We start from the raw sequence: 243,170 nt of genomic DNA, 5'->3' as shown, positions 1-243,170 counted from the left end.
TGGTGCTGTGCCCCCCCTTTATGGTGCTGTGCCCCCCCCTTTATGGTGCTGTGCATCCCCCCTTTATGGTGCTGTGCATCCCCCCTTTATGGTGCTGTGCATCCCCTTCATGGTGCTGTGCCCCCCCTTTATGGTGCTGTGCATCCCCCCTTTATGGTGCTGTGCATCCCCTTCATGGTGCTGTGCCCCCCCTTTATGGTGCTGTGCCCCCCCTTTATGGTGCTGTGCATCCCCCCTTTATGGTGCTGTGCCCCCCCCTTTATGGTGCTGTGCATCCCCTTCATGGTGCTGTGCCCCCCCCTTTATGGTGCTGTGCCCCCCCTTTATGGTGCTGTGCCCCCCCCTTTATGGTGCTGTGCATCCCCCCTTTATGGTGCTGTGCCCCCCCCTTTATGGTGCTGTGCCCCCCCTTTATGGTGCTGTGCCCCCCCCATGATGCTCTGCTGGGGTCCTGCTTCCAGCCGGGATGCAGCTGGGGATGTGGGGGGGCTCCATGGGCGGCTCCATGGGGCAGGGATAGGGGAGGCTCAGTGGGGGGGGACAGGGTCCATGGGGCAGGGATGGGGACCCCGGGCTCAATGGGGCTGATGGGGTGCAGGGGGGGCCAATGGGAGTGCCCCGTAGGGCGGTGTTGGGGCGTGTCCATTGGAGGGGTGTCCCACGGCTACAGCCAATGGCCGGGTCGAAAGGGGGGGGGCCCCCGCGGTGCCGCTGCCCAATGGGCGCTCTGGGGGCGTGTCCAAAGGGCGAGGGCTGTCCAATGGGCGCGCGTCATGGGCGGGGTTTACAATAGGCGTGGCTGGGGGGGCGTATCCGCTGAGCGCGGTGGCCAATGGGCGTGCCCGGTGGGCGAGGGCCGTCCAATGGGCGCTGTGCCCAGGGCCGCGCTGCCCAATGGGGGCGTTCCGGGGGCGCGGCTCCATTGCGCCCCGCGATGTGGCCGCTGCTGGCGCTGCTCTCGCTGCTGCTCCCGGCGCTGCTGCTGCTGCAGCCGCTCCTGCGCGCGGACCTCGCCTTCGCCGCGCGGGCCGCGCGCTGCCGGCGGCGCGCCTGGGGCGGGGGCGCGCGCACCCTCCCCGCGCGCTTCCTGCGGGCGGCGCGCGCGGCCCCGGCGCGCCCGTTCCTGCGCGCGGCCGGCGGGACCGAGCCCTACGGGCGCGCGGCGCGCTCGGTGGCGCGCGCGGCCAACGCGCTGCGGGGGCGCGCGCTCGGCCCCGCCCGCGGCGGCGCGCTCGGCCCCGGCGTCACCGTGGGGCTGCTCGTGCGCAACGAGCCCCGCTTCGTGTGGGGCTGGCTCGGGCTGGCGGCGCTCGGGGCGCGCCCCGCGTTCCTCGGCACCGCGCTGCGCCCCGCGGCCCTGCGGCACTGCCTGCGCGTGTGCGGAGCGAGGGCCCTGCTGGTGGCGGACGGTGAGGGACGGGAGGGGAGGGGATGGGATGGGGATGGGGATGGGATGGGGATGGGGATGGGATGGGGATGGGATGGGGATGGGGATGGGGATGGGGATGGGGATGGGGATGGGATGGGGATGGGGATGGGATGGGGATGGGGATGGGATGGGGATGGGGATGGGGATGGGATGGGGATGGGATGGGGATGGGGATGGGGATGGGGATGGGGATGGGATGGGGATGGGGATGGGGATGGGATGGGGATGGGGATGGGGATGGGGATGGGGATGGGGATGGGGATGGGGATGGGATGGGGATGGGATGGGGATGGGGATGGGGATGGGGATGGGGATGGGGATGGGATGGGGATGGGGATGGGGATGGGATGGGGATGGGGATGGGGATGGGGATGGGATGGGGATGGGGATGGGATGGGGATGGGGATGGGATGGGGATGGGGATGGGATGGGGATGGGATGGGGATGGGATGGGATGGGATGGGGATGGGATGGGGATGGGGATGGGATGGGGATGGGGATGGGGATGGGATGGGATGGGGATGGGGATGGGGATGGGATGGGGATGGGGATGGGGATGGGATGGGGATGGGGGGGACTGGAAAGGTGCCGGGCTCATGGGGTCCAAAGTGGGCAAAGGCTGCAGGGGATGGGAGGCCCGGGAACGGCTCCAGGATGATGCTGATGGGACCATGGAAGTACCAGGCTCATGGGAGCAGGGAAGAGGCTGCAGTGGGGTGTGGGGCTGGGTCAGCCGGATGGTGCCCCTCATTGAGCCTCTCCTTGAGCCCCCAGGCTGGCCCCATCGCCATGGGTCCCAGTGGTCACCCCCGGCCATTTCCCCCCTGTGCGGTAGGGATGGGGCAGCCGCCTGTGGGGTATCCCAAGGGCTGATCCCGTCGTGTCCGCCCCCCAGACCTGTTTGCGTCCGTGGAGCCCATCCTGGCGGCGCTGCAGCAGGAGGATGACCTCGTGGTGTGGGTGCTGGGCTCGGGGCCCTACCCCCCCGGCGTCGTGGCCCTGCAGGAGCCGCTGGATGCGGCCTCGGACGAGCTGGAGCCCGAGGATGTTTGGCAGCCGCAGGACATGAACGAGACCTCCCTGTACATCTTCACCTCCGGCACCACCGGTGCGCGGCGCGGGGCTGGTGATGGAGCCATGGGGGTGGTGGCTCTGTGGTGGTGGTGGCGCTGGCTCTATGGGTCCCTGTCCTGGCGCTGGCTCTATGGGTCCCTGTCCTGGCGCTGGCTCTATGGGTCCCTGTCCTGGCGCTGGCTCTATGGGTCCCTGTCCTGGCGCTGGCTCTATGGGTCCCTGCCCTGGCGCTGGCTCTATGGGTCCCTGTCCCGGCTCTGACTCCCTGACCCCTTCCAGGCCTCCCCAAAGCCGCCCGCGTCTCCCACCTCAAGTCCCTGCTGTGCCTGAGCTTCTACGAGCTGGTGGGCGCCTGCGGCCGCGACGTCGTGTACCTGGCGCTGCCCCTGTCCCACATGGCCGGGTCCCTGCTGGGCATCGCCGGCTGCATCGGCATCGGTGAGGCCGGATGGGACCCGCTGGGGAGCCCCCGGGGCCGGGCGGGTGCTGAGCGCCCCCCCCCCCCCATTCACCCCATAGGGGCCACGTGCGTGCTGAAGGAGAAGTTCTCGGCCTCCCGGTTCTGGGACGAGTGCAGGGCCGAGGGGGTCACCGTGTTCCAGTACATCGGGGAGCTCTGCCGCTACCTGGTCAACCAGCCCCAGGTGCTGCCTGTGGGGATGTGGGGCAGGGTTTGTCCAGGGGGGATGTGGGGCAGGGTTTGTCCAGGGGGGATGTGGGGCAGGGTTTGTCCATGGGGGATGTGGGGCAGGGTTTGTCCATGGGGGGTGTGGGGCAGGGTTTGTCCATGGGGGGTGTGGGGCAGGGTTTGTCCATGGGGGGTGTGGGGCAGGGTTTGTCCAGGGGGGGTGTGGGGCAGGGTTTGTCCAGGGGGGATGTGGGGCAGGGTTTGTCCAGGGGGGATGTGGGGCAGGGTTTGTCCAGGGAGGATGTGGGGCAGGGTTTGTCTATGGGGCGCTGGGGCTCAGGCTGTGTCTATGGGGCGCTGGGGCTCAGGCTGTGTCTATGGGGCGCCGGGCTCAGGCTGTGTCTATGGGGCCCTGGGCTCAGGCTGTGTCTATGGGGCGCTGGGGCTCAGGCTGTGTCTATGAGGCGCTGGGGCTCAGGCTGTGTCTATGGGGCGCCGGGCTCAGGCTGTGTCTATGGGGCCCTGGGCTCAGGCTGTGTCTATGGGGCGCCGGGCTCAGGCTGTGTCTATGGGGCGCCGGGCTCAGGCTGTGTCTATGGGGCGCCGGGCTCAGGCTGTGTCTATGGGGCGCCAGGCTCAGGCTGTGTCTATGGGGCGCCGGGCTCAGGCTGTGTCTATGGGGCGCCGGGCTCAGGCTGTGTCTATGGGGCGCCGGGCTCAGGCTGTGTCTATGGGGCCCTGGGCTCAGGCTGTGTCTATGGGGCGCCGGGCTCAGGCTGTGTCTATGGGGCGCCGGGCTCAGGCTGTGTCTATGGGGCGCCGGGCTCAGGCTGTGTCTATGGGGCGCCGGGCTCAGGCTGTGTCTATGGGGCGCCGGGCTCAGGCTGTGTCTATGGGGCGCCGGGCTCAGGCTGTGTCTATGGGGCGCCGGGCTCAGGTCTCACGGTGCCCCCTTTGCCGCAGCGCCCCGGGGAGCGGGCCCATGGCGTGCGCTTGGCCGTGGGGAGCGGGCTGAGCCCCGACGTCTGGCGCCGCTTCCTGCAGCGCTTCGGGCCCATCCGCATCGTGGAGACCTACGGGCAGAGCGAGGGCAACGTCTCCCTCTTCAACTACACCGGGACCCCCGGCGCCGTGGGGCGCGGCAGCTTCATCTACAAGGTGGGGCGGGGGGGGCAGGGGGAGTGAATGGGATGGGGGTCAATGGGGGTCAATGGATGGGGGTCAATGGGATGGGGGTGAATGGGGGTCAATGGATGGGGGTCAATGGGATGGGGGTGAATGGGGGTCAATGGATGGGGGTCAATGGGATGGGGGTGAATGGGGGTCAATGGATGGGGGTCAATGGGATGGGGGTGAATGAGGGTCAATGGATGGGGGTCAATGGGATGGGGGTGAATGAGGGTCAATGGATGGGGGTCAATGGGATGGGGGTGAATGGGGGTCAATGGATGGGGGTCAATGGGATGGGGGTGAATGGGGGTCAATGGATGGGGGTCAATGGGATGGGGGTGAATGGGGGTCAATGGATGGGGGTCAATGGGATGGGGGTGAATGGGGGTCAATGGATGGGGGTCAATGGGATGGGGGTGAATGGGGGTCAATGGATGGGGGTCAATGGGATGGGGGTGAATGAGGGTCAATGGATGGGGGTCAGTGGGATGGGGGTGAATGGGGGTCAATGGATGGGGGTCAATGGGATGGGGGTGAATGAAGGTCAATGGATGGGGTTCAATGGGATGGGGGTGAATGGGGGTCAATGGATGGGGGTCAATGGGATGGGGGTGAATGGGGGTCAATGGATGGGGGTCAATGGGATGGGGGTGAATGGGGGTCAGTGGATGGGGGTCAATGGGATGGGGGTGAATGGGGGTCAATGGATGGGGGTCAATGGATGGGGGTCAATGGGATGGGGGTGAATGGGGGTCAATGGATGGGGGTCAATGGGATGGGGGTGAATGGGGGTCAATGGATGGGGGTCAATGGGATGGGGGTGAATGGGGGTCAATGGATGGGGGTCAATGGGATGGGGGTGAATGGGGGTCAATGGATGGGGGTCAATGGGATGGGGGTCAATGGATGGGGGTCAATGGGATGGGGGTGAATGGGGGTCAATGGATGGGGGTCAATGGGATGGGGGTGAATGGGGGTCAATGGATGGGGTTCAATGGGATGGGGGTGAATGGGGGTCAATGGATGGGGTTCAATGGGATGGGGGTGAATGGGGGTCAATGGATGGGGTTCAATGGGATGGGGGTGAATGGGGGTCAATGGATGGGGGTCAATGGATGGGGGTCAGTGGGATGGGGGTGAATGGGATGGGGGTGAATGGGGGTCAATGGATGGGGGTCAATGGGATGGGGGTGAATGAGGGTCAATGGATGGGGGTCAATGGGATGGGGGTCAGTGGGATGGGGGTGAATGGGATGGGGGTGAATGGGGGTCAATGGATGGGTGTCAATGGGATGGGGGTGAATGGGGGTCAATGGATGGGGTTCAATGGGATGGGGGTCAATGGGATGGGGGTGAATTTGATGTGGGCTCTGTGGGGGTCTCTGTGCCCCCCATTGAGCTCTCCCCATTGCCCCCCCCAGCTGGTGTCTCCCTTCGAGATCGTGCGCTACGACGTGGCCGCGGGCGCCCCGGTGCGGGACGCATCCGGACGCTGCATCCGCGTGGGGCCGGGTGAGTGCCGGGGGGGGGGGGGGGGGTGGTGGTGCGGGTCCCGTCGGGTGCCGCCCTCACCCGGCCCCGTTGCCCGCAGGGGAGCCGGGGCTCCTGATCGCGCCCGTCACCCCCCGCACCCCGTTCCTGGGCTACGCCGGCAGCCGGGAGCTCTCGGAGCAGAAGCTGCTGCGCGGGGTCTTTGCCGAGGGCGACGCCTACTTCAGCACCGGGGACCTGATGGAGCAGGACGAGGAGCAGTTCGTGCGCTTCCGGGACCGCACCGGGGACACCTTCAGGTACCCGGCGCATGGGGGAGCCCCCCCGCGGCACCCCCACATCATCCCCAGCGTCACCCGCGTCATCGGCATCCCCATCATCCCTGTCAGCAGCAGCAGCAGCAGCAGCATCCATCCCCATCATCCATCCCCATCATCATCCATCCTCATCATCCATCCCCATCATCTCCATCCCCATCATCTCCATCCCCATCATCCATCCCCATCATCATCCATCCTCATCATCCATCCCCATCATCTCCATCCCCATCATCTCCATCCCCATCATCCATCCCCATCATCCATCCCCATCATCCATCCCCATCATCTCCATCCCCATCATCCATCCCCATCATCTCCATCCCCATCATCCATCCCCATCATCCATCCCCATCATCCATCCCCATCATCCGTCCCCATCATCCATCCCCATCATCCATCCCCATCATCTCCATCCCCATCATCCATCCCCATCATCCATCCCCATCATCTCCATCCCCATCATCCATCCCCATCATCCATCCCCATCATCCATCCCCATCATCCATCCCCATCATCCATCCCCATCATCTCCATCCCCATCATCCATCCCCATCATCCATCCTCATCATCCATCCCCATCATCCATCCCCATCATCTCCATCCCCATCATCCATCCCCATCATCCATCCCCATCATCCATCCCCATCATCCATCCCCATCATCTCCATCCCCATCATCCATCCCCATCATCCATCCTCATCATCCATCCCCATCATCCATCCCCATCATCCATCCCCATCATCCATCCCCATCATCATCCATCCCCATCATCCACATCATTCCATGCCCATATTCATCCCCATCATCATCATCATGGTCTACGTCATCCCCATCATCAGCAGCAGCAGCATCATCATCATCCATCCCCATCATCCCCATCCCTATCCCCATCATTCCCATCATGATCCCTCCCAGGTGGAAAGGGGAGAACGTGGCCACCACGGAGGTGGCTGAAGTGCTGCTGGCCCACGAGTCGCTGCAAGAAGCCACTGTCTACGGTGTCACCGTGCCAGGTACCAGGGCCCCATTGCGCCGGTGCCCTTGTGCCCCATAACCAAAGCCCTTGTGCCCCACAACCAAGCCCTTGTGCCCCACTTGTGCCCCTGCCTTGCCCCCAGGCCACGAGGGACGCGCGGGGATGGCGGCGCTGGTGCTGCGCCCCGGCTGCAGCCTGGATGGATCCGCGCTGTTCCAGCACGTGGAGGAGCTCCTGCCGCCCTATGCATGGCCCCGCTTCCTGCGCCTGCAGGTGATGGATGGGGATGGGATGGGGATGGGATGGGATGTGATGGGGATGGGGATGGGATGGGGATGGGATGGGATGGGGATGGGGATGGGATGGGGATGGGATGGGGATGGGGATGGGATGGGATGGGGATGGGGATGGGATGGGATGGGGATGGGATGGGGATGGGGATGGGATGGGGATGGGATGGGATGGGGATGGGGATGGGATGGGGATGGGATGGGGATGGGGATGGGATGGGATGGGGATGGGGATGGGGATGGGGATGGGGATGGGGATGGGATGGGGATGGGATGGGGATGGGATGGGGATGGGGATGGGGATGGGGATGGGATGGGGATGGGATGGGGATGGGGATGGGGATGGGGATGGGATGGGGATGGGATGGGGATGGGGATGGGGATGGGGATGGGATGGGGATGGGATGGGGATGGGATGGGGATGGGGATGGGGATGGGGATGGGATGGGGATGGGATGGGGATGGGGATGGGGATGGGATGGGGATGGGATGGGGATGGGGATGGGGATGGGGATGGGATGGGGATGGGGATGGGGATGGGATGGGGATGGGATGGGGATGGGATGGGGATGGGATGGGGATGGGGATGGGGATGGGGAGGGGATGGGGATGGGGATGGGGATGGGGATGGGGATGGGGATGGGGATGGGATGGGGATGGGGATGGGATGGGGATGGGATGGGGATGGGATGGGGATGGGGATGGGGATGGGGATGGGGATGGGGATGGGGATGGGGATGGAGATGGGATGGGGATGGGGATGGGGATGGGGATGGGGATGGGATGGGGATGGGGATGGGGATGAGATGAGGATGGGGATGGGGATGGGGATGAGATGAGGATGGGATGGAGGATACATGGATGGGTCCCATCCTGCCCCATCGCCCCCCAGGAGCGCCTGGAGATGACGGAGACCTTCAAGCAGCAGAAGGTGCGGTTGGCGCAGGAGGGCTTCGACCCCATGTCCATCCCTGAGCCCCTGTTCCTGCTGGACCTGAGCTCCAAGGCCTACGTGCCCCTTGGCCCCGCGCAATGGGAGGGGGTCCTGGATGGGAGCCTCCGCATTTAGGGGGCCTCATGCCCATGGGGGGGTCCTGCACCAGGTGCCCCATGGGCTCCCCATGGCCATCCCTGGGTACCCAACGTCCATCCCTGGGTACCCAGTGTCCATCCCTGGGTACCCCACATCCATCCGTAGCTCCCCACATCCCATCCTCCAGGTCTCCATATCCATCCTTCCATCCCCAGGTACCCAATGTCCTATTTGTACCCATGTCCATCCTCCCACCCTGAACACCCCAGCCTCATCCCATCCATATCCCTGTGTCCATCCCACTGTCCCCAGTTGTCTCCTGTATCCATCCCTATCCCCATGCCCCAGAGCTTATCCCGCAGCTCCTATCCCATCAATGGGGCAGCAGTGCCTTCCCCTCCCTCTTCTCTTTACACTCGGGACCGTTCTCTCTTTTTTAAGTGATTTTGGCAAATAAAACCTCTTTTGTAGCACTTTTTGTCACTGTTTCCTCCTATTCCCATCCCAGGATCCAGGGGGGGTCACCCTTGGGATAGGGAATGTCACTGATGGGGGCCACTGATGCTGCTTATGCTCATGCTTGCCCCAAAACCACCTTATTCTTGCCCATTAAACCCCATTGCAACCAAATCCCCTTAAATCACTGCACCCCACTTCAAAACCCCCTTAAATCACTGCACCCCACTTCAAAACCCCCTTAAATCACTGCACCCCGCTCCCAAACCCCCTTCAATCCCTGCACCCCACTTCAAAACCCCCTTAAATCCCTGCACCCCACTTCAAAACCCCCTTAAATCACTGCACCCCACTTCAAAACCCCCTTAAATCACTGCACCCCACTTCAAAACCCCCTTAAATCACTGCACCCCACTTCAAAACCCCCTTAAATCACTGCACCCCACTTCAAAACCCCCTTAAATCACTGCACCCCGCTCCCAAACCCCCTTCAATCCCTGCACCCCACTTCGTGCAGGCGCTCATTGGGGGTCACTTGTGTCATCCTCCCCCCCCCCCCAAATCACATCCCAGGCTCAGGTTAGGGTGATGCTGGTCCCCAAAAGGCCACTTGGGAGGGGGCAGATTTGGGGCTAATGGGGGTGATTTGGGTAATGGGGGGGTCCCAAAGCGCTGCTTGGGGTGATGCTGATGGGGACCCAAAGGTGATGGAACCCAGGAACGGGGGGACCCCAAATCCTGCCCCTCCTAAAGCCGCTTTTGTGCCATTTCCCTGCAAATTGGAACCAAAATCCTGTGAATTTTGGTTAAAATCCCACAATTTAGGCATTAAATACACTAATTTTGGGGGGAAACCCCCCAGATTCAGCCTAAAGCCTGCAAATTGAGCCTGGAATGCTGAAAATCCTCTTATTTGGGAGCAAATCCCATCAATCGGGGCCGGAATCCTGCAAATCGGGTGCAAAGTCCTGTGAATTTGGCCTGAATTCCAGAAACAGGGAATAAACGCGCCAGAATTGCGGGAAATGGCCCCAAATCTGCAAATTGGGGTTGGAATCCCAGGGAACTGGCCCCAATTCCTGCAAATAGGAGCCAAACCTGGCAAATTGAGGCCGAAACCCTGGGAATCGGGGCTAAAATGGCAAATTTGGGCTGAAATCTGGGAATTGAGGGTGAAATTCCACGATTTTGGCCTGGAATCCTGCAAATTGGGGCTGAAATCCTCAAAATTGGGCTGAAATCGTTGACTTTGGGCTGAAATGCTGCGAATTGGGGCTCAAATCCCCCAAATTGGCCTGAAACGCTTTAAATCCGAGCTGAAATCCCCCCAAACCGGGACAAAAGCTGCAAATTTGGACGGAAACCCTTGAAATTTGGGCGGAAATCCCCCAAATTGGCCTGAAATCCTTCAATTTTGGCCTTGAATCCTACGGATTTGGGCTAAAACTGCAAATTCGGGCTGAAACCCTTCCAATTTGGGCTGAAAGACCCCAAATTGGCCTGAAAACCTGCAGATTTGGCCCGAAACCTTTAGAATCCTTCAAATGTGGCCTAAACCCCCCCCAGATTTGGGCTGAAATCCTTCAGATTTGACCCAAACCCCCCAAACTTGGGCTGAAATCCTTCCAATTTGGCCTCACCCCCCCAAACGTGGCCTCAAACCCCCAAATTTGGGCTGAACCCCTTGAAATTCGGGCTGGAAGCGTCCAAATTTGACCTAAACCCCCCCCAAATCCGGGCTGAAATCTTCCAGGTTGGCCTAAAATCACCCAAATCGGGCCTAACCCCCCCCAGTTTGCCCTCACCTCCTTCGAAGTTGGGCTCAAATCCCCCCCCTTCACCCCCCCCCCCCCCCATTCCCCTCCATGGTCCCTCCCCATCCCTAAGCGCTCCCCCTTGGACCCCTCCATTCTACCCCGTGCCGGGGGGGGCAGAGGAAGCAGGCGCAGGCGGTCGGTATAGATGTATATTGTATATATGCCAATGCAAGAATAAAAACAGTGCAAATACAGGTACAGTTTATAATACTCCCCCCCCATCCCCATCCCCGTCCCCCCCCCTCCGTGCTCAGCGCATCCATTCCCCCCCCGTCATTTTTTCCTCCCCCCTCCCCATTCCCCATCCCTTTTTCCCATCCCCCCCCCCCCCCCCATTATTCCGCTATGGGGACCCCCCCCCCCCCCACTTTATTCCCTGCCTCCGGGGCTCTGCTGGTGCCGCGGGACCTGGGGGGGGGGCTTTGCGTGAGTGAAAGGCACAGATTCGGGAGGTGGCCGCCGCCACCAGTGCATCACCGGGGCCAAGGGGGGGCCCCTTTATTGTGTCTTTCCCACCCCCCCCCTTTTCCAGCACCATTCCCTTACCCCCTTGTCCTAACCCCCCCCCCCCCCCCATTGTTATCCCATAGCCGAGCCGGGGGGGGGCCCCCCCCCTTGTTTGCACGGTTCATGTCATACACACGAGGTCACACGACGAGAAGGACGGGACGACTTCCACAACAGCCACGGCCCCAGGCGGGATCCGGTGGGATTCGGGGGGGGGGGGGGGGGGGGTGTCCCTTCAATTTAGGGCGGTTTCGGGTTTCTCCTGGGTTTTTACACAATGTACATTTGTGACGGGGGGGGTTCGGGGGGGTTCGGAACTTATTTTCTCCTTTTTCCTCCTGGTTTTTTTGTCATCCTTTAATGTCTCCACAAAGAGCTCATATACACGGATGGGTCCTGGGTCAGAACAAGTCGGCAGCAGTAGCAGAAGCTCAATGAAGGGCGGGGGGGGGGGGAAGTTAAGAGGAGGAATGGGTTAAATGGGACCCCCCCATCTTTTCCCAACCCCCCCCCCCCCTTTCCCTTTATCCCACACCTCAATCCCAAACCTCAATCCCAAGAAAAGCGTTTTCACAAGCGGCTCTAGCCCCTACGGCCAACAAAAAGCGGGAAAGAATTCCTGGAGCTGGGAATAACGGGGGGAGGGGGGGATAAAAAGGGGGGGGTGTCAACCCTATAACATCCCTTAAAGGGGGAGGGTTTTAGGGGGGGCACAAGCTGAGAAATAATAATTAATAATAATAATAAGAAGGAATAAATCTGTGCAGGCCAATGCTTCCCCCCCCCCCCCAATGCACCCCAATGGGGGGGTTTAGGGCTGGGGTTGGGGGGGGGGAACTGCCTGCAGACCCCAGGGCCCATTGAAAGATAAAGGGGTCCAAGGGGGGGGGAGCACAAAAAGGTTCCCCCCATGCTTAGGGGTGGGTTTCACCTATAGCACCATGAAGTGGGGATCTTCTCCATCAGCATCAGGGCCCCCCCTTTTATCCATCCCTCCCCCCCAAAAGACTCCATGTTAAATATTGCACTTGGGTTTTTTGTCGCTTTTTTGACCATTTTTGCCTTTTTTTAGGGTTTTTTTTTGCTTTAATTCTTGCATTTCAGCGTTAAAGTCAACCCCCCCCCCCCCCCGTGCCCAGGTCACCTCGTACCTCTGGGGAACAGGTAATGGCACTTGAGCGAGGGATGGGGAAGGGGTCGGGAAGGGGGGAAGGAAAGCATCAAACCCCCCCCCCCCCCCAAATAACCCCCAAATAACCCAAAATACCCCAAAATAACCCCAAAACTTTCACTTTTAGCCAAGAAACCCCCACCCATTTCCAAAGTGCTCCCAAGGAAGCGGGGCCATAAAGGGAGGTTTGGAGCATCCCGGGACTGGCGGGTGGAGGAGGGGAGGTTTAAGGTTAACCCCCCCCCAAATCCTTCCCAAAATCCCCCAAAATTCCCTAAATCCCCCCCAAAAAGAATCCATATATATCTATGTCTTTATATATACGCCACTAAACTTCCAACAGGAATTCCAACTAATTTTGCCTCTGGAATGGCCCAAAGGGGGGGGGGGGGGGAATTTGGGATGCTCAGACCCCTCAAGGGGTTAAGTGCTCATTGGATTGAGGGGCTGCTGGTGGGGTGGGGGACCCCCCACCCAGAAAGGGGGGAAGGAAGGTGCCTGGTCCCCAGGCTTTGGGGGGGGCTGGTTTTGGGGGTCCCGTCCCCCCCCCCCCTTGGCCATCAAGCAAAGGGGCGAGCTGAGATTGCACGAGATTCTCCTGTCGGGAATAACAACAGATTATAAAGAATCCGGGCTCAAAAAAGGGGCGGGAATTCCTTAGAATTCCTTAAAAACAAGGCAGGAAACTCGCCAGGAGGAGCAAAAACCCTCGGGCGGGAACTTGGGGATGGGATGGGGATGGGATGCGGGGCCGGGGTCGCTCCGGCAGCGAATTCCACTGGCAAGGGCTGTGTCTGCGAGGACGAGGAGGAGGAGGAGGAAGAGGGATAAGAGGAGGAAGAGGAGGAGGAAGGGGAGGGAAGGGCCCATTAGTGTGAAGGTTAAGTGCAAATAGAGCGTTTCTCAGACGACTTTTCTTGCTTTGGGTTCGTTAACCGGAGCCCGGGTGCCATTCCCATCATCCGGGTGCCATCCCCATCGCCCCAATGCCATTCCCATCACATGGGTACCATGTGCATCACTTGGGTACCATTCCCATCAGCTGGGTGCCATCTGCATCACTTGGGTACCATTCCCATCAGCTGGGTACCATGCGCATCACTTGGGTACCATGCGCATCGCTTGGGTACCACTCCCATCACTTGGGTACCACTCGCATCACTTGGGTACCATGTGCATCACTTGGGTACCATGTGCATCACTTGGGTACCACTCCCATCACTTGGGTACCATTCCCATCAGCTGGGTGCCATCTGCATCACTCGGGTACCATTCCCATCGCCCTGGTGCCATTCCCATCGTCCGGACAGCAGCTCCGGAGCATGCAAGAGCGCGGAAGGGCCAAGGCCGGGGACTCACCGTGCCCAAGTCTGCTCTCGGGTGGCATCAGCACCCTCCACACCCCAAAGCGGGCTCCTTGGCTTGGCCAACTGGGGTCACCAGCACCATCCATGGACCCCAGCGGGCTCCCTTCCTCCATGGGAAGGGCTGGGCTGGGCGTCTCCTGCCTTTCTTCTCGCCAAGGCAAGGGTGCAGCATCCACCCATGGGTGCTGGTGGCCCCTGGACCCCCCCCATGAGTCAGCACCAGGCTGCTGCGCGTGCCCAGTAAAAGAGAAGGGGCTTCACCGCTCCCCTGGGCCAAAGTCTGTGGCAAAAAAGAGAACCGGAGCAAAAAAAGGAAGGAAAAGGGGGGGAAACGGATCCCAAAAAGGCAAAAAAATCCGGGAAAAACACACAAAAACAAAAAATCAGGAAAATCAACCCCCAAAAAGAACCCCACGAAACAATTCAAAACTCTAGGCTCTGTCATTACAAAAAATAGCATCAACCAAGCTGTAACACACGGCGAGTGCTGACCTCAAGCAGACCTCGGGCAAAGGAAGCGGCCTCTCACTTCCCAAGTGGAAAAGGGCTGGAGCAAGGACAAGGATGCCGGAGGGTTGGAAAAGTGGAATGGGCTGGGCTGGGTTTCTCTCTTGCTGTGGGTTTCTGGCTTTGCTTTCCCCTGGGGACGGTAGGCACCAGCACAGGCACTGCATGCGACGGGAGCGGGGTCGAGGGGGCTGCTCTGCTCAGCAGGGGTTATTTCTGTCCGCTGATGGACTGGGATATAGAGCGCGGCGGGATCATATCCAAGAGGTATTCCCGCTGCCGGTCCGCCAGGCTGGATGCTTTGTGGCCTCCGATGCCGGCGTTCAGGTACGCGATGTTCACACCTGCAAGGGGACCAAGCGTGCCTGAAGGGAGCTGCTCCATCAGCTTCCATGTCCTAACGCTGAGCACGTCGGAACTGGATGCAGCATCCAAGGAAAAGCAACCCCCACTCTGGGTGACTGAGCCAGGAGGCTCCCAGCTTTTAGGGCATGGAGGTCGGGAAACCCCATCCCCATCCCATCCACTCCATCCCATCCATCCCATCCCATCCATCCCATCCCATCCCATCCATCCCATCCCCATCCACCCCATCCCATCCATCCCATCCCCATCCCATCCAACCCATCCCATCCCATCCCATCCATCCCATCCCCATCCCATCCATCCCATCCCATCCCATCCCATCCCATCCACCCCATCCCATCCATCCCATCCCATCCCATCCCATCCATCCCATCCCCATCCCATCCATCCCCATCCCATCCCCATCCCATCCATCCCATCCCCATCCCATCCATCCCCATCCCATCCCCATCCCATCCATCCCATCCCATCCCATCCCATCCCATCCACCCCATCCCATCCATCCCATCCCATCCATCCCCATCCCATCCCCATCCCATCCATCCCCATCCCATCCCATCCCATCCATCCCATCCCCATCCCATCCATCCCATCCCATCCATCCCATCCATCCCATCCCATCCCATCCATCCCATCCACCCCATCCCATCCCATCCATCCCATCCATCCCGTCCCATCCATCCCAGCTTTTAGCTGGGAAGCGGGAATTGAACCTAAAGGCACCCTGTGGAATCCATAGGTTTCACTATGGGGGATAACGGGAATACCACGATCCCATGGTGCCGACAAACTCCTCTCCCTAGGAATCAAGCCGGGCCCACCCCTTCCGGCTGGGAAGCCGGGATGCGGGATCTTACCTGGCATGCCCAGGAGACCGCCCGCCACGGAGAGCTGCGGAGCCTGCGCAAAGTTGGAGAGCATGGAGCGGGCAGAGGTGGGAATTCCACGCTGCAAAGAGCTCTGGGGCTGCGGAGCCTGTGCGGAGAGGAGGACACGGATGTAGGGAAGGAGCCGGGATCGCTTTGGAAGCAGTCACGGATGGAGCTTCAGCCAGAGAGTGAAGGATCAGCAGGGGTACATGGGAAGAGGGGCTCGTGGATGGCACTCATAGCTGTGATTCCCATGTTGGATAGCATGGGATCAGCAGGAAAAGGGCCAGGAGAGGTGCCCAACAGCAGCCACAAGCAATCGGGATGCAGGGGCCTTGGGTAAGAGCAATCCCAGGAAGAAGAGAGCCCAGATCGCAGGGATGCTGTGAGAGCAGCAGGATGCTCACACCTCTCTCCTCCTCAGGAGCTCAGGGCATGGAGGTTGGGAAACCCCATCCCATCCATCCCATCCCATCCTATTCCATCCAATCCATCCCATCCCATCCTATTCCATTCAATCCATCCCATCCCATTCCATTCCATCCCATCCATCCCATCCTATCCCATCCCATCCCATCCTATCCCATCCCATCCATCCCATCCCATCCTATCCCATCCCATCCATCCCATCCCATCCTATTCCATTCAATCCATCCCATCCCATTCCATTGCATCCCATCCATCCCATCCTATCCCATCCCATCCATCCCATCCCATCCTATCCCATCCAATCCATCCCATCCCATCCTATTCCATTCAATCCATCCCATCCCATTCCATCCCATCCCATCCATCCCATCCTATTCCATCCAATCCATCCCATCCCATTCCATCCCATCCCATCCCATCCATCCCATCCCATCCCATCCTATTCCATCCAATCCATCCTATCTCATCCATCCCATCCCACCCTATTCCCTCCATCCCATCCCACCCCATCCATCCCATCCAACCCATCCCATCCCATCCTATTCCATCCAATGCATCCCACCCCACCCCACCGACCTGCCGGAGCGTGTGGTGCCTCATGATGTTCTCCTGCTTGCTGACGCTGGAGACGGCGGGCGCGGCGGTGGGGGACAGGGCCGCCTGCTGCTGCAGCCTCTGCTCGATCTCCTGCGCCCCGGGGCCAGAGGCACCCTCAGCACCCGAGGCCTCCCCTGCCCACCCACAGCTCCCCCAGGCTCCTCCTTCCCAAGGGACAGCGCGAGCGGCAGCGCCCGCATCCCGCTGCGCATCGAGGGGCTTCCCTTTACACGTGGGGGGTCCGGGTCACCCCCCCCAGGGGCCTCGCAAGGAGTCCCCAGCACTGATTTATCCCGGGCACGTGGAGAATTCCCTCTTGCCACAGGAGCGCCTGAGCCACTTCCCACCCATCCCAGGAAAGCCAATGGGAAAGCGGGGAGGGAAGGAGGCTGCACAGCCTGGGGGGAAACGGAACCACGGAACGGCTCCAAAGCTTGGGAATGCCGAGCTCCCAAACGGTGTCATTCCAAGGGGAAAAGGGGAAGGGGGGGATCCAGGCACTCGCCTGCTCCTGCTGCAGGGCCTTGACGAAGGCGTTCTTGAGCCGGTTGGTGTGCTCGGCCTTCAGGGCCTTCTTCTGGTTGGAAGTCATGCACTGCTCGCACAGGATCTTCCCGTTCTTCTCCTGCTTCCAGTGCGGGGTGAAGTCCGTGCGGCACTGGGCGCACACGAAGGGCTCCACGCGCAGCAGCGAGGCGCAGCTTTTCCCTAGGGAATGCCACAGAACCGGATGGAAACGGAGGGGGGGGAACCGGGAGGAGCACCAAGCCCCGAAGCGCTCGCGCCGCCGCCTCCGTCCCGTCCGCTGGCAGAGGGGATGGGAAGGATCCAGCCCACCAAGGGAATTCCCGGGATAGCGTTGCCTCCATCCCGCTCGGAGCGCGATCCCGGCAGCCCACGGGGGAAACAGCACGAGGTTTGTCCTCAACCTGATGGTGCTGGGCTTAGGAAAAGCCGGAACGGGGATGGCCGCGGTCCCATAGGGCTGGGGATGCGCTGGAAGAGCACAGGCTCAACCCCATCCACCCCCCAGGGGACATCCCAAAGGGACCGGAGCCATAAGCACAATCCCATCGGGATGGCAGCAGGAGCAGCGGCAGCTTTTACACCTCAGCTCCTCATCCTCTAGGAAAGGGCTTGCGAGCTCCATGGCCAAGCCCCAGGGCACAGACTCCACTGCTCCAGAGCAATTCCAGAGCTATTCCAGGACCTTGGCACACCGAGGCCGCCGGATCGGCTCCTACCGCCTGCAGGGAGCAGGGGGGGCCCGGCTCTGCCCCCCTTCCACTGCCAAGCAAGGAGGAGCAGAGCCCAGGGCCGGGGAAAAGCAGGATCCAGCTCTCCCAAAGCACCCGGATGGGGCTTTTCCCATCTCAAGCCCCGGGCTGGGGAGCCCGGGATGCGGCGCGGGCGCTCACCTTGGCTGTCAATGACGCTCTGCACCACCTCCTCCAGCCCCACCATGTAGATGAACTCGCTGTTGGCTGCGCTGGGCAGGAAATGCAGGAGGGGAGCGGGGGGTTTGGGGGGGGGGATCTCCAGCAGGGTCTTTTCCAGCTGCTTCCGGAGGGCGAGCTTGGCAGCGGCTTGGGAATTGGCGGCGTCGGTCAAGGCGCTGGGGCTGGGGAGGGGAGAGGAGACCCTGGTGACGGAGCCGGGCTGGATGTGGGAGGCGAGGTTCATGTAGATGGCCGAGGACGACGTCCGCTGGCAGGGAACGGAGGAGCTGGATTGCTGCGGAGAAGAGGAGAGCGAGGTCAGGATGGAGACGGGGAGCCCTGGAACCATCCCCGTGCTCCCAGCGCGGGGCCAAGGAGCTGCCGTGCTCTGGAAGCCCATGGCCGGGGCAGGGCTGCTGCAGGGAGCGGGGGCACCGCTCTCATCGAGGTCGTCCCCTCCCAGCCCGGCATTCCCAAGGGGCCAATTCCCTCCTCTCCCATTCCCGGCGGCTCCCGGGAGGCGCAGAGGGGGGAGGGTCACGTTTGGGTGGATTGGGAATAACGCAGGGAGGAGAACCCCGCCTGTCTCCATTGGAACGCTGAGATTGGAGGAAATCTCAGTCCCCGACTAATCCTTAGAGCATCTCCCAGGGCCCACAATCACCTGAGAGGGGCTTGGGAGAAGGGGTTAGGATGAGCTTGAGGCTCCTTCCCAACCCAACCCATTCCAGGATTCCCCATCAGTTCAAGCCCATCCTTCCCAACCCATTCCAGGATTCCCCATCAGGTCAAGCCCATCCTTCCCAACCCATTCCAGGATTCCCTATCAGGTCAAGCCCATCCTTCCCAACCCATTCCAGGATTCCCCATCAGGTCAAGCCCATCCTTCCCAACCCATTCCAGGATTCCCTATCAGGTCAAGCCCATCCTTCCCAACCCATTCCAGGATTCCCTATCAGTTCAAGCCCATCCTTCCCAACCCATTCCAGGATTCCCTATCAGGTCAAGCCCATCCTTCCCAACCCATTCCAGGATTCCCCATCAGGTCAAGCCCATCCTTCCCAACCCATTCCAGGATTCCCTATCAGGTCAAGCCCATCCTTCCCAACCCATTCCAGGATTCCCTATCAGGTCAAGCCCATCCTTCCCAACCCATTCCAGGATTCCCTACCAGGTCAAGCCCATCCTTCCCAACCCAACCCATTCCAGGATTCCCCATCATTTCAAACCCATCCTTCCCAACCCATTCCATGATTCCCTATCAGGTCAAGCCCATCCTTCCCAACCCATTCCAGGATTCCCTTCCAGGTCAAGCCCATCCTTCCCAACCCAACCCATTCCAGGATTCCCTATCATTTCAAACCCATCCTTCCCAACCCATTCCAGGATTCCCCATCATTTCAAGCCCATCCTTCCCAACCCATTCCAGGATTCCCTATCAGGCCAAGCCCATCCTTCCCAACCCATTCCAGGATTCCCTATCAGGTCAAGCCCATCCTTCCCAATCCATTCCAGGATTCCCTATCAGGCCAAGCCCATCCTTCCCAACCCATTCCAGGATTCCCCATCATTTCAAGCCCATCCTTCCCAACCCATTCCATGATTCCCTATCAGGCCAAGCCCATCCTTCCCAATCCATTCCATGATTCCCTATCAGGTCAAGCCCATCCTTCCCAACCCATTCCATGATTCCCTACCAGGCCAAGCCCATCCTTCCCAACCCATTCCAGGATTCCCCATCAGGTCAAGCCCATCCTTCCCAACCCATTCCAGGATTCCCCATCATTTCAAGCCCATCCTTCCCAACCCATTCCATGATTCCCTACCAGGCCAAGCCCATCCTTCCCAACCCATTCCAGGATTCCCTATCAGTTCAAGCCCATCCTTCCCAACCCATTCCAGGATTCCCCATCAGGTCAAGCCCATCCTTCCCAACCCATTCCAGGATTCCCTATCAGTTCAAGCCCATCCTTCCCAACCCATTCCATGATTCCCTATCAGTTCAAGCCCATCCTTCCCAACCCATTCCATGATTCCCTATCAGGTCAAGCCCATCCTTCCCAACCCAACCCATTCCAGGATTCCCTATCAGGTCAAGCCCATCCTTCCCAACCCAACCCATTCCAGGATTCCCCATCAGGTCAAGCCCATCCTTCCCAACCCATTCCAGGATTCCCTATCAGTTCAAGCCCATCCTTCCCAACCCATTCCAGGATTCCCTATCATTTCAAGCCCATCCTTCCCAACCCATTCCAGGATTCCCTATCAGGCCAAGCCCATCCTTCCCAATCCATTCCATGATTCCCTATCAGGTCAAGCCCATCCTTCCCAACCCATTCCATGATTCCCTACCAGGCCAAGCCCATCCTTCCCAATCCATTCCAGGATTCCCTATCAGGCCAAGCCCATCCTTCCCAACCCATTCCAGGATTCCCTACCAGGCCAAGCCCATCCTTCCCAACCCATTCCAGGATTCCCCATCAGGTCAAGCCCATCCTTCCCAACCCATTCCATGATTCCCTACCAGGCCAAGCCCATCCTTCCCAACCCATTCCAGGATTCCCTTCCAGGTCAAGCCCATCCTTCCCAACCCAACCCATTCCAGGATTCCCTATCAGTTCAAGCCCATCCTTCCCAACCCATTCCATGATTCCCCATCAGGTCAAGCCCATCCTTCCCAACCCATTCCAGGATTCCCTATCAGTTCAAGCCCATCCTTCCCAACCCATTCCAGGATTCCCCATCAGGCCAAGCCCATCCTTCCCAACCCATTCCAGGATTCCCCATCAGGCCAAGCCCATCCTTCCCAACCCATTCCAGGATTCCCTATCAGTTCAAGCCCATCCATGTCCCCATTTGGAATGCGTCCACCTGCGACCTCCCCGCCGAGCACGGCTCCCCTTCGGGACATTGCCCTTCCCGCTGGATCCCATTCCGAAGGCGTGCCCGGGACCCACCGGCTGGTAGTTGATGGCTGGATTCATGCTCGGAGTCGTGGTGCGGATGAGGCCGGCTTTGGGAGGCACCCTCTGGCCCTGGAGCTGCGCAGGGCTGGGAGCGATCACGCGCTGGGACATGAGCATGTGGGGCAGGGCGGGGGTGCTGGCCGAGCGGATGACGCTGTGACCCTGCGCCGAGAGGGGAAGGGCTCAGAGGCAAGGCCTCAGGGCCCCGCGGCATTCCCGGGAATGCTGCTCCAGGAGCTCCGCTCTCCTTGATTACCCGCAGGGACAAGGCCTCGTGTTCACGTATCCCTGGTTTCTGGAGAGAGGCTGGAATTGGGCCCGAGGCAAGGGAAAGGGTGGGAATCTCATGGAACAACTGCTTCCCGTGAGCCAGGGACTTCCGGGATCTGGGATGGGATGGGCTGGAAGTTGTGTCCAAGAGCCGCATCCCTGCCTTATCCCTGGCAGTGCCCAGGTTGGATGGGGCTTGGAGCAACCTGGACTACAGGAAGGGGGTTGGAGCTGGATGAGCTTTAAGCTCCCTTCAATCCAATTCCATGCTTCCGTGATCTTGGGTTAATCCATAGGGAGAAACACACGGGAAACAATGGGATTGAGGAGCACAGAGCTGTTCCAACCGGGCTTCACACCGGTGCTGGAGCTCCGCATGGAATGGCTCTAAGAGGGCTGCTACCAGAGGATGGAGCCGGAATGCAGGGGCCTGTTCCATAGCTCGATCCCAGGCAGTCCCAACCATCACCCCGGGATCGGGAAGCCCCGGAGCAGAGGCTTCTCCGAACGGCTCCAGTGGGAACAGAGAGGTCCAACAGCTCCATCCCTTCATGGAAGCACCTCCTGCCTGGCAGCCTCTTCCTCCCCGCGCCCTTCAGCTGCTTCCCGGGCTGCTGTATCCCAAAGGAAAGGCTCCCAAAGGCTTTCCTCAACAGCCCCATCCCAACAATGGGCCTCATCCTGGCTCGTCGCCATAGCGAAGCAAACCCATGCCCCAAACAATGGGAATGGGGAATGCCGGGAGGGAAGGGGCAGCCGGGCTGAGCTCCAGGGACCTGGAGCATCACCTCCATCCTCAGCCCCGCATCCCCATTCCAATGAACCCACGGGAGGGATAAAGCCCGTGCCCGGAGCTCATGGAGCACTCGGAGTATCCCAGACTCCCATTGAGAGGCCCCGGAAGCGGCATTCCCAAACGGGACCCATCCGAAGCCCGCTCCTTCCACATGACACAAAGCGGGGCAGCCGCTGGGCCGGCCCCCAGCCATCCCCGGCCGCATCCAGGAGCTGCTCCACGGGGATGGCTCGGCCGGGAGCAGAGGAGGCTCCTTAAGGGAAGCCCTTAGGGCAGTGCCGGAAGGGGCTGCAGGAAGCCTGGCAAAGGGCCTTGGAGAAGGGATGGAGGGGCAGGAAAAGGGGAATGACGGACGCCGTGATTCCTCTTCGATGAGAGGGAACCTCCCATCCCAACCGGGGCTCAGGAGCCCTCGGAGCAGGCTCCTCCCTAGGGAAGGGACGTTGGGAATCCTCACCTGTAACGTCCTTAAGTTCTGCGCCTCCACCCCCTGAGCTCCGGGCCTGGAGGGGAGCTTGGACAGTCCCTGCTGCCCCACGTGAGCAGGAGAAGGCTGGACGATGGCGGCCGCGTTCTGCACCACGGGAGCCTGCGCAGGGAGCGAAGGAGAAGCGGCGTCAGCGGCGGAGGTGCAGGCGCGGCCCCGCACGGAGCAAGGCGCTCCCAGGGGTGCTGGGGATGCTTCACCTTCTGCACCACGTTCTCCTTCTGCAGCTGGCTCTGCCTCAGCTTCTTCAGCAGCACCAGGCGCGCCTCCTCGAGCCGCAGCTCGTCCCGGAGCTGCTTGATGAGCTGCTGCCGCTCCTCTGTGCTCTTCCCCTGCCGAGACCCCCCCATGAGCCCCAGCGCCAAGGCCGGGGCTGGCAAGGGCGCGGGGCCGCTCCCCTGCATGGAGCAGCAGGGATGGCTCCGCGCCGGAGCAGCCGCCGGGAAGAGCCGGCTCTTGCTTACCTTGAACATCTCCAGGTTGGCTGCCTTGAGGCGCTCTTCCATGCGGGAGCTGGAGCGGGGACTGGAGGCTTCGTTGTCGGAGAGGACGATGATGTCCGGGGACGGGGTCAACCGGCCCCTGTCCTGCTCACTGCGGGCACAAAGCGGGGGAGAGGAAAGGATGCAGGGGGGAACAGGGAGCCAGGAGGAGCGCATCCGGGAGGGAAGAACCCCCCCATGAGCGTGGATGCGAGCTGGAGCTGGGCACCGCGCCCCGTGCCCATAGAGACAACCAGGGCCGGGCTGGGAGAAGGGAAAAGCCACGCTGGAATGGGGCTTCCTGCCCTGGGCTAAGGGCAGGGGGTGGGAAGCAAACCCCACGTGCCAGCGTTCCGAGCAAGGAGACTCCAATGAAGGCCCTCTGCTATCCCAAATGGTGCTTGGAAAACCTTGGGAATTGCGCACTAATCCAGCAGGAAGCACGGAGGCAGAGGGGCTCAGCACCACTGGAAGGTCTCTGCTCTGAGGCTGCGGCAGGAGGGGCATGGATGATCTGATCCCAAGCTTTTCGCTTCCGAGAGGAAGCCCGGAGCTGAATCCAAGCTTCCAGGCTTGCCTGCTCCGAGGGCAATGGGATGCTCAGAGCGGGAATGTGGCTCCCAGCGCCTTGGCTTCATCTCCCAAGCGTTACAGGCAGTTGTATGGAATTCCAGCGCACATCCATCGCAAACCGCATCCATACGGAGTTCCCAGCTGGAAAACCGTCCCCCCCCCACCCAGCAGCGTGGCTCCAAGCCATCCAAACCAACAGGAACCATCTGAACCCGGACCGTGATCCCCAGATATCCCATATTCCAGCAGGATCCCAAGCTGCTCATCCCGCTCTGGAGCACAGACAACCCATCCCGCATCCCAGTAGGGTCAATTCAGCTTCCCAAGGGGAAGAGCTGCTGCTGGATGGGATGAACACGTCCTGCCCGCATGGATCCTGCAGGAACCAAACCCAGGCCTCGGGATGCGCTTCCACTGAGGAGCAGCATCCCAAACGCTTGGGATCGAGGCACTGAAGGCAACCGAGCTTTGAGCACAGGGGGGCTCCTTCCTCCTCCAGCATCCTTGGATACAGCTCAGGGATACCGGGAGTTGTAAAGGATCACATTGGCATGGATGTGCCAATATCCAACTGGATGTGCCAGTATCCAACTGGATGTGCCAATATCCAACTGGATGGGCCAGTATCCAACTGGATGTGCCAATATCCAACTGGATGTGCCGGTACCCAACTGGATGTGCCAGTATCCAACTGGATGTGCCAATATCCAACTGGATGTGCCGGTACCCAACTGGATGTGCCAGTATCCAACTGGATGTGCCAATATCCAACTGGATGTGCCGGTACCCAACTGGATGTGCCAGTATCCAACTGGATGTGCCAATATCCAACTGCATGTGCCGGTACCCAACTGGATGTGCCAATATCCAACTGCATGTGCCGGTACCCAACTGGATGTGCCAATATCCAATTGGATGTGCCGGTACCCAACTGGATGTGCCAATATCCAATTGGATGTGCCGGTATCCAACTGGATGTGCCAATATCCAACTAGATGAGCCAATATCCAATTGGATGTGCCAGTAACCAACTGGATGTGCCAATATCCAACTGGATGTGCCGGTACCCAAGTGGATGTGCCAATATCCAATTGGATGTGCCGGTATCCAACTGGATGTGCCAATATCCAACTGGATGAGCCAATATCCAACTGGATGTGCCAGTATCCAACTGGATGTGCCAATATCCAACTGGATGTGCCAGTACCCAACTGGATGTGCCGGTACCCAACTGGATGTGCCAATATCCAACTGGATGAGCCAATATCCAACTGGATGTGCCAATATCCAACTGGATGTGCCAATATCCAACTGGATGTGCCGGTATCCAACTGGATGTGCCAATATCCAACTGGATGAGCCAATATCCAACTGGATGTGCCAGTATCCAACTGGATGTGCCAATATCCAACTGGATGTGCCGGTACCCAACTGGATGTGCCGGTATCCAATTGGATGTGCCAATATCCAATTGGATGTGCCAATATCCAACTGGATGTGCCAATATCCAACTGGATGAGCCAGTATCCAACTGGATGTACCAATATCCAACTGGATGTGCCAGTATCCAACTGGATGTGCCAATATCCAACTGGATGTGCCAATATCCAACTGGATGTGCCAATATCCAACTGGATGAGCCAATATCCAACTGGATGTGCCAATATCCAACTGGATGAGCCAATATCCAACTGGATGTGCCAATATCCAACTGGATGTGCCGGTATCCAACTGGATGTGCCGGTATCCAACTGGATGTGCCGGTACCCAACTGGATGTGCCGGTATCCAACTGGATGTGCCAATATCCAACTGGATGAGCCAATATCCAACTGGATGTGCCAATATCCAACTGGATGTGCCAATATCCAACTGGATGAGCCAATATCCAACTGGATGTGCCAATATCCAACTGGATGTGCCGGTATCCAACTGGATGTGCCGGTACCCAACTGGATGTGCCGGTACCCAACTGGATGTGCCGGTATCCAACTGGATGTGCCAATATCCAACTGGATGAGCCAATATCCAACTGGATGTGCCGGTATCCAACTGGATGTGCCAATATCCAACTGGATGTGCCAATATCCAACTGGATGTGCCAATATCCAACTGGATGTGCCGGTATCCAACTGGATGTGCCAATATCCAACTGGATGTGCCGGTATCCAACTGGATGTGCCAATATACAACTGGATGTGCCGATATCCAACTGGATGTGCCGGTATCCAACTGGATGTGCCGGTATCCAACTGGATGTGCCAATATCCAACTGGATGTGCCGATATCCAACTGGATGTGCCGATATCCAACTGGATGAGCCAATATCCAACTGGATGTGCCGGTATCCAACTGGATGTGCCGGTACCCAACTGGATGTGCCAATATCCAACTGGATGTGCCGATATCCAACTGGATGTGCCAATATCCAACTGGATGTGCTGGTCCCCAACTGGATGTGCCGGTATCCAACTGGATGTGCCGGTATCCAACTGGATGTGCCAATATCCAACTGGATGTGCCGGTATCCAACTGGATGTGCCAATATCCAACTGGATGTGCCGGTACCCAACTGGATATGCCGATATCCAACTGGATGTGCCGGTACCCAACTGGATGTGCCAATATCCAACTGGATGTGCCGGTACCCAACTGGATGTGCCAATATCCAACTGGATGTGCCGGTATCCAACTGGATGTGCCAATATCCAACTGCATGTGCCGATATCCAACTGGATGTGCCGGTACCCAACTGGATGTGCCAATATCCAACTGGATGTGCCGGTATCCAACTGGATGTGCCGGCACCCAACTGGATGTGCCAATATCCAACTGGATGTGCCAATATCCAACTGGATGTGCCGGTACCCAACTGGATGTGCCAATATCCAACTGGATGTGCCGGTACCCAACTGGATGTGCCAATATCCAACTGGATGTGCCGGTACCCAACTGGATGTGCAGCATCTTACACCCAGAGCCCCCGCTGCCACATTTAGCACCTCAGAGCCTTAACCCCCTTTGCCAAGTGGCCGAGTGCCACCCACACTGGGGCACCCCTTGGGTTCTGGGGGAGAATTGTGCTTTCCAGGGGAGCAACGCCCCGATGAGGGCCTGGGAGCAGGGCAGAGGTGAACCCACAGGGTGCTGCGTGCACCCCCGTAGCCCAGGAGGCCACTTACACCCTCGAGAGCAACAGCTCCACCTCGCCCCAGAGGAAGGATGCTCCATAAGCCGAAGGGTCACAGAGAAGGCATCAATGGGCCTCGTATTCATTGAGATCCTTCACCTTCCAAGCCCCCATCCCGCCTGGAACAGCAGCATCCACACCCTGCGCGGGAACGTCCAGCAGCTCCTTCAGGGTGGCCTGAAGGGACCTCAAAGCTCCCCCAGCCCCAGCTTGGCCCCGGCTGCTCCAAGCTCCATCCTCCCGGGCCCTCCGGCTGCATCCTGCCCCGCTCCAGGCCGGGATGGAGGAGCAACCAAATCCGTGCGGAAGAGGCAGCAAACCCGACGGCCGCGCGGAGCGGGCCCTGCTCCTCCTCCCCCCCCCCAGGGCCATTTGATGCCCTCGGAGCCCCCCGGGATGAGCAGCTCGTGCGGGGGGCACCCACCTCCTCCTGGCGCTCATGTCCACGGGCTCCTCGATGTTCTCCTTGCCCGGCCTCCCCGCGGGCCTGCCCTCGCCGTGGGGCCGCAGGCTCCCGTTGAGCTTCTCCTCGTAGCCCTTCCCGGCCTCCGCCTTCACGGGCACCTCGTGGGGGACCTCGAGCCCGGCCAGGTCTTTCCTCTTGAGCAGCGCCAGCATCTTGAGGCGCTCCATGGCCTCGTGGCCCTCCATCTTGAGCCGCTTGGCCAGGCCATCGTCGCGCTCGTCGGCCGGCTCCAGGCTCCGCTTGAGCAGGTTGAGGCGCAGAGCATCCTCGGTCATCCTGTCCATCCTGCGGGCACAGGCACCGTCAAGGGCAGACCCGGAGCAAGGCCCCCCCCCGGCCCACGCCAACCGGGACCCGAAGGAGAAGGAAGGGCTCCAGGCTTGAAGCATCCCAAATCCCCTTGGGAATGGGGGGGCACAACCCAGCTGCCGCCGGATCCCTCAGGCTCACCAGGCCCTGCCAAGCCGAGGCCGCCCCCGTCCAGCCCCTCGGAAAGGGCAGATGGGAAGCTCGAAGGCTTCATTCCATGGATTTTCCCCCTTGGATGGGAGCCGAGGCGTGGATCGAGCTCCCCCCAAGCCCTTGCCCTGGTGAGGACCTTGGGATGGAGGCACCCCCCGCGACGGCTCCATCCGCACCCATCCCTGCTCCTGTCCCGGGTGCGGGAACGCCGCGGGGCCCAGCCCCATGCCCTGCTCCGGCTGCGACCCTCGGGAAGAGCCCAGGGAATCCCACCTGGGAACATGGGAAGAGCGGGGGGGACGGAGACCGGGAGCAGCTCCCAAAGGGGCTCCAGGAACCCGGAGACAAGGGCCTCGTTCCCAAGGCCGCTGCAGACACCTCCCAAGGGCTGCCCGCGGGATACCCCACGCAAATCCCGATGGGAAAGCCGGAAAACTCCATTGGCCCGGCCCCGGCTCCGGCAGGGACGGACCTTTCCCGACAGGAACGTGCGCGGCGGCCGCAAGCCCATGGAGCCGGGCGAGCGCGGGCAAGCCCAAGGAGCCACCTGCGCCGCCGCTATTCCAGCCCTAAGGAATGGCGCGGGGTCAAGGAGCCGGCGCGGGATAGGGAGAGGCTGCGGTCGGGATCGCAGGGATGCGCCCGGGAGAGGCTGGGCCGTGGGGAGGGAGAAGCAAGCCCACGGGGTTATTCCCATGGGGAAGCGGCTGCATCCCGAGGGAACGAGCTCCGGGCTGGAGCACGAAGCGAACGGATCGCGGCCACGCGCCCGGAAGAGCCTGAACCCGCCCGGCCAGAGCGTTCCCTAAGGAAGGAAGCGCGGCGGCGGGATGCAGGCAGGGAATGGCCCGGTGGGAAAGGCAGCTCTTGGCCAACCCCCACCAAGGGAGCATCCCGGCATTCCATGAGTCGGGAATCCCTCGGCCGTGGGCTCATCCCCTCCAGCCCCCGGCGTTCCCGAAGGATGCACGCGGCAGCCCTGGGAACGCTGCAGGATCCCGGGATGCGGCTGCCCCAGGGAATTCCCTCCCTGGGACAAGCAGAGCCCTGTGGAGCAGGAGGAGGCTGCGCGGGAGCTCCCGTCGGGAATGGGCTGCAGAGGTGGCGGCACGGGCACAACCCCACGCGGACGGAGCCATCTCCAGCAGCATTCCAGAGCCTTGGAAAAGGATGGAGGCCTCCTCTTCCCAAGGCCAGGAGCCGGCCGTGATCCCGGTGAGTCCCACCTGGCTCTTCCCAGGCATCCATGGGGTCCGAAGCGCAAGGGGAGCTGATCCCACCGGCTCCATTGCACCCCAGCATCGGGCAGCGGGAACGAGCCCCGCTGGGATACGGGGATTGGGAATGATTCCCTTTGGATCCCAGGCAATGAACCTGGACGGTTCACGACCCCTTCGCCCGCGCAATCCGGGATCATTCCCAACGGGATCGGGGGGGATCACGGAAGCCGTTTCTATCCCAATGCGCTGAGCCCATGGCTGAAGCCCGGCTTGCCTATGGATGGGCTCCTCATCCCGAGCATCCCATGGGATGGCGATGCTCCGGTGCCTCCTCTCCCAGAGGAGCCAAGGTCTCGGCACAGGCACACAAAATGGCTGTCACCCATTCCCTGGCAACATTCCCGCCAGGAGCAGGGCCTATCCAGGGAATTCCGGCCATTCCCACCTGCGGACAAGAGCTGGGCCAGCACCGAGGCCAAGGCAGAGGCAAAGCCGCCCTCCCGTGGGCAGCTCCTTGCATCCCGATGCTGCTCCTTGGAAGTTGTTGGGAATACGACAGGGAGAGGAGCCCTGTGGAGCAATGTCCACGCAGGTAACGCCGGAGCATGGATTTAAAGGAATTCCGGGCCCGAAATCCAGCTCGGAACAAAGAGGAAAGAGCTGAGAGCCCTTAAACCTGGAGGGGGGGGGGGGGAGCTTTTCCCAGCTTCCCAAGGGAAAGGGAAATAAATGGGAGACAAAGGAGCTGTTTTACGGAGGAGCCGGGAGGGATTCCAATGGGATGGGGGCTGCAGCAGCAACAGTTCCGCTCTTCCCGCTTCCCGGCCCCGCGCTGACATCCCGCCGGGAAAGCTGAGCCAATGGATGCGATAGCAGCGGATGGGTCCCAAGGACACCTCCCAGCTTCCATAGGGATGGATGCATGGAGGGATGCAGGACCCGAGGCCGGCTGGGAGCATCCCGGGATCCGCAGCTCCGGGAGGAGCTGGGGCCAGCGGGAAGCAGCGGTGGGCAGAGGAAGCGCTGCTTCCCTCTGGATGCAAGCCTGGAATGCGTTGGGATGAAGGCAGCTTCGGGGACATCTCCCGCCGGACCAGGATGCTCCAAGCCCCATCCAGCAGTGCCAGGGGTGGCGCATCCAAACCTTCTCCCTTCCTCCCAGCCCTGTATCCCACAGCCTCACATGAAGACCTTCCCCCTCGGATCCCGGCTCCAGCTCCCCCATTCCCCTTGCCCCATCCCTGTATCCCCTCTCCAAAGCCTCTTTCCAGGGGGTTTTTCCCCCCCCCTTCCGAAGTTCCCTCGTAGCCAAGTTCCTCACGGGATGATCCCGCGCCGGGGACACCGTTCCCTGCTCCATGAACCCCGAGAAGGCCGCTCCTCAGCGGGAATACCCCCCCCATCCATCAGCCATACACGTGTATCCCACACAGATCCATATCCCGCTCCAGAGGGAATCTGCCAGCAATCGGGAAGCTGCTGCTGGAAAACATCCCCCCCCCCCCCCAACCTGATGGAACAGCGGGAATACAGGAGCCGGGAACGGGGGGGGGGGGGAAGCGGAGCCTTCACCTCCACCCTCCTCCTCCTCCTCCTCCCCTGCCCATTCCAGCCGGGAATGACGCAGGCTTCCTTATATAATGCGCCGCGATTCCCTCGACTGCGGCCCTGCCTTTGTGCGCGCTGCTGGCCGGGAGCCAGGCACACACATGGGGGGGCCCGGGCACCGGTACCGAAGGCATTAACGGCACGGCGCTAACGGGGGGGGGGGGGGGGGGGGGGCCACGGCATTCCTTGGATTCGCTTCGGTACCTGCGGCGCGGGGGCAGGAATTCCGACCGGGAGAGCCGGGAAGGGGGGGGGGATTCGCAGGGCAGCGCAAAAGGGACCCGAGGAGCTTAAAGGCGCGGCGTCGAGTTGGCAGCGAGCGGCAAATCCCATGGGATTGATCCCGCCTGGAGCATCCCGAAGAAAGGACGAGCCCAAGGGAATACTCACAGGTCCGGGCTCGCCGCCGCCTCCTCCTCGAGGTGCCAAGAGAAGCAGGGAGCCAAGGGAAGAGGGGCAAAGGCAGAGCGGAGCCTTGGGGAGGAGCAGCAGGAAGAGGCAGGGATTTGGGATGGGGATGAGGGGCGGCCCCGCGTGCCATCCCCCTCCCGGGCCCGGCCGCGATCCCGATCCCGGCTCCGAGCGGGCACTCGGCTGCCAATCCTGCGCCGTGACTGGTGGAGGAAACAAAAGAAAACGGGGGATGCTCTCCCGGATTCCCGGCATGCCTCGCGGGAAGGGGGGGGAGGCAAAAAAAGAGGGAAAAAAAGGGGGAAAAGAGCCAGCCGGAGCCGGTTGGGGAGCTCAGGGCCTGGGATTGGCTCTTTGGAAGGGGTCATGGATTGGGATGCAGGAAAAGGAGCCCCCTTTTCCATCCCCCCCCCCCCCCCCCCCATGCCTGGCCCCCGGCCAAACTTTGTCTTCATTCATGGAGCTGGGCCTTTAACCGCTTCGTGGCCAAATCCGGCGCATCCCGAGGCCGCGGCGGGATGCAGGGGATGGAGGCGGCCCCCTCGGCGGCGGCCTGCGGGGCTCCGGCCGGGTACCAAGGCGCTGCTGGGGAAGGCTCCTTCCGGAGCAGCTGGGAATGGGCTCGGGAAGAGGGGCTGCAGGGGCAGGAGAAAGGGAATGGCTCGGACCTGACGGCGCGGGGGAGCTGGGGAAGTTGTTCCCTGTGAGGGGGCCGGGATACAGGGAAGGTTCCCCCGCTCCCAGGTCCTCACACACGGGGCTGCCCGTACCCAAATATCCGCTGCTCCGTGGCCGGGAATAGGGGACGAGGCGCAAATCCAAGGCTTGGGAATGCCCTGATCCCGTATCCCCACTGCACCTGAGCAAAGGCAATGGGCTCCTTCCCACTCCGCACCTGGAGCAGGACCAGGCTGCTCTGATGCATTCCGGAGGCAGTCCAAGGCTTTCCCAAAGGGAATGGCCACGTTATCCCAATGCAAACCCACCGGGAAGCAGCTTCTCGACGGGTTCCGATGGAGATGGAACCTTCCGGGTTGCAATTCCCAAGGGGAAGGGATCTCTGTATCCCACAGCCTCCAACAGGCAATGGATGGTCCCGATGGAATTCCCTTCCATGGTTCCATGTGTTCCAGCCCGGGATCCATGGGAAACGCTCCTCGGGGGCCACCAGCATCCCAGCCCCAGCGTTCCCTTCCCTGCCGCTATCCTTGGGTCCCATCCCAAAGCTGATCCATGGAAAACCTGGAATTGGGATGCTTTCCCGCCTGTCTCCCAACACTTCGGCCTTAGCGCCCACGCTTCCAAAGCTGGAATGTGGTTCCCAGGTCCGTGCGCGATGCTCGGTGCATCCCAGTGCATCCCATTGGATTGGAACAGGAGCATCCTCGGGGGGCTTCTCTTCCCGGGATGGAGGCTGTGGAAGGGGAACGCCAGCGGCTTGGATGCTGCCGCTTCCCAAAGCCCATCCATTCCCTGCAGGAGATCCATGCCTCTGGAATCCCGCCCCGCTCCGGAAGTGCCCATCTTCTCCTCATCCAGGGATTCGGATCCATGGGGCACAACGGATGGGGGGGGTTCCGGCGTTCCAGGTAACCCATGTGGCCGAGCAGAAAAGCGGGATGGGAGCACTCGCTGGGATGGAACACTGGGAAAGATGGAATTCCCAAGCCACTTGCCAAGGGATTGAGGACCCCTGGGTGAGCTTCAGCGGCGCTCCCGCCTCCGATCCCATCGCCGTGCCTTCTCCAAAGCCTTTCTCCAGGATTCCTGGAGCGCCGGGGAGCTGCTCCAAGCCCATTCCCAACAATGGGAATGCCTCCGTGGGGCTCCAGCACTCGGAAGGGAGCGCAGCGCTGCAGGGGCGGGGGGGGGTGCAGGGGAGCGGACAGGGATGGACGGGACAGCATTCCCAAGGGATTCACAGCTCCGTGGCGCTGCGGAGCTGCCTTCTCCTCCCGGAGCAGTTCCCGGATCAAATCCCATCGTCCTCATGGCTTTGGGAATCTCCCTCCCTCCGCACGAGGCGAGGACAGGGAGGAGCACGGCGCTTCCATGGGTTAATCCCAACCTGCTCCCGGAGCTCAGCCCAAGCAAGCTGGGATCCATCCCTCAACTCCAACAGGTTATTCCCATCGGGAAGCGGCTCCATCCCGAGGGAACGAGCATCAATGGGTAGGAGCCCAGCAGCATCCTTGGCAGCCGGATGCCAGGCGGGATCCAGGCACACTGCTCCGGGAGTAAGGGGGAATCAGGGACTTGAAGGGAAGGGAAAAGGGGAAAACCCTCGAGGCTGGGATGCGCTTCCCATTGGGAAACCCTCGGGAAGCCTGCATCCGCCTCAGCATTCCCATTGACAAGCAGGAATCCCTGCTTGGAAGCAACCTGCCCTATGGAAGGTGGCCCTGGATGAGCTCCAGCTCCCTCCAATCCAAGCGAATCCCAACGGGAGCGAATCCCAACGGGAGCGAATCCCAGCGGGAGCGAATCCCAACGGGAGCGAATCCCAACGGGAGCGAATCCCAACGGGGGCGAATCCCAGCGGGAGCGAATCCCAGCGGGAGCGAATCCCAACGGGAGCGAATCCCAACGGGGGCGAATCCCAACGGGAGCGAATCCCAACGGGGGCGAATCCCAACGGGAGCGAATCCCAGCGGGAGCGAATCCCAACGGGAGCGAATCCCAGCGGGAGCGAATCCCAACGGGGGCGAATCCCAACGGGAGCGAATCCCAACGGGAGCGAATCCCAAGCGGGAGCGAATCCCAACGGGAGCGAATCCCAACGGGAGCGAATCCCAGCGGGAGCGAATCCCAACGGGAGCGAATCCCAACGGGAGCGAATCCCATTCCCGAAGCCGGGAGGGGCTGGGAGGAAAGGAGCCGGCGGAATCCGCATGGATGAGATCCCGACGGGCGCTTCCCGAGCTCCGGGATGGGCCCGGCTGCTTCCCATGGAATGACTGCAGGGCGGGAAGGACTGGGATGGGGAAAGGCAGCTCCTGGAGACGGAAGGGTTCCGATTCCCTCCAATCCCTATGGATGCTCCCTATTCCCTCCAATCCCTATGGATGCTCCCTATACCCTGCCAATCCCTATGGATGCTCCCTACTCCCTCCAATCCCTATGGATGTTCCCTATTCCCTCCAATCCCTATGGATGCTCCCTATTCCCTGCCAATCCCTACGGATGCTCCCTATTCCCTCCAATCCCTACGGATGCTCCCTATTCCCTCCAATCCCTACGGATGTTCCCTATTCCCTCCAATCCCTATGGATGCTCCCTATTCCCCCCAATCCCTATGGATGCTCCCTATTCCCTCCAATCCCTATGGATGCTCCCTATTCCCTCCAATCCCTATGGATGTTCCCTATTCCCTCCAATCCCTATGGATGCTCCCTATTCCCTCCAATCCCTACGGATGCTCCCTATTCCCTGCCAATCCCTACGGATGCTCCCTATTCCCTCCAATCCCTACGGATGCTCCCTATTCCCTCCAATCCCTACGGATGCTCCCTATTCCCTGCCAATCCCTACGGATGCTCCCTATTCCCTCCAATCCCTACGGATGCTCCCTATTCCCTCCAATCCCTACGGATGCTCCCTATTCCCTGCCAATCCCTACGGATGCTCCCTATTCCCTGCCAATCCCTACGGATGCTCCCTATTCCCTCCAATCCCTACGGATGCTCCCTATTCCCTGCCAATCCCTACGGATGCTCCCTATTCCCTCCAATCCCTACGGATGCTCCCTATTCCCTCCAATCCCTACGGATGCTCCCTATTCCCTCCAATCCCTACGGATGCTCCCTATTCCCTCCAATCCCTACGGATGCTCCCTATTCCCTCCAATCCCTACGGATGCTCCCTATTCCCTCCAATCCCTATGGATGCTCCCTATTCCCTGCCAATCCCTATGGATGCTCCCTATTCCCTGCCAATCCCTATGGATGCTCCCTATTCCCTCCAATCCCTACGGATGCTCCCTATTCCCGCCAATCCCTATGGATGCTCCCTATTCCCTGCCAATCCCTATGGATGCTCCCTATTCCCTCCAATCCCTACGGATGCTCCCTATTCCCTCCAATCCCTACGGATGCTCCCTATTCCCTCCAATCCCTATGGATGTTCCCTATTCCCTCCAATCCCTATGGATGCTCCCTATTCCCTGCCAATCCCTACGGATGCTCCCTATTCCCTCCAATCCCTACGGATGCTCCCTATTCCCTCCAATCCCTATGGATGCTCCCTATTCCCTCCAATCCCTACGGATGCTCCCTATTCCCTCCAATCCCTACGGATGCTCCCTATTCCCTCCAATCCCTACGGATGCTCCCTATTCCCTGCCAATCCCTACGGATGCTCCCTATTCCCTCCAATCCCTACGGATGCTCCCTATTCCCTCCAATCCCTACGGATGCTCCCTATTCCCTCCAATCCCTATGGATGCTCCCTATTCCCTGCCAATCCCTATGGATGCTCCCTATTCCCTCCAATCCCTATGGATGCTCCCTATTCCCTCCAATCCCTATGGATGCTCCCTATTCCCTGCCTGCAGGGAAGCCCTTTAGGATCCCGGTGCAGGAGCCCAGCGCATCCCTATGGATCCTTCCCCCATTCCAGAGGCGGATCCCAGGCTCCGGAGCCGCGGGCAGGGATGAGGCTTCCCCTTTGAGCCTTGCACACATCCGGGGGGGCTTTTCCAATGGGAACCCTGGGAATTCCGCCCTTTCCAGGGGTTCCCCCCCCGGCTCCTACGCGAGCCTCGTAAATGGGCCGGAATTCCGCCCCTGGGATCACTGAGCCCGGGAATGGGATACAGGGAAAAGGGACGGGAAGGATCCGCCCCCCCCCAGGCACTGCTCCCTCCATAGGAGCCATGGGGGCCCGGATCCAGGCTGCTCCATAGGGATCGGGTGCCGGGATGCTCCCCATGGAGCCGGGATGCTCCCCATGGATTCTCCCCATGGAGCCGGGATTCTCCCCATGGATTCTCCCCATGGATGCTCCCCACGGAGCCGGGCCTCGCAAGCGGCGCCTCAAAGATGGATGCGCCCCGGCAGGCGCGCGCGGCCTCGTGATCCCAATGGGAATGCCGGGAGCAGGCCCGGAGCCATTGGGGTTCATCCCCCCCCCCCCCCCATATCCCAAGGGAAGGGGGGGGGAATCCGCCTTAAACCCACGGCATTCCCGAGGCGATCCCCACCTCCCGAAGGACGCTGCCCCCCCCCCCATCCCCATCCCCATCCCCAAAGCAGGGAGAATTCCATTCAAATCCCTCTGTATGGGGGGGTTGGATCCCAGCATCCAGCCCCATCGCATCCAGGGGATCCGGAGCCAGGGACAGATCCATACCCCCCCCAATGGGATCCGTCCTTAGGGAGGTGGTGACCAAACGCTGCCGTGACCCCCCCCGCCCTGATCCCAACGGGAATGGTTGTTCCCAATGGGAATGGTTGCTCCCAATGGGAATGGCTGATCCCAACGGGAATGGTTGTTCCCAACGGGAATGGTTGCTCCCAATGGGAATGGCTGATCCCAAAGGGAACGGTTGTTCCCCACTGAAGTTTTCCTGCTGCTCCCCCCCCATTGAAGCACTGAGAAGGAAAAGGGGGGGGCAAGGAGGCAGAACCCCCCCCCCCCCCAGGAACCAACCGGGATCCCAATGGATCCATTCCCATCGCTCCCAAAGCAGGGAATAAGGCGGGGGGGGGGACGGGACGGGACCCCCAAGCAGGGCTCTGCAAACCCCCCCCCCGGCTCTGCACCGCGATAGAGACAGGGTCCAATGGGGCTCGGCCCCATAAGCGGGGGGCTCTGCCCCACTGAAACCATGGGGCTCTGCCCCACAACCATGGGGCTCTGCCCCCCATTGAACCATGGGGCTCTGCCCCACTGAAACCATGGGGCTCTGCCCCACTGAAACCATGGGGCTCTGCCCCCCATTGAACCAAGGGGCTCTGCCCCCCATTGAACCATGGGGATCTGCCCCACAACCATGGGGCTCTGCCCCCCATTGAACCAAGGGGCTCTGCCCCACAACCATGGGGCTCTGCCCCCCATTGAACCATGGGGCTCTGCCCCCCATTGAACCAAGGGGCTCTGCCCCACAACCATGGGGCTCTGCCCTCCATTGAACCAAGGGGCTCTGCCCCACAACCAAGGGGCTCTGCCCCCCATTGAACCATGGGGATCTGCCCCACAACCATGTGGCTCTGCCCCCCATTGAACCAAGGGGCTCTGCCCCACAACCATGGGGCTCTGCCCCCATCGAACCATGGGGCTCTGCCCCCCATTGAACCAAGGGGCTCTGCCCCACAACCATGGGGCTCTGCCCCACAACCATGGGGCTCTGCCCCCATCGAACCATGGGGCTCTGCCCCCCATTGAACCAAGGGGCTCTGCCCCACAACCATGGGGCTCTGCCCCCCATTGAACCAAGGGGCTCTGCCCCACAACCATGGGGCTCTGCCCCCCATTGAACCAAGGGGCTCTGCCCCACAACCATGGGGCTCTGCCCCCCATTGAACCAAGGGGCTCTGCCCCACAACCATGGGGCTCTGCCCCCCCCGTCCCCTCAGCGCTGCCCCACAGGTACCGCCCCCCCCACCCCCGCCATCCACAGCCGCCATCGGGGCCTGCTCCGCTCCGCCCCCCCCCGGCTCCCCCGCTCGGCCCGGCCCGGCCCCAGGGCCCTGCCCCGCGCGGCCCTCACCTGGCTCCGGGGGGCGCCGCCGTGGGGCCGGGGCCGGGGCCGGGGCCGGGGGGGCCGGGGCCGGGCGGAGCAGAAGCGGAGCCGCAGCCACCGCGGAGCGCAGCCGGCACCACCACAAACAATGCCTCTGATTGGGCAGCGGCCCCGCGGCTTTCGCCCCGCCTCCCGACCCCATGCGCGACGCCCATTGGTTGCCCTTGGTGTCAGTCAGCGCGAAGAACCAATCGGTTCGGAGGACGCCTCGCGCTGCTCCCGCCTCCCGCTCCTGATTGGCGGGCGGTGGGCGAAATTGGCGCGGGGCTCCGCCAATGGGAAGGCGCCGGGGTTCCCCGCGGGGCGCCTTTAATGGGTCCCTCGGAGCCCGCACATCCGGGTACCGCGGCCGCGCGGTGTCGGCGGGCAAAAACCGCCTGGGCCGGGGCCGGGCCTGGAACGGGAGCGGGGCCGGGAACGGGAGCGGGCCCAGGCCGGGGGCAGGCACCGAGCCCCGGTAACCGGACAAGGCCGCGGGGGGGGGGGGGGGGGTTGTCCTCCTCCCCCCCCCCCCCCCCCGCACACAGCGCCCCGTAGGCCCCGCCGCGGCCTCTGCCAGGGCCCAAGATGGCGGCCACCAGCACCCCCCGTGTACATGCATGGAAAGCCTGCAGGTACGCGTATACCCCTATAGAGCCCCTATAGACACAGACAGAGCCCTTATAGACACACACACACCCCCGTATACCCCTATAGAGCCCCTATAGACACAGACAGAGCCCTTATAGACACACACACACCCCCATATACCCCTATAGAGCCCCTATAGACACAGACAGAGCCCTTATAGACACACACACACCCCCATATACCCCTATAGAGCCCCTATAGACACAGACAGAGCCCTTATAGACACACACACACCCCCGTATACCCCTATAGAGCCCCTATAGACACAGACAGAGCCCTTATAGACACACACACACCCCCATATACCCCTATAGAGCCCCTATAGACACAGACAGAGCCCTTATAGACACACACACCCCCCCGTATACCCCTATAGAGCCCCTATAGACACATACAGAGCCCTTATAGACACACACACACCCCCGTATACCCCTATAGAGCCCCTATAGACACAGACAGAGCCCTTATAGACACACACACACCCCCATATACCCCTATAGAGCCCCTATAGACACAGACAGAGCCCTTATAGACACATACACACCCCCATATACCCCTATAGAGCCCCTATAGACACATACAGAGCCCTTATAGACACATACACACCCCCATATACACCTATAGAGCCCCTATAGACACAGACAGAGCCCTTATAGACACACACACACACCCATATACCCGTATAGGGCCCCTACAGACCCATATACACCCCCTATATACACGCATAGGCCACCTATGGACACATACAGACCCCCTATATACACGTATAGGGCCTTTATATACACATATACACCCCCTATAGGCATATATAGACCACCTATAGACACACATAGACCTCCTGTACACACATATACACGCCCTATAGACACATATAGACCCCCTATACACACACATAGGCCCCCTATATACACCCGCCCCCCATACGCACGCACAGACCCCATAGGGGGTTCCCTATGGAGGGCACTGGAGGCAGCGGGAAAAGCCGCAGCAGCGTTTATTTACATGGGGGGGGCACCGCGCCCCACACGTCCCCTAGAGCCGCTATGGGGAGACCCCAACCCCCCCACAGCGGGTATGGGGCTATAGGGCTGCAGGACCCCCATAGCGGGTATGGGGCTATAGGGCTGCAGGACCCCCATAGCGGGTATGGGGCTATAGGGCTGCAGGACCCCCGTAGCGGGTATGGGGCTATAGGGCTGCAGGACCCCCATAGCGGGTATGGGGCTATAGGGCTGCAGGACCCCCGTAGCGGGTATGGGGCTATAGGGCTGCAGGACCCCCATAGCGGGTATGGGGCTATAGGGCTGCAGGACCCCCGTAGCGGGTATGGGGCTATAGGGCTGCAGGAGCCCCATAGCGGGTATGGGGCTATAGGGCTGCAGGACCCCCATAGCAGGTATGGGGCTATAGGGCTGCAGGACCCCCATAGCGGGTATGGGGCTATAGGGCTGCAGGACCCCCATAGCGGGTATGGGGCTATAGGGCTGCAGGACCCCCATAGCGGGTATGGGGCTATAGGGCTGCAGGACCCCCATAGCGGGTATGGGGCTATAGGGGTGCACCCCCCTATAGCGGGTATGGGGCTATAGGGCTGCAGCCCCCCCATAGCGGGTATGGGGCTATAGGGGTGCAGGACCCGCCCCATAGCGGGTATGGGGCTATAGGGCTGCAGCCCCCCATAGCGGGTATGGGGCTATAGGGCTGCAGCCCCCCTATAGCGGGTATGGGGCTATAGGGCTGCAGCCCCCCTATAGCGGGTATGGGGCTATAGGGCTGCAGCCCCCCTATAGCGGGTATGGGGCTATAGGGCTGCAGCCCCCCCATAGCGGGTATGGGGCTATAGGGCTGCAGCCCCCCTATAGCGGGTATGGGGCTGTAGGGCTGCAGCCCCCCCAGCACAAGCGGGGGGGGTAAATAAATACAACTCCATTGACTCTGCTCTAAAAGCATTGGGGGGACCCCATAGATGGGGGGTGCCCCATAGAGGAGGCACCCCCTTGTCCCTATGGGGCGCCCCATAGAGAGGGTGCCCCCTTGTCCCTATGGGGCGCCCCATAGAGAGGACGCCCCCTTGTCCCTATGGGGCGCCCCATACAGGGGGTGCCCCCTTGTCCCTATGGGGCGCCCCATAGAGAGGGTGCCCCCTTGTCCCTATGGGGCGCCCCATAGAGGGGGTTCCCCCCAGAGGGCGCCCCCCGTGGCCGGGCCTAGCACTCGGGGGGGGGCCCGAAGCTCTTCCTGCAGTCCAAGGCCTTGGAGCTCGGGGGCTGCGCCCGGCGCTGCCGCAGCTGCTCCCGGCCCCGGCTCCCGGCCAGGCGGGCGAAGGCGGCTTTGTACTTGCGGTCGAAGGCCGCTGGGGGGCGGCGGTGAGCGCGGCCGAGCCACGGAACCCCTAGCGCCCCCGAGCGCCCATTGCACCCCGTAACCTGCCCCATAGCACCCATAACCTGCCCCATAGCGCCCACTGCACCCCGTAACCTGCCCCATAGCACCCATTGCACCCCATAACCTGCCCCATAGCGCCCACTGCACCCCGTAACCTGCCCCATAGCACCCATAACCTGCCCCATAGCACCCATTGCACCCCATAACCTGCCCCATAGCACCCATAACCTGCCCCATAGCACCCATTGCACCCCATAACCTGCCCCATAACGCCCATTGCACCCCGTAACCTGCCCCACAGCGCCCACTGCACCCTGTAACCTGCCCCATAACGCCCAGTGCACCCCATAACCTGCCCCATAGCGCCCATTGCACCCCATAACTTGCCCCATAGCGCCCACTGCACCCCATAACCTGCCCCATAGCGCCCATTGCACCCCATAACCTGCCCCATAGCACCCTAAAATCCACCCCCTAGCACCCCATAACCTGCCCCACCGCACCCCCTATACCCATAACCTGCCCCCCCCAGCAGCCCCAACCCCTCCCCATTGCCCCCCCCAGCCCCCCCTTACCGATATCCACGTGCTCCCTGCCCAGCGCCGCCAGCGTCAGGAACAGGATTTCCCTATAGATGCTCCTATGGGGCAGGCGAGCAGTGACCCCCACGCAGTGGGGCAGGGGGGGGCTGTCCATGGGGCAGGGGGGTCCCGGTACCTCTGCGGGTGCGGGGGCACCCCGGGGGTGTCGAGGAGCAGGGCGATGGCTTTGTGCACCTCGCTCAGCCCCACGTGGCTCAGCACCGCCTCCAGGAAGGCCAACGAGAAGGGGGGGCCGTGGGGCAGGCGCGCGGGGAAGCGCGTGGGGACGTTACCTGGGGGGCGGCAGCGAGGGAGGGAGCCCCAGAGAGACCCAGAGAGACCCACAGCGCCCCACTGCACCCCATAGACACCCATAGCGCCCCATAGTGCCCCACTGCACCCCATAGAGACCCACAGTGCCCCATAGTGCCCCACTGCACCCCATAGAGACCCACAGTGCCCCATAGTGCCCCACTGCACCCCATAGAGACCCACAGTGCCCCATAGTGCCCCACTGCACCCCATAGACACCCATAGCGTCCCACAGCGCCCCACTGCACCCCATAGATACCCACAGTGCCCCATAGTGCCCCACTGCACCCCATAGAGACCCACAGTGCCCCATAGTGCCCCACTGCACCCCATAGACACCCATAGCGTCCCACAGCGCCCCACTGCACCCCATAGATACCCACAGTGCCCCACTGCACCCCACAGTGCCCCACTGCACCCCATAGAGACCCATAGCGCCCCCCAACGCCCCCCACTCACTGTGCAGGCGCCAGAGCACGTAGAGGGGGGGGCAGGCGTCGGGCTCCGGGGCCAGGACGTCCCAGAGGAGCCGCACGCGGACGCGGGGGGAGCCCGGGGGGTGCAGCTGGGGGGGGAGGGGGGGGACCCCGAGACCTCCTCAGAGCAGCCCCGGAACCCCCCCACCTCCGCCCCATAGCGCCCCGGAACTGCCCCACAACCAACCCCGTCCCCGCTCCACTGCCCCACAACCAACCCCGTCCCCGCTCCATTGCCCCACAACCAACCCCATCCCCGCTCCATTGCCCCACAACCAACCCCATCCCCGCTCCACTGCCCCACAACCAACCCCGTCCCCGCTCCATTGCCCCACAACCAACCCCATCCCCGCTCCACTGCCCCACAACCAACCCCGTCCCCGCTCCATTGCCCCACAACCAACCCCATCCCCGCTCCATTGCCGCACAACCAACCCCATCCCCGCTCCACTGCCCCACAACCAACCCCGTCCCCGCTCCATTGCCCCACAACCAACCCCATCCCCGCTCCATTGCCCCACAACCAACCCCGTCCCCGCTCCATTGCCCCACAACCAACCCCATCCCCGCTCCATTGCCCCACAACCAACCCCGTCCCCGCTCCACTGCCCCACAACCAACCCCATCCCCGCTCCATTGCCCCACAACCAACCCCATCCCCGCTCCACTGCCCCACAACCAACCCCATCCCCGCTCCATTGCCCCACAACCAACCCCATCCCCGCTCCATTGCCCCACAACCAACCCCATCCCCGCTCCATTGCCCCACAACCAACCCCCCATGCCCCGTCTCCACCCCACATCCCCCCATAACCGCTGCCATCACCCCATAACCCAGCCCCCTACCCCCATACTCCCCCCCAACCCCATAACGTACCCCATAACCTCTCCCATCACCCCACATCACCCCATATCCCCCCATATCCACCCCACATCACCCCACATCCCCCCTCCCATCCCCCCATCCCCTCCACATCCCCCCCATCCCCCCCCATCCCCCCCATATCCCCCCCATCCCCCCCACATCCCCCCCCACCCCCCCCACCCCCCCCATCCCCCCCATCCCCCCATCCCCCCCCACCCCCCCCACATCCCCCCCCACATCCCCCCCATCCCCCCACATCCCCCCACATCCCCCCCATCCCCCCCATCCCCCCCCACATCCCCCCCATCCCCCCCATCCCCCCACATCCCCCCACATCCCCCCCATCCCCCCCATCCCCCCCCATCCCCCCCCACATCCCCCCCATCCCCCCCATATCCCCCCCATCCCCCCCCCATCCCCCCACATCCCCCCCCATCCCCCCCCATCCCCCCCCCCGTTACCGCCGCTCCGTGCCCGCGCTCGGGCAGCAGCAGCCGGGGCAGCCCCGAGGGCAGCGCGAGGCGCCGGAAGTACCAGAGCAGGTTCCAGAACAGGATGGGCCGCGCCCCCCGCAGCGCCGCGCGCGCCAGCGCCGCCCCCCCCTCGGCCTCCAGGGCGCGCTCCAGCTCCTTGCGCAGCACCAGCGGGCTCAGGTACGCGAAGGACGCGCGCTCCCGGCGCGGGGCGGCCTGGGGGGGGGGTGCAATGGAGGGGGGCGGCCACAGGGGGGCGGCAGAGGGGGAGCAATGGGAATGGGGGAGCAATGGGGGAGCAATGGGAATGGGGGAGCAATGGGGGAGCAATGGGGGAGCAATGGGAATGGGGGAGCAATGGGGGAGCAATGGGAATGGGGGAGCAATGGGGGAGCAATGGGGGAGCAATGGGAATGGGGGAGCAATGGGGGAGCAATGGGAATGGGGGAGCAATGGGGGAGCAATGGGGGAGCAATGGGAATGGGGGAGCAATGGGGGAGCAATGGGAATGGGGGAGCAATGGGGGAGTAATGGGAATAGGAGAGCAATGGGAATGGGAGAGCAATGGGAATGGGGGAGCAATGGAGGAGTAATGGGAATAGGAGAGCAATGGGAATGGGAGAGCAATGGGAATGGGGGAGCAATGGGGGAGCAATGGGAATGGGGGAGCAATGGGAATGGGGGAGCAATGGGGGAGTAATGGGAATAGGGGAGCAATGGGAATGGGAGAGCAATGGGAATGGGGGAGCAATGGGGGAGTAATGGGAATAGGGGAGCAATGGGAATGGGGGAGCAATGGGGGTGCAATGGAGGGGAATGGCCACAGGGGGGCAGCAGAGGGAGAGCAATGGGGGTGCAATGGGAATGGGGGTGCAATGGCGGGGGTTGCCCCGCAGGGGGCGGTAGAGGAGGTGCAATGGCAATGGGGGTGCAATGGGGGTGCAATGGCGGGGGTTGTCCCGCAGGGGGCGGTACCGAGGCGGCGCCGTTGCACGGCTCCCGGTCGGCCTCGTCCAGCTCCAGGCAGTGGCGGCGGTCGCTGAGCACCGGGCCCGGGGGGGGGCTGGGAGCGGAGGAGCCCGGCTCGGGGGGGCTGGGGGGGAAAAGAGAGAGGGGGAGGGGTGGAGGGGACCCCGCAGCCCCCACGAGGGGGGGTTTGGGGTCGGGGGGAGGGTGAAGGATGCGAAGGGAGGGCTTGGGAATACTGGGAATACTGGGAAGGATGCTGGGGTCTTCCCAATGATGGAAGGATCAGGAACAGCAGTGGGAAGCCAAGAGGGATGCTGAGGACACAAGGGGGACATTGGGAACCCCGGGAGGGATGCGGGATGCCGGCGTGTTCACCCAATGATGAGAGCATGGGGGAATGCAGTGGGAAGCAAAAAGGGGGATGAGGAACACTGGGATGGAAGCGGGATGTTGGGATCCTCACCCAGCGATGGGAGGATGGGGGACACCGGTGGGAAGCCAAGAGCTCCCCACATCCCATAGGGGACACTGGGATGTTGGGGGGGTCCCTAAGGGTGGGAGGATGGGGGACAACCAGGACAGGGTTTGGGGTCACTGAGGGGGGGGTACCCCAGGAGGGTTACCCCAGAGCACGGAAGGATGCGGGAATCCAGTGGGAAGCCAAGGGGGATGCTGGGAACCCCGGGAGGGATGCGGGACGCTGGGCTGCGGCCCCGCGGGTACCTGTGCGGCTGCTGGAAGTGGCGGATCTCGATGCTGAGGAAGGGCACGAAGGAGCGGGCGCAGAAGGGACACGTGGTGTTGAGGTTGGAGTCATCCGAGCTCCATCCCGCCATCACCTCCTCGTCATAGACCAGCGCCCCGCAGGCCTGGCACCGCGAGCAGCTCGACAGCAGCACCTGCCCCGCGCCGCCGTCAGCCCCACGCAGAGCCGTGGGGGGGGGGTGCAGGATGGGACCCCCCCCCCCCCCCCCGACCCCGCGCTCACCTCCATAGCGGGGGGCTCCTCATCCAGCGCCCCGTCTGGATCGGAGGGTTTGGGAATGCCGGAGCTTCCCAGTGAGGTGTCCGAGAGGTCCAGGTCGCTGCCCAGGGATGTGGAGCTCTGCGGGATACAGGGCATGGATCAGGGAGCAGGAGGGGATCCTGCTGCATCCAGCTCCGGGGTCCACAGGACATGGAGGGCATCCAGGGGGATGGGGGAGCAGCTCCCATAGGAGCCAGGCTGGGAGCACGGGAGAAGAGAAGCTGCGTGGGGAGCTCCGAGGGGCTTCCAGGGGGTGAGGGGGATACAGGGATGCTCAGGGACACAGGGATGCTCAGGGACACAGGGATGCTCACGGATACAGGGATGCTCAGGGACACAGGGATGCTCACGGATACAGGGATGCTCAGGGACACAGGGATGCTCAGGGACACAGGGATGCTCACGGATACAGGGATGCTCAGGGACACAGGGATGCTCACGGATACAGGGATGCTCACGGATACAGGGATGCTCAGGGACACAGGGATGCTCAGGGATACAGGGATGCTCAGGGATACAGGGATGCTCGCGGACACAGGGATGCTCAGGGACACAGGGATGCTCAGGGATACAGGGATGCTCACGGATACAGGGATGCTCAGGGACACAGGGATGCTCAGGGATACAGGGATGCTCAGGGACACAGGGATGCTCAGGGATACAGGGATGCTCAGGGATACAGGGATGCTCGCGGACACAGGGATGCTGCGGAGGGACCTTCCCCAGGGACAGGACACGGGGTGAGGGGTTCAAACTGGAACAGGGGATTTGGGTTGGATACAGCGAAGCTCTTCCCTGTGAGGGTGGGGGGGAACTGGGATGGGTTGAATGGAGAGGGTTTGGATGCCCCATCCCTGGCTGTGCTCAAGGCCAGCTTGGACCAACCTGCCCTATGGACACTGCCCCTTCCTATGGATCTGAATGAGCTTTATCCCACCCATCCCACCCCATCCATCCCACCCCGTCCCACCCCACCCCATCCCATCCCACCCCATCCATCCCATCCCATCCCATCCATCCCACCCCGTCCCACCCCATCCCATCCCACCCCATCCATCCCACCCCGTCCCACCCCATCCCATCCCACCCCATCCATCCCATCCCGTCCCACCCCACCCCATCCCATCCCACCCCATCCATCCCACCCCGTCCCACCCCACCCCATCCCATCCCACCCCATCCATCCCATCCCATCCATCCCATCCCATCCATCCCACCCCGTCCCACCCCATCCCATCCCATCCCATCCCATCCATCCCACCCCGTCCCACCCCGTCCCACCCCATCCCATCCCATCCATCCCACCCTTCCCTCACCTCGGATGCAGTGGACTCGGGGCGCTCCCGTGACCTCAGCAGCGTCCCCATGGGGCTGCGCCGTGGGGGGGGGGGGTCCCCATCCCTGGGCTCGGGGCCGGTGCTGGGGGGGGGCCCCCCCGGGCCCCTCTTCCCGGGGGACAGGAGCTGCTGGAGCTTGGCCGCCAGCCCCCGCCGCGGCGTCGCCGCCCCCCCCGGCCCCCCCTCGCCCTCCTCCGTGTCCGAGAGGCTCCCACGGGCAGGGCCCCGCAGCGGGGGGGGGGGGGAGGCGGCAGCCGGGGGGGGGGGCGGCACCGGGACCCCCCCCGGGGAGCCCTCGGGGCGGGGGGGGCCGGGGGCGCTGACGCTGCCGCTCCTCTGCAGCCGCGGCGCCGGGGGGGGGTCCCGGAGGCTGCGCCCGGCCCACGTGGTTTGACGCTGCAGGGGGGGCCGGGGCGGCGGGGGGGCTGCGGGGGGATAAGAGGGGACAATGGGGGACAATGGAATATCAATGAGGGTCAATGGGGGACAATGGGTACCAATGGGGGTCAATGGGGGTCACTGGGTACCAATGGGGGTCAATGGGGGTCAATGCGGTGACAATGGGGGTCAATGGGGGTCAATGCGGTGACAATGGGGGTCAATGGGTGTCAATGGGTACCAATGGGCATCAATGGGGGTCAATGGGTACCAATGGGGGTCAATGGGGTGTTAATGGCTGTCAATGGGAATCAATGAGTGTCAACGGGGTGACAATGGAATATCGGTGGGTGTGAATGGGTGTCACTGGGATGACAATGGAGTATCAATGGGGTCAATGGGTGTCAATGGCTGTCAGTGGCTGTCAATGGGAATCACCAGCTGTCAATGGCTGTCAATGGGTATCAATGGCGGTCAGTGGCTGTCAATGGGACTCAATGGCTGTCAATGGGTATCAATGGGTATCACCAGCTGTCAATGGGTATCAATGGGTACCAATAGCAGTCAATGGCTCTCAATGGGTATCAATGGGTATCACCAGCTGTCAATGGGTATCAATGGGTACCAATAGCAGTCAATGGCTGTCAACGGTCCCATTCCCCCCCCATCACCCCCCCACTCACCGCCGGTGTCGGTGCCGGTGCCGGTGCCCTCGTGGCGCTCCCGCTGCCGCAGGGGCTGCCGGAACTGGGCTGCCCCCAGCACCACGTTGCGGAGCTTGGCCCAGCGCTGCCGCCCGCTCTGGGTGCCCGCCGGCCACTTGCTCTCCAGCACCGCCTGCAATGGGGGGGGCACAGGGATCAGCACCCATTGGGCCCCCCCCCCGGCCCCATGCCCCCCCCTCCATCACCTTGTTGTAGTAGCCATAGGTGACGGCGTTGGGGACGATGCCGGCGCGCTTCATCTCCAGCATCACCCGCACCGAGAGCACGGGCTCCCCGTACTGCCCGCAGAGCTGCAGCAGGATGCGGTAACACACCTTGGCGGGGGGGGGGGAGGACACCCATTAAAGAGGGCTGGGGACCCCCCCAAACCCCCCCCCCCGGCCCCCCCCGGCCCCCACCTCATCGGGCAGCACCACTTTGTGAGCCTCCATGCGGCGCAGGACGTCGTAGGCCAAGTGCAGCGCGGGCAGCTTGGCCGGGGCGGCGCGGACGTGGGTGGGCAGGTAAAGGAACCAGAGCCCATAGCAGTGCCCCAGCAGGCACCGGCCCCACATGTCGGGCACCGAGGAGTACTTCTGGGCCACGCGCTGGGCCACCTTCATCTCCTGGGCGGGAGGAAGAGGAGGCAGCGCTGGGGACGGGGGGGCGGGGACGAGCATCCTGCATCCCAGCACCGCGCCGGCCCCACTGACCTGCTTGGTCCTGCACGGGGCCGGGCTGCTGGGGGCACTGCTGCGGGCCTGGCACAGCTGAGCCACCAACGGGTCCCGGGGGGGCTCCAGGAGCTCGGGGCGCAGCGTGGGGAACCCATCGTAGCTATGGGGGGGGGGGCACGGTGTGAGCTGGGGGTCGCAGTGGGGCGAGGATGGGGATAACGGGGGGGGCTCACTGGTATCGTGCGGGCAGCTCGGAGCCGTCGGGTGCCACCGGTTGCTCGGGGGGGGTGATGAAGACGGTGTGCTCCCCCCCCCGAGCATCGTCCAGCTCGAGCAGTGGCGTGTCCTCCGGCCTCTCCAGCTCCGGCTGAACCTGCGGATGGGGAGGGGGGGGGCAATGGGGATGGAGGGGGGGCACCCACACACACAGGGATGGGGATGGGGATGGGATGGGGGGGGTCAATGGGGATGGAGGGGGGGCACCCACACACACAGGGATGGGGATGGGGATGGGATGGGGGGGGTCAATGGGGACGGAGGGGGGGCACCCCCACACACACAGGGATGGGGAAGGGGGGGTCAATGGGGATGGAGGGGGGGCACCCCCACACACACAGGGATGGGATGGGGATGGGATGGGGGGGTCAATGGGGATGGAGGGGGGGCACCCCCACACACACAGGGATGGGATGGGGGGGGTCAATGGGGACGGAGGGGGGGCACCCACACCCCCCCAGGGGTGCAGTGGGGCTGGGACGCGCTGCGGGGCGCTGGGACCCACTTTGTCGACGCAGGAGTCGAAGAACTCGAGGCAGGGCTGGCGGTCGGCGGCGAAGGAGCAGTCCTCGATGAACTGCGCGAAGAGCTGCGTGCGCAGGAGCTGGCTGTAGAAGCGCTGGTACCCGCGCTCCCGGGACCGCAGGAACCCTGCGGGCAGGATGAGGCCATGGCGGGGGGGGAGAGGGGCACGCAGCGGGGCTGGGGGCTGGCGGCCCCGGCCTCCAGCTCCCTTCATCCCATCCCGCGTCCCTATGGAATCGTGTCTATGGGGGGTTAAACCCATCCCATCCCGCGTCCCTATGGAATCGTGTCTATGGGGGGTTAAACCCATCCCATCCCGCGTCCCTATGGAATCGTGTCTATGGGGGGTTAAACCCATCCCATCCCGTGTCCCTATGGAATCGTGTCTATGGGGGGTTAAACCCATCCCATCCCACGTCCCTATGGAATCGTGTCTATGGGGGGTTAAACCCATCCCATCCCGCGTCCCTATGGAATTGTGTCTATGGGGGGTTAAACCCATCCCATCCCGTGTCCCTATGGAATCGTGTCTATGGGGGGTTAAACCCATCCCATCCCGCGTCCCTATGGAATCGTGTCTATGGGGGGTTAAACCCATCCCACCCCCCCCCCATAGCAGCCTACCCATAGGGGTGTTCCCCCCCCCATAGCAGCCCACCCATAGGGGTGTTCCCCCCCCATAGCAGCCCACCCATAGGGGTGTTCCCCCCCCCATAGCAGCCCACCCATAGGGGTGTTCCCCCCCCCATAGCAGCCCATCCATAGGGGTGTTCCCCCCCCCATAGCAGCCCACCCATAGGGGTGTTCCCCCCCCCATAGCAGCCCACCCATAGGGGTGTTTCCCCCCCCCATAGCAGCCCACCCATAGGGGTGTTCCCCCCCCATAGCAGCCCACCCATAGGGGTGTTCCCCCCCCCATAGCAGCCCACCCATAGGGGTGTTCCCCCCCCATAGCAGCCCACCCATAGGGGTGTTCCCCCCCCCATAGCAGCCCACCCATAGGGGTGGTTCCCCCCCCATAGCAGCCCACCCATAGGGGTGTTCCCCCCCCCATAGCAGCCCACCCATAGGGGTGGTTCCCCCCCCATAGCAGCCCACCCATAGGGGTGTTCCCCCCCCATAGCAGCCCACCCATAGGGGTGTTCCCCCCCCATAGCAGCCCACCCATAGGGGTGTTCCCCCCCCCATAGCAGCCCACCCATAGGGGTGTTCCCCCCCCCCATAGCAGCCCACCCATAGGGGTGTTCCCCCCCCCCATAGCAGCCCACCCATAGGGGTGTTTCCCCCCCCATAGCAGCCCACCCATAGGGGTGTTTCCCCCCCCATAGCAGCCCACCCATAGGGGTGTTCCCCCCCCATAGCAGCCCACCCATAGGGGTGTTCCCCCCCCCATAGCAGCCCACCCATAGGGGTGTTTCCCCCCCCATAGCAGCCCACCCATAGGGGTGTTCCCCCCCCATAGCAGCCCACCCATAGGGGTGTTCCCCCCCCATAGCAGCCCACCCATAGGGGTGTTCCCCCCCCATAGCAGCCCACCCATAGGGGTGGTTCCCCCCCCATAGCAGCCCACCCATAGGGGTGTTCCCCCCCCCATAGCAGCCCACCCATAGGGGTGTTCCCCCCCCCATAGCAGCCCACCCATAGGGGTGTTCCCCCCCCATAGCAGCCCACCCATAGGGGTGTTCCCCCCCCCCTTGGCAGCCCACCCATAGGGGTGTTCCCCCCCCCATAGCAGCCCACCCATAGGGGTGTTTCCCCCCCCCATAGCAGCCCACCCATAGGGGTGTTTCCCCCCCCCATAGCAGCCCACCCATAGGGGTGTTTCCCCCCCCATAGCAGCCCACCCATAGGGGTGTTTCCCCCCCCATAGCAGCCCACCCATAGGGGTGTTTCCCCCCCCCATAGCAGCCCACCCATAGGGGTGTTTCCCCCCCCCATAGCAGCCCACCCATAGGGGCCGCAGCCGCACCCTGCAGCTCGAAGAGGCTCTCGGTGTCGCTGCCGCCGGGGGGGGTCTCCAGCTGCACGGGCCGCAGGAAGCCGCGGTAGCCGCGCAGGGCGCAGGCCATGAAGCGCAGGAACGCTCCCTGCGCCTCCAGCTCCAGCTGCGCCCGGCGGCCCCGCGCCGCCGCCGCCTCGCTCAGCACCAGCTCCAGCGCCGCCTCCTCGCCCGGCTCCTCGTACACTGCGGGGCCGGTAACGCCATGGCCGGGGGCCCGCGGGACAGCGGGGCCCCCCCGTGCCGCCCGCACTCACTGTCCTGCAGCTGCCGGGCCAGGTGGTGCAGCGTGGCCAGGAGAACCTTGCAGGGCCGGCGGGGCAGCGCGCGCGGCGCCAGCAGCTTCCGCTCCTCGCTCCTGCCGGGACGGGGATAGGGGATGGGGATAGGGGATAGGGGACAGGGGATAGGGGATAGGGGATACAGCATAGGGGACAGGGGATAGGGGACATGAGATATGGAATAGGGGATATGGGATATGAAATATGGGATAGGGGATACTGGATAGGGGATACGGGACACAGGATGTGGGATATGGGATAGGGGATAGGGGATACAGGATACAGGATACAGGATACAGGATGCGGGATGTGGGATGCGGGGGGGGGATGCTGGGCTGCGGATCCCAGCATCCATCCCGACAGCGAACTCACTGCGAGACGGTGTTGGTGTCCAGGTCGACGGAGATGACGTCGCGGGGGGGCTCGTGCAGGTCGAAGTAGCTGGAGTGGATGCCCACGATGAAGGGCACCGGGGCACAGAGCACGTCCGCCAGCGGCAGCGGGCACAGCGGGATGTAGGGGCACTGCCAGCGCAGGGGGAAGATCATCTGGGGGCAAGGATGATGGGGGGGGGGGGGGGGTCAGCCCTATAGGGCAGCCCCATAGATCCCTCCCTATAACCCCCCCCCCCATCCCAGTGCTCACCGCCACCAGCGCTTCCCCGACGCTGGTGAGGACGTCGGGGCGCAGGGAGTGGATGAGCAGCTTGTGCTCGGTGAGCACGGCCACGAGCAGCGCCACGGCCGTGTCGGGCCCCACGGCGCGCAGCAGGCTCAGGAAGCTGGCGCCGCTGCGGGGGGGCGCAGGCGTGGGGCAGGGATGCGGCGCGCGGAGCATCCCCCGGGGGGCGCCCCCCCCCCAGCCCCACGGCCCTACCTGAGCGGCAGCGGGGATGAAACGGGGCGGCAGAGCAGGAGGTTGTCGTAGGGGGACATCTGCGGGGGGGGCAATGGGGTGTAAAGGGGGGCACAACATGGGGGGGACACGCGTCCGGGGGGGGATCCACGTGGAGAATGGATGCGCGCATAGAGAGGGGGATACAACACATGGGGGGCACAGACACACACATGGGGGGCACAGACACACACATGGGGGTCACACACACACACACATGGGGGGCACAGACACACATGGGGGTCACAGACACACACACATGGGGGTCACAGACACACACATGGGGGGCACAGACACACATGGGGGTCACACACACACACACATGGGGGTCACACACACACACACATGGGGGTCACACACACACACACATGGGGGTCACACACACACACACATGGGGGTCACACACACACACACGGGGGGGTCACACACACACATGGGGGTCACACACACACACATGGGGGGCACACACACACACATGGGGGGGTCACACACACACACATGGGGGTCACACACACACACATGGGGGTCACACACACACATGGGGGTCACACACACACACACACGGGGGGGTCACACACACACACGGGGGTCACACACACACACATGGGGGTCACACACACACACACGGGGGGGTCCCACTCACCTGCACCAGGATGCGCGGGCGCTGCGGTGACGGGAAGGGGACGTTGTGCATGAAGTGCGAGATGTGCCTGGGGACAGAGGCAGCATCAGCGCGGGGAGGTAGCCATGGCCCCCATCGCATCCCATCCCACTGCATCCCCCTGCATCCTGCTGCATCTCACTGCATCCCACTGCATCCCACTGCATCCCGCTGCATCCTGCTGCATCCCACTGCATCCCACTGCATCTCACTGCATCCTGCTGCATCCCGCTGCATCCCACTGCATCTCACTGCATCCCGCTGCATCCCACTGCATCCTGCTGCATCTCACTGCATCCTGCTGCATCTCGCTGCATCCTGCTGCATCTCACTGCATCCTGCTGCATCTCACTGCATCCCGCTGCATCCTGCTGCATCTCACTGCATCCCGCTGCATCTCACTGCATCCTGCTGCATCTCACTGCATCCCACTGCATCCCACTGCATCCCATCCCACTGCATCCTGCTGCATCCCACTGCATCCCATCCCACTGCATCCTGCTGCATCCCAGTGCATCCCATCGCACTGCATCCTGCTGCATCCCACTGCATCCCATCCCATCCCGTCCCGTCCCACTGCCCCGCAGTGCCTGCCCTCCCTCCCGCCGCGCCACTCACGCCTCCAGGGGCAGGACGTGCGGGCCGGAGATGGAATAGCGGTAGATGAACATGAGGAACTTGCGGAAGACCTCGAAGAAGGGCCAATGGGACAGGACGCAGATGCTCTTGCGGGCGTGCGGCGCCCGCCCCGGCACCGGCCGCCGGTCCACGACGCTCAGGAGCCCCAGGCGCAGGCTCTGCCGCTCCGAGAGCCGCTCCCGCGGGAAGGCCTCGTGGAACTGGATGGCGGCCCCATAGACCTGCACGGCAGGGACGGGCTCAGCGCCTGGGGGGGGAGCGGGGGGGGCTCAGCCGCAGCGTCCCCAGCGCCGGCTCCTGCCTTGTCTCCGGAGGCGCCGGTGAGCACGAAGGTGGAGAACAGCGGGAGCGGGTACCGGGCGCCCGCGGGCCAGCTCTCGATGGTGGCCCCCATGGGCAGGCAGAAAACGGGCACCGACGCCGGCAGCGGGAAGGAGGCGCTGTCCTGCTCCGGGTACCGGCTCAGCAGCGCTGCGGGGATACAGGAGAGCGTCCGGGATACGGGGATGAGCACCCGGCTGCGTGGGACCCACACAGGGATACGGGGATGAGCACCCGGCTGCGTGGGACCCACACAGGGATACGGGGATGAGCACCCGGCTGCGTGGGACCCACACAGGGATACGGGGATGAGCACCCGGCTGCGTGGGACCCACACAGGGATATGGGGATGAGCACCCGGCTGCGTGGGACCCACACAGGGATACGGGGATGAGCATCCGGCTGCGTGGGACCCACACAGGGATACGGGGATGAGCTCCCTGCTCCTTGGGACCCACACAGGGATACAGGGATGAGCTCCCTGCTCCTTGGGACCCACACAGGGATACAGGGATGAGCTCCCTGCTCCCCGTTATCCCACCCACGGGAGCAGGAGGCGGCACAGGAGGGGACCAGGCCCTACCTGCTTCATAGACCAAGGCGTTGGTGCTGGCCATGGAGATCTTGTAGCACAGGTACAGGGCAGGGCCCCACTGCAGGGGGAGAAGAGCTGGGGGTCAGTGTGGGGCTGGGTGCTGATGGGGACCCCATAGGCACCCCCAGCAGTGCTATGGGGCCAGATGGTGACGATGGCCCCATAGGCACCCCCAGCAGCGCTCTGGGGCCGGACGCTGCGCTGACCCCATAGGCACCCCCAGCAGCGCTATGGGGCCGGACGCTGCGCTGACCCCAAAGGCACCCCCAGCAGCGCTATGGGGCCGGACGCTGCACTGACCCCATAGGCACCCCCAGCAGCGCTATGGGGCCGGACGCTGCGCTGACCCCATAGGCACCCCCAGCAGCGCTATGGGGCCGGACGCTGCGCTGACCCCATAGGCACCCCCAGCAGCGCTATGGGGCCGGACGCTGCGCTGACCCCAAAGGCACCCCCAGCAGCGCTATGGGGCCAGATGGTGACGATGGCCCCATAGGCACCCCCAGCAGCGCTCTGGCCGCTGCGCTGCCCCCCCCCGCCCCCCGCGCTCTGGGGCAGGCACTCACGGGGCCGGCGCTGAGGCTCCGCGCCACGCGGCTGTAGGTGTGGGGCGCGCTCTCGCCCTTGCTGGGCAGGATGAGGCAGATGTCGGTGACCGCCAGCCCCCCCGGCCCGGGGGGGTCCCGGGCCCGCCGGTAGCTGAGGAAGGCGCGGGGCTGGCCGGGCCCCCCCGCGCCCAGCGAGGCCGAGCGGCTGTAGGGGGTGGTGGCCACCAGGAGCTCGCCCGGCTTCACCCGGTCCTTGCCCTCGTAGTGCACCCTGCGGGGAGAGAGCGGGGGGGTGCGGGCAGCGGGCAGCCACCGGGGGCCCCGTGTGGGGCAGGGGATGCTCTATGGGGCTCTAGGGGGCCTTATGGGCTCTCTATCGCTCCCTATGTTGTGTCTGTGGGTCCCTATGGGGCTCTAGGGGGCCTTATGGGCTCTCTATCGCTCCCTATGTTGTCTCTGTGGGTCCCTATGGGGCTCTAGGGGGCCTTATGGGCTCTCTATCGCTCCCTATGTTGTCTCTGTGGGTCCCTATAGGGCTCTATGGGTCCCTATGGTCTCTCTATGGGTCCCTATGGGTCCCTATGGTCTCTCTATGGTCTCTCTATGGGTCCCTATGGTCTCTCTATGGGTCCCTATGGTCTCTCTATGGGTCCCTATGGTCTCTCTATGGGTCCCTATGGGTCCCTATGGTCTCTCTATGGTCTCTCTATGGGTCCCTATGGTCTCTCTATGGGTCTCTATGGTCTCTCTATGGGTCCCTATGGTCTCTCTCTGAGTCCCTATGGTCTCTCTATGGGTCCCTATGGGTCCCTATGGTCTCTCTATGAGTCCCTATGGTCTCTCTATGGGTCCCTATGGTCTCTCTATGGTCTCTCTATGGTCCCTATGGTCTCTCTATGGTCTCTCTATGGTCTCTCTATGGTCTCTCTATGGGTCCCTATGGTCTCTCTATGGTCTCTCTATGGGTCCCTATGGTCTCTCTATGGTCTCTCTATGGTCTCTCTATGGGTCCCTGTGGTCTCTCTATGGTCTCTCTATGGTCTCTCTATGGGTCCCTATGGTCTCTCTATGGTCTCTCTATGGTCCCTATGGTCTCCCTATGGGTCCCTATGGTCTCTCTATGGTCCCTATGGTCTCTCTATGGTCTCTCTATGGTCCCTATGGTCTCTCTATGGTCTCTCTATGGTCTCTCTATGGTCCCTATGGTCTCTCTATGGTCTCTCTATGGGTCCCTGTGGTCTCTCTATGGTCTCTCTATGGTCTCTCTATGGGTCCCTATGGTCTCTCTATGGTCTCTCTATGGTCTCTCTATGGTCCCTATGGTCTCCCTATGGGTCCCTATGGTCTCTCTATGGTCCCTATGGTCTCTCTATGGTCTCTCTATGGTCCCTATGGTCTCTCTATGGTCTCTCTATGGTCTCTCTATGGTCCCTATGGTCTCTCTATGGTCTCTCTATGGTCCCTATGGTCTCTCTATGGTCCCTATGGTCTCTCTATGGTCTCTCTATGGTCTCTCTATGGTCCCTATGGTCTCCCTATGGGTCCCTATGGTCTCTCTATGGTCCCTATGGTCTCTCTATGGTCTCTCTATGGTCTCTCTATGGTCTCTCTATGGTCCCTATGGTCTCTCTATGGTCTCTCTATGGTCTCTCTATGGTCTCTCTATGGTCTCTCTATGGGTCCCTATGGTCTCTCTATGGTCCCTATGGTCTCTCTATGGTCTCTCTATGGGTCCCTATGGTCTCTCTATGGTCTCTCTATGGTCCCTATGGTCTCTCTATGGTCTCTCTATGGTCCCTATGGTCTCTCTATGGTCTCTCTATGGGTCCCTATGGTCTCTCTATGGTCCCTATGGTCTCTCTATGGGTCCCTATGGTCTCTCTATGGTCTCTCTATGGTCTCTCTATGGTCCCTATGGTCTCTCTATGGTCTCTCTATGGTCTCTCTATGGGTCCCTATGGTCTCTCTATGGTCTCTCTATGGTCTCTCTATGGTCTCTCTATGGTCTCTCTATGGGTCTCACCCCAGCTCCACGATGGGGGCCCGGTCCCTGCCCCGCCGGTAGCAGAGGCAGAGGCGGCCGGGGCTGAGCAGCCCCGCGCTGAGCTCCGCGGGGTGCCCCGAGGGCGTGGCCTCGATGCACGTGAACCCCAGCGGCGCCTCCTCGCCCTGCGCACGCGCGATCAGCGCCACGTCCGTGATTGGCTCCTTCCGCCGCGGCTCCTCCTCCGGCGCCGCCCCGCAGCGCCCCCCAGCGGGCAGCGCCCCCGCCGCGGGGAGCCCCGCGACCACGAAGTAATCGACGAGAGCCGGCTCGGCGCACATGGCGGGGGCTGCGGGGAGAGCGGGAAGGGAGCCGGGAACGGCGGGAACAGAGCCGGGAACGGCGGGAACGACAGCGGGAATGACAGCGGGAACGGCAGCGGGAACGGCAGCGGGAACGGCAGCGGGAACGGCAGCGGGAACGGCAGCGGGAATGACAGTGGGAACGGCAGCGGGAATGACAGCGGGAACGGCAGCGGGAATGACAGCGGGAATGACAGCGGGAATGACAGCGGGAATGACAGCGGGAATGGCAGCGGGAATGGCAGCGGGAATGACAGCGGGAATAACAGCGGGAATGACAGCGGGAATGACAGCGGGAACGGCAGCGGGAATAACAGCGGGAATGACAGCGGGAATGACAGCGGGAATGACAGCGGGAATGACAGCGGGAATGACAGCGGGAATGACAGCGGGAACGGCAGCGGGAATAACAGCGGGAATGACAGCGGGAATGACAGCGGGAATGACAGCGGGAATGGCAGCGGGAACGACAGCGGGAATGACAGCGGGAATGACAGCGGGAATGACAGCGGGAATGACAGTGGGAACGGCAGCGGGAATGACAGCGGGAACGGCAGCGGGAACGGCAGCGGGAACGACAGCGGGAACGGCAGCGGGAATGACAGCGGGAATGACAGCGGGAACGGCAGCGGGAATGACAGCGGGAACGGCAGCGGGAACGGCAGCGGGAACGACAGCGGGAATGACAGTGGGAACGGCAGCGGGAACGGCAGCGGGAACGACAGCGGGAACGACAGCGGGAACGGCAGCGGGAACGACAGCGGGAATGACAGCGGGAACGGCAGCGGGAATGGCAGCGGGAATAACAGCGGGAATGACAGCGGGAACGACAGCGGGAACGGCAGCGGGAACGGCAGCGGGAATGACAGCGGGAACGACAGCGGGAATGACAGCGGGAATGACAGCGGGAATAACGGGAATAACAGTGGGAACGACAGCGGGAATGGCAGCGGGAACGGCAGCGGGAATGGCAGCGGGAACGGCAGCGGGAACGGCAGCGGGAACGGCAGCGGGAACGGCAGCGGGAATAACGGGAATGACAGCGGGAACGGCAGCGGGAAGGACAGCGGGAACGGCAGCGGGAACGGCAGCGGGAATAACGGGAATGACAGTGGGAACGGCAGCGGGAAGGACAGCGGGAACGGCAGCGGGAACGGCAGCGGGAACGACAGCGGGAACGGCAGCGGGAATGACAGCGGGAATAACAGCGGGAATGACAGCGGGAATGGCAGCGGGAACGGCAGCGGGAATAACAGCGGGAATGACAGCGGGAATGACAGCGGGAACGGCAGCGGGAATGACAGCGGGAACGACAGCGGGAACGACAGCGGGAATAACAGCGGGAACGGCAGCGGGAATGACAGCGGGAATGGCAGCGGGAACGGCAGCGGGAATAACAGCGGGAATGACAGCGGGAATGACAGCGGGAACGGCAGCGGGAATGACAGCGGGAACGACAGCGGGAACGACAGCGGGAATAACAGCGGGAACGGCAGCGGGAATGACAGCGGGAATGACAGCGGGAATAACAGCGGGAACGGCAGCGGGAATGGCAGCGGGAATGACAGCGGGAACGACAGCGGGAATGACAGTGGGAACGACAGCGGGAATAACGGGAATGACAGCGGGAATGACAGCGGGAATGACAGCGGGAATGACAGCGGGAATGACAGCGGGAACGACAGCGGGAACGGCAGCGGGAATGACAGCGGGAACGACAGCGGGAACGACAGCGGGAATAACAGCGGGAATGACAGCGGGAATGACAGCGGGAATGACAGCGGGAACGACAGCGGGAACGGCAGCGGGAATGACAGCGGGAACGACAGCGGGAACGACAGCGGGAATAACAGCGGGAATGGCAGCGGGAATGACAGCGGGAATAACGGGAATGACAGCGGGAATGACAGCGGGAATAACAGCGGGAATAACAGCGGGAATGACAGCGGGAATGACAGCGGGAATGACAGTGGGAATAACGGGAATAACAGTGGGAATAACAGCGGGAATGACAGCGGGAATGACAGCGGGAATGACAGCGGGAATAACAGTGGGAATAACGGGAATGACAGCGGGAATGACAGGAATGGCAGCAGGAATAACGGCAGGAATAACGGGAATGACAGCGGGAATGATGGGAATGGCAGCAGGAATAACGGCAGGAATAACGGGAATGACAGCGGGAATGACAGGAATGGCAGCAGGAATAACGGGAATGACAGCGGGAATAACGGGAATGACAGCGGGAATGAAAGCGGGAATAACGGCAGGAATAACGGGAATAACAGCGGGAATGGTACCGGGAATAACGGGGATAACAGTGGGAATAACAACAGCGGGAATACCGGGAATGGGAATCACAACGGGAATAATGGGAATGGGATCAGGGCAAGGGAAGGGCTCTGGGACCACGCTCCCCATCCCCCCCCCGGCCCTGCCAGGCCTGCAAAGGGGAAGGAAGCGGCGGCGGCCCCCCCGCTATGGGGCCCTCTATGGGGCAGCCACTGAGGGACATGGGGGGGACCAGGAAGGGCCCCTGCGCCCCACAACCCCTGCGCCCCACAGCCCCTGCGCCCCACGGCCCCTGTGCCCCACGGCCCCTGCGCCCCACGGCCCCTGCGCCCCACGGCCCCTGCGCCCCACGGCCCCTGCGCCCCACAACCCCTGCGCCCCACAGCCCCTGCGCCCCACAACCCCTGCGCCCCACGGCCCCTGCGCCCCACAACCCCTGCGCCCCACGGCCCCTGCGCCCCACAACCCCTGTGCCCCACGGCCCCTGCGCCCCACGGCCCCTGCGCCCCACAGCTCCCATAGAGACGCCTGGAGCCACAGGCCCCACAGCCCCCTTACACACGCCCGACCCCACAGCGCTCCCAGGCCCCACACCCTGCCCCATGGGCAGCCCAGGCCCCATCCCCGCTATGGGGCAGCCCCACAACCTCCCCCTCGCCCCAGCTCCCGGTACCTGCGGGCCGGGCCGGGCCGCGCCGCTGGGCTCCACCAGGCCGCTCCCGAGCGCCCGCCCGGCCCTACCACCGCCGGCAGCGACCCCTGGCGGACGGGAGGACGCTCCACACACCCCCCCCCCCCCCATAAGGACCTGGAGCAACCGGACCCCCCCTTGTGCCCCCCAGGATCTATGGGCCCGCCCCGCATGGAACGAACCAATCAGAGCGCGGGGGGGTTCATTAACATAGAATATATTTAAAAAATAATAATAATAATAAATCGCTCTGATGGGGGGGGCACCCCCTGACCCCCCCCATGGGGACCCCCCTCATGGCCCCCCCAGACCCCATTGGGACCCCCAATAATGGAGGGGTGGGGCACACACCCCATAACCCCCCCCTCCCAACCTCACAATGGGACCTTCCAATAGTGATGGGGGGGGGGGCAAAGTTCCAAGTGCTTTCTATGCATCCCCAGGCTGGGGGGGGGGTCCCTATGGGGCTGGACGGGTCCATATGGGGCGGGGGGGGGGATTCACCTTAAACATGAGCATCAGGCATTAAAGGGAGTACAAAGAGAAGCTGCCCCCCCCCGGGCCCCCCCCCGCCTATGGGGGACTCCATCTCGGGTGCTATGTACAGGGAGACCCCGCGGGGGGGCGCTGTGGGGCTGGGGAGCGCCGGGCTCCTGGGCCCCCCCACTTAGAGCCCATGGCGGGGGGAGAGGGACAATGGGGGACTCCACACCCCTATAGCGACAATGGCACACCCCACATCCCCATTGGGGCCTATGGGGGGGCCAGTGCCACTGGGACACCCCATTGGGTTCTATGGGGAGGGACAATGCCAATGGGGGCCCCCTATCCCCATTGGGTTCTATGGGGAGACAGTGCCAATGGGGCACCCCACACCCCTATAGTAACAATGGTGCACCCCACATCCCCATTGGGGTCTATGGGGGGGCCGGTGCCAATGGGACAGCCCATTGGGCTCTATGGGGGGGGACAATGAAAAGGAGCCACCCCACACCCCTATAGGGTGGAACCCATGGCCCCATTGGGCTCTATGGGGGGGACACGATGCCAATGGGGCCCCCCCATCCCCATTGGGTTCTACAGGGGGGCCAGTGCCAACGGTGCATCCCACACCCCCATTGGGGTCTATGGGGGGGACAGCACCAATGGTGCACCCCACACCCCTATAGCAACAATGGCACACCCCACATCCCCATTGGGGCCTATGGGGGGGCCAGTGCCACTGGGACACCCCATGGGGTCTATGGGGGGGGACAATGCCAATAGGCCCCCCCCCATCCCCATTGGGGTCTACAGGGGGGCAAGTGCCAATGAGACACCCCACACCCCTATAGTGACAATGGTGGATCCCATGGCCCCATTGGGGTCTACGGGGGGGGACAATGCCAATAGGGCCCCCCCCATCCCCATTGGGGTCTACAGGGGGGCCAGTGCTACTGGGACATCCCATTGGGGTGTCTGGAGGGGGCAAGTGCCAATGGCACACCCCACATCCCCATCGGGGTCTATAGGGGGGGCCAGTGCCAGTGGTGCACCCCACACCCCTATAATAACAATGGCACACCCCACATCCCCATTGGGGTCTATAGGGGGGGACAATGTCAATAGGGCCCCCTCATCCCAATTGGGGTCTACGGGGGGGCCAGTGCCAATGGGACACCCCACACCCCTATAGTAACAATGGCGCATCCCCCATCCCCATTGGGGTCTATGGGGGAGCCAGTGCCAATGGGACATCCCATTGGGCTCTATGGTGGGGGGGCAGTGCCAATGGTGCACCCCACCCCCCTATAGTAACAATGGCGCATCCCCCATCCCCATTGGGGTCTACGGGGGGCAGTGCCACTGGGACATCCCATTGGGCTCTATGGGGGGGGGGCCAGTGCCAATGGTGCACCCCACCCCCCTATAGCCACAATGGCGCATTCCCCATCCCCATTGGCGTCTATGGGGGGCAGTGCCACTGGGACATCCCATTGGGCTCTATGGGGGGGGGGCCAGTGCCAATGGCGCACCCCACACCCCTATAGCAACAATGGCGCATTCCCCATCCCCATTGGGGTCTACGGGGGGCAGTGCCACTGGGACATCCCATTGGGCTCTATGGGGGGGGCCAGTGCCAATGGCGCACCCCACCCCCCTATAGCCACAATGGCGCATTCCCCATCCCCATTGGGGTCTATGGGGGGCAGTGCCACTGGGACAGCCCATTGGGCTCTATGGGGGGGGGCCAGTGCCAATGGCGCACCCCACCCCCCTATAGCCACAATGGCGCATTCCCCATCCCCATTGGGGTCTATGGGGGGCAGTGCCACTGGGACAGCCCATTGGGCTCTGGGGGGGGGGCAGTGCCGGGGCCCTCACTGGAGCCGGTCGCTGCGGAAGGCCTCCTCGACGGCGGGGTCGGGCAGCAGCGCGCCGGGGTCGCTGAGCAGGCAGAGCCCGTCCAGCCCCAGGGGCTCGATGCGCAGCTCCTCCTCCAGCCCCAGCGCCGCCGCGTCCACCTCGAAGCCGGGCACGGCAGCGAGCGCCGCGGCCACCTCCTTGGAGATCCCGGCCGGGGACTCGCCTGCGGAGAGAGCGCGAGGGGCGGGATCCCGTTATCCCCATGGGAATGCCCAGGGATCCGCTATGGAGGGAACGGGACGGGGGCGGGATCCCGTCATCCCCATGGGAACGCCCAGGGATCCGCTATGGAGGGAACGGGACGGGGGCGGGATCCCGTTATCCCCATGGGAACGCCCAGGGATCCCCTATGGAGGGAACGGGACGGGGGCGGGATCCCGTTATCCCCATGGGAACGCCCAGGGATCCCCTATGGAGGGAACGGGACGGGGGCGGGATCCCGTTATCCCCATGGGAACGCCCAGGGATCCCCTATGGAGGGAACGGGACGGGGGCGGGATCCCGTTATCCCCATGGGAACGCCCAGGGATCCCCTATGGAGGGAACGGGACAGGGGCGGGATCCCGTTATCCCCATGGGAACGCCCAGGGATCCCCTATGGAGGGAACGGGACGGGGGCGGGATCCCGTTATCCCCATGGGAATGCCCAGGGATGCTGGTGCTCACCCACCTGGGAGGAGGCCGCTGGGCACGGCCCCCCCGTGCCGGCTGCAGTTGCTATGGGGCGGGCGGCTGAGGATGGGGGCCTCGTAGCCCCCTTGGCTCTCTTGGTAGCCCAATTCCTCCGGGAACCCGGCACCTCCGGAGCCTTCCCCCATCCCAAACTGGTCAAACTGGGAGGGGAAAGCGGGATTAGAGGGATACAAAGGGGGGGTGGGGGTGTCCATCTCCCCCCCCCCGCCCCATAGACTCACAGTGCCCAAGGCGAAGTCCCCCAGGGGCTGCCCCAGCGGCTGGTACTGGGGGGGCAGCACTTGGGGGGCCGGGGGGGCTCTGTGGGGCAGGAGGAGGCCGGGCTGGGGGTAGGGGTAAGGTGGCAGGCGCTGCTCGGCCGCCAGCTTGGTGCTGTCCAATGGGAGCCCCTAGGAGAGAGCGAGGGAGGGGGTCGGGGGGGGCCCCCCATTGCCCCATAGAGCGGGGGGGGGGCAATGGGGAGAGCTCCCCCCCCCCCCCGAATGGGGTGGGAGCCCCCATTCCCATAGGGAATCATGGGGGGGGCATCCCGAGAGGGGTAGGGGGGTCCTTGCTCATCATCGCCCCATGGAGGGAGGCTCCATAGGGGAGGAGGGAGGCTCCATAGGGGGGGAGGGAGGCTCCATAGGGGGGGAGGGAGGCTCCATAGGGGGGGAGGGAGGCTCCATAGGGAGGGAGGGAGGCTCCATAGGGGGGGAGGGAGGCTCCATAGGGGGGGAGGGAGGCTCCATAGGGAGGGAGGGAGGCTCCATAGGGGGTCAAGGGGTTGTGATTGAGATGAGGATGGACACAAAGACACGGAGGAGGAGGAGGAGGAGAAGGGAGAGGAGGAAGAGGAGGAAAAGGAGGAGGAAGGAGAAGGATGAAGAAAAAGGGGAGAAGGAAGAGGAAAAGGGAGGGGGAGGAAGAAGAGAAAAGAAGAGGGCGAAGAGGAAGAGGAGGGAGGAGAAAGAAGAGGAAGCAGAGGAAAAGGAGGAAGGGGAGGAGGGGGAAGGAAGAGGGCGAAGAGGAGGGAGGGGGAAGAAGAGGAAGGAGAAGAGGAAGAAGAGGAGGAGGAAGAGGAGGGGGGGGAGAGGGGAGAGGAAGGAGGAGGAGGAGGGGGAGGAAGGGGGGGGCCGGGGGCGGGTCCGTACCTGGCCGCCGGGCGGCGGAGGCAGCGGCGCATGCGCAGTTGGCGGCAGGGGCAGGGGCTGTGGCTGCGGCTGCGGCGGGGCCGGGGAGAAGCGGTTCGGGAGCTGGCGCCGGGTCTCGGCCCCCAGGGCGAGGCTGAGCGGGCCCCGGCGCCGCGGGGAGGAGCCGGGGGGGGCCTGGGCCAGGGCGGCCAAGGACGAGGAGGAGGAGGAGGAGGAGGAAGAGGAGGAGGAGGGGGGGGGGGGGGGGCGGCGCGGGCAGCGGGGCCGGGAGGCTCCGGGAGGCCGGGAGCGAGGGGGGGGGGAGGCCGGGGCTGCCCAGGGCCGGGGCCAGGCCTGCGGGGACACAAAGAGAAGAGAGGAGGCGTTATCCCAAGGGAAGGGTGGGAACGGAGTTATCCCGAGGGAAGGGTGGGAACGGAGTTATCCCAAGGGAAGGGTGGGAACGGAGTTATCCCGAGGGAAGGGTGGGAACGGAGTTATCCCGAGGGAAGGGAGCCGGGAATGGTGGGAAAGGGGGGGGGAGGAACGAGAAGGGGGGGGGGGCAGGGGGGTGGGAGGTGATGGAGACACGATGGAGACACGGACAGGCACGCACATCCCTTGGGATCGGCACTGGGATACACACACACATCCCTTGGGATCGGCACTGGGATACACACACACATCCCTTGGGATCGGCACTGGGATACACACGCACATCCCTTGGGATCGGCACTGGGATACACACACACATCCCTTGGGATGCTCCAGCTTGGAAAAGCAGCAGCATTCCCAGGCTGGGACCACCGGGATACCTCCAACCCATTGTGCGCGCTCCTCCCTCAAGTGGCTGCTCCAGCCACCCAGCGCATCCCAATGCATCCCAATGCATCCCAGCACATCCCAATGCATCCCAGCACATCCCAATGCATCCCAGCACATCCCAATGCATCCCAATGCATCCCAGCACATCCCAATGCATCCCAATGCATCCCAATGCATCCCAGTGCATCCCAATGCATCCCAGTGCATCCCAGTGCATCCCAGTGCATCCCAGTGCATCCCAGCGCATCCCAATGCATCCCAATGCATCCCAATGCATCCCAGTGCATCCCAGTGCATCCCAATGCATCCCAGTGCATCCCAGCGCATCCCAATGCATCCCAGCCCATCCCAATGCATCCCAGCCCATCCCAGCGCATCCCAGCCCATCCCAGCGCATCCCAATGCATCCCAGTGCATCCCAATGCATCCCAGCGCATCCCAATGCATCCCAGCGCATCCCAGCGCATCCCAGCGCATCCCAGGGCATCCCAGGGCATCCCAGTGCATCCCAGCGCATCCCAGCGCATCCCAATGCATCCCAGCGCATCCCAATGCATCCCAGCCCATCCCAGTGCATCCCAGCCCATCCCAGTGCATCCCAGCCCATCCCAGTGCATCCCAATGCATCCCAGCCCATCCCAGCCCATCCCAGCGCATCCCAGCCCATCCCAGCCCATCCCAGCCCATCCCAGTGCATCCCAATGCATCCCAGTGCATCCCAGCCCATCCCAGTGCATCCCAATGCATCCCAGCCCATCCCAGCCCATCCCAGCGCGCGGGGCCGGGCTCCTTCCCTACCCTGGGAGTCGTAGGCGGGCGGCAGCGCCATGGAGCCGCTGATGCCCAGCTGGGTCATGGTGGTGGCCAGGTTCCCGGTGCTGCCGCCGCCGCTCAGGCTCGGGAATGGGCTCTCCTCCGGATCCAGGGGCGTGGGCAGCGGGGACGGGAAGTGCAGGGAGGTGAGGTCGGGCAGGGACCCCCCCGTGTTGAGGCCGGGCGGGATGAGGGGCACGGAGGCGCCGGGCTCCGGGGATGGGAAGACGCTGGCGAAGGGGAGAGCAGAGCGCTGGGAATGGGCCGGCGGCCGCATCCCCGCTCCCAAGGCATTCCCAAAGCACTCACTGGATCCCAGGCACCTCGCAGGAGCGCGGCCGGGCGGAGGAGGAGGAGAGCTGGGGGGGGGCAAGAGGGAAGCAGGAGGTGAGGGCAGGATGGGCGCTGAGCCGCGGCCCCCCCCGGTCCTCACCCACCTTCCGCGTGTCCCAGGGCTTCAGCGGAGGCTTGGGATCATCGAAGGTCTCTTCGATGGGAGGCACTTGGAAAAGGAACACTGGGAAGAGGCAGCGGGAATGGGGCGTGAGGGAGGCAGGGACACAGGGACCCCCCCCCCCGGGCATGGAGCCGGGGGGACGCAGAGGCTGGGATCAGGGATGTGGGGCTCACCTTTGCTGTCTGCATCCCCATCCAGGAAACCTGGAAAAGAGGAGGGAATGGGGATGGATACGGGGGGATGGACACAGGGGGATGGATACGGGGGGATGGATACAGGATGATGGATACAGGGGGATGGACACGGGGGGATGGACACGGGGGGATGGACACGGGGGGATGGACACGGGGGGATGGACACGGGGGGATGGACACGGGGGGATGGACACGGGGGGATGGATACGGGGGCATGGATACAGGATGATGGATACGGGGGGATGGACACGGGGGGATGGACACGGGGGGATGGACACGGGGGGATGGACACGGGGGGATGGACACGGGGGGATGGACACGGGGGGATGGACACGGGGGGATGGACACGGGGGGATGGACACGGGGGGATGGATACAGGATGATGGACACAGGATGATGGCTACAGGGGGACGGACACAGGGGGATGGACACAGGGGGACGGACACAGGGGGATGGACACAGGATGATGGACACAGGATGATGGCTACAGGGGGACGGACACAGGGGGACGGACACAGGGGGACGGACACAGGGGGACGGACACAGGGGGACGGACACAGGGGGACGGACACAGGATGATGGACACAGGATGATGGCTACAGGGGGACGGACACAGGGGGACGGACACAGGGGGATGGACACAGGGGGACGGACACAGGGGGATGGACACAGGGGGATGGACACAGGATGATGGATACAGGACGATGGATACAGGGGGACGGACACAGGGGGACGGACACAGGGGGACGGACACAGGGGGGGCCCAGGGGGTCCCGGCTGCCCGGGGGCTCTCACCGCCGCGGCGCCTGGGCGCGGGGGGTCCCTGCGCGGGGCCCAGGAAGGGCTCCTGGGGGCCGGGGTTCAGGGCGCTCGTGTGCAGAGCCGAGTCGGAATTCGTCCTGCGGGAGCCGGGAGCCGGGCTCAGGGCAGGAATGGCCCTTGGGAGCCCCCGTTCCACAGGGGCACGCAGGGGAGGCAGGAAGCTCCCCCCCCCCCCTTCATCCCATGGGATCCAATGGGGCCAGGCTGGGAGCGATGGAGCAGGAGGTGCCCTCAGCCCCCCCCATCGCTGTCACCTCCCTGGGGCTCCCAAAGGGAAGCGCTGGCTCCCGCGCCCTCATCCCTGCGGGAATGGAGACCCCCAAAGGGAGTGATCCCCATGGAGCCCGGGGGGGCTCGCAGCAATCCCAAGGGAAGGGAGGAAAACCGGGATGCACGCAAGCACTGACCTGTTGAGAGCCGAGGGCAGGCGGAACACGTGGCCCTTGTCCATGGGGAAGTTCCCCCAGGGCATGGTCCTTAGGGAAAGAGCAGCATTACTTGGGAATGGGGAGGGATCCTGGGCTGCTCCGTGACAGCCTCAGCCCATTCCCAGCCTTTATCCCTCTGCCCGCAGCCCAGTGGGGATCCCAACCCGGAGCCAGAGGAAGGGATCCCCGCCGGCAGCTCCATGGGTGCTGCCTGGGAGAAGGGGGGGGCTGCGGAAGGAGGCCTGGATCCCATGGGATGGGGGGTGCTGTGCGCTGGGATGGGTGGGATTTGAGCCCTTCTCCCTCTCTTCCAGGGGGAGGAAGCCAAAGCTTTCCCTTGGGAGCTGAGGGAGGATGGGAAAGAGGCCACGGAGGAGCTGGGCCCGGTCCTCACGGAGGAAGCAGGGAGCATCAGGAGCCGACGTTCCCGATCCCAACGCTGGGATCCAAGGAAAAGTGGGGACTTACCTCCTCCAGCTGGGCTCGGGGGGCGGCGACAGGTACGTGGGTCCATAGGGAGAGCTGTCGATGTGCGAGCGCGTTAAGGGCTAAAGCAAGGCGGATGCGGAGGCGCCGATCCCATGGGAATGCCGCCCGCCCGGAGGCGCCGATCCCACGGGAATGCCGCCCGGGATAAAGGATATCTGGCGCACGTAGCGGCGGAGCGGGGACACCATCCGGCGCGGATCCCGCTGCACCCGCTCCACCAGCCCATGGTGCCGGGTGCTCCGCGTGGAATCCAGCGGGGAATGGAGCGGGCCCTGCCGGGAAGAGGCCGGGAAGAGGCCGGGAAGAGGCCGGGATGAGCCCCTTCCGCCGCCAAAGGGATCATGGAATCATGGAATCAACCAGCTCAAGCCCAGCCGCTCCCAGCATGGAGTGGGAACGCTTCCATGGATGGAGGCTCCACCACTCCCTGTCCCAATCCCGACCGCTCCTTAGTGGATGAACTCTTCCCAATAAACCTCCCTTGGAGCAGCTGGAGGCCGTTTCCTCTTATCCCATCCCTTTCATCCCATCTCTCTTATCCCATTCCTCTTACCCCATCCCTTTCAACCCATCTCTCTTATCCCATCCCTTTCATCCCATCATCCTTATCCCATTCCTCTTACCCCATCCCTTTCATCCCATCTCTCTTATCCCATCCCTTTCATCCCATCCTTCTTATCCCATTCCTCTTACCCCATCCCTTTCATCCCATCTCTCTTATCCCATCCCTTTCATCCCCTCCCTTTGCTCTTAAGCCATCCCTTTTCTCTTATCCCATCGTATTCCTCTTATCCCAATCTTTCTCTCTTATCCCATCTTTTTCTCCTATCCCATCTTTCATTCCCATCCCATATTTTACCCTTATCCCATCCCTTCCCTTTTATCCCGTCCATCACCTCGGAGCAGAGCTCCCGCCGCTTCCATCCTTTGCAGCGCCACCCCTTCCATGATTCCACGATACCCACACGGATTCCGTGTGTCCCCCCCCCCCCCATCCCATCCCGGAGCTCACCTGGAAGTCGGGAATGCCGCTGCCGAGCTGGTTGACGTTGGGAAGGGATCCGCTGTAATAGGGCCCCCGGCTGTGCGCCAGGCGCAGCTTCTGGGCCTGCAACTGGGAGCAGGGAGCCGGGATGCTGGAATGGTCCCGGAGCATCCCGGACCCCCCCATCCCCAGGGATCAGCTCCTCTGCGCGAGCCCAAAGGGAGGCGAAGCCATGGAGTGCGGGAAGGGGGCGGGAATGGCGCGGGAATGGGGCAGGAATGGAAGGGAATGGGGCGGGAATGGAAGGGAATGGGGCAGGAATAGGGTGGGAATGGAAGGGAATGGGGCAGGAATAGGGTGGGAATGGAAGGGAATGGGGCAGGAATAGGGTGGGAATGGGGCAGGAATGGAAGGGAATGGGGCAGGAATAGGGCAGGAATGGAAGGGAATGGGGCAGGAATAGGGTGGGAATGGAAGGGAATGGGGCAGGAATAGGGTGGGAATGGAAGGGAATGGGGCAGGAATGGAAGGGAATGGGGCAGGAATGGAAGGGAATGGGGCAGGAATGGAAGGGAATGGGGCAGGAATGGAAGGGAATGGGGCAGGAATAGGGTGGGAATGGAAGGGAATGGGGCAGGAATGGAAGGGAATGGGGCAGGAATGGAAGGGAATGGGGCAGGAATAGGGCAGGAATGCGCTGGGAACAGGGCAGGAATAGGGCAGGAATGGAAGGGAATGGGGCAGGAATAGGGCAGGAATAGGGCAGGAATGCGCTGGGAATGGGGCAGGAATGCGCTGGGAATGGGGCAGGAATAGGGCAGGAATGCGCTGGGAATGGGGCAGGAATAGGGCAGGAATGCGCTGGGAACGGGGCAGGAATAGGGCAGGAATGCGCTGGGAACGGGGCAGGAATAGGGCAGGAATAGGGCAGGAATGCGCTGGGAATGGGGCAGGAATGCGCTGGGAATGGGGCAGGAATAGGGCAGGAATGCGCTGGGAATGGGGCAGGAATAGGGCAGGAATGCGCTGGGAATGGGGCAGGAATAGGGCAGGAATGGGGCAGGAATAGGGCAGGAATGCGCTGGGAACGGGGCAGGAATAGGGCAGGAATGGGGCAGGAATAGGGCAGGAATGCGCTGGGAACGGGGCAGGAATAGGGCAGGAATGCGCTGGGAACGGGGCAGGATGTGCTCAGCCCCTGCCCACCCGGAAGCCGTCGATCCCTAGGGATCTTCCGCCCTCCATGGCTGGTGCTGAGCTCCCAGAGCCCCGCGGCTGCCCGCAATTCCCGGGGTGCCGGAGCCCCATCCCTGCCATGCCAAGGTTTTTCCCACCCCCCGGAGCGCTGGGAATGCCGGCAAGGCCGCAGCTGATCCCAGCTCAAGGCTGCGGGATGGGGCCGGAAAAGCCCATGGAAAACCGGGAGCACGGCTCCAGCGCGGCAGCGATCCATGAGCATCGCCAAGGGAGCGTCCCATTGGGATGAAGGCGATTCCCGAATCCCAGCTGGGAGAGCAGCACAGCCCCGAGCGCGATTCCAAGGGAATCCAGCGGGAAAGCCGGCTCCAGCGATCCCGAAATCCCCGCTCCATCCCTGAGGATGCGCTGGGGCTGAACACTGCCGCTTCCAGGGGGAAGATCCCGAGCCCAAAGGAAGCGCCCCGGGAATGGGGCCGGGAGGGCATTGGGATACCGGGAATGCTGCCGCTGCTTCCCATGGGGATCAACGGGAACTCAGCCACGAGGATCCCATGGGATCGCTGCCTTCCAGCGGGATTCCCAACCCAAATGCCCCCCCCCCATTCCCACTGATCCCAAGCGTCCCTGTCACCATCTCCATGCTCCCTGCGCTGATCCAGCCCATTGCTCCAATGGGAAGGACTGGGAATCCCATCACCCGGCTTGGCACAGCCTGGCTCCATACCTCAAAGCACGGCATCCCCAGCCATCCCTACGGCATCCCCAGCCATCCCTACGGCATCCCCAGCCATCCCTACGGCATTCCCAGCCATCCCTACGGCATTCCCAGCCATCCCTACGGCATCCCCAGCCATCCCTACGGCATTCCCAGCCTTCCCTACGGCATCCCCAGCCATCCCTACGGCATTCCCAGCCATCCCTACGGCATCCCCAGCCATCCCTACGGCATCCCCAGCCATCCCTACGGCATCCCCAGCCATCCCTATGGCGTTCCCCTCGGAGCATACCCCATCCCTTCCCCATCCCGATGGGATTTGACAGCTCCATCCCTCTTCAAGCCAGGGATGGAGCATCCAGTGCTTCCCATGGGAATACCAACCCCTCGGCACCCCATACGCACCCCATAGGCGGGCACCCCCCATTCGCACCCCATATGGGGTTACCCCCATAGCCACCCCATAGAGGGAGCAGCCCCTACAGACACCCCCCATAGACACCCCACAGGGGTACCCCATCACCTCCTCACCCCACAGACCCTCATTACCCCCCATACCCCCCCCCAAAGCACCCCCCCTCCCGTTCCCCTCCCGCCCGCAGGCCCCTCAGGGCCCCGGTTCCCCCCGGCGGCGCGGGCCGCGGCGCTGCTCACCCGCGTGGAGCCGAGCTCCATCATCACCTCCTCGAAGGCCGCGGTCTCCTCCGCCTGCCGCTGCTTCTGCAGCGCGATCTTCTCGCTGAACTTGCGCGGGTTCGAGCCGGAACCGGAGCCGCCGCCGCCCGAGGACCCCGCACCGGGCCCGGGCCCAGGCCCTGCGCCTGCCGCCGCCGCCATCTTCCCCCCCCTCAGCTCCGCTACCGCCACCGCCCTCCTGCCCGCCCGGCTCGCGGGGGATGCTGGGGAACGGAGTCCGCTGGAGCCGAGCCACCCGTTGGGTGAGGGGGAGAAATGACTACAATTCCCAGCAGGCCCCGCGGCGGGCGCGCAAGGGGTGATGGGGGATGAGGCCGAGGCCACGCACCGGAAGGCTGGGGGCTGACTACAAGTCCCAGCATGCACTGCGGCGACGTCAGGGAGGGGCGAAGCGGCCCTAGCCCGAATGTAGCCCTATGGGGGGTACAATGTGACCCCCCCAGCCCATATACCCCTATGGGGGGTACAATGTGACCCCCCCAAGCCCATATACCCCTATGGGGGGTACAATGTGACCCCCCCAGCCCATATACCCCTATGGGGGGTACAATGTGACCCCCCCAGCCCATATACCCCTATGGGGGGTACAATGTGACCCCCCCAAGCCCATATACCCCTATGGGGGGTACAATGTGACCCCCCCAGCCCATATACCCCTATGGGGGGAGCGATGTGCCCCCCCCGGTAAAGGCAGCTCCATCAGCTCAAGTCCTTTATTCCTCCAATGCGTCCTCCCAACCGCGGGGGGGCGCTGTTGCCCCTCCCCTATCAAGGCACTTGTGGGACCCGCTCCGTCCCCCCCTTTGTGCAAGGGGAAAGGGAGGCCGGGGGGGGGCTGGGGGGAGCCTTTGGCACGTGGGTAAAGGGGGGGAGAAGGGAGCCCCATTCCTGACATAGGGAATGGGAATGGGAATGGGGCATGGGGAATGGGGAACAGGGAACGGAAAACAGGGAATGGGGAATGAAGAATATGGAATGGGGAATAGGGAATGGGGAGCAGGGAATAGGCACTGGGAAATGGAGAGTAAGGAAAGGAGAACAGGGAATACAGAATGGAGAATAGGGAATGGAGAACAGGAAGTAGGGAATGGGCAATGGTGAAGAAGGAATAGAGAATAGAGAATGGAGAATAGGGAACAGATAATAGGGAACGGAGAATATGGAGTGGGGATTAAGGAACAGGGAATGGGGAAAAGAGAATGGGGAACAGGGAACAGCAAACAGGGAAAAGGGAGAGTAGGGAATAGGGAATAGGGAAGAAGGAGCAGGCCCCGGGTCAGAGGTCAGGGGTCAGAGGTCTCCGGCCCCGCCCAGGAGGGCGCCGCTGACGAGCGCGAACCCCGCCAGGAGCAGGAGGGCGCCGGGCGCGCGCAGGCGCGGCTCCCGCAGCTCCCGGGGCGGGGCCTCGCGGGCCGTGACGTAGAGCAGGGCCCCTGCCGCGAGCCCGCGCAGCACGGCCCGGGCCAGCCCCAGCCGCGCGCCCCCGCCGCCGAGCGCGCCCCCGGCGCCGAGCGCGGCCCCGGCCGCGAGCAGGAGCAGGGAAGCGGCGACCGCGCGCGGGCGGAGCCCCCCCCGCAGCAGGCGCAGGGCGAGGCCCGAGGCCAGGGCCCCGCTGTGCAGGAGCCGCGCGGGGCTGAGCCCCGGGGCCGCCTCCGCCTCCCGCAGCCCCAGCGCCAGGAGCAGCGCCGCGGCCCGGGGGGGGCTGCAGGGGGGGAGCGGGGCCCGCGGCTCCTGCGCGATCGCTTCCAGCAGCGGCGGCAGCAGGAACCCGAGCGAGAGGATGAAGGCGGGGAGCGGGAACTGCGGCTGCGCGGAGGGAGGGCACGGGAAGGACCCAGGGGCTCCATCCCCGCGGCTCCTTTTCCTCCTCCTCATCCCATTCTTGTTGTCCCCATCCCCGTTATCCCATCTTCTCGTCTCCCGCCTCATCCCATCCCCACTGTCCCCATCCCATGTCTCCATCCCATCCCCTCATCGTCATTCCATCCCCACTGTGCTCGTCCCCACCATCCCATCTCCACAGGTCCCATCCCCACCTCTCATCCCTCTCCCCAATATCCCATCCCCATTCTCCCATCCCCATCATCTCCATCCCCATCACCTCCATCCCCATCACCTCCATCCCCATCACCTCCATCCCCATCATCTCCATCCCCATCACCTCCATCCCCATCATCTCCATCCCCATCATCTCCATCCCCATCACCTCCATCCCCATCACCTCCATCCCCATCACCTCCATCCCCATCATCTCCATCCCCATCACCTCCATCCCCATCATCTCCATCCCCATCATCTCCATCCCCATCATCTCCATCCCCATCATCCCATCCCCATCATCTCCATCCCCATCATCTCCATCCCCATCGCCCCATCCCCATCATCCCATCCCCATCACCTCCATCCCCATCGCCCCATCCCCATCATCTCCATCCCCATCATCCCATCCCCATTCTCCCATCCCCATCGCCCCATTCCCATCGTTCCCATCCCCGTTGTCTCCATCCCCATCACCTCCATCCCCATCACCTCCATCCCCATCACCTCCATCCCCATCATCTCCATCACCATCATCTCCATCCCCATCATCCCATCCCCATCACCTCCATCCCCATCATCTCCATCCCCATCATCTCCATCCCCATCATCTCCATCCCCATCATCTCCATCCCCATCATCTCCATCCCCATCATCTCCATCCCCATCATCTCCATCCCCATCATCTCCATCCCCATCATCTCATCCCCATCATCTCCATCCCCATCATCCATCCCCATCATCCATCCCCATCATCCCATCCCCATCATCTCCATCCCCATCATCTCCATCCCCATCATCTCCATCCCCATCATCCCATCCCCATCATCTCCATCCCCATCATCCCATCCCCATCATCTCCATCCCCATCATCTCCATCCCCATCATCTCCATCCCCATCACCTCCATCCCCATCACCTCCATCCCCATCACCTCCATCCCCATCACCTCCATCCCCATCATCTCCATCCCCATCATCTCCATCCCCATCACCTCCATCCCCATCACCTCCATCCCCATCATCTCCATCCCCATCGCCCCATTCCCATCGTTCCCATCCCCGTTGTCTCCATCCCCGTCACCCCCACGCAGGGGCCCGGGCCCCTGTTGCGCACAGGCCCCCATGGGGCTCCCCGCGCTCACTCACGCTGAGGCTCAGCCCCTCCAGCGCGGCCCCGATGCTGCCGAGGGCGCTGGGGAGCAGCTCCAGCAGCGCCGTGCCCAGGAGCACGCCCCCGGCGAAGCAGCTCAGGAGGCTCAGGACCGGGCTCGGCGCCGCTGGGGGGGGGGGGGAGATGGGGCTGGGACCCCCCCATGGGACCCCCAGAGCAGCCCCAGCGGCCACGGGGCCCTGCACAGGCTCAGGGCCCATTGGAACCCCCCCATCCCCTTCATCCTGTTCCTATGGGATGGGGAGGGGATGGAGGGGAGGGGATGGGATGGAGGGAAAGGGAAGGGATGGAGGGAAAGGGAAGGGATGGAGGGAAAGGGAAGGGATGGAGGGAAAGGGAAGGGATGGAGGGAAAGGGAAGGGATGGAGGGAAAGGGAAGGGATGGAGGGAAAGGGATGGGATGGAGGGAAAGGGAAGGGATGGAGGGAAAGGGAAGGGATGGAGGGAAAGGGAAGGGATGGAGGGAAAGGGAAGGGATGGAGGGAAAGGGAAGGGATGGAGGGAAAGGGAAGAGATGGAGGGAAAGGGAAGGGATGGAGGGAAAGGGAAGGGATGGAGGGAAAGGGAAGGGATGGAGGGAAAGGGATGGGAGGGGATGGGATGAGGGAAGGCGATGATGGGGAGGGGATGAAGGGGATGGAGACCCCCCCCGGACCCCCCCTGTTTCCCGCTCACCACCCCCCAACCCCCCCCAGACCCCAAGCACATCCCAGCCCCCCCCGGTGCCGTTACCGGTGTCGGCGCGGAGCCGCCGGAAGCAGCCGAGCGGCCCCAGCCCGCAGGCGAGCGGCAGCAGCCGCAGCGCGAGGGAGCCGAGCCCCGGCTCCAGCCCCGCCGGGGGCCGCGGGCCCAGCCCCGGGCTCCAAGCGAGCTCCGCCGCGACCGCGCCCCGGGCCCCGGCTCCCGGCGCCATCGCGGGCCCGGGCTCAGAGCATCCGGAGGGAGGGAGCGGGGAACGGGATCGGAAACGGGAAGTGGGGACGGGGAGAAGGGAACGGGGCTGGGATGGGGCCGGGACAGGGAGCGGGGACCGGAACTCGGGATAAGGGACCGGGATAAAGGATCGGGATCAAGAGCTGGGATCGGGATAAGGGATCGGGATCAAGAGCTGGGATCGGGATAAAGGACCGGGATCAGGATCTAGGACCGGGATAAAGAGCTGGCATCAGGATAAGGGACCGGGATAGCGGACCGGGACAGGGATCGGGGTCGGAAACGGGAAGTTCGGACTGGGATAAAGACCTGGGAGCGGGATCGAGCAGGATCCGGGACAGGGATCAGGGACTGGGGATACAGAACTAGGGCAGGGATCGAGGGCCGGGACGAGGCATCGGGCCGGGGTTCCAGGACCAGGATCACGGAACTGGGATCCGGGATCGAGAACGGGACCAGGGATCCAGGACGGGGCTCGAGCCCCCCGCCCGCGGGTCCTAGGGGGCGGGGCCTCACGGGCCTCAGCCAATAGAAACCCGCGCACCCGCTACACGGCGCGCGCGCCAGCCAATAGGAAACGAGCACGCGCACACGGGTCCCGCTCCGCCGAGGGGCCGGCCCCGGTGGTGCCAAAGGGGAGGGGATGGAGGCGGAGGAGCCGCTACCGGGGAACCCCGGGGCTGCCCGCGGGGCTCGGCTCTACGAGGTGAGCTCGGGCTGCGGGCAGGGGCGGGCAGGGGCGGGCAGGGGCGGGCAGGACATCGCTGCCCCCCCTTGCAGACAATCGGCCGTGCCCCAGCTCCTGCCCCCGTCCCCCCATGGATTTGCTGCAGAGCAGCCGGGGGGGGCCCATTCCCGGTATCCCGGCCCCTTCCCGGTGTAGCCTCAGCCCCATCCCTGGGTGATCCAGGAGCTGCCTCCCCCCTGCCCAGTGCTGCTCATCCCGGTGTTCCCAGGGATGCCCAGGAACATCCGGAGGCAGGATCCAGGTGGAGAAGCTGCATTCCCAGTGCTGGGAATGGGAGGGCCTGGTCCTGCAGGGGCTGGAGCTGATGGGGAGCACGGGAGCTCCAGCTCCAACAGGCGACATGGATACTGGGATAGGGGAACAAGGGACATGGATACAGGGATAGGGGAACAAGGGACATGGACACAGGGATACGGGAACAAGGGACATGGATACAGGGATAGGGGAACAAGGGACATGGACACAGGGATAAGGGGAACAAGGGACATGGACACAGGGATACGGGAACAAGGGACATGGATACAGGGATAGGGGAACAAGGGACATGGACACAGGGATAAGGGGAACAAGGGACATGGACACAGGGATACGGGAACAAGGGACATGGATACAGGGATAGGGGAACAAGGGACATGGACACAGGGATACGGGAACAAGGGACATGGATACAGGGATAGGGGAACAAGGGACATGGATACAGGGATACGGGAACAAGGGACATGGATACAGGGATAGGGGAACAAGGGACATGGACACAGGGATACGGGAACAAGGGACATGGATACAGGGATAGGGGAACAAGGGACATGGATACAGGGATATGGGAACAAGGGACATGGATACAGGGATATGGGAACAAGGGACATGGATACAGGGATAGGGGAACAAGGGACAGGGATAGGGGAACAAGGGACATGGACACAGGGATACCAGGACAGGGCACACGGATACAGGGATGAGATGCAATGGGGGGGGTACCCCCAGCCTGGGCTCCACACTGGGAACAAACCCCCTGCGCCCAACACATGCAGGCGGCTCCACGGGCTCCGGGTTTATTGCTGCCAATCCCATGGGATCGTCCCCAGTGCCGGAGCCGCATTCCCGGCGCCTTCAGATGGATTCCATTTGCTTCCGCACCTTCTCCAGGGCCTTCCTGTCCAGGACGCGCTGGCGGGAGAGCACCAGGAGCCCGGATACGGCCGCGAGCCCCAGCATGGCCCCCACGAACCTCCAGAAGGCGCGGGCCTCCATCCGCGCCGAGCGGCAGCTGCTCCGGCGGGAACAACGTTGGGAATGGAGCATCCCCCCCCCGGCCCCATGCCCAGCCCTGCCCCCACCTCTTGAACTCAGCCCTCTTGGAGCCGGCGCAGTTGATTCGCTCCACGAAGCCGGTGGGGCTGCACTCGGGCACCGTCTTCTGCAGTGGAGAGGGGGCATTGGGGCTATGGGGCAGGGATACGGGGCTGGGCTATGGGGCACGATATGGGACAGGGCTATGGGGCAGCGCAATGAGGCTGGGCTACAGGAAAGGCTATGGGGCACAATATGGGACAGGGCTATAGGGCAGGGCTATGGGGCTGGGCTACGGGAAAGGCTATGGGGCAGGCTATGGGGCAGACTATGGGGCAGGGCTATGAGGCTGGGCTACGGGAAAGGCTACGGGGCAGGCTATGGGGCAGACTATGGGGCAGGGCTATGAGGCTGGGCTACGGGAAAGGCTACGGGGCAGGCTATGGGGCTGGGCTATGGGGCAGCACTATGAGGCTGGGCTACGGGAAAGGCTACGGGGCAGGCTATGGGGCAGACTATGGGGCAGGGCTATGAGGCTGGGCTACGGGAAAGGCTATGGGGCAGCGCTATGGGGCAGCGCTATGGGGCAGCCGCAGTCACCATCTGGAAGCCGGAGCAGGGCCCGCACTCCTGCGCCACCACGAAGTCCTCCACCCGCCAGCACGCGGTGGCCGCCACCGGGCTCGCTACGGGGAAGCGGGGGGGGGGGGGGGGTCAGCACCGGGAGTCGCTCCCGGTCCCCAGCCCCAACCCCCGGGCCCGGCCCCGCTCACCCGAGCGCCGCTCGTCCCCCGCCGCCATCGCCGCCGCGGGCCTGTCGGGAGCAGCGAGAGGCGGTGAGGGCCGCGCTGCGGGCGGAGGCCCCGTTTCCCGCTCCCCGGGGCCGGTACCGACCTCAGGCCGCAGAGCAGGAGCCCCAGCACCGCACAGAGCGCGCGGCGGCGCGGCCCGGCCGGGCCCATCCCGGCGGCGCTACCGGAGCTACCGGAGAGATCGGAGCCGGGCCCAGAACCCAGGCGGCGCCGCCGCCATCTTGTGGCACTGAGGGCGGTGGGCGGGGCTAGTGCGTAAACACGTATGCGTGAGGGGCGTGGCTTTATGATAAAGGGGCGCGGCTTAGCGTGAATGGAGGTGGGGCCGTTTCCAGCCAATGGGGAGCGGTTGTGAGCGGTAAACGTCACACATGGGGCCTGGCTTAGAGTGAATGGGCGTGGTTTGTCGTAAAGGGGGCGTGGCTTCCCGCTCCTGCCGGCCCGCCGCGGGTCCCCCGTTCCCCCCTCCGGGCCCATTCACCCCCATAGGGACAGCGGGCACGGGGCAAGGCACAGGCTGGGCCTCCCGGAGTCATCACCCCGGAACAGGATCATGGAATCGGTGGGGTTGGCAGCGCTGGGAATGGTTGGACTCCATGGAAGCTCTTCCCTGTGAGGGTGATGGGGCGCCGGGATGGAGGAGCCGAGGCCAGGCTGGAGCACCCTGTGAATGCGCTCCTTCCATCCCATTCCATGCCTCCAGGAAGCTCCTTCCCACCCCTCTGGCTGCGAGCCCGTACCCAACATGGCCGCCCCCACCCCCCCTCCACCATGGCCGCCGCCATCCCCAACATGGCGCCGCCCACGTAGCCCCGCCCCACTTCCGCCCCTGCAGGGAAACCCCGCGCCCTCCTTAACCCCTCCCGCCGCCCGCCCGCTCCCTTTCCGGCCGCGGCTCCCTCCACGCCACCATGCCCGTGAGCACCGCGGCGGCACCGGGCGGGCTCCCCTGGGCCCCGCAGCCCCGGGGCTGCCCTGGGGGGGGCGGCGGGGAGGGTTCCTCGGGGACAGCCGCGGGGGTTCCGTGCGGGCCGGGGCTGGCGGGGCCCCGCCGCGGGCCGCAAGATGGCGGCGGGCGGGCTAAGGCGCTGAGGCGGCCGCTTGTCCCCGCAGCTCGCCAAGGACCTGCTGCACCCCTCGCCCGAGGAGGAGAAGAGGAAGCACAAGAAGAAGCGCTTGGTGCAGAGCCCCAATTCCTACTTCATGGACGTCAAATGCCCCGGTAAGGACGGAGCCCCCTAGGGGTTAATGGCGGGGGGGGGGAGCCCGGCGTTGCTCCCGGTGCTGATCCCGCTGCTCCCGCTCCCCGCAGGCTGCTATAAGATCACGACCGTGTTCAGCCACGCTCAGACCGTGGTGCTCTGCGTTGGCTGCTCCACCGTCCTGTGCCAGCCCACGGGGGGCAAAGCGCGGCTCACAGAAGGTAACGGCCCCGTTAAAACCCCGCTCCCGTGGCGGCCGCCCCGCTTTAGAGCCAGGGAAGTGGGCTGGGAATGACGGAATTCCCGGGATAAGGAGGTTTCCCCTCCCCCCCCCAGGCTGTTCCTTCCGAAGGAAGCAGCACTAAGGCATGGACGCGGCTCCCATGGGACCTCGGCGCGGCGCTGGGATGAGGAGGATCCCAATAAAGTTTGGATGAAATAAGGAGAAATGGAGGGGATGTGAATGATCCCGGTGGGATGCGAATGATCCCGTTGGGATGCGAATGGGCCCGCTGGGATGTGAATGATCCCGGTGGGATGCGAATGGTCCCGTTGGGAATGCGAATGGTCCCGTTGGGATGCGAATGGTCCCGCTGGGATGCGAATGATCCCGTTGGGATGCGAATGGTCCCGTTGGGAATGCGAATGGTCCCGTTGGGATGCGAATGGTCCCGTTGGGAATGCGAATGGTCCCGTTGGGAATGGGAATGATCCCGGTGGGAATGGGAATGCTCCCGTTGGGATGCGAATGGTCCCGTTGGGAATGCGAATGATCCCGTTGGGATGCGAATGGTCCCGTTGGGAATGCGAATGGTCCCGTTGGGATGCGAATGATCCCGTTGGGATGCGAATGGTCCCGTTGGGAATGCGAATGGTCCCGTTGGGATGCGAATGATCCCGTCAGGAATGTGACTGATCCCGGTGGGAATGTGACTGATCCCGTCGGGAATGAGGTTTCTCCTAGAGCATAGGGGCAGAACGAGCCCGGTGGGCGGCAGCTCCACGTGGGAGGCGGGAATGTGCATCCCGGATGGAAGGAACTGGGATGCGGGTCCTGATTCCAGGATGGAGCCTGCCAGGGGCGAGAAGGGATCCATGGGATGGGGATGGGATACGGAAGCTGCATCCCTGCGGATGGGGGAGGCCACGTGGGGTTAACCCCCCCCAATGGGGGATGTGGGGATCACGTAGGGGACATAGGGACATGGGGGGGGGCCACCATAGGGGATGGAGAGAGATGGGAATAGGTTTGGGAACATGGGAATACCATGGAGGACATGGGGATACCCTGGGATTGTGGGGAACAGGGATCCCCACACACCCCATAGGGACAGGGATGCGCAGGGACCCCCACACACCCCATAGGGACACGGATGCACAGGGACCCCCACACACCCCATAGGGACACGGATGCGGATGGGGGGCAGCACCTTTATTGTCCCCTGGCCCCGGGGGGGGGGTCACTCCTCGTGCCCATCGGGCGGGGGGGGCACCGCCAGCCCCATTGTCACCCCCGCCAGGTACGTGGAGTCGAAGCAGCGGCGCCGGGCGGCCGGGTCCCCCCCCGAGCAGCAGCGCTTTGGGTCCTTCCAGGCCCCCCCCCGGGCGCTGCACAGGGTGGTGATGGCCTGGGCCAGCTGCGGGCACACGGGAGGTACCATTGTCAGTGCGGGGGGGGGGGGGGTCGGGCGGGGTATGGGGGGCGCCCCAGAGGCACTCACCTGCTCCTCGGTGCAGGCGCGCTGCTCCTGGGGGGGCCGCGGGCAGCAGGAGGTGATGGCCCCCAGGAGCTCCGGGACTGGGCGCCTGTGGGATGGGGGGGAGCGATGATGGGATCGGGGATGGGATCGGGGCACAGGGCTGGGATCGGGGCACAGGGATGGGATCGGGGCACAGGGATGGGAGTGGGGCACAGGGATGGGATCGGGGCACAGGGATGGGATCGGGGCACAGGGATGGGATCGGGGCACAGGGATGGGAGTGGGGAACAGGGATGGGATCGGGGCACAGGGATGGGAGTGGGGCACAGGGATGGGATCGGGGCACAGGGATGGGATCGGGGCACAGGGATGGGATCGGGGCACAAGGATGGGATCGGGGCACAGGGATGGGATCGGGGCACAGGGATGGGATCGGGGCACAGGGATGGGAGTGGGGCACAAGGATGGGATCGGGGCACAGGGATGGGATCGGGGCACAGGGATGGGATCGGGGCACAGGGATGGGATCGGGGCACAGGGATGGGATCGGGGCACAGGGATGGGATCGGGGCACAGGGATGGGACCGGGGCACAGGGATGGGACCGGGGCACAGGGATGGGATCGGGGCACAGGGATGGGATCGGGGCACAGGGATGGGATCGGGGCACAGGGATGGGATCGGGGCACAGGGATGGGATCGGGGCACAGGGATGGGATCGGGGCACAGGGATGGGACCGGGGCACAGGGATGGGATCGGGGCACAGGGATGGGATCGGGGCACAGGGATGGGATGGGATCACCGATGGGAGGGGGCCCCGGGGGGATGCTCAGGGCTCGGTCCCGGGGCCCACCTCTTGCTGAGCAGCCGCGCGGGGCCGCAGAGCGCCCGCAGCAGCGCGGGCCCGGCCTGGCCCAGGCTCACGTTGTGCAGTTCCCGATCGTAGCGCGGCTGCGGGGCCGAGGCCGCGAAGCAGCGGAGCCGAGCGGGGCCCGGGTCCTTCCCGCAGCAGCGCCGCTGCCGGGGCCCCAGCGCCGCCTCCTGCCGGCAGAGCCGCTCCAGCCCCGAGCGCCACTGCGGGAGCGGCGCGGCCGTGGGACACGGACCCTGCCCCGGGGCCCGTTCCCGGCATTGGGGCCCCCCCCGCGGTGCCCGGGTCCCGTTTTCCCCGTGTTCGGGGCCCTGTTGGTACCCGCGGATGCTTGGAACCCCCCCAGCCCCGGGTGTCCCTGGGTCAGGCCTGGATCCCCTCTTGGGATCCTTCTGCCCCTGCTCTGGGTCCCTCCTGGATCCCTGCAGACCCCAGGGTACCCCCGGCCCGCATCCCTGTGTGCGCTCCTGCACCATTCCTGCATCCCCGGACCCTATTCCGGGTCCCAGGGTACCCCCATCCCTCCTCCCTGTCTCTGCCCCTGCATCCTTCCCGCATCCCCGGCCCCTATTCCAGACCCCAGGGTCCCCCCCTCCCGCTTCCCCGTCCCCACCGCAGCCCCCTCGGGGCCGCTCCCGCTCTCACCGCCTCGTGCGCGCACTCCAGGCTCCCGTTGCGGCAGCAGCGCCCGAAGTCCCGCTCCAGGCGCAGCTGGAACCGGGCGAGGGGCCCGGCGGGCCCGGCCGGGCCGGGCCGCAGCCCCCGCAGCCCGCAGATGTTGCCCATGTTGGAGGCCGTGGGTTCGCCGGGGGGGAACGGGACCCCCGCGTCCCCCTCAGCAGCGCCCCCGCTGCCGGCGGCCTCGGTGAAGCAGCGCCTCCGGTGCGCGCCGCGCAGGCGGCAGCAATGGAACGGCCGCGTCTTCACCGCGAACTCCTCTGAGCAGAACGCGTCCAGCACCGCCGCCCACTGCGGGGAGCGCGGTCAGGACCCGCCGGAGCCGGTAACCGGGACCCCCCCCCCCCCCGCCGCTCCCCCCCTCACCTCGCGGCGGGCGCAGGGCACGGGAGCGGCGCGGCCGCAGCACGAATCCAAGCGGGGCCCGAGCGCGCCCAGCGCCGCCGCCTGGCGCCGGAGGTGCCCGAAGGAGCTCGGGGGCAGCGCGGGCGCCGCGGGCCGGGGGGGGCGCTCCCGGCAGAGCCGGGTCACGGCGGCGGCCTCGGGCCATGGCGGGGGGAAGCCGGGCACGGAGCGGGGCCCCCACGGGGCCAAGGTGGCGGCGGCGGCGACGGCGGCGTCCGGGAGCGGGGCCGGGTCCTGAAGCACTGGGGGGGGGGGGGGAGCATGGGGCAGGCCTTGACACCAGCCGTGGTCCCCATCCCGAGGGGTTCCCCTTATCCAGGTCCCCATCCCGAGGGGGTTCCCCTTATCCAGGTCCCCATCCCGAGGGGTTCCCCTTATCCAGGTCCCCATCCCGAGGGGTTCCCTTTATCCACGTCCCCATCCCAAGGGGCTCCCCCCATCACCCTGTTCCCCCCATCCATGTCCTCATCCCAAGGGGGTTCCCCTTATCCAGGTCCCCATCCCAAGGTGCTGCCCTTCTCTATTATCCATATCCCCTCCATCCGTGGTCCCCATCCCAAGGTGTCCCCCCATCCATGCCCTCATCCCAAAGGGTTCCCTGTATCCATGTCCCCATTCCAAGGTGCTGCCTCCCTCTCCATCACCCTGCTCCCCTCATCCATGTCCCCAAGTCCCCCCTGTCCCCAACCCCTGGCTGTTCCCTCATCCTTGTCTCCATCCCAAAGGGCTGCCCCCCTCCATTATCCATGTCCCCCCCAGCCATGGTCCCCATCCCAAGGTGTTCCCTTTATCCATGTCCCCATCCCAAAGGGTTCCCTTTATTCATGTCCCCATCCCAAGGTGTTTCCTTCATCCATGTCCCCATCCCAAGGTGTTGCCCCCCCATCCATGTCCCCATCACCCCATCCCTCCCTTATCCATGTCCCTCTGTCCCCCCCCATTCCCGTGTCCCATCCTCACGCTGTTGGATGGGGGGGGGCCGCAGCTCCACGCTCTCCTGTACCAGCCCCTGGGGGGGCTCCGGCGCCACCACTGTCACGGGGGGGGGACAACAACGGGGGTCAATGGGGGGACCCCCCCCGTCCCCATGGGTTTGGAGCCCCGTGATGGGGAGGAGACCAAAGAGAGCCGGGGGGGGGGGACGGGCCCGGATGTGGGGCAGGGACCCAGGGGTGTGACCCACACATCCGGGGTGGGGAGCCGGGTATGCGGGAAGGGGACCCAAACAGGGCCCAAGGAATTCGGGAGCCGGGAGATGGGGAAGGGGGCTTGGGAATTCCCTTTGGGAATCGGAGCCAGGGGTTGGGATGGGATCCGGGCACCCAAACGGGAGCCGGGACACCCAAACGGGAGCCGGGACACCCAAACGGGAGCCGGGACACCCAAACGGGAGCCGGGCACCCAAACGGGAGCCGGGCACCCAAACGGGAGCCGGGCACCCAAACGGGAGCCGGGGCACCCAAACGGGAACCGGGGCACCCAAACGGGAACCGGGGCACCCAAACGGGAACCGGGCACCCAAACGGGAACCGGGGCACCCAAACGGGATCCGGGCACCCAAACGGGATCCAGGTCTCAAGGAAAGGGATCCGGGGACCCGGGAAGGAGATTCCAGAGTTTGGGAAGGGGCTTTGGGAAGCCGGGAAAGGGCCCCCGGAGCTCGGGAATGGGAGCCGGGTACCCAGGAAGGGGCCCCAGTGTTGGGGATGGGACCCGGAATTCCCAAAGGGAGCCCGCGCGGGTCGGGACTCACCGGTAGCGCCGAGGAGGAAGAGGAGGAGGAGGAGGCTGAGGGCAGCCATGGGGCGGGCGCTGTGGGGCTGTAGCCGCCGCTGTGGGGCTGGAGCCGGCTCCGAGCTTATGAAGGGCCGGGGCCTGAGTCACGGCCTCACGTGGGGTGGGGCGGGATGGGGGGGCCCGGGGGGGGGGGGAACGGACACGGGGGGGGCTGCGGCTGCTGCACCCCAAAACAGGGCCACGATCGTGCCCCAACCATGGCGGCTCCGCCCCCCCCCATGGCGGCCCCTGCCCCCCCCGTAGTGGTCCTGTCCCGTGCCCCCCCCATGGCGGCCCCTGCCCCCCCCCCCCCCCCCAAGGGGAAGCAGCCGCATTTTTGCGGTTTTTGCCCCATTTTGAGCCCGGCCCCACCCCGTGACTCAGCCCCCGGCAAAGGGGGGGGACCACGGGGGGGGGGGGAACCCCCCATTGAAGGGACCCATTTCGTGTCCCCCCCCTTGAACCCTCTATGGAAGAGGTTGGGGGGGGCAGAGCCACCAGCGCCCCCCTTTCCCCCCCATTATGGGGGTCAATGGGGGGGTCCCAGCCCCAAGCGGGGGGGGGGGCATTGCCCAACAGCCGGCTCAAGGTGACGCAGGTTTGCGCAACCCCCCCCGTGTCCCCCCCTTGTGTCCCACCGGGAATCCGGTGGGAAAACCCCGGGAGGAAGGCGATGGGGGGGGGGGGATGAGGATGTGGGGGGGACCCAAGAGGGTCCCGAGGGGGGGCTTTAAGGGGGTTCAGATCCCAAAGGGGGGGGTGTTGGGGTCCTAAAGCGATTCCTAACGGGGGGGGTCCCAGAAGGAGCCCGGGGGGGTCCATGAGCAGCTCCAGGGGTGGGGGGGTCCCTGGTCCGTGCCCCCCCCCCCTTATTCAGGTGGAAGCTGTACTGGGAGAGCCCCCCCAGGGCACGGCCTGCACTGGGGGATATGGGACCCATAGGAAGGACACGGGGGGCACGATGGGGATATGGGACCCATAGGAAGGACACGGGGGATACGATGGGGATATGGGACCCATAGGAAGGACACGGGGGATACGATGGGGATATGGGACCCATAGGAAGGACACGGGGGATACGATGGGGATATGGGACCCATAGGAAGGACACGGGGGGCACGATGGGGACATGGGGGGCACACGGAGAGCTCCGGAACGCGCTTGCTTTGCCGCTAAAACCCCATCCCACGGGGGACGAGCGGGCGGGCAGGCGCTAGGACCCAGGGCGGCCTTGGCGAGCGGGGCGCGGCCTGCGGCGATAGGGGCGGGGCCATGCCTATATAAGGAGCTGGAGGGCGGGGCGATGTCCATATTAGGAGCGGGGCGCGGCTGTTTCGGCGCGCTGAGCGCGGGCGGTGCCGCTGCCGGCGCAGCCGGTTCTGCGCGGACCGCGGGTACGGGGCTGCCCAAGGCTCCGTTCCCTTGGCCATAGGAAGAGACCAAGGCCTGAGTTTGGGGCCTTGACCCCGGCCCCATTGAGCATCCGTGGGCTGGCACGGAGCCCCCCAAGTACCGAGTTGGGGGCTCAGAACCGGGCTCAGTGCGGCCGGATTTAGGGCGCAGGAGCAGCAGCCGCGCTCTCTATGGCGGCGCCGGTTGCGCAAAGGGGAGCGGTTGAGCCTTGAGCATCCTCGTGTGTGTTCGTGGCTCTTCCTTCCCCACAGTGCCTGGGGCTGCTCCCCTGCTGCAGGCAGCGGCCTCATCCCTGCCCCATTGCAGGCAGGAGCCCCCATCCCTGCCCCATTGCAGGCAGGAACCCCCAACCCTGCCCCATTGCAGGCAGGAGCCCTCATCCCTGCCCCATTGCAGGCAGGAGCCCCCATCCCTGCCCCATTGCAGGCAGGAGCCCTCATCCCTGTCCCGTTGCAGGCAGGAGCCCTCATCCCTGCCCCATTGCAGGCAGGAGCCCCCATCCCTGCCCCATTGCAGGCAGGAGCCCCCATCCCTGCCCCATTGCAGGCAGGAGCCCCCATTCTCCCCTTTCCCACCTCCCCAGTGCCGGCAGCGCCGATGCCGCAGGCACCGCCTTGGGCCCCACGTTCCCCTCCCATCGGCCCCGTTTCCTTCCTGCCCCGTTCCCCGCCATGGCCTCCGGCAGCAGCGATGCTCTGGGGGGTCCCCCCATGGCCGGGGGCCGGGACCGCATCCTGCGGGTGCTGGAGGAGCTTTCGGCGCTGGAGCTGCGGCGCGTGAAGGCGGCGCTGAACCAGGCGCCGGTGGCGGCCGGGTACCGGACCGTGCCCCGCGGCAGGATGGAGGCGGCCGACGCGCTCGACCTGACCGACCTCATCGTGGGGCACTATGGGGAGCGCTATGGGGTGGCGGTGATGGGGGAGGCGCTGAGGAGCATCCAGAGGAGGGACCTGGCCGAGTGGCTGCTGCGGGATGGTGGTGAGAGGGGGTGGGTTGGGATGGGATGGGTTGGGATGGGATGGGTTGGGATGGGATGGGTTGGGATGGGATGGGTTGGGATGCGATGGGTTGGGATGGGATGGGATGGGTTGGGATGCGATGGGTTGGGATGGGATGGGGATGGGGATGGGATGCGATGGGTGGGATGGGATGGGATGAGTTGGGATGGGATGGGTTGGGATGCGATGGGTTGGGATGGGATGGGATGGGTTGGGATGCAATGGGTTGGGATGGGATGGATGGGATGGGTTGGGATTGGATGGGGTGGGATGGGATGGGTTGGGATATGATGGGTTGGGATGGGATGGATGGGTTGGGGTGGGATTGGATGGATGGGATGGGTTGGGATTGGATGGGATGGGTTGGGGTGGGATGGGATGGATGGGATGGTTGGGATTGGTTGGGATGGATGGGTTGGGGTGGGATGGGATGCACTGTGTTGGAATGTGTTGCTTTGGGATGTGTTAGGTTGGGATGTGTTACAAAGGGATGGGATGGGTTGCGTTGGGATGTGCTGTGTTGGGATGTGTTAGGATGGGATGCGTTAGGTTGAGAAGGGTTGAGATGGGATGGGTTGTGTTGGGGAGGGTTGGGATGTGTTGTGTTGGGATGTGTTACGATGGGATGTGTTGGGATGTGTTAGGATGGGATGTGTTGGATGTGTTACGATGGGATGTGTTGGGATGTGTTAGGATGGGATGCGTTGGGATGTGTTAGGATGGGATGTGTTGGATGTGTTGGATGTGTTGGGATGGGATGTGTTGGGATGTGTTACGATGGGATGTGTTGGGATGTGTTAGGATGGGATGCGTTGGGATGTGTTAGGATGGGATGTGTTGGATGTGTTGGATGTGTTAGGATGGGATGTGTTGGGATGTGTTAGGATGGGATGTGTTGGATGTGTTGGGATGGGATGTGTTGGGATGTGTTAGGATGGGATGTGTTGGGATGTGTTAGGATGGGATGCGTTGGGATGCGCTGTGCTGGGAAGCATCACGCCACGTGCCCAGGTGCCGCCCCCCCTCATTGGGCAGCGGCCCCTGAACCCCTTCCCCCTTGGCAGCCGCTGCCCGCCCCGCCGATGACGCCGCCGATGACGCCGCCGATGACGCCGCCGATGACGTCACGCGGTTCGTGCTGCGGCACCGCGCGGCGCTGGTGCAGGGGGTGCGGGCGGTGGCGCCGCTCCTGGACCGGCTGCAGGCGCGGGGCGCGCTCAGCGCCGAGGCCGCGGCCGCCGTGGCCGCCGGGGCCACCCCGCAGGAGCGGATGCGGCGGCTCCTGGACACGGCCCCGGGCTGGGGCCGCGGCGGCCACGGCTGCTTCCTGCGGGCCCTGCGGGAGCTGCAGCCCTGCCTCATGGAGGAGCTGGGGCCGCCCTGAGCCACCGCAGCCCCGCCGGGCCCATGGGTACCCCCGTGCCTGTGGGACCCATTGGGTGCCCCAATCCCTATGGACCCATTGGGTACCCCCATCCCTATGGACCCATTGGGTGCCCCCATCCCTATGGACCCATTGGGTGCCCCCATCCCTATAGGACCCATTGGGTACCCCCATCCCTATAGGACCCATTGGGTGCCCCCATCCCTATGGACCCATTGGGTACCCCCATCCCTATGGACCCATTGGGTGCCCCCATCCCTATGGACCCATTGGGTGCCCCCATCCCTATAGGATCCATTGGGTACCCCCATCCCTATAGGACCCATTGGGTGCCCCCATCCCTATAGGACCCATTGGGTACCCCCATCCCTATAGGACCCATTGGGTGCCCCCATCCCTATAGGACCCTTTGGGTGCCCCAATCCCTATGAGACATCTTGGGTGCCCCAATCCCTATGGACCCATTGGGTGCCCCAATCCCTATAGGACCCATTGGGTGCCCCAATCCCTATGAGACATCTTGGGTGCCCCAATCCCTATGGACCCATTGGGTGCCCCAATCCCTATGGACCCATTGGGTGCCCCAATCCCTATAGGACCCATTGGGTGCCCCCATCCCTATGAGACATCTTGGGTACCCCCATCCCTATAGGACCCATTGGGTACCCCCATCCCTATGGACCCTTTGGGTACCCCAATCCCTATGGACCCTTTGGGTGCCCCCATCCCTATAGGACCCATTGGGTGCTCCCATCCCTATAGGACCCATTGGGTATCCCAATCCCTCTAAGACCCCTTGGGTACCCCCATCCCGATGGAACCCCTTGGGTGTCCCCATCCCGATGGGGCCCATTGGGTACCCCCATCCTGGCACCAGGACGGGGACCCCCCGTGTCGGGGTGCACCCATGGAGCTGGGGCACCCAGGAAGCAGTCGGGGGTTGGGGGGGGGACCCTGGGTCCGAGATGAAGCTTTTATATGGGAGGGTGCCCGCAATAAACCTGGCCTGGAACCGTGCCCGGGTGCGGCGAGGGCTGGGGGGGACACCGGGGTGCAGGCAGGGTGCAGGCAGAGCCGGGCACAGGGGGCCCCACTGGGTTGAAGGGACACAGGAGAGGACCCACACCAAGGGGTTTAGGGGGGCCCAGTGTGTTGAGAGGAGCCCGTTGGGTTGAGGGCACAGGGTACAGGCAGGGCCCAGGGTGCAGGCAGGGCTCAGGGTGCAGGCAGGGCTCAGGGCTCAGGCAGGGCTCAGGCCGGTTCGCGGCAGGGCACCAGGCGCACGCGGAAGGGCGGGCAGCGCAGCACGGTCCCTGCGCGCACGCGCAGCGATGGGAGCAGCCCCGGCGCCGGCGGCTCCAGGCGGAATTCCCGCAGGATCTGGCCCAGGAACACGAAGAGCTCGGCCCGGGCCAGCGCCTCCCCCAGGCAGGAGCGAGCCCCGCACCCGAACGGCAGCAGCGCCCGCAGCGGGGCCCCCGGAGCCAGGAACCGCTCTGCGGGGGGACCCCAAGGGGTTAAAGGGACCCCAAGGGTTGAGGGGACCCCAATGGGTTAAAGGGACCCCAAGGGTTGAGGGGACCCCAAGGGGTTAAAGGGACCCCAAGGGTTGAGGGGACCCCAATGGGTTAAAGGGACCCCAAGGGTTGAGGGGACCCCAGGAGTTAAAGGGACCCCAAGGGTTGAGGGGACCCCAATGGGTTAAAGGGACCCCAAGGGTTGAGGGGACCCCAAGGGGTTAAAGGGACCCCAAGGGTTAAAGGGACCCCAAGGGGTTAAAGGGACCCCAAAGGGTTGAGGGGACTCCAAGGGTTAAAGGGACCCCAAGGGTTGAGGGGACCCCAAGGGTTAAAGGGACCCCAAGGGTTGAGGGGACCCCAAGGGGTTAAAGGGACCCCAAGGGTTAAAGGGACCCCAGGGGGTTAAAGGGACCCCAAAGGGTTGAGGGTACCCCAAGGGTTAAAGGGACCCCAAGGGTTGAGGGGACCCCAAGGGGTTAAAGGGACCCCAAGGGTTGAGGGGACCCCAAAGGGTTAAAGGGACCCCAAAGGGTTGAGGGGACTCCAAGGGTTAAAGGGACCCCAAGGGGTTAAAGGGACCCCAAGGGTTAAAGGGACCCCAAGGGTTGAGGGGACCCCAAGGGGTTAAAGGGACCCCAAGGGTTGAGGGGACCCCAAGGGGTTAAAGGGACCCCAAAGGGTTAAAGGGACCCCAAGGGGTTAAAGGGACCCCAAGGGTTGAGGGGACCCCAAGGGGTTAAAGGGACCCCAAGGGTTGAGGGGACCCCAAGGGGTTAAAGGGACCCCAAGGGTTAAAGGGACCCCATGGGTTAAAGGGGCCCCAAGGGTTGAGGGGACCCCAAGGGGTTAAAGGGACCCCAAGGGTTAAAGGGACCCCAAGGGTTGAGGGGACCCCAAGGGTTGAGGGGACCCCAAAGGGTTAAGGGGACCCCAAGGGTTGAGGGGACCCCAAGGGGTTAAAGGGACCCCAAGGGTTGAGGGGACCCCAAAGGCTTAAAGGGACCCCAAGATCAGGGAGGGGACCCCAAGGGGTTTTGGGGACCCAAAGGTGCTGAAGGGACCCCAAGGGCTGAGGGAGCCCTGGTATCCAGGAGGAACCCAGCCAGAGGGGGCTCAGGGCACCCCAAGGGGTCTCGGGGCCCCCTCACGTCCGGGCCGTACCGGGCAGGAACTCCTCGGGGTGGTGCCAGAGCTCGGGGTCCTGATGCGCGGCCAAGAGGTTGGGGACCAGGATGGAGCCGGCGGGCACCGGGAGCCCCCCGAGGCTGCAGGGAGAGGGAGCGCGGGCAGGGGGCGCTGCTGAGCCCCGCCGGGCCCGCCCCGGGCCGGGCCCTACCTGGTGCCGCGCCGGGCGCAGTGCGGCAGCGCCAGCGGGGCCGGGGGCCGCAGCCGCAGGGTCTCGGTGACCGTGGCCTGGAGCAGGGGCAGGCGCCGCGCGTCCGCGGCCTGGGGCTGGGCCCCCGGGGGCAGCTCCCGGCGGAGCTCAGCGCGGAGCCGCTCCTGCAGCTGCGACACGGGGGGGGGAAGTGGGGCACACGTGGGGCACACGTGATACATGCGTGAACATGTGGTACATACGTGAGGCGTACGTCGTACATGTGTTACATGCGTGATACATGTGTGTTACATATGTGATACATGTGTGTAACATGCGTGATACATGTGTGTTACATATGTGATACATGTGTGTAACATGCGTGATACATGTGTGTTACATGCGTGATACATACGTGTTACATGCGTGATACATGTGTGTTACATGCGTGATACATGTGTGTTACATGTGTGATGCATGTGTGTTACATGCGTGATACATACGTGTTACATACGTGATACATGTGTGTTACATGCGTGACACATGTGTGTTACATGTGTGATGCATACGTGGTATATGTGTTACGTGGTACATAAGTGAAGCATATGTGGTACATGTGTGTTATATGTGTTACATGATACATCTGTGTTACACACGATACATGTGTGTTACACACGTGTTACATGCGATACATGTGTGTTACACACGATACAGGTGTGTTACATATGTTTTACGTGTGTTACAGGCATGCTACATATGTGTTACATACGTGATTCATGTGTGACACAGGCCTGTTACATACGTGATACAGGTGTGTTACAGACGTGTTACATGTGTGATACAGGTGTGTTACGTTACATCATGCGTGTTGAACTCATCACACCTGTAACATGTCACACGTCACATGTCACATCACCAACATCACCCACCTCCCCTCTATCACCCCCCCATGCGTGTCACACACGTGTCACACGCAGCACGCGGCCTCTGCGAGGGGGGGGAACAAAGGGACCAAGGAGCCACAGGGGGACACGGACATGGATGGGACATGGATACAGATGGGACATGGATGGGACATGGATACAGATGGGACAGGGACATGGATGGGACAGGGACACGGATGGGACAGGGATGGGACAGGGACATGGATGGGACATGGATGGGACACGGATGGGACATGGACACGGATGGGACAGGGACACGGATGGGACATGGGCATGGATGAGACAGGGACATGGATGGGACATGGACACGGATGGGACAGGGACACGGATGGGACATGGATGGGACATGGATGGGACATGGACACGGATGGGACATGGACACGGATGGGACATGGATGGGACATGGATGGGACATGGACACGGATGGGACAGGGACACGGATGGGACATGGGCATGGATGAGACAGGGACATGGATGGGACATGGACACGGATGGGACAGGGACACGGATGGGACACGGATGGGACATGGATGGGACATGGACACGGATGGGACATGGACACGGATGGGACATGGATGGGACATGGATGGGACATGGACACGGATGGGACAGGGACACGGATGGGACAGGGACACGGATGGGACAGGGACACGGATGGGACAGGGACACGGATGGGACATTGACACGGATGAGACAGGGACATGGATGGGACATGGACACGGATGGGACATGGACACGGATGGGACATGAACACGGATGAGACAGGGACATGGATGGGACATGGACATGGATGGGACATGGACACGGATGGGACATGGATGGGACACGGATGGGACATGGATGGGACATGGACACGGATGGGACATGGATGGGACACGGATGGGACATGGATGGGACATGGACCCGGATGGGACATGGATGGGACACGGATGGGACAGGGACACGGATGGAACATGGATGGGACATGGATGGGACCCGGATGGGACATGGATGGGACATGGATGGGACATGGATGGGACCCGGATGGGACATGGATGGGACACGGATGGGACATGGACCCGGCTGGGAGCCGGGTACCTCGGGCCGGTGCAGCAGGAAGGCGATGGCCCAGGCCAGCGCCGCCGCCGTGGTCTCGGTGCCGCCGATGAAGAGGTCCACGAGGGCCATGTGCAGGCGGGGGGGGCTCAGGGGGGGGCCCGGCCTCGAGGGGTCCCGCAGCGCCCCCAGCACCGTGTCCCGGGGGGGGCAGGGGCACTCCTGGGGGGGGCAGAGCGGGGCCAATGGGGGCCAAGGGCAGAGGGGACCCCCCATGGACATTGGGGCCCCCCATGGATATTGGGGTCCCCCCCATAGACATTGGGGTCCCCCCCATAGACATTGGGGCCCCCCCATGGATATTGGGGTCCCCCCCATAGACATTGGGGTTCCCCCCATAGACATCGGGGTCCCCCCCACAGACATTGGGGTTCCCCCATAGACATCGGGGTCCCCCCCCATAGACATTGGGGTTCCCCCCATAGACATCGGGGTCCCCCCCCATAGACATTGGGGTTCCCCCCATAGACATTGGGGTCCCCCCCATGGACATCGGGGTCCCCCCCCATAGACATTGGGGTTCCCCACATAGACATCGGGGTCCCCCCCATAGACATCGGGGTTCCCCCCATGGACATTGGGGCCCCCCCATGGACATTGGGGTCCCCCCATAGACATTGGGGTCCCCCCCCATAGACATCGGGGTTCCCCCCATGGACATTGGGGCCCCCCCATAGACATTGGGGTCCCCCCCCCACCTCGTGCTTCCGGATCTGGGCCCCCACGAAGGCGTCGCGGAGCTCCACGAGCTCCAGGAGCTTCCGGAGCCCCGGCTGGGGCAGGGCCTGAGGAGGGACCCGTAGAGAGAGACCCCCCCAGGCCCATAGATCCCCCCCAGCCCCACAGATCCCCCGCAGCCCCACAGATCCCCCCCCAGCCCCACAGATCCCCCCCAGCCCCACAGATCCCCCCCCAGCCCCACAGATCCCCCCCAGCCCCATAGATCCCCCCAGCCCCATAGATCCCCCCCAGCCCCATAGATCCCCCAGCCCCATAGATCCCCCCAGCCCCATAGATCCCCCCAGCCCCATAGATCCCCCAGCCCCATAGATCCCCCCCAGCCCCATAGATCCCCCAGCCCCATAGATCCCCCCCAGCCCCATAGATCCCCCCCAGCCCCATAGATCCCCCCCAGCCCCACATCCCCCCAGCCCCCCCTCCCCCCCTCACCCTCAGCGCCGGCAGCAGCTCCAGCGCCCGCAGCGAGCCCCTCCCCCACAGCTCGAGCAGCTCCAGGACGCAGCGCGTGAAGCCCCGGACCTCGGCCGCGGGGGGGAGCTGGGGGGGGAGGGGCAATGGGAACCCCCAAAATCCCCCCTCCCCCCCCCATGTCGGGATCCCCCCCCTCCCCCCCCATGTCCGGGTCCCCCCCCCTCCCCCCCCATGTCGGGGTCCCCCCCCTCTCCCCCCCCATGTCGGGGTCCCCCCCCCTCCCTCCCCCATGGCGGGGTCCCCCCTCCCCCCCCCCATGTCGGGGTCCCCCCCCTCCCCCCCCATGTCGGGGTCCCCCCCCTCCCCCCTCATGTCGGGGTCCCCCCCCCCCTCCTCCCCCATGTCGGGGTCCCCCCCCCTCCCCCCCATGTCGGGGTCCCCCCCCCTCCCTCCCCCATGGCGGGGTCCCCCCCCTCCCCCCCATGTCGGGGTCCCCCCCCCTCCCTCCCCCATGGCGGGGTCCCCCCTCCCCCCCCATGTCGGGGTCCCCCCCCCTCCCCCCCCCATGTCGGGGTCCCCCCCCTCCCCCCCCCATGGCGGGGTCCCCCCTCCCCCCCATGTCGGGGTCCCCCCCCTCCCCCCCCCATGGCGGGGTCCCCCCCCCTCCCCCCCCCATGGCGGGGTCCCCCCTCCCCCCCCGTTACCAGCTCCCCAAAGAGGAGGCCCCCGATGGTGCTGCACGTGTGGAAGGCGAAGACCTCGAAGGGGTCCAGGGGGGCCCCCCCGTGGGAACGGAGCTCCTGGGGGGGAGGGGTGGAAAGGGGGTTATGGGGGAGGGGATGGGGGGGCACGGGGGTCACTATGGGGCTTTATGGGATCTCTATGGGTTCTCTATGGGGCTCTATGGGATCTCTATGGGTCTCTATGGGGTCCCTATGGGGCTCTATGGTGCTCTATGGGTTCTCTATGGGTCTCTATGGGGTCCCTATGGGGCTCTATGGTGCTCTATGGGTTCTCTATGGGGCTCTATGGGTCACTATGGGGCTCTGTGGGGCTCTATGGGGCTCTATGGGTCCCTATGGATCCCTATGGGGCTCTATGGGTTCTCTATGGGGCTCTATGGGTCCCTATGGGGCTCTATGGGGCTCTATGGGTCACTATGGGGCTCTATGGGGCTCTATGGGGCTCTATGGGTTCTCTATGGGGCTCTATGGATCCCTATGGGGTTCTATGGGTTCTCTATGGGGCTCTATGGGACTCTATGGGTTCTCTATGGGGCTCTATGGGTCCCTATGGATCCCTATGGGGCTCTATGCCGTCTCTATGGGACTCTATGGGTTCTCTATGGGGCTCTATGGGTCCCTATGGATCCCTATGGGGCTCTATGGCGTCTCTATGGGGCTCTATGGGTTCTCTATGGGGCTCTATGGGGCTCTATGGGGTCCCTATGGGGCTCTATGGGTTCTCTATGGATCCCTATGGGGCTCTATGGGTTCTCTATGGGGCTCTATGGGGCTCTATGGGGTCTCTATGGGGCTCTATGGGTCCCTATGGGGCTCTATGGGTTCTCTATGGGGCTCTATGGGTCCCTATGGGGCTCTATGGTGCTCTATGGGTTCTCTATGGGGCTCTATGGGTCACTATGGGGCTCTATGGGTCCCTATGGGGCTCTATGGGTTCTCTATGGGGCTCTATGGATCCCTATGGGGCTCTATGGGTTCTCTATGGGGCTCTATGGGGCTCTATGGGGTCTCTATGGGGCTCTATGGGTCCCTATGGGGCTCTATGGGTTCTCTATGGGGCTCTATGGGTCCCTATGGGGCTCTATGGTGCTCTATGGGTTCTCTATGGGGCTCTATGGGTCACTATGGGGCTCTATGGGTCCCTATGGGGCTCTATGGGTTCTCTATGGGGCTCTATGGGTCCCTATGGGGCTGTATGGGGCTGTCGCTCACCTCCCTCAGGCCACGCCCCCTTTTCCGAAGCTCCGCCCCCAGCCGTGACCCCGCCCTCGCCAGCGCCCCCCGCGTGGCCCCGCGCTGCAGCCGCCAGCCCGGGGAGGGGGCCCCGAGCGCCAGGTCCCGGCCCCCCCGCGACACCAACGGGGCTGGGGGGGGCAGCGGGGTTATGGGGGGGCAGGGACCCCATAGGGACCCCCCTGCCCCATAGACCCCATAACCCCGCCAGCCCCATAGACCCCTTCAGCCCCATAGAACCTTCCCAGCCCCATAGACACCCCCCTGCCCCATAGATCCCATAACCCCCCCAGCCCCATAGACTCCCTTAGCCCCATAGAACCTTCCCAGCCCCATAGACTCCTCCAGCCCCATAGACTCCCCCCAGCCCCATAGACCCCCTCAGCCCCATAGACTCCTCCCAGCCCCATAGACCCCCCCAGCCCCATAGACTCCTCCAGCCCCATAGATCCCCCAGCCCCATAGACCCCCTCAGCCCCATAGAACCTTCCCAGCCCCATAGACACCCCCCTGCCCCATAGATCCCATAACCCTTCCAGCCTGATAGATCCCCTCATAGACCCTCTCAGCCCCATAGACCCCCCGACCCCATAGATCCTCCAGCTCCATAGAACCCTTCCAGCCCCATAGCCCCCATAGAACCCCCCAGCCCCATAGAACCCTTCCAGCCCCATAGCCCCCATAGACACCCCAGCCCCATAGAACCCTTCCAGCCCCATAGCCCCCATAGAACCCCCCAGCCCCATAGAACCCTTCCAGCCCCATAGAACCCTTCCAGCCCCATAGCCCCCATAGAACCCCCCAGCCCCATAGAACCCTTCCAGCCCCATAGCCCCCATAGAACCCCCCAGCCCCATAGAACCCCCCCATTACCCAGGTAGCTCGGGGGCCGCCCCAACCAATCCCCCCAGTGCCGGGCCAGCGCCTCCCGGATGGTCCCGGCCGAGCTCAGCACCAGCACATCTGGGGGGGGGGAGAAATGGGGGAGACCCCAAAATAGTGGGGGGAGAGACCCAAAATGGGGGGAAACAGACCCAAAATGGGGTGGGGGGGACCCCAAAATGGGGGGGAGGGGGTTAAAATGGGGGGGACCCAAAGAGGGGGAGACCCCAAAATAGGGGAGGAAGAATCCAAATAGGGGGGACCCCAAAGTAAGGGGGGGGATTCAAATGGGGGGGACCCCAAAACTGGGGCACCCCAAAAAGAGGATGGGGGGGTTCCATAAGGGTTGAATTGGGGGGGGGTGTCAGGGTCGATTTTGGGGTACACCCCCCCCAAATAACCCCCTCAATGGACTCACCTCGCCCCCCGACGCGCATGCGCAGGACGGGCCCCTGGCGGCGGGCGAGGCGAGCGAGGTGCAGCGCCCCCTGCGGGTGCAGCAGGTGCAGCGCCCCCCAGCGCCCGGCCAGCGCCAGCGCCAGCGCCAGCAGCGCCGGGAGCAGCAGCAGCGGCAGCAGCGGGGCCGCCATGGCGGGGGGGGGGCACCGGGTGCGATGGGGTCTAAATAGGGGGGGGGAACCCCCAAAGCCACGCCCACAGCAAGCTCCGCCCCCCAGTGGGTGTTTATTGGGGGGGGTCCCCAATAGCGGGGATTTGGGGGGGCTCTAAATGGAGGGGTCCCCAATAGGGTCCTATAGAGGGGTTAAAGGGGGGACATGGGGGGGTCCCCAATAGGGGGGTTTTGGGGGGGGGGTCTAAATGGGGGGTCCCCAATGGGGTCCTATAGAAGGGTTAAAGGAGGGGACATAGAGGGGTCCCCAATAGGGGGGTTTTGGGGGGGGTCTAAATGTGGGGGTCCCCAATAGGGTCCTATAGAGGGGTTAAAGGGGGCACATGGGGGGTCCCCAATAGGGTCCTATAGAGGGGTTAAAGGGGGCACATGGGGGGTCCCCAATAGGGTCCTATAGAGGGGTTAAAGGGGGGACATGGGGGGTCCCCAATAGGGTCCTATAGAACAGTTAAAGGGGGGATGTGGGGGGGGACATGGGGGGGGGGGAGGCCTCCACGTCACCACCGGTTGGGGACCCAAGGCAATGGGGAGGGGACAAGGACAAGGACAAGGCCAGTGCGTCACGGGGGGGGGGGGACAAGGACATGGGGGGGGACCCACCTTGGGGGGGGAGACACAAGGATATGGGGGGGGGGATTGGATGCCCTGGAGTGAATTGGGGTGCCTGGGGGGGGGAAGGGGGATTTGGGGCTGGTTTGGGGTAGTTTGGGCTGGTTTCGTGTGGTTTGGGGTAGTTTGGGGTGTTTGGGGGGGCCCTGCGGAGGTCTTGGGGGTCTACGGGGACCATGGGGGATGTTAGGGTCCTCTGGTGTCCTTGGGGTCCCTATGGGGCTCTATGGGGTTCTATGGGGCCCTATGGGGCTCTATGGGGTTCTATGGGGTTCTATGGGGCTTTATGGGACTCTATGGGGTTCTATGGGGCTCTATGGGTTCTATGGGGCCCTATGGGGCCCTATGGGGCTCTATGGGGCTCTATGGGGTTCTATGGGGCTTTATGGGGCTCTATGGGGTTCTATGGATCTCTATGGGGGGCCGTAGGGGGCCTAAGGAGGTCAAGGAGATGTTTGGGGTTCCAAGCGCAGTTTTTGGACCCTATAAGTGAGGTCTTAACCCTAAAAGGGGGGCTTTGAGCCCCGGGAATGGGCCTTAAAGCAGGGTCTGGGCATTAAGCCACTTAATGTCCGAAAACTGCGGATTTGGGGTGGAAAATTGAGGATTTGGGGTGGAAAACTGCGGATTTGGGGTGGAAAATTGAGGATTTGGGGTGGAAAACTGCGGATTTGGGGTGGAAAACTGCGGCCTTGAGCCGTCAAAGGGAAGGTTTGGCTGGGACAAACCAGGGGCTGGAGCCGAAAGCTGCGGCTCTTTGGGAACAAGCGGGATTTGGGGCTCGGGAACCCGGGAATTCCGGCCTTGGGAAGCGGGGGTTGGGAAGGCACCGAGGAGGCGGCAGGAGGAGAATTCCCTAAGGAAGGAGCTGAGCGCTCAAAGGAGGCTTCGGGAAGCGGCGCTTCCCGTGGGAGCTGCGGCATTCCCGTCGGGAACGGGGAGCGGGAGGGCAGCGAGGATGCGGGGGAAGGCGCCGGCAATGGGCCCCATCCTGCACAGGCGCAGAGCGGGGGGAGTGAGCGGCGCTGGTTGGATACCGAGCCCGACTGCGACATCGATTGGACATCGATTGGACATCGATTGGACATCGATTGGATATCGATTGGATATCGATTGGATATCGATTGGACATCGATTGGATATCGATTGGATATCGATTGGATATCGATTGGACATCGATTGGATATCGATTGGATATCGACTGGATACCGATTGGATATTGATATTGATTTGGACATTGATATTGATTTGATATTGGTATTGATTTAGATATTGATATTGATATCGATTTGATACTGATTTGATATAGATATTGATATTGGTATCTATTTGATACTGATTTGATATTGAGTTGGACATTGATATTGATTTGATATTGATATCGATATTGATTTGATATTGATCTTGATTTGATATTGATATTGATTTGATACTGATTTGATATAGATATTGATATTGGTATCTATTTGATACTGATTTGATATTGACTTAGACATTGATATTGATTTCATATTGATATCGATATTGATTTGATATTGATCTTGATTTGATACTGATTTGATATTGATATTGATATTGGTATCTATTTGATACTGATTTGATATTGACTTGGACATTGATATTGATTTCATATTGATATCGATATTGATTTGATATTGATTTGGACATTTATATTGATTTTATATTAATATTGATTTGATATTGATTTAGATATTGATATTGATTTGGATATTGATATTTATATCGATTTGATATTAATTTGGATATTGATATTGATTTGATATTGATTTCGCTATTGATTTCGATATTGATTTGGATATTGATATTGAATTCGATGTCTATATTGACATTGATTTTGATGTTGATTTCGGTATCGATTTTGACCTTGATGTGGATCTCGATTTTGATTTGGATCTCGATCTTGATGCTGATATCGGTTCTGATTGATCTTGATGCCGGCATTGATTCTCGTATTGATGCTGATCTTGATCTCGATGCTGATCTTGATTCTGACGTCGGCTCTGACGTCAGCTTCGCCATTGATGACGCAACCCCCCCCGGCCGCAAGCGGAGCGAAGGGAGCCGCTTCCGGCTGCTCCGCCCCGCGGGACAGCGGCACCGGGGCCGCGCTGACGTCACAGAGCCCGCTCCGGCGGCACCGGCGCCATGGCCCCCCCCCGCCTCCTGCTCTGCCTCCTCCTGGCGCTGCGATCCCGGACGGCTCCGGTGGCCGCGGGCCCGGGACGGGAGCGGGGAGCGGGTGCGGCCCTTGGGGGGGGCGGGGGGGGGGAGAGAAGGAACCGGGCGCGCCCCCAGGTCCAGCCCCTGCCGGGACCCCTCCACCGGAGCGGGGGGGCTCCGGGCCCCGTTGGCCGCGGCAGGGATGGGGCAGCTCCGGCTCCTCCGGTCCCAGCTCCCGGCGCCCCCCCCCGGAGGGGATTCCTCAGGTCCAAGCCCCTTGCCCCATCCCTGCGCTCCCTGATGGAGCCCCCCCCTGCATCCCTTGTGCAGCGTCCGAGTGAGCACGGGGGCACCCCCTGGACCGGCTCCTTTGGATGCAGCCCATAATAGTCCGTGGCAATGCAGGTCCGTGGCCCAAGGGACGCACAGGGGTAACCGGCTGCAGCCTTCCCACAGCAATCCCGTGCTTTGCCTTGGAATTCCTCTTTGAGCTCCTGATCCCTGCTTGCTTCCCAGATGCCGGCATCGTCGGGGCTGAGCGAGCTGCGCACCTGCATCCCAGCGCTGAGCCCTGGCAGCCCAGGGGTAAGCTGGCAATGTCCGGTCAATGGGAACCGCGGGTACTGAGCCGTGATCGGCTGGAGGGATCACATTGAGGGCGAGAATGCAGCCTTCCAAGGGATTCCTCTGTCAGGAATTCCCCTTCTTCCAGGGCAAGAGGCTGGGAAGGATGCTCTGAGGCTGCTCCATCCGCTCCCATGTCCTGGGAAGGATGCTCTGAGGCTGCTCCATCCGCTCCCAGCCGCATCCCTGCAGCACCGGACCCCTCTCCCTGTATCCGGGTACCACTTTGTGGCCTGGATCCCTTCCCATGCCCACAGATCCCTAAGGAGGAAGGGTTCACAGCAGGATCCGAGCCCTCGCTGTGGCCCCATTCCATGTCCTGGGAAGGATGCTCTGAGGCTGCTCCATCCGCTCCCATGTCCTGGGAAGGATGCTCTGAGGTTGCTCCATCCGCTCCCATGTCCTGGGAAGGATGCTCTGAGGCTGCTCCATCCGCTCCCATGTCCTGGGAAGGATGCTCTGAGGCTGCTCCATCCGCTCCCATGTCCTGGGAAGGATGCTCTGAGGCTGCTCCATCCGCTCCCATGTCCTGGGAAGGATGCTCTGAGGCTGCTCCATCCGCTCCCATATCCTGGGAAGGATGCTCTGAGGCTGCTCAATCTGCTCCCAGCCGCATCCCTGCAGCACCGGACCCCTCTCCCTGTATCCGGGTACCACTTTGTGGCCTGGATCCCTTCCCATGCCCACAGATCCCTAAGGAGGAAGGGTTCACAGCAGGATCCGAGCCCTCGCTGTGGCCCCATTCCATGTCCTGCTGCGGTGCTGATGCCTCACGGGTGCTTGGTTGCAGATGGAGCCAGGGTATGGAGCTTCCCGGAGCCTCTCCAGCACCTTGTGCGCGGTCCCAGCTGGCGCCTCACCGGTGAGTCCTGGTTCCCCCCTGGAATTGAGCCTCCCGCGCTCCGTGAACGCCTCAGGAGCTGACGCAGGGCAGGATTCCCAAAAGGAGCCTGAAAGGCCCAAAGGAGATCCTGGAAAACCCCGGAGAAAGCAGCATCCGGATGGGGCATCCCCGTCCCACAGCAGGAAGGGAGCAGGCTCCGCACCCCACACCTTGTCCAGCGCTGGGCCTGCTCCTGCTCGTGCTCCACAGCTCCCAGGGGCACCATTGGTGGCCAGAGCTGCTTTGGGATGCAGATGTCGGGATGCAGATGCTGGGATGCAGATGTCAGGATGCAGATATCGGGATGCAGATATCGGGATGCAGATATCGGGATGCAGATGCTGGGATGCAGATGTCAGGATGCAGATGCTGGGATGCAGATGCTGGGATGCAGATGTCAGGATGCAGATGCTGGGATGCAGATGCTGGGATGCAGATGTCGGGATGCAGATGTCGGGATGCAGATGCTGGGATGCAGATATCAGGATGCAGATATCGGGATGCAGATATCGGGATGCAGATATCGGGATGCAGATATCGGGATGCAGATGCTGGGATGCAGATGTCAGGATGCAGATGCTGGGATGCAGATGCTGGGATGCAGATGTCGGGATGCAGATGTCGGGATGCAGATGCTGGGATGCAGATATCAGGATGCAGATATCGGGATGCAGATGCTGGGATGCAGATGTGGGATGCAGATGTTGGGATGCAGATATCGGGATGCAGATGTTGGGATGCAGATATCGGGATGCAGATGCTGGGATGCAGATGTGGGATGCAGATGTTGGGATGCAGATATCGGGATGCAGATGTTGGGATGCAGATGTTGGGATGCAGATATCGGGATGCAGATGTTGGGATGCAGATGTTGGGATGCACATGGAGCACACTGTGATCATCCCCCAGAGCACTTCACGTGTGTCCGAGTCCCTCCTGCCCCACACAATAACGCGGCTCCGCTCCCTCCTGCCCCACACAATAACGCGGCTCCCGTCTCTTGTGCTGCAGGCGCGGAGGCTGCGATGGGGACGGGGGCTGCGAAGCGGCCGCGGCTCCCCCAGCGCTCCCTATGGGCAGGCGCGGCCGCCCTGGCGCTGCTGCTCCTGGCGCTCTTGGCCTCCTGCATCCTCATCTCCCGGCTCCGGCACCAGTGAGGCCCCGTTCCCATGGGATGCTCCCTTGGCAGCGCTCGGAGCCGGAGGAGCTCCGGGTCCTTCCCGTCCCATCCCATCCCTGAGGTTTCTGTGCCCCGTTTGTACAGGAAGAGCCGGGCAGGAGAAGCAGCCCCGGGGGATGCTGCCGGTACCCACGGGAGCAAGGAGCAGGGGATGGATAACGGCGAGGAGCCGGCCCATGGGATGCTCAGCGCCGGCTCCTTCGCAGCGGAGCTGGTCCATGCCTACAGGCTCAGGGGCACGGAGCCCCTGCCCGCCTGCTCCAAGCGCTCCATCAGCGACGGAGCCGCGGAGCCCTGGATATCCCTGGATTCGCCCCAACCCGAGCCCTTCTGGTGCCCCTGCCACCAGTTCCAGCAGGGATACTGCACCTCCGAGGAGGAATCCTGCTGGGAGCAGGAGTAAACGCCTCTGAACCTGATGGCTCTGGGGCTGGAACCGGCGCCACGGGCCGGGGGGACCCGGCTCCCAAAAGGCACAACCGGGATCAAGCGGGAAGAGAGGAGCGATCCCGCCGGGAACGGGCGCTTTGCTTGGATGCTCCCGCCCCCCAACCCCCGTGTTCCCCATATCCCTGCATAACCTGGAAGCGCATTCCCCGCTCTCAGGAAGGATGGGGCTGGATCCGCACCGCATCCCCCCCAGCGCAACAACGGGGTCTCGGCTCCCCTCTATGGGGCAGCAGCGCTTTAATGGGGGGGGGGGGGGGGGTCAGAAGCATCGCTCCGCGTCCGGCACGCGCGCATCCCGCAGCTCCTGCAGCCGCCGCAGCACCGGGCCCAGCTCCCGCTGCCCCGCGCTCCGGTTCTCCCGCGTCCGGATGCTCACGGTGCCGCTCGCCCGCTCCCGGGCTCCCACCACTGCAATGGGGGGGGGGGGGGGAAAGGGGTGAATGTGGTGCCCCCCCCCCCCCCCCCCCATAGCAGCTCCCGGTGGGGTTTGGGGGGTCCTGGATCCGTGCCCCCCCCTTACCCAGCTGGAAGTTGTACTGGGAGAGCTGGGCCCTGCGGATCTTCCTGGCCAGGGTGGCCCCGGGGTCTGCGTCCAGGTCGGCCACCAGGCCCCCCCCCCGCAGCACGGCCTGGACCTGGGGGGACGGGGGGGAGATGGGGATGGGGGGAGATGGGGGGACATGGGGACACATGGGGGGATATGGGGATATGAAGGGATATGGGGATGGGGGGGGATATAGGGACATGGGGGCAAATGGGGATGGGGGGATATGGGGATATGTGGGGGACATGGGGGGTATGGGGGGATATGGGAGGGACATAGGGATATGAAGGGATATGGGAGATATGGGGACATGGGGATATGGGGGTATATGAGGGCTATGGGGACATGGGGGACATGGGGGAAATGGGGGGATATGGGAGGGACATAGGGATATGGGGCTATGGGAGGGGATATGGGGGGCATGGGGGGAACATGGGGCTATGGGGGGTCCATGGGGGCCCCGCTCACCTCCCGGGCGTACCCCTCGACGTCGGGCGCCTGCGGGATCACCATCACCTGCATTGGGGAGAGCCACAGGGGCCTGCGGGACAGGGGGGCCATGGGGGGGCTGCTCCCCCCCAGCATCCCCGCAGGGATGGGGGGGCCCTGGGGGGGGGTTTGGGGGTCCCGTCCCCCCCCCCTCCCCTCACCAGCGGCCGCCGCAGCTCTCGGCCAGCACCGCCAGGAGGCGCTCCACGGAGCCCAGCACCGCGCGGTGCAGCAGCACCGGCCGCAGCGGGGACCCCCCCGCGCTGGGGGCACAAAGGGGGGGGAACCTCAGCACCGAACCTGAACCCCCCCAACCCTGACCCCCCCCAATCCCAGTCCTGGCCCTGCCTCAATTCTGACCCCAACATCCCCATTCCCATCCCCCCATCCCCATTCCCATCCCATTCCCCTCCCCCCATCCCCATTCCCGCCCCCATCACCATTCCCATCCTCCCATCCCCATTCCCATCCCCCCATCCCCATCCCCATTCCCATCCTCCCATCCCCATCCCCATTCCCATCCCCCCATCCCCATTCCATCCCCATTCCCATCCCATCCCCATTCCCCTCCCCCCATCCCCATTCCATCCCCATTCCCATCCCATCCCCATTCCCCTCCCCCCATCCCCATTCCCATCCCCCCCATCCCCATTCCCGCCCCCATCCCCATTCCCATCCCCCCCATTCCCATTCCCCTCCCCCCCATCCCCATTCCCATCCCCATTCCCATCCCCATTCCTGCCCCCATCCCCATTCCCATCCCCCCCATCCCCATTCCCATCCCCATTCCCATCCCCATTCCCATCCCCATTCCCATCCCCATTCCCACCCTCATTCCTGCCCCCATCCCCATTCCCGCCCCCATCCCCATTCCCATCCCCCCCATCCCCATTCCCCTCCCCCCCATCCCCATTCCCACCCCCATTCCCGCCCCCATCCCATACCTGCTGTACTGCAGCCCGAACCTCTCCGGCAGCTGGAAGTCCAGTTGGATGGTGCCGCACTGGTGCTGCCTCCCCAGCGCATCCCGGATCCGGATATCGATCTGTCGGGAATCACCCGGGGGGGGTCCCAAAGGGTCCCGGTTTGCCCATTCTGGGCCTCCCCCCCAAAACCCTCTCACCTTGGGGCCATAAAAGGCTCCATCACCAGGACTCAGCTCCCAGGGGTGCCCGAAGGTGCCGAGGCTCCGCTCCAGGATCTATGGGGACAAGGGAGGGATTTAGGGACAGGAATGGGGGTGATACCGGGACGGGATGGGGACACGGGGGTGATGCAGGCCATGGCCACGGGGTGACACCGGGATGGGATGGGGACACGGGGGTGATGCAGGCCATGGCCACGGGGTGACACCGGGATGGGGACACGGGGGTGATGCAGGCCATGGCCACGGGGTGACACCGGGATGGGGACACGGGGGTGATGCAGGCCATGGCCACAGGGTGACACCGGGATGGGGACACGGGGGTGATGCAGGCCATGGCTCCCAGTGCACGCCGTAGGGGTCATCAGGGGGTGCCACCAGACACAAGGAGGGGACCCCATGTGTGTCCCCCCCCCTCACCTTCTCCGCACGGTCCCAGGTCTCGGGGTCCCCCAGGAAGCCCTGGGGCCGCGTGGCCAGCGCCATGCGGAAGGTGAAGCCCAGCACCCCATAGACCTTGCGCACGAAGTCCAGGCAGGCGCCGATCTCCTGCTCCAGCTGCGGGGTGAGGACCAAAGGGGATGCGGGGGGGGGCGAGCAGGGGGGCCCGGTGGGGATGCAGGGATGGGAGCGGAGGGGCCCGGGACCTGCTCCATGGTGCAGAAGATGTGGGCATCATCCTGCTGGAAGCGCCGCACCCGCGTCAGCCCCGTCAGGGTCCCCGGGGGTTCGTTGCGGTGCAGGACCCCGAAGTCTGCCAGGCGCAGGGGCAGCTCCCGCCAGGAGCGCGGGCGATGGGCGAACATCAGGCTGGGGATGCAGGCAGGGATGAGGATGCTTGGAGCGGTACCCAGGGGGTACCCGGGTGGAGATGAGGATGCTCAGAGCGGTACCCAGGGGGTACCCGGGCAGGGATGAGGATGCTCGGAGCGGTACCCAGGGGGTACCCGGGCGGGGATGAGGATGCTCGGAGCGGTACCCAGGGGGTACCCGGGCGGGGATGAGGATGCTCGGAGCGGTACCCAGGGGGTACCCGGGCGGGGATGAGGATGCTCGGAGCGGTACCCAGGGGGTACCCGGGCGGGGATGAGGATGCTCGGAGCGGTACCCAGGGGTACCCGGGCGGGGATGAGGATGCTCGGAGCGGTACCCAGGGGGTACCCGGGTGGGGATGAGGATGCTCGGAGCGGTACCCAGGGGTACCCGGGCGGGGATGAGGATGCTCGGAGCGGTACCCAGGGGGTACCCGGGCGGGGATGAGGATGCTCGGAGCGGTACCCAGGGGGGTACCCAGGTGTGTCCCCCCGCCCCGCGGGTATCCCCGTGCTCACCAGTGAGCGGGGCAGTTCATGGGCTTGAGGGACAGCGCCTCGGGGCCGGCGGAGCAGGAGAAGATGTTGGGGCCGTAGTGGTGCCAGTGCCCCGAGAGCTCCCAGAGCCGAGGGTGGAAGAGGTTGGGGGTCACCACCTCCAGGAAGCCACGAGCGCGGTACTCGCTCTGCAAGGGGGGGGAGATGGGATAGGGATGGGGATGGGGAGAAGGTGGGGATGGAGACAGGGATGGGGATGGGATGGGAATAGGGTTGGGATGGGGATGGCAACAGGGATGGGGATGAGATAGGGGCAGGATGGGGATGGAAATAGCAATGGGGATGGAATGGGGATAGGGTTGGGATGGGGATGGAGACAGGGATGAGGATAGGATGGAGATAGGGATGAGGATAGGATGGGGATATGGTGGAGATGGGGATAGGGATGGAGATAGGGTGGGGATGGAAATGGAAACAGGGATGGGGACAGGGGAGGGATAGGGTGAGGATGAGGTGGGGATGGGGATGGGATGGAAATAGGGTGGGGATGGGGATGGAAACCGGGATGAGGATGGGATGCGGATAGGGTCAGGATAGGGATGGAGATAGGCATGGGTGCAATGGGGATGGGTGCAACGAGATGGGTACAATGGGGATGGGTGCAATGGGGATGAGTGCAGTGGGGATGGGTGCAATGGGGATGGGTGCAATAGGGATGGGTGCAGTGGGGATGAGTGCGATGGGGATGGGTGCAATGGGGATGAGTGCGATGGGGATGGGTGCAGCGGGGATGGGTGCAGTGGGGATGGGTGCAGCGGGGATGGGTGCAGCGGGGATGGGTGCAGTGGGGATGGGTGCAGCGGGGATGGGTGCAGTGGGGATGGGTGCAGCGGGGATGGGTGCAATGGGGATGGGTGCAGCGGGGATGGGTGCAGCGGGGATGGGTGCAATGGGGATGGGTGCAGTGGGGATGGGTGCAGTGGGGATGGGTGCAGTGGGGATGGGAGCAGCGGGGATGGGTGCAGTGGGGATGGGTGCAATAGGGATGGGTGCAGTGGGGATGGGTGCAGTGGGGATGGGTGCAGTGGGGATGGGTGCAGCGGGGATGGGTGCAATGGGGATGGGTGCAGCGGGGATGGGTGCAGCGGGGATGGGTGCAGCGGGGATGGGTGCAGTGGGGATGGGTGCAGCGGGGATGGGTGCAGCGGGGATGGGTGTAGCGGGGATGGGTGCAGTGGGGATGGGTGCAGCGGGGATGGGTGCAGTGGGGATGGGTGCAGTGGGGATGGGTGCAGTGGGGATGGGTGCAGTGGGGATGGGTGCAGCGGGGATGGGTGCAGTGGGGATGGGTGCAGTGGGGATGGGTGCAGCGGGGATGGGTGCAGTGGGGATGGGTGCAGTGGGGATGGGTGCAATGGGGATGGGTGCAATGGGGATGGGTGCAGCGGGGATGGGTGCAGTGGGGATGGGTGCAGTGGGGATGGGTGCAGCGGGGATGGGTGCAGTGGGGATGGGTGCAGCGGGGATGGGTGCAGCGGGGATGGGTGCAGTGGGGATGGGTGCAGCGGGGATGGGTGCAATGGGGATGGGTGCAGCGGGGATGGGTGCAATGGGGATGGGTGCAGCGGGGATGGGTGCAATGGGGATGGGTGCAGTGGGGATGGGTGCAGCGGGGATGGGTGCAGTGGGGATGGGTGCAGCGGGGATGGGTGCAGTGGGGATGGGTGCAATGGGGATGGGTGCAGCGGGGATGGGTGCAGTGGGGATGGGTGCAATGGGGATGGGTGCAGTGGGGATGGGTGCAGTGGGGATGGGTGCAATGGGGATGGGTGCAATGGGGATGGGTGCAGCGGGGATGGGTGGCCCAAAGGCCAAGCCTCGTTTCTCCCCCCCCGACCGAGGCCCCAGTGAGCCGGGGCCCCCGTACCCGGATGAACTCCACCAGCGCGTTGTAGATGTGGGCGCCGCGGGGCAGGAAGAAGCAGCTGCCGGGGCTGAGCTCGTGGAAGAAGAAAAGCTCCTGCTCCTGGGGGGGGACAGGGGTGGCACCGGGGGGGGGACACAAGGGGGGGGCACTGGGGGGGTGGTACCGGCTCTGACCCTGCCGATGCGGCGATGGTCCCTGAGCGCCGCCTGCTCCTGCGCCCGCTCCCAGCGGGACAGATCCTGGCCGCTGGGGAAGGCGACGGCAGCGACGCGCTGGAGGGAGCCGGAGCCCGGCCCGCGCCACAGCGAGGAGGAGCTCTGGGGATGGGAGAGGGGGTGACCCACGGCTGCTGACCCACAGCCTGCCCCATAGCACCGCCCCATAGCACAGCCCATAGCCCTGCCCCATAGCCTGCCCCATAGCATGCCCCATAGCACTGCCCCATAGCCCTGCCCCATAGCCTGCCCCATAGCCTGCCCCATAGCACTGCCCCATAGCACAGCCCATAGCCCTGCCCCATAGCCTGCCCCATAGCATGCCCCATAGCACTGCCCCATAGCCCTGCCCCATAGCCTGCCCCATAGCCTGCCCCATAGCACTGCCCCATAGCACAGCCCATAGCCCTGCCCCATAGCCTGCCCCATAGCACTGCCCCATAGCCTGCCCCATAGCCTGCCCCATAGCACTGCCCCATAGCCTGCCCCATAGCCTGCCCCATAGCACTGCCCCATAGCCTGCCCCATAGCCTGCCCCATAGCACTGCCCCATAGCCTGCCCCATAGCCTGCCCCATAGCGCAGCCCCACCCCGGCCGTACCGACAGGATGCGCAGGGCCGCGATGAGCCCCGTGTGCCGCAGGAGGGGCCCGCGGCAGAGCTGGAGCTGGGGCCCGCACCTGAGGGGGAGCAGAGGCTGGGAGGGGGGCACGGAAAGGGCCCCCCCCCCGGAGCCCCCGCGCTCACCTGTAGAGAGAGAGCAAAGGGGATGGCGCCGCCTCGAGCTCCTGCAGCTGGAACCGGTTGTGCTGCGGGGAGGGGAGACACCGGGACCAAGGACACCGATCCCATTGACACCGCTCCCATTGACACCGTTCCCATTGACACCGCTCCCATTGACACCGCTCCCATTGACACCGATCCCATTGACACCGCTCCCATTGACACCGTTCCCATTGACACCGGTCCCATTGACACCGGTCCCATTGACACCGATGCCATTGACACCGCTCCCATTGACACCGGTCCCATTGACACCGATCCCATTGACACCGATCCCATTGACACCGCTCCCATTGACACCGGTCCCATTGACACCGGTCCCATTGACACCGCTCCCATTGACACCGCTCCCATTGACACCGCTCCCATTGACACCGTTCCCATTGACACTGATCCCATTGACACCGGGACCAAGGACACTGCTCCCATTGACACCGTTCCCATTGACACCGATCCCATTGACACCGGGACCAAGGACACTGCTCCCATTGACACCGCTCCCATTGACACCGTTCCCATTGACACCGGTCCCATTGACACCACTCCCATTGACACCGTTCCCATTGACACCGCTCCCATTGACACCGCTCCCATTGACACCGCTCCCATTGACACCGCTCCCATTGACACCATTCCCATTGACACCGCTCCCATTGACACCGCTCCCATTGACACCGCTCCCATTGACGCCGCTCCCATTGACGCCGCTCCCATTGACGCCGCTCCCATTGACGCCGCTCCCATTGACACCGCTCCCATTGACACCGCTCCCATTGACACCGCTCCCATTGACACCGTTCCCATTGACACCGATCCCATTGACACCGGTCCCATTGACACCGCTCCCATTGACACCGCTCCCATTGACACCGCTCCCATTGACGCCGTTCCCATTGACGCCGCTCCCATTGACGCCGTTCCCATTGACGCCGTTCCCATTGACGCCGTTCCCATTGACACCGCTCCCATTGACACCGTTCCCATTGACACCGTTCCCATTGACACCGATCCCATTGACACCGCTCCCATTGACACCGCTCCCATTGACACCGCTCCCATTGACACCGGTCCCATTGACACCGCTCCCATTGACACCGCTCCCATTGACACCGTTCCCATTGACACCGCTCCCATTGACACCGCTCCCATTGACACCGCTCCCATTGACACCGCTCCCATTGACACCGCTCCCATTGACACCGTTGCCCCCCCTGCTCCATCCCGGGCCCTTTCCTCACCTCCAGCAGCTCCCGGAGCCGCTCTCTCGGTGCCTCGAGGCGCTCGAAGCGGTGCCCGGCGCGGGCGAAGGCAGCGCAAGCCCCTTCCAGCGCCTGCAGGTCCCCGCGCGGCACCGTCCTTGGGTGGGGGGACACGCTGGGATGTGTGGGGCAGCCCCATAGCAGGGGATGGGGGGGCGGGGGGGGGTTAGGTCCTTGCTGCCCCCCTCGTACCGGTCGCCCATGTGCACGTCGCAGTGGAAGCCGTCCTCGGTGGCGCTGGCCCGGCAGAATGTGGCCCCATAGAACTGCTCCAGCACCGCCGCCAGCACGAAGGCACCCGAGCGCCAGAAGGCCTGGGGGCAGGGGGGGCAATGGGGGCTATGGGGTACATGGGGGGTGTCGGGTACAAGGGGGATGAGGGCACAAGGAGGGCTATGGGGCACAATGGGGGATGTGGGGCACAAATTGGGGATGTGGGGCACAAGGGGGGGATGTGGGGCACAAGGGATGTGGGGCACAGGGGGGGATGTGGGGCACAAGGGATGTGGGGCACAAGGCGGTTGTGGTGCACGGGGGGGATGTGGGGCACAAAGCGGGGTGTGGGGCACAAGGCGGATGTGGTGCACGGGGGGGATGTGGGGCACAAAGCGGGGTGTGGGGCACTGGGGTAGATATGGGGCACAAGGGATGTGGGGCACAAGGGATGTGGGGCACTAGGGTAGATGTGGGGCACAAGGGATGTGGGGCACTGGGGTAGATATGGGGCACAAGGGATGTGGGGCACAAGGGATGTGGGGCACTAGGGTAGATGTGGGGCACAAGGGATGTGGGGCACAAAGCGGGGTGTGGGGCACAAGGCGGATGTGGTGCATGGGGGGGATGTGGGGCACAAGGGATGTGAGGCACTGGGGTAGATGTGGGGCACAAGGGATGTGGGGCACAAAGCGGGGTGTGGGGCACAAGGCGGATGTGGTGCATGGGGGGGATGTGGGGCACAAGGGATGTGAGGCACTGGGGTAGATGTGGGGCACAAGAGATGTGGGGCACAAAGCGGGGTGTGGGGCACAAGGGATGTGGGGCACAAGGGGGGATGTGGGGCACAAGGGATGTGGGGCACAAGGGGGGATGTGGGGCACAAGGGATGTGGGGCACAAGGGGGCGCTATGGGGCGCGAGCAGCCCCCCCACCTCTCGCCCCTCGGCCGAGCTGAAGTCCAGCAGCTCCAGGTCGCTGTCGCCCTCCAGCGGCTGCTCCAGGTCCTGCAGGGCCCCGTTCACGCGGGCCACGAGCGCCGCCTCCGCCGCCCTGCGGGACACGGGCACACGTGGAGGCGCTACGGAGCTCTATGGGGCTTTACGGGGCTCTATGGTCCCTATGGGGTCTCTATGGGGTCCCTATAGGTCTCTATGGGGTCTCTATGGGGCTTTATGGGGTCTCTATGTGGCTCTATAAGGTCTTTATGGGGTCTCCATGGTGTCTCTATGGGTCCCTATTGGTCCCCATGGGTCTCTATGGTCCCTATGGGGCTCTATGGAGGTCTCTATGGGTCCCTATGGGGCTCTGTGGGTCCCTATGGGGTCTCTATGGGGTCTCTATGGTCTCTATGGGGTCTCTATGGTCTCTATGGGTCTCTATGGTCCCTATGGGGTCTCTATGGTGTCTCTATGGGTCTCTATGGGGTCTCTATGGGTCTCTATGGTCCCTATGGGGTCTCTATGGGGTCCCTATGGGGTGTCTATGGGGCTCTATGGGTCCCTGTGGGGCTCTGTGGGTCCCTATGGGGTCTCTATGGGGTCCCTATGGGGCCGCACCCGAGCTGCGCAGCCACCACGTAGGGCGTGGTCTGCAGGGCCCGGCCGGGCAGGAGGCGGCCCCCGGGCAGCGCGATGCGGATGGGGGCGCCGGGGGCGGGGCGGCCGCTTCCGGTGCTCCCGTTCCCGGTGCTCCCGGTCCCGTTCCCGTTCCCGTCGTTCCCTTCCTGGCGGAGCCGCTGGAACAACCGGAACCGGTCAGGATCGGGCCCGGAGACCTGGGAACAGGGGTCAAAGGTCAAAGGTCACGGCGGGAGGGGCGGGGCCTGGTCCCGGTAAGGGGGGGGGGGGGGGGGGGGAGGGGGCGCACCCGGTACCGGCGCGGGGCTCCCGCGAGCAGCAGCGCCCTGGGCGCACGCGTCATGACGTCAAGCTCCGCTCCTTCCGGCGCCGCGCTAAGACGTCAGTGGGCGTGGCCCACCCGAGAGAAGCAGCCAATCCGCTTTGAGGGGCGTGGCCACAGCGCACAAGCCCCACCCAGGGGGCGGAGCCTGCGTGTTAGGTGTCCCGACGTCTAACCCTAACACACACCCCACACCCCCCCCCCCGCCCGCATTGGATTCGCCCGCCCCCAGCGCAGCCCCGCGGCACCGGACGGAACCATGGGTAGGGATGGGGGGGAGGGATGGATACAGATATGGACACAAACAGGATAACGGGATAAAGGGATAACAGGGTAAAGGGATAACGGGATAACCGGACATGCCCCCCCCGCCTCCCCGAGCGAAAGAAAAGGAGCCGCCACCTCCTGGTGTTTTGGAGTCTTTATGTGGATATTGAACCCTACACCTTGATCAACCAGAACGATGGATTCTAGCAACTAAAAACCAACCCAAAACCAACCCAAAAGAGAGAAAATCAAGTAAAATCCCAACTTCATATAAAAGCCGCCGGGGGAGGGGTTGGGGGGCCCTGCCAGGCTCCATCCACCCGTCGAGAGCGCGATTCCCAAGGGATTCTTGTCCTCATAGCCCCAGGTAGGAAGAAGGCAAAGGGGGGGACCAATGGTGCCATGGGGGGGGGGCTGAACCGGTGGAGCTCAGCACCATAAAGGGAAGGGTTTGGCCTTCCCCCCCCCGCCCCCCCAGCAACGTTGGACCCTTCCTTTCCTCTTTTCATCGTTTTTCCCCTTTTTGGGGGCTTTTTTTGCATTTCTTTGAACGCTTTTCAGTGCTTTGGGATGGGGCGGGAAAAGGCTTTTGCTGTGCTCTGGTTCTGCACCAAACGGGGGGGGGGGGTGGGGGTGGGTTTGGGGCAAAAACCGGAGAGAAAGGGGCAAGAAAAAAGCATAAAATTAGAGAATATTTAATTTAAAGGATGGGGGGGGGGGGGGCAAGGAAAAAAAAGGGGGAAAACGTGGAAAAGAGAGGGAAAAATCCCAAGTGGGAAGCGCTGCTCCGGCCAGCGCGCGGGGACCTGCGCTCGGGGCGGCTGCTTCAGTACCGGGGGGGGAAAAAGGGGCGTTTGGGGGTGAAGAAGGGGGCCCCCCCCCTGCCAAAGGGGGGTCGGGGCCGTTTCAGGCTATGGAAGGGGTCTCTGCTGCCAAAGGGCTCCCTGGGCCTGAACTCGGTGCGGGGGGTCCTGAGCAGCACCCCCCCCCCCCGGCCCCCAGTGCTTGGGGGGGGGCCCAAAGGCCTTGGTGCCGCTGCCCCCCCGCCAAGGGGGTCCCTGGAGAGGGGCGTCATTGCCACGGCTTCCCGAGAGCGGGATAACGGAGCCGGGGGCTGCTCCCGGGATGCGGCGTGGCCGGAGAAATGCTCCTTGAGTGTCCCTTGGTGGAGGGAGCCGTGCTCCAAAGGGGGGGGCGGCGGCGGCGGCGCGGGGAAGGGCACGGCTCCGTGGTCCCCGGCTGCCGGAGGCTGGGATGGGAACGGGAGGCCGGGATGCTCGCCGGGAACGGGGGGCGGAGGGGGGGGAGCGGGGAAGGGGGGGACCCCGGAGTGCTCCACGCTGGGGGGGGGCAGCGAGAGCGGAGTCGAGGGGGGTTCCTTGGAGAAGGGGCTGCTGTGATCCACGGCCGGCAGGCGATCCCTTGGGAATAAGGCGCCGTGGTCCTTAGGGGGGGGCCCCGGCTCCCGCGGGAAGGGAGTCCCGTGCTCCATGGCAGGAGGTGGGGCCGGTGGGGCCGGTGCCAAGTGATGCTCGAAGGCCGGGCTGAAGCTGTTGCTCCGGAAGTTGGTGCCGGCATCCGGGAATGGCGGCGGCGCGGCCACGTGCTCCTTGTAGGAAGTGGGGAATGGCGCCAGGGCGGGAAGCTCCGAGGGGCCGTTGTCGAAGGCGCTGCCGCCGGTGCTCAGCTCGAACCAGCCCCTGTTGGCCTCTCGCCCGTGGCCTCGGCTGCCTTTGCCCAAGCCCCGGATGGATTCCACCGTCTGGATGGGTTCTCCCGGCATTCCCCGCTTGGAAGCGTTGTGGTAGCCCAAGGTTTCGATGGGAGCCCCTTTCTCCTCGGTGCTGTCGGGGAGGTCCAAGCAGGACGAGGAGACGCGGGTCTCGATGCGGAAGTGCTCCTCCGGTGCCGCTTTGCCTTTGGGATCGCCGCTCTCGGCGCCGGATTTGGGGATGGCAGCAAAATGCTTCTCCTCGGAGGGTTTGCGGGAGGCGTTTTTGAGCATGGTCTTGAATTCCATGGTGGATGTGGTGGAGATGGAGGAAGCCAAAGGTTTCTCGCCGCCGGAAAGGGGGGTTTGGGAAGAGAAGAGGGTCCGGAGGGGAAGGGAGTGGGAAGAGTCCGGGAATTGCTTGGGAGCCAGGCCGGGATGCGCCAGGGCCTTGGGCAGGGCGTTGTGGTTGGAGTCAGGCGGGAAGAAGGCGTCGTTCTTCCCGGGAGAATGGGCTCCATCCGAGGCGGCCTCGCTGCCCCGGAGGCCGTAGCTGCCATAGAGGCCCGGGGATGCAGGCAGGGGGTCGCAGGCCTCGCTCTGCTCCAGGATGGATCTCATGGCGGGAGGGAATGGGGCCTTGAGGCCGAACTCCCTCTGGGTGTAGAGCGGCTGGTATTCCGGCCCTTCGGAAAGCTTCCGGGATTTCAGGATGGATTTGGTGGGTTTCTTCTCCAGGTTGAGCATGGCCGACGGCGGCGGCCCCGAGTACTCGAAGTCGCGGTAATCCTCATCCTCTTGGAAGGACGTGTCCGGATAGAACTTCTCCTGGGAGGAATCCAGCAAGGAGGAAGGGAGCTCCAGGCTCTCCGCAGGCTGCTTGTAGAGCCCGGATGGAGATTCCCTGCCGATCCCAAAGGGCCGGTAGGGATGCACGGAGCTGGAAAGCTCTTGGGAATACCCCTCATCGCGGCTCTGCAGAGGGGACCGGGTGCTGCTGGGGGTAGAAGAGCCCGGGCTCATGATCTTGGACAGCAGGGAGATGGTATCCACGCTGCTGGAAGTGGGTTTATCCATCATCTCGTCCTGCGTGGGGGTCCCGCTCCGCTCGTCCCGCACCGGCGTCCCGTCCACGTTCTCCATGGAAGTGGTGGCGGGAGCGCGCTGGAAGTCGGCCGCGTGGCTTTCCGGGGCCATGCCGGCTCCCAGGCTGCTCAGGATGGGGATGTTCAAGTTGAGGCCGCTAAAGCCCGGATTTCCCTTCAGGAAGTTGTGGATCTTCATCTCCAGGCTGGGAGAAGGCGGCTCCGCTTCCAGCTTGGCTTTGGGAAGCTCCGAGGCTTGAGCCAGGGGGGTTTCTGTTGGCAACAGGGATGAGGGGCTGGGGGGGTGGGAGCTGGGAAAGGCCAAGGAATTGCTTGGAGGCTTAAAAGCGGAGCTGGGCATCCCCGGGGGGTGCCCGATGGGGGCTTTGTTAACGGACGTGGAGGAGACCTCGGCGCTGGAGGAGTTGGGGGAATAAGCGAAGCCTTTGGAGAGGAAGGACTGAGCGCTGGGAGCGGGAACGTTCCTGCCCTTCCCGCCGGGAACGGTGGGGCCGGCTGGAGAGGCCCCGGTGCTCTGGGAAGAGGCTTCGCTGGCTTGAACGGAGCTTCCGGCCACGCTCTGGAGCAGGGAGGACAAACCTGGGAAGGGCAGAAGCCGAGGTGAGGCCTTTGGAACAGCAGCGGCCATAAACTGAGCCCCGAATCCCATCTTCCCAATGGGGAGCCCTGGAGGAGGCTTTGTCCCTGGGGAATGGGGGAGGCTCCATCCCTGGAGCCATCCCAAGGGCACGGCGCCAGCGCGGCCTTGCTCCCCATGGTCCCTATTGCGCAGGGCGAGCACAAAGCCCTCCTGCTCTCCCCAGGGTTCTGGATGGCCCCGGGGTCATGGCGGGTGGATGGAGCCATCCGGGAATCATGGAATGGTTTGGGATGAAGGGATCTTGAAGCTCATCCGGTTCCCGGGGCACCTGCAGCCTAAGAGCCCACCTGTGGCACGTTAAAGCCATTCCCCTTGGCCCCACAGGTCCATCCCGCATGCACTATGTAAGAAATCCCTGGGATTCTGTATCCCCATTGAAGGAATTCTCCCCCCGGATCCGGGATAAGCGCTGCCATTCCCATGCCCTCCGCCCCTGCTCCAGTACCTTGCAAGGCCGGCGCTGTCTGCGGCTGCGTTTTGGACAGAGCTGACAAGATGCTTTCCGGAGTAATTTCCACCTTGGAGAGGATATTGGCCAAGGGATTGGGAGGAGCAGCCGGGGGCGCCAGGGCAGGAGGCTTCAGGCCACTGCTGAGAGCTGTGGGGCTCGTTGGGGTGCCGGGAGAAGGCCTGGAGGCCGGGCTGACACCTAGGACAGAAGGGACACGGCGCTCAGCGCCATCGCTTCGGGCCTCCAAGGATGCTCTTGAGCCCCAAAGGATCCTCTTTAACCCCAAAGGAAGCTCTTTAACCCCAAAGGATGCTCTTTAACCCCAAAGGATGCTCTTTAACCCCAAAGGACGCTCTTTAACCCCAAAGGACGCTCTTTAGCCCCAAAGGACGCTCTTTAGCCCCAAAGGATGCTCTTTAGCCCCAAAGGAAGCTCTTTAACCCCAAAGGACGCTCTTTAACCCCAAAGGATGCTCTTTAGCCCCAGTGGATGCTCTTGAGCCCCAAAGAAGCACGGCGTGAAGGTGAAAGCTGTGGCCAAGGGACCGAAGCAGCTTTGGAAGCAGGAAGCCCAAAGCTTCAGGAGCTCAGCACCCACCTGTGTTCTTCATCACTGAAGTCAAGCTGCTGAGGATGGAACTGATCTTGGCCAGGTCCACGTTGGCCAGGTTGGGCAAGGCAAGAGCAGGGGCCGGAGGGGCGGGCGCTGTCTTCGGGGCCGGAGGGGTCGGGGGGGCCTGGGCTGGTGCCGGCACCGTCACCGTGGTCACCGGGGCCGCTGCCGTGGTGCTGGGCACCGCTTTGGGGATGCTTTCAGGCTTGGGGGGTGCTGGAGCCGTTGGCTTCTCCTTCCTCTCTTCCACTGCAAGGGGAGAAGACGACGCCATCACTTTGGCCATGCAGAGGTGCTTGGGGTAGGGGTTTTCCATGGGATTAGGCCTAATTCATGGAATTAGGAATGGAATCATGGGGTTCTGGAATGGGTTGGGGTGAAGGGACCCTTTCCACTAGAGCAGGATGCTCCAACCTGGCCTTGAACACTGCCAGGGACGGGGCAGGCCCAGCTCCTCCGGGCACCCTGGGCCTCAGCACCCTGCCAGGGCAGAACTTCCCGCTCTCCAACCTAAATTCCCATCGAAACCATGGGATTCCCATCAAAACACAGCCCAAAGTGGGGTGGGAGATGGGAACGGTCATGGCTGCGCTGGCACTTCCCTCCCGGCACCAGGATGCGGAGCAGAAGCCCAACGGCTCCAAACTCAGCTCTCTCTGGTCATCCTCCGCATCCCAAAGGATGCTCCGAGGGGCAATTCCAGCCCCGTTCTCCCACCGTCACCCACCGATGATTTTGGAAGCGTCGTCCTCCACGTCGGAGAGCTCCATGTCCTCCACATCCCGGTTATCCGTCACGGGCTCCGGAGACACCGGCTTGCGGCTTCCGACCGCCGGCGAGCGGGCGTTATCCTCCTCTCCCATCCCTTGGAATGGCGACTCGGAGCCTGTCGGAGAGGGCGCATCCATGCTTGGCGAAGGGACGGGAGACTCCTCCGGATCGGGAAGCGTCGCTTTCAACTGGTCAAGCTTCTTCTTGAGGTTGCTCACTCGGTTGGCAAAGGTTTTGTAAGCCTAAGGAGGAAAGGGCATGGAATGAGCGGCTATTATGGGATGCTTCAGGACGCAGCTTGGGAAGAGCACCTTCAGCTCCTCTGCAGCCAGAGCTCAGCTTTGTCCCGGACCTGCAGGGCAACAGCCGTTAGGAAAAGGGAAGGGAAAACCTTTTCCCAGTGCCTCCATATCCCAAATCCCACTTCCCACCGCTCGCCCCAAGCCCTCCCCAATTCCCTCTTTGTCCCTGCAGTTTGGACGCTGAGGACTCTTTCCCATCCCTTGGGAATCGCAGGAAGCGCAACCCCGTCTCCCTTTGCAAAGCGGCCTGGGTTTGGGGAGCCTCCAACCCCTCAATCCCGCTCTCTTCTCGGAAGCGCTTGGACTTGCAAGGCTTTCCCTTGGGAAGAGGAGGCGATGCACTCACGTTGGCCACCACCTTGACTTCCTTATACTGAGCCTCGTAGAAGATGCCGGCGTTTTCCAAGGCCTCGGTGAGGGAGGGCCCGTTCTTCACTTGCTTGTCCAAGCCGTTGATGAATTCCTCCAGCTTGGAACTGGCTTCCTCAAATTCCTTGGAGAATTTCTTCCCTCCCGTTTTATCTGCAGGGCAAGGAACCAGGAGGCAAAGACCTCAGCAAGGGAAATGCTTCCCAGCCCAATCCCCCCCCGCCCCTTTCCGGCAGGTGAAAGCCATTCCCTGTGTCCTGCCCCCTCCATCCCTGCATCCAACGCCTCCTGGAGCGCCTTTAGGCACTGGAGCTCTCCAGGAGATTCCCGAGGCCAATTCAAGGCCTTTTCCCTTTAACCCAACTCAAGCCTGAACCCGCTGCATCCCATTGGACTCATGGGGGGTGTTCTCCCCTTTGATGGATCCTAATCCACTCCCAATACCAAATCCCACCTGATTTAAGGGATTCGGGATGCTCCAAAGACAACGCAGCCCCTTGGGGAGGGGGTTTGAAGGGCCCAAGGTGCCCCCCTCAAGCTTCACGTTAACACAGGGCGGATGCTCCCGCTCCAGCTCCTGGTCCAAGCTCCAAGGGAGGAGCATCCGGAGCTGGATCTCTTTCCCTGCAGGAAGCGGCGCTTGCTCCGCTCCATGCTCACCTTTCAGACACTTGAGGGTCTCGGTGCTGCACACATCCACGCGCATGGTGGAAAGCTGCTTCTCCTTCAGCTCGATCTGCTCCTCGGAGCGCTTGTACAGGAGCAGCTCCTCAATGAGCGCCTGGGGCTGCAAAGAGAAGGGCAACAAGAGAAGCGGCTCCAGCACGGGCTATGGAAGAGCTGGGAATGGCAGGGAGCTGCTGCCGGAACGAAGCGGGGATCCTGGTGCTTTCCATGGGATCAGGGAAGGGTTGGGGATGAAGGGAGCTTAAAGCTCATCTGGTTCCATGGGCAGAGCAGGTTGCTCCAAGCCCCATCCAGCATGGCCAGGGATGGAGCATCCAAACCTTTTCCATTCAGGCCATCCCAGTGTCCCAGGATCCTCCCAGGGAAGAGCCCAGATTCCATCTCCATCCTCCCTCTATCAGGTTAAAGCCATTCCCCTTATCCTGTCCCTGCATCCAAATCCCTCTCTCCAGGTCTCCCGGAGCCCCTTTAGGCACTGGAGCTGCTCCGAGCTCTCTCCTGAAGGAGCCTTCCCTTCTCCAGAGGGACACCAGCGCTTCCCAACCACCACCACAAGCCCCGGGGCAAGGGGATTCCACTTACCCTGAACTCAGCCACGATCTTGGACTTCAGAGCAGCTTTGGGGTTGGCCGAAGCTGTCGGGGTAAAGACGAAGGTTAAGGGAAAGCAGAAGGCCCCAAAGGGCAGGCCCAAGCAGCAGCTTCACATCAGCATCGAACCAGAGGCTCCTGATCCTGCTCTTCCTGCTTCCAAGCCCCCTTCCATACCCAGCCCTCCGTGCTCTGCCTTTTGGGAAGAGGAACCCCTGCAAGGGTTGATCCAAGAGCTTGATCCAAGGAATCTCCTGGCACTTCCCAAGGGCCAGGCTCAGGGCTGAAGGATGCCCTGGACCCATCCTTTCCTGCCCCAAAGCAGGAGGAGCAGCACGCTGCACCCTTCCGCCATGCTAACGGCAGCACCATTGCGGTTTGGGAAGCAGCTTGGGATGGGAAACCAAGGACTAAACACTTCCAGGCTCCTGGATGATCCTGACGGGGGCACTCCGCAGAGCTTATGGGATGTTCCTCCAGCCCTCAAGGCTTTAGAACACCAGAGCTGAGGGAATCAGAGCATCCCCAAGCGTCTTCCCTGCTCTGGACCTCACTCGTGCTCAGCCCTGCTGCTTTCAGCCCACTTTGCTGCCTCCGATGGGCTCCTCCGTGGCTCTTCCGAGCTCCACCTCCTCTTCCCAACTCCACTCTCCAATCCCTGGCTTTTCCTCCCTGCATTCCTTTAGGATCACCATTTGGAAGCGGGCTTCCAGCACCAGCTCCTCGGGGCGCTCCTGCCTTTAAGCGGCTGGAAGGTGGCCCCTTTGCTCCCGCTTTACTCCTCCATCCCGACCTCCGCTCCGAGAATTCCCACGGGATCCTTACCCGGGGCTTTCTTCCACGCCTTATTCGGTTGCTTGCCGAGAGTTTCTTTCAGCTGCTTCTGAGTTTTGAACGTGGTACCTGGGAAACAGGGCAGGCTTTGCAGGCGGGCAGCCGGGAATTCCCGGGATAACGCTGGCGCTCGGGGGCCCGGCAGTTGGGATGCACATGGGATGCGCCCGCCTCGCCTCCAGCCCTCAACGGGGCCCTGAAGGAAGCAGCAAAGGGGGTTCCTGCCCTTCAAGGGCTTCAGGTTGGGGTCCCTTGGGTACCACTGGAGCCAAACTGCATCTCCAGCCTCGCCTCCATCAAACCTTAGCCCAACCGGTACCCAAAGCAGGCTCCAGAGCAGAGCCAGGGCACTGTGCTCATGGCCTGGAGGAGCCTTTCTCCTTCCCATCCTGCTTCCTCAAGGCTGGAATACCTCCGGCTCCTACGGAGCTGCTTTAGGGATGCACACAAGGAATTGGGCTTCTAAAGGCAGAGGGGCAAAGGGGGAGGAACTTACTCAGAGCCTCCTTTAAGGCCAGGATGGTCTCCTCCGGGTACACATTCCTGTCCTCCCAGATCTTGAAGATCCTTTCGATGGATTTGGACACGGAAGGATCCCTGCAAAGGACAGGAACGCTGCGGGTTTGCCTTACCCGTGCTGGGATTCCTCCCCATTCCACACTGGGAAGAGGCTGGGATTGAAATCCAGGGAGCCTGCAGGTGATGCCCTAAAGGCTAAAGCAGCGCATCCGAGTGCCTGGAATGGCCCAAACACAGCAGGGGCCTTTTTGGGGTTCAACGAGGAGGGTTTCGAGCAGAAGGATCAGCAATAGGATCCTTCAATGGGAAACACCATTGATAGTAGCCAATGCTCCGTGCTTTCCTTATATCCTGTCCTTTAAAACCCCGGATTAAGGAAGATTGCGGAGGGCAGGAAGCAGAGGCAGGGATGGGACGGGGCTCAGCCCACTGGGATCCGCAGCAGGGCCGCATCTTCCCATCCCACGTTATTCCAACCCTGGAACCATGGAACGGGTTGGGGAGCTTCTCCTTCAGATCCCATCCCCATCTCCCCTGTGGCAGGTTAAAGCCATTCCTATTGTCCTGCTCCTCCATCCCTGCATCCAAAGCCCTTTCCTGACGCTTCCCAACTCCCCCCAGGTGAAGCCAAGCTTCCAGGCTGTGTTTTACGGGGCTGGGAGCCCCTTCCTCCTAACCCCCCCCCCAACCCCATGCCACTGCGCTGCCACTCCTGCACCCTTTGAAGCCTTCCCAAGGGATCCCGATCCCTGTTTCCTTCCCGCCGGGCCTCACTTGACCAAGGAAGCGGCTTCGGGAAGCACTTCGGCGAAGGCGTCGCGGAACACGATGGCGTTCTTCCTCTTGCAGTTCTGGATCACGTCGTTGGCCAGGTAGAAGAGGTTCAAGCGATGGGGGAAGGCAGCTGGAGGCAAAGAGACCGTCACGGGGGCATCAAGCGGGAGCGGAGGGAAGCCTTAAAGCAGCCTCCAATGGGACACAAGGAGCCGGGGGCCTCATCCGGCACCCTAAGGAGGAGCAGCGCGGGGGGTGAAGCCAAGCCAAGCCTCCTATGAATGGGGGGGGGGGGGCCTGATCGCTGCCTGCAACAGGAGGATGGAGCCAGGCTCTGATCCCAAGGGATGGGCCAAGAGGGACCGGCCCCAGGGCAGGTGTGGAGGGGGCTGAGGAGCAATTCCTTGCCCCCAAGGGTGCTCCGGCATCGGGAGAGCGCTCTCAGTGCCATGGTGGGGGGGCTGTGGGAGGCGGGAATGGATGAGCTCCAAGGGCTTTTCCATAGGGGAATCCATGATTTTCCGCACGCAATCCTTCCGATGGGTATGAATGGATCCCGTAAGCGCCGCTGGAGCCTTGGAGAAGCCGTTTGCCGCCACGGGATGCCCATCCCCGACTTCGCCCCGCATGGATTTGCCAGCTCGCTTTTTGCCAGAGGGATCCCTCCTCCCGGCCACCAGCATTCCCATTGGAATGGCGCGGGATGAAGGCACCTTACAGCTCATCCAGCTCCACAGGCCTGGACCCCCTGGAAGGATGCTCCGAGCCCCATTGACCACTGCGGGGAAGGGGGCAGCCCCAGCTCCGCCATTCCCAACGCGGAGCTGGGGCTCGAGCAGCTCCCTCCTCCTTCCCAGCCCGTTCCAGCTCCAGCGGGGCCAAAAAGCCGGGAAGGGAGATGCCAGCACCCGCAGCGATGCATTGAAACCCCCGGAATGCTCCCAAAGCACCAAAGGCTCTGCCCAAAGAGCTCCAAATCTTGGGAATTCCGGGGGGCAGCAGCCACTTGATGGGTTCTTTGCATTACAAGGAGCTAAAAGGTGGGGAAGGACCCCAAAAGCAAGGAGGAAAGCAGGGAAGTGGCTCTGCTCCATAGGGATGGAGGGGACATGGGGGGGGGGGGGAGCTCCAGGACAAGAGGATGAGGATGGGTCCATGCAGGAATAGCGGCGAGGTGGGCCCGGGGCAGGATGGAGCCCTCGGGCCTCTTCCCTTCCGCTCTTTAATCCCAGGGTAAACCTAAGGCACCATAAATCACCCCGGGACGCTGACAGGGAAAACGGGAACGGTGTCGCCTTGTCCCCGCTCAATCCCCGTTGGATCTCCATAAACGCTTCCCTAAACCCAGCTTCTTTAGGCCCACGGGAAGAGCCACTTCGGAGGCCCAAACCCCAACGCTGCCCCCCCCGCCCGAGCCCTGGGTCCCTATGGGTCCGGCCCAGCCCCATGGCTCGAAACCCGCTTTAAACCCCCCTCATCCCCCCCCCCCGGGGCCCCGCGCACTCACAGCGGCGCAGCCACTTCATCCAGTGGTAGACGATGGTGCTGTGGTGCCGCTTGTTCTCCAGGCACCATGAGGACAGGCCCTGGATGGACTCCATGGTGTTGGTGACCGCCTGCAGCTTCCGATCGAGCGAGGCCTCCAGCGCGCCCGACGACGACGAGGAGGCGGCGGCGGCCGAGGAGGAGGAGGAAGAGGAGGAGGACGAGGCCCGCCCGCCGCCTCCGCCGCCCGCCGCCATCTTCCCGCCCTGCTCGGCCCAGCCGGGCCCTCCCGGAGCAGCGCTGCCCGCTCCGCTCTCGGCCTTCCTCAGGGGGAGGAGGCGGCAGCGGCCCCGCTGCGGGCTTGGGGAAACCGCGGCGCGAACCCGACGCGATGCCAACGCCGAACGGCTCCGCCCCGACCGCGACCGGTTGCAGCGAGAGCCGCGGGGCCCGTCCCGCTGCCCCGGGGAGGGGGGAGGCGGCGGCGGCGGTCACCGGCCGGCCCCCCCCGCGCGCAGCGCCCGCCCCCCCGCCGCCATTTTGTGCCCGGCTCCCCTCGCACGGGCCGCGGCCGCTCTGCGCATGCGCGGCACCGCCCCTTGGCGCGCTTACACACACATCCCCCCCCCCCCCCTTTCCCCTCCCTCCCGCCCCGACCCCAAGATGGCGGCGGCGGCCGGTATGAGGGAGGCGAGAAGCGCCCCGCGTCCGGGCTTAAAGCGGCTCCGGAGGTGTAAAATAAAGCGATTTATGAAGTAAATTACGAAGAAGGAGCCGGATCCTGCGCTGCCAGAGCCCAACGAGGGGTGCGCACCCCAAAAATCCCCTCAGAAAGCCCCACAGCAGCAGGTACCCCCCCCCTTCCCCTCAAGTTTAACCCGGAGCGGGGGCTTTGCATTAAAAAATAGGTCTTTAATGGCGGAGGGGGGGCTCAATCCGTGCCCTCGAGCACGGACTCGCTGAGGGCCAGGTCCCAGTAGTGCTCGGCCCCGTGCTTCTTGAAGTGCTCCCGCGCCATGTTCTCCGTGGGGCACTGCTTGAACTTCATCTCGCCGAAGCTGCGGTCCTTGGCCGTGCCCTGGGGGGGGGGAAAGGGATGGATCCCGTGGGGAAGGGATGGATCCCGTGGGGAAAGGATGGATCCCGTGGGGAAAGGATGGATCCCGTGGGGAAGGGATGGATCCTGTGGGGAAGGGATGGATCCCGTGGGGGAAGGGATGGATCCCGTGGGGAAGGGATGGATCCCGTGGGGAAGGGATGGATCCCGTGGGGAAGGGATGGATCCCGTGGGGAAGGGATGGATCCCATAGGAAGGGATGGATCCCGTGGGGAAGGGATGGATCCCGTGGGGAAGGGATGGATCCCGTGGGGAAGGGATGGATCCCGTGAGGGAAGGGATGGATCCCATAGGGAAGGGATGGATCCCGTGGGGAAGGGATGGATCCCATAGGGAAGGGATGGATCCCATAGGGAAGGGATGGATCCCGTGGGGGAAGGGATGGATCCCGTGGGGGAAGGGATGGATCCCGTGGGGAAAGGATGGATCCCGTGGGGAAGGGATGGATCCCGTGGGGAAGGGATGGATCCCGTGGGGAAGGGATGGATCCCGTGGGGAAAGGATGGATCCCATGCGGAAGGGATGGATCCCGTGGGAGAGGATGGATCCCATAGAGAAAGGAGGCTCCAAGGGGGGGAAGGGGACGGGGTGCGGGGGGGGGGGGGTTGAGGGGCTGTTGGTGACGGGAACGCAGGGAATCAAATGATCCCAGCTGCTTGGGATGGATGAGGTTTGGGATGGCCACGATCCTCAAGCTCATCCCATTCCCACCCCTGCCCCCCAGCAGCCGCTTTGTCTCCCTTCCCAAGGCTCGGAATAGGGCTCCCACGGGAACACCAGCTCACCTCCCACACCAGCGAGCATTTGTTCGTCTTCTTCACAGCCTCCTCGTCGGACTCCTCCTCATCTGAAAACCAAGCCCCAAAGCAGCCAAAAGCCATGAATTTCACCCCAAAAAGAGAGGGGGGGAAGGGGGGGGGGCACCCCCCCCCCCCACGCACCCTCTCCTTTGGTGGCCGCGGTTTGCTCATCCCACTTGATCCGATGCAGCATGAGCCGCTTGAACTTCTTCTGTGCTTTGGGGCCTGGCAAAGAACCGGGAATTGGGACCCGGAAAAGAAGCGGGAATTAGGACCCGAAGGCACCTGCAAGCTCCTCCCGGTTGCCCTGGGAATGGCGGCGTTCCAAGGCCTCACCTCCTTCCACCACCACCACGTTGACGTCCTTGTGCAGCACCACCACCCCGCTCAGGTAGAGCTGCCCCGCGTTGGCCTCGATCTTGAACTTCTTGGCTGGGTTGCTCAAGTTCCGGACCCTGCCGATGGGAAGCGTTGGCCCGGCTCCCTCGGGATGAGCCCCATCCCGGCCCCCCCCTTCCCTTTGTGGCCATTGAGGGCAGCTCGGCCAAGCAGGGAAGCGTCAGACCCAGCGGCAAGGCTCTGAGGTGGAGCCCTGGCTTCCCAAAGTGGGAGGCGCGGATGCCGGAGCCGCGTTCCTTAGGGATGGAGGGCGCTCAGCCTCACCTGTACACCGCGATGTGAACCCCCTGCGAGACGTCCTCCTTCAGCTTCTTCACCTTCTTGGCTTTCCGCTGCTCGGCCGTCAGCTTCCGCGCGGCGTTGGCCTCCTCGTGCGCTCTGCACGCACACACAGGGATGCGGCAGGCACCGAACCCCCCCGCATCCCAAAGCAGCCCCAGTTCATCCTTGCTGGAAGGCTCAGGAACAACAGGGATGAGCCCCATGGGAAGCGGGATCCCTCCCTCCAGCAGCCCCAAAGGGCTCAAACCAGCCCCACCTTTCCTCCGTCACTTCCCAACTGCATCCCAAAAGGACCCGAAAACCCCATCGTGCCACCTACTTCTGCCTCTTGGCCATCTGGGCCCGGACGTGCGCTTCCACTTTGGTTGGATCCTGGACCGCTTCCGTGCCCAAAACTCGCATCAAGTTGGAGATCCGGACTGCAAGGGAATGGGAAGGGAGGTTCCAAAGGTTCCTGGGGCTTTGGGATGATGCTTTCATGGCCCACGGCCCCCATGGCCTCACCTTTGGGCTCTGGAGGCGGCATCAGGCCCAGCCTGACCTTCTCCTGCAGCTCCTTCTGGGCCTCCCTGCGTGTCTGCCGCCGCAGCTTCTTCTGCTCCTTCTTGGTTAAATAAACCCCTAAAGTCACGGGGGTGTCGCTGTCCACTGCGGGCAGAACCAAGGGATGGAGAATGGGAAGCGGCACGGGAAAACCGGGAACGCCCAGGGAATGGGGGGAAAAAGGAGCGGGGTCTGGGATTGGAAAGGGAAATGTGGGCTCCAGCAGCAGAGGGATGCGGAGCTGTTGGAGCAGCTCCCGTAGGAGCCAGGCTGGAGAAGCCTGTTGGAGCAGCTCTGGTGCTGGAAACCTGGAGAGGGGCTTGGGATGCAGGGATGGAGGGGCAGGATAAGGGGAATGGCTTTAACCGGTGGAGATGGGATGTGAGGAAGCTGTTCCCTATGAGGATGCTGAGGCAGGGGCCTGGTTAAGAGCAGGTCGATGGGAACTGGGGGTACCTGGTGGGTTGAGCTGGGCCGGGTGCTCCACGAGGTTTGTGATCCCAAAGTACTCATCCCTCTTGGAAGACGTTCCGCCTTTCCTAGGAGGGAAAGGCCTGGGGGTCACTGCAGAGCTCCCATAGCCTCAATTCCCGACTGCCCTTAGGAAACACAAGCCATGGGCAGGGAATACAGCTCCAGGCACAAGCTCATCCCTGGCAGTGCTCAAGGCCAGGCTGGACACAGGGGCTTGGAGCAAGCTGCTCCAGTGGAAGTTATCCCTGCCCGCGGTAGGGATTGGAGCTGGATGAGCTTTAAGCTCCCTTCCAACCCAAACCATTCCAGTCTAGGAATTCTGGGCCAAAAACCATTCCGCTCCCAACAGGCACCTGGGAGGACACGGTTGAAGAGCACCAAGCCCATCAGCCCCCAGCAAGATCCACATCACCCCATGGAGCTCCTCCCGGAGACCGCGATCCCAACCTCTGGAATGAGCCACTCACAGGTCGAGGCCGTTGGGGATGATGTAGGAATCCCACCACTCGATCTCCGGGATCTCCCCTTCCTTCAGCTCCTTCTTGGGGGTGATGAGAGCCAGCTTGGTGGACGTGTGGATCCCAGTTTTCCTGGCAGCCTGGGAGATCTCGGCCTGCAGCTTCTCCAGTTGAGCCTGAGCGCACGGAGAGGGAAGGGGCACGTGAAGCTCGTTCCCAATGGCTCATCCCTCATCCAAAGCCCCTTGAAGCACCGGAGCGGGCTCCGGGCTCTCCCCTTACGGAGCCTTCCCTTCCTCCCCAAGCTGAGCTCCCCCTGCTCTCCGAGCGCATTCCCGGTACCTTGGTCCTCAACCTTTGGGCTATTTTCTCAAATTTGCCTTTTTCATGGAATTTAAAGGTTCGTTTCTGCCGCTGCGCCGGGGTGATGGAAACGCGGGGGTCGAAGTAGGTGTTGGATTCCAGATCTTCGGAAGGCTTCTCCTTCAGCTGCTGCTTGAACTGCTCCCTCTTGACCGCTCGGATGTTGGCCTTCAGCGTGGGCATGCGGTGCGTCAGCTCGATCTCCTTGCCGCTGGCGTCCACCGTCCGGCCCTGCTCGTCCAGGATCAACGGGGTGGGCTTGGTCTGATCCTTCAGCTCCACTTTCCTGCGGCCAACACATTGGAATGCCCTGGAATTCCCGAGAGTCGCCATCCCTGGAAGCGCTCCCGTGCCCTCGGGGGCCATGGAAGTGTTGGGAATGCTGGGAGTGGATGAGCTGAAAGCTCTTAACTGCGTGGCAAGTACCCAACCAACCAACCCCCCCCGAGAGCTCATTGAGGCCACCAGAAAGGACTCAAATCCCACAGCGTGGCCATTGGGAATTCCACCCAAGGATGGAGCCAATCCCATTTCCCTCGCTTCAGATGGAACTCGGCCCTATGAAAGCCACTGCCGGTGATCCAACCCCCCCGTTAGCCCTCCCATGGCATTCCAGAGCGGGATGGAGCAGCGGGCACGGGGGACTTACGGCGGCGCGATGCCCATGGCGTGCAGGTTGGCCAAGCCCACCATGTTGGCGTTGCCGATGAGCCCGGGCTTCAGGGCCAACTGTGCCTGGATGCGGGCCTGGAGCTCGGCGGCTTTCCTGGCCTTCTCGATGGCGTCGTTCATGAAGGTGGCCGCCTGCGAGGGCTGGATGGTGTTGCCGATGGGGAGCCGCTCCGATTGGGATGAAGAGGAGAGTTTGGGCTGCGGGCAGAGAAGGAGCTGTCGGGGGGCGGGTGCCGGGGGAGGCGGCTGCCGGGGGGGATGCGCCGCGGCTCCCAGCCGTACCTGCGGCGTCGGGGGGCTGATGAAGCTCAGCTGCTTCTTCCTCTCCTCTATCTGCCGCGTGGCTGCCTCCATCATCTGCTTGATCTGGAAGGGGAGAAGCGGGCCCTGAGCCTTCCTCCCTTCCAAGCCCAGCCTGGTGGGCCCAGAACCCCAGCATCCAGCCCCAATGCAGCCTCGAGGAGCCAGGCTTGTGCATGGAGGACCCCCAAGCCCTCCTCGCTTGAAGCCTTCCCATCACCGTGGCCCCAGCGCGCACGCGGCGGCGGGGCGGGAGGTGAAAGCACCCGGCCGTGGCCGGAATTCCAGGCGCGTGGATTCCATCCTGACCCACGCAGGGATGGACGATGGCGGCTCGGGCTCACCTGAAGCTTGGTCAGCATTCCCGGGCTCTCCGATGGGGGACCCGGGATAACTTCCGGCTCATCCTCCACCTCCTCGAAGCGCGGGATGCGCCGCTTCTTCACCCCGGAGGATTCCTTGGATACCTCGGAGTCGTCGCCGAACACATCCTGATGGAAAAGGAGACAAGGGGCGAGCTGTGGTTAACACCAAAGGGCTCCTCCTCCTGGCCACATGGGAAAGCACCGCATGGAGCGGATCCGGCCCCTCGGGGTGCCTTGGAATTGCCAGGGCAGTGCTCCCAGGTATTCCCATGAGTCCCGCACCAACGATGATCCATGGAAAAGGAGGAGGGAGGCTTCACAGGGATGGCTGGGTCTATGCCAAAGCCACCCTCGGTCCCTGCTGCTCAGAGGGGTTTCCAGCCCTCAGAGACGCTCAGCACCCGGGAGAGAGCATCCCAGAGCCAAGCCGATGGGAATAAAGCGGTTTCCAGGTTGGAATCCCAGCCTGGGCTGGCTTGGAAGAGACCTCAAAGCTCATCTAAAGGCAGGGCAGGGCCCCCTTCCACTGGTGCAGGATGCTCCGAGCGCCTGTGACCACCCTGGCCTTGAACACTGCCAGGGATGGGGCAGCCTCAGCACCCTCCCAGGGAAGCTGCAGGCTCAGACCCCAGCTCCAGCTCCCCTCTGGCAGGATAAAGCCATTCCCCTTGGCCAGCTCCTCCATCCCTCGTCCAGGCTCCCTATGGAGCCGCTCCGAGCTCTTCCCGCAGCTTCTCCTCTCCAGCGCCGTCAGAGGCTCGGCTGACGGCGTCCTCCCCCTGCCACCACCTCTGCATCCCCAGCCCTGAGACAGCTCCGGCCGGCCCCGGCGGCCTCCGCAGAGGCAAAGGGGAGCCGAAGGCCCGCGCTGGGAGGCCGCGGCGCTGCTTGACGGCGTCCGGGTCAAGGTGGGCGATGGGAAGAGCAGATCCGCAGCGGTTGCCGTCAGCCGCACGCCCTCCTTCGCTACAAGGCCGCTTCCTCAGGCGCTTCGGGGGAACACCTACAAGTTCAAGAGAAAGGACTCGCCCATAGTATAAGGGGTGGGAAGCGCTTCCTGAAGCATCCCGAGCCGGCCGCTACCCCAGGGCGCTTCAACCGAGGAGCGCGAGGCCGTCAGGATGAATCCACCCCGGTGGGGAGCCGAGATCGCAGGGTGCGAAGCACAAAGGGAGCTCCGAAACCTGCCCCGCGGCGGCTGCTCCGGGAGTCGAGCCCCAAGAGAGCATCTCCAGCAGGTGCCATTGATGCAGGGCCCGTGTTAGGACCTCCGAGGATGGGAGCGGCGGAGAGGAGGAGGAGGATTGGAGCCAAGAGGTGAGGCTGGAGCCGTTCTGCTGCTGCTGGGAAGCGGAGGACGCCAAGAGCCCTTTGGGGGCTCCTCCTGCACACGCAGCCCCTCTGTGCCGTGGCCCCGAGGAACAGGAGAGGAACCAGAGCCCCAGCGTGGGCGCAGGAAGAGGGGGAGCGGAGCTCAAGGTGGGGACGAAGGGATCGGGGCTGGGGCTGCTGATGGGGGCTCTCCATCACCTCCAGAGCACTGAGGAGCAGGAACTGGGCCTTGTGCTGCCGCCGCCGCCTCCTGGACCGCAGCAGGCGGGAACCGGTGCCCGGCACTGGGTAAAGAGGGAGGAAAAGGCCAGGCCCTCCCAGGAGCGCCTGAGCAGAGCCGGATGCGCGCTGGGATTATCCCTGAGGTGACCGTGGCCGGGCAACAGGGAAGCAGCTTCCCCCGGGAATGTGAACTGGGAGCAGCGGAGAGCGGCCCCTGTTCGCCTCGGCAAGGTTGGAATTCCACAAGATGGGAAGCGAAGGCTTCCCGAGAAGAGAGGAAAGGAAAAGCGGTTGGGATGCGCGAGACTTCCCCCCCTCCATGGCAGGGGCGGAGAAACAGCAGAGAGCTCCTAAATCTTGGATCCGGATCAGGGAATTCCAGCCTGGATGGGTGGGAAGAGGCCTGAAAGCTCATCCAGTTCCATGGAGCAGGGGGCTCCAAGCCAGGAATGGGGCAGCCAAACCCATCCCAGCTCCTCAGCATCCTCACAGGGAAGAGCCTCAGAGCTCATCCCAATCCCCCCCCATTGCTTCCTGATGGAAAACCAGGAATGAAACCCCTTCAAGACCAGCGACCACGGAGCCCTATTGGGAAGAGCCGTTGGGAAGAGTGGTGGGAGCATCGCATCCCGGGCAAACCTCGTGCCGGCGACACAAAGGAGATGAGGCTGGAAGGAAGGGATGAGCCAAGGGGAGACTGGGAAAAAAGCGAAGGAAAAGCACGGGAAGGGGAAGGCTCCCCCTGTTCCTCATGGAAAACCAGAGTCTTTCCTCTTGAACTTGAAGCATTCCAAGCTGGGACCCAGCGCTGCCTCCAGGCCACCGCTCCATAGGGAAAGCCCCGCTCCGCAAAGGAATCCATAAGGAATAATCACCTTCAGCTCCCGCTTGCGGTTCCGGTCACTGTTGGCTTTGGAATGCCGGGAGCTTCGCCCTTCTTCCACAGCTTCAAAGAGCTTGTCCACAAAGCGCAGCGTGGACTCGTCCAGGAAGGGTTTGAGGTGGTCTGGAAAAGAGGAGGAATCCGGTGAGGAAAAGGGGGGGACTGAACCTGACTACTCCGGGATCCGGGAATGCACAAATCCGGCTCCAACTCGCAAGCAGAAAGCACCAAAAAGGGCAAAATCCTCATTTCCAGCTGCTTTAGGACATAAAATCCCCGTTCCCTTAACGCATTCCAATGCTTCCCAGCCAGCCCGAGCCGGAATCCCCCCCCGCGCGGTCAGGATGCGGCCCCCAGCCCCTACCCGCGGCCTTCTTCTTGTCCATGCCCTTCCCCACGCAGTTGAGGGCGGCCGTGACCACGGTGGGCTCCGAGAAGCCCAGGACTCGCTTCACCGTCTTCTCGATCCAGGGCTTGAGCTCGTCCAGCTCCCGTTTGGACAGCGCCATGGCGGCCAGCACCCAAAGGGCCTTATCCTGCTCGGACCTGGCAAGAGAAGGGCCCGACCCACTCAAGCATCCAAGCAGTCAGGGATGTTTAATGACACCCCCCCCCCCCCCCCGTTCCAATCCCATTGGGAAGCGGGACAGAATCCATTCAGGAAGCAGGGAGCTCCCCCCCGGCACCTTCCACCCGAGCAGGGAGCTCCGAGCCCCGTCCAGCCTGGCCTGGACACGGCCAGGGATGGGGCAGCCGCAGCTTCCCTATGGAGCAGCGGGGAACGGAGCGGCTCCGGCCCCGGCGCTCCCTGAGGGCCCGGCGGCCACTGAAGCGCCTTCCCCCGCCGCTGGAGCCGGGAACCGCGGGGCCCGGCGCGGCCTCCCCCCAGCCCGGAGGGACCGAGAGCTCCCGCTGCCCTCCTCCCCGCTCCATTCCCGGCCCCATTCCCGTTCCCGGTCTCTCACCGGGCGCGGCCCGGCCCCGCTCGGCGGCCCCTGACGGCAACGGCACGTCGCGGCGGAACCGGAAATGACGACGCGGCGCCTGCGCGCTGCAGGGGATGGCGGGAAAGTGGGCGGGGCTGTGAGCGCACGCAAGAGGACGCCGTGTCCCCGCTGAGGGGCGTTGCCTCGTGCGGTGATTGGTGGACGGAGGCCGACGAGCGTGGCCTGATTGGCTGGTAACGACCAGTCCCGCCCACCCCCACGATTGACAGCGCCCCCGCCCAATCGCTGCTCCCCGCGGCGATGACGACAACCGAAGGCGCTGCGAGGGAGAAGGAGCCTTTATTGCGGCCGCCATTAACAGCCCAGCCACGGGTCCTGCCGGTTGCTCCGCGCCAGGAACGCGATCTTGCGGCCCATCTCGGCGCAGTACACCCGCCGGCACGCCTCGTAGGCCAAGCGCTGCCGCCGCCGGCACGGCTTCTCGTAGTAGCGCCCGCGGCGCACGGTGTCCACCAGCCCGTCCTGCGTCAGGATCCTGCGGGGCGGAGAGGAGCCCTTAAAGGCAGCGGCTCCGGAGCCAACCGGGGCTCGGCCCCTGCAGCCCCCTCAGGCCCTCACCTATTGAGCGCGCCGTAGGCCGCCTCCACGTTGCCGTTCTGGACCATGACGGTGCGGCCCCAGAACCGGAGGTGATTCGCCATGGCCGCGCTGCACCGGGGAGCGGGGCTGGAGCGGTGGGGCCGGGGATGAACCGCAGCTCCCCCCCACCCCGCCGTCCGTGAACCTCCCCCCGTGCCACCGGCGGAACCCGGCTCCGGTGCCGCCGAGCTGTGGCTCCACTCACCGCGACCGACCGGCAACCGGAAGTGACGTCGACGTCGCGACAAGCGCTGGGCGGGGCTTATGGCGCATGGACGTAGGGGGCGGGGCTTAGGGCAAGGGGGCGGGGCTTGTCCCGCGGGGAAAGGTCAGCGCTCGGGGGAAGGTCACGGGGTCAGAGGTCACCATTGGGGCGCTGGGGGGGGGTTCGGCCCTTCCCCCCTCTCCCCCCCATTGCTTCCGGTGGGGGAGGGGCAGTGGGGTTACCCCCCCCCCCAGCACCACATTGGGGGGGTCCTGCCCCTCCCCCCTGCCCCGGTCACCAAATCCCCATTAAATCGGAAAATACCCCAAAAAAAGGCCAAAAAGTGGGAAATGGGGGGGGGGGGAGGGGGGGGGTCACGCATCGGGGGTCGCGCTGCGGGGGGAGGGGCGGCGGCGGCGGCGGGGGGGGGAGGGGCCCGGTTTGGGGGTCACGTGGGGGAACCAGGCCCGGAGCATCCCCTCCACCTGCAGCAGCGTCGCCAGGTACCGAGAGCTGTGCGGTCAAGAGAGGGCGTCAGGGAGGCGGGGAGGCGCCCCCTAGCGGGCGGGGGGTCCCCGGCCCCATAGAGGGGCTATGGCGGGGGGGGGGGGCAGCGCTCACCCCATGTGGGGCTTCTGCAGGACCCCGATGATGCGGTGGAGCCGGTCCATGGCCAGGCTCTGCTGGAAGGTGCTGAGGCCTGGGGGGAAAGGGGGGAAAAGGGGGGGAAATGAGAGGAAAAAGGGGGGAAAGGGAGGGAAAAGGAAGAAAAAGAGGGGGAAAGGGAGGAAAAAAGGGGGAAATGAGGGGAAAAGGGGGAGAAAGGGAGGAAAAAGGGAAAAAAGGGAGAAAATAGGGAGGAAAAAAGGGAGAAATGGGGGGAAAAGGGGAAAAAAGGGAGGAAAATGGGAAAAAAGGGAGAAAATAGGGAGGAAAAAAGGGAGAAATGGGGGGAAAAGGGGAAAAAAGGGAGGAAAATGGGAAAAAAGTGAGGAAAAAAGGGGGTAAGGGAGAGAAAAGAGCCAGCAAGGGAGGAAAGTGGGAAAAAAGAGGGAAAAGGGGAGGGAAAATGGGGGAAAAGGGGGGAAAGGGAGGGAAAACAGGCAGAAAGGGAGGAAAGTAGGAAAAAAGAGGGGGAAAGGGTTAAAAAAGTGAGGAAAATGGGGAAAAAGTGAGCAAAAGGAAGAAAAAGGGAAGAGGTGGGAAAAAAGGTGGGAAAAGGGGGAAAAAGGGAGGAAAAGGGGGAAATGGGGAAGAAAAGTGGGAAAAAAGTGAGGAAAAAGGGAAAAAAGTAGGGAAAAGTGGGAAAAGAGAAGAAAAAGGGAGGAAAAAAGAATGAAAGGAAATAGGAGAGAAAAAGAAATGGGGGAAAAGGGGAAGAAAGGGAGGAAATTGGGAGAAAACAGGGAGAAATGGGGGGAAAGGGGCAAAGAGAGAGGAAAATGGGAAAAAGGGGAGGAAAAAGGGGGGAAGGGAGGGAAAACGGGCAGGAAGGGAGGAAAGTGGGGAAAAAAGAGGGGAAAAGGGGGGAAAAGTGAGCAAAAGGGAAGAGAAACGGGGGGAAAGGGGGAAAAAAGGGAGGAAAAGGGGGGGGGGGGCACCCACCTCTGTGGAACCGCCCCCGCTGGAGCCCCTCGAGCAGCTCCTGCAGGGGCCGGATGAAGCCCCCGAGCTCCTGGCACTGGGGGGGAGCAGAGGCAGAGCTGGGCCCAAAGCGTGCGGGGAGGGGGGGTCCTTGTGCCCCCCCCCCCCCAATCCCCCCCTCCCCCCCCCCCCCGTCGGTTTTCACCCCAAATCCTCACTTTTTGGGCAAAGACGCGATCGGCATCGCTGGGGGGGAGGGGCCGCGGCTTCCCCCCTGCCCCTTTCCGGGGCCGCTTCGCGGTGCACGGGGATGGGGGGGACCCGGGGGGGCCTCGTCCCGGCCCCCCCCGGCGCTTGGAGCCGCGCTCAGGGGTGGGAGGGGTCGGGACGGGGCCGCCTCCCTCAGCCTCGCTGTCGGAGCGGGGGGAGCCGCAGGAGCAGGCGCGGGGGGGAGGCTCCATGGGGGGGTTCAGCTCCGTTGGGAAGAGGCTGCGGGGTGGGGGGGGAGGGAAAAAAGGGGGAATTTGGGTTAAAACGGGAAGGGGAAGCGCAGGGGGACCCCCCCCCCCATTGCACCCCCCGATGGGATCCCCATTGCCAGGGCCGGACTCGGACAGCCCCCCCCCCCCCCGGTACTCCCGGTACCGGGACCTTCCCCCCTCTTCCTCCCTGGTCCCCCCGCGTGCGTGCTGCAGGTACCGGTATCCCCATCCCGGTACCGGTATCCCCATCCCGGTACCGGTATCCCTATCCCGGTACCGGTATCCTCATCCCGGTGCCCCTATCCCGGTACCGGTATCCCCATCCCGGTACCGGTATCCCCATCCCGGTACCGGTATCCCTATCCCGGTACCGGTATCCTCATCCCGGTGCCCCTATCCCGGTACCGGTATCCCCATCCCGGTGCCCCTCTTCCTGTATCCCGGTACCGGTATCCCTATCCCGGTACCGGTATCCTCATCCCGGTGCCCCTATCCCGGTACCGGTATCCCCATCCCGGTACCGGTATCCCCATCCCGGTACCGGTATCCCTATCCCGGTACCGGTATCCTCATCCCGGTGCCCCTATCCCGGTACCGGTATCCCCATCCCGGTGCCCCTCTCCCTGTATCCCGGTACCGGTATCCCCATCCCGGTACCGGTATCCCCATCCCGGCGCCCGTATCCCGGTACCGGTATCCCGATCCCGGTGCCCGTATCCCGGTACCGGTATCCCCATCCCGGTGCCCCTCTCCCTGTATCCCGGTACCTGTATCCCGATGCCGGTTTCCCGCTGTCGCTGCTCCCGCTCTCGTTGTTCCCGTCCCGGTCCCACCCGGCTTGCGCTGGCCCCACGCGGACACGTGCGCGGCCGCACGTGCCTCCCGCCGGGCCCCGCCCACCCCGTTCGCCCATTGGCTCCCGCGCCTCAGTAGCGGGCGGAGCCTCCGCTCCGAACCACGCCCCCTCGCTCCTGGTTGGCCGGCGCTGCCCAATGCGGAGCCGCCCCGCAGCTGATTGGTCGGGGGGGCGGGGGAGGGGGTCAGCGGCCACGCCCCTCCATGTGGTAACACAGGCTCCGGGCTGCGTGCTTCGGCTCCGCCCCCTTTCCCCCCCTCCCCGCTGCCTCCCACCAATGGGCGACGACCTTGGCGCACGTCACGGCCAATAGGGAAGGAGAGGCGGGGCGGGACGAGGTTACATAATGACGAGGGGGCGGGAGGGCGCGCGGGCCACCACGTGGAGGGGAGTGGGCCTTTGTGACGTCACTGAGAGGAGGGGCGTGGTCTGGACCGTGGGGGCGTGGCTTGGAAAGGGGCGTGGCAAAGGGGGCGGGGCGAGAGGAGCCAGTGCAGGGGCCCCCCCCCAGGTCCCCCAACTCCACAGCAGCCCCCCCAAATCCCCCCGTGTCCCCCCCCCATGGCCCTGGGGATGGAGCCCCCCTCCCCGTTCCCCCCCCCGGGGTTATTTAAACCCGGTCCGGTCTCCCCTCCGCCCCCCCCCCGCCATGCATCCGGTGCTGCTGCTGCTTCTGGGGGCCCTGGCCCCTGCCCTGCCCGCCGGTGAGTGCCCCCCCCCCTCCGGTCCCCCCAATGCAGGGACCCCCGCTTGGGGACCCCATTGATGGGCTTGGGGGGGCCCCCCCCCCAACGTCTCTGTTCCCCCCCCACAGGTCCCCATTGGGCGTACGAGGGTGAGTGGGGCCCCGGACCCACACCAGCACCCCCAAATGGGGGGGGGGGGGGAGATGGATGGGTGCAGCCCCCCCAAGCCCCTCACCCCCTTCCCATAGGGCTGGGTGCCCAAACCCCCCCCATATCAGAGGGACATTGATGGGTGCCCCCCCTTTGGCTCCCCCCCCCCGACTTCTTTGGGTCCCCCCAAATGGGAGGTGGGTGCTTGGGTGCCCCCCCCCTCCCGTGTCCCCCTTGGGTCCCCATCAGGCTCCAATGCTCCCATTGTGCTCCCTTACATAAAGCTCCATCCCCGCTGCCAAATCCAATTAGGATCCGATCCCGGTTAAGCCCCATCCCGTTGGAGACCCCGTGGGTCCCCCCCCCAACCCCCCCCCCGCCTTTGTCCCCGCTCCCCGAGCCGGAAAACCCGTCCCAAGGGATTAAGGAGCGCGTTGGGAATGTCCCGGCCCCGCTCGGCCTCACACGGGGTCACCCGGGGGCATTCCCGACGTGAGGAACACCGGGATCCCCCCTCCAGGTCCCCACGGGCAGCACCATTGGCCCGAGGGGCACCCGGCGTGCGGGGACCGGGCCCAGTCCCCCATCGACATCCGGACAGCGCGGGTGCAACCGGACCCTTCGCTGCCCCCGATCCGCCCCGAGGGCTACGAGAGCCCCGGGGCCGCGCTGCTGCCGCTGAGCAACAACGGGCACACGGGTGAGGGGGGGGGGGGTACCGGGATGCGGGGGTCCCGGGGGTCCCGTCCGGCCCCGTGAGCCCGGTCCCGTGTCCCCGCAGCGGTGCTGGAGCTGCCGCGGTCGCTGCGGCTGCGGGGGCTCCCCCGGAGCTTCGCCGCGGAGCAGCTTCACTTCCATTGGGGAGGAGCGGGGAGGAGCGGCGGGGCCGAGCATCTCCTGGATGGGCACCGGGCGGCTGCGGAGGTACCGGGGGTGGGGAAGGGGAAAGGGGATGGGAAAGGGATAGGAATGAGGTGGGAAATAGGATGGGAATGGGGAATGGGATGAGAATGGGATGAGAATGAGGTGGGAATGGGAAATGGGGTGAGAATGGGATGAGAATGAGGTGGGAATAGGAAATGGAATGGGAATAAGGTGGGAAATGGGATGGGAATAGGAAAGGAATAGGAAGAAGGTGGGAAACGGGATGGGAATGGGAAAGGGATAGGAAGGAGGTGGGAAATTGGGTGGGAATGGGGAATGGTATGGGAATGGGATGAGAATGAGAAATGGGATGAGAATGGGATGGGAATGAGGTGGGAATGGGAAATGGAATAAGGTGGGAAATGGGCTGGGAATAGGAAAGGAATAGGAAGAAGGTGGGAAACGGGATGGGAATGGGAAAGGGATAGGAATGAGGTCGGAAATTGGGTGGGAATGGGAAATGGTGTGGGAATGGTGTGGGAAATGGGTGGGGAATGGGGCTGGGGCGTGGAAACGGGTGCAGGAATGCAGCTGGGCTCAGGGAACGGGCGCAGGAGCAGGGAGCAGGAAAGGGTCTGGGGTGGGAATCAGCCTGGGAATGGGAGAAGGGTCCTGGTGTGGGAGCAGCCGAGGCAGTGGGGTGGGAATGGGGTCCAGAAGGGAAGGGGGTGATGGGGGGGCCCAGCGCGGGGGGGGGGCTGTGGCTATGGGGGGGTCCCTGCTCTGCCCCCCCCCCCAGATGCACGTGGTTCACTACGACGCCGAGCACTACGGCAATGCCAGCGCCGCGCAGCACCACAGCGGGGGCCTGGCTGTGCTGGGAGTGCTGCTGGAGGTACCGAACCCCCCGAAACACCCCAAAACCACTGCAAAACACCCCAAAACCACTGCAAAACACCCCGAAACCACTGCAAACCACCTCAAAACCACCTAAACCACCCCAAAACCTCCCCGAAACACCCCGAAACCACTGCAAAACACCCCGAAACCACTGCAAAACACCTCAAAACCACTGCAAAACACCTCAAAACCACCTAAACCACCCCAAAACCTCCCCGAAACACCCCGAAACCACTGCAAAACACCCCGAAACCACTGCAAACCACCTCAAAACCACTGCAAAACACCTCAAAACCACTTAAAACACCCCAAAACCACTGCAAAACACCCCAAAACCTCCCCGAAACACCCCAAAACCTCCCCGAAACACCCCGAAACCACTGCAAAACACCTCAAAACCACTTAAACCACCCCAAAACCTCCCCAAAACTTACCCCAAACCCCACTGAAAACCTCTCCAAAACCCCCCAACCCCCCCCCAAGCACCCCAAACCCCCCCCCCAACCTCCCCCCCCATTGCCCCCCAGGTGGGTGCCGCCCCCCACCCTGCCTACGCCAACATCCTGAGGCACCTGGGCAGCATCCGCTACGCTGGTGAGTGAGCAGGGACCTGCTGCTGCTGCTGGGGGGGGGGGACCCCAAATTCCCCCTCCAGCCCCCCCAAACCTGCCCCCCCCCCCCCAGGGCAGAGGACGTCCATCCCCCCCTTCAGCATCCGGGCCCTGCTGCCTTCCCGCCTGGATCTCTTCTACCGCTACAACGGATCCCTCACCACCCCCCCCTGCTTCCAGAGCGTCCTTTGGACCCTGTTCCGGGAGCCCGTCCACATCAGCCAGGCCCAGGTAAAGGGGAAAACCCCCTTGGATTGGGATTGGGGGGCAAAAATCCAGTGTGTCCCCCTCCTTTTCCATGCCCCCCCCCCATATTCCATGTCCATTCCAGCTGGAGCAGCTCCAGGGAACTCTTTATAGCACGGAAGCATCCGAGGCCGAGCCCCAGCTCCTGGAGGGCAACTTTCGGGTGCCCCAAGAGCTCAACCAGCGCCGGGTGCTCTCCTCCTTCCCCAAGGGTAAGGATGGGACCGGGAGGGGGGGGAGTGAAAAGGAACCCCCCCCCCCCGGTACCCCTCAAACAGCTCCTGAAGCTCCCCCCTCATTGGGTGCAAGGCCCCGGTGCTGAGCCCTGGCTCTTGTCTTGCAGCATCCGAGGGGTATTCGACAGGTAGGGATGGGATGGGATGGGAATGGGGGGGTGGGATTTGGGGGGGAATGGGGATGGGATAGGGGGGGAAGGGGGATGGGATGGGGGGGGAATGGAGGGGGTGGGATTTGGGGGGGGAATGGGGATGGGATGGGGGAATGGGGGGTGGGATTTGGGGAGGGGAATGGGGATGGGATGGGGGAGAATGGGGGGGTGGGATTTGGGGGGGGAATGGGGGTGGGATGGGGGGGAATGGAGGGGGTGGGATTTGGGGGGGGAATGGGGGTGGGATGGGGGGAATGGAGGGGGTGGGATTTGGGGGGGGAATGGGGATGGGATGGGGGGGGAATGGAGGGGGTGGGATTTGGGGGGGAATGGGGGTGGGATGGGGGGGAATGGAGGGGGTGGGATTTGGGGGGGGAATGGGGGTGGGATGGGGGGCAATGGAGGGGGTGGGATTTGAGGGGGAATGGGGATGGGATGGGGGGGAATGGAGGGGGTGGGATTTGGGGGGGGAATGGGGATGGGATGGGGGGCAATGGAGGGGGTGGGATTTGGGGGGGGAATGGGGATGGGATGGGGGAATGGAGGGGGTGGGATTTGGGGAGGGGAATGGGGATGGGATGGGGGAATGGGGGGGTGGGATTTGGGGAGGGGAATGGGGATGGGATGGGGGGAATGGAGGGGGTGGGATTTGGGGGGGAATGGGGATGGGATGGGGGGGGAATGGAGGGGGTGGGATTTGGGGAGGGGAATGGGGATGGGATGGGGGGGAATGGAGGGGGTGGGATTTGGGGAGGGGAATGGGGATGGGATGGGGGAATGGAGGGGGTGGGATTTGGGGGGGGAATGGGGGTGGGATGGGGGGAATGGAGGGGGTGGGATTTGGGGGGGGAATGGGGATGGGATGGGGGGCAATGGAGGGGGTGGGATTTGAGGGGGAATGGGGATGGGATGGGGGGGGAATGGAGGGGGTGGGATTTGAGGGGGAATGGGGATGGGATGGGGGGGGAATGGAGGGGGTGGGATTTGGGGGGGGAATGGGGATGGGGGAATGGGGGGATGGGATTTGGGGTTCACCCCAATGATGTCCCCAAGGTGAAGTCCTTGCCATCATCATCGGCGCCCTGGGAGGCTGCATCGGCCTCTTCCTCAGCATCCACTTGGTGGGCAAGAGGATGCGGTGAGAGGCTCCGGTCCCCCCCAGCCCATCCCCAGGACCCCCCCCAAGGGCTGGCTCTCAACCCCTTTTTGCCCCCCCCCCCCAGCAGCGTGAGGAGGACGCAGGAGCAGGACGTCGTGTTCAAAGCCTCCTCCCGTCGTGCCCCCTCCAAGCAGAGCCAGCCCTGAACCCCCCCGGGGGGGGCTCTGAAGGACCCCCCCCAATGTGTGACAGAAATAAAGCCCCTTCCCCCCCCACTCCATTGCTCTTTGATGGGGGGGGGAATGGGGCTGGGATCAGTACTGGGATACCCGGGTGTCCCCCCCCTCCTTGAATCAGAAGCAAAAGATGGGGGGGCCCAATCCTGCCCCCCCCCCGGCACCATCGCTCTTGTAAAAGGGTTTTACTTTGAATCCACAAAAATAATTTAACCCCCCTCCAAATTGCTCAGCCACCGGGGGGGGGGGGGGCTCAGCACCCCCAAACCCAGCTCTGTGCCCCCCCCTCCGAGCATCACCCCATTGCCACAGAGGCCAAGAGGGGGGTGGCAGCAGGATGGGATGGGGGGGGGGATGTGAGGGATGGGGGGGTCCTGCCCCGAGCCCCCTCGATGTGGCTGCGCCCTGCGAGGCCCAAGGGAAGGTTCCCCCGATGCCATGGGGAAGGGATTTGGGAGCCCCCACGTGGCACAGCCACTGCCAGGCAGCAGCGGGACATTCCAGAGGCCGGGAATGGGGCCCTCAGTCCTCACAAGGCACCTGCAGCGCTGAGTACATCATCACTGTGCTGGCGTCCTCCTGCTTACCTGGGATGGGGGGGGGGGGGCTCAGGACCATCAGGAGGCCCCCATTACCCCCCACTGAACAAGAGGGTTGCAAACAGGAATCGTTCACCCCCAATGCACCCCCTCAGGGCCCCCCCAGCACCCCAAAGGGGGCAGGGACCCATCAAGGAGCCTCCCCCCCCCATCCCAGCAGTGACCCCATCCCCATCCCTCCTCAGTCCCCCCCCCCCCAAACTCACAGGAGAGGCACTTGAGGACGTTGTGGAAGGAGCCCCCGGCAGTGACGAAGGCCCAGAGGCCCGTGCAGAGGGTGATGATGAAGATAGGGACCAGGCTGGCTTCGTACCAGGGGTTCAGGAATGTCTTGGGATGGAGAGGGATGCGTTGGGAATGGGGATGGGGGGGGGGCACAAATCCAACCCCTTGAGGCTTTCAAGCCCTGCCCGGTGGTTTCCCAGCAGGAATTGCCCATTGAGAGCCCCCCCCTCCATGGATCCCAAGGCTGAAGCAGCACGCGGGGGGGCCGGGGGGGCACTCACCAGCCCCGAGGTGAGGAGGTGACTGGTGACCACCAGCCCCAGGCCCCAATAGCGCCGGCGCTCGCAGGCGTCGAAGAAGACGATGCCCCAGAAGGTGTGGAGCAGAACCAGGGCCATGGTGAGGAAGGCTGCAGGGAGGGGGGGGGGGAAAGAGCCTTCAGACCCCCCTCTCCTTCCTCTTCCTCCCCTGGGGAAGGGCCGGGCTCCAGCCTCACCTGAGGTGATGAAGTAATAGGGGGAATCCCCGTGGATGCCAACGATTCCCGGCCCCATGGAGTCGGCCAGGATGTTGATGACGGAGAAGATGCCGCTGATGATGCCAAAGGAGAGGCCGGAGACTGTGGAGGGAGAAGAATCCAGCTCAGAGCAAGCCCTAACTCAGCGCAGGGGAAGAGTTGGGAATGCCGCGGTTGGGATCTCAGATTCCTGCTGTTGGGAAGCGCCAGCGGAGAGCAGGGCCGGCCCGGAGCTCACCGTAAGCCATCTGCCGCAGGGACATGGGGGATCGCCCGTCCTCGCTGATGGTCACCAGCCCTTCATCGGCTTTCCTGCAGGGATAAGGGAGGAGCAATGAGGGAACAGGGAGAGCGAAGGGGTCGGAACCAGCCGGGGCTCTCCAGGGATCAGGAAATGGGTTGAGAGGACCTTGAAGCCCCATCCCTTGCCCAAAGCCCCTCCTTTAGGCGCTAAGAGGGGCAGGATCCCCTCTGTGAGCTCTGGGGGTGCAGCCCCACAGAAGGGGGGGTCCCTGTGGCTCATGGGGAACTTTGGGTGCCCCCGGGGCCTCCCTGGGGCTCTCACTTGAGCACTTTGAAGTAGGCGAAGCGGAAGAGCTCCTGCAGCAGCACGGAGCCGGCGGCGCCCAGGACGAGGAGCCCGCGCTGCAGCCTCGGCTCCTGCTGCTCGCTGACATGGACCAGGATGAACCAGAGCAGGGAGGCCAGGAGCAGGGACACGAGCCAGAAGAACGCCCTGGGGGAGAGAGAAACAGGCCCCCCCATTGAACACAGGCACAGGAGGAGGGGACACGGGGCTGGGAAAGGAACGGATTTAGACCCAAACCCCCTCAGGGCCCGTTCCCAAACCCCCTCAGGGCCCGTTCCCGTTCCCAAACCCCCTCAGTGCCCGTTCCCGTTCCCAAACCCCCTCAGTGCCCGTTCCCAAACCCCCTCAGTGCCCGTTCCCAAACCCCCTCAGTGCCCGTGCCCGTTCCCCTTCCCACAGCCCCCCCGGTGCCCGTTCCCGGCCCCACGGCCGCGGTCCCCGCCGCTCTCACCCCGCCACCAGCACAATGACCCGCAGCGGCTCCGCCGCCACCGTCAGCAGCACCAGGGCGAGCGCGGGCCCGAAGGCGATGGCGGCGCAGCCGAAGAAGACGGCGGCGGCCATGGCGGCGCGCCGGGATAGAGCGCCCCGCAGCGGGTGGCGGGGTGGGCGTACAGCGCCCCCTGCCGGTGGGAGGCCGCGCAGGGGTTAAGGGTGGGGGGGTAGGACCAGGGATGCGGATGCTGCAGTGATGGGGGATCCATCATCTGTACCCCAAAAACCGGTCCAGAGGACACCCCCTGGTACGTCCAAATCGATGCCATCCTGACCCCCAAATTCTTCCCCCACAGCCTGAATTGTTCCCTGTACTCCACATTCTTTCTGTACCCCAAATTCCCCCCTGCCCTTCAAACTCCTCCTGTACCCCAAACTCCCCGCCTGGCAGTGATGGGGTGCTGACCCTCCCTTGCTCTCTGCAAAGGGCAGGGGTGAGATGAAGTGGATTCCATCCTCACATCCAAGTTTCCATCCGGAATCTCAGTGGGATGGGAAAACCCCACCATCTCCTGGTGAAAAAATGGACTTTTGGGGGTGCAACAAGGTCCAGCCTGGAGCATCCCAGGGTGGATGTTGTGGGGATGCGAGGGTCCCCCCCAAAGCTGAGGGTGAATCCTGGATGGGTGGAACCTTGCACTCGGATCCAGCTCTGGAATGATCCCAGAGGAGCTGCCCCATCCCTGGCAGTGCTCAAGGCCAGGTTGGACACAGGGGCTTGGAGCAAGCGGCTCCAGTGGAGAGTGTCCCTGCCCATGGAACTGGATGAGCTGTAAGGTCCCTTCAACCCTAAAGCATTCCAGGATTCCATGATTGATATTCCTGACCACCACCCCCACACCAGAAGGCAGTCAGATGCCTCCAGCATACCCTGGTAAAAGCAAAGAGGTTCCATCCATGTTCATTTTATTACAAAATCCTCAGTACCGAACCCCAGCTCAACCCTTCCGAGCCACCAAGAAGAACAGAACCCTCCCAATCCATCGCTTATGGAAGCACAACAGGGATACAAGGAGACCTCTTGCGTCCCACCTTGAGGAGCATCAACAGTTCCAAGCCTGCTTCCCACCGAGGTTTCATCGTTGAAAGCGGGACCTCCACATTCCACATGGGATTTGGGCTTGGGATGTCCACGTTCGCACCCAGTGGAAGGTGGAGCTGCTCCAGCCCTGATCCCAATGGGTGCTGGTGGCATCAGCTTGGCTCAGTTCTTCTTGGTTTTGGGGGTGTCATACTTCCTCTTGCTGGAATACCACAGCAGCAGTGGGATGCCAATGGAGGGCAGGGTCATCACACCAAAAGCTGCCCAGTCCAGCTGCGAGGAGGAGGTGGCGCAAGAGTCAACCCAAACCCATGGAGATGAGGCTTAAAGCCATCAGATTGGAAAGCTCCCGGCTCAAATCCCACCCTGCCAGCTCCATCCCAGGGATAACTGGGATGCAAAGCACTCGGTTTGGTGCAATCCACGCAAGGTACTTACAAAGTGGGGGGAGAACCTCCTGTCGAACTCCCGTTGCGCCAGGATCCCTCCCTGCCCTGGAGCACTGGTGAACCCAACCTGGAAAAGCGGGAAAAAGAGATGGGATTGGGCACCTTTTCCTTCTGGAGCAGGGCCATGGATGATCATGGGCAGCCCGGGGGGCAGGGGGGGGATTTGCTGCCTGCTGGAACTCACCACAACCTGGCCCCCCTCCTGTGCCAGGTAGGTGATGGTGGCGGAGGTGAAGTTGAAGTAGCCGGCTTTGAGAGGCCGCAGCACCACGGTGTGGGACACGTTGCTGGCTCTGAGCGGAGGGAGTTAAGGAGCTGGATTCAGCCAAGGGAAAGGGAGGAGATGGGGAAAGAGGAGCCACAAACCAGGTGGGGAAAGTCATCCATGGAAGCCTAGAATGGGTTGGGCTGGAAGGGAGGTCAAAGCTCATCCAGTTCTAACCCCCTTTAAGCCATTCCAGTTCCTCAGCAGCCTCCCGGGGAAGAGCTTCTGCCTAAGATCCCATCTCCATCCTCCCCTCTACCAGGTTAAAGCCATTCCCCTTGTCCTGTGCCTCCATCCCTTTGTCCAAAGCCCTTTTCCAGGTTTCCTGGAGCCCCTTTAGGCACTGGAGCTGCTCCAGCCCTCGCTCCAACAGCTCCAAATCCCCTCTTGTGCTGTTGTTTCACTCCCCTGGGTCAGGCTACAGGGGGAAGGACGAGCCTTGGGAGTGATTGCATGGATACGGAGCGATCCTGTCCCACTTGACGTTGAGCATTCCAGAGACGATGCCAAAGTCTTCGGGAGGGAAGGAATCATCCGAGAGCTCCACATCCAACGCGGCACTAAATGCAACAAAGAGAGGGATGAGAGGAGAACCTCAGCCTTGGCTTTCGACACCCAAAAGTCCATAGGGATCCCTTAGCAGCTGGATGAGGTGGTTTGGGAACAGAAGGTGGGAGATGGGGAGCAAACTCAATGCAATACAGGGAGATGTTATAGGGAGAGGGCTGGAAGAGGAAGATAAAGCTGACAAAGGGCAAAAAGGAAAGGCAATGAGGTGGGAAAGAGCTCCGAGAGCCCAGAAATGGAGGCTGTGACACGGGGAGCATGACATGGCCCGACAGGAGACGGCAGTGAAAGCTGGAAGAGAACAGGAGGAATTCCAGCTGCCGCTTGGGAAGCTCAGAGCCAGTGGGAGCAAAGGGAACAGCGCCTCATGGAGCTCGGGAAGCTGCTCCCGCCCATTCACACACACACAGGTGGGGTGTGCTCCTTACCTGGAGCCCACGTTGTAGATGTTGTACTGCAAAGTCAGGTCCTTGCCCTCCACCGCGTATCGGTTCAGAAGGGACTTGGAGGCCAAGAGCCGGGCGCCATCCTCACAGCGAGCCACGGAGCACAGGGCGAGCACGGCGAGCGGCAGGAGCTTCATCTGGGAGCGCAAACGGAAGGAACGTGGGGATTTAACCATTAAATGCCCACACCGGTGCTCCCCGGTGCCCTCCGGTCCTCACCGTCCCGGCCCGACCGCACTCCTCCGGCCGCGTCAGCACTGAGGCAGCCCCTCACGGCCAACATGGCGGCCGGAAGCGGCCGCGGGGCACGCTGGGAAATGTAGTCCCAGCCCCACCCCACCGGCGGTGCTGTGCCCAGTGCGCATGCGCATTACAGCCCCAACGCTTCTCAACTCAACTTGCTGCGAGCGCCGCCTTCTCATTGGTCAGCGCGCCGCAGGGGCGCGCCGGGATTGGGCGGGGCGGGGCGGGGCGGGGCGGTGGGCGGGGTAGGGTGCGGCGGCGCGGTGAGGCGGCAGAAGCGCACGGGGGCTCCAGAAGGTTCCGCGCTCGGAGCCGTTGTCGCCGCCATGATGGGCCCGCGGCCTGTGCTGGTGCTCAGTGAGTGTCGCTGCCGGGCCCCGAGCCCGGGGGGGGGCGTGCGGCGGGGTCGGGCCGGGGCTGGGGCCGGTTCTCTTCCTTTCTCCCGTTGCCGCCGCCATGTTGGGGTCGGGGCGGCCGCATGGTCCCTCAGACACCGCCCGGCCTTCCCCCCCCCAGGCCTTCTCCTCAGGGAGTCCCTGAGGAGCCTCCGTGCTCGGACCCCCCCCAGCGCTGCCTGCGGCCTCCTGGCCCGGCCTTAAGGCCCGAATCCCATCTCCACGGGTGCGTGGGGGGGGTCTCGGTTGTGGTCATACGGTCACAGAAAGGGTTGGGCTGAAGGAAGCTTAAAGCCCCTTTTAAGCCACGGCAGGGCCAGCTGCCACTGGAGCTGGGTGCTCCAGCGTGGCCTTGAACACTGCCAGGGATGGGGCAGCCAAACTTGCTCCATTCAACCCATTCCAGTGTCATGGGGAAGCGTTTTTGCCTGCGAGCTCACCTGATACCGACCCGTTCCATTACTCCCCCTCAGCTCGTTGCTTTTTGCTGCCCCATTTGCCCCCCATGTGCACTGGGAGCACCCTGAATAGCTCCGGGGTCCCTTGGCTGTCACCCGGCTCCCCTTGGTGCTGCTTTCATTCCATCCCCACCCATCCGTTCCTGCCTTCAATCTGTGCCCATCCAGGCTGGGGATGGAGGAAAAGCAGCACCAAGCCTGGAGCATCCTAAGGGCAGAGCCACACAGGGATAAAACTGAGGGTAAACCAGGGTTTGCCTTATTATATGGGAGCATCTGGGTTAAAAACTCCTGTGCAGCAGCTTCTGGGTTAGGTTTGGACTTAGAGAGATCAGCTTCAAGCCTCTTTGTACTTCAGCAGCTTCTTCCTTTCCTATCTCCATAGGCCAGAACATGAAACGGGAGTCGGGGAGGAAAGTCCAGACTGGCAACATCACTGCTGCAAAGGTACCAGCTCCTGCCCTCCGCCTGCTGCCCTCCTCAGTGTGTGTGTGCAGGTGGATGGAGGGAAAAAGTGGGATTTGGAGCATTCTCTCCCGAATCCAGAGCAGAAGCAGCATGGAAATGAGCTCTCGGTGTAACTGAACAGGGAGAGGTTTCTCTTTGCCCAATCTGGAGGTGTTTAAGCTTCGCCATTGGGTTTAGGTGATGCCAGTGCCTTTGTTTCATGCTCACCCCATTCTGCCTCCATCAAAGCACTGCCGAGAGGTGCTCACATCCATTGTCCCCTGTCTGCTTGTTCCATAATGGGGTGGTTTGGGCCTTCTGGATGCTCTCCAGCACTCTTCATGTCCTTTGTTCCTCCTAGACCATAGCCGACGTGATCAGGACGTGTTTAGGACCACGAGCCATGATGAAGGTAAGACCTTTGCTCAGGAGCCTGTGCTGAAGACTGCGTTGAACCCCGTACGACCAAGTGGTGCTTTTCCTTGGCTTACAGATGCTTCTGGACCCCATGGGTGGGATTGTGATGACCAACGATGGCAATGCTATTCTCAGAGAGGTACGTGTCTCCGGAAGGATTGGCTTAACATGGGAGTGGGAATCTTCCGGGATACCACTGAATCCTGGAATGGGTTGGAAGGGACCTTAAAGCTCATCCAGTTCCATGGGCAGGGACACCTTCCACTAGAGCAGGATGCTCCAACCTGGCTTTGAACACTGCCAGGAATGGGGAATGATGTTGGTTCATGCTCTCTGTTGGAAGCAGCAGGTTTTAACCAGCAACACCAAGAGAGGGGCTTATAAGGGATGAAACGTGTCCAGCAAACACCTTTTCCCCTCGGAAGAGTCAGTTTGAGCCCTGGGCTTCAGTGTTCCATGGAAATTCCCTAGTGCTGGAATGATGCTGGAAGCTTCAGCTTGCATCTTCTGGATCCAAGCCCTGTTTCTTGTTGCTGTCCAGATTCAGGTCCAGCATCCAGCTGCTAAATCCATGATAGAGATCAGCCGGACTCAGGATGAAGAAGTTGGAGATGGGACCACATCCGTCATCATCCTGGGTGAGGAGAGGGAAGGCTGTGCCTTTGCGCCAGGGTTCGCTCCAGGGTTTCACCCTTTTTGCCCATTCGAGCCTGATAAATACGTTTTAATGGGACACATACTCGTCTCCAAAGGTGAATCCCAGAATTCCAGGTGGGAGGGGACCTCAGGGATCATCTGCTCCAACCTTTCCAGGGACATCGTGACCTGGGTTCGATGTTCCAACACCCTGCACAGCCCCATATTAAGTGTCCAACATTGGGGAGCCCATCTCTCCCTTGGGGAGGTTATTCCAATGGCTGGTTGCTCTCATTGTGTAAAATTCCTCTTGTGTCCATTGGGAATGTCCCCAGGATTAACTTGGGTTCATCTCCCCATGTCTTTTGTATGGGATTCCATGTAAAAAGGGAGTCTTCATCAGCTTTGTAGCCGCCCTTAAAGAATGGAATGTCGGGATAAGGTCCCCCTGAGCCTTCTCCAGGCTGCACATTCCCAGCTGCCACATTCCTTACCTGCTTCCTAGCCCTTGGATCATCTTCGTGGCTTCTCTCTGGATCCTCTCCAGCCCATCCGCAGCTTTTCAGTGTAGCAGGGACCAAACCTGAGCCCAGGATTCCCAGTGTGGCCTCCCAAACACTGGGCACAGCGGGACAGCGACATCTTTATCCCTGCTGGTGATGGCTACCAGCACCCTGTTGCCTTTCTCTATCCCGTTATTCCACACTTGAGGAAGTTTGAGGTCTGGGCTTTACTTTACAGCTGGAGAGATGCTCTCTGTTGCTGAACACTTCCTGGAGCAGCAGATGCACCCCACGGTGATCATCGGCGCTTACCGCAAGGCTCTGGATGACATGATCAGCATCCTAAAGAAGATTGGGTGAGTTTAGGGGTTGGGAAGGGGTTGGAAAAGAAGGGATCTGGGGGGAATAACCCTTTTCCCTTTGTGGCAGCACTCCCGTGGATGTGAACAACAAGGAGATGATGCTGAAGATCATCAAGAGCGCCATAAACACCAAGGCCATCAACCGGTGGTGCGAGCTGGCCTGCGGCATCGCGCTGGAGGCGGTGAGGACCGTGGAGCTGGAGGAGAACGGCCGGAAGGAGATCGATATCAAGAAATACGCCAAAGTGGAGAAGGTGAGCGTGTCCTGAGCCCCTTTTCCCATTAAAACCCAGGCATTCCCAAGGGGAATGCTCATAAAACGACCTCGCATTGTGTGCTGGATGCAGCGGGGTTGCTTGGGATGGGTTTTCCTTTCTCAGCGCGTGGGGTACGGGTGATTTGAGGAGTGTGGATGCTATCCTAGGAAGCGTAAAGTTTATGAGTGCTACATGGAAAGCATCACTTCCATACAGGAGCCTGATTTGCCTTCTTCTCCCTCTTCCTGGGACAGATTCCAGGTGGTTTTAGTGAAGACTCTTGCGTGTTACGTGGGATCATGGTGAATAAAGATGTAACCCACCCCAGAATGAGGCGTCTCATCAAGAACCCCCGGATTGTCCTGCTGGATTGTTCCCTGGAATACAAGAAAGGGGAGAGCCAGGTAAAGCCAGGAAGTGAAATCATGGAATCTGGGAATGATTTGGGTGGGAAGGGACCTGAAAACTCCTCCAAAGCCCCGCTCTCCAGGTTTCCTGGTGCCCCTGGCGATGCTTCTCCTTGGTCCTTGCCCAGGAGGTGCTGGAGGAGCTCCGATGCCTCCGTTCGGGGGCTCTGGATTTAACCTGCAGCTCTTGGTGTGCAGACAGACATCGAGATCACCCGCGAGGAAGACTTTGCCCGCATCCTGCAGATGGAGGAGGAATACATCCAGCAGATGTGTGCAGACCTCATCAGGGTCAAACCAGACCTGGTCATCACAGAGAAAGGGATTTCGGGTAATGAGCCCCTTGTTGGGGTTGTATTCATTTGAATGAGGCTCATTCTGTGTTCAGTTCACTCTTTGGCAACTTCCAACCTCCCCCAGAGCAACCTGATTTCCCCTTGGTTTGGGGCAGGTTTGTAGCTTCCTAACGCAGAATTCCCCATTCCAAGGCCTGGATTTGGGGCTTGAGGTTGCCTTGTGGCAATTCAAAGAGGATTTGGCTTGGCCAGGAGTCGGAAGGCATCAAAGGAGCAGTGAGGAGGAACCTCAAAAGCTGCGCTTGGTGCCTTCAGAAAGTGCATTTGGTTTCCCTTTCTAGAAGCTAATTACCCTTAATTAACTGGGAGAGACTTAATTAGTGCTGGGGGATGACTAAAACCCCCCGAACCTGATTGCAGACCTGGCCCAGCACTACCTGATGAGAGCCAACATCACGGCCATCCGCAGGGTGAGGAAGACGGACAACAACCGCATCGCCAGGTGAATGCAAGCTCCCTCCTCCCTGGAGCCTCTCCTTGCTCCCATGACATGGAATTGCCTCCTTCTCCCTCCTTTTCCCCCGCTCTTTCCTTCCCTGTGTGTGTGAGTGGCTCCTGGTTCCTGTGCAGGGCCTGTGGAGCTCGCATCGTGAGCCGCACGGATGAGCTGCGGGAGGAGGATGTGGGCACCGGGGCCAGGCTCTTTGAGGTGAAGAAGATCGGGGATGAGTATTTTGCCTTCATCACCGACTGCAAAGAGCCCAAGGCCTGCACCATCATCCTGCGGGGAGCCAGCAAGGAGATCCTGGCAGTGAGTTCCTGCAGCTTCTGCTGCCCCTCCTCTCTCTCCTTGGGGAAGTCACTGCTTCCCTTTGGAGCAGCTCGAAGCCAAGTCCGGCTTCCCTTTGGGTTCTGGAGCTACAGAATTCCTATCTCGTGGGCTGCTCTCTACGGGGGAATCAGAGTTTGTCCCCAGCTTTCCATAAGGACCATGGGATGATTTGGGTTGGAAGAGAGGTTAAAGCCATTTCCTTTTGTCCGGTCCATCCATCTCTTGGTCCAGGTTTCCTGCAGCCCCTTTAGGTGCTGGAGCTGCTTTAAGCTCTCTGCTTAAGGAGCCTCCTTCTTCCTTCTGCTGCTCTTGGCTCCCAGCACTGAGAGCCAGAACTGGGAATCAGAACTTGTCCATAAAGACCATGGAATGATTTGGGTTGGAAGGGAGCTTAAAGCCATTCCCTCTTGTCCTCTTCCTCCATCCCTTGCTCCAGGTTTCCTGCAGTCCCTTTAGGTGCTGGAGCTGCTTTAAGCTCTCCCCTTAAGGAGCCTCCTTCTTCCTTCTGCTGCTCCCAGCACTAGGGAGGGAAGGGTTCTGATCCTGTGCCCGTGTCCCCGATCCCGTGCCCCCGATCCCATGCCCGTATCCCCGTGCCCGTATCCCTGATCCGAGCTGTCCCGCCGCAGGAGGTGGAGCGGAACCTGCAGGACGCGATGCAGGTCTGCCGCAACGTCCTCCTGGACCCGCAGCTGGTGCCGGGCGGAGGAGCCACCGAGATGGCCGTGGCCCAGGCGCTGACCGAGAAGTCCAAAGGGATGACGGGGGTGGAGCAGTGGCCGTACCGGGCCGTGGCCCAGGCGCTGGAAGTGATTCCTCGCACCCTCATCCAGAACTGCGGTGCCAGCACCATCCGCGTGCTGACCTCGCTCAGGGTAAGCCGGGATCCGGGCTCGGTGCCGAGCTGCAAGCTCTTCCCACTGGCTCCTTATCCCTTTGGCTCCATCGTCTTTCCGTAGCTGGGCCTTTGGGGCAGCTCTTCGGGGAGGTGCTGGAGGTTTGCCATTGAAGGATCCTGGTGGTCAAGGGAGTGATGGATCCCCTTGAGGGTGATTTGAAGGCTTTTTGGCTGCAAAGGGTTGTGGGCTGGACTGCAAAGCCTGGAAGCTATGGAATCCTGGAGTGGGTTGGGTTGAAGGGAGCTTAAAGCTCCTCCAGGTCTCGGAAGCAGGGGCAGGGACACCCTCCGTTAGAGCAGGTTGCTCTTGAACCCTGCCACAGCTTCTCCCTTTAACCTCTTCCAGTCTCCCACCACCCTCATGGGGATGTAATTCCCAAGATCCCATCTAACTCTTCCCTCTTGCAGTTGGAGCCGTTCCTCCTCATCCCATCCCTCCATTCCTTGTCCAAAGCCATTCCCCCTTGTGCAGGTTTCCTGGCCCCCCTGGAAAGGCCACCCTAAGGCCTCCTCAGAAGATCCCAAGTGGTGATCCTGGCTTTCCCAACAGGCAAAACACACTCAGGACAACAGCCAGACGTGGGGGGTGAACGGGGAGACGGGAGCCTTGGTGGACATGAAGGAGCTGGGGGTCTGGGAGCCGCTGGCCGTCAAGCTGCAGACCTACAAGACAGCGGTGGAGGTGAGGATGGGGTCTCCGTGCTCCTGGGGCCATATCCCAGCGCTGGGTGCTCCATAGGGCTGGAATTCCTGACTGGCTCGGGATGCTCTCTCCATAGACGGCCGTTCTCCTGCTCCGCATCGATGACATCGTGTCCGGGCACAAAAAGAAGGGCGATGAGAAGAGCCAGGGCCCGGCGGCAGCACCGGAGGCAGCCCAGGAATGAGCTCCGGGAATGAGGGATCCAATGGGAAGAACCAGCCGGCACCCGGCTTGCTGGGGCTGAAGCCTTGGGGTGGGATGGGGCAAAGCAACTCGAAGGTGGGGAGGGGGCTCAGTGCCCTGCTCAGGGGGTAGGGACTGGGCATGGGAGGCTCTGGAATGTCACGATTTGCCTGGGAAATAAACCCAATCATGGTATTCCAGTGGCTTTTGAATGGGGGGATCCTATGAATGCCAAGGAATGTTGCTGGAGTTTGGGAAAGGAGCCCCTGGTTTCTCCTTGTCCTTCCAGTCAGGAGCAGAATCACTTCTCTCAACAAGGAATCCCCTCTGGCAGGTTGAAGCCATTCCCCCTTATCCTGCTCCTCCATGCCTTTGTCCAAAGCCCCTCTCCGGGTTTCCTGGAGCCCCTTTAGGCACTGGGAGCTGCTCCGAGGTCTCCTTAAGGAGAGAAGGGAGAGCATCACGGCTCCCTCCCACTGCTCCAACTGGTTTGGGCACCGGTTCCTGAACCTCCACCAGGGAGGAAGAGGAAGGAGCTTGGGAGGGACTTGCCCCCCCCCCCCCCCCCCCAGCCAGGGCTGGGGCTGCAGATGCCATCCCATGGGCAAAGCTGAGCCCTGGCAGCCGCAATTCCTTATGGGATCAATCCCACCCTTCCCAAACCAACCGTGGAAGCGCTTGGCAAAGTGTTTTATTGGGCACCGGGGCTCCCCCTTCCCAGGGCAGAGCAAGCGGGACCGCATCTCCCTGCATCCCTCCTGGGCACCCCTCATCCCCAATACCGGAGTTTGGCTCCGGTGTTCTTGGAATGCTCCTCAGGCTTTGCCTCTGCCACAGCCAGGAGGTTTTCGGGCTCCAGCACCACCATGCTGTAGAGATTCCAGAGGAGCATGGCCAGGAGGGGCAGGAAGCTCAGGCTGAAGCCAAAGACCCGGAAGGAGCGCCCGATGGCATAGGCCAACCAATACATCAACCTGGAGCAGGCGGCGAGGAGCAGGGCTCAGGCAGGGATTAAGGGAGCCGAGGCAGCTCCCTTCCCATTCCTGCTTACCTGGAGAGGGCAAAGAGCCCCGTGAGGAGCGGGATGAGCTTGAGGAGCTCCTGCGGGAGGTAAGTGGCCAGCACTGCCATGTTGAAGAAGTAGAGGATGAAGAGGTGGCCGGATTGGGCCACGAAGGTGCGGTGGATCTCCACCTCCCGCTGCAGCTCGCCAAAGGGCTCCAGCGCCGAGGAGCAGAGGCGGGAGATGCCGCTGACGAGCATCCCTGCGGGAAAGAAGAGCAGGAGCCGATGGCTGGCAATGGGGCCCTGCTCGCAGCACCCCCGCCGTTGGTGATGCTGTGCCCCTCGCTGCTCACCCAGCACGATGGGGACCGTGGCGAAGGCGGCGCAGCGCAGCGTGTACACCAGGCGGGTGCTGATGGTGGGCAGCAGCGGGGCATCGAAGGGCAGGAAGACGTAAGCCCCATAGACAAAGCAGGGGCACAGCAGCAGAGCCCCCAGCACCGAGGCCACGGCCTTGAGGTTGCCACGGCCGCAGTCTTTAGCCCACGGGCACCTCGCTCCTTCCCTGCAGGCCTTGGCTGCTCGCCCCTCCAAGCCCCATGGGTCCCTGGAGCGAGAGGGACCCACGGGGAGGAGGAGCGGGTGCTGGCTGCGGGGCACGTCCCTCCCTTTGCCTTCCTCCTGCTGCTTCTTGTCCTTGCCGGGGCTCTGCTCGATGCATTGGGGGTCAATGGGCACAAAGACGTGGGGCACCACCACGGCGGCTTCCTCATCGCCAGCCTTGGGGCCAGCGCCGGCCTCCTGCGGGGCTTCACGGCCCCCATCCGGGCTCGCCCGTCCCCTCCCCGGGGCGCGGTCCCAGGGCAGGGTGGCCTCGGGGTCCTCCGGTGCCTTGGGCAAGGGGGTGGCCGGGGCCAGCTCCATCAACGCCACCTCCTCGGAGGGCACGATGGGGTCCGCAGCGGGCATTGGGGGGGGCTCTCCGGTGCTTGGGGCGGGGACGCGGCTCCGGTTCCCTCCTCTTCACCCTGGGCACAAAGCAGCGGGAATTGAGGGGTTTGGGCTCATGGCCCGGCCCCAGGGACAATGGGGGGGGGGAATTGGAGGTCCTGCTCCTCCATCCCTTGTCCCAAGCCCCTCTCCAGGTTTCCTGCAGCCCCTTTAGGCACTGGAGCTGCTCGAAGCGCTCCCCTTTCGGAGCCTTCCCTGCTCCAGCCGCAGTTCCCTCCCGGCCCCATTCCCCATGGGAACAGCCTCAGCAATGGGGGAGCGGAGCCTGCGCCCCGCACTCCCCCCCCAACCGGTTCCCAGCCCCATTCCCGCCGGCTCCGCGCTGCGGGACTCACTTGGGCTGCAGAGCGCGGCCATGGGAGCCTCCGGAGCGCTTCCCCCTTCCCCACGGCTCTTCCTGCACTCCAAACCGGTTGGACCGGGCGAGGTGGGGCCGGGCTGGAAGGGGCCGAGCCTCAGCCCTGCCCCTTCCCAAGGGATCTGTGCCTGCGGGAGAAGGAGAAGCCAAAGGGTGAGGTGGGAATGGGCCGGAGCCGCCGCCATGGGGCTCCTGCGGCTGTGCCCAAAGGGGGAAGCTCCAAAGGGAGCCCCCGGCCCCGGCAGGTCAGCCCCTCACTGTGTGTGCATGGAGGCGTTCCCAAGGGATGAGGAGGGAATCCCAAGGGATAAGGAGGGAATCCCAAGGCCGCTCCATCCATCTAACGCCAGCCCCGCGCTGTGGGGCGGCCATGGCGAGGCCCTCCTAGGCCTGGCCCGACGCCACGCGGCCGCCATCTTTGCCAGCACCAAGTACTGGCACGGCGGGAGGCGGAACTCTCGCGAGATGAGGCCGCGCCGCTCTAGGTCTCGCCGGCTCTCGCGAGAGTGGCCCGGAGCAGGGGGCAGCCATGGCGGCCGAGCGGGGCCGGGGGCGGCGGAGGAGGCGGCGGGGCCGGTGCTGAGGGGAGCGGGAGCCGGGCCGGGCCTCGCCTCGCCTCGCCTCGCCTCGCCTTGCCTTGTACCGGAGCCATGAGCCAGGGCGGGGGGGCCGGGGAGAGCGGCGAGCCCGAGGCCAAGGTGCTGCACACCAAGAGGCTGTACCGGTGAGGAGACAGCGGGCGGCGTGAGGGGCCATGGGGAGACCGGCGGGGAAGGGGATGGGGAGAGGAACCGGGAGAGCGGGAGCGAGGAGAGGGGATGGGGGGAGCGGAGGGGATGGGGATGGTAAGAGAGGGAAATGGGGATGCAGGAGAGGGGATGGGGATGCAGGAGAGGGGATGGGGATGCAGGAGAGGGGATGGGGATGCAGGAGAGGGGATGGGGATGCAGGAGAGGGGATGGGGATGTCCCATGCCTGGACACTGCAGCGCTTGGTCCTCAGAGCCCGTGGCTCTTTGGGATGAATCCAACCAGGAATCGAGGACAAATCCTCCTGCTGCCTCTTGCCCCATCAAATGAATGGCCCAGAAGGGGCTGCGTGGCTGAGGAGGCCTCCACGTTGGACCATTTCCACCCTCTTTGGCCTCATGTGCTCCACTTCACAGCCAAGGGGGATCCAGGCCATGGTCCCAATGGATACCCAAAGCACGGATGGTTCCGTTGCATTTCAAGTCTCTTGATGCTTCCGACCGCTGAGCCTCCTCCCTGCTTCCCTTTTCCTCCTGGCTGTGGACACAGGACCCTCGGATCCCTCTTGATTCCCGCCTCTTCTGGAGCTTGGGATCTGCTTTCCCAGCTCAGCAGCCCACATCCTCAAAGAGGAACCTTCCCGTTTTCCAGCCCCCATCCCTCTGTTTCTTGGAGAACTCCCAAAAGGGAGCAGAAGGAACCAGTGCCTTTGGGCTGCGCTTCCTGCTCCTGTTGGAGACGTGCTCCCAGCCAAGGGGAAGGGGAAGCATCCCCAGTGTCCTGCTGGGATAGACCCTGGGAGGCTTTGGACACAGGGATGTCACATCCCAGCCGTGTCCTGGGATGCAGGCGTTGGCTTTGGGATCACTTCCCGGCTGGAGGGGAGGGTATCAGCCCCTCGCTGGGCACCGTGACCACGCTGCTTGGAAGGTGAAGATGCCTCTTTTGGGAAGAGAAGAACAGGATTCCCCTCGTTCCTTCTGGGAATGGGATGGATCAGCCGTTCCCCTTCTTGGTCACCCTTCTGCATAGGGAACAAACTGGTTCCCTGGGAGCCGTGAGCTTTATCCCACTGGCTATTGAGGGATACAGGGGCAGGAGGTGAAGCGCTTCTGCCCTGCAATCCCAAAGCGTTTTCCTCCCCTGCTCTCCTTGCTGCTGGCGTTGCCAGAGGTTGCAAGGGACCTTCAGCCCCATGGGGAGGATGCTGAGGTTGGGCCCAGGCCTTCGGAGGGGATGGAAGAGGAAAACCTCGAGTCAGGAGCTGGGCAAAGCTGATGTCAGGGTTTAGAGGTTGCTTGGTCTGATTTTAGCTGCTTTGTGGGGGGAAAAAGCTCCTCAGTTCCTACCTGGAGATGGTTGGGAATCGGCGCAGGCCTGAGGCTCTTCCTGCTGTGTCCCCTTGCAGAGCGGTGGTGGAGGCCGTTCATCGCCTGGATCTCATCCTTGGGAACAAGGCAGCGTATCAGGAGGTGTTCAAGCCAGAGAACATCAGCTTGAGGAACAAGTAAGGGGGGCAGAGCCCTTGGCTGTGCTTCTTTCCCTGGGGAAAATCCCTGTGGAGCAGCAGCTGGAAGGTGGAATTCCATAGGAAGCGGCTGCCGGCCACGGGCCCAAGGGGACCATGGAGGTGCAGAGCGCTTCCAGCTGCTCCGGTTGAGGGGGGTGGCACAAGGGGCGCCGTTATCCCATGGGATGAGCTCTGCTTTTCCCCTCCCATGCTGGAGGCTGACGGGGGCGCTCCGCTGTGCCGCAGGCTGCGGGAGCTGTGCGTGAAGCTCATGTTCCTGCACCCAGTGGATTATGGAAGGAAGGCGGAAGAGCTGCTCTGGAGGAAGGTTTACTATGAGGTTATCCAGCTCATTAAAACCAACAAGAAGGCAAGTATCCGGGGCTGTGCGTGTCTTCCCATCTCCCTTTGGAATGATGGGCTCCAGAGGCACGGTATTCCCACTCATTCCAATGCCATGAGCCCTGGCCTGGCCGGCTCGGAAGGTGGTGTAAGTGCTGGAAGCAGCCACCTTGGGGTTAATCAGCTCTTGCTACAAGAGTTTCTCCTTCTTGATGTTGGCTCGGAGTCCATGGAGCGTTAGTGAGGAAGAGGAGGTGCAGAACAGCACCTGAGCTGCCTCTTATCCTGCTTCCTCCTCAGTGTAACTGGGCTGGCCGGTCTGAAACCTTAACTGGGATAACTGGGATAACTTCATACGTATCTGGGATAACTGAACTGGGATAACTTCATACGTATCTGGGATAACTGAACTGGGATAACTTCATACGTATCTGGGATAACTGAACTGGGATAACTTCATACGTATCTGGGATAACTGAACTGGGATAACTTCATACGTATCTGGGATAACTGAACTGGGATAACTTCATACGTATCTGGGATAACTGAACTGGGATAACTTCATACGTATCTGGGATAACTGAACTGGGATAACTTCATACGTATCTGGGATAACTGAACTGGGATAACTTCATACGTATCTGGGATAACTGAACTGGGATAACTTCATACGTATCTGGGATAACTGAACTGGGACAACTTCATACGTATCTGGGATAACTGAACTGGGATAACTTCATACGTATCTGGGATAACTGAACTGGGACAACTTCATACGTATCTGGGATAACTGAACTGGGATAACTTCATACGTATCTGGGATAACTGAACTGGGATAACTTCATACGTATCTGGGATAACTGAACTGGGATAACTTCATACGTATCTGGGATAACTGAACTGGGATAACTTCATACGTATCTGGGATAACTGAACTGGGATAACTTCACTCTTTCCTCCCTCCAGCACATTCACAGCCGGAGCACCCTGGAGTGTGCCTATAGGACCCACTTAGTAGCGGGGATAGGATTCTACCAGCACCTTCTCCTCTACATCCAGTCCCACTACCAGCTGGAGCTGCAGTGCTGCATCGACTGGACACACGTAACAGACCCTCTCATAGGTCAGTGCCTGGGCTCGCTGCTGAGCTCCGCGTCTCTGGCGGGGGCAGAAAAGCTTCCTTAAAGCTGAGAAATGGGCCATGGAGGGGGGGAAACGGAAGCAGAGGATCACAGAGTGGGGTGGGTTGGAGGGAGCTTAAAGCTCATCCAGCTCCACGGGCAGGGACCCCTTCCATTAGAGCAGGATGCTCCAAACCCCTGTGTCCAACCTGGCCTTGAACACTGCCAGGGATGGGGCAGCCAAACCTTCTCCCTTCAGCCCATCCCAGTTCCTCAGCACCCTCCCAGGGAAGAGCTCCTGCCTCAGATCCCATCTGCATCCCCCCTGGGGCAGGTTAAAGCCATTCCCCTTGGCCTGCCCCTGCATCCCAAGCCCCTCTCCAGAGTTCCTGGAGCCCCTTTAGGCACTGGAGCTGCTCGAAGGGCTCCCCTTAAGGAGCTCACCCAGCCCAGCTCCCTCAGCCTGGCTCCTATGGGAGCTGCTCCTCTTCTTGATGCCCCTGCTCTCCCCTCGTGTCCTCCCTGAGTGCCCTGGGCCCGCTCTGCCACCGGGGAGCAGGGACTCCCCAGCAGCCTTTCCCCAGCGATGTGTGCGATTCCTTCCTGCAGGCTGCAAGAAACCCGTGTCTGCATCGGAGAAGGAGATGGAATGGGCCCAGATGGCTTGTCACAGGTGCCTGGTGTACCTGGGAGACCTGGGTAAGAGCAGCAGCATCATTTGGGGCGGTTTCTACACCAAAAGGATGGCGCCCATCCGGGCAAAGCTCTTCGAAGCGTGGCACAGCTCGAGGGAGCTCTTGGCCGTTCTCCTGGGGCAGGAACCTGGCTTTGTCAGGAAGAAAGAGCTGATGGGGGTAGGGAGAAGGAGTGGTGGGCGCGGGACGGGCTCATCTCTTCAGTGTGCTCTCACCTCGGGTGTCCCTAAGAGCGGAGTCCCAGCTGGGCTCTGAACTCAGCTGCCTCGGTGGGCTTTTGCCACTCTCTGCAATAGGCCGTAGTCAGAGGCCCTGCAAAAGGGGGGGTGTTCCACGGCCGCATTGATCACCAGGGAGCAGCAGAGTTTTGTCCCTTTGCTTATGGGCTCTCCCGAGCGTTGAGGGCTGGCCCCTCGGCTTCAAGTGTGACGGGCACTGAGAACTAAAGGCTTCCATAGAACCACGGGGTGCTTCGGCTTGGAAAAGCCCTTCAGCTCCTCCCTTTCCAAGGCCCTGGCGTGGGCTCTCGCCCTCCCAGGTTGGGGTTGATGCCTGGGGGATGCTTTCCTTGCAGCTCGCTACCAGAATGAACTGGCCGGTGTGGACACGGAGCTGCTGGCTGAGAGGTTTTACTACCAGGCCCTGTCTGTGGCACCCCAGATTGGTGAGTGAAGGGAGGCTGTGGCTGTCGCCATCGCCTTGCCGCGAGCACCACGTCGGGATGGGGCACAGGGCAGGTTTCTGGGCTGCTGCTGAGAGAGGGGTGGCTTTAAGCTCTGTTTAAACCCCACTTAGCATCATAGAATCATAGGTTAGTTCGGGTTGGAAAGGAGCTTGAGCTCCTCCAGTTCCAACCCCCCTGCCATGGGCAGGGACACCTCACACTAAACCATGGCACCCAAGGCTCTGTCCAAGCTGGCCTTGAACACCGCCAGGGATGGAGCACTCACAACCTCCCTGGGCAACCCATTCCAGTGCCTCACCACCCTCTCAGTAAAGAATTTCTTCCTTAGATCCAATCTAAACTTCCCCTGTTTCAGTTTGAACCCGTTACCCCTTGTCCTGTCACTGCAGTCCCTGATGAAGAGTCCATCCCCAGCATCCTTGTAGCCCCCTTCAGATACTGGAAGGCTGCTCTGAGGTCTCCACGCAGCTTCTCTTCTCCAGGCTGAACAGCCCCAACTTTCTCAGCCTGTCTTCATACAGGAGGTGCTCCAGCCCCTGATCATCCTCGTGGCCTCCTCTGGACTTGTTCCAACAGTTCCATGTCCTTTTGATGTTGAGGACACCAGAACTGCACACAATGCTCCAAGTGAGGTCTCACGAGAGCAGAGCAGAGGGGCAGGATCACCTCCTTGGACCTGCTGGTCCCGCTCCTCTTGGGGCAGCCCAGGATAGGGTTGGTGTCTGGGCTGTGAGCACACACTGCAGCCGGCTCATGTTCATTGTCTCATCTTCCTTGCTGGGAACCCAAAGAGAGGAGTTAAAGCAAAGGGCTCCTCACCCATGGCTGAAGCCTGCGTGGGCTGAACGCATCCGCTGAGCCCCGAGTGCCCCAGGGAGCTGGAGCAGAGCTCGGAGATGCTGATAAGGGGATGTCTGTGGCAAAAGGAGGCAAGGCCCTGGTATTACTGATGCACAGGAGGGGATGGCGTTGTTTGCTCTGCTTTCTTATATAGAACACGAGGGAAGGATCTCAAAGCGCTAGAAAACACGAGACAAAAGCTGGGTGGCCAAAGGATTGAGTGGCCCAGCCCTTTACTGCTTGTGCCTCCTGGGTAGCAATGGAGGGAGAGGGAAGGGGTCTGCTTTCTGGGCTCACTTCATGCCGTTGCCCCTCTCTCATGACAGGGATGCCCTTTAACCAGCTGGGGACGCTGGCAGGGAGCAAATACTACAACGTGGAAGCTACCTATTGTTACTTACGCTGGTGAGTGTCCTGGGCAGAGAATCAGCGTCGTGGGAGCACCTTCTTTGCCCCTTGCTTTTGCCCTTGGGGGCCTCTTTGCAGCCCAGGAGTTGCAGGGGATGCCGAGAGCCCAGCAGGCTCCAAGCGAAGGCCTGAGTAGCTCCCTTCGTGCTTTCTGGCTTTAATGCAAGGCCCAGCGTGGGGCTGAAGTCAAACGTGGGCTCTGTTCTCTTTGGATGTCTCAGTCTGCAGTCGGAAGTGTCCTTCGAAGGTGCCTATGGGAACCTGAAGCGGCTCTATGACAAAGCGGCCAAGATGTATCAGCAGCTGAAGAAGTGTGAGAGCAGGAGGCTGTCCCCAAGCAAGAAGAGGTGAGAGGGGCAGGGGGAAGGTTGGCAGCGGGCTCTTGGTGCACCGGGAACTGCAGGGGTGGCTGCTTGCAGGCAGGGCTCGAGGCTGGAGCCCATTGCTGAGCTCTCAGCCCCTCATGCCAGGAGGAAAGCTTAACGCTGGCTCCTTGTAGAGGGGGCAATGAGGCCTTTTCTCTCTGTCCCCTGGGGCTGGTGGCTGTTCCTGAGGGTTGAGGTGCATTGGTGGCAGTTGGAAGGGTCTGGGGGGGTCTTTTTGCTCCGGTGTCATCCGGAGGCGGTTTTCAGTTGAGACCTGGTCCATTGGTGCTTTACACTGTTTTCTGCTCCATCTTTTTAGAGGCAAAGACATCAAGAGGTTGCTGGTGAGCTTCATGTACCTGCAGAGTCTTTTGCAGCCAAAGAGCAGGTAAGGTTATAGTTATGGCCTCGTCCAGCCATCACGTGCTTCCTGCTGCCAAGGGCTGGGTGAGGAGAGCCAAGAGGCCCTGTCTCTGGGTGCTCAGGGCTGTTGTGAACCTGTCAACCAAGGAAGCACACAACCTCTTCGTGCTGGGGTCAATGGGAAGCTTTGTCCCATCCCCGATCCTGCTTTTTGCCTTGGATTCTCTGTCTCTGCTGGAGTTTTTTGGGATGCTTGGGAATTGACCTCATCCTGCTTGGAAGGGAGCAGTTGTTTTAAAGGCGCCAAGGCCAGGCTGCAGTTAAAGCCATGCTGGAAGAGCTGTGGTTGGTAGTGACCTTGGGGGTGATGTGAAGTCAGATGAGGCTGCTTGCTTCTCTTTGCCTCTTGTGCATCAGCTTCTCTCTTCCCCTTGACAGTCCCCTGCTAGGCTGGGTCCTGTTTGTCCCTGTCTTTAGGTGGGTTCTTATGCACTGGGGACCCCAACCTGGCTGCCCTGTTCTTGATGCCATCTCCCGAGTGCCAAAGCCAGGGATCATCCTTTTCCTTAAGCTGTTGCTGTGCCAATGCAGCCCAGTATGGGACTGGCTTTCAGCTATTGCCTAGCACGAGAGCAAAACCCCACTGCTCCTTAAAACAGCTGCTCCACGTTCAGTTAGTGCCTAAGAAAACTGGGAATGGCTTCAAATTCTCCAGCTCCCATCCTTTCCAAAGGGTGTTCTGCAGCCAGGTTTAGTTTGGAAGGAGGAGGCTCCCATAGGCTCTTCCACTGGATCCTGTGGGCGCTTCCTGCGGAGGATTGGGAATGTTCTTCCAGGGCTGCACGTTCAAGACATGGGAATCTCGTGCTGGAGGATGGCCCCAGGGCCAGGTTTGGGGCAGTTTCCCTGCGGAGCTGAGTCGGGAATGCTCATCCTGCTTTCCTTCTGCCTCTTTAAGCTCCCTGGATTCGGAGCTGACGTCCCTGTGCCAGTCCGTGCTGGAGGATTTCAACCTGTGCTTGTTTTACCTGCCCTCTCCTCCTCACCCGAGCTCGAGCAGTGAAGAGGAGGAAGAGTACGAGAGTGGCTACTCCTTCCTTCCTGATCTGCTCATCTTCCGCATGGTGATCATCTGCCTCATGGGTGTCCACAGCCTCAAGAGAGCAGGTAAGCGCTGCTGCATTCCCCTTCACTGTTCTCTTAGGATGCTGCCGGTCACGGTTTGGTCTCCATCACCTCCTCCTGTTGCCCTGTTGCAGGTTCCAAGCAGTACAGCGCAGCCATCGCCTTCACCCTGGCCCTCTTCTCTCACCTCATCAACCACGTCAACATCCGCCTGCAGGCAGAGCTGGAAGAAGGGGAGAACCCAGTCCCAGCCTTCCAGAGTGACAGCCCAGGTAAGGGGGGGCTCCTGCTGGCCTCTCCCTTGGCTCTCCTCCCTCTCCTGGCAGGCTCAGCTCTTGCTCAGCAAACCCCATCCCTTGCAGTGGTCAAGGCCAGGCTGGATGCGGCTTGGAGCATCCTGCCCTACCTTTGAAGGCTCGTGGCTTTCAGTGGGCTTTAAGCTCCCTTCCAACCCAGCTCCTGCTCTCCTTTCCCAATGCCCGCAGATGAGCAGGAGCCCCGCGAGCCGTTGCTTGAGAAGGAAGCGGAAGGGGCCTTGGGGAATCATGAACCCAAGGAGGAGCAAAGGAAGAGCGACTGCAAGAAGAGCAAGAAGTACTCGCGCCTGTCCTGCCTGCGGCGCCGCCGGCACCCCCAGCAGCTGGATGAGAGCGACCTGAGCGAGGGCTTCGAGTCGGACTCCAGCCAGGGCTCCCTGAAGGGCAGCGACGGCTCGGAAAGCGCCTCGGAGAAGAGCGATGAGGAAGCAGAAGCTGCTTTCGACGTGGAGACGGACTCGGAGATGAACAGCCAGGAATCCCGCTCCGACCTGGAGGATATGGAGGAGGAGGAGGACGAGGAGGACGAGGAGGGAAGCGGGCAAGGCAAAAGGGAGCCCAAAGAGGCCTTAAAGAACTGTGGGGATGGCGGTGGGCTGGGGGACTCCAAGAGCTGCGGCATCGCCAAAGCTGAGGCTCCGGAGCCAGGCCTCAATGGGCCGGCTTCGCTGAGCACGAGCGAGAGCAGCATCGCCAGTAACCTGCAGGCCATGTCCACCCAGCTGTTCCAGACCAAACGCTGCTTCCGCTTGGCTCCCACCTTCAGCAACATCCTCCTGAACCCCCCCTCTGAACCCCCCCTCTTGAAGGGTGGGAGCGAAGGCAAACCCTGTGTCAATGGAGACCTGGAGAAGGCCGGCTTGGCAGAGCAAGGTAAGGAGCAGCATCCTCATCCCAAGTGGTTGCCGTTGCAGCGCTGGGTCCCTTTGGAATCCAGGCCTTTTCCCTAGGACACGTTCTCCGTTGGGTGGGTTTGGAGGAGCAGGGCTTGGGTTGGGTGTTGCCTGGAGAGCTTTCCTCTTCCTCATGGGCATCCAGGGATATGGGCAGTGAACAAAGCGCCTGCAGCCATTGCTGAGGCTGGATGCTGAGCGGCTCCGGTCATCCAGAGGAGAATTCCAGCAGCTTTGAAGGATTCTCTTCCTTTTTCCCTATGGGAAATCTCTGTAAGGAGCCGCTTCCAAGTGCTCCTGGTGCTGGGCACTGCAGGAAGCTCTTCATGACCTGAAGCTCTCAAGGCCCTGATCTTCCCTCTCTTGTCTTGTCCTCCCTCTGGATTCTGAAGGTTTCTTGGTTGCTGACAGCAACCCCTGGCCCTCAGTCCCCTCCATGCTTGTGCTCAGGTCACTCCTGGGAGCTTTGAGATCGTGGAAGCAACCGGGAATCATGGAAAAGACCTTTAGGATCATGGAGTCCAAGCCAGATCCTCAGCATATTGAGGGTTTCAAACTCAGCCCCGAGCCCCCCCCATCTTGCCCAGCTCCATGGACCCGAACAGCAACCGCCGGCTCCGGTCCCTGCAGTCAATGATGCTTGGCTTCTCCAAGGGCTTCACTCCTGCTTTTCCCTTTGGTTTCCAGACGATGTCTCTGACTCCGAGGAGAGCCTCTCAAGCAGCAAATCCTGCAGGAACGAGCGTTCCCTTCAGGAGAAGCTGCAGATCATGAGCAACGAAGGGCTGCTGCTCACCGTCAAGGTCTTCCTGGACTGGCTGAGGACTAACACAGACCTCATCCTCATGTGTGCTCAGGTGGGAAGCGCGCTGGGTGCTCGCTGCCAGGCTCTGGGTGCTCCGTTCCTCCAGGCTGGGGTGCTGAGGGCGTACTAAAGCTGCTGCCCCAGGCCTGGAGAGGATGGGGGATGTTAAATACCCCTCAGCTGAACGGGTTTAGTCTTGCCTTAAGAAGCGGAGTGCAAGTCATCGCTCAGCTCATCCTGAATCCATCCCTCTTCCCCTTTGTGTTGTGTTTGTGCTCCTGCAGAGCTCCCAGAGCCTGTGGAACAGGCTCTCCGTGCTCCTGAACCTTCTGCCTTCTGCTGCAGACCTGCAGGAATCAGGTACCGCCTTGGGAATGTCCCATCCCAGGCATCAGGGAAGGCCGTGCACGGGGAGGGGTTTGCCAGGAGCACCGTGGGAAGCAGCATCCCACGGGTGTTGCTTTGAGCACCATTCCAGTTAGCTTGGAGCTCTGTTAGTGCATCCTGTACAGCTCACAAGAGCCTGGAACACCCTCCCTTGTGCGTGAAGCCTTCCTGTGGCCCCCACCTTGAGAATTAACTGTGGAGGGGCTGAGTTTGCCACGGCCAGCATTGGAAGCTCCAAATGCTGGTGCTGTGCCCCGTGCTCAGCCTGAAGGCGGCCGTGGCCCATGAGAAGCAGTTGAGACGGGAAGGCTTGTTTGGTGGAGTAAATGGGACAGAGAACCCTGCCATTGCTCTTCCTGCCCTCCATCCTCCCCAGGCCTGGCCCTGTGCAATGAAGTCAAGGACATCCTGAGCGGTGCTGAGCTCCCAGACCTAAAAGCCAACTTGCTGCTCCCCGAAGACGTTGCCCTGCGGAACCTTCCTGCTCTGAAGAGCGCGCACAAGAGGTTTAACTTCGAGCAGGACAGGCCCATCTTTACCCCCCTCGAGGAGGTGAGTTGGGCTCAATCCTGACCAGGGTCCTCTGCAGCTGAAGATCTCCTTCATTCCCCCCCCCCCCCCCCCAAAAGAGACCGTCCCCCGTGAGCATCCCTCCCGGCCCCGTGTGCCTCTCTGCAGTGCGTCGTCCGCCTCTGCTGCATTCGGAGCTTCGGGCACTTCATCACGCGGCTGCAGGGCAGCATCCTGCACTTCAACCCCGAGCTTGGCATCTTCCTGAGCATCGCCCAGGCCGAGCAGGACAGCGTCGTGCAGCAGGCCCAGGCCCAGTTCCACATGGTGAGCGCGCCGAGGCGGGGATGCGGGGGGGCTTTGGGAAGGGGATGGAAGTTCTCCTCCTTCCTGACGGGGAGCTTTGCTTGGTGACAGGCTGCCGAGGAGGCGCGGCGGAACAGGCTCATGCGGGACATGGCTCAGCTGCGCCTGCAGGTAGGAGGTGCTGCCTCCTTCGCCTTGGTGCTGGGGCCGGTGCCCAGGGGGGAAGAAGCTTTGCAGCTTCATCCCTTTATGTGCTAAGGTGACCTTCCCCGTGGCCTGTCCCCGGTCATCAGAGGGAGGAGCTCAGCACCTCCCCTTCCCTTTCCCCCTTGGAGGGGTGGGATGAGGCCACTCTCCGCCTTCCCTTCTCCAAGCTGAACCTCAGGCTTGCCCTGTAAACCCGCCACCGTGCCAGCCTCCCCCGTGCCCTATGGAGGGCCACAAACCCTGCCCGCAGCCCGCTCCGTCGGCCCCTTCTCCACCTCCGGCCGGGGGCTGGGAGCCGGGAAGGGGCTTCCGCAGGCTGAAGCCCTTCAGCGTGAACGCGAAGCGCAGCGGCTCTGTCCTTGTGTGTGTGCCCAGCTGGAGGTGTCGCAGCTGGAGGGGAGCCTGCAGCAGCCCAAGGCCCTGTCAGCCCTGTCCCCTTACCTGGTCCCCGATACCCAGGCCCTGTGCCAGCACTTGGCCCTCATCAAGCACTTGGCCACCAGCGGCAGGTTCATCATCATCATCCCGCGCACAGGTAAAGGGGTCCCCCCGTGCGCGTTGCCTGCTCCTGGCCCTCCTTCCTCCCCTGCTGCTCTTGGGGGCTCCCCGTAACGTGTGGGAGAGCAGCGGGAAGAGGGGGGAAGCCGCCTCCAGCCTCTCCCATGCGGCTCCTGCGCAGGCGCTGCAGGATGGGGGGTGAGGAATTCCTGCCCCATCCCGTGGAGTTGGCAGGGAGATGGCTTTGGGGTTTCCTGTGCTTTCTGTAGTGATTGATGGCTTGGACTTCCTGAAGAAGGAGAATGCCGGAGCTCGGGACAGCATCCGCTACCTGGAGGCCGAGTTTAAGAAGGGAAACAGGTATGGAATGGGGAAAGCTTGATCCTTGCTTTGGGAATGGGGGGGGTGGGTTTGGGCTGGAAGGAGGGCGAGCGATGGGAGCAGAGCAGCCTCGGGAATGCGCTCGGCAAGAGGGAAAAGGTGAGAAAGGAGCAGGTTTGGGGCTCCTGAGGCACTCGGAGCATCCCTTTGTCAGGATGTGCCCTTCCCCTGGGGCGCTGGGGGTGCTGGGTGAGCCTTAGTGCAGGTCAGGATGGGGCCGATGCTCAGGTCCACGGGAGCTCAGGACCCTCTCCTCTCTCCTCAGGTACATTCGTTGCCAGAAGGATGCTGGGAAGAGCTTTGAGAGGCACAAGCTCAAGAGGCAGGATTTGGACGCCTGGTAAGATGGCAGGAGCTGAGCGCCATTCCCAGCGGGAAGGGGGCTTTGGGGGAGCCATCCTGCAGCTTGCTCGAGGGGGGGCTGATGCAGCTCCCGTGGTGCTCACCTCTCCCATGGCACCAAACCCCCGGTGCTGAGGGGCGCAGAGGAGCCCTCAACAGGCACCGATCCTGCTTGAGCCCCTCCGGAGCTGAGCTTTCCCGCTGGGATCTCTCCATCAGGAACCTCTATAAAATCCTGGACAGCTGCAAGCAGCTGACGGTGTCCCAAGGGAGCGGGGAGGACGACGGCGCGGGCATGGTCACCATCATCACCGGCTTCCAGCTGGAGGACCCCAGCGTGTTCTCAGCACCCATGCAGGTCAGGCCCAAAGGGGGTTCAATGCGTTGGGGGGTCCCGGGTCCAGGTTCCCTTCTTCCACCTTGGAGTTGGCCCGGTCCGGATCAAGCCTTTGAGCCAGGAGCTCCAAGGTGGGAAGGGCGGAATGGACAGGGCGGGAGAAGAGTCCCTAGAGCCATGGAATGGGATGAGATGGGGTGGGATGGGGTGGGATGGAATGGGATGGATGGGATGGGATGAGATGGGAGGAGCTTAAAGCTCCAGCTCCACCCCTTCCACTCAAGCGGGATGGGATGGGATGGGATGGATGGGATGGAATGGGATGGATGGGATGGAATGGGATTGGATGAGATGGGATGGGGGGAGCTTAAAGCTCCAGCTCCAACCCCTTCCACTCAAGCGGAATGAGATGGGATGGGATGGATGGGATGGAATGGGATGGATGGGATGGAATGGATTGGGATGGATGGGATGGAACGGAATGGGATGGATGGGATGGGATGGATGGGATGGGATGGGATGGATGGGATGGAATGGAATGGGATGGATGGGATGGAATGGAATGGGATGGGATGGATGGGATGGAATGGGATGGAATGGGATGGGATGGGATGGAATGGGATGGGATGGGATGGAATGGATGGGGTGGGATGGGATGGGGTGGGATGGGACTGGGGGAGCTTCCAGCTCCTCCAGCTCCACCCCCTTCCACTCGAGCAGCCTGGGGATGGGACGGGGCTCCCAAACCTCCCCCATTGCACCCATCCCAGGTGCCAGCTCCCTCTGCCCCCGGGCAGGATGAAGCCGTTCCCCTGGTGCCGTGCCCTGTTAAGGGCTCTCTGTGTGTCTGCTTGCAGGCTGCCATCCAGGCGGCCGCCAGCGCCAGCGTGGAGCTCCGCAACGTGCTGGACTTCTACAGGCAGTGGAAGGAGCTGGGCTGATGCTGCGCGGGGCCCGGGCCGCTCTGAACCCGTCTCTTGCCCCTCTCGCAACGTCGCAGCCTCTGAACCAAGGCACCCAAAGTCCAGGCTTGGACACGAAGCAGCAGCAGCAGCAAGCGAACCTCTCCCCAAAGCAAGCCAAAAGGAAGCCCCAGCCCCAGCGTGGGCTCCAGCCCCCTCCAGCGAGGGCCGGAGCAGGCGGCTCCAAGCGAGAGCCAAGGAGGGCTCTGCCCTTCTGCCCAATGGGCAGGGATGGGGGAGAGCTGGGCAGGCCTTGAACCCCCCCCAACCTCATCCCAGCTCCCCAAGCCGGGACTTGAGCTCCAAGGCCCTGAAGCAGCTTGGGAAAGGGGATGCTGAGAGCGGGGAGCTCTTGGAGCCAGGGAAGCAGAAAGTCCTTTCCTTTCCCTTTTTCCTTTTCCCTTTTTCCTTTTCCCTTTTCCCTTTTCCCTTTCCCTTTTCCTTTTCTCTTTTCCCTTTTCCCTTTTCCTTTTCCCTTTTCCCTTTTCCCTTTTCCCTTTTCCCTTTTCCCTTTTCCCTTTTCCCTTTTCCCTTTCCCTTTTCCTTTTCTCTTTTCCCTTTCCCTTTCCCTTTCCCTTTTCCCTTTTCCCTTTTCCCTTTTCCCTTTTCCCTTTCCCCTTTTCCCTTTCCCTTTTCCCTTTTCCCTTTTCCCTTTTCCCTTTTCCCTTTTCCCTTTTCCCTTTTCCCTTTTCCCTTTTCCCTTTTCCCTTTTCCCTTTTCCCTTTTCCCTTTTCCCTTTTCCCTTTTCCCTTTTCCCTTTTCCCTTTTCCCTTTTCCCTTTTCCCTTTTCCCTTTCCCTTTTCCCCTTCCCTTTTCCCCTTCCCTTTTCCCCTTCCCTTTTCCCCTTCCCTTTTCCCCTTCCCTTTTCCCCTTCCCTTTTCCCCTTCCCTTTTCCCCTTCCCTTTTCCCCTTCCCTTTTCCCCTTCCCTTTTCCCCTTCCCTTTTCCCCTTCCCTTTTCCCCTTCCCTTTTCCCCTTTCCCCTTTTCCCCTTCCCTTTTCCCCTTTCCCCTTTTCCCCTTCCCTTTTCCCCTTTCCCCTTTTCCCCTTCCCTTTTCCCCTTTCCCCTTTTCCCCTTCCCTTTTCCCCTTTCCCCTTTTCCCTTCCCTTCCTTCCCCTCCTATGGATCCCTTCGTTTTCAAAGGGCTTTTTCCCTTTCAATCCTTAGGGGGTTTTTTTTTCAATGTAGAAATGAGTTTAAAGCAACAGCACCCTTGGAATTCCTTTGGGATCCGGCTCCTCCTCCCACGGCAGAGAGCAAAGGGGAGGATGATGCTCTTCAAAAGCTCCTAATAGAATAGTGCTGTCTTGGAACCAGCGTATTTATTTCCCTTCCCAGTGTCCCCCATCCCCAACGCGGGCTCAGTGCAAAGGGAGGCTTCCGGCCAGGAAAGGGAGCCCATCCTGCCCCTCCTCCCCAGCGGCAGCAGCACCGGGGCCAAGCTGCCTGCGGGAGGTGAAGAAGCCTCCGCTCCTGCTTCCCCATTGCCGGCCACCTCTTTGCTTCCAGCATCAGGGACTCACAATGGAGCTGCGGGAAGGCCTTGGATCCGCGTGGGATTTCAGCGCCACCTCGGAAGGATCCCGACGCCGCCTCTTCTTGTCCCTTTTCCATGGGTTTTCCCCTTGCCACGAGGGGTTGATGGAAGAGGAAGGAGCTCGAAGCCGTCCTCTGCTGGCTCTGACCCTGCTGCTACAACGAGGGGGCAGAACTCGGGTCCCCCCCCCCATCATCCTCGCATCCCTCCGGGGCAGGCAGAGGCAGCCACGACCCCTTTGGTGCTTTCAGCATTCCCAAAGGAAGCGCTCGGTGCTGCTGGGGTTCGGATGCTGGAAGAGCTCCTGCCCCCGTGAAGGGACCTTGGAGACCTGCGTCCCCTCCGGCAGCGCGGCCCTCGCATCCTGCCCCATACCCGCGCGTGGAGAGGAAGGAAGGGGTTGCTGCCATTGGCCTCCCCTGCAGCTCAACGTGCTCGGGAAGGAGCCGCCGCCTCCATCCCTATGGACACAGCAGCTATGCAAGTACCAACCCACGCCATGGGCCAGGCCAGAAGCTGCTGCAAGAGAGGGGCCTCAGCCACCGGGGCCTTCCCAGCCCGGAGCAGGATGTTCGTGGGGGTCAGGTAAAGCCCCCAGCCCCGCACGGATCCCAGGGGATCCATTCCCCATCCCTTTGCCGCGTGCAGCCTTGTAGCAGAGCAGGACCCTGCAGGCTCCATCCCTTAAGGGGGCCGAAGGGGGGACCCGGCCTCGTGGTGCTTCTCTTAGGCCAAGGACCCAGCACAAAAGAGCAGGATCCGGCCTCTGCCTCCTCCTCTTGGAGGTCCGAGCTGGGCTCCAGAGCTTCACTCGCTCTTTGCTCCCCTGCTTTGGTTGATGGGGCTTTTCCAGCCCTTCCCACCCGCCAGGGATGGGGATGCACAAAGGGAGCCGCATCCTTTGGGTGCAAAGCAGCGGCGTTCAGGTGGGGTTTGTGCTTCTTGGCTTGCAAAGCACCACAAGGGGCTACGGGGAGGGTTCAGGGCACAGCTCCGGGGGGGGCTGAGGCCTCGCTCCCTCTGGTGCTGGTTGGACTTAGGGGCTCCGGGGCTGGGCCGAGCTCCTCTCCCTTCTCCCAGCCTTGCCTGGGGGGGCCTTGGCTCCTCCTTGAGCTCCCTTGGGGCTTGCTTGGAGCCCAGGGGTGCTGAGCCCAGCCCAGGATTTGTGCGCAGGGCAAAGGGGAGCGCGGGGGCTCTGAGAGCAGGGGCTTGGCTGTGCCCCCCCCCTTGGGTAGCTTAATAAAGGCCAGGATGTTTGTAACCCTGTCCTGTGCTCCCGTGGGGCGGGGAGGGATGGAGGGGTGGGTAACGGAGGGATGGATAACGGAGGGATGGAGCCCATGGGGATGGATCAATGGGGATGGAGCCGTGGGGATGGAGCCGTGGGGATGGAGCAATGGGGATGGAGCTGTGGGGATGGAGCCGTGGGGATGGATCAATGGGGATGGAGCTGTGGGGATGGAGCCGTGGGGATGGATCAATGGGGATGGAGCTGTGGGGATGGAGCAATGGGGATGGAGCCGTGGGGATGGATCAATGGGGATGGAGCTGTGGGGATGGAGCCGTGGGGATGGAGCAATGGGGATGGAGCTGTGGGGATGGAGCCGTGGGGATGGATCAATGGGGATGGAGCCGTGGGGATGGAGCCGTGGGGATGGAGCAATGGGGATGGATGAGGCAGACGCTCCCAACACCGTTTTGTGCGTTTATTTCCATCCCGTTACCAGGCACGGGCTGAAACCGGAGCTGGGGCGGGGGGGGGAAGGTTGGTGCTGGGAGCTCTATGGGGCGCTATGGGGCGCTGTGGGGCTCAGACGAGGCCGTAGTACCGCCGGTAGGCCTCCTGGAAGCCGATGTGGTCGGCGAGCTCATCGCAGGCGGGGTTGAACTCGCAAACCTCCCGCTTGGCCTCCAGCGGGTCCCGCACGGCCCCGTAGGCACCGCTGGGGGCACAATGGCGAGGTTATGGGGGGGTCCTGCAGCAGGGACCCCCCCCAAGCCATAGGAGTGGATGCAGTGGGGTGTCCCCCCCCCGGTACCTGTCATAGACGTAATTCCTCTTGTGCCTCCGCATCTCGGTGCTGGCGCGTTTGGACACAAAGGCTGCGGGGACAGGGCAGGGGTTGGGGGGGGCAGGATGGGGCCCTATCCCCATAGGGGCGCATGCAGCCGCTCACTCACCTTCGGAGCTCGGGGAGTCAGCGCTGACGGAGCCCTCCGGAGCTGGGGATGGAGCAGAGGGGTCAGAGCAGCCCCATTCCCACTCTGGAATCGCATCCCTGACCCCCCCCCCCCCCCGGCACCAGAGGGATGTGGAGCTGTTGGAGCAGCTCCCATAGGAGCCAGGCTGGGTGAGCCTGGAGAAGGCTCCTTAAGGGGAGCGCTTCGAGCAGCTCCAGAGCTTAAAGGGGCTGCAGGAAACCTGGCGAGGGGCTTGGGATGCAGGGACAGGATAAGGGGAATGGCTTTAACCTGACGCAAGGGAGCTGGGATGCTCCATCCCAGGGTCCCCATTACCTGTGCGGCAGAGGCCGAGGGCCAGGAGGGCCACGAGGGGCAGGAGGAGCAGGAGCCTCATGGTGCCTCTGTGTCGGGTCTGCCCTCGCTGCCCTGCTCCTGCAGCACCTTTATAGGGCCCAGGAGGGGCCGTGGCCCGGCCCTGGGTATTTGCAGCACATCCGGGAGCAGCCCAAGCAGCAATTGTGGTTTGGGATGAACTTGGTCCCTCCGGGAATGGGCTGAGCCCGCAGGGAGGGGATGGAGCGGGGCCGGAGCGCTCTGCATCCAATCCCGCTCTCCATGGGAGCCCGGAGCGCTCAGGGCACCTCCAGCCGCGGCTGCAGCTCCCATGGATCCCATTGGAGAGGAGCTGGAAGAGGGCAGGGGCTGGAGCAGAGCCCGCGTCCGACAAAGCCGTAAGTACAGAGAGCAGGAGCCAAGCGGCGGCAGCGGGAGCCCATCCCAAGGGAATGGCGGCTCCAGTTGCGGAGGAAGCAGTGGGAAGCAGCGGTGCCAGAGGAGGGAAGGGTGCCCGAGTCAGGCAGGGTCCTCAGGAGGTGCCAATGGGCTCCGTGGTTGCCAGGCACTCGCGGTGCGGAGCATCCCATGGGATCTTTATTGCAAACGCCCTTCCCGGACGTGGGCTCCGGGGCTTCCAGCTCCTCGTTCCATGCATGAGGCCCCCATTCCCTTCCCCATCCCTTCAAGGCCCTCAGGCCGTGGGTAAGGAGCCAGAACCACGCTTCCCCCCCCCCCCGCCCCAAGGACCGAGAGCAGGAAACTGCCCCCAGCTCCCAAAGCTGCTGCTGTGTCCTTGGCTATTCCTTCGCTCCAATGCGGAGCTGCTTCCCGCCGGGATGAGGATCCAGCTCCAGGGCATCCCCACGGCCTCACTGCGGCTCCTGGAGGCTCAGGACCAGCTCCTGCTGCTCTTCATTGAGAGCCTGGAAGGGGAAGGACCACCCCTGAGCTCCGGCTGCCAGGGAGCTCCATGGAGGGGCTGGAGCCGGCTCCGTGGCTCCGGTACCTGCCAGCCCCGGCTGTGAGCCTGGATCTGCTCCTGCAGCTCCCGGATGCGGGCCCTGCCCTCCAGCACCGACTCGGCCGCTTTCCGGTTCTCCTCCTGCTTGGTCCTGAGGGCTCGGAGCAGGAACGAGCGGTGCTTGAGGAGGGAAGGGACCAGGGCGCTGCGGGCGTCCTCCTCCGGGATCCCGCTGGGCCGCCTGCGGGCAGAGAGGGACGAGGAGGGGGCAAAGGGGGTGAGGAGGGGGAAAAGGGGGGTGAGGAGGGGGCAAAGGGGGGTGAGGAGGGGGCAGAGGGGGGTGAGGAGGGGGCAAAGGGGGGTGAGGAGGGGCAAAGGGGGGTGAGGAGGGGGCAAAGGGGGGTGAGGAGGGGCAAAGGGGGGTGAGGAGGGGGCAAAGGGGGGTGAGGAGGGGGCAGAGGGGGGTGAGGAGGGGGAAAGGGGGGTGAGGAGGGGCAAAGGGGGGTGAGGAGGGGCAAAGGGGGGTGAGGAGGGGCAAAGGGGGGTGAGGAGGGGGCAGAGGGGGGTGAGGAGGGGGCAGAGGGGGGTGAGGAGGGGCAAAGGGGGGTGAGGAGGGGCAAAGGGGGGTGAGGAGGGGCAAAGGGGGGTGAGGAGGGGGCAGAGGGGGGTGAGGAGGGGCAAAGGGGGGTGAGGAGGGGCAAAGGGGGGTGAGGAGGGGGCAGAGGGGGGTGAGGAGGGGGCAGAGGGGGGTGAGGAGGGGGCAGAGGGGGGTGAGGAGGGGCAAAGGGGGGTGAGGAGGGGCAAAGGGGGGTGAGGAGGGGGCAGAGGGGGGTGAGGAGGGGGCAGAGGGGGGTGAGGAGGGGGCAGAGGGGGGTGAGGAGGGGGCAAAGGGGGGTGAGGAGGGGGCAGAGGGGGGTGAGGAGGGGCAAAGGGGGGTGAGGAGGGGGCAGAGGGGGGTGAGGAGGGGGCAGAGGGGGGTGAGGAGGGGGCAGAGGGGGGTGAGGAGGGGCAAAGGGGGGTGAGGAGGGGGCAAAGGGGGGTGAGGAGGGGCAAAGGGGGGTGAGGAGGGGGCAGAGGGGGGTGAGGAGGGGGAAAGGGGGATGAGGAGGGGCAAAGGGGGGTGAGGAGGGGGCAAAGGGGGTGAGGAGGGGGCAGAGGGGGTGAGGAGGGGCAAAGGGGGGTGAGGAGGGGGCAAAGGGGGGTGAGGAGGGGGCAGAGGGGGGTGAGGAGGGGGCAGAGGGGGGTGAGGAGGGGGCAGAGGGGGGTGAGGAGGGGGAAAGGGGGGTGAGGAGGGGGCAAAGGGGGGTGAGGAGGGGGCAAAGGGGGATGAGGAGGGGGCAAAGGGGGATGAGGAGGGGGCAAAGGGGGATGAGGAGGGGGCAAAGGGGGGTGAGGAGGGGGCAAAGGGGGGTGAGGAGGGGGCAAAGGGGGGTGAGGAGGGGGCAGAGGGGGGTGAGGAGGGGGAAAGGGGGGTGAGGAGCGGGCAGGGAGCATCGGAAGCGGGGCCTCACACCCCGGGGAGACCCCGGCTCCGTTCCCCACCGCTGGCTCCAGGCAATGGGAGGTGAGGAGCTGGCCTATGGGGGCTTTGTGGCCACTGACCCCAATGGGAAGGCCCATAGGGGAGCACAAGCTCCCGTAGGGCACATCCCCTGCGGGCTGGGCCTTACCACGCAGGCTCCTCCTGGGTCCTTCCCTCCTCCACGATCTTATCCAGGGAGTTGAGGACCACCTTCAGGTTCCCTTCCTCCATCACCTCCTGGATCTCCGCCTGCAACGGGGATCCCGACCCCCGTCCTGCGGGTTAACGCCGTGCTCGTGTCCCGCCCGCAGCCCCCATTCCCGTTCCCCCTCACCCTGATGGAGGCCTGGAGCTGGGACACGAACTGGTTGTGGATGCTCTTGGTCAGCTCCGGTTGGAGCTTGTAGAAGCCGCGGTAGCAGCTGGCGAACCGCTGGTAGCTGCAACCAGGGGGACGGCGCCGGGCACTGACGGAGCCTCCCCGCAAAGCGCCGGCTCCCGCCTCAGCCCCGGCTCCCCCCTCACCTCCCGGCCGCCACCAGCTTCTCGAGGAACGCGTCCACCACGGTGCTGAAGAGCTCAGCGCGGCCTGGCCCCGGGGAACCACCGCCGCCATCACCGCCGCTCCTCGCCTCCGCCATGTTGGGCCTCCACAAAGAGCCTCCCGCGCCGCCTCCCCATTGGCTGCCGCCTCGGCGCCGCGCCGCTGCCATTGGTGGCTGAGCCTGGGAAGGCCCGCCCACTCTGAGGGCGGGCTGCTGAGGGGGAGGGACCTGGACGAGAAGGGGCGTGGCTTACCGAAGGGGGCGTGGCCTGGACAGAAGGGGAGCGGCTTACGGAAGGGGGCGTGACCTGGACCAGAAGGGGCGTGGCTTATCGAAGGGGGCGTGGCCTGGCGCGCAGGACCCAGCTCCGCCGCGGGACATTGGGAAACGGCTTCAAACGCTCAAAACCGCGCATGCGCTCAATCCCCCCTCGTTTTAACGCTCCAACGGCCTTATCCCGGCGGGAATAAACGCTCCTGAGAGCCCATGGGCACAGCCCCCCCCCCTCCAGTATTGCCCATCACGGATGGAGCCGAACGCTCAATCCTGACCCATTCCAAGGGGGATGAAGGAGCCAGGCGAGGCCAAAGCAGCTCTCTCTGGTCAAGACACTGCTCGTAGGAGCCCAGCAGAACTCAGCCCGTTTGGGAAGCGGGATCACAGAACCCTGGAGCGGTTTTCATCCACGCCAAGCCCTGCAATGAGCAGGGGCATCTCCAACCGGAGCAGGTTGTCCAGAGCCGCATCCATCCTGGCCTTGCTTGATCCGCAGCTCCAGGTACTCCATCCATGTGCTTTATCCCGGGGTCTTTCCAGCTCCGTGTCCCTGCTTCCTCTCTGCTGTGATGGCCCTCGAAGGCAAAGCATTAAAACCCGCCCGCTTTGACACTCGGGCATCACAACGAAGGGCTCTGAGGTTTATTATCAGTCAGGAACGTCGCTGGTTATGAGGGGAACACGAAGCTGGAGAACCCCTACCTCCCTGCTGCCACTTCCCCACCGCACAGAGACTGGTACCAGCACCACCGGAGAGATGCTCCCTGCAAGCTCTTGGATCTGCTCTTCCAGAAAGAAACAAGAGCAAAGCAAGAGAGGAGCAGCTGGCAGAGAGCACCATCACCTCCTTTCATGCTGCGGGACACAAAGGGGGGCATTAAAAGGCGTTTCCTGCCTCATCCATGAGGACCAGGGTGCTGTGCCCCTCATCGCCTCGCTCCATCCCCAGCAGCATTGGGCAGTCCCTGCTGGGGTGCAAAGGCAGCCAAGAGGCTGGCAGGACCCCCCCCGTGCAGCAGGATCAATGCGAGACCCCAGCGTTCCAGCAGCAAGAGGATGGGAAGCGCATCCCTTCCCTCTCAGGTGTAAACCTACCTGGGATGAGCACCATGGCAACTGAAAGCAACCCCTTCAGCTCTTCCCTTGCCTCTTGCTTCAGCACTCGATGGCAAGTTAAAAGGAGCGTGGCTTAAGCGCCACAGTGCAAAGTCATCCCTGCCCTTCCCAAACAGGAGGAGCAGGATTTCGACATCCAAATGTATTAATGACCCATTAGTTCTTATTCAATATGAACACACCAATCGGGTTGGGACTGGAGCAAAAACCAGTCCAAGGTTTCTTCCTTCCCCACCTCACATCCACCTGGAGCTCAACTCCCTCTCCTGCTGCTTGCAAACAGCTCCCAAACGCTATCACTAAGGAAGAGGTGGGAAGTGGCAGCAGCCACACGCACTCCTGACACGTCGAACAAGGCCACAGCACAACCCCTCAGTGCCCCCCCAACCCCCCCCAAGATAAAACCATGAACAAAGACCAGAAGAAAAGCACAGATCGAGCATCCAAACAGCTCAACCCCTGCCCTCGGCTGCCGGGAGGATGAGGGACAGGAAACCGTCTTCTGAGGGCGTACAAAACGGGGATGTGCAAAGCACCTCCAACGAGGGCTGAAGCGGGTCCGGGTCGCTCCCCCCAGCACGAGTGCAACGAGCAGCGGAGCCACGAGAGGGCTCTGCGGGAGCGCGGTGCCCTCCCCTCCGCGGGTGCTTTGGCAAGGATGGGAATGACCCCATGGAGAAGCCAGTTTTTGGCTTCAATCAGGGCCGTCTTCCATCTAAAACCACCACCCCCCCCCCCGGAACCAGGATGTGCTCCTGGACGAAGCACCAAGGTCGCATCCTGATGCTTCGCAGCAGGGCGCTGGGGGACGGTGCTGCACGCTTCTGCCTTGTACTGCGCAACCAGCTGGAGGCCAAGGAGGAGGCAGCAGCTTCTCCCTTCCATCGGGGTGGTCCGATTGGGATGCAAAGGAAGGTTCCTCTTCACCAGTGCCTCGAATCCACCAGCTCAGGGCGGAGGCTCAGCTTCTTCAGGGTCTCGTAGCCCACCACGATGACGATGGTGGAAGGAGTGGCTGAGATGATGCGGGCCGAGAGGCCCTTGGTCAGCCCCCAGGGCCCTTCCTCTGCCAGGAGCTGCCTGAAGGTCAGGATGATGGAGCTCTTGCCTTCCACCTGCAAAGCCACAGCAAAGCCAGCTTCAGCCTCAGTGGGGTTCTGCTCCAACTGAGGGCTCTAGAGGCCACCCAGCAGCCTTGATGTGGGCTCCAGAACTCCCTAAGGGGCAGGGGAAAGGCAAGAAGCCCTAAAGAGGCAGCAGCAAGTGGGCTTCTTAGACCTGGCTCCTGCCTCCTCCCCTCTGCTCCATCAACACAACAGCTCTGACACTGGAAGGGGCACTTTCAGACCCTTCAGTGATGCTTTAAGAAGCCCCATCTGCTGGGGGACCGCATGCGGAGCAGCCCAGGTAGGCAAACCCAGCCCCATTAATGCTGAGAGCCAACGAAGCCCTGGGGTACCCAGGCCAAAAGAGCCTTTGCAAAGCAGAGAGAGGAGGAGGCACCGAGCTGAAAGCGCTGAGGCCAAACCCCAGCCTGCATCGTGCTGGTGCTGAGCTCTCACCTGAACCCGAGCCCTGATGACATCCATGGGGTTGGTGAGCGTTGAAGCTGTTGCAGCCGCAAGCGGCCCCGAGATGGCTTGGAGGAGGAGATGGGGACAGTCTTTAGGAGTCAGGCTGGAGAGTTGCTCTGGGAAGGGAAAGGAGCCAAGCGTCAGGGCAAGCGGCTGCTTCAGGCCCTCCTCCTCCTCCTTCAGACTCCGAAGCCCTCATTCACCCACAGGGATGCTTTCTCCACCAGGCCAGCCAAGGGCAGGGAGCAATGGGCTCAAACCCCAGCCCCGCTGGGCAACCAGGGCAGGAGGAGCTCGCATGGCCCCAAACCCGAGCGTCAAAACACTCCCCTCCCCTCCTTTAAAGCTTTTGGACTCCGGAATGTGTGCACACAGGGAGCACGTTGGTATCTCCATGGGATCCTGCTGGGGGATCCCTAAGGAACACGTCCAGCCCATCCCAGGGATTGCCATCTCCCACCCATTAAAGCTGTCCCAAAGGCAGTGCGAAAGCCCCAGCTCCTTTGGGAAACCCAGAGGAACCGAGCTTAACTCAGTGGAATTTTACATCCCAAGGCTCCGTGCTCCTTGTACAGCTACAGGAACCGCAGCACCACCTTCAGACAGCACCAGGCAGGATTTGCCCTTCACCTCCGGGCTTTTGCTAGAGGATTTGTGGCTCTAAGAGGTCTTTTTGGCACCTCTGAGACGCCTGAGCCCGCGTGAGCTGGAATTGCACTTGCACCTTGGCTTGGAAGCCCATTGCCAGGCATGAAACCAGCCTTCCATGCAGAAAGCAAGCATTTGGGATTAATGGAAGTTAAGGGTAAAGCCAACAGCCCCAGGCTCCAATGTGTTCCAAGGCTTCCCCCCACCAAAATCAAAGAGACAAAGCAAACCACGCTGGGCCCCCAGTCTCAATGTGACGGGCTTCTGGGGCGAGTCTCCTTTCACTCACCAGCATAGAAGTGGTAGAAGGGCCACCAGACCGCACTGTTGGGGATGTAGGTGAGCAGCGAGGCCACGTAGCCCCTGTAGAAACCCCTAAAGCCATCGGCCTTGAAGATCTGTACAATGATGTCCTTGGTTTGGCCGAAGACCAAGAGGCCTTTGCCCTCGTGGTTGCGCACCTTGAACCTGCCCATGCTCTCGCCTTTCCTCTGCATCATGAGGTGCTGGGAGACGACGTCGATGGGGACCGTGATGCTCTGGGCCACCAAGGATGCTGAGCCCCCCGCCACCAGGGACTTGACGGCGTTGTTGTTGTTGTAGCGGGACACGTACTTGCGGGTGAGCTCGTAGGTGGTCACGTAGCACTGGCCCGAGATGAGGGTGAAGGTGTTGACCAAGAAGCCCCGGTAGAGCCCGGCGGTCCCTTCCGTCCGCAGGATCTTCACAAAGGCATCGAAAGTGCCCTTGTACAAGCTCTTGCCCTTCTGGACCTGCAAGCGGGTGCGGATGAGGGTGAAGGGGTAAACGCTCACCCGGATCATCATGGTCATGCAGATGCCGAAGACGTAGAACTTGCGCTTGTCCAAGTGCTCCCACTCGATGATGGGGATGTTGCGTTTGTCCTCCATGGCTCCTCGGAGGCCGGGCGAGCTGCGAGGGTCCAGACCCACCTCAAAAGGGCTCAGTGCGAAGGGGAAGCATCTGCAACGAGAGATGCTTTGAGGAGGGGATGAAGCACTTCAGGCACCTCAAGTCTTCCGCTCCCCAAAGGGGCTGCAGGAAATGTGGCGTGGAGGGACAGGCCCAGGGGAATGGCTTTAACCTGCCAGAGTGGGGATGGAGATGGAGGAAGAACACAGCTCCAATGGGAAGCATCACCTTCGAACAGGCAGCCAGGAATCCAAGTGGTCACCGAACGCAGCTCCTCCCCTGTCATTCCGGGTTTGTGATGCTCTGAGATGCCTGGCTGTCACTTGGCACTCCCAGGCTCTGGACCAGGAAGGAAAACACAAGTTTCCTTCTTTGCTCCCAGATTCCCTGCACAAATCAGACCCATTTTCCCATTTCCATCCAGACCTTCCACACCTGGAAGCCGATGGAAACCCGGGATAGAAACCACCACATCCCCACTCCCAAACCGCCTCCTCCACGGCTTTGGCAGCGTTCAGAGCCCTGGGAAGAACCTCCTCCAGCAGAGCCCTCCTTGCCCCTCTGCTCTCCCCATCACCACCAACTGTTGCACTCATTGGGTGCACGAAGCAGGCTTGAGACGAGCCCAGCTCCTTGCAGAGTCCAAGCCGAGGGGGAAAAGCATCTCAAAGCAGCGACCCAACAGGAAACCCCAAACCCGCTCTTTCCATAGCAAAAAAAGCAGCTAAAAAAGCTGATTTGGGTTAAAGGGACCTTAAAGTCCCCCCCCTCCTCGTAACCCTCCCCATCTCCCACCAGTACCTTCAAGTACTCGGGGGGAAACGGATGTAAAAGCAACCGCTGCTGCTTTCCCATTGCCCTGCAGGCCCCGGCTTCAATCTCAGACCCCCACTTAGCACGAACCCCCCCCCATTTACCCCCCTTTTCCCCATCCAAGCCGGTTTTGGTTCCGCTGTGCCTAAACCCGTTGCTTTGGGACGCACAGACAGGCCCTTTGTGTGGCCCTGGCTAAGGAGCTGTCCTGCCTGGCATACTAATGCCGTTGGGAAGCCTTCCCAAGCTCCCATCACTGCCCTGTTGCTTGTGGAGCTGCTCTCGAGGGGGAAAGCCCCAGTCCCCTACAAACCGCTCCCGTTTGAAGCCTGCTGAAGGCAGCAGCTCCCTTCCCACCGCCCTCAGCCCGGGCAGGCCGCGGGTCCCGGCCTCCATCCCTCTGGAAGCGACGCGGAGCAGCCTCACGCTGCCTCCCCCCCCCTCCCCTCCCAAGCACCCCCTTACCCCGCGCCGCTTCCCTCCGACCGGCCCCAACCCCGCGGGCAAACCGGAGGCCTCGGGCCCCGGCCCCGCTCAAGGTCACTGAGCCGAGCCCCAGCGCCCCGGTTCCACGGCGCTGCCATGTCCCGTGTGTCCCCCCCCCCCAACCCCGTCCCCGGGCTCTATCCGGTACCAAACCGCTTCCCCCCCCACCCAACCCCGGTTTGCTCGCACCGGGTGTCCCCCATCACCGACCTCACCCCCGGTGCCGCCCCCCCTCCCCTCACCCCGCGGCCTCTCCGCCGCCCGGTCCCTCCGCTTCCCCCGCCCCATGGCGGCCCAGCGGACACCGGCCGGAAATGAAGTGCGCCGGCGCCGAGCCGCTCGACCAATCAGCGCCCGGGAGGCGGAGCCATCTTGGAAAAGGGCTGAAGCAGCGCCGGAAGAGAGCCGTCCACCGGTACTTCCGCCCTTCGTAAAGATGGCGGCGCCCAGGGGGAGAAGGTGAGGCGGGGAGGGAATGCGCATGCGTAAATCAGGACACACACCCCCTTCCTCCCTCTCCCTCTTCTTAAAGGGCCAGCGCTGAATTCCAGCTCTGTAACCCAACGTTAAAGGTGCTCCTTCCACACGCACCCCCCCCTCGCGTTGCACCAGGCCGGGGGGGCGGGAGGGAGCTTTTCGTTCCTTTTTGTGTTTAATACAAAACATCAAATATACAAAGAGAAGGGAAATTTACAGCTTCCAAAATAGCGGCTCGAGGGGGGCTCCGTCCCCACCGTCACCGCACCACGGCTACGGGGCAGGGCCATGGGGTGCCCCCCCCCCCCCCCCATTGCTCAGCACCCAGGGTTGCACATGGGCCACGTGTTCCATGGGGTGGCACTAACGGCACCATCCCCATGCCTGCGCCCCCCCATCGCACCCCGAAACATCACCTCGGGTGTGTTAAATTAACCCCAAACCCTTCGCATTCACCCCAAAACCCCCCCTTATTGCGATGGCCCCGTCACGCCGGGCCCCCCACGGGGACACGGAGCCTGCTGTTACCGGCATCGATGTCCCCATCGAGCTGCACGCAGCACGGGTGGGAGCCTTCCCCCTCCTCCTCCTCCTCCTCCTCCTCCGTGGTGCCTCCGGGTGCCGGGCGCTCCGCGGTGCCCCCGTTGAGGGGCACCTTCTCCCCGCGCTGCGTTGGGGGGCTTTGGGGCGCGCTGCACCCCCGAACCTTGCTCCTGGCTTTGAGCTGGTCGTGGTAGGCAACGAGAGCCAAGCAGGCGGCCGCGGCCAGGGTCACCACCAGCAGCACGGTGACGGTGACAAACTCGGGCCAGTACAAGCGGGGAGGAGCAGCTTCGGACCCCCGGGGCAGCCCGGCCTCAGCCAACCCGTCCGGGGCCGGGGCTGCCCCGCTGGGATCCCGTAGCTGGTAATGAGCCACGGTCCATGTGTAGCCGTTCTCGCTGGCCTGGCACTTGTAGGTGCCCGCCGTGCTCCGTTGCATGATGACAACGAGCGTGTGGCCGGGCAGCAGCGCCGTGGCCCCGCGGGCACCGTCGGGATGCTCCCAGTGGTAGGTGGCGAGCGCCGAGGGATGCGGACAGGGCAGGCGGACCACGGCGTTAAGAGGCGGGGTGAGCCCTGCGGGGTGCAGAGGGGGACAATGGGGTGATGGGGGCCGCATCCTGCGCATCCCCCCCCCAGCCTCATCCCGCGGGGTCCCCACACTCAACTCTCTGCAGAGGGGGTCTCCGGTGCTCCCCATGTGCGGGGCATGGCCACGCTCCGGCCGCGGTGGCACAGGGGGGCCGGGTTGCCCGCCTCGATGTCCTGCAGCCAAGTGCTCCTGTGGTGGGAGAGAGGAGTCAGCACCGGGGGCAACCGCAGGATCATGGGATGAAGGGAGCTTAAAGCTCATCCAGGTCCATGGACAGGGATCCCTTCCACTGGAGCTGGATGCTCCAAGCCCTGGGCTTGGACAGTGCCACGGATGGGGCATCCAAAGCTTCTCCCTTCAACCCATCCCAGTGTCCCACCACCCTCCCAGGGAAGAGCTCCTGCCTAAGATCCCATCTCCATCCCCCCTGGGGCAGGTTAAAGCCATTCCCCTTGGCCTGTCCCTGCATCCCTGCATCCCAAGCCCCTCTCCAGGGTTCCTGGAGCCCCTTTAGGCACTGGAGCTGCTCTAAGGAGCTGACCCAGCCCAGCTCTCTCAGCCTGGCTCCTACGGGAGCTGCTCAGCCCCACTACATCCCCCTTGTGTTGCTGGATGCAGGATGCAGGAGGGGTCCCAAAGAGGGGCAGGATCCTCTTCCACGACCCCTGCTCCCGCTCCACATCCCCTTTCCCTCCCTCATCCCAGCTCACGTGTCCTGGGCACCGCGGATGGGCTGGCAGGAGCCCTGGGCGCTGTTCCAGCCGCAATAGGGGTCCCGCGCCAGCACGCACTCGGCGCAGCTCCGGTGCAGGCTGCAGTTGGCCACCGGCACTTGGAGGACGCCACCGGAGTAACCCACGTAGATGATGCCCTATGGAGGGAAAGGAGCAGGATTGAGCCCATCCCGGCTTTGGGGCTGGTTCTTGCCCCATCCCCATCCCCTTGTACCTTCCCCGGTGCCAACAGGAGGTTCTTCACCGGCTCCGGCGTTCCCAAGAGCTGGATGCTCTCCACGATGTGCGGAGCTCCGGGCAGCTCCACGGCTTTGTGCAGGAACCCGTCCGCTGTGGGGCACAAAGAGCATCACCGGAGGGGGGGTTTGGGGGCACCAAGGGCAGGGTTGGGAAGGGGGAGCCTGCGTGGGTACCCACCGGTGCCCAGGAAGAGGAGGCGGTAGCTGGTCCCCGCGGCACCGCGGGTCTCGTCCACCGCGATGCGGGTGTAGGTGACGTCCGTCCTCAGCAGCAGCGGCCGGCCCTGGGTGGGAGCCACGGTCCCGTCCATCAGGAAATGGTCCTTCATGAAGGTGAGGGCTTTGTCAGAGGAGGGGCCCATGGAGCACTGCGGGGAGAGAGGAGGCAGAGGTGATGGAGGGGGGGGGACGCAGCATCATTGGGTGCGATGGGACCTTCCCCCCTTCCCATCATTCCCATCCGAGCGGCAGCGGCAAAACCCTTCCCATAGGGACCCGCAGCATCCCCAGGGATGGGCCTTGTCCCACTCACGCTGCCGGGCCGGGGGCTGACGTCGGGGCCACCGTAGACGGTCCAGTGGGAGCTCTCCTTGTTCAGCTCCTTGTACTTGCCCTCGAAGACCTCCTCCAGCGCCTCGTGGCTGTAGGCGCAGACGGCGGCGCTGCCCGCCCTGCCCGCCTGCCTGCGGGGACAGGATGGTGCCCATGGGTGCTCCCCAGGGCACCCGCAGCACCCATGGGTGCCGGCGCTCACCACTGCGAGGTGAAGACGGCGTAGATGTCGGCGCCGCCGGGCCGGGGCAGGGCGAAGGCGTGATGGATGACGTTGAAGGGGAAGTGGCCGGGTTGGGAGCACAGCAACTGCGCCTTGAGGAACGTGGTCCACTTCTTCTGCAGCACCTTGTCCCCACCGACATCGCTCTGAGGGAGATGGGGGGGTGCTCAGCACTGGAGTGACTGGAGTTGGGTACCCAAGTTATCATCCGCCATCGGCATCCTCCATCCTCTCCCTCCATCATCCTCCTCCCTCATCCTGCTCCATCATCCTCCTCCTCCATCCTCCTCCTCCATCATCCTCCTCCTTTGTCTTCCTCCTCCATCATCCCCCTCCATCCTCCTCCTCCTTCATCATCCTTCTCCGTCATCCTCCTCCACCATTCTCCACCATCATCCTCCCCCATCATCCTCCTTCACCATCATCCTCTCTCATCATCCTCCCCCATCATCTTCCTCCATCATCATCCTCCTCCAGCATCCTCCTCCATTATCCTCCTCCTCCATCCTCCTCCTCCATCATCTTCCTCCTCCTCCATCCTCCTCCTCCATCCTCCTCCATCATCATCCCCCTTCATCATCCTCCTCCATCACCCTCCAACATCATCCTCCATCATCATCCCCCTTCATCATCCTCCTCCTTCATCATCATCCTCCATCATCCTCCTCCATCACCCTCCAACATCATCCTCCATCATCATCCCCCTTCATCATCCTCCTCCTTCATCATCCCCCTCCATCATCCTCCTCCATCACCCTCCAACATCATCCTCCATCATCATCCCCCTTCATCATCCTCCTCCTTCATCATCCCCCTCCATCATCCTCCTCCATCACCCTCCAACATCATCCTCCATCATCATCCCCCTTCATCATCCTCCTCCTTCATCATCATCCTCCATCCTCCTCCTCCTCCATCCTCATGCCTGAAGAGGATGCTACAAGGCTGCTAGAGAGGGGCCTTCCCGCGGGGCCGTCGCGCCCGCACAAGGGGCGATGCTCCCACCTTGCAGACCCGCGCCACCCGCGGCACCAGGAGCCGCTCGAAGAAGTCGAACTCCTCGGCGCTCTCCTCGAAGAAGAAGTAGACTTTGTCATCCCCAGGGATGCTGAAGGAGGCCACGAAGGCAGCGTCGGCTGTGGGGCAGCGGGTGAGGAGCCGGCGGCGGCACCGGGACGCTTCCATGGGGGTTCTCCCAGGGGTTCTCCCCTTTGCTCACCCGAAAGCCAGCGCAGGAACGCGTCCGTCTTGAGCAGGGTCCTGCTGCCCAGCGAGCGGGAGATGATGGGCTCGTTGCCTTGGAAGTTGTTCATGGTGCCGGCGTAGAGCTCCCCCTCTGCATGGGGACACCGGGACCCCTCCGGCCCCGTTCTCCATCACATCCCACCCCGGCCATGGGCACGCACCCAGGGGGACCCCCAGCCCCGTACTCACCCACCAGCAGGGCCGTGTAGGTGTGCTGCGGGTCGAAGGGGCACTGGCCCTTCCCGTCCAGGAGGGGTTGTCCTCTGCTGCTGGACACCAGCGTGAAGTTCTCCCGGAGCTGTGGGGATGGAGGGGGAAGGATCAGGCTCCAAAGGGGCACAGAAGCGGCTGCGGGGTCCCTGGGTGAGTGGGGAAACTGAGGCAGGGGCAAGGCTGAGGGACCCCAAACCAGGGCTTCACCACCTCCATCCATCCAGTGATGGGGAGGCACCAGGGGATATCCCGGGATGCACTGAAGCTCCAATCCCCCATCCCGCAGGATTCGGGGTCCCCATCCTCATCTATGGGGCCCACTCACAATGTAGGTGCAGGCAGGGCTGAAGGCGTAGGTCCCACACACATAGAGATGGGTCTGGTTCAGGGGTACCAGCACCCGGATGAAGTTGAAGCACTCGGTCTGCAATGGGGGGGAACAAGAAGAAGTGGGGGGGGGCTGAGCATCCCCATAACGCCTATGGGCCCCCCCCCAAGCCCCGTGGTGCGGTCCCACCTCTTGGCTCTTCTTCTTGAAAGCGCACTGGGAGGCTTTGTCGGCCGTGGGGCCCCACGGGATCTATGGGAGGGATGGGAGATGAGTGGGGAAACTGAGGCAGGGGCCGAGGGCATCGCCGCGGCGCCGCTGCTCACCGAGGCCTGGGCGCGGATGGTGCCGGGGGTGCCGACCGCGAGGGCCAGCAGCCGGTCCCGTGCCCCCACGTAGAGCTCCTCCTCATCCTCGCGCAGGAGGAAGATGTCGTAGTGCGAGACGTTGGCCTGGCTGAAGTGGGTCAGGGCCCGCCGGGGGTCCCCTGGGTAAAGAGAAGGGGGTGACGAGAGCCAAGGGATACCCAGAGAGGTGCTGGTGCCACCGTGGAGCCTGGATGCGGCACCGCCGGAGCGGTGGGGACTGGGAGCTCCATTGTCATCCTCCATCATCATCCTCCTCCTCCATCCTCCTCCTTCATCCTCCTCCTCCATCCTCCTCCTTCATCCTCCTCCTCCATCCTCCTCCTCCATCCTCCTCCTCCATCCTCCTCCTTCATCCTCCTCCTCCATCCTCCTCCTTCATCCCCCTCCATCCTCCTCCTCCTCCATCATTCCCCTCCATCATCCTCCTCCTTCATCCTCCTCCTCCTCCATCATCATCCTCCATCATCCTCCTCCTCCATCCTCCTCCTTCATCCTCCTCCATCCTCCTCCTTCATCCTCCTCCTCCATCCTCCTCCTTCATCCTCCTCCTCCATCCTCCTCCTCCATCCTCCTCCTTCATCATCCCCCTCCATCCTCCTCCTCCTCCATCATTCCCCTCCATCATCCTCCTCCTTCATCCTCCTCCTCCTCCATCATCATCCTCCATCATCCTCCTCCTCCATCCTCCTCCTTCATCCTCCTCCATCCTCCTCCTCCATCCTCCTCCTCCATCATCCTCCATCATCTTTCCGGCAGCTCCTGCATAGGAAACGGGCTGCGCTGCTTCCTCCGTGCTCACCCCAGCACCATCCCCAGCTCCCTGCTGTCACCTCCAGGTCCTGTTCATCGTCCCCTGTTGGGCTGCGAGCGCTGCCCATGCCCATGGCCATGGGGCGATGCTCATCTGGGGCATCCATCACCCCAATGGGGACGACTTGGGGGGGGTGTTCCAAGCCCTCCCTGATGCCCTCAAGCTTCTTGTTTGGCCCCATCGGCCCCGGGGGCAGGGAGCGAGCAAAGGGAAGCGCTGCACTTCTCGGAATGGCTGCATGGGGAAGTGGAAGTGGCAGCAGGGCCGCGGGCCATGGTGGGGGCACAGAAGTCTCTGTGCTGGGGCTGGTGGCACCCTGGGGTGCACCCAGCATCCCCCTCCCAAAGGGGTTTGGGTACCAACAGCCTCACCCCCATCGGCCCCTGCGGGCGCCCTTTGCATCCCCCTTGTGCCACCCCGTTGTGGTACCCAGGACACCCCAGCCCCAGGATGGGGAGGTGATGGAGGGCAGCCCATGGATGGATCCCCAACCCGAGGAGTGGAAGGCATCCCTGGAGGAGCTTTCAGGTCCCTGCATCCCAATCCATCCCATGGTCCCATGATGCCGATGTTGCCCCCCGGCCCGTCCCCATTCCTCTCCCTGCCCTCACTCACCCCTATAGAAGGTGGAGCGGGGCCGGGGCTCGGCGCAGAGCAGCGCAACCGGTACCAGCAGCGCCCAGAGCAGGCGCAGGGCGTTGGGGGGCAGCGGGGGAGCCCCCATGGAGCGTCCCGGCGCCATCCCTGCGGGAAGGACGAGGGATCAGGGCCCGGCACCGCCCGCACCGCTTGTCCCCGGGGCGGAAATGACACGAGGGGGAACCAGCACCCGGCGCGGGGCGGGGGGGCCGTGGGGCCCCAAGGCATCGAGCCAGGTGTGACCCCCAAGTGTGGGGCAGAGAGTCCCGTTGTGACCGCGGCATCCCCATGTCCTGCTGGGACCCCTCCGTGTGGCTCCATCAGTGGCCGCCGTAGGAGGGTGTTTGGGTATAAAGCACGGACCCCCCCCACCTCTTCCAGCTCTTTTTGCCCCTCGATAGAAGCGACAGGGAAAGAGCCCCCCCGAGGGGCTGGACCTTGTCCCCACAAACAGCTCCATGGAGCCGAGCATCACCGCTTCCAAACAGCGCCTGGAGGACCCGGTGGTCCCTTTGGAGCAGGCATCGCTTCCCCACGGAGCAGCTTTACCTCTAAGGCGGGCTTGGACGGAGCCGCTTCACCTCCACCCCTGGACCAGCACCATCACCCCGGGGGTGATGCGGCCAGAAGCGGCCCCCGGCCCCATGCCCGGTGCTGCGCCCAGTACGGGGCTCCCAGTACAGGGCTCCCAGCGCAGTTCGGGCCCGGGCCCAGCCCAGCGCGGCCGCGGCAGCGGCTGCAGGAACCAGAAAGTCCTGCTGGAAGGGGACGAGCCTCAGCCTGCTCCGCGCCCGCCCTGCGGAGCCTGCGGGAGGGAGCCGGGATGGGAGCTGCGGAGCTGCTGCTCCTCCTGCTGGGGGTGAACGGAGTGTCCCGGAGCCCGCGGTCCCGGCTGGCTTTGGAGTGAGGGGGAAGCAAGGGTGGGTTTCCTGCTGGGCATCGCCCCCTAAACAGCGCCATGGGGCTGAGCATCACCCCCTAAAACAGAGCCATGGGGCTGAGCATCACCCCCTAAAACAGCGCTATGGGGGTGAGCATCACCCCCTAAAACAGCGCCATGGGGGTGAGCATCACCCCCTGAAACAGAGCCATGGGGCTGAGCATCACCACCTACAACAGCGCCATGGGGCTGAGCATCACCCCCTGAAACAGCGCCATAGGGGTGAGCATCACCCCCTGAAACAGCACCATGGGGGTGAGCATCACCCCTTGAAACAGCGCCATGGGGGTGAGCATCACCCCTTGAAACAGAGCCATGGGGCTGAGCATCACCCCCTGAAACAGCACCATGGGGGTGAGCATCACCCCCTGAAACAGCGCCATGGGGCTGAGCATCACCACCTACAACAGCGCCATGGGGGTGAGCATCACCCCTTGAAACAGCGCCATGGGGGTGAGCATCACTCCCTAAAACAGCACCATGGGGGTGAGCATCACCCCTTGAAACAGCGCCATGGGGGTGAGCATCACCCCCTGAAACAGAGCCATGGGGGTGAGCATCACCCCTTGAAACAGAGCCATGGGGGTGAGCATCACCCCTTGAAACAGAGCCATGGGGCTGAGCATCACCCCCTGAAACAGCGCCATGGGGGTGAGCATCACTCCCTAAAACAGCACCATGGGGGTGAGCATCACCCCTTGAAACAGCGCCATGGGGGTGAGCATCACCCCTTGAAACAGAGCCATGGGGGTGAGCATCACCCCTTGAAACAGAGCCATGGGGCTGAGCATCACCCCCTGAAACAGAGCCATGGGGGTGAGCATCACCCCTTGAAACAGAGCCATGGGGCTGAGCATCACCCCCTGAAACAGTGTCATGGGGGTGAGCATCACCTGCTAAACCCAGGCCATGGGGCCGGACATTGCCCCCCATGAACCAGAGCTCGGGGCAGGCTCCACCGTCCAACCCAGGCAGCTCTGATGCAAGGAACCCCTTGAAACCAACGCCCTGGAGTCCCCCCAAGGCCAGATCCACATCCGAGCACCCCAAGACCCTGCTCTGGGTGCATCCTGCCCTGCCTCTGCCTCCTTACCTGCAGCCCCCAGGGCCAGCATCCGGCCACAGGGACCCCGGGCCCTGGGAGGGCAGCGCTGCCGCCAGCCCCTCGCTTGGCTGGGACAGAAAGCTCCTTGTGAGCACAGAAAGTAGGTTACTCTGCCCCGGCTTTCCCACTCGGGGACACCCGGAGCCTCGGACCGGCCCCATTGTTCTGCCCTGGGCCGGAGCCACCGGGGCCGCCGGAGGGGGAGGAAGGATGGGAAAGGGAGGAAGAGGCTCCTCAGTGAGGCTGAAGGCTCCGGGGGGCCATGGTGGGGCTGAGGGTGTCCCCCCCCCCGGTTTGATACAGGGTGGAAGCTGCCCCGGGAGCTCCATCCCTGCTCTGGCCTTCATCCTTTCTGGATCCAAAGTGGTCCGTGTGTGAAAGGGGCACGTATGGACATTACAGCCTCCCTGGATGGGATTTGGAAGTGAGCACCACCAAGGGCCACTCAATGCTGGAATAGTTTGGTTGTCGCTGGTGCTTTCGGGTGCACCACGGCCATGGCTCCATGGGTCCCATCTCCACATTCCCTCCAATGCCAATAAACACACGTTCTCCTTCCGAAGAGTGGTTCAAACTGCCCCAGGATGGAGCCAGACCCAGGCCATGTGCTCAGCAAGGGGCCAGCGAGGTCCCAACCTCTGCCCGTGCCATCGAATAGAACCACAGCATGGGTTGGGTTGAAGGGAGCTTAAATCCCAGCTCCAAGCCCTGCCATGGGCAGGGATACCGTCCACTGGAGCAGGTTGTTCCAAGCCCCATCCATCCTGTCCAGGATGGGACATGTCACCCCTCAGGAGCATCCCTGTGGAATGGGGAGGTGCTGGGATGCTTCCAACACCCAGGAACAACCGTAACCCCCACCAGAGCCCAGGCAGGAGGAGGGGTGGGGGAGGTAGAAAGCGAAGGATGGGAGATGGAAAGCAAAGGATGCAGTAGGGATATGGGAGGATGCAGGGGAGGAATCTGGGGAAGAACAGGGGGAGATGGGGAGGGGTTCAAGAGGTGGGGAATGCAACGGGTGGGGATAGAAAGAGGTAGGAGGATGCACAGGAGGGAACTGGGGGATAGAGGAGGGATGCGGGGGGATGTGCGGAGATGTGGGATGAAGGGGGAGGCGCTGCCAGGCGGGATGCAAGGAAGCGATCCCCGAGGCTGGGACCTCGGGCCCTTTGTCCCCACCACAGCGGTGGGGGGGGGGGTTCGCAGAGCCCATCCCCGTTATCGCGGCCGCCCGCAGCCCCCGTGGAAGCCCCGGTCCCGGTGCGCGGCGGTACCGACCTGCGGCAGCCCAGGGCCGGGCTGGCGGGAGCATCCCCGGGGCCGCCGGATGCTGCTCACGTCGCCATGGCAACGGCTCGGGGCGGCCGCACGGACGGACACACGGGCGGACACGCGTGTACACGGCACATGTATGACCGCGCGCGCACACACGTGTGCGGGGACACGCACAGCACAGGCATCCCCGAGCATCCCCCCCCCCCCCAGCTCTGGACATCCCATAACTGCATCACTTTGCTCTGCTCTGTTTGTAGCATCTGCACCCCATCCCTGCATCCCCATCCCTGCCTCCCCTTATCCACACTGCATCCCTGAATCCCATTCCTGAACTCACCTATCCACACTGCATCCCTGAATCCCATTCCTGCACCCCCCTATCCACACTGCATCCCTGAATCCCATTCCTGCACCCCCCTATCCACACTGCATCCTTGAATCCCATCCTTGCACCCCCCTATCCACACTGCATCCCTGAATCCCATCCCTGCATCCCCCTATCCACACTGCATCCTTGAATCCCATCCTTGCACCCCCCCATCCACACTGCATCCCTGAATCCCATCCCTGCATCCCCCTATCCACACTGCATCCTTGAATCCCATCCTTGCACCCCCCTATCCACACTGCATCCCTGAATCCCATCCCTGCATCCCCCTATCCACACTGCATCCTTGAATCCCATCCTTGCACCCCCCTATCCACACTGCATCCCTGAATCCCATCCCTGCATCCCCCTATCCACACTGCATCCTTGAATCCCATCCTTGCACCCCCCTATCCACATTGCATCCCTGAATCCCATCCCTGCATCCCCCTATCCACATCACATCCCTGAATCCCATCCCTGCATCCCCCTATCCACATCACATCCCTGAATCCCATCCCTGCATCCCCCTATCCACATCACATCCCTGAATCCCATCCCTGCATCCCCCTATCCACACTGCATCCCTGAATCCCATCCCTGCACCCCCCTATCCACACTGCATCCTTGAATCCCATCCTTGCATCCCCCTATCCACACTGCATCCCTGAATCCCATCCCTGCATCCCCCTATCCACACTGCATCCTTGAATCCCATCCCTGCATCCCCCTATCCACACTGCATCCTTGAATCCCATCCCTGCATCCCCCTATCCACACTGCATCCTTGAATCCCATCCCTGCATCCCCCTATCCACATCACATCCCTGAATCCCATCCCTGCATCCCCCTATCCACATCACATCCCTGAATCCCATCCCTGCATCCCCCTATCCACATCACATCCCTGAATCCCATCCCTGCATCCCCCTATCCACATCACATCCCTGAATCCCATCCCTGCATCCCCCTATCCACATCACATCCCTAGACCCTCATCCCCGCTCTCAGAGCAGCCCTGCTGGCCTGGGGGGGTCCCCAGAGGGGGTTCATGGCCCACCAGCAGGGCCTCATCCTGAGCACGCCCCAGCACCCCACGTTGGTCAATGGCACTTCCCATGAGGGGAAGTCTGCCCTGATCCCACTTCTCCTTCCCCTTCCCGGAGCCCCAAAACAGGATCCTGCCTCTGCCACTTCCTCCCTAGGAGAGCCCCTTGTCCCCAGCCTGGACCATGCACGAGGAACCCCAGGGAGGTACCTGCTGGGGGCACCAGCACCCCGAAAGCATCAGGCCTGGAACGAGCCCATCCAGGAGCCCCTTTCCCCCGCCCCCCTTCACCTGCTCCCCAATTCCCACCAGGCTCCAGCGCTCCGGAGCCTTTGCCTGGGATCCGTAAGGAGCTTGTGCCTCGTGCCTGGGAGGCTTAACCAAAGCTGTGGGGATGCAGAGCTGCTCCGGCCCCTTCCCACTGCAAGCATTGAGCCATGGCCCCCCTTTCCCCCCTCCCCCTTTTTGGTCCCCCCAAGGGTGCCCCATCACATGCAGCACCTTGGGGTGCAGCCTTAGGGGGTGGCAGCGGGCGCAAGCTCCCATCTTAAAGCACCCTTGGGATTAGCAGGACCTGACCTTAATCCCCCCGGGCACGCAGGGGCCTGGAGGGGGCTGCTGATGGGGCCCCCAGTGCCAGATGTGCCGGGCATCCCCGGCTCCATCCCAGCCCTGGGGCTGCTCCAAGGCTCTCCCTGCAGAGACCCGGCCGCTCAGTGCACAAGTGGCTGCGGATGGGCCATGGTCCCGTTTCCATCCTGGCACCCACCCTGGGGAGCCTGGAGCTGGGCATGAGGAGCTGGAGAACCCCAACCCCTGTGCGTGGTCCTCATGGGCTGTGTGAGGTGCCATGGGCCATGCGTGGGCTGTACATGGGATGTGGGAGGTGCCAATGGGGCGGTGCAAGGTCTATATGGGATGTGCAAGGTCTATGTGGGGTCCCCATGGGCTATACAAAGTCTCCATGGGACTGTGCAAGATCTATATGGGATGTGCAAGGTCTATAGGGGATGTACAAGGTCTATATGGGATGTGTGGGGTCCCCATGGGCTGTACAAGGTCTCCATGGGGTTGTACAAGGTCTCCATGGGACTGTGCAAGGTCTATATGGGATGTGCAAGGTCTATGTGGGGTCCCCATGGGCTGTACAAGGTCTCCATGGGGTTGTGCAAGGTCTGTATGGGATGTGTGGGGTCCCCATGGGGCTGTGCAAGCTCTATAGCGGATGTGTGGGGTCCCAATGACTTCCCCAGTGCCACCAGCCCTGATGTGCCAGGACCCCGATGTCACCAGCCCCATGCATTCACCCCTGGGCACTCATTGCCCTCAGCCCTGCTTGCACCCAGTTCCGGGGCGCTGTCCCCATGGGGGGGGGACCCCATTGGGTGGGCTCCTACCTGTGCCTGCGCCCACCCGTCCGCGCTGCTCACATCGCGGCTCCCGGCGCCGGGCCCGGTAAAGCCGATTAAGGACCGGCTTTGCAGCTCCCTCCCTATTCCCACAGCTCCTCCCGCCTCATTCCAGTGCCTGGCACAGCCCGGGCAGGGCGGGAATACGCAGGGAAGGGGTCCCCTCGGTGGGGTGCTGGGGTCATCCCATGGGAGAGGCAAAGCTGCAGCCTGGGGCTCACTCAGGTTCTGCATCCCCCCCCCTCCCATTCCCCATCTATCGCATCCAGGGGGATTTCTCCTTCCCAGCACCCCAGGGGCAGGGAATCTCTGAGCCTTCTCCTCGCATTCCATCCCCTCTTCATTAGTGTTGGAGCTGGGGGACCCCCACAATCCCATCCCCCCCCCCCCCCCCCCCCCCCCGGCCGACATCCCAGGACATCAATGACAGCAGCACATGGGATGGGAAGGGATCAGCTCTATTGATTCCAGAAGGAAACAGAGGCAGGAATACAGAAGCTTGGCAAGCACAGATACATAACGCGGTGTCACCATATCCCGCCGGAGCAGGGGGCCTGATCCTGCCCCCAGGCTGGGGGTCAAGAGCTGGATGGAGCCTGGCAGTGAGAGGAGCTGCCCCCCAGGTGCCCCTTGCTCAAAGGGAAAACCTTCCTCAATGCTTCCTAAAGCATCCTTGGCCTCATCCTGCCTGGAAAAGGGCTCCTGAGCTCCTATCACTGGAGAACAAAGTGGGGCTCGAACCCCACTGGATGCAGCATCCCCCCGAAGAGGAAGTTTAAGTGGGTCCTGCAGGAGCGAGGTCCAACTCCCCATCCACCAAATCCATCTGGTCCCAGAATACAGCTCCGGGGCGCTTCACTTCCCATATTCCATCCACCCTCGACGCCAGGCGGGATCTCTGCTCCGGAGCGGCTCCCACCTTGGCTAAGGCACAACTTGGCTGCTTAGAAAAGATTGACCCCAATGGGCAAAGAGGCGCTTGGGATGGGGAATACAGTACATGGAGTGACGGGAATGCTGCCGGATGCCCTGAAAATGGGGGGAAAAACCTGGGAATTTGGGGGGCAAATCCCAAAAAGAGTTGCTCGAGGCAACGCTCCGCGTCAGGCACCAGCACCAGAGCTGCTCTGCTCAGCCCCATGGGAATGGCTTCGCTTCTCCCAGCCCTGGAGAAAAAGCTTTGGCAAACGCTAGGATCGCATCCCCGGAGCCGCTGAATCCCAACCTCCTGCTCCGTCAGCGCGATTCCTCCTCATCTTTGGTTGCGCTTTTAAAAAGCTTTGGAAGCTGGAAAAAGCTCTCTTTTTTTTTTTCGGTTTGGTTTTTGTTTTTTATAGAAATAGATCTTTTTTGGTTTTCCTTTTTTTTTTTTTTTCCTTACAAAAACGAACCAAAAACAAACAAAGAAAAAAAAAAAAAAAAAAAAATCGAAGCATCCGGAAGCGTTTCCGAGAGGTTTCTATATAAAATTCCTGCTCTAGAAAAGGGAAAAATCCCGACGTCGGTGCTGGATCTCGAAAAGAAAACACCAAAATACGCTGCCTTTGGGGAAGCAAATCCTGCCGAGGGATGCCGGGAATGGTGCCGCGGCGTTACATGATGCTGCAGTTCTGCACAGCCGGAGCCTGGCAGGAAGAGAGGGAAAGCAGCGCATGAGCCCCAAATCAGTGCCACGGAGGCAGCAAATTCCAAGCGGGATCCCCCCCCTGCCCTTGGGATGCAGTGAACCCCCCTCAGCCCTGAATTGGGGGATTAGAGGAGGGTATTGATTACTCTTGCGAGTGCCCAGCATGGAATGAGAGCCATGGGGATGAGGGATGCTCCGGGGGGTCAAGCATGGGATACGGAGATGCTGCGGGCAACCCCTTCCCAATCCCTCCCTTTCCGAAGGTGCCCAGAGCAAGAGGAAAAGCAGGGAGGAGGCAGAGGAAGGCGCTGCCTTGGTGGGAGAGGGGGCCCCAGGGTGCTGGTGGGTGCCAACCTGCCGGCGAGGGCTGGAGTCCCCCAGGAGGTAGTTCCTGGTCACCAGCGTCTCCCCGAGGCCGATGCTGCCGGCGTCGCCCATGCTGCGGTAGCTGCGGGTGACGGTCACGCTGGAGGTGGACGAGCCCGAGGACATGGTGGCGATGTTCTGGTTGCCCCCCTTGTCGGCCGGTTGCCCGCACGTGCCGCAGACCACGGTGCGCGAGCGCAGGTTGTATTCCCCGGGGTCGCCGGGGCCACCGCAGCTGCCCTGCACCGGAGGGAAGGGGGGGACACGGACAAAGGGACCTCAAGCACCCGCCAGAGCAGCTTCTGCATCCAGCACCCTGCCCTGAGGAGCGCGGTGGGAGGCAGGAGGGCTCTGCAAGGCAGTCTTCAAAGAGTCCGTGAACCACCCGTCCCATCCATCCCATGGTTTGAAACAAAAAGTGGTAATAACAGGAATAATTACATTATTATTAATTATAACTATACATTCTCCTCCTTCTTCTCGATTATCTTCTCATTTTCTTTTTCTTCTTCTTCTTCTTCTCCTTCTTCTCCTCCTTCTTCTCCTTCTTTCCTCTTCTCCTCCTTCTTCTCCTCCTTCTTTCCTCTTCTCCTCCTTCTTCTCCTCCTTCTTTCCTCTTCTCCTCCTTCTTCTCCTCCTCCTTCTTCTTCTCCTCCTCCTTCTTCTTCTCCTCCTCCTCCTTCTTCTTCTTTTCCTCCTCCTTCTTCTTTTCCTTCTTCTTCTTCTCCTTCTTCTTTTCTTCTCTTTCTTCTTCTTCTTCTCTTCCTTCTTCTTCTTCTTCTCCTTCTCCTTCTTCATTTTCTTCTCCTTCTTCTTCATTTTCTTCTCCTCCTTCTTCATTTTCTTCTTCCTCTTCTTCTTAATTTTCTTCTTTTCCTTCTACTTCTTCATTTTCTTCTTCTCCTTCTACTTCATATTCTTCTTTTTCTTCTTCTTCTTTTTCTTTTCCTTCTTTCTGTTTTTCTTCTTCTCCCTTCTTCTTCTTTCTCTTCTAATTATTATTATTAGTACTATCAGTAATTATTAGATGATCCCTGCAGTGCTCAAGGCCAGGCTGGACAGCGCTTGGAGCAAGCTGCTCTAGTGGAAGGTGTCCCTGCCCATGGCAGGGGCTGGAACTGAATGAGCTTTAAGGTCCCTCCCAACCCAAACCATTCCACGACCCTATTACTATTACTCTAATCCCGCAGAGCCTGTCACTATTACACCCCATGACTCTATCACTGCCATCATCCCTCCAACAGCCCCCTGCGTCACTCACGTGGTGATGGCGGTGGTGGATGTTAACTTCATCATCGTCCTCATCCTCATCGTCGTCGTTGATGATCACGGTGCGGACCAGCTTCCGCATGGCCACCTCCTGCAGGCGACAGGAAAGGAGTTGGGGGGGTTTGGTGGCTGCTGACCCCCACCCCATGCCCTGGAGCTGCCCATGGGCTCTTACCTCCCCATTGGAGTTGATGAGGGCAGTGCGCAGGCTGTCCCCGGAGCCCCAGCTGCTCTGGGCTTTCCACACCACGTTGCTGGGGGGGCTATGGGTCGCCCCAGCCCCTGAGGCCCAGATCTAGGGAGGAGAGCACAGAGCATTCAATAGTGGGTTGAACGGAGAAGCTGTGGCTGCCCCATCCCTGGCAGTGCTCAAGGCCAGGTTGGATGGGGCTTGGAGCATCCTGCTCTAGTGGAAGGGGTCCGTGCCCATGGAACTGGAGCTTTAAGGTCCCTTCCAACCCAACCCATTCTGGGGTTTCCATGACTGGGTCTGGGATCTCGGCTGGATCCATCGCTGGGCAGGGCCTCACCGTGACCACTTGGCCAGCCTTCAGGGTGAACTTCGGGGGGAAGCGGTAGGTGATGGGGGGATCGTCTCCATTCTGCCTCTTGATCTGCCAGTTCCCCATCGCCTGGTCCTGCAAGAGACCCATGTTTAGATCCTTCCGCTCCTCCCCGGCTTGTCCCAGCTCCATCCCACCCATGGGGTGAAACAGGGCTGAACCAACCCCCCCTTGGCTCCTCCCTGAAGGCAAACGCACCTCATTGGACTTGTTCCTGAGCCTCACGAATCTCCCCTCCAAGTCAACCTCTTCCACACCAACGCGGCCGCTTGTCCGGGCATGGTGGGAGAAGCTGGTCCGGCTCTCGCTGTCCTCCAGCTTCCTCTTCTTGGAGGAGCCCGGGGTGGACAAGTGGCTCCGGGATGTACCTTTGTGGGAGGAAGGGCTGGGAGACAACCTCAGCCTGGGCAGGAGGAGAAGGGGAGATGGAATCAGTAAGGACACGAGGACCGGGACTCACCGAGCCCGTTGGGTTGAATGCTCACCGCTCCTCCTCGCCCTCCAGCAGCTTGCGGTAGGCGTTGATCTCCATGTCCAGAGCCAGTTTGATGTCCAGCAGCTCCTGGTACTCATCGAGCTGCTGCTGCATGCGTGCCCTCATCTCGGCCATGTCCCGCTCCTTGTCGGACAGCAGGCGCCGGTTGGTCTCGCGTTCCCTGGCCAGGATATCCTCCAAGTCGTGCAGCTTCGCTTCCTTAGCAGCCAACTGCGTCGGGAAGGGAAGGTGAGGGGTGGCTGCTCCAGCTAAAGCCACCCTTCGAGGTGGCACATCCAGAGGGACCCACCCCGGTCCTCACTCACCTGCTTCTGGAGCTGGCTGACTTCTGAGGAGAGGTTGTCGATGCGGATCCGGGTTTGCTGCAGCTCCTCATGGGCAGCACCCACCATGTTGCTGTTCCTCTCAGCCGACTGCTTGGCGTTCTCAAGCTGGAGGACACGGATGGATGGTTGGATGGATGGATGGATGGATGGAGAGAGGGATGGATGGAGGGATGGATGGGTGGATGGATGGGTGGATGGAGGGATGGATGGGTGGATGGAGGGATGGATGAAGGGATGGATGGTGGGATGGATAGATGGATGGATGAATGGATGGATGGAGGGAGAGAGGGATGGAGGGAGGGAGGTAGGGATGGATGGATGGATGGATGAAGGGATGGATGGATGGGTGGATGGAGGGACGGATGGAGGAAGGGATGGATGGATGGGTGGATGGAGGGATGGATGGAGGGAGGGATGGATGGAGGAATGGATGGATGGAGAGAGGGATGGATGGATGGAGGGGTCACCATGCCCATCAGCCCTATGGGGCAGGGTGAGGAGGGCACAAGGCACGTGGAGCGCCGCTCACCTTCGCCCCGTAGGTCTTTTCCAGTTCCTCCTTGTAGAGCCTGATCTGGGCTTCGTGCTGGCTCCGCAGCTCCTGCAGGGCTTCCGAGAGCTTGCTCTCGAACTCCCGCTGCCGCCCGTTGTCGATCTCCACCAGCCGCGTCTCGTGCCGGTGCTTGGTCTCCCGCAGCTCCTGGGCATGGGACACGGTGGGATCAGCTTTGGGAACGGGGACACGCCGCGGTCGGAGCGGGGTTATCCGCGCACGGCCACTCACCTCGCTGTAAATGTTCTTCTGGAATTCCAGCTCCTCCTTCAGGGTCTGGAGCCGGTTCTCGGCATCCACGCGCCGCAGCATCTCATCCTGCAGCTGCTTCTTGGCTTCACCCAAGGCGTTCTCCAGCTGCAGGGCATTGAGGATGCTCACAGTGGGTTCCCGGGTACCCAGCCCCAGCTCTGCCCCACGGCCATGGGGAGCCATGGGGACGGGGGATGCCCGTGCTCACCTTGGCCACCTGCGCCCTCAGGTCCCTCACTTCATTCTCCAGGTTCCTCTTCTCGCCCAGGGCCGTGGAGAGCGCGGCCTCCTTGGAGTTGAGCAGAGCCTCCACGTCCTTGAGCCGCGCCTGCGCCGTCAGCAGGTCCCCTTCCTTCTTGGCATTCCTGCAGGGACCACATGGGATGAGTGAGTGGCTATGGCACAGGGCTGCATGGCACAACGCGTGTGGCACAGTGTATATGGCACAGTGTATATAGCACAGTGTATATGGCACAGTGTATATGGCACAGTGTATATGGCACAGTGTATATGGCACAGTGTATATAGCACAGTGTATATGGCACAGTGTATATGGCACAGTGTATATAGCACAGTGTATATGGCACAGTGTATGTAGCACAGTGTGTGCGGCACAGTACAGCGTGGCACAGAGTATATGGCACAGTGCTGCATAGCACAGTGTATATAGCACAGTGTATACGGCACAGTGTATATGGCACAGTGTATACGACACAGTGTATATAGCACAGTGCAGCATGGCACAGTGTATATAACACAGTGTATATGGTATAGCACAGTGTATATGGCACAGTATAAGTGGCACAGTGTATACGGCACAGTGTGTTTGGCACAGTACAGCACAGCACAGAGTATATAGCACAGTACTGCACAGCACAGTGCATATGGCACAGTGTATATGGCACAGTGCAGCATGGCACAGTGCATATAGCACAGTGTATATGGCACAACGCATATAGCACAGTGTATACGACAGTATATATGGCACAGTTCATATAGCACAATGTATATAGTACAGCACAGTGTATATGGCACAGTGTATACGACACAGTATATAGGGCACAGTGTATACGGCACAGTGTATACGACACAGTATATATGGCACACTGTATATAGTATAGCACAATGTATATAGCACAGTGTATATGGCACAGTATATATGGCACACTGTATATGGCACAGTGTGTGTGGCAGGCACAGCCCCACACCGCACTGCCGGTGACTCTGCTGCCCTCCAGCATCGCCCCATCCCATCCCTCGCTCCTCCTGTCGCTCTTCCAGCCCTCCCAGAGCAGACCCAGGCTGTTCCTTATGGAGCCATCGCTCCGTGCCTGGGGAACCCGACCCGAGCCCTCGCCAGACACAACCTGATGCTATTTTGGCAGGTCCTATAAAAAGCACAGCCCTGTGGGTGCCTGCCAGCACCAGGGCAGGGATCGTCACCCCCCGTCCTTCACAATGGGGGGCAGGATGGGCACGTTCCTGGGGCAGAATTCCCGCCCCATGGCTCAGAAAGAGCAGGGAGGAGCTGGTGGCCCCACAGGAGGATCTGCCCCGCTTCCCATAGGGAACACATGGAGGAGCTGCCTCCACTCCTCTCCTCCTGCCCACCACGAGCAAGCACCGGCATTCCCAGACCTGTGTGTGGGAAGCGCCTTGCTTGGCCAGCAGCAGCTTTCCCTGCCTTTCCTTCTGCTTTCTGGCCCGAGCCGGCATGGAAAAGTCATTCCAAGATCTCCACCCGGTGCCGTACTCCATTAACCCCCTTCCTGGGGCACCACGGGCCTTCCAGTGCATCCCACTCCTTTCATGCCACTGACTCACGGGACAAAAATGCCATCTGGGAGCAGATCCAGAGCCTGAGTTGTCCCATCTGGCAGCAGCTCCTCGCTGTGGCCGGCAGGGATTGATCCCACTGTTCCCGATGGATTTAACCACCTCCTAACTCTAGGACCTGGGGGGGGGGGGTGTCACTGGCTCTTTGGGATGGGGTTTGGGGATGTGCAGCCTCTGATGCTTTAGGGAGCACGGGCACCATTTAGAAGTGAAAAGGCTGAGATTGGACGCGCTGATGCTCCATGGTGAATCCCAGGAGACTCGAGGAAAAAAATCCCCTTTTCCCCCCTTCATTTCCCATCGGATCCTGCTCTTGTTTCCCTGCAGCCTCCCAGGCTCCAACTGGCGCTAGGCTAAAAATACATCACTTCCATGGCAGCTGCGTCGCTCCCACGTCCCTTGGGAATGGGATGAACAGGGACCATCCTCCTCCTCCTCCGCCTGTTCCACTGCTCTCCCCATCCCACCTGCGACAGCGGATCCCAAAGGCTCTGCCAGCCCAAAGCTTTTGGAGCAGCTCCCATGGGATTTGCTTCCCTACACTGGGAGAGGCGAGCGTAAACCCAAGCGTTCATCGAAGCCGAGAGGAGAAAACACAAGGAGGGAATCAAATCCTTCAGGAACAAACGTCTCCGGAGAAAAGACGGAGGGAAAAGGGGCCTCCAAACTATTTTTAGCTTTTAAAAGCAGGAAGGAGGGAAAAAAATCCCCATTGCAGCTGCCAGAAAATCCCAACGTTCATGGAAAATTGGATCTGCTCGGAGCGAGCTCGGCACAGGCACGAGCCTGCAGAGCACACGGGGTGGCTTCAGAAAGGCTCTGGAGACCTTGGCATCCTTGGCCCTGTTTCTATTCCTGCCCTTCCCTCTGGCCCAGAATCCCAGAAGGAGCCCGGATCTGGGCTCTCCCTCTGGGAACGCCGAGGAGGGATGCTCTGGGCGTGCTCAAACCCCACTCCTCATCCCTTCCCGAGCCCTGGCTGAGGCTTGAGGCTGCTGGGAAGGGACCATGGAGATGGGATGGAGCCGGATTCCCTCCTCCCCTGCATCCCAATCACAGCCATCCCACTTCAGACAAGGAGCTTCTTCCCTATGGATGAATCTTTTCCCCTTATCCTGAGGATCAATTCCCCTATCCCAAGGATCATTACCCCCATCCCAGGGATCACTTCCCCTATCCCAGGGGATCATCCCCCCATGCCAAGGACCAGGGCCCTACAGAACAAGCAGCAGGGACAGGGTGAGGAAAGCCTCTATGGTGGGGCACTGGGAATGTGGCAAAGCAGCTTCTCCCAGCTCCTGACTCATCCATGCCTCTGCCAGGTCACCAGGATAAACAGAGCCGGTTTCCAAGCACGGATCCCAAGGAGCCAGCCCAATGTATAGGGAGGACAGGATCCGCACGCAGCCAGCATCCTACCAGCTCCACAGCCCTGCCAAACACAGCCAGGGAATGCCAGTGCTCATGGATGCATGGAAACGGCTCCCACCCTCCAGCATCCGCTAGGCCAAAGCCCATTCCCGGTGCCGGGCACGCTCATCCCTAGGGATGAGGCGTTTGCTCGGCTCCACGTAGCTTGTTGGCATCTTCAACGAGCTCAGCTTCCCCTTCCTGGAATGGGGAGCTGGCTTTTCCATGCATCCTAAGGGGGAAGCAAACCCGCTGGAACCAGGAAAGGGCATTTCATAGGGATGCAAATGGACCCAGAATCCTGCCCATTCCCGTTGCTCCGCAAATCCCATCACCAGGAGCCTCACTGGGAGTCGCTCCCAGCTTGATTCCTCCAGGAATCGGCTACAAACATTCCTTGGAAGGAGCTTTTCTCCTTTCCATGGAGACACCCTGCGCCGTGTCCCCACATCCTTGCCTCCCGTGACAGGGAAAAGCAACCTGGCTTCATCAGCACCGGGATGCACGGACCCGCGGGACCACGGCATGGAATGATGGCGCTTCCCGCACGGCTTGGAACCTGGAAACGGGATTTCAGAGGATAAAGAGCACATTCAAAAACCACAGAGCTGTGGGGAGCCCCAGTGCCACTCGCTCCCTATCCCAGGCTGGTGACTCATCCCAGCTCCAATGGAAATCCCAAATCATGGAGCGACGTGGCTGTTTGGGCTGTGTTCCCCCTGGAAACGGGAGGGCTCCGTGGTTTGGAAGGGCGGATGCCATTACCAGAAGGGGTTTATAGCTGGAAAAAGGGGGTTTGCCGGCTCCAAAGTGGGAGTCGATGGGGAAAGGGATGGGAATCGGCTTTCCACTACCCACACTGTGCATCCCCCAGGCATGAGCCTGTGTCTGCCTTGGAGCAGGGAGGGAAAACAGCCCTAAACTTGTGTGTAGATGCAGCCAGGGCTTAGGGCAGCAGACGAGGAGCAGGGATGCAAATTCCAGCTCCAAGAGCAAGGGAATGCGTTGCCACCATGGAAATGTGGCTGCGGGCCCCTTCCCGGTGGCATCTCGGCATGCAAAGGGGATGGAAAACAGCGGGGAGGCCGCTCTGCTCATAGGGATCCATGGCTGGGAATGGGGTCCCAGATGGGGCAAAGCAGAGAGGACCCAGGAGGGGCAAAGCAAGGAGCAAGCCCAAGGGCTCCCTCCTGCCCAGCACCTCACCCCGTTTCCCATTGGATTGGGTTCACAAAGCTTCCGGCCGGGAAACTTTGCTCAGGGAACAACGCAGGAATTGTGGGATCCAGCCTTGCCGGGAACAAAAGGGTTTGCTCCCAGCTCTGGAGCATGGGCAGATAAGGGGTAGAGAGGTGTTTACCCTGCACAAGGTCTGTTTGCCGTCTGCAGTCAGGGTGGGTCTGGATGTGATTCCATTGGGAAAAGGCAGCCGGGCACAGGAATGAGGAGGCCGGGGCCGCGCTGCACGAGGCAGATCCTCCCAGCTCCCTTCTGCCTGCTGCAGCATCCAGGATGGAGCCGGGAGCGCAGGGAATACCCACTTCCCACGGGGCAGCAGCCCTGGGAGGTGCAGGGTTAAACCCATGGGATGGAGGCTCAGCTTTGCCAAACCCTCGCTCCTCTCACCCCTAGGGATGCAGGGAGAGGAGCACGATGGATCCCTGCACCCCACGGGAGCTGCTGGGAGCGGGGTATCCACCAGCACCCATCACAGCAGGAAGGAAGGGGCAGGCGAGAGCCACAGCAACCGCACCCTGCGCCAGGGCTGAGCCTGACTCATGCATCACACAACCACAGCCTGCGTTGGGATGAAGGGACCGCGTCCAGCTCCAATCCCTGCCATGGACAGGGACCCCTGCCCCTAGAGCAGCTTGCTCCAAGCCCCATCCAACCTTTGTCCAAGAGGGCTGAGAGACCTCTGGTATCAGAAACCGTTTCCTACACAGTGCAGGAATCCAAGGGATCCACAAGAGCTCTTGGCTCCCAATCCGGGCTCCATCCCCACGCTGTAGGGACACGGTGCCAGCGCCTGCAGAGGTGCAACCCCATAACGGAGCAGGGCAAAGTCCAGGCAGGAGGGAGTCACCGTGCACACTCCCTGGGCTGGCCGGGAACTTTGGCCCCTCTTCCTGCAGCATCTCCTGGCTCTGAACGTGGGATGGCAGCAATAGAGCTTCATGGCTGGGAGGGTAACACCGACCGCCAGAGCCTTCCCCTTCCTCGCTGGTTTATGATGGATAATGGGTGATGCTGGCTCAGCACCGCTCAGAACAGGGATGGCCCAACCCCAGGTTGGTTTCGTGGCATTCCTGTGGGCTTGGCTCAACGCACTTCATCAACCAACTCAGCACAGAATCAGGCTGGGTTGGGTGGAAGGGACCTTGAAGCTCATCCAGCTCCAACCCCTGCCACGGGCAGGGACACCTTCCACTGGAGCAGCTTGCTCCCCATCCAACCTGGCCTTGAACATGCCAGGGATGGGGCAGCCACAGCTTCTCCATTCAACCCATTCCAGTGTCCCAGCACCCTCCCAGGGAAGAGCTTCCTTATCTCCAACCCGCACTTCCCCTGTCGTAGCTCAATCCCATCATCCCTTATCCCTCCGGTCCCTCATGGAGGCTCCTCTCCAGCATCCAGCTTCCACCCCCTTGGACTTTCCTTAATCCCCCCCGGCACCGTGGGGCTCAGACGCGTGCTGGATGGGACCCAGCACAGCCACAGCTGCCGTGGCACCGGTGCTGCTCCAGTTGCTCCCTGCACACTGGGACCATTCATCCCTCATTCCAGGGCTGAGGACGCAGCCCTGGCACCGCGGTGAGGGGCTGCGGGCACGCACGTGGCACCGGGAATGTGCTGAGCCAGGCACAAAGGAGCTGGTGCAGCAAAAGGCATTGGAAAGAGACCGGGAAAGGGGGAGCGGAGCTGGCGGCAGAGCAATGGGAAGTGATTCCCGGCTTTCCCATCCCAAACCAACCGGGGCAATGCTTCCCAGGGACTCTATATATGGAATCACAGAGTGGCTTGGCTTGGAACTCATCCGCGCCAACCCTCACTTTGGCCATGACCAGGGGGAAAGCGCCAGTGGCTTCCTCCTGTCCTGATGCCAGGCATCAATTCCCAAAGGGCATCAAGCATCAAGCCGGGAGCAGCCTCTCCACACGCCAGGAATGGCTCCGGAGCTGAAGCGTTAACTGGGAATCAAGTGACGTGCAAGAGGCAGGAAAACACTTGTGGCAGCAAGTGCAGCCAGGGCAGGCTGGGACGCGCCGTGCTTGGTGCTGCATGGAGGGGGGGGATGCATCCCCACACCAAAAGCAGCCACAATTCCCTTTGGAATTGCTTCTCTGTAATCCCCCATCTCTGGGGTAAAGCCCTTAATTTGCCAGGGTGGATCCCATCGCAATACAAGTGGTGAAGGCAATAGGATTTCCTCTCATTCCCCTCATTCCCAGGGCAGCCCAGCCCTGCAGCAGGAGCGGGTGAGACGCCAGCAATGGGAGCAGAGCCACAGAAACGAAAGTGTTGGAGCAGCTTCCTCTGCCTGAAATATTCCTACTGGGATAAAGTGGGGCTGGACAAGAAATATCCCTGCGGAGAAACAGCCGCGGGTGCAAGGGGGTCCTGGACCGCATCTCCTGCTCCCCCAGAGCATCCCCCAGCAGCACAAACTGTTCTTTGTGTGCCTCCAAAGGGCAAAGCCTCCTCAGATCCCAACTGCTCCTTCCCTGGCGAAGGTTTTCCAAGACACAGAGGGGGAAACAGGCCAAGATCCTGAGGTTTTCCCCCCACGCAAAGTGTTCCAGCACGAGCACGTCACTGCTGCAGGCAGCGCCCGGCCCTGGGGCGGGAGGCTCCAGGCTTGGGATCGGGGTTCTTTATCCCTTCTCCACTCATCCGGTTCCATTTTCCTGCTCCTGCTTGGGTGATCATTGCTGGACATGGGGGGAAAACCCATGCAGGATGAGGGCCTGTTGGGTCTGCCCTTGGAGGAGCTTCTCCCCCCTCAATAGCCACTATGGAAAACACAGTTTTCCTCCTGAGGGCAGGGATGAGCTCCGGGTGCGCAGGAAGAGGCTCCTCCAGCACCAGTTTAATCGCATTAAGGGCTGCAATTGAGGAAGTCATCGCTCAGCAGCCGCGCTCCGACAAGGGCCTGGTTCCGGAGGAGGGAGCTGCCACTGCCCAAGTGATGCTGCAGGGATCTGGGATGAGAGGGATCCTCGTTGGAGCGTGGCAATGGCGCCGGTTCTCATAGAGCCACAACAGGGCTGGGTTGAAGGGACCTTAAAGCTCATCCAGATCCAAGCACCTTCCACTAGAGCAGGCTGCTCCAAGCTCCATCCAGCCTCAATCTCCCCTCCGGCTGGTTAAAGCCTTATCCTATCCCTACATCCCTTATCCAAAGTCCCCACAGCTCATGAAGAGGGCAGGATCGGGATGCAGAGCATCGCCCCCACAGCAGCCCAGGGCCTTCCAAACCCTCCTGCCCATCCTTGGGGACTGCAGGGCAGGGACATTCCAGGCTCTCCCCATGGTGTTGGGGACATTGGGAAACCCTGCCTGGACCAGCATGGGGAGCAGCTGACCACACAATGGGAAGGCTCCAGCCCAAGGGAAGAGCAGCCGGCTGGGAATAGCGGGATGCAGGAGGCACAGGGCAGGGAGCCAGGGAATACTGGGCTGGCCGGACCCTCCTTCACCCACCCAGCTCTTGCACCAGTGCGTCGGGAGCTGGTGAGACCGGTCTCCCACTGCACACCCTCCACCCTGCATGGGAGGGACAGGAACCGGGTGCTATGGGGCAGCCCCAGCCCTAGGAACTGTGCCCCACACAACGCCCCACGACAGCCCCAGCCCCTTCTGTGCTGCTGAGACAACCGCAGCCGTGGGCAGCGGCGATGCTGGGAGATGCTGATAACGCAGCCCCACTGCTGCCTGCCCCATGGGAGATACCCAGAGCTTCCTCTCGGCTGACGGGGTGAGCTGGGGGCTCCCCAGGGTCAGGGGCAGTGAGACGAGGACCAGGGGCTCGGGGGGACAGGCCCAGTCCTCCCTTCCCATTGGGATGGAGCAGCAGCACACGAGCCCTTCCTGACCCTTCCAGTGGCTCCAACCCATGGCCCTAAGGTTGAGGACAGCCCTTCCAAACCCAGCATCTCTGTTCGTGCTCCCCTCTCAGCACCACACCGAGAAGGTCCCGGGTGATGTGACAACGACTTGGCAACGACTGCGTGTGCGTGGGGGGGGGGGGAAGAGGCCCCGATGCTGGTGCCCTACGCCGTGGCACGCAAAGGGCGGCGATGGATATCAGCTCTCATCTCACAGCCATGAGTCACAGACACCTCCCTCCTTCTGCAACCAGCCCTGAGCCCGCACCCAAACCCGCCTCCGACCCAAGAGCTGCTCTTTGGGAACCCCCTGGCTTTCTGAGGGGGATTTGGTAATGATGGAGAAGCTCTGGGAGCGTTTCCCATCGCGGGGATAAAGCCCATCATCCATGAGGACCATGCTCCCGGCTCCAAATGCTTTCCAGCCCTCCAAATGCCACGGCCAAGATAGTTCTGGGTTTGCATCAGGCAGCAAAAAGCCTTTAGGGAGCTCAGCTCGGTGCCTTATCCGAGCCCAGCACATGGAGAAGGGAGCTATATATAACCCAGCGCCCGGCATTCCGGGAGCGCTGGGAAAGGCTTTGCTTCACCCGTTCCCTGTCGGAAGAACGTTGACGGCATCTTCGGGAGAGGTTAATTTTAGCCTCATCGGAGACGGCTCCAAACGAGGTGTCCAGAGCAAGAGGCAAAAGAGCAAAGGGAGGAAGAAGGGGCTTGTCCCGATCCTGCTCCAGTGACGGAGGGGAACCCGCTCGCTCCAACATGGAGCGGGACTCGGGAGCAGAGCCAATGGCACCGGGGCCATGGGAGCCACAGGGGAAGCCCAGGGCTGGTCCAGCACTGACCAGGGAGCCCCGTGCCAGGATCCGTGTCCTCAGGGGACACGCTCCCAGCATGGGAAGGGCAGAGGCGCCGGCAGCAGCAGGGAGGTCCCTATGGCAGGAAGGGAATGACATAAACCTGTCAGGAAAGGGCTTGGGGGGGGTGGATTGGAGCCTCAGAGCAGAGCGGGAATGCATCGCCCGGAGGCAGCCGATGGGATGGGGATGCAGGCCCCCCCCCCCCAGGGGACCCAGCGGCACAGGCAGGGTTAAGGCAAACCAAACCAGCGCAGGTTCTTTAAGCGCCAAAGGCAGCAGAGGAAAACAGGGCGAGCTCAGTGAGCAGGACGGAGCCAGCTGCCTGGCACCGCTTCCTGCCCTGCGCCCCAGCCTGCTCGGGAATAGCTCCGGGATGACGAATGCGGAGGGACCAGTGGCCCCGCGTCGCACAGACCCGCTCCCAAATCCCTGCTCCGAGGGCATTCCTGGGGCTGGGAAGGGGCGGGAATGCCGAGAGACCCTTCCTATCCTCTTGGTCCCTGCTATGGACACTCCAGCTCCAGACAGGTCACGGGTTTCTCCTCTCCCGGCCTCCTCCAGGTCTCTATTTCCTCACTCCCGGCTCTTTGCCAGCCATGACGACAGCGATCGTCCCGCCACCGTTCCCCCCCACCCCCGGATCCCTCCATCCCTATGGCACTCACCGCGCTTTGAGCTCCTTGTGCTCCTCCCGGACTTTGCTGAGCTCCAACTGCAGCCGAGCTCTCTCCTTGGCCACGGAATCCAAGGTCTTGCGGGCATCCGCCAGCTCCGACTCATAGGCAGCCTTGATGCCGGAGACCTCTCGGCTCACCACCTCCTCGGACTCGGTGATGCGGAGCCTGAGCCCCGCGTTCTCCAGCTCCAAGGAGCGCACTTTGTCGATGTAGACGGCCAAGCGGTCATTGAGCTCCTGCAGGTCCTCCTTCTCCTGCAGGCGCGTGATGCGGGTCGGGGACAGCGGGGTCCCCGCAGCCCCGCTGCGGGTGCTCCTCTTCTGCGACGGGGTCGCCATCGGGCTGCGGAGGCGAAAGGACGCGGGCTCGGGTCACGGCGCGGGGTCCCCAAGCGAGCGCCTCGGCGGCTCCGGCTTGTCCGGGTGCCCCGCTTATATCCCGGCTGGGAGGAGGAGCTGCGAGGAGGAGGAGGGTGGAGTTAACGAGGCCCGGCTGCGGACAACACCCTTGCATGAAGCACGGCTGCTGCTGGGGGAAAGCCGGGAGAAGCATCCTTGGGAATGCGGGGCCTTGGGGTGAGCCCGTTGGAAACCCCGCTTTGCCCCCCCCCCGTTTCCCAGCTTTCAGTTTTGGAAAGGGCAAAGTGCTCCAAGGCTCAGAGGGGCTGCCCCAGGCACCCTCAGGACATCGCTGCCCCACACAGTGGGGTAGGGGGCATCTCAAGGTGGCCCCGGGGGGGTCCTGGGTACCCCACGCACCTGGAGCATCCCAGGATGCGGGGTCTGGGGACCCGAGGGCAGAATCCCAGCTCACCCATTGCCCAGGGTGCCCCTGAGCCCCAAACCATCACATAGAGCCCTGGGGCACCCGAGGACACCCCATTGCTGGCTTAGCCCAGTTCTCTCCACACCAGTGCCCCCCATTGCTCCCAGTTTCCCTGTGCCCAGTTGAACCCTTTCTCCTCATTCCCTATCCCAAATGTGCTCCTTTTGGAACCCCCCCAGTTCTGAGCACCAGTTCCCATTCTCCCACAACCATTCCCAGCCCCACCACCATTCCTCAGCCATTCTCCCACTATTTCCAGGTCCCATAGGGGTGATTCCCGGTCTTTCCAGCTTGATCCAGGCGGCTATGCCTCCCTCCGAGCCTCAGCAGCTCCCGACTTCCAGATCTGCTTCCTGGCACCCCCAGTGCTACTGATGGGGGTGCTTCATTGGCACCTCAAAGCCAATCCTTCCTGCACAAGAGATGGAAAACTGGGAATGACAACGGGAATGGAGAAGCAGCACCCCAGTAAGGGTGGCTGTGGGCGCCTCAGCTTCCTCCTTTGTAGGCTCCTGCTTGCAATGCTGGGCTCTGCAGCAAGGAAAGCTGGAATGGGAGCTGTATCCCATGGCTGGGAACACCAGTGGGAGATTGAGCACCCCAATCCATGGATATCCCGGCTCGTCCTGCAGCTGAGCTCCATTCCCTTCCCAGCGCGCTCGGAGCAGGAAAGCCGCGGGCAGGCTGGGAATGACTCACCCAGCAACCAGAGCAACAGAGGCAAACACATGGGGCACACGCAGAGGGACACACGTGTGGGTGCATGCGCGCTCCGGGAATGATTAATCCCGGCTCCGTGAGTCACTGTCACTGGAGCAGCAGAGGGTGGGGACCGGGAATGCAGCAGGAGCCAACTTTGGGGAAGCAGCAGCCGGAGGCCAGGAAGCAGCCACGGCGCTCCCTTGCTCAGCCGCTCTCCTTCGCGCCTGCAGCTCCATCCCCTTTCCCACCCTCTCCTCTTCCCCGTGTCCCCCATGCACTTATCCCCTTCCCAGCCCTAGGGATGCTGATCCCAAGGACAACGGGGTTAAAGCTGCTTTCACTCCACATGGGAACCGCAGCCAGGGCAAAGGCACAGGGATGAGCTTGGGCAATAGCTAAAATCCCAGCTAAGGGTCATGGGCACAGCAGGGGCCATATCCTGGCTCCTGGCTTTTGGTCCCATCATTCCCGGACACACACTGGGGGTTTGAGGGGCTGTTGTCACCCTCCCTGGTGGGGTGGCAGCCCTGGGTTGGCTCCCATTGCACTGATTGCTGTGATGCCCTTCTCCTGCTCCATCATCCCCATCAGCCCTGCCTTGGACCAGGGCAGGATGAGCCCAACCCAGCCATGGGTTGTGATGGCAAAGAGGTTCTTGTCCCCTGTGCAAGGCAGGAGGGGTTTAATTCGAAGCAGATGAGCAGCGGGATGAGCTCCGCTCAGCACCTCCCATCCCTGCCACTGCCAGGCCAGGATCCGTGCCCAGAACTGGGAATTCCTGTGGTTTCCATGAGCTGGAGCAGTGTGTGCATGAGGAGCGATGCACAGGGGATATGAGGGGCGATGGAGGGACGGATGAGGAGGCTGCATGGCTCCAGCACAGGCTCTATCTCTCCCAGTGGGACTCGGAAGGCAGGAATCAGCCCCATCCCTGGAATTCCAACCTCTTTGCAGCCTCCAACACTCCTTGGCCAGCAAAAGAATCCTGGAACCGTGGAGCGCTGCGGGCTTGGGGTGCTGAGAGATGCTGCAGGTCCGCAGCTGCATCCATGGAGAGCCATGGGATGGGGATGTGCTGTGGGTGGGAGCCCTATGGAATGGGGCTCTTCCCAAGAAGCCTGGGGGTCCCCCTCTGGGCTGTGCTGCCCTTGCCCCTTGGCATCCTTCCTCCAGCTCCTTCCAAAGCAGACACATCCCATCTCCACGTGGGAATTTGCTCTTTCCAAGCCTCCCTTCTGGCCAACAAGGCATCAAAGCATTAACCCTGCATCCCTGCCCACCCCGCTACGAGCAGGAGAAGATCCCAGCTTCCAAGTGCATTCCCATTGGATCCCAGACAGCTGAAAATCATTGGGTTGACCGTACCCAGAGGTCCCCCTCCTTTATCTATAGCAGCAAGTGACATGCCCAAGGATGAAGGGATGCAGTGGTAGAGGCAGGGATGGGACCTGGATCTCCCCCTCCAGCATCCCAATGCATGGTGCTGACCTGCAAGGCCCTGTGCTGGGCTTTCAGTTCCAACCCCCCCTCCCCCAAATCTGTGCACATAAGGGGGTTGGTGCATACGTGCAGAGGAGCTTTAATTAGCTAATACTCTCTAATAGGCTCTAATTGCCTTGTTATAAGAGGTAATTACAGCGATACATCAATTAGAGCTGGAAAATTAATAGATTTACCAGTTGCATTTGTAGCAAGGGCTGGGATTCACAGGGAGCAGCGGCCGCAGGGGGGGGGGAGCTCGGAGGTGCCAGCAGCAGGAATGGCACCAATCCTGCTCGAGTATCCCGGGGTCCACGAGCATCCCCAGCCCCGCTGTGCTCAGCAGCCAAGGGGTTACAGCAGAGTGGTGCAGTGGTCCATGGTGCAGGCCTCTGCTGCATCCCTCTGGGATGCTGGATTGAGTCACCTCTGCCAGGGATGGGGCAGCAGAGGCAGGAGCACTCATGGGGAGCTGGGACACGCTCTGGGCTCTTCCCTAACCCAGTAGGTGCTGAACGGCTTCTGCAGGTATCCCAATGGAAAATGCATCCCTGAGCTTGGCTGCGAGGAAAGGGGCTGGAAGGAAAAGCTGGTTTGGCATCACGTTGCTTTGTGGTCCTTTCCCAACTCCCAGATGAAGGCTGAGCCCTCCTGCCCCATCCTTGGGCTGTTCCCATGGAGCAGGAGCAGCCTGTTTTCCATACAGCCCCTGGACCACGTGTCTATCCACCCAGAATATCCCATTTCCCTACAAGGGGCAAGTTTCTGAGTGTGGAATCCTGGAGAGGGGCTTTGGACAAGGGATGCAGGGACAGGCCAAGGGGAATGGCTTTAACCTGCTAGAGGAGGGATGGAGATGGGCTCTGAGGCAGGAGCTCTTCCCTATGAGGGCGATGGGACACTGGGATGGGTTGAACGGAGAAGGTTTGGATGCCCCATCCCTGGCAGTGCTCAAGACCAGGTTGGATGGGGCTTGGAGCATCCTCTCTCGTGGAAGGTGTCCCTGCCCGTGGCAGGGATTTGGAGCTGGATGAGCTTTGAGGTCCATTCCCACCCAAACCCGCCTGTGATTCATTCCGTGATTCATTCTGTCCCTGGCTGCTCTCACTCTTTGTGCTATAAAAAGGTCTATAACAGCCCCGGCTCTTCCAGCACCGCAGGCACAGGCCTGGGGGCTCCATCCTGACCCCATTCCACCCCCGAAGCTGGGATAATCCCTCGGTAGCACCTCTCACAGGCAGGGATGCGCTTTGGGAAGGTTTCCTCCCGTGTGGGCTGCTCCCGCTCTGCCTGGCATGGAAAACACCGGAGGCTCCAATCCCTGGCACGGCTTCAGCCAGCACCGCGGGCAGGATGCGGATCTGCCCCATCCCAAGGCCAGAGCAATCCCAGCTCCCTGCTTCCTCGCAGGGCGCTGGAGCTGCCGCCGGGGATGTTTGTGCAGGATGGAGCTGGAGGGCAGCCAGGCCATGGCCGGTGCTCAGCATTCCCTGGCTGCCACGCTGGAAGCCTGCAGGAAAGGTGGGTAAAAGCCACTCATCCCCCCGGGCTCCCCAGGGCCCTGCTGAGCTTCCAGCATCCTCCAGCCCAGCTCCAGGCTCCTGGCTCCTCTCCTTGACCCGCAGGGAATTCCCTGTGCGCCCAAGGAACTGCAGGCGGGAGCTGCTGCTGCTCCTACGTATCCTGGTTGGATGCTTCCAAGTCGCTTGCTTGGGGGCTTTTAGGATCCCACAATCAAATCTCTCCAGCGGGGACCTTTTCCCTCTGGATGAACCCCACCTTGTGCCAAAGAGGTATCGCCCGCTCCCTCTTGGGATGGATGGGAACAGGGATGCGGCCAGGGACAAGGTGCACGGTGCCGGGACGCACCCCCAGAGCCACACGCCCGCTGTGCAAATATCCACATCCCTTCGTGCTGCCTGTAAAAGGGAAAACTGGGAAAGGCCAGGGACGGGCGGCGTGCACCGGATTCAGTGCTCCTGGTATCCCCGGTGCACACAGGACAGGGAGGACCACTCCGTGTATCCCAACAGCATCCCACATCCCCCGCAGTCCCTGTGGGTGGGTACCAGCATCCTGCATCCAGGGATGGCTCCTTCAGTGCTTCTTGGCAGCATCCCTGGGGAAGGGGCCATGTGTCCAGAGGCCACATCCATGGATACCCAGGAGCGGAGGCAACTTCAAGTGTGACCAAGCATCACTGAGAAGCCCAGAGAATGGGATCTGAAGGGACAAACCCGACACTGATGGGGCTTTAGCTCCTGACTCCCACTTCCATGCGCTTGGTGCATCAAGCATCCCGTGGGATCCTTGGAGCAGCCAGATCCTCCGGGCTGGGAAGGGAATGTGCCTTCAGCAGCAGGAGGGGACAGAGCCCACAGGAGGCTGGAACCGGGAGAGCTTTAAGCTCCCTTCATCCCAACCCAGCCTGGGATTCCATGGGGAGGAAGCTCTGTGCGTCCAGGGAAGGGATTGGAACCCTGGGATACGGTTTGGAAGGGGAGCTGTGTGCTGGCTAAAGCCAGGCAGAGAGTCCTGGTGCTGCTCATCCCCAGGTCCGTGTGTGGAGGAGCAACGGGAGTTTTCCTACTGGGATTTGGACATAAAAGGCAGCAGAGGCTGGGAAGGAAGGGATGAACATCGAAGGGAAACGGCTGCACCGTGCCTTGTGCCGAGGGAGCATCGAGCGGGTGCTTCCGTGCTCACTGTGCTGGCGGCCCGGGGCTGTTTGTTTGCCGGTTGCCAAGTGCTGGGCTTGGGCTTTGCAAACCCCGTGGTTCCGCTGCTGTTTGCAACCCGCAGAGAGGGTTTGGGATGGGGGAAGCCAGGGAGAGCCCTGCGAGGGTTGGGCTGCACTGGGCAGGATGGAGCTGGGGGTACCGGGAATGGGGTCTGTGCAGGCACCAGTGGAGACCCCGATTGCTGCCCAGGGCCATAAGGATGGAGATTGATGCGCCAAGAGCCACTGCACCAGAGAGGCTGGAGGACAGAGGCCACTGGGAATAAGTTATGGAAGGCCAGGAATCCCTTTGCCTCCAACAACAAAGGCAGAGCCCTCTCATTCCTGCTGGAGGTGAGTCTCCCCCTTCCAGCTGTCTCCGCTTCTCCATGCAAAGCTTGACCTCTTTGGATGTGCCCTGCTTGGTCCGCAGTGCTCTGCCCACCCCATAGAGCATCCCCTCCACCTCACAGCTCCCATCCGGGATGCACAGGTCCCTGCCTCAGTGACTCTGTTTGGGGTAAGCTCCTTCTTCCAGCCCTTTCCATCTCAGCTCTTCACCTGGAGGAGCTTTAAGCTCCTCCCCAACCCATCCCATGCTGTGATTCGATGATGATTAAAGGTTATACAGCATCATTCCAGCAGCCAGGCTCTGAGCAGTCCACTCTAAGCAGTGGGACCTGTATCCCAACAGCATTGGGATGCTCCCTGCCAGCCACGCAGCGCATCCCGGTTTCCCAGGCAGCGAACGGCAGCGCCACCTCGTGTTCACCGTGTGCAGTGCAGAGGAGGCGAGGCCAGTTCTGGGACAGGGCTGCCCATGGATGCTCCAACTCCTGTTTCCAGGGATCTCGAGTGGGGTGAGCTCCCTCCGTGCCATGGCCACCAGGCAGGGAAGCCAAATCCATCCTCTCCAAGGCAAAGGCAGGGCAGGATTTGAGGCAGGAGCAGTGGAAAACCCAGCATCAGCATCACCGCTCTGAGTGCTGCTCCCTTACCTGACCCTGTGGCATGTTCCAGGGATGGGATGATGCTGCCCTGAGCCACCTTCCTGCCTCCAAGATGCTGAAGCCGAGGAGTGGGAAGCTTCATCCATCCCGGGATGCAGTAGGAATCTCTTGGGAGCCTGCAGCTCCAGCCTGGATCAACACGCGGTCCCCTTTGCTGCCTGCAGAGGACCCAGCCCCTCGGCAGTGATCGCAAGCCCCCTGCTTTGCTATTAAATCAAACCCATCGGGCCTCCACCATGGAGCGTTGTTATCCGAGCTCCCTCTCGGAGCGGAGCTGGGATTAGCTGCCGGGCATGGGGGGATTCTCCCTCCCTCCTTCCCTCTTTCCCAGCCCCTCCTGCCTCCCCTTTGTGCTCTTCCACTCGGGCTCCTCAGGCAGCTCTTGTGCAGCCCGGAGCTGCAGGGCTGTCCCCATGGGGACCATTACAGCATCACCCTCCCCATGGGTCCTGGCTGCACATACCTGAGTTACCCACGTGTGGGGCAGCCCCGGCCCCACATCCCCAGGGACACTCAGGGCTGAGCAGAGTAGTCCCAGCCCCAGGGAGCCCATGGTCTCATGGGAACAGAGGCTGGTACCAGGGTGAATGGAGAATGGGTGAATAGGATGTGTTGCCACTAAACAAGTGGTTGTCAGCGTTGCTGCTTCCCCTTAAGGCTGCATGAGAGCAGGATGCTCCAAGTCCCTGTGTCCAACCCGGCCTTGGACACTGCCAGGGATGGGGAAGCCACAGCTTCTCCATTCAACCCATTCCAGTGCCCCACCACTCTCACAGGGAAGAACTTCCTTAGATCCAACCTAAATCTCCCCTTGAACCCATCACCCCTTGTCCTATTGCTCCAGTCCCTGATGAAGGACCCTCTCCAGCATCCTTGTAGCCCCCTTTAGACCCTGGGAGCTGTTCTGAGCTCTTCCCAGTGCCGTCACCTTCCCTGCTGGTCCCAGTCCACACAGGGATCTAAGCACAGCACCAGTGGAGCCCCAGCTCCATCCCAGGCCTCCCTGTCCTATGGCGGGCTGCAGGAGGATGTGTCCACTTGACGTGCCTGAAAAGCAGCTCCCATCTCCCCGTTGCTATGGCAACCCTTCTTTTAAAGCAAATGAATAATAATAATTAACAGGATCTATTAAAGAATAGTAAGAAAGGCCTTAGCAATGACTTGGAATTGGCCAAGAACTCTCCATAACACATGCCCACCACCCGCTCCCAAGCACAGCAACTGGGGGCAGCAGCTCAAATCCAAAGGGAAGTGCTGGGTGAAGGCGAGTGCTCTCTGCATTCCGAGCCCTAAAGGCAGGAGCTTAGTGGGATTCAGGGAGGGATCAGACATTTATCTGGATAATGAGGATGTCTAGACTGATAAGAAGAGGGGTTCAATTGGCTCAGGGCCTGATTCTGCTTCCCCGTGTGCTCTGGCACGCTCCAGCACCCTCGGAAGCAAAGCCAAGCTGGGTCGAGGCCGTGTCCAGAGAAGCTGTGGCTGCCCCATCCCTGGCTGTGTGCTTTGATCCGAACCTATCGACCAGCCCCAACCAAGGCTGAGTGAGCTCCATGAGGTTCCCACCCATCCAACCTGTCCAGGTCCCTCTGGATCCCATCCCTGGGCTTGCACAAGCAGCTTCGAAGCCACGGGATGTGCTCTTTGGACCTTTTCCCAAGCATTCCCAGTGGCCGGCCTGCGGTGCCATGCAGGATGCCGGAGCAGCGTTAAGAGCAAGGAGGTGTGCGGCTGTGATTGCACCTGCACGGCCCAGGCTCCATCCCACCCCGTGCTGCAGCTTCCACCACGAGACTAAAATTAGTAGCAGCAGGAAGAGCTCTGGAGTATGATGGGATGATTAAAGCATCCCTGGGAAGGAGGCATCACGTGCGACGCGATGACTTTCCTTAGCTCCGGCATAACGTGTGGTGGAATACAGCAGGGAAAGGGGAAGGGAGGGAGGGAGGAAGGTGCTCGCACACAGAGCTGGAGGTGCCCCTGCCTATTGCAGCGGCTTGGAACTGGAGGAGCTTTAAGGTCCCTTCAAGCCAACCCGGGCTGGGATTCCATGGAAAGCCATAGGGCAGTCTGCGTGTTCTATACACCAGGAATTCCCTGCTTGCAGAAGGTGGGATGTCAACAGGAAGGAAAAAGCATTCCTTGGAAAACAAACTCCGTGTGCAAGCAGCAGGCATAAGGGAAGGGCCCTGGAAACTGAACCCCCCTTTGGATCCCAGACCTAAAATCACCCAGATCTGAAGTCGAAGGAATTCCTTTAACAACCTTAGGGCACTTTGTCCCCAAACCCCCCACACTCCCAGGCACAATCCCATCCACAGCAGCCCAGCACCGCACCAGCTTGTCCCCGTGGCTTAACCCTCCATCTGCAGGCAATATGCTGAGCTCTTAACCAAATTGAGGGGGGGTTTCAATCTGCTCTCCCGGGCCTGATCCCATGGATCTGGATTTCCCCTGAAACCAATGGACTTCAAGGAGCTTTGGCCCAAAGCTTTGTGGTAATTTACTTATCTCATCGAGCTTAATGAGCAAATGTTTGCAAAGCACTTGAGGATCCTGCATGGGCAGCACGATACCTCCTGCTACTGGTCCTTCTAATAGAGCAAAGAGCTTTCCAACCAGGGCCCATTGTAGGGACAGTTGCTGCTGCGGATGGCGATGCATGGGCATGCCCCTACCCTTGGCCGCCCTTGGTGGCCTCCAAGCTCCATTTCTATGCAGGGTGGGATGGATCCCTTCCGGCTTTAGAGGGTTCGGGATGCTCCTGGTCCGTGTGTGGCTGAGCAGTGATTGAAGGGAGCTGCCCTGGGATGCAGAGGTGACATCCAGAGCCCTTGCTCCAGTCTCATGGGGCAGGAAAAGGAAGAAAAGGCTAAAAAAGGGTGTCCTGGTCACAAGCAGTGGTTCTGCCTCCCTGCTGCTCCCCCCCCACCTCGGCTTCTCACAGCAGTTAAAGGGAATCCAACTGCCCCATCCCTGGCAGGGGTTCAAGGCCAGGTTGGATGGGGCTTGGAGCAACCGGCTCTAGTGGAAGGGGTCCCTGCTTTGAGGTCCTTTCCAACACAAAGCAGGATGGGATCCTGTGATCCTCTGACTCTGTGATGAAATGGGGATGCTCACCCAGCATTAGAGCAGGGCTGCCTGACCAATAGCTCGGGTGCTTCCATGGGAGGAGGGATGCAGGCCTGGGAAGTGCCCAACTTCGCTTTGCATCAATGGCACAAATGAACCTCGAAAGCTCATTAGGGCTGGAAGTGAACCTAGAAAGAGCAAAGGAAGTCTCTTTGCTCTCGATGGTGAATGCGAGTCAGTGCTCAGCCGAAGGACAGTCAGGGGCAGCTTTAGGGCTTCCCATTGCCCAAACACCCCTCCCCTGGCTCTGGCATCAGGCCCAGTTTGCAGTTTCTCCCTTTCTTTGATCGTTCTGCAAGCTCTTGCCTAGGAAAGGGGTGAGGAGCACGTGATGCTGCTACATGATCCCAACCTCTCCTCTTGGCAGAGCTTCCGGCGTCCCTGGTTTTAATTAATCCCTCTTTCCCCCCCCCCCCCCCCTTTTTCCCTCCCTCATCCAGGGCTGTGGATTTCCAACCCCTTGGAAAGAGCAGCTTTTCAACGCTGTGCTGGTGCCAAAAGCTTGGCCAGGGCTGGGTGCGGAGGGGATGGAGCCATGCACAGCCTCCAGCCGCAACCGGGGTATCCGGGTTCCCAATCCAACCCCAGCGCCTGGCACCAGGAAAGAGCCTTTTCCACCCCCATCCAGGGAGCTGCAAACATTCCAGTCCCGTGAGAGGAGCCCCAGTGGTTGGCTCCAGCTCATCCAGGCAATGCCAGCCACCTGCAGCGCTAACTTTAACCTGGATCACCAGGGAAATGCAGCTTCCCCACAGGGCAGCAATGCCAGACGGGAGGGAAGATCATTCCGAAGCTGTTGCAGCACCATGAGGAGGATCAAAGTCTGGGTTGGAGCCCAAATACACCCCCAAAATAGAGTACGAAGCGAGACACGTTGCTATCAGGGACCCATCAGGATTAGTCATTGCCCCTGTTGCCAACTCTTGCCATTATCCTCGGAGCATTCCTGTTTGCCTGAAATTCCCAGCTCTGTGATTCATGTGGATATGGGAATGTTCAGGCTTGAGGAAGTGAAGTGATGGAGCCCCAGTGAGATCCCTCGGAGGAGGCGGATGGACATGGACCCCAACACAAGCCTTGCAGTTGGGTTGATGGGTTTGGGGCCCATTTGAGAGCTCGGAGCTGGAGCTCCTGTTTTGCCCTTTCCTTTTCCTTTCACTTTATGGAAAGCTCCGGGACACAACTGACAATGAAGCTTGGAAGCAGAAGCATCTCCCCACAGTGATCCCTCCGGAGCATCTTTATTGCCTGCAAAGGATGAGCCCAAACTGGGACAGATGGGAATGCTGGTCTATCATTCACAGGACAAAACAAGAGGGCTTCCCAACACCACCACTACACGTAGCACGCGTGTCCTGCACGCGGATGCACGCAGGAACACACCAGCACATAGATGTGTATTCAATGAGCTTTAAGGTCCCTTCCAACCCAACCCATTCCATGATTCCATGACACACGCCTGGAACACACGCGCTTCCATGGATACACACCATCTTTTGACATGGATTTAAGCGTGTGCAAGAGGCAGCGCATGTATGAACACCCACACGTATTAAACACACACGGAATTGCCCGTGCACCTCCATGTGTGTCTGTGCACACAGAGCCGCGATCCATCACAACCCAGACACCACTTTGGACTAAGGAAAACATCCCAAAGTGCCGGACTTCCACAAGCCCCATCCCCACGCAGGGGTTAAAAGAACAAACACCCGAGTCATTGAAGCCATTGAACCCCCCATCAGCAGCTCCACCACGGACCTGCCACCCCCAACCCCAGCAGTGCCCCAGCATCGCCCCGACTTGGCTGCCAGACCGAAAGGCAAGCAGAATTCCCATTCCCAAAGCGCCTGGGCAAAGTTGCAGGGAAAGCTCCAGCAACACCTTACCGTCTGAGTCAGTGCATGAGACATTTCCTTGCGCTGGGTGCCCCATCTGCTTAGTTCATCTGCAAGCTGAGATTCTTCTGCTCGTAGACCCAGAAAGGGGAGGGAAAAAGAGAGAGGAACCTTCGCTGCAGGGAACTGGGAGGCAGAGAGAGGGAATCATAGGGAATAGAGTGGAGGGGGGTGACAAGGCATCACCGGCACCCCCTTCCCCAGGCAGCGCCGCAGCCGTGGCCTCTGAACGAGCCGCAGCGATGGGGCTCGGTGGGAGCCTCGCGTCTCTCTGCATTGTCTCTCCCCAGTGTAAGCTCCTTCAATCGCATTTCATGGCAGAGACATCTGGTTTGATTCAAAGGGAAGAAAGGGGAAGAGGGGAGAAAGGCTCCGCTCACACCCGCTGAGCCCAGCCTCGCTGGCGGGGAGCTGGGAAGCTCTTTTCAATGCTTCCCTCCGCGCTAAAAAGCTCCTCATTTCAATGAGAAAAGGCAGGCGGGGGAGCGGGGCTGTCCCGCGGCTCTCCCCCAGCGTTCCCAGTTTGCAGAGGGGGCTTTACTGGGGCAGGGAGCCAAGGGCAGGCTGAGCTGCTCCCACTGCAAGGCCTCGGGGTGCTGGGGTTCCCCTTTCTCCGCCCTTCCCGTGATTCCTGGTGCTGCTGGACACGAGGTTTTGGCCCTCACGTGCTTGGGGGTTTGGTTGGGGTCTTCCCATCACAAGGCTGAAGCCCCCATGAATGAGGAGGACCCAAACGCTGTGTCCCCCATGAAGCCAGTGAGCTCCGTGTCCTTCAGGACCTGCCCCATCATGCCCAGCACCCTTCTCCACACCCGTTCACCCCACAGCTCCCAGCCTATGGCCACCGTGGGGTGTCCCTGCCCTTCTCCCAAGGGTCCCCAATATCCCAGTGGATCTCCATGCTCCCAACCCCTGATTTCTCCACAGCTCGCACGCGGGGTGGGCAGTGGCAGGTCCCCACATGGAGCCTCCTTATGGGGTGCCCACTGACTTGTCCCCATGCAGCCCCTCTCCATGCTGGGGTGCTCACAGCAGGTCCCCACTCAGACCCCTTCCGTCCTCTGTACCCGGGTGGATGCTGTTGGCTCCCCACGCACCCCCCCTTCACTGGCGGCCCCTCCATGTCCGGGGTACACACGGGGGGGACCCTCAATGCCCCCCCTTGGTCCTCCACCCATGTGACAGCAGGTGCCCTGTATCCCCTTCACCCCACGGCACGGCTGGTCCCTGCGCACCCCTTCGCCCATCGCACAATGGGACCCCTCCACCCGTGTCCCATCGCATCCCCGCTCGGTGCCCGGTGCCGTGCGCGCCGGGGGTGCCGCTGCCGCGGGACTACATCCCCCATCAGGCCGCGGGCCGGGGCCGGCTCCGCTGCGCCCAGCGCCTTCAAACAAAAGAGTTTTCCCCCCGCGGGGCTCCGCGCCCCTCGGCGCTCCGAGCCCGCCGGCGGCCGGGACCCGGAGGCGGAGGAGGCGGCGGCGGCGGCGGCGGCAGCGGGGGGACCCCGGCGGGCTGGAAGTGCCTGTGCGAGGAGCTCGGGTTACAGAGAGAAAGGGGCTTGGCCAGGCGGGGGGAGGTGGGCGGAGGGTCCTTTTCTCTCTCTGGTTCTCTCCCTCTGCCTTTTTTTTCCCCCCTTCTCCCTCCCGAGCTCTTTGTGTGTCCCCCCCCCCACTCCCCTCCTCTCGCTCTCACACCCCCCCCCCCCCTTCCCAACCAACCACCACCACCCAACCCCCTCTCAAGTCTTTGTTAGCCATGCCTAGCCTGGTAGTACCAGGGATAATGGAAAGGAACGGGGGTTTCGGCGATTTAGGCTGTTTCGGTGGGAGCGGCAAAGACAGAGCGCTGCTGGAGGATGACCGGGCGCTGCAGCTCGCCCTGGACCAGCTCTGCCTGCTGGGGCTAGGCGAGCCTTCCTCCTCCTCCTCCTCCTCCGCCGTGGTGCTGGTGGAGGACAGCAACAACAACAACAATAACCCGCCGCCGCCGCCGCCGCAGCAGCCCCCGCCGCCGCCGCCGCCGCCGCAGCAGCAGCCGCCGCCTCCACCGCCGCCACCGCCGCCGTCGGCCCCGAAGGGCTCGGCGGCTCCAAGCGCCGGGGCGGCGGAACCCAAGTTGTGCGCCTTGTACAAGGAGGCCGAGCTGCGGCTCAAGAGCAGCTCCAACACCACCGAGTGCGTCCCGGTGCCCAGCTCCGAGCACGTGGCCGAGATCGTGGGCCGGCAAGGTGAGAGCACCGGGGAACCGGAGCCCCGCTTTCCCTTCCCCTTCCCGCTGCCCCCCGCCGCTGCCCCCCGCCGCTCCGCCCGCTCTGCCATTGTTCGGGCCGGCTCAGCCCTACCGGGGACAAAGCGGGAGGATGGGGAGAGGGGAGGGATGGAGGAATGAGGGATGTCTGCGAGGGGTCTGTCCGGTTGCACCGGAGCCCCGAGCCCGCCGCTGCTCCGGTGCTGCCAAAGAGCCGTTCCCGGACCGCGCTCTCCGCCTCCCTCCTTAACCCAGGGAATAAAAGCAGGGAGGGGGGGGGGACACACCCGGGACACGGAGCCCGGTTGGGGTTTGAGCATGAACCCGCCCCGATTCCCGGTCGCGCTCGGCGCTGTCGGGGAGGAAAATCCCCTTTGTTGGGCTCGGCGGGGCGGGGGTGTGGCGGGCCCGGGCCGCGCCGCGCCAAGCGGCACCGGGAACGGGACCGGGACGTTGGAAGTTGGAAGTGCTCCGACGGGAATGGGACCGGGACGGGCAACCCTCAGGGCAGGCACCCGGGGAGCCCCACGCCCGGCCCTGCCGCTGGGCACGCTCCGCGACAGGGATGCTTTTGTTCTCCTCCCGGCTCTGTTGGGAGCGAGGTGGAATGGAGGAGGGCTTAAAGAAATAATTATATATATATATATATATATACACACCACACCCACTCTTAAGTCACCCCTCGCCCACCCCCACGGCTCCGGGCTCCCGAGTGTGCGGGGAAAAAGGGGGGGGGGAACAGCTCCATTAAGCAGGATTAGACCATGGGGCTGGTGAGAGAAGTTTTGTGTCGCTTATAAAGGGGAAAACAATGCCAGTGTGGTGAAGTGGGGGGGTTTCCTCCTTCTTCTTTCTCTACACAAGTAACTTGATGCTCTGGAAGTGTGAGGGGCAGAGACTGCGGCTCCAAAGCTTCCTCTTGGGTTGGGAGTGGGAATGGCCTGGGCAGGGGGTTTGCTGCCTGACATAGTGGGGGGCTGCTTGGGGCCATTGCTCCCAGCTTGGGCTGTGCAATGGGGCACTAGTAGCTAATGGCTGGGGGTTAATGGCTCAGCATCCCTACATCGGAGCGGGTTATGGGAACAATGGTGGCCCTGCTCATTCCCACCGGTGAAGCTGGTGGCTGGTCCCCACGCTGCGATGGGGAGCGGGCAGGGATGTCCCCCGTTGGACACTCTGGGATCGTGGCCCTGGGGAGCTGGAGATGGGGCTGGAGATGGGGGGAAGGCTGAGAAGATCCTGCCTGGACCTGCTCCTCCCCTTGATGCTGCCCTGAGCACAGGCAGAAGCGCTGGGGCTTTGCACCAACTCTGCGAGGCCGTGGAGAATCAGGCCCCCTTTGTTTAATAAAGTTAGGAAAGAGAGAGGATTCGGCAGGCAGAATCCAGGGAAAACAGACGGTGCAGGAGGAGCCCGGGCTGGTTTCCTCCTGGATCTCCCTCCTGCCCCAGACTCCCGCAAAGGGGGTGTGTTTGGATGTGTTCCGGACGCAGCGACGCGCCTGCTGTGCCCACACTGATGGAGAGGAGTGTGGAGACCTGGGTTGTTTTCCACCATTTTTAGTGCGTGTGTGAGGGTTTTCCCACATCTGGGAATTGGGGGATGTCAGTGGGGCAGAATGGGCTCCATTCGTTAGTGGCAAGGGCGGTAGAAGCCCTGCACTGGGGTGGATGGGATGGATCTGCGCTGGTAGGAACCAGGTTGCCCATGGCACTTTGCTCCAGCAGAGATTGTGATCCACACTAAAGGCCTATAGGAATGTCCCCTGGGTCTCATTCTTGTGTGGAAAGCTGGATCCTGAGGGTCTGCTCCCCGATGGAGCTGGGTGCAGGGCACCCTGGGGGGATGAATCCTGTGCTCGCATGGATGCCTAACCAGGAATTTCGGGGAGGGACCCCAAAAGGTGCACATTGCCACCTCCTTGGTTGTACTGCTCGTGGTTTTCTAAGGAATTGGGGGAGTGCTGGGTATTTGTGAATAGGGGCGTGGATAATTTGGGAAAAAGAAGGGGAAAAGAAGTAATAGTGGAATAAAAATGATTTCAGGGCTTTTAATAGGTAACAGGCTTGAGTTCCTTTAACTTCATATTCTGTGGTGTGAGGAAGCACACCGTTCCTTCCTGTTATCTTCAACTGCCGTCTCCCATCTTTGGAAGTGCACCTTCTGACATGTATGGATTTAAGAGGCCCGGATCTGGGCACGGGGGCCCTTTTCCATGCCTCTGGCAATGGGGTTTCCACCTCCCTCCACTTTGCCAGGAGAGTGTAAAGGCACCGGAGTATAAACAAGGCCCAAAGCCCCATAGATTCGGATGGGAACGCTTGGAAGCGGCTCCATTGTGGCGGAGGGGGTGGCTCCACTTCCACCTGGAGATGCTGCGGGAGCTAAACCCCGTGCTTGGCAGCTCCCTGCTTTCCCTGGGAACTGGGAACGTGCCCTCGCGGAGCCAATCGCGTGCGGGAGCTTCGCTGGAGTTTGTGCGCTCCATTCCAGCAGCGCTTCCGCAGCGGCGCCGTCGCTTTCCGTGCGGGATGGGCACCGGCTGGGATGAGACCCGGGATGATGGGAAAGGGGGACTCTGGCCGAGCAGGCACTGGTGTCTGAGGGCTGGGTGCTGGCAGGATGCGGGATGTGCCAAGGGCTGCTTTGCAGCTTGAAGGGGAGGAAGCTGGAAAGGGAAGGATGAAGGGATAAAGGCGTTAACAACCCCTTGGACTGATGTTTATGACCTCTTCCCCTCTGTCCCTGGCCACGGTTGGCAATGGCTTCCCTTCCCCGGCTGGAAGTGGAGCCATGACCTCCATGCGTGCCCTTGTCGCTGCTATGGTGAGGAGCAGGGATGCCTCCACCCGCATCCTGGCTCCTGCTGAGCATTCCCTGCTTCCCTGCAGCTCCATCCCTGCTGACCTTGGGAGGCCGAACCTCCTGGCACGTGCCGTGGTGCGTGCGGTGCTCCCTGGTTCTGGAGCTGCTCCGGGCCTGCGTTTGGGGGTTTGGTGGCTCTTGTGTTTCACCCACCAGCTCTTCCCAAGGGAACAACGCCCTTCCTGGGGTGTTCCTGTTGTCAGGAACCAAGCCCTGAGGTGTTTGCGGCTGATTCTGGAGGCGATGATGGGGACCTGCACAGGAGGAGAAGGTGCTTGCAGAGCCAAGGGTGTGAATTCAGATGGGAAGAGCGGGAAGTGTATAAAGGTGTCGTGCTTCCAAGTGGGAGCTTGGGAAAGGGCAGAGCTCCCCAGCCACCGAGATGCCCGTGTTCTCCCCTGGAAGTCACTGTGGGCAGGTACAGCCCCATGAACACACGTGTGGGACTTCTCTGCCCGTGTTAATCTGCTCCCGGTGACCAACTGGGCTGGAAGTGGGGCACGCTTAGGGCCAGGTATTGTAGTTAGGGTGATGTGCTCATGTTCTTTGTGCGTGGTATGGGGTCAGCTTGGCTTGCTTGCTGTGCGGAGCGAGCGGTGCGAGCTGTTCCCAGCAGGTACCTTCCCTGTAAGAGCATCTTTACTCTCATCCCCAGTAGTAGCATCCTTTGTCACCTGTGCCCAGAGGCAGCCTTTGATGAAGCCTCTCCCAGCCTGCTCTAACTAGCCTGTTGTCACCAGGCGTGAGATGATGTGAGAGAGGAGCTTAGCGTAAATTGCTCTTGCTTTGCAAGGTGAAGTCAAATACCAAGAGGCCCCACGCACCCCAGGTGATTGGGCTCTTTGTGTAGCTCCAAACATGCTCGAACGCTCTCAGCATTTAAAAATAGTCCAAGGAAGCCTTTTCCATTGAGGAAGTCTGATGCTTGCAGCTCCCCCACCCACCATGTGGAGGAGGTGGATGTGCAGCATCCGAGAAGCAGCGCGGGGGTCAGATCCTGTCGCCTGCTTGCTCCGAGTAAATCTGGGAGCTAAAGGTCTGCTGGGGCCTGAGGACCAACCTCCTTGTGCAGCTTGAGCCGGGCCTTAAAGGGAGCGAGGAATTGCAGTCGGGCGGCAGCTTGTTGGGAAGTGTTAATGAGAATCCATCTGGATTTCCACCAGGGAAAAAAGTGCCGCCCGGGATTGACTTTGTGTGGTTTGAACTGGAGGTGGGAGGAGAAAACGGGTCTGGGAGAGAGACAAAGGGAATTTTCTAGGGAGAGACACACGCACACACAGAGACACAGACACAGAGAGGCTCCGCGCATCCGATCCGGCTGCTGGATGCCGCGGTGACCGAGTGAACCGCGCCGCAGCGCCGGGAATCTGGGGCAGTGGGAGAGCCCGGGGGGGGGGGGGGGGGCCGCGGTCCTCCTGCCTTTGTCTGGCAGCCCCCTGCTCCCGCAGCGTGGCCGTGCCCCCCTTTCCCTGCGCCTTGTCCTGCTTTCCCTATGGATCGGGATCGGGATCGTGCCGGGGGCCGCGGGCACACCCACCTCGATGCGATGCCGTTGCCGGTTGCTTCCAGCCCCGAGCTCCCAACTTTCCTGCAGCACAAACAAGGCAGCGATTGTCCGTGGCATCGGAGCTGGTGCTTTTCCTTTCTTGTTCCCCCCCCCCCCCATCCCTTTATTTCCCACCCCCTCCTCCACAAACAACTTTCATCCCTCTGGGAAAAGGCAGAAAATCCCTGCGCTGAAAGGAGGCGGCTGCTTATTTGTGTTGGGGTGGTTTTCCCCTTCTTGTAAACACAACTTGCATCGTCGGGACAATAAAACCCCAGTGCAAAGGGGTTTGGTTGGTTGGTTGTGGCCCTTCTGTGCACATTGGGGTGCGCGTGTAGGGGGGTTGACACCGCTTTCAATGCAGCAGAAACCTTACCCCACAGATAGGCAGGAGGGTTTAGTTGTGATGTTCTTTGTGTGCTTGTCTTTTAACACAGCTTTCATCTTAACTGGGAAATGAGTGCCCCACCTTAGCAGGGATATTTGAGGGTTGTTGATTTTATGGCCCTCTTTAATTTCATGACTATAACCCCCAAGCAAACCCAACCCCAAGTTCTCATTTGCCCTTAAGCTCTTTTCTACCACAGCATCAGTGGCAAAATGTCCTCAAGTGGGGTATTTGCAGGTGTAATTTAGAGCAGCTCGGTGGAAAAGTGCCTCAGTATAAATGGGAAGAGGGCTAAAATCCATTTGTCTGTAGAGGTCATTTCCAGCCTGGTGGAAATAAGGACGTGCAGTGATTTGGGGTGCTGTGATTTATCAAACCACAATGAAACACAATAAGAACCCACCTCGGGGCTGGGTCTTTGGCTGCATGCTGGAAGCTGGTCCAGCACCTCTGATGGTTGTAGGTGAAGCTTCCTGAGCTGTGCCAGCCTGCACCAGCGTGTACCTGTGCAGGATCTGGCCTTCTAGCAGCAGGAAAAGGGAAGGTTGTCAGGAGGTTGAACTCTGAATTTATGCTGGAGGGCAATACTCAATGGAACAATGGGTTTACACTGAAAGAGGGGTGATCCCAGGCTCTTCCTGTGAGGGTGCTGAGGCGCTGGCACAGGGTGCCCAGAGAAGCTGTGGCTGCCCCATCCCTGGCAGTGTTCAAGGCCAGGTTGGACACAGGGGCTTGGAGCATCCTGCTCTAATGAAAGGTGTCTCTGCCCCTGGCTTTGGATGAGCTTTAGGGTCCTTTCCACATCAAACCAGCGTGGGATCCTGTGAGCTCCAGAGATGCGGCTGCTGGCACGGTGCAGCATCCATCCCCTGCATCCCGTGTGCCGCTCCGCCCTTTCCCTGCTGCCACGGGGAGGTCCCATGGGAGCCACGCTGTGCAAGAAAAGATTTGGGATGGGCTCATGCAGAGTCAGATCGGATGCATCCTACCCCCTGGTTGCCCTCAGGAGCTGGACAGATGGATCAGGCTCTTAAAGGCCTCTTTAGGGTCTGTGCATCCCAATCTCCCCCTGATCCCCCATCCCCAGGTGGACAGTGAGTAGACTCGATGTACTTAGGTTTTAGACAGAGCGAGCCGCTCTGGGGGTTAACCCCAATTAGAAACTGGTCTGGGTGCTGGAGGCTCCACTGTCCTCAAGGGTTTGTTCCTCTCCCTTAGCATTTGTGCCTGACCGGGGTCATTTGCAACCACATTCACTTGGAGTCAATTGGCAATCAGCTGACTGAAGTTACAAAGCAAAAGGGATGGTGGGAGGGAGGAAACAATCATACAACTCCCCTTTCCCAATGCTTTGGGACCTGTGTTGTTGGCAAAGCCCAGCAGAATGGGAGCGAGGTGATGGAAACCCAGGAAGAAAGGGCTTAATACTCTCCCCTATGTAACAACCTAGGCAGCAGGAGCCTGCCAGGGATCAATTAGCTGCTGTCTGCATGCTGCCTTAAAGAGCAGAGCACGACAGCAAAGTTAGGTGGTAGCAGAGTTTCTCCAGGTCCTTTCCTCCTCTTGGTTGTACGTTTTTAACAGCACCTCCGAAGCAGCTCTCCCCTTTTGATAACCCACCGAGTCAAGCTGTTTGTTCCGTGTTGTATTCAGATGGCAGTTACCCAGGAAGGAAGCCTTTCATTCCAAAGAACCCACCCCGCAGGCCAACTTTGATGTGACCAAAGCCCTCAGGACCATGCTCCTCAGCTGGCCGGGGTAGGAAGGGCCTCATCCTGAGCTGGCTGTGCGGTCACAAGTGGCACGATGGCAAAGACAGCTCAGTTGCGTGGGGCAAGGGCAGGGTTGGGATGGGGTGGGCTGGGAGCACGGGGTGGGGAAGTCAGATTTGAGCCAGGCTGATGTAACCGGCGTAAATCAGTGCAGCTCTCTGGGGAGCTGGTGGAGTCGCGGCGCTGATGGCTTGGCCTGTTCCTTGCTCTGGTTCAGAGCTGCTGGGGGCAGATCTGCGCCACTGAACCTGCTGGGGCTCGATGGGCTCGGGCTCATTTCCCTCTGGGGGGTTCTTCCCTCCACTTCCTAAGCACAGGATCCCCCGTCTGTCTCTGCAAAGCTTTCCTGTCTGCAGGCCTGCACGGAGACCCTCCCTCCTCCTCCTCCTCCTCCTCCCCCTGCTTCTCACACCATCGACTGCACCATGTGTCCTTTTGTCCGTTTCTAGATCCTCCTTCCCTCCTCTCGCCATGCTCTCTCCTTGCCCATCTCCCTTTTGCTGTTTGGGGGGGGGTCTCTCCTTTGCCTCTGCACCCCTCATTCTCCTCCTCCTCCCTCAATTCCCATCCCCTTTCCTCCATCCCTAACTCCCTCCCACCGCTTGCGTTTGCCCTCATTCGTGTGTATTCCTTGCCACCGTTGCCTCCCATCTGTCCCCAGCGTGGAGCCCCCGTCCTTTGTCACTGCTCCGCTCTCCTGACCTCCCTGATTGCTCCCTATGGAGCAGGGCTCAGATCCCTCTGTGCTCTCATTGTCCCGTGCCTCAGAGCAAACCCAAGCCCAGCCCTGGCAACCGCCTACCTGAGGTCTTTGGCTCCTGGGAGGCACAATGTGGGGCATGGAGATCCTTTCCTCGACCTGGGGTGATGCCTGGGGTGCATTTCCATAGGGATGTGAGCTGCTAACACCCCCCCTTCTTTCCATGCGACGCTCGGGTGAGATCCCTAGGGAAATGGTGGCATCTCGGTTAATCTGCCTAAGATGGAATCTCCAGCTTTGGAGCGAGCAGCATGGGAGTGGGGCAGGGAAATGTCTGCCAGGGATGGGCCATGGGGAGCTGACCCTGCCCTGGAGCTGCAGGTTTCATCCTGCCCTCCTCGGGATGCTTTGTCCCGTGCTGGTGTCCGTGTGGTTTCGTTCCACGCCTGTGTCGTGCTGAGCACCGTCAAGCGCCGCTCTTTGGGTTTCCCAAGTGCTAATGATGCCACGCTGTAGATGCCCACGGTTCCACGCCAGCTCTTTAGGAACTTCCCTAAACAAAGCAGTGCAAACACACTCCAGGGTGTGAAGTCGGTGGGGAGTAACACGTGCGCCGCATCGGGCTTGGCCGGGGCTGGATTCGGGTTGGAGTTTGGGAATGTGCCCAGCTCTGGGTCAGACGTAGCATTCCCATTCCCCAGGAACGAGCGGCTTGAGATGGGTTCAGTGCAGCAGCATCGCGATGCTGAGCGTGCCAGGAAATCCTGCAGGAACACCGGGCGGGAGACAGCGCTTCCCATTCCACAAAGGGAGCACCAAGGCTCCGAGAGTATTCCAAGGAGTTAGGACTTGCGCCGGGAGCCCGCACCAGCACCTGTCCCATCCCAGTGCCGGGATCCTATGGCGGGCAGTGGGGTTTGGGAGCTCCACGCTTGGAGCATGCCTTGTGCAGCTCTCACTATTGGCTGTAGCGTGCGCGGCGTTCCCGTCAGCCCGAGTGGCACGAGGCTCCGCTTGTATCCCTAAGGATGTGGGATTCAGTCCTTGCTAATGCTACGTGGTGGCGAGAGCGTTGCATGCCCGGCAGCCCCAAGCTCCCAGCTGGGAGAGATGGTGTTTATTAGGAGCTGTATAAATAATGATGCTCCAGCCCATGAGCGGAGGAATCTCCATGCCTTGGATGCAGAAGCATCCTTTGGGGTCGTCTGGCATTCAAGGATGCTCATGGTGTGTTGGGGAAGACTTGCTGGTGTCAGAGCATCTCTGGTACTCACAGAGGAGATGCTGTTGGAGACAGGGGTCAGCGGGAGCCTTTCCAGAAGTGGTTCATAGAGAGCTGTGCCACATCTGTAGAAGCACAGATGTTTGATGCTTGACAGCATCCTCGAGGAACCTGGAGTCGCACGGCTGGCTCTAAACCCCTCTATAAAGGGGCTTTGGAAGCCGAAACACACTGGCAAGTCTCTTGCCTTTTTTGGGAAAGCAGAAGGATGCTTGAGCTGGAAGCAGCGGGGGGAATAGGCTTGGTGGGCACCAGGGATCCACAAAAGCACCGGCTTGGGAAGTGACCTCGGGAAAGGCTCTGAGCCCCCGGGTTGCTGCGGCAGGGAAGAAGCCTGTGCCCATCAATCACGGGCAGAACACAGCCCCTTCACTGGTGTCCTGCTGCCCACCGAGCTGGGGAGCCTGACTTGCTGCATCTCTTCTACCTCCTGCCCCAAGCCTGGTCTCCCCAATGGGTCACACCAGCCTCACCCCAGGAACACAGAAGTCCCCACGAAGAGCTCTGCTGTTTGGGCTATGGCAGACACCTCCTCCCTGGTGCAGGGTGGTGAAGGGGGCATGGCTGGGGAATGGCTGCGTGGTGAGGGCATCTCTAACCTCCTGCCTTCTTTCCTCTCTCCTCCTCAAAGGCTGCAAGATCAAAGCCCTGCGGGCAAAGACCAACACCTACATCAAGACCCCCGTGCGGGGCGAGGAGCCGGTCTTCATGGTGACGGGGCGGCGGGAGGACGTGGCCATGGCCCGGCGGGAGATCATCTCCGCTGCCGAGCACTTCTCCATGATCCGAGCCTCCCGCAACAAGGCTGGCACCACGTTCGGCAGCGCTCCCACCTTGCCGGGGCAGGTCACCATCCGGGTGCGCGTGCCCTACCGCGTGGTGGGCTTGGTGGTGGGGCCCAAAGGGGCCACCATCAAGCGGATCCAGCAGCAGACCAACACCTACATCATCACACCCAGCCGGGACCGGGACCCCGTGTTCGAGATCACCGGCGCACCGGGCAACGTGGAGCGTGCCCGGGAGGAGATCGAGACCCACATCGCGGTGAGGACGGGCAAGATCCTGGAATACAACAATGAGAATGACTTCCTCTCCAGCAGCCCCGATTCCGGCATGGAGAACCGCTACTCGGAGGCCTGGCGGGTCCATACGCCGGCACCGGGCTGCAAGCCCTTGTCCACCTTCAGGCAGAACAGCCTGGGGTGCATCGGCGACTGCTCCGTCGACCCCGTCTATGAGACGCCACGGCTGAATGACCAAAATGACTTCAATTACGGTTACCTCTTCCCCAACTATGGGGTGAACAAGCAAGATCTGTATTATGGGGTGCCGGAGTCGGGTGCCCCAATGTGGGCTGGGCAGGAGAACACCAACCCGGTGTCGGTGCTCTTCTCCAAGCAGCAGCGGTCCAGCAGTACCGGCGCCATCCATCCCAACTCCCATCGCTCCCCGTCCTCCTCCATCCAAGAGCCCAATCTCTCCGGCCTCCCCAGGCGGTCACAGGGGGAACCTCTCCAAGGGTTTTCCAAGCTGGGAACGACGACCGCTGCCCGGACGTCCGTCTCCAGCAGCCGCGAGTGCATGGTGTGCTTCGAAAGCGAAGTCACAGCAGCTCTGGTGCCGTGCGGCCACAACCTCTTCTGCATGGAGTGTGCCGTGAGGATCTGTGAGAGGACTGATCCCGAGTGTCCCGTTTGCCACGCTGCAGCCACTCAGGCCATTAGGATATTTTCCTAAAGAGACAGAGCAGGGCATTGGGGTTGGGGAGGGTGGGGATAGGAAGGGAGTTGGGGGGGGGGGGGTCCAGGAGAGAAAAAAGATGATGCTAATAATAATAATAATAATAATGCTAATAATAATAATAATAATAATGACATCCGAAGAACAAACGAATGAATGAAAGAATAAATTAATTTAAAGAAAAAGAAGAAAGAAGAAAAAAAGAAAAAAGAAATTATTTTACAAGTTATTTTTTAAAGCAGAAAAAAGTGAATAATAAAATGGGAATGAATAGCAAAAGCCAGAAATTGGGAAGGGCAAACGATGCTCCAGCCTGCAGATGTCTTCTGGAAGCAAGTTCTCGGGACGCGCGCACTCGGATCTCGCAAGCAAAGCGGTTCAGTTCAGTTTCTTTATGGTGGTGAGATTGGGACTTCTTGGCATGGACCAAGCCAGGCCATCGGGATCGGATGGGGAAGGGAGCAGGGATGCGGGGAGGGCCCTGCGGGCCCTTCTTCATCTTTGGTGTGAAGCCCCTGCTCTCCTCCTCCCCAGGGATGTCTCAGCCCAACTGGGAGCTCGGCAAGGAACAACTGGGAAGAAAGGAAAACGGATGCCAGGGATTTTGGAAGAGACGGCAAAGAAACCATCGACCTCTGGGAACCTGTTAGAACGAGGGCACAACTGTATTACCTCAAAGATTTAAACACAAAACCACAAAACAGCTAAAGAACTTTTATTGTTTTCCTTTTTTTCTACAAAAATGACAATAATAATAAAAAAAAACAAACAAAAAAAGAAAAAAAAAAACCACAAAAAAAAAAGAAGAAAATCCTTAAAAAGAAGGTGAAGAAATCAAAGGTGACGCCGGTGCGGGAGGCTCGGAAGAGCCTCCTGGAATCCCACCGGGCGCGGAGCAGTTCTTTTGTTCTTCTGAGCCACCGTGGAGCCTGGAACTTTGTTCTCTCCTTTCCTTATCCGAGCAGGGATTTGTTCCTCAGACGAATCAGGAGTCACTAACAGGGTATTTCAACCGCAGTCCTGAGTTCCCACCCATGGCAGGAGTGCAGCATCGACTTCCCCGGTTCCGGAGTTCACTCTCCATCCCTTTTCTCCAAGTGATGCCTGCTGCAGCTACACAACGTGCACACCCCTAACATTGGGCTTTTCTTTTCTTAACGCATAGAGATTATATATCACACCGAAACCTAAGAGAGACGATCATGCAATACAGGCAACGAGCCCCCACGGACCCAACGTGCATCCCACCAGGAAGCAAAAAAGCCAGAACCACCCCGACTTTATACGAGAGGATTTTGTTGTCATCGTTTTTAAACTGGACCAAAACCTTTTGTTACCCAAAAAAACCCGGGGGGGGGGGGGGGAATAAACTAGAAGAAAGAAGTATTTCTTTATGGACCAAAACCTCGCCGCTGGCCTTTGCCTGGATCTTCCTGAGGTTGGCCGCTTTTATAGATTCTATTTTTTTCAGAAGGAAACACAAAAAAAAAACCCCCCACAAACCACCCCAAAAATTTGCCTTGTTGAACATCCTTGAATCCTTTCAAGACTCCTGGTTTTGTTTCAGTGAAATGCTTTTGGAAAGCCTTGGGAAGCGGGGAGAGGATGGGCTTCGAGGCTGGCTTCGGTGCCCCAGGCACGCGAGCTGCAAGCCAGCACCTTCACGTCATCAGGTTTGTTCAACCAGTGTCTGGATGCCAAAATGCTGTGATGGTAAAGATGTGTGTTGGATTAACCTGTCGAGTACCGGTTATACCTATCTATAAGTATATGTGTATATATATATATAGGCACTTAACTCATCAAGCACCTATATATATATATATGTGTATATAATCATATATATATATAATTTGTCTCCCACCACCACCGCTTCTCCATTTCCTACCCCTTGACTTCTGCTCACAGATCCCACACCCTGGTTTAGAACTGAACCAACAAGTACCCCAACTTGTTCTGGGCAGTTCTGCTTTTCCCCTTCAGTTACAGGAGACTTTCTGTTCATCGTAATGGCATTCCTGGGAACATCCCCTCTTCCACCCAGTTCGCTGCCGCTTGCTCCCTCCATCCCAGTGGACTGAGCTTGCCCCTCTTGGGATGCTCTGTGTTCACGGAAGATCCACTTTTGGTCTTCAGATAACGGGTGGAAGGGCATGAAATGATGCTCCTCCACCAGGTTGCATCAGCGGTTACCTAGGGGCAAGAGGTGGCTGGAGGGGTGGGTGCCATTCCCAGGTTCCGGAGTGGATGCTGATGTTCTGGAGAAAGGAAAAGGCAAAGAGATGCTGTGCTAAAGGGACGCTGTCAGGTGGAATTTGTACTCGCTTCCTCCCCAAAGCTTTAACTGATCTCCGGCCGTGTGGTTCTCCCGGCCCTGCACTGGGAGCAGGTCGGGATGGGAGAGCTTCCCGGGGGAAGGCGCCGTGTCTTGGACCCGCCGCTGTGGGTACCATGGGGTGATGGAGGGCTGGGGGTGCTGGGTTCCCAAAGCCTCCCTGGCCTGGTGCTGTCCCAGGGCACAAAAGCCATCTTTCCATCCGTCCATCCATCCGTCCATCCATCCATCCATCCATCGCTCCATCGCTCCATCCATCCATCGCTCCATCGCTCCATCCATCCATCCATCCATCCCTCCATCCATCCATCCTTCCATCCCCTCAGCAAAGGCTTCCGAGCCCTGGCCAGCTCTGGCCACATCCTTTCTAAAACTGGTCCTCCTTCAAAATCTGGCTTTGGTTTGGTCCCAGTCAAAGAAGGGGAAGGGAGAGGGGGAACATTCCTGTTCTCCGGGTGGAAATCTCTTCCGTCCCCGCCACACCACCTCCTCCGTGTCCTGTGCCCCCATCCCAGGGTTGGATTTGGACCGTTCCTTGTGCAGAATTCTCCCGCTGATGCCGAGAGGGTGGTTGGGGCAAGAGCTGGGGTTGGGAGGGCGAGGGATGGATGCGGGGTGGGGGGGGTCCAACCACCCTTGGAAAGGGGCGTTCGGGAGCGTTGGTGTTGGGGATGGAGGGGATTGAGCTGGGAATCGCATTGGGAATTGCTTCCCCCCCGGGCCGATGTGTTAGTTGAGTGGCTATAGTCGTTCTTGGCTGAGTGAAGTCTGTTCGTGGTAATGATGTGAGCAAGTTTTAATCAATGTCTTTCTTTGATTGCCAGGTTATGAAGAGGTGGGGGGGGAGCGGGGCGGGGAGGGAAGGAGACACCCGTGGTGGGGACCTGGGGTGGGGGGGGACCTATTCTAGCACTGACCCTAAGGAGTGGGAAGGGGAGGGAAGAGGGAGGCCGCTCCCATTATCTCCTTCCTTACCTTAAGAAGCGAAAGCGATGTAAAAGCCTCCTGCATGCTGAAAAATGTTAGAGAAAATGAGGAAAAAAAAAAAAAAACAAAAAAAAGAGGTCTTTTTAAGAAAAAAGAAAGAAAAAAAAAAGGAAAAACCACAAAAAAAGAAGTAAAAAAAAAAACCAACAAAACCCAAACGAAAAAAAAAAGAAGGAATTCTGACCCAAACAAACGTCCATGCTTGATGGGAACCGGAGCGGGGTTATCCGTCCGTCGGTCCAGGCGGCACCGTGACCCCCTCTCTGCAGACAAGGTTCCTACTCGAGTCTCCAAGTTGGCCTTTAATAAAATCTTCAGTTCCAATAACCTTTATATATATATATATATATACACATATATATATACATATACATATATATTAAAAGAAAGCTTGATGTAGCAGTTCTAGTTTAAAAACGAATAGAAAAGTGTTTCGGCCCCCGTTTCCTTTTGAGTTCTCCCTTTCCCCATCCCGCACCTCATCCCCACTCCATAGTTTGATGTAGCAACTTGGGAAGAAAGCAAAACCAGGCGCTGTAAAACGCACCGAGAGCTACCTCCGGCCTGAGAATGGGGCTGCCCCGGGGGCTGGGGCAGTGCAGGGGGGGCCCTGCAGCCCCGGGTGCTGTTGCCGTCCATCCATGAGGAGCCCGGTTGCGGGGCTGAAACAACAGAATTTGCATACCTATTTTTTTTTTGTTGTTGGTTTTCTCTCTCTTTTTAAATATATGTATATATATTGGGAAAAAAAAAAAAAAAGGCAAAAAAAGAAGAAAAAAAAAGGGGAAAAAAAAAAAAGCTTAAAAAAGAAAAATCAATAAAAAACAAGAAAAATGCCCATGACCTTAACTATTTGCTCTGACTTGTATCTTCCTTGATAGGTGACTAAAACTGGCTTGTTGGTCCAATTCACCAGCAATAACTCAAGTTAACTAAAGACTGAGCCCTCCTCCTGGCACCCTGCCCTGCTCTGCACCAGGGGCCGAGTGGCATTCCCTGCTTTCCTCTTTCCTCCCATCCCGCAGGGATGCTCCTTGCCGTAGGCGCAGCACTATAAACCAGCTAGGCTGAACCTCGCTAGCTTCACCTGCCCTCAGCATCCCTCCCAGGGTGCTGGGTAACCCATTTGGGGTGCTGTGTGGCACCATCGCTGTGCCCAGGGAGGCAGAGGAATGCTGTCCAGGTCTTCCCAAGCCAACCCAACTCTTCCTCC

The 243,170-nt window shown here is 62.0% G+C and overlaps 26 protein-coding genes across 46 annotated transcripts; 6 read left to right on the top strand and 20 right to left on the bottom strand.

The window, feature by feature from the left end:
• Positions 1-934: 934 nt before the first annotated feature.
• SLC27A3 (solute carrier family 27 member 3) lies at positions 935-8,765 on the top strand (the record flags this gene model as incomplete). The annotated part of the gene is made up of 10 exons (XM_080635110.1): positions 935-1,409; positions 2,325-2,537; positions 2,783-2,941; positions 3,023-3,147; positions 4,095-4,289; positions 5,723-5,813; positions 5,893-6,091; positions 7,028-7,125; positions 7,231-7,361; positions 8,271-8,765. 10 exons carry the CDS (start codon positions 935-937, stop codon positions 8,445-8,447), a joined length of 1,863 nt encoding a protein of 620 aa, XP_080491236.1. The 3' UTR covers positions 8,448-8,765.
• A 3,990-nt stretch (positions 8,766-12,755) lies between these two features.
• Positions 12,756-37,697, bottom strand: GATAD2B (GATA zinc finger domain containing 2B). 2 transcript variants are annotated; one of them, XM_080635029.1, is made up of 12 exons: positions 37,576-37,697; positions 27,124-27,450; positions 22,920-23,049; positions 22,656-22,787; positions 22,426-22,557; positions 21,159-21,197; positions 20,894-21,064; positions 17,916-18,231; positions 17,003-17,205; positions 16,477-16,587; positions 15,460-15,577; positions 12,756-14,580 (listed from the first exon to the last, which is right to left on the bottom strand). In XM_080635029.1, the coding sequence occupies exons 2-12, from the start codon at positions 27,447-27,449 to the stop codon at positions 14,447-14,449; spliced, it is 1,812 nt and encodes a 603-aa protein (XP_080491155.1). In that variant the 5' UTR covers position 27,450; positions 37,576-37,697; the 3' UTR covers positions 12,756-14,446. The 2 variants fall into 2 exon arrangements, with proteins under 2 accessions (XP_080491155.1, XP_080491156.1); XM_080635030.1 differs by lacking the exon at positions 21,159-21,197.
• Positions 37,698-39,215: 1,518 nt separating this feature from the next.
• On the bottom strand, positions 39,216-60,525 carry DENND4B (DENN domain containing 4B). Of its 3 annotated transcripts, XM_080634733.1 has the most exons (27): positions 60,473-60,525; positions 57,185-57,494; positions 55,180-55,432; positions 54,602-54,671; positions 53,999-54,168; positions 53,677-53,918; positions 53,041-53,107; positions 52,380-52,438; positions 52,149-52,293; positions 51,876-52,051; positions 51,480-51,580; positions 51,193-51,408; positions 49,204-49,349; positions 48,656-48,795; positions 48,459-48,582; positions 48,165-48,371; positions 47,952-48,080; positions 47,725-47,878; positions 46,643-47,088; positions 45,288-45,404; positions 45,023-45,198; positions 44,306-44,423; positions 43,319-43,546; positions 41,976-42,081; positions 41,341-41,497; positions 41,199-41,263; positions 39,216-40,591 (listed from the first exon to the last, which is right to left on the bottom strand). In XM_080634733.1, exons 2-27 carry the CDS (start codon positions 57,484-57,486, stop codon positions 40,446-40,448), a joined length of 4,260 nt encoding a protein of 1,419 aa, XP_080490859.1. In that variant the 5' UTR covers positions 57,487-57,494; positions 60,473-60,525; the 3' UTR covers positions 39,216-40,445. The 3 variants fall into 3 exon arrangements, with proteins under 3 accessions (XP_080490859.1, XP_080490860.1, XP_080490861.1); XM_080634734.1 differs by lacking the exon at positions 60,473-60,525 and having other exon boundaries at positions 51,876-52,027; positions 57,185-57,616; XM_080634735.1 differs by lacking the exon at positions 60,473-60,525 and having other exon boundaries at positions 55,180-55,240; positions 57,185-57,616.
• A 269-nt stretch (positions 60,526-60,794) lies between these two features.
• Positions 60,795-72,479, bottom strand: CRTC2 (CREB regulated transcription coactivator 2). The gene is made up of 15 exons (XM_080634902.1): positions 72,284-72,479; positions 69,742-69,843; positions 68,885-69,001; positions 68,709-68,770; positions 68,220-68,288; positions 67,786-67,889; positions 66,970-66,999; positions 66,777-66,856; positions 66,649-66,698; positions 66,325-66,569; positions 65,352-65,402; positions 64,723-65,138; positions 63,811-63,978; positions 63,567-63,729; positions 60,795-63,059 (listed from the first exon to the last, which is right to left on the bottom strand). Exons 1-15 carry the CDS (start codon positions 72,464-72,466, stop codon positions 62,851-62,853), a joined length of 2,049 nt encoding a protein of 682 aa, XP_080491028.1. The 5' UTR covers positions 72,467-72,479; the 3' UTR covers positions 60,795-62,850.
• A 545-nt stretch (positions 72,480-73,024) lies between these two features.
• SLC39A1 (solute carrier family 39 member 1) lies at positions 73,025-78,134 on the bottom strand. 2 transcript variants are annotated; one of them, XM_080634913.1, is made up of 3 exons: positions 76,267-78,134; positions 75,510-75,640; positions 73,025-74,131 (listed from the first exon to the last, which is right to left on the bottom strand). In XM_080634913.1, the coding sequence occupies exons 1-3, from the start codon at positions 76,445-76,447 to the stop codon at positions 73,616-73,618; spliced, it is 828 nt and encodes a 275-aa protein (XP_080491039.1). In that variant the 5' UTR covers positions 76,448-78,134; the 3' UTR covers positions 73,025-73,615. The 2 variants fall into 2 exon arrangements, with proteins under 2 accessions (XP_080491039.1, XP_080491040.1); XM_080634914.1 differs by having other exon boundaries at positions 73,025-74,125.
• A 119-nt stretch (positions 78,135-78,253) lies between these two features.
• JTB (jumping translocation breakpoint) lies at positions 78,254-79,563 on the bottom strand. Of its 2 annotated transcripts, none has more exons than XM_080634915.1 (5): positions 79,400-79,563; positions 79,279-79,319; positions 79,106-79,191; positions 78,553-78,632; positions 78,254-78,482 (listed from the first exon to the last, which is right to left on the bottom strand). In XM_080634915.1, the coding sequence occupies exons 1-5, from the start codon at positions 79,465-79,467 to the stop codon at positions 78,326-78,328; spliced, it is 432 nt and encodes a 143-aa protein (XP_080491041.1). In that variant the 5' UTR covers positions 79,468-79,563; the 3' UTR covers positions 78,254-78,325. The 2 variants fall into 2 exon arrangements, with proteins under 2 accessions (XP_080491041.1, XP_080491042.1); XM_080634916.1 differs by having other exon boundaries at positions 78,553-78,629.
• A 564-nt stretch (positions 79,564-80,127) lies between these two features.
• Positions 80,128-80,968, top strand: RPS27 (ribosomal protein S27). Its single transcript, XM_080634851.1, has 4 exons — positions 80,128-80,234; positions 80,431-80,539; positions 80,630-80,740; positions 80,856-80,968. The coding sequence occupies exons 1-4, from the start codon at positions 80,229-80,231 to the stop codon at positions 80,882-80,884; spliced, it is 255 nt and encodes an 84-aa protein (XP_080490977.1). The 5' UTR covers positions 80,128-80,228; the 3' UTR covers positions 80,885-80,968.
• A 962-nt stretch (positions 80,969-81,930) lies between these two features.
• Positions 81,931-86,011, bottom strand: ECM1 (extracellular matrix protein 1). Its single transcript, XM_080634831.1, has 7 exons — positions 85,927-86,011; positions 85,134-85,205; positions 84,135-84,415; positions 83,736-84,059; positions 83,073-83,293; positions 82,241-82,325; positions 81,931-82,156 (listed from the first exon to the last, which is right to left on the bottom strand). Exons 1-7 carry the CDS (start codon positions 85,973-85,975, stop codon positions 81,980-81,982), a joined length of 1,209 nt encoding a protein of 402 aa, XP_080490957.1. The 5' UTR covers positions 85,976-86,011; the 3' UTR covers positions 81,931-81,979.
• Positions 86,012-88,063: 2,052 nt separating this feature from the next.
• LOC308230186 (apoptosis-associated speck-like protein containing a CARD) lies at positions 88,064-90,632 on the top strand. The gene is made up of 2 exons (XM_080634750.1): positions 88,064-88,340; positions 89,425-90,632. Exons 1-2 carry the CDS (start codon positions 88,073-88,075, stop codon positions 89,742-89,744), a joined length of 588 nt encoding a protein of 195 aa, XP_080490876.1. The 5' UTR covers positions 88,064-88,072; the 3' UTR covers positions 89,745-90,632.
• A 232-nt stretch (positions 90,633-90,864) lies between these two features.
• On the bottom strand, positions 90,865-99,218 carry CYP21A2 (cytochrome P450 family 21 subfamily A member 2; the record flags this gene model as incomplete). The annotated part of the gene is made up of 10 exons (XM_080634901.1): positions 90,865-91,240; positions 92,426-92,529; positions 92,601-92,770; positions 94,601-94,780; positions 95,317-95,403; positions 95,789-95,896; positions 96,475-96,570; positions 97,726-97,877; positions 98,620-98,709; positions 99,047-99,218. The coding sequence occupies 10 exons, from the start codon at positions 99,216-99,218 to the stop codon at positions 90,996-90,998; spliced, it is 1,404 nt and encodes a 467-aa protein (XP_080491027.1). The 3' UTR covers positions 90,865-90,995.
• A 6,196-nt stretch (positions 99,219-105,414) lies between these two features.
• Positions 105,415-115,078, bottom strand: TARS2 (threonyl-tRNA synthetase 2, mitochondrial; the record flags this gene model as incomplete). 6 transcript variants are annotated; one of them, XM_080635057.1, is made up of 18 exons in its annotated part: positions 105,415-105,594; positions 105,707-105,821; positions 106,199-106,271; positions 106,381-106,482; positions 107,164-107,264; positions 107,343-107,420; positions 107,784-107,921; positions 108,011-108,173; positions 108,695-108,861; positions 110,601-110,699; positions 110,774-110,917; positions 111,417-111,495; positions 111,563-111,624; positions 112,837-112,954; positions 113,050-113,171; positions 114,006-114,123; positions 114,630-114,847; positions 114,940-115,078. In XM_080635057.1, 18 exons carry the CDS (start codon positions 114,991-114,993, stop codon positions 105,446-105,448), a joined length of 2,100 nt encoding a protein of 699 aa, XP_080491183.1. In that variant the 3' UTR covers positions 105,415-105,445. The 6 variants fall into 6 exon arrangements, with proteins under 6 accessions (XP_080491183.1, XP_080491181.1, XP_080491182.1 ...); XM_080635055.1 differs by lacking the exon at positions 111,563-111,624 and having other exon boundaries at positions 110,601-110,917; XM_080635056.1 differs by lacking the exon at positions 111,563-111,624 and having other exon boundaries at positions 107,784-107,912; positions 110,601-110,917.
• Positions 115,079-115,375: 297 nt separating this feature from the next.
• RPRD2 (regulation of nuclear pre-mRNA domain containing 2) lies at positions 115,376-126,480 on the bottom strand. Of its 2 annotated transcripts, XM_080634808.1 has the most exons (11): positions 126,113-126,480; positions 124,606-124,735; positions 123,809-123,909; positions 123,304-123,381; positions 122,471-122,523; positions 121,862-121,988; positions 121,179-121,354; positions 120,487-120,772; positions 119,745-120,008; positions 119,142-119,345; positions 115,376-118,635 (listed from the first exon to the last, which is right to left on the bottom strand). In XM_080634808.1, exons 1-11 carry the CDS (start codon positions 126,345-126,347, stop codon positions 116,066-116,068), a joined length of 4,224 nt encoding a protein of 1,407 aa, XP_080490934.1. In that variant the 5' UTR covers positions 126,348-126,480; the 3' UTR covers positions 115,376-116,065. The 2 variants fall into 2 exon arrangements, with proteins under 2 accessions (XP_080490934.1, XP_080490935.1); XM_080634809.1 differs by lacking the exon at positions 123,304-123,381.
• Positions 126,481-126,981: 501 nt separating this feature from the next.
• Positions 126,982-135,386, bottom strand: PRPF3 (pre-mRNA processing factor 3). 2 transcript variants are annotated; one of them, XM_080634764.1, is made up of 16 exons: positions 135,266-135,386; positions 134,665-134,846; positions 134,293-134,423; positions 131,843-131,989; positions 131,481-131,564; positions 131,176-131,396; positions 130,506-130,812; positions 130,173-130,339; positions 129,688-129,770; positions 129,193-129,336; positions 129,008-129,107; positions 128,671-128,784; positions 128,344-128,462; positions 128,149-128,232; positions 127,993-128,054; positions 126,982-127,168 (listed from the first exon to the last, which is right to left on the bottom strand). In XM_080634764.1, exons 2-16 carry the CDS (start codon positions 134,807-134,809, stop codon positions 127,022-127,024), a joined length of 2,055 nt encoding a protein of 684 aa, XP_080490890.1. In that variant the 5' UTR covers positions 134,810-134,846; positions 135,266-135,386; the 3' UTR covers positions 126,982-127,021. The 2 variants fall into 2 exon arrangements, 1 of the variants encoding a protein (XP_080490890.1); XR_013958534.1 differs by having other exon boundaries at positions 127,091-127,168; positions 128,149-128,258; positions 128,345-128,462.
• A 63-nt stretch (positions 135,387-135,449) lies between these two features.
• MRPS21 (mitochondrial ribosomal protein S21) lies at positions 135,450-136,186 on the bottom strand. Its single transcript, XM_080634767.1, has 2 exons — positions 135,866-136,186; positions 135,450-135,782 (listed from the first exon to the last, which is right to left on the bottom strand). Exons 1-2 carry the CDS (start codon positions 135,946-135,948, stop codon positions 135,602-135,604), a joined length of 264 nt encoding a protein of 87 aa, XP_080490893.1. The 5' UTR covers positions 135,949-136,186; the 3' UTR covers positions 135,450-135,601.
• Positions 136,187-136,367: 181 nt separating this feature from the next.
• Positions 136,368-139,525, bottom strand: CIART (circadian associated repressor of transcription). 2 transcript variants are annotated; one of them, XM_080634766.1, is made up of 5 exons: positions 138,925-139,525; positions 137,894-138,164; positions 137,697-137,772; positions 136,713-136,791; positions 136,368-136,604 (listed from the first exon to the last, which is right to left on the bottom strand). In XM_080634766.1, the coding sequence occupies exons 1-5, from the start codon at positions 139,068-139,070 to the stop codon at positions 136,466-136,468; spliced, it is 711 nt and encodes a 236-aa protein (XP_080490892.1). In that variant the 5' UTR covers positions 139,071-139,525; the 3' UTR covers positions 136,368-136,465. The 2 variants fall into 2 exon arrangements, with proteins under 2 accessions (XP_080490892.1, XP_080490891.1); XM_080634765.1 differs by having other exon boundaries at positions 137,697-138,164.
• Positions 139,526-140,082: 557 nt separating this feature from the next.
• Positions 140,083-146,900, bottom strand: APH1A (aph-1 homolog A, gamma-secretase subunit). 3 transcript variants are annotated; one of them, XM_080635236.1, is made up of 8 exons: positions 146,575-146,900; positions 146,100-146,270; positions 145,773-145,846; positions 145,514-145,636; positions 145,299-145,426; positions 144,999-145,122; positions 143,894-143,975; positions 140,083-140,765 (listed from the first exon to the last, which is right to left on the bottom strand). In XM_080635236.1, the coding sequence occupies exons 1-8, from the start codon at positions 146,685-146,687 to the stop codon at positions 140,321-140,323; spliced, it is 1,260 nt and encodes a 419-aa protein (XP_080491362.1). In that variant the 5' UTR covers positions 146,688-146,900; the 3' UTR covers positions 140,083-140,320. The 3 variants fall into 3 exon arrangements, with proteins under 3 accessions (XP_080491362.1, XP_080491363.1, XP_080491364.1); XM_080635238.1 differs by lacking the exons at positions 140,083-140,765; positions 143,894-143,975 and adding an exon at positions 144,277-144,780; XM_080635237.1 differs by lacking the exons at positions 143,894-143,975; positions 145,299-145,426.
• Positions 146,901-147,118: 218 nt separating this feature from the next.
• On the bottom strand, positions 147,119-149,668 carry SSR2 (signal sequence receptor subunit 2). 2 transcript variants are annotated; one of them, XM_080635240.1, is made up of 6 exons: positions 149,607-149,668; positions 149,370-149,524; positions 148,836-148,934; positions 148,294-148,402; positions 148,099-148,176; positions 147,119-147,933 (listed from the first exon to the last, which is right to left on the bottom strand). In XM_080635240.1, exons 2-6 carry the CDS (start codon positions 149,522-149,524, stop codon positions 147,823-147,825), a joined length of 552 nt encoding a protein of 183 aa, XP_080491366.1. In that variant the 5' UTR covers positions 149,607-149,668; the 3' UTR covers positions 147,119-147,822. The 2 variants fall into 2 exon arrangements, with proteins under 2 accessions (XP_080491366.1, XP_080491365.1); XM_080635239.1 differs by having other exon boundaries at positions 149,370-149,663.
• A 211-nt stretch (positions 149,669-149,879) lies between these two features.
• Positions 149,880-156,508, top strand: CCT3 (chaperonin containing TCP1 subunit 3). Its single transcript, XM_080634911.1, has 14 exons — positions 149,880-149,987; positions 150,869-150,930; positions 151,292-151,342; positions 151,424-151,486; positions 151,889-151,985; positions 152,725-152,842; positions 152,916-153,102; positions 153,360-153,509; positions 153,711-153,843; positions 154,229-154,310; positions 154,439-154,619; positions 155,270-155,515; positions 156,089-156,220; positions 156,318-156,508. Exons 1-14 carry the CDS (start codon positions 149,957-149,959, stop codon positions 156,423-156,425), a joined length of 1,641 nt encoding a protein of 546 aa, XP_080491037.1. The 5' UTR covers positions 149,880-149,956; the 3' UTR covers positions 156,426-156,508.
• A 603-nt stretch (positions 156,509-157,111) lies between these two features.
• Positions 157,112-159,216, bottom strand: TMEM79 (transmembrane protein 79). Of its 2 annotated transcripts, XM_080634820.1 has the most exons (5): positions 159,057-159,216; positions 158,776-158,926; positions 157,783-158,457; positions 157,476-157,689; positions 157,112-157,398 (listed from the first exon to the last, which is right to left on the bottom strand). In XM_080634820.1, the coding sequence occupies exons 3-5, from the start codon at positions 158,396-158,398 to the stop codon at positions 157,194-157,196; spliced, it is 1,035 nt and encodes a 344-aa protein (XP_080490946.1). In that variant the 5' UTR covers positions 158,399-158,457; positions 158,776-158,926; positions 159,057-159,216; the 3' UTR covers positions 157,112-157,193. The 2 variants fall into 2 exon arrangements, with proteins under 2 accessions (XP_080490946.1, XP_080490947.1); XM_080634821.1 differs by having other exon boundaries at positions 158,776-159,216.
• Positions 159,217-159,348: 132 nt separating this feature from the next.
• On the top strand, positions 159,349-175,743 carry SMG5 (SMG5 nonsense mediated mRNA decay factor). The gene is made up of 22 exons (XM_080634953.1): positions 159,349-159,522; positions 160,956-161,054; positions 161,304-161,427; positions 162,366-162,522; positions 163,130-163,219; positions 163,790-163,879; positions 165,067-165,145; positions 165,370-165,495; positions 165,833-165,901; positions 166,835-167,043; positions 167,136-167,273; positions 167,487-168,191; positions 168,899-169,068; positions 169,301-169,376; positions 169,780-169,955; positions 170,082-170,240; positions 170,331-170,390; positions 170,802-170,961; positions 171,194-171,284; positions 171,571-171,645; positions 171,867-172,005; positions 172,842-175,743. The coding sequence occupies exons 1-22, from the start codon at positions 159,449-159,451 to the stop codon at positions 172,923-172,925; spliced, it is 3,150 nt and encodes a 1,049-aa protein (XP_080491079.1). The 5' UTR covers positions 159,349-159,448; the 3' UTR covers positions 172,926-175,743.
• A 519-nt stretch (positions 175,744-176,262) lies between these two features.
• Positions 176,263-177,370, bottom strand: BGLAP (bone gamma-carboxyglutamate protein). The gene is made up of 4 exons (XM_080634899.1): positions 176,960-177,370; positions 176,664-176,761; positions 176,522-176,585; positions 176,263-176,425 (listed from the first exon to the last, which is right to left on the bottom strand). Exons 1-4 carry the CDS (start codon positions 177,058-177,060, stop codon positions 176,293-176,295), a joined length of 396 nt encoding a protein of 131 aa, XP_080491025.1. The 5' UTR covers positions 177,061-177,370; the 3' UTR covers positions 176,263-176,292.
• Positions 177,371-177,754: 384 nt separating this feature from the next.
• Positions 177,755-180,865, bottom strand: PMF1 (polyamine modulated factor 1). Its single transcript, XM_080635045.1, has 5 exons — positions 180,011-180,865; positions 179,820-179,925; positions 179,634-179,734; positions 178,009-178,204; positions 177,755-177,925 (listed from the first exon to the last, which is right to left on the bottom strand). The coding sequence occupies exons 1-5, from the start codon at positions 180,196-180,198 to the stop codon at positions 177,872-177,874; spliced, it is 645 nt and encodes a 214-aa protein (XP_080491171.1). The 5' UTR covers positions 180,199-180,865; the 3' UTR covers positions 177,755-177,871.
• A 972-nt stretch (positions 180,866-181,837) lies between these two features.
• SLC25A44 (solute carrier family 25 member 44) lies at positions 181,838-186,215 on the bottom strand. 4 transcript variants are annotated; one of them, XM_080635011.1, is made up of 6 exons: positions 186,119-186,215; positions 184,750-184,916; positions 184,460-184,628; positions 183,934-184,366; positions 182,985-183,112; positions 181,838-182,537 (listed from the first exon to the last, which is right to left on the bottom strand). In XM_080635011.1, exons 2-6 carry the CDS (start codon positions 184,800-184,802, stop codon positions 182,346-182,348), a joined length of 975 nt encoding a protein of 324 aa, XP_080491137.1. In that variant the 5' UTR covers positions 184,803-184,916; positions 186,119-186,215; the 3' UTR covers positions 181,838-182,345. The 4 variants fall into 4 exon arrangements, with proteins under 4 accessions (XP_080491137.1, XP_080491139.1, XP_080491136.1 ...); XM_080635013.1 differs by having other exon boundaries at positions 183,934-184,291; XM_080635010.1 differs by having other exon boundaries at positions 183,934-184,628.
• A 625-nt stretch (positions 186,216-186,840) lies between these two features.
• SEMA4A (semaphorin 4A) lies at positions 186,841-192,950 on the bottom strand (the record flags this gene model as incomplete). The annotated part of the gene is made up of 14 exons (XM_080634991.1): positions 192,817-192,950; positions 191,349-191,509; positions 191,212-191,274; positions 191,020-191,118; positions 190,671-190,779; positions 190,456-190,572; positions 190,242-190,372; positions 189,216-189,382; positions 188,994-189,144; positions 188,640-188,829; positions 188,437-188,552; positions 188,199-188,359; positions 187,565-187,677; positions 186,841-187,472 (listed from the first exon to the last, which is right to left on the bottom strand). The coding sequence occupies exons 1-14, from the start codon at positions 192,941-192,943 to the stop codon at positions 186,841-186,843; spliced, it is 2,337 nt and encodes a 778-aa protein (XP_080491117.1). The 5' UTR covers positions 192,944-192,950.
• Positions 192,951-199,436: 6,486 nt separating this feature from the next.
• LMNA (lamin A/C) lies at positions 199,437-214,761 on the bottom strand. The gene is made up of 12 exons (XM_080634975.1): positions 214,316-214,761; positions 204,645-204,801; positions 204,416-204,541; positions 204,161-204,331; positions 203,611-203,736; positions 203,295-203,515; positions 203,008-203,212; positions 202,777-202,884; positions 202,422-202,541; positions 202,239-202,337; positions 200,966-201,217; positions 199,437-200,609 (listed from the first exon to the last, which is right to left on the bottom strand). Exons 1-12 carry the CDS (start codon positions 214,663-214,665, stop codon positions 200,577-200,579), a joined length of 1,968 nt encoding a protein of 655 aa, XP_080491101.1. The 5' UTR covers positions 214,666-214,761; the 3' UTR covers positions 199,437-200,576.
• A 13,089-nt stretch (positions 214,762-227,850) lies between these two features.
• On the top strand, positions 227,851-239,858 carry MEX3A (mex-3 RNA binding family member A; the record flags this gene model as incomplete). The annotated part of the gene is made up of 2 exons (XM_080634850.1): positions 227,851-228,322; positions 237,527-239,858. 2 exons carry the CDS (start codon positions 227,851-227,853, stop codon positions 238,630-238,632), a joined length of 1,578 nt encoding a protein of 525 aa, XP_080490976.1. The 3' UTR covers positions 238,633-239,858.
• Positions 239,859-243,170: the final 3,312 nt, after the last annotated feature.

Source organism: Psittacula echo, assembly GCF_963264785.1.
Source record: "Psittacula echo genome assembly, chromosome: 26".
NCBI classification, from domain to species: domain Eukaryota; kingdom Metazoa; phylum Chordata; class Aves; order Psittaciformes; family Psittacidae; genus Psittacula; species Psittacula echo.
The sequence above is the reverse complement of the archived record's forward strand: the minus strand, read 5'-3'. Positions and strand labels throughout refer to the sequence as shown.

Coding starts and splice junctions, on each gene's coding strand:
- GATAD2B (XM_080635029.1), bottom strand. CDS start 27,449: ATGGACAGGATGACCGAGGATGCTCTGCGCCTCAACCTGCTCAAGCGG. Junction 23,050..27,123: donor GACATGAGCGCCAGGAGGAG/GTGGGTGCCCCC, acceptor TTGTGCCCGCAG/TGAGCAGGACAGGGGCCGGT. Junction 22,558..22,655: donor AGGAGAACGTGGTGCAGAAG/GTGAAGCATCCC, acceptor CTCCCTGCGCAG/GCTCCCGTGGTGCAGAACGC.
- DENND4B (XM_080634733.1), bottom strand. CDS start 57,486: ATGTGCGCCGAGCCGGCTCTCGTCGATTACTTCGTGGTCGCGGGGCTC. Junction 47,089..47,724: donor CACCGGCACCGACACCGGCG/GTGAGTGGGGGG, acceptor ATCCCCCCGCAG/CCCCCCCGCCGCCCCGGCCC. Junction 41,264..41,340: donor GTGCCCCCGCACCCGCAGAG/GTACCGGGACCC, acceptor CCTGCCCCATAG/GAGCATCTATAGGGAAATCC.
- CRTC2 (XM_080634902.1), bottom strand. CDS start 72,466: ATGGCGGCGGCGGCAGGCGCAGGGCCTGGGCCCGGGCCCGGTGCGGGG. Junction 67,000..67,785: donor CGCGCCCAGGCGCCGCGGCG/GTGAGAGCCCCC, acceptor CCTCTTTTCCAG/GTTTCCTGGATGGGGATGCA. Junction 66,699..66,776: donor AGCCCTGGGACACGCGGAAG/GTGGGTGAGGAC, acceptor GCCCCCCCCCAG/CTCTCCTCCTCCTCCGCCCG.
- SLC39A1 (XM_080634913.1), bottom strand. CDS start 76,447: ATGGCGCCGGGAGCCGGGGCCCGGGGCGCGGTCGCGGCGGAGCTCGCT. Junction 75,641..76,266: donor GCGGCTCCGCGCCGACACCG/GTAACGGCACCG, acceptor CCCCCCCCCCAG/CGGCGCCGAGCCCGGTCCTG. Junction 74,132..75,509: donor TGGAGGGGCTGAGCCTCAGC/GTGAGTGAGCGC, acceptor CCCTCCGCGCAG/CCGCAGTTCCCGCTCCCCGC.
- JTB (XM_080634915.1), bottom strand. CDS start 79,467: ATGGGCCCGGCCGGGCCGCGCCGCCGCGCGCTCTGTGCGGTGCTGGGG. Junction 78,633..79,105: donor CCTGCTCCGGCTTCCAGATG/GTGACTGCGGCT, acceptor TCTCCACTGCAG/AAGACGGTGCCCGAGTGCAG. Junction 78,483..78,552: donor AAGAGGGCTGAGTTCAAGAG/GTGGGGGCAGGG, acceptor CCGCCGGAGCAG/CTGCCGCTCGGCGCGGATGG.
- RPS27 (XM_080634851.1), top strand. Junction 80,540..80,629: donor CATGGACGTCAAATGCCCCG/GTAAGGACGGAG, acceptor CGCTCCCCGCAG/GCTGCTATAAGATCACGACC. Junction 80,741..80,855: donor CAAAGCGCGGCTCACAGAAG/GTAACGGCCCCG, acceptor TCCCCCCCCCAG/GCTGTTCCTTCCGAAGGAAG.
- ECM1 (XM_080634831.1), bottom strand. CDS start 85,975: ATGGCTGCCCTCAGCCTCCTCCTCCTCCTCTTCCTCCTCGGCGCTACC. Junction 83,294..83,735: donor TGGAGTGCGCGCACGAGGCG/GTGAGAGCGGGA, acceptor CCGCTCCCGCAG/TGGCGCTCGGGGCTGGAGCG. Junction 82,157..82,240: donor GCGCCTGCACCGAGGAGCAG/GTGAGTGCCTCT, acceptor GTGTGCCCGCAG/CTGGCCCAGGCCATCACCAC.
- LOC308230186 (XM_080634750.1), top strand. CDS start 88,073: ATGGCCGGGGGCCGGGACCGCATCCTGCGGGTGCTGGAGGAGCTTTCG. Junction 88,341..89,424: donor GTGGCTGCTGCGGGATGGTG/GTGAGAGGGGGT, acceptor CCCCCTTGGCAG/CCGCTGCCCGCCCCGCCGAT.
- RPRD2 (XM_080634808.1), bottom strand. CDS start 126,347: ATGGCGGCGGGCGGCGGAGGCGGCGGGCGGGCCTCGTCCTCCTCCTCT. Junction 123,910..124,605: donor GAAGCCGCTTCCTTGGTCAA/GTGAGGCCCGGC, acceptor TGTCCTTTGCAG/GGATCCTTCCGTGTCCAAAT. Junction 121,355..121,861: donor GACCCTCAAGTGTCTGAAAG/GTGAGCATGGAG, acceptor CTTGCCCTGCAG/ATAAAACGGGAGGGAAGAAA.
- PRPF3 (XM_080634764.1), bottom strand. CDS start 134,809: ATGGCGCTGTCCAAACGGGAGCTGGACGAGCTCAAGCCCTGGATCGAG. Junction 129,108..129,192: donor GCCGCCTCCAGAGCCCAAAG/GTGAGGCCATGG, acceptor ATTCCCTTGCAG/TCCGGATCTCCAACTTGATG. Junction 128,463..128,670: donor GTTCACATCGCGGTGTACAG/GTGAGGCTGAGC, acceptor TCCCATCGGCAG/GGTCCGGAACTTGAGCAACC.
- MRPS21 (XM_080634767.1), bottom strand. CDS start 135,948: ATGGCGAATCACCTCCGGTTCTGGGGCCGCACCGTCATGGTCCAGAAC. Junction 135,783..135,865: donor GCCTACGGCGCGCTCAATAG/GTGAGGGCCTGA, acceptor TCCGCCCCGCAG/GATCCTGACGCAGGACGGGC.
- CIART (XM_080634765.1), bottom strand. CDS start 139,070: ATGGGCGAACGGGGTGGGCGGGGCCCGGCGGGAGGCACGTGCGGCCGC. Junction 136,792..137,696: donor GCGGGGGCGGTTCCACAGAG/GTGGGTGCCCCC, acceptor CTTTCCCCCCAG/GCCTCAGCACCTTCCAGCAG. Junction 136,605..136,712: donor CTGCAGAAGCCCCACATGGG/GTGAGCGCTGCC, acceptor TTGACCGCACAG/CTCTCGGTACCTGGCGACGC.
- APH1A (XM_080635236.1), bottom strand. CDS start 146,687: ATGGCCGCCGCCGTCTTCTTCGGCTGCGCCGCCATCGCCTTCGGGCCC. Junction 145,847..146,099: donor GCCTACTTCAAAGTGCTCAA/GTGAGAGCCCCA, acceptor TTATCCCTGCAG/GAAAGCCGATGAAGGGCTGG. Junction 143,976..144,998: donor CGTCCTCAAGTGCCTCTCCT/GTGAGTTTGGGG, acceptor TTGCCCACCAAG/TGGATGCTGAGGAAGAGGCC.
- SSR2 (XM_080635239.1), bottom strand. CDS start 149,563: ATGGTTAAATCCCCACGTTCCTTCCGTTTGCGCTCCCAGATGAAGCTC. Junction 148,935..149,369: donor ATCTACAACGTGGGCTCCAG/GTAAGGAGCACA, acceptor TGTTGCATTTAG/TGCCGCGTTGGATGTGGAGC. Junction 148,177..148,293: donor AGGAGGGGGGCCAGGTTGTG/GTGAGTTCCAGC, acceptor CCGCTTTTCCAG/GTTGGGTTCACCAGTGCTCC.
- CCT3 (XM_080634911.1), top strand. CDS start 149,957: ATGATGGGCCCGCGGCCTGTGCTGGTGCTCA. Junction 151,487..151,888: donor GCAATGCTATTCTCAGAGAG/GTACGTGTCTCC, acceptor GTTGCTGTCCAG/ATTCAGGTCCAGCATCCAGC. Junction 153,844..154,228: donor CACAGAGAAAGGGATTTCGG/GTAATGAGCCCC, acceptor ACCTGATTGCAG/ACCTGGCCCAGCACTACCTG.
- TMEM79 (XM_080634821.1), bottom strand. CDS start 158,398: ATGCCCGCTGCGGACCCCATCGTGCCCTCCGAGGAGGTGGCGTTGATG. Junction 157,690..157,782: donor CACGGTCCCCATCGTGCTGG/GTGAGCAGCGAG, acceptor TCTTTCCCGCAG/GGATGCTCGTCAGCGGCATC. Junction 157,399..157,475: donor GGGCTCTTTGCCCTCTCCAG/GTAAGCAGGAAT, acceptor CGCCTGCTCCAG/GTTGATGTATTGGTTGGCCT.
- SMG5 (XM_080634953.1), top strand. CDS start 159,449: ATGAGCCAGGGCGGGGGGGCCGGGGAGAGCGGCGAGCCCGAGGCCAAG. Junction 165,902..166,834: donor CTTTTGCAGCCAAAGAGCAG/GTAAGGTTATAG, acceptor TGCCTCTTTAAG/CTCCCTGGATTCGGAGCTGA. Junction 167,044..167,135: donor CCACAGCCTCAAGAGAGCAG/GTAAGCGCTGCT, acceptor GCCCTGTTGCAG/GTTCCAAGCAGTACAGCGCA.
- BGLAP (XM_080634899.1), bottom strand. CDS start 177,060: ATGAGGCTCCTGCTCCTCCTGCCCCTCGTGGCCCTCCTGGCCCTCGGC. Junction 176,762..176,959: donor GAGCATCCCAGCTCCCTTGC/GTCAGGTTAAAG, acceptor GGGGGGGGTCAG/GGATGCGATTCCAGAGTGGG. Junction 176,586..176,663: donor TGACTCCCCGAGCTCCGAAG/GTGAGTGAGCGG, acceptor CTGTCCCCGCAG/CCTTTGTGTCCAAACGCGCC.
- PMF1 (XM_080635045.1), bottom strand. CDS start 180,198: ATGGCAGCGGCGCGGCGCCGAGGCGGCAGCCAATGGGGAGGCGGCGCG. Junction 179,926..180,010: donor AAGCTGGTGGCGGCCGGGAG/GTGAGGGGGGAG, acceptor CCCTGGTTGCAG/CTACCAGCGGTTCGCCAGCT. Junction 178,205..179,633: donor ACCCAGGAGGAGCCTGCGTG/GTAAGGCCCAGC, acceptor CTCTGCCCGCAG/GCGGCCCAGCGGGATCCCGG.
- SLC25A44 (XM_080635010.1), bottom strand. CDS start 184,802: ATGCTTCCCATTGGAGCTGTGTTCTTCCTCCATCTCCATCCCCACTCT. Junction 184,629..184,749: donor CTCCATCCCCACTCTGGCAG/GTTAAAGCCATT, acceptor CTCTCGTTGCAG/ATGCTTCCCCTTCGCACTGA. Junction 183,113..183,933: donor CTTCTACCACTTCTATGCTG/GTGAGTGAAAGG, acceptor TTCCCTTCCCAG/AGCAACTCTCCAGCCTGACT.
- LMNA (XM_080634975.1), bottom strand. CDS start 214,665: ATGGCGACCCCGTCGCAGAAGAGGAGCACCCGCAGCGGGGCTGCGGGG. Junction 204,332..204,415: donor AGAAGAACATTTACAGCGAG/GTGAGTGGCCGT, acceptor TCCCATGCCCAG/GAGCTGCGGGAGACCAAGCA. Junction 202,542..202,776: donor AGGCTGGCCAAGTGGTCACG/GTGAGGCCCTGC, acceptor TCTCCTCCCTAG/ATCTGGGCCTCAGGGGCTGG.